Below are 288,358 nucleotides of genomic sequence, written 5' to 3'. Positions count from 1 at the left end.
CATTTGGATACTCTCTAGCATATTCGGGGGCACTTATGATTTGATTCTAGCCTAAAGTGAACATATTTCATGATGAGGATTAGAATTGCTTGTGCTAGGCAAAAAAAAATATGGAAATAAATTGTAACCCTCCCCTTTAGCACCCTGGTGGTGCTGAGTGGCTGGCACAGCAGGGAGGGGCAGGTGGAGTGGGGAAGTTTCTGAGCGATGGTGCAAACCTGTTTCTCTCTCTTCATCACAGACTGCATTTGCAGTCATGCTGGACAGTTAGTTACTGGACCCCCTTCTGAATCATTGACCTAGAAAGTGCTGTTTTTTCTTTGTTCTCCCAACTGTTGACAAACTGCTGAATATTACGGGACATTGATATAATAGTATGTAAATAACCATAACATTACTTTAGATATGATCATTTCAAAGCATCAAAAAGACCTTTGTGTTCTACTTACAGATCTATTTAGGACCCAGAATTGAAAAATGGCTGGCTTTAGGGATTAGAAAGATCAGGAACCAAATCCCCAATCCACTACTTTTGCTCTTGGGTAAGTGGTTGACCTCTGTTAGCCTGAAACTTTCTGGACTGTTAATTGACGTTAATAAGCCTGGACTCACGGACTTGTTTAGAGAACTACACGCGATAACCAACACAACAGTCCACCCACCTCTGTGAATGCTCAGTAATTATTAGTTCCCTTCCCCTGCTCAACAAAGTGTTGGGCATCAAAACTTGAGACTGTCAGCAGAAACTGGAGGTTACTGGCAACAAATTCTAACCTAAGAATCCTAGGTAATAAAAATGACATGTGAAAGAGGCTATATTTAACTACTTTTGCCATTCATTTTTATAAATCACACACTTCCACCAAAACCTTTTGATACGTCACTGAAGGGTGAAAAGTTATCATTAAATGGGAGGAGCTGTGCTTTTAGAATTGAGCGTGGGTAAAGCCTGGAAGAACAGATGGCTGAGTGTTAAGAATCCTGTTTGCTAAGTGGCTCACTACGGGAACTTTAGGGGGAAAAGCTCTTTCACAATTTTAAACAGTTTGTGATTTCCCCTTCAAAGCAGGATCTTCAAGGGGAACTGAATATAACCTCTGTCTAATTCCACTTGGTATTTCATTTCTCTTTGTTTGCAAGATATTAATTATTAAATGAGGTTCATATTGATAATTATACCGCATCTTATTTATTAATGACTCACTGTTAAGCCTAAACCTAATATCTCCAGAGGTTCTCAGGTCTCTGTTTTTTGCAGGTCAATGCTCTTTTTCTCTTTGCAGGACTGAGTGCTGGGAAGGTTTCAAGCTTTGGGTCTTAAGGTAGATGGGTCTTGATGGTGTGATTACCCACGACACACTTCATTACCACTGATGGAGTCACCCATGCAGCCAAAGAGAGAAAAGTGGGCCTGCAAAATATTGACCTAATGGGCAATAAATTATTACACCAGGGAAGGCAATCATACATAAGGGCAGTAACTGACCAGGACCCAACAGAATATATATTGTTTTTATTTTGCCTGAAGTGTGTGTGTGTGTGTGTGTTTCCTTTTGGTTCTTTTTCAGAAGGACAGTTCTCATATTCAAACAAAAATTTGTTTTTTCATTTCTTCATTGTGCCATATACGGATGGATATGACAAGAGATACAAAATAATCAAGACAAAAATTGAATGTACACTGTTTCCTAGAGTCCTCATTTCCTTGTTTGGGCTTCTCTCAAATTGAGAATTAGACCTGTTTCCTTACATTGAAGATTTCAGTGACACAGATCGCAGATTTATGTCATGAGAGGATAAAAGCTCACTGACTTGTCCCACGGGGGAGAAAAGATATCCTAATGGGCGAACATTTTCTAATATGGATTTGAGAGAGAGAGAGATTAAATTAACAACAAGCCCCTGTAAACCTCAGGTCTACAGGCTACGTGGCACCTGTGGGACCAAGTGGAATTAGCAGTTATATTCAGTTCCCCTTGGAGATCCTGCTTTGAAGAGGAAATCACAAGCTGTTTAAAATTATGAAAGAGCCTTTCCCCCAAAGCTCCCGGAGTGAGCTGCTGTGGGACAATGGCTTTGGGCCTGGGTGTCCCTAAATCAGGCTTCTTTCCCTCAGAGTCACATCCCACTCAGCAGACAAGCTTTTCTGCCCTGAACTCACCAGGGCTCTCTAGCAATTGTTTTCCTGTGGTTTCCTGCTCCCAGAGCTCCCCTCTTTTGGACTCAACTCCCAGCATCTCCAAAGTAACCCCTTCTTGATGTTCACCTCAAGTGACAAAAATTCTTAATGAGCCTTTTTTCATGCATGAGAAAGAAAGCATCCCTGTGGCTCCAGTACTCAGCTGATATTTTGAAGCTCCTATTCATCCCTGAAATTAGAAAAGCCAGCATCTTTCATCCAGGTAATTACACCTTGAAGCCTCTCTTGTACCCATAGCGTCCTCCCCATTCATCCAAGGTAAACCAAGTCTATGCTGTTGAGGGCTGGTAAGGGTGCTTGGTCAGGAATGGGAGTACATCCTTTTGCATTTTTGTCTAAGAGGTCAAATATGTTTTAAAACATTTAATTTTAGAATGGTTTTAGATTTACACAGGGGTTGCAAAGGTAGGGCAGAGTCCCTGTTCATTCTTTTCCCAGTTTCCTTGACTGTTAACATTTTACATTACCGTAGTATGGTACATTTGTCACACCGAAAGGGCCAACATTAGTATTTTATTTTTGTTTGTTTGTTTTATTCTTGTCTCCTTCCCCATGGTTTTTTCATAATTATATACATTTTTATACATATATAAATGTGTAAGTGTACAACAAAATTTGACATCTTTACATTACAAAGTGATCACCCCCCAAAATCTAGTTACTACTCATCACCATACAATTGACCCCCTTTTCCATTAGGATATTATTATTAACTGAGCTCCATACTTTATCCATATCTCACTAATTTTCCCCTAATGTCCTTTTTCTGTTTTGGGATGCCCATTAGATTTAGTTGTCATGCTTCCTTAACTTTGTGTGACAGTTTCTCTGACTCTCCTTGTTTTTGAGGACCTTGACAGTTTTGAGGAGTGCTTGTCAGATATTTTATATACTATCCTTCAATTTGTATTTGTCTGAGGCTTTTGTCAGGATTAGACTAGGGTTATGTCATATGGAAGAAGACCCCAGAGGTGAAGTGTCATTCTCATCACTTGCTATCGACATGACTTACCACTGGTGATATTAACCTCGATCACCTGGCTGAGGACGTGTTTCTAGGTTTCTTCACTGTAAAGTTACTCTTCCTCCTCTCTCTTTTCCAAGTTTACTCTTTGGAAGAAAGACAGTAAGTGTGGCCCACACTCAAGCATAGGGACTTAAGCTACACCAAGTTATTCTGAATTCTTCTGTAAGGAAGAGCTGTCACTTCTCCAGGTCCATTTTTTAACATGAGAAACAATGATCTGAATACTATTATGCTTCCAAGAAATACAATATTCAATACATGTGAAAATTATAAAAATAGACTGTGATACTTATGACCCATTTAGTTTCATATATGGAATAAATTCAATGCTTTAAAACGTTTTGGTTTAAAAAAAATCTTAATTTTTTTTCCCAAAGCATTCACATACAAAAAGTCTGGGAATCTTAGATAAAGTCAGACATTTTAATCCCCAATTCAGGGTTCATAGAGGCCTGTGTTTTCATTGGAGCAGGCAGGCAGATTTCAACAGTGAGGAAATGTTATTTTGTGCCTTGTGGTATCTACAGGGAGACATGTTCAGATGGGTTATGCCTGCTGGGAGCTCTGTTGTCTTCCCTGCAGATTTCAGATGCGCAAAGATGTGTCTTCTTTGTGGATGGTAATGACTGTATTTGAATTGGAATAGGGTGTTCCATGTCAGGTGTGTGTGTGTGTGTGTGTGTGTGTGTGTGTGTGTGTGTATGTAACTTAATTTTCATTTAGATCAATAGTTTTTATTGGGTTTGGTGTAAGAAAACTTCATGTGTCTTTGGAAATAGTGATAAGTAAATATTTTTAAATGACGTTGGGTTGATGAGGCTAGATTAGATCTAGTTAAAATTTGTTTTTTGATCTAAAATAGTGCTTTTAAAGATAATTAGTTCTGTCCCATCAATAGCATTTCATGTGTTGTATAGATAATTTCTAAAACTGGAAACAAAAAGTTAATAAATTTTGAAATAAGAGAAACAGTTGTCCTAAGACAAATGTTTTTCAATAAAAGATGTTTTTTTACATTTTTCTAAAATGTAACATTCTACTATAACATGTTTTTGCATGTGCTGTGCAGGTAAATTGGCTCTGTGGGGGTCAAAAGGCCCTGATTTATAGCCATGTGCTGATTTTTGTGTTGTAGATACTCCCACTATGTCCAGTTTCTCCAACAATTTAACAGCTACCTCATAAAATTCCCGGAAGTTTAGCAATTAGCTTTAGGGAGTCCGCAAGAGTAGGTTCCAGTACACCTACAAAATACTTATTTTCTTTCTCTGAATAAAATGTGAACATGGGAACTGCCTTGGTTAATTTAAAAACTGTTCAAATTTTCTTTTTTAAGTTACTTTTCTGGTCTTCTTCAGTTTTTGTTGCTCTGGCTAGGAGAGGGTAGTACCTTTCTGACTGTGTGGGAACTGAATGAAGTGATGGAAGAGTTGTGACCTTTGGATTGTCCAATGACTTGTCCAATGAATTGCAGCTGGTCTAAGCACATAGTTGAAATCATCCTTACCCCCCACCCCGCCCCAGTTCTTCTCTTGACTTCCAGGGGATTTCCTTTGTGTAGGACCAGGCTCATAGTATCAGTGTAGTACAGTCTCAATTAAGCTGAAAACCAAACAACTAGATTTGGGACTTTAGTGCAGTACTTTCTCAATGCTGGCATGCCATCAGTTGCAAAATATACCTCTGACTTATTAACAGTTTTCATGGAAAATAAACCACATTAAATATACTCATCAATCCTAAAATGCATCCTCTTTCAGAAAGATGTGTGTGTGTGTGTGTGTGTGTGTGTGTGTGTGTGTGTGTGTGTGTGAAAGAGAGAGAGAGAGAATGGGAATTAAGAGTATACATCTTGGCATGAAGGAAACAAGACGGGTAATGTTGTATGGATACTTGAGAAAACTTTGGTGTAATGTGAATAGACCTATCCCAGGATTGTGCTTTTTTCGATTGGGAGAAAGACTTTTTCTCTTTTAACAGTTTCAAATCATTGCAACTCTGTGTCACATCATTTATGGGTACTATGTGGACTCCAAATTTTCCCACTATCCCTTATTAGAAAATGAGCTTTGCAACAACTTTCTTATTCTTAGCTTTCTTGAAAAATGTCTTGTACCCTCTCAGTTTAAATTGCTAAATAAAGCTGATGGCCCAACTTAGAAGCTCATGCATAGATGATGAATGAAAGTACTGAAGCAACCTTTATTATATCATCATCTGAACCAGAACCACATAATTATGTGCCCCAAATTGGCATTGTTACCTTTAAGGTAAAACCACAAGTGAAGAATTTACAATGGAAAATCTGTATTTCCCTTTCTTTTTTGTAACTGGAATTTATGTGTGACATGTTTTAAATTTCAAGATTCCTATCTCTATTTTTTTTACCTCTACCTATCTCTATCAATCCAAAGATTGATTGATCTACTAGAATTTAAGGTGAATGTAAGAACACAGTTACAGATTGAAAATCTGAAGCATAAAAACAATATTTCTTCTGTTACATGTGCTGCTGTTACTAATATCATCTTGTCTATTAATAACATAATAAAAAAGTTACTTATTCATTACTCTTTTTTGCCCTTTTTTGCTACTGATGTTTATTCTTAGTTGAGAGCCTTATTTTAGCCATTCCCTAAGTTTTCGGCTTATTGGGCGAGATGCAGAGTGTATTAGGTATATATAATACTGGCAATGTGAGGATTCATTTAAGGGAAAACAAGATGAAAATTAGACTAGATTAAACTGATTTTATTGATAAACTTTGAATTTATGAAGGCAAGGGACGGGTATTACTTGGTGAACACATTATTAGTAAATTCAGTAATCATGCCAACCCTGGGGTTAAAAAGACAGTCGGAGTAGAAACTTTCCTCTAGGATCTTCCTGTGTTATGGGAAATGCAGTAAAAATATAAATTTCACAGTTCTACATAGGCCACGAATAACAGCACCTCCAGAGGTTGAATCTGAGCATGTATTTTCAATAAACCTACAAATCTGTTTGTAGTGATTTTATTATGCAGCCTTATTTAGAAATCTCTGGTCCATATCATATATAATCCCTAGAATAAGTCAAATGAGCATTAGGGATGCCTGTTTTTTCTTTATTTAAATGGCAAGAGTATCTTCTCCTTTAAAAAAATTTTTGTTTCTTCCAGCTTGAAGTTGTGCTACAGAAAAAGTTCTTTCATTTCCAACTCCATTCACAATTATTCTGAGCATCCATTCTGACATACTTTCCCAGTCCTAACTTTAGAGAAACTGTTTGCAGTTAGGGAAACTCAACTAGACAAAAGTAATTTATTTAGCCCTCAGCCGATTTTATATTGCTTCTTACGTTGAAACAAAGATCATCATTTTACGCAGTCTCCCTGCTGCTCCTGAAATCTGTTCCCTCCTTAATTTAATGAGCCTCTGCTCTACAATGCACTAAACTCAGTACAGGAGAAATAGAAAGGTAAATACATGTGCTTTCATTCTGTTGGGAGAGGTCAGTATGGTTTAAAGAAGTATAACTTGAAACAAAAATGGGATTCATAATAATAAGCGGAAAGTTTCCAATTCCCTAGGGCTTCTTGGGTGCTTTCTCTTTTATTTCCAGAATAAACAACTCAAGACCCCATTCCCACACACTGTGAGGAGTTCAGTGTCATTTCTAGTGTTTTTTAAGAATTCCTGCTGCCGTTGGCCCTCTCCTAGCAGATGGCTGCCTGCATCCTCAACTCTAGCTCTATTCTGAAGCACTTTTCAACCCCCTGCCTCTTTCTTCCTGGTTCTCAGGGCTTTACCCTAAGGGTAGAGTAGACATTTTTCCTTCATTTCCCAACAGAATCACAAGCATATGCTGTTGTGTCAAGTAGCTGAAAATCTAGAAACAGTGGAAGTTCCTTGTAGTGCAGGACAAGGGACCAACTAAACTTGAATATCAGATGTTATTCTGAAATTCCTGCCTTTGATCAGACATTCCTGGTGTATGTAGATCACTCACTCATTATGTATTTTTTGGGGTCTCAAACTTCTCACAGGTTATTGGGTTCACTCTTACACTAATCAGAATCTACCTTTCATCTCAATTTCCCAAATGTTAGAGAAAAGTTCCCAAGTCACCAGGTGGAGTCAAAAGTTGGTGATACTTAGTTATGCAGAATAAATTTGCTCCTTTTAATTCCAGCTTCTCTCCTCCACACCATTTTGAGAACCAGCCAGGGTACATAAAACCAATGGGCCCAGGCAGATGTTTTACAAGACAGGCAGTCTTCCTTCACCATCAGTTGTAACAGTAGCGACTTCTCTTTCTTTGTCCATTCTTTTATAGAGATCAAAACTAAGTGTCATAGGAATGTGTAGCTTTTAGAGTGGGACCTAAAATATCTGGAACAGAAAGGGAGGGAGGGATGGAGGCAAGGGCAAGCTTTTTGATGTCGGGGGCCATCTTTCTTCACTGTATTCCTAAATGCCAACATAGTTCCTGGCGCAAAATTGTCATTTGTTATATACATGTAGAATGAATAGATACTTGAATGCTAAGAAAGTGTGTCCTGCTATTCCAACCATTACATATGAATGCCAAATCGTTTTTGAAGGCTAAGAGACGTGGAACACCTGTGTGGGCTGGGAAAGGATATGTGGTGGGGTGTGGTCTTGTACTTGAGCAGGCAATTAATTTTTCAACATAATTAGTTATTTAATTGACCATTCACGTAATGTTAATGTATCTGAATTCCTAATTAATCTCCATTTTATTTAGAGCATTTTATATTTAAACCCCCAATTCTAATTTAACAGTAAGTGGCCTTGACTTTTGAAGTGCATTTACCACTAAGTGCACACCTGTGCCTTCACACAAAGACTAGGAGAATTAGAGAAGACGTTTAAAGTCAGTCACGTTGGCTTTAAAAAAAGAAAGAAAGAAAAGGAAAAAAAGATGGATCTGATCTCACAAAATTTTATTTAAAAACGTGTTTTTTTCAAATTTTTAGCCTCTCTTTCTAGACCAGGAGTCACCAAACTTTTCCTATAAAGGGCCAGTAAATATTTTGGGCTCGGTAAGCATACAGTCTCTGTCCCAACTGCTTGATACATAAATGAAGAGACATTGCCATGTTCCACTAAAGTTGTGTTTACAGAAATAGGCAGTGGAATAAATGTGCCCATGGACTCTAGTTTGCCAACCCCACCTCCAGACTCCGATATGTAATTTAGATTCATCTGTTGCCAAATAATGAGGACGCTTACTTTTAAGTTTGTTTCCTTATGCACAAGTTCTTCTCTTCTGTCTTTAAATATATATGGTCTTTTGATCTTGAACAAAGGGTTTCTGGTTAAGAAATTGCTATTCTGATTATCATCTTGCTTATCTCCTTTCACACCTGCAACCATCTGTTATTCCCTCATTGTTTCAGGTATTAATTGCTTAGAGTGTGATGGAAGCCAACAACCCAGGTTTTATATTCCTCTTGATCCTAGCATAATAAAAATTCCCAGAGCTCTTTTTTTCAGTAGATTTTTAAGTAAATTTTTAAAACTTGAAGTATCACAGACTTCAATACAGAAATATGCACAAACCATAAGTATACAACTTGAATTTTCAGAGAATATTTCTTTGTTTTTAAATTTCTATTACCCAAATACTTTGGAAATGATCACAGTAGTTAATAAAGCACAGACTAGGGAGCCAGATTACTGGGTTCAGAACTCAGATGTACCAGTAAGTCAGTGCTTGGGCAAGTTATTTAATTTCTCTGTGCCTTGGTATTATCACATAATACGTGAATGGTAATACTACCTATTTCATAGGGTTCCCCTCCTACCAGCTTTATTGAGATATCATTAACATTTAACATTGTGTAAGTTTAAGCTGTACAACCTGTTGATTTGATACACTTATGTACTGCCAAATGGTTACTGGAGTAGTGTTATATAATCTCATATAATTACAAACATTTAAGATCTACTCTCTTTAAAACTTTCAAATATACAATACAGTATTGTTATGGCATATTATATAGTTACAATCACCATGTTCTACATTAGATCCTCAGAACTTATCTTACAGTTGTAAATTTGTACCCTTTGACTGACATCTTCCCATTTCCTCACCTCTCACTCCCTTGCAGCCACCATGCTGTTTCTACGAGTTCAGCTTGTTTAGATTCCACATGTAAGTGAGATGATACAGTATTTATCGTTCTCTGTCTGGCTAATTTCACTTAGCACAATGCCCTCTAGGTTCATCCATGTTGTTACAAGTGGCAGAATTTCCTACTTTCTTATGGGTGAATAATATTCCTCTGTGTGTGTGTGTGTGTGTGTGTGTGTGTGTGTGTGTGTGTGTGTGACACCTCCTGTATCAATTAACCCATAGATGAATACTTAGGTGGTTTCCATATCTTGGCTGTTGTGAATGGTGCTGCAATTAACATGGGGTGCACATATCTCTTCAAGACCCTGGTTTTATTTTCTTTGGATATCGACCCAGAAGTAGGATGGTTGGATTACATGGTAGCTCTACTTTTAGTTTTCTGAGGAGCCTCTACTCTGTTTTCCATAGTGGCTGCACCAATTTACATTCGCATCAACAGTGCACAAGGGTTCCCTTTTTTTTTAGATCCTCCCCAATACTTGTTATGTCCTAGCTCTTTGATGACAGCCATTCTAATAGGTATTAGGTGACATCTCATTGTGGCTTTGATTTTTCATTTACATAATTAATAAAGTTGAGTAACTTTCATGTGCCTGTTGGCTATTTGTATGTCTTCTTTAGAAAAATGTCTATTCCGTTTCTCTGCCCATATTTTAATCAGATTATTTTCTTTTTGCTCGAGATGGATGAATTCCTTACATATTTTGGCATGTAATACTGTCTTCTCTCATGTTCTTTTAGAAGCTGAATTTGTTTGTTGATTTCTTTTTGGAAAGTGTAGCATGAAATTGTTGAGAAGTTAATTTCTAAATGCAATTATTTTCTTTAACTCCGACTTATTTAATATTATTTGCAAACCTGGGTGCTTTTATATTCCCTTGTCATGTATATTAGTTTTCTATGACTGCTGTAACAAATTACCTTATTTGGTAGCTTAAAACAATACAAATTTATCATCTAACAGTCCCAATGTTAGACTTCTAGAGGTTAGAAGTCCAAAATGGATTTCACTGGGCTCTAGTCAAGATGAGAGTGGGGCTGCCTTCTTTTCTGGAGGCTCTAGGAGGGAATGTGTTTTCTTGCCTTTTCCAGCTTCTAAACGATGCCCACATTACTTGGCTCTAGCCCCTTCCATTTTCAAAGCCAGCAAAGGCCATTCAAGTCTTTCTCACATTGTATTATTCTGACACTGACTCCACTGTCTCCTCTTTCACCTTTACGGATTCTTGTGGTTAACTGGGCCCATCTGGATAATCGTGGATAATCTCCCTGTTTTAAAGTCGGTTGATTAACAATCTTACTTTCCTGTGCCCACTTATTTCCCCTTTACTATCTAAGCTAACATATTCACAGGTTCTGGGAGTAGGATGTAGACACCACTTGAAGAGCATTCTGTCTACCACATCATGTTGTTGCATAAGGAACTGTAGATTAAAATGGATCTGGAAGAATCAGAGACATAACCAGTTTTTTTAAGATAATGCTTTCTAAATCAGTGCTTTATATATTATTATTTTTTTAAATTTCACCTTCGAGGGAGAAAATATTTTCCTAATTGTGGCATAAAAATAATTGAAACATAAGAGCTGATTATTTACAAAGATATTTGTAAAAATCTTTTGAGATATAGGATTTTAAAAATTGGCTTGGATATTTTGACATCCAAAATTTGCAATCATACCCTCCAGAATTATTCAATTTAATAATTATTCCTCAATCATTCCTGAATATTGTTCCCTTTTAAATAATTTATATTATAAAAATGCATCTTTTCTTTTACTATTTATACTAACAAATGTGGATATGTTTGTCCTTGAAATAAAAGGGTCATTCAAAATTAATAATTACTTTCTCTGAAGTACATTTTGCTGGCAAAGAATTGTTGCAGACCTATGTCTCTGAGTCCAGGGTCTTACTTAGCTTCTCCTCTGATCACTGGTTAGTTGTGCAGCCACCAAATGCTTCCTTAGGCAGCATCACAAGAAGATTTAGAAGTCAATACCTCTACCAATTACTATGTGCTGTCAGAGGAGGAGGTGTTAAGCCTCTCACCCCAACCCCAGATTTATCTCTTGCAAGGAATGGATGAAAACCTCCATTCCATTCATTTAAGTCATGAATGGAAAGGCTGTGCTTAGACTCCTTTCACATGCTTAAGAGTTTATTTATACTCAAGTTGGGGTAAAGGAAGAACAAGAGGAAAGTGCACTAAACTGATAGTCATTGAACCTGTTATAACTGTCCTTAAATCACTTGCTTTATATTTGTTTCATTTTTCTAATTTGGAAAGTAGAGAGATTTATGACTTCGACTTCAAGTTCTTTTCTAGTTCCAAAATTTTATGATTTAAAGTTCTCTTTTCTTAAAGACTAAATTGTACTTAGTGTCAAGATATTACCAGTTACGGTCATAGTCATCTAAATACTTCTTCTCACTCTTGACCATATCCTACTTTCTAATTGCCAGTGAGAATGACTTCCATCCTCCCACTGAGCCATCATCTAGGAGATGTCCTTTGCTTGGAAAGAATATCCTAACACATAGGATATACCTTGACATGTGTTTTGAGTGATAGTCTTGCAGTTTCATGAAAAGACACAAGGGAGCTTTGCATTGCACGGGTGCTTTCCAAATGTGGCAGTCATGGAGGGAATCTCTGCTTCATGAACTTTTCTGGAGCATGGAGAGAAGTAAGTCTCTCTTACAATGGAGCCCTGTATCTGCTGCTCATATTCATGTTGTCTTTCTCCAAGTCTTAAAATTCCTATCTTCTTTAGGTTCTAGAAATTCATTTTGCTTTTTTCTCCTGTGGAAAACAGCCACTTACTCACTTGGTACCTGGAGGATCCTTTCTTTGTAAATCGGGCAGACAGTGGAGTGCAAATATCCCAAACAGTAATGACACATGTATTCACTCATTTATTCATTTTCTTGTTCAACTTATGCTACCATCCTAACTCCTTTGAGCTCAACCGTTTAGGCTCCAGCTAAATGGATTTCTGTTCAGTGCTTCAAACATGCCAGTCTCCTTTTCACCTTGAAGCCATGCCCTGTGCTCTTCCATCAAGCTGGGATGCCCTTCTCTTTCACTGTTTGCAAGGCTGATCCTCTTCGTAAATGTTTCCTTCTCTGAAAGGACATCTCTGACAGAGCTATGCAGGTCAGTTTATCTCTAGCCCTGCAAGTTAGGCATTCTGGATTTAGTACTTTTCACTTTGGGGTAGAATCCTTTCAGAGAAGAAAATCTACCGGGTTGACATCTGATACCTGAGCGCCCACTCAAGGAAGCCAGGTTGACCTCTCTGATTTACTGAGTCTCAAGCCATTGAAGTCATCAGTGAGCACTATTCCAAGGAGTAGTGATCTTTTCCACTTAAAGCCCTGCCATGGATCTTAACGATTAGAAACAATTTCTCTTTTTTCCCCTCTTTCTATCTTCATTGACGTTGACCTCCTTCACCTCCTTTTCCCAAATTAGCTTCGTTAACTTCAGGAGAATAGTGGACTTGAATCTCAACAACCTATTCCAACTAGTGCTGCAAAGGTTCTGCTCTTGGGTCAGGGGAATACCAGCTCTCTGGTATTTTCCAAGCCTGCACTGATTTCTGAGAATCCACAGCAGAACTCGCACATATCCTCAGAGAGTGTCATGGCCCCATTATTCCCAAAACTCACTGCATCTATTTGTAGGAATGGTAGTTATGAATCTGTGTGTAGACAGATATGCTCCACATTAGAATTAATGACAATCCAGGATTGTATCTGGAAATTCTATCAAGCTTTGGACATTTAATTGTCTTATTGAATAAATCTGAAGTTGGTGGGGCACAAAAACACAAAACTGTCTTACTTTTTCTCCTTGTCACCCTTTAAAGAGACTTATGATAGACTCTAGAATTCTCCTGTCCCCATTTCATAGAAAAAAAGTCCAGTCTGGTCTAGAATAGTGTATAATTTCAATCTCATTTCTAATCTAAAACTCTCTTTTCTCCTCCCCCTACTGATCAGCCTTAAACTGTGCGTAGGTAGGGGTGGGGAAATCTCATCCTGAGACACTGTCTCCCTTCTCTTGAATTAAATTGTCAGATTCACACACAAAAAAACAAAACATACCATACCCAGTTAAATTTGAATTTCAGATAAATTATTTTTAGTGTGAGTATACTCCAAATATTGCATGATCCATACTTATGCTAATTATTTTGTTGGTGTTGCTGTTGATTTGAAATTCAAACTTAACTGGGAATCCTGTATTTTATCTGGTAACCCTATTTTTTGAGCTTTTGGATCCTTTAGGGTGTTGGAATGTGGCAAAGAGGAAAGGAAAGAGAAAAATGTCTTTTGTGTAGCTGTGCACTTGATATTGAGCAATTCCCTCTTGATAGATTCTCAGGGTTCTGCTTTGCTGCCCTGAGAGTAGCAGGAGCTTATAGGAGGGCCCTCTCACTGGGGCACATGTGTATTCTCAGGAAGTTCTGCAGATGACCACACTGTGCTCAGTTCCCTGACCCAGGGACTGTGTTTCTGTGTGATCTTTCCTGGGTCCCCTCAGCTCCTGCTTCTGGCAGCAGACCATCCAGTAAGCCCACTGAATAAGCTGATGTCCAAAGTTATTTGAAAGCCTGTTTCCCCTTTGGTTGACACCTAATTTCTTTGAGGGGTTTTCTTGGAAGCCGCCTCATGTGGTTTTGGTAACCGTATTGTTTTGAGTGACAGTAAGAAATAGATATCACATTCGAAACAGGTCAATGTGAGGAGAGGCTTACAAAGTTTATAAAAGGGACATAGAGACTATTTACTTCCTATTTAAGGCTGAATCATATTCCGTTGTGTGTATATACTACATTTTGTTTATCCATTTATCTGTCAGTAGACACGGATACACCTATGTTTTAGCTATTGTGAACAATGCTGTAATCAATATGGCTGTACAAATACTCTTGGAGACCCTGCTTTCAAATCTTTTCGGTACATACTTAGAATCAGAATTGGTAGGTCATATGTATTTTTTTTTTTTTTTTTTTTTTTTTTTAGGAACTGCCATACTGTTTTCCACAATGGCTGCACCATTTTAGATTTCTGCCAACAGTGCACAAGGGTTCCAATTTTTCCACATATTTACCTGTGCTTGTTATTTTCTGCTTTGTTTTATTTTTTTTTTAATAGTAGCTATACTAATGGGTGTGAGGTGATATCTCATTGTGGTTTTAATTTGCATTTCCCTAATGATTAGTGATGTTGAACATCTTTTCGTGTGCTTGTTGGCCATTTCTGCATCTTCTTTGAAGAAATGTCTATTCGAGCCTTGTACCATTTTTTATATTGGATTATATGAGTTTTTGTTGGTGAATTTTAGTGGTTTTCCATATGTTCTGGATATTAATCCTTTAACAGGTGTATGATTTATAAATATTTTCTCCGATTCTATGGGTTGTCTTTTTACAGACAGAATGTAGAGTGGTGGTTGCCAGGGACTAAAGGGAGTAGGAAATGGGAAGTTATTTTTAACAGGTGTAGAGTTTCAGTTTTGCAAAGTGCAAAGAGTTCTGGAGATGGATAGTGGTGATGGTTGTACAACAATATGCATGTATTAATACCACTGAAATGTACACTTAAAAGTGGTTAATATGGTTATTTTGCATTTTAACATGCATAAAAAAAGGAAAACAAAAACAAACAAAAGAAAACACACCTGGGAAAGCCTGTGGGTGAGACAGTGAAAATCTAACCTGTTATAAAATGATCAACGTATAACAATCAATTTCACTTATTTATGAAAAAAGGACTATTTTAAAAGGTATGGGAAGGATATAGGATAATTCAGTGCCCTCGGACTTTTGCAGTCATTACCCCTCAGACTGAAATACTAGGGAGAAGGTGATTAACTGGAGCTGGAGACAGAGCTATGTGGAGATCACCCAACCGGGGTTGTGTCCTTCACCTGATAGGTGCAGCCAGCTCTCGGTAGCACCATAACTCTCTTCCTCTCTCCCATCTCCTGTTCATTCTCCCCAAGAGTGGCACCCAAGGTCAGCCAGAGAGTGTGAGAACCCTTTGATGCGCCCATACTGGCCAGAGCAGAGGGGGATGGAGAAGGGTTGGAAGGTGACCTACAAGGAGAAGAGTAGATAATATTCTCTCCTTAGACTACTGACTCTCAATTTTTATTGTTCTCTTTGAAATTTTTCATTTGCTTTGATGGAAGGCTGGAAGGCTGGGGTAGGGTGTGTGATGTGGGGGATAGCATGAAGAACCCTTTGTAGGTCACGTGGCGATATGTCTGTTGGCTATGTCTGGAATGTGTGTGACATTTTACATCAGTAGTCCTCAACTTGGGATGGCAGTAGCAATCTCAAGCTATTGGAAGACTACTGTTCAGCATCATGATTCAGGTAAATATGAGGGGAAATTATAATTAATACACCATTTAGGGGAAGATATAGTATTTGGCGAGACTAAAACTTATACAAATTTGTAGAAACTCTAAGAAAAGGATACATTTGTATCAATACAATGTATGAATATGTATGATACAATTGTATGAATACAGATTTAGGTAGAATTAGAAAACCACAGCACATTTTCCAAAGTTGACTAATGCCGAGGACATCACGACATCCCATCACCACTAAAATATGTTTTTACTCTACTTTTAGATTAAATACTTTTTGAGCACCTTTTCACATAAGAAAGGTTTTATAAAGTATAGAAAGAGAATTTAGTCCTTCCTTTGGGATGGTTGATTAAAATTTGTTTTTATTATTATTTTCACTACTTACTATTGATACTCTCGTCAATTTTTAAGATTCTAATATTTAAGAAAATCACTATAGTGTATGTATTTATAATTGTATACATTCATTTATTCAGTCTATTCTTGACAGGAGTCAATTATTTTGTCTAGATGCCAATGTAAATCCAATTCTCTGCTTACAATTTTAAATTACATAATGACTGGAAAATTTTTCCATGGTCTAGCTTCTGACTCTGCTTGTTTTACATCCCGTGTCTTTCCTACCCTCATGTTTTGGTTCCAGATGTTATAGAATTTGCTCACATTGTGATCTGACGTTGGACCTGTCTATTTGTGTCATGACACTGGGTGTGTCTACACAATATAGCATGTTCCTGGAAGCCTCTCCCAGCTGGCAATACCCTTACCATACATATACATGACTGAGGACCACAAAAATATATCTCATTAAAATGAACATAAATGTATCCCAACTTCTACTTTACTGGATCCCAAACATACCTGTAGCCACTCCAGAGCAGAGATTGGGATGGAAAGATTCAGTAGTCTTTAGGTTGGGATTAAAATATTTTATGTTCGGTAAATCTCCAAAAATTCATGTCCATGAGAACACTTCTTTAAACCCTCTTAACACGATGAGGGCCTTGAAGCTTGAGCTTCATTTGCTTCATGGTAATCCCATCTCTGCATCCCAACCCCTTCATCTTGGAGCACACAGAGTGCTTCCTGTGTGGTGAGATGTGGAGGGGTTCTCCTCTGATGCTCAGGCCCTCTTATGAAATCCAGCATCCTGTGCTGGTTTCTTCAGCCTTTATAAAATATGCTCTCTTGGGATAGTAGCACCTGTAAATATTGGATCCTTTTGCTCCCCCTCTGTCAGTCCCAGAGGCTTTAGCAGATATTTAGATAGACAAACTTGTAAGTTTCATTTTCTTCCAGGAGGTATCTCATCTCTCAGGTAAACTAACAGGTACAACTGGATATTTGGGGTGAGGTCACCTATATAATACAAATATTTGAGTCCCAACCTTCTGTTGGCCAGGAAACCCAGACACATGACTAACTGCGGGAAACCTCAGGATAACTGGAACAGGACGCCTGGGACGTTCTCTCCTCATTTGACAACCATCGGTAATGCCCTTTGAATAATGATTGCCAGTATTGTTTATATATTGGACATCTTTATATTCATTTCATTTTTAGTCATCATGGTGAAGAATTAAATCTTGAAATCACTTTTGGACTATTGACAACTATATTGTCAAGGAGTTTGAATGAGCTGATAATGCTTGCAATGTTAAATGAGGCAGCATTTGTAAAACCTCAGACTAAAATTATTGTTTCTACTCTCTGCCAAATTATGGACAGAATACCAAAGTCAAAAGGACAGCTCTCCAAGTCTGGGAATAAATGTTCCTTATCACACTGAATTCTGCTGCTGCTTATTTTGCACTTCTGAATTGGTAGTTTAAATAGTGATCACTATATACATGTAGAGAGATGTATGTGGCATATCCAGTATGGACATAGAGTACTCCTATATTTTCAGGCATTTTAACAAAGACAATATGATGTCCCTAACTGCAATGAGTAGTCTTTCCCTGCACCGGACATACTGGTCTTCAGATATTTAAATAGGGATCAAAGTTAGATTTCTAATACTTCAGCTATGATTTAGGACACAGATGCATATAAAATGAATTCCTTGTCGCTTCCCCACCCAGGTTAAGCTCAGGTACTTTTTTTTTTTCTGTCATGGAAAAGAACAGAAGACGATGCTGGTTGACAGCAGGGAGAGAAATTGGTATACAGGGAATGCTTAGGGTGTATAATAATAATAACTAATTTATCTATGATACAGGGTTGTGGTGACAACGAATAAGTTGGATTACGTTAAAACAGTTTGGAAAATGTAAAATGCTATAGCCAGTTATAATTAAGTTTGTATTTTAGAATTATATTTCTTTCTAATTAAATATAAATAAGGATCCAATAATCCGTGGATAGCAAGAGTTCTTATTTTAAACATTCACAAAGATTTAAATGAATTTCCTAAAATTTTCTTAGAAACCTCATGCTTTTAATTATTCCCAGTAAATTAAACACAGTTTTCTAAAAATAGTTTGCTCTGGAGCAATGCAGATTTTAGCAAATAGTATCTCTGAAGACAGTTATTACTGGGAAAAAAATTAAGAAGGCCAATATATGCTTATTTATAATAGTCTTGAAGAAACCCAGGTGGAATAAAATACAAGATTTAGATTTATCGGAACAGAGTTAGCTTACATTTTACCTTTCTTCTCCCTATTCTTACCTGCCTGTCATATTGACAATGATATTTTCCGTAAATTTCTATTGAATCTTTTTTTCCATACACTGGAGGTAGATCACAGATGTTGGTACCTCATGGTTCCCTTTACTCTGCAAAATTCACTTTGATATTTTGAATGGATTCCATAGACATAATATCAGAAAAAAAGGGGAAAAACTTCTCTATTTCTGATTATCATGTATGCCTGTTTGTGGTTTATAAGCCTGCAGACTGTCAAACTTTGTGTTTAGTTCAATGTATTAATTTTCAGTTGTGTGACTTATAATCAATATACATTCAAATGTGGGTGGATATATCAATAAATAATAACGCATCCGTATATATTTTTAAACATTGCTCCATAAAAGACTAGACTTCTTCTTTGGTATTTTATGATGTGATAGCCCCGTGGTAACCATAAGATGTAGTTGATAGAGTATTTTATTTATGAGAATATTTGAATTATGAAGAAATAATCCCTTTGCTTAAAAGAATTGGGGGCTCACACCTGTAAATACTTTTTAAACCATAAAAAAACAAAATACCCAAAGTTGCCCTGACAGCTGAAGATCAAGGGTGCATATCAAAGTAAAACACAGATGTAACATCTGAGTTTTCATTCTAACCAGACACAGCCCATATTTCAGTTTATGTCTTTTCTAATTGATTCAGCAGGGCTGACACTGAACGGCACATAATGCCACCAGTTTGATGAGGTGTGACCTTTCCCAAGGTCACTCACTGGGTAACTACAAAAATGCACACATATGTTCCCTTTTCTGGGGCTTCAAAGTTGGACGGTGTTACTCGTTAATATATTAAAGAATAAAGTTTCCAATTGCTATGCACTCTTAAAGTTTACTTTGATGAAAAGAGTGTTCTTTGGAATAAGTAGCAATATTAGAGTTAGTATCAAGGAATATTCGTAATAGGAAATAATTGAATTTCTCTAGTGCAGCAATGATTTTTGCATTTCATTAATGAAAGAAAAATTCCTTTACTTTAAAATGGGGAAGTGAGTGAGGTGATTGTCATTTTCTTTCCAGCTCTGAGAGTCTGTAAGTAAACAACAAAAGTCAATACCCAAAATGAAAAGAAGCGGGGTGAAATGGAGGTTTCCTCCTGAAGTTGGATCTTGTTCTGGCTTTCCTTTTCAAATCACGTTTTCCTTCAAAATCATAACTATTCTAAACAGGAATCATCAGCCTTACATCAAGCAAAAACTTAGTGATGAGAAAAATGAAAAAACAGGACAAATGCAGAAAGGCATCTGATCTGTTTATAGTCATACCATCCTTGTTCATTTTACTTTGAAAACGAAGTTGTTTGTGTGTTGCCAGCAAATTCCATAGCAAAACAACCTCTGAATCTCTTTAAAAGTGGTTAGAAGGGAAGAGCAAAAAACAATTTGATTTCCACTCTCCCTGATACTTTCCTTTCCATTAAAAACATCCATTTGAGAAAAAAAAAAAAAAGCGTTTAAAAGCTCTTGTTTCTGCCAGCCACTGCAGAGGTAATACCATGTCTGCACTCGCACACAGTTGTCAGGCATCAGAACCAACGAGCAGCCAATTGAATAAGTCTCCGGTATTATCCAACATGAGTTATTACTAATAAGTCACTATCCCCCCCACCCCCATCACCTGGCATCTGGTCTTCAGTGTTGAATGTCTCTCCTGTCTGAACATGTTTACTAAAACCATTGATAAGCAGAGTTGATGTGGGCAGAAATCATTATAAAGAGACCTTCCCTTCATAAAAACTGTGCCGATGTCTGTGCTTGGAAAATGGGTGTGATTTAATGGGATATTATCTGTGCTTGTTTTCTGATATGTCTCCTAGTTCACACAGCATTTCTAAGTTGAGAGGAGAATATTGAGGCCCGGAAGCAAAGGGCAGAGAGAGAATTTGGCAGGAAATTTTGCCTCCTGATAATGGAACAAAACACTCCTGCCTCTCTGAAATATATTTCATTTTGGTAATTACTTTAAAGAAATTGTTAATTTTTAAAAAGCACCCAATTGAAAAGTTATATGCAACATTTGCATATTATCAGTTTTTCCCTAAAGTTTTCTTAATATGGAGACTATTTTTCTAATAAAGACCAAGGAAATATTTATTATAGAAACATCCTAAGTAGGATAAATTACAAAACTGCTTAGAATAGCATGAGGTATAATTTTATCAGGAGTACAGCACTGTAGCATTAATTTTCAATTACGAAGTACGAAAACCATAGATATTAAACATACAATCTGGTGACTAAATTAAATCATTCTTCTGAATATTATTTTCCAAGTCTTCTGAAAATTATGTGGAATATAGATTTTTGACAGAATTTAGAAAGAAGTCAGGACTGTGTCAACCCGTCCATTTTGTAGATGAGAAAATTGAGATGGAGATATCATTTGCCTAATGTCTCATTAGTACTTGGTGTAGAATGGGCAGAGAGGGCTAGTCTTAATCTATCACACTCACTCTCTACCGTAGAAATCTATGATGTATGCCTGTCATAGTAATATGTATCCTATATAAATCTAGTATCAGGAAATTTTTACATAACTTCATATTCAAAATGTGTGTAATATTTCACAGTCACTCTGATGTAACATAAGTAAAATATCTTATGATACTAATAAAGATTTTGATTCATGGCACAATACTTTCTAAATACCAAGGTGATTTATTATTCGAACATTGTGTACTCTGTGTAATTGTACACTCTACTTCAGTTGTTAGACACACAGCAAACAATTTATTAATGGATAGAAAGTACACTTTTGCTTTTGAACTTAAGACCTGTTAAATGGAGAGAAAAGAAGTAGTTTGAATCTTGGGACTATGATTCACAATTGTGTAGTATTTAGTATATTCAGGAATTTGAATATTGTAATCAAATTTTAAAAATAATTTTGCTTCATAAGAGTATTATTCTTTGGAGTGTGTTGGGCAAAGATGCAGCTTCTTGATGCAGGCTTACAATTTATAATAAATTGGGGCTTTATAGAGAACAACTGAGATTTCAGATAAAGTGGCTATGTCCTAAGAATCCAATAGAGAGAATAACAAATGTGTTTCTAAGCATACTTCTCAATACAAAGAAAAAAATGAAGGATATTAAGAGGTCAGGGATTATATGGTAGGTTAGAGATTGAAAAGAGATGGAATAAACCCTAGAAAACTTCAGAAAGTCGGTAGACCTTGAAACAAACAATTAAACATAAGATGCAGTATGCTTTCCTGGAAGTTGTTTCAGAAGTAAGAAAGAGTTTGGGTAGGAGCTCCAAGGTCACTCAAAGATCAAGGAAACCAAGGAAACATCCTGTCAGAGAGGGTATAAAATGAAGGGAAGTGAGAAATGAGATCAAGGGAGTGGAATTGTGTGGGAAGAGAATAACACATGAAAGAGACGTATTTCCTATCTTATGCATATGATTTCTAATGTACTACAGTTCATACTAGATCCAGAAATGTGGACAAGAGCATGGATTCTGGAAGCTCTATCATTTTGGGTTCCCTCTAACTGTAAAGTGTGAACAAATAATAATTCTACTTACCAAATGGCCAGCCCTTTTTGAATTCTTATTATGAGCCAAGAACTAAACATTTTACATCTATCAACTCATTAGAACTCAGGACATCCTCTTGAGACAAGTTCTGATGCTCTTGTTGGAAGGATTAAATGGACAGATAAATGACAAGCACTTAAGTGAACAGAGCAAATGCTCTGAAAAGTTAGCAATTAGGATCACCTTAATGAGATGGCCTTCAAATTAAAATGAACATAAGTTTAATCAGGATCTAGTTAAGTCATTATTGATAGTGATATCACCAGTGTCAGGAGAGTAAGTGAACAGTTACAGCTGGAATTATTTGTAACTTGAAGCCTCATTATAGTATCTGAAGATCAGAATACATCATCCTGTCAGTGATGCTTTACTTTTGTAGGACAACTATTATTTTTATTTGTTTATTGTCTTTTGGGCGCTGCCTATTTTTACTGCACACAGATAGATTTTGAGCATGGGTTTCTAATGAACACATTTTTGGTTTGGGTTACTTGGTTCCGTTCAAAATAAATGTAATAAAATGAAATCCAGTGGGTGTAGTAAAATTTCAGATTTTTGTTGAATTGAGTTGATCCTTTCAGATTTTTCACCCCTTGTCCACAGTAGTTTCGGATGTCTTTTCTCACTGTGCTAAGGGCTACCCCAAATCACATCCTTCATAACAGAGCTCTGTAGAAATAGTTGCGGACAAGGTTCTCCAATGTGTTGGAGCAGGCACTGATTTTAAGGGCCTGGAAGTTAATGACTTTAGCTAAAGCTGAAACTTGCTTCCACATGTCCCTGGTCTGTGACATAGAGCAGTTAAAGTTAAATAAAATTGCTATACTGATTCTGCTGTAACGTACATTCACTGGTGCCTGTATCTGTTGCAAATGAAGAAAAGGGCAAAAAGTCAATGCTTTCTGAATATTCACCCCAGAGAATGAGGAAATAGAATTGTTCTTCATATTAGATTTTGTGTTTTTTTTTATTAATTTCAGGTGCACAAGACAAAGTAATACTTAGACTTTTATCTTTTATATCCCTCACACTGTGTGAACCCCTCTCCCCCATCCACTATCCCTCTGACATCGCACACAGCTATTATATTTCCATTGTCTCTATTCCTAATGCTGTACTCCGCTTCTTGTAAGTATACACACACACACACACACACACACACACACACACACACACACACACACACAAATTGTAGTTGGCATTCATTATTGTTCAGCTTGAGGTGTACAGTGCAGTGATCAGGCATGTACATCATCCCTGAGGTGGTCTCCCTAATGAGACCAGTGTCCATCGGATACCCTACAAAATCTTTACAACATTATTGATTACATTTCCCAAATTAATTTTCAAAATCCCGTGGCCAACTTGTGGTTACCAACTGTTTTCTAATCCCCTCACCTTCCCCCTTATCCCCAGCCCCCTGCACATCTAGCAACCCTCAGTTTTTCTTCTATGTCTCCAAAACTGTTTCTGATTAGTTCACTCACTTATTCTTTTCTTTAGATTCCGCATATAAGTGAGATCATATGGTATTTGTCTTTCTCTGTCTGACTTATTTCACTTAATATAATGTTCTATAGGTCCATCCATGTTGTTGCAAATGGTAAGATTTCTTTCTTTATGGCTGCGTAATACTCCATTGTATAAATGTACCACAGTTTCTTAATCCAGTCGTCTACCGATGGGCATTTCGGTTGTTTCCATGTCTTGGCTATTGTGTATAGTGCTGCAATAAACATAGGAGTGCATACAGATTTTTGAATTGGAGTTTTGGATTTCTCCAAATAGATACCTAGGAGTGGAATTGCTGGACCATAAGGTAGTTCCATTTTCAGATTTTTGAGATACCTCCATACTGTTTTCCATAGTGGCTGCACCAATCTGCAGTCCCACCAACAGTGCACAAGCGTTTCCTTTTCTCCAAATCCGTGCCAGCACTTGTTGTTTGTTGATTTATTGATGATAGCCCATTTTGACTGGGGTGAGGTGGTATCTCATTGTGGTTTTTATTTGCATTTTTCTGATGGTTAGTGAGGTTGAGCATTTCTTCATATGTCTGTTTGCCATCTGTATGTCCTTTTTAAAAAAATGTCTCTTCGTGTCCTCTGCCCATTTTTTAATTGGGTTGTTTGTTTTTTTGAAGCTGAGTTGAGTGAGTTTTTTTAATAAATTTGTGATATTGACCCCTTATCAGATATATCACTGGCAAATACCTTTTCCCATTCAGTAGGATCCCTGTTTGTTTTATTGATGGTTTCCTTTGCTGTGAAAAAACTTTTTAGTTTGATGTAATCCCACATGTTTATTTTTTCTCTTACTTCCCTCGTGTGAGGGGATATATCAGTAAAAATCTTACTCCGGATAATGTCTGTGAAGTTTCTTCCTACATTTTCTTCTAGGAATTTTATGGTTTCAGATCTTACACTTACGTCTTTAAGCCATTTGAATTTATTTTTGTATATGGTGTAAGGAGGTGGTCCAGCTTCATTTTTTTGCATGTGTCTGTCCAGGTTTCCCAGCACCATTTATTGAATAGACTGTCTTTACCCCACTGTTGCCCCCCGACATTGCTTCCAATGTTGTAGATTAAATGGCCATATAGGCCTGAATTTATTTCTGGACTCTCTATTCTGTTCCATTGATCTATATGTCTGTTTTTATGCCAGTACCATGCTGTTTTGATTACTGTAGACTTTTAGTATAATTTGATGTCAGGTATTGTTATATCTCCCACTTTGTTCTTATTTCTCAAGATTGCTGAGGCTATCCAGGGTCTTTTATGGTCCCATATAAATTTTAGGATTATATGTTCTATTTCTGTGAAAAATGTCATCGGTAGTTTGATAGGAATTGCATTGAATACGTGTATTTCCTTAGGCAGTATGGACATTTTAACTATGTTAATTCTTCCTATCTATGAACATGGTGTGTATTTCCATCTATTTGTATCTTCTTTCATTTCTTTCTTCAGTGTCTTATAATTTTCTGAGTACAGATCTTTTACTTCTTTGGTTAAATTTATTCCCTGGCATTTTATAGTCTTTGAAGCAATTGTAGATGAGATTGCTTTCTTAATATCTCCTTCTGATATTTTATTATTGGTATATATAAATGTAACTGATTTCTGAATATTAATTTTGTATTCTGCTACTTTACTAAGTTCATTTATCAGCGCTAATAGTTTCTTGGTGGAGTTTTTAGTGTTCTCTTTATATAGTATCATGTCATCTGCATATAATGAAAATTTTACTTCCTCCTTACTGATTTTGATGCCTTTTATTTCTTTTTCTTGTCTGATTGCTGTGGCTAGAACTTCCAGCACTATGTTGAATAGAAGTGGAGAAAGTGGGCAACCTTGCCTTGTTCCTGATCTTAAGGGGAATGGTTTTAGCTTTTCCCTATTGAGTATGATGTTAGCTGTGGGTTTATAATATAGGACCTTTATTATGTTGAGATATGATCCCTCTGTTCTCACTTTCTTAAGAGTTTTTATCATAAATGGCTGCTGGATTTTATCAAATGCTTTTTTTGCATCTATCGATATAATCATGTGATTTTTATTTTTCATTTTGTTAATGTGGTATATCACATTAATTGATTTGCGGATGTTGAACCACCCTTGCATACCAGGGATGAATCCCAATTGATCATGGTGTATGATCTTTTTAATGTATTGCTGATTTCTGTTTGCTAATGTTTTGTTGAGGATTTTTGCATCTATGTTCATTAGATATATCGGCCGGTAGTTTTCTTTTTTTGTGGTGTCTTTGTCTGATTTTGGGATCAGGGTGATAGTGGCTTCGTAAAAAGTGTTTGGGAGTCTTCCCTCCTTCTGGATTTTTGGAAGGGCTTGAGAAGAATAGGTGATAATTCTTTTTTGAACGTTTTGTAAAATTCACCTGTAAAGCCATCTGGTCCAGGGCTTTTGTTTGTTGGGAGATTGTTGATTACTGATTTAATTTCCCTGGTGGTAATCAGTCTATTCAGGTTTTCTGTTTCTTCTTGAGTTAGCCTTGGAAAGTTGTATACCTCTAGAAAATTGTCCATTTCTTTCAGATAGTCAAATTTGTTGGCATATAGTTGCTCATAGTAATTTCTTAAAATTTTTTGTGTTTCTGCGGTATTTGTTGTCACTTCTCTTTCATTTCTGATTTTATTAATTTGGGTCCTCTCTCTCTTTTTTTAAATGAGTCTGGCTAAAGTTTTGTCAATTTTGTTTATCTTCTCTAAGAACCAACTCTTGGATTCATTGACCTTTTGTATTGTTTTTCTGGTTTCTATTTCATTTATTTCTGCTCTGATCTTTATTATCTCCTTCCTTATTCTGCCTTTGGGCTTATTTTGCTGTTCTTTTTCCAGATCCCTTAAGTGTGAAGACAAACTGTTGATTAGTGATGTTTCTTATTTCTTAGGTAGGCCTGCAATTCTATGAATTTCCCTCTTAGGACTGCTTTCACGGCATCCCATAGATTTTGGGTCGTCATGTTTTCATTCTCTTTTGTTTTGAGATATCTTTTGATTTCTTCCTTGATCTCCTGGTTGACCCATTCATTATTTAGTAACATGTTATTCATCCTCCATGAATTGGTGTGTCTTCCAGTTTTATTACTGTAGTTCATTTCTAATTTCATAGCACTGTGGTCAGAGAAGACAATTGGTATGATTTCAAATTTCTTAAATTTGTCAAGACTTGTTTTGTGGCTTAACACATGGTCTATCTTGGAAAATGTTCCATGTGCGCTTGAGAAAAATGTGTATTCTGCAGCTTTGGGGTGCAATGCTCTGAAAATATCAATTAAATCCAAGTGGTCCAATGTGTCATTTAAAGCCGTTGTTTCCATATTGATTTTCTGTCTGGAAGACATGTCCCTTGTTGTCAGAGGTGTGTTGAAGTCCCTTACTATGACAGTGTTACTGTTGATCTCTGTCTTTATGTCAGTCAATATCTGTTTTATACATTTAGGTGCTCCTATGTTGGGTGCATAGATGTTTACTAGAGTTATGTCCTCTTGTTGGATCTATCCCTTTATTATTATATAGTGCCCATCTTTGTCTTTTAATCTGTTCTTCATTTTAAAATCTATTTTGTCAGATATAAGTATTGCAACTCCAGCTTTTTTCTCATTTCCATTTGCATGAAATATCTTACTCCAACCCTTCAATTTCAGCCTGTGAGTTTTTTGATCTGAGGTGAGTCTCTTGTATACATCATATACAAGCGTCTTGCTTTCTTATCCACTCAGCCACCCTATGTCTCTTGATTGGAGCATTTAATCTGTTTACATTTAAAGTGATTATTGATAGGTACATAGTTATTGCCATTTTAAAATTTGTAGTTAGATTGTTTTCATCTTTCTTCTTTATACAGAAGTCCTTTTAGTATTTCTTGCAATGCTGGCTTGGTGGTAATAAATTCCTTTAGCTTATTCTTTTCTGGGAAGCTCTTTATCTCTCCATCAAGTTTAAATGATAGCCTTGCTTGATAAAGCAATGTAGGTTGTAGGCCTTTGTGTTCCATCACTTTGAGTATCTCCTGTCACTCCCTCCTGGCCTTCAATGTTTCTGTAGAAAAGTCATTTGATAGCCTTATGGGAGTTCCCTTGTATGTAACTCTCTGTCTTTCTCTTGCTCCTTTTAGGATTCTCTCTTTATCTTTAACCTTTGCCATTTTAACTATAATGTGTCTTGGTGTGGACCTGTTTGGGTTTATCCTGGTTGGAACTCTCTGCACTTCTTGGGCTTGTATGTTGGTTTCCTTCATCAAGTTAAGGAAGTTTTTGGACATTATTACTTCAAATATGTTCTCAATCCCTTGCTTCCTCTCTTCACCTTCTGGTATTCCTATGATGCACATGTTGTTGTGCTTGATGTTATCCCAGAGGTCTCTTAAACCATCTTTATTGTTTTTTATTCTTTTTTTCTTCCTGTTGTTCTGTTTGGGTGATCTCTGCTAACTTGTCTTCTAAGTTGCTGATTCGATCCTCTGCTTCATCTAACCTGCTGGTAATTCCTTCAAGTGAGTTCTTTATTTTGGTAATTGTGTTCTTTAGTTCTAACTGGTTGTTCATTATGATTTCTACATCCTTCTTGATTTTGTCTCTAAGCTCCTTAAACATTCTTACCATCAGTGTTCTGAACTCTGTCTCTGATAGCTTGGTTACCTCTGTTTCATTTGGTTCCGTTTCTGGAGGTTTCTTCTGTTCTTTCATTTGGGACATGTTTCTTTGTTTCCCCATTCTGGCTGGCTCTCTGTTTTCTTCAATGTATTAGGTAGATCCCCTAGAGTTCTTAATTCTTGCTGGGTTATCTTATGTAGTATGTGTCCTTTATATTTGACTTGTGCTACTTCGTTCTTCTCCTCTGCGTGTGCTCCAAAGGTGACTCTTGTGTATATTGTCATGTTAAAGGAGATCTTTAATTGCTTTTCACTTGTGAGTAGGTGGGGTTAACTCCTAGGCTGACTAATTGTGAGACTTGGCTCTGCCCACCCCAGGGTGTCCTGCTGAGTGAGGGTTGACCACTTAAATGTGATTTGTCCTCTATGGGCTCTTGTGCCTGTAGAGAATTCCCTCTGGGTGTGTCACTTGTATGTCAATCCCAGTAGTACTCTGGTTTGGTCTGGAGTTGGCCTCTGGGTGTGTTGAATCTTGTGCTTCTTAAGCTGGGCCCTGGTGTAGGGCAATTTCAGAACAAAAGCAAATCACCAAGCACAACAACAACAACAACAACAAAGAAAAAATCAAATACATTCACATGTAAAAACAACCGACAACCCCCACTCAACACAGGCAAAGATATCAAAGATATAAAAACAAAACAAAACAAAGCAAAACAAAAAGCAGTGCCAGTCTTGGCTTAAGCCCACCAAGTAATCTCCAGGTTGTCCTCTGCTGTACCAAAGAGTCCCCTGCGTATTGTGCAGGCAGAGCCTGTCACCTGGTGCCCAGAGTGACATTGGGACTGCAGATTTAGATGCGTGGGGCTGAGGGGTCTGGGTGGTGGTTTTTACAAAGTCAGTGCAGTTTCTGCCCTTGCCTTGAAAGCCCCGAGCTGCATCTGCCACTTACTGCCGATCCCTGGGAGTGCCTCCACAGTTGTAATTGCCCTGCCCTAGGCAGGCCAGAAAGGGTGAAGGCTGGGGATGGAAGGGTCGTCTCTCTCCCAGCCCAGCTGTGTCACTCTCTTCCCGCAGGCCAGAAAAGGTGATGGCTGGGGGTGGAGGAATCTCTTCTCTCCTAGCCCAGCAAAAATCACACTCTTCCCAGCCTTTTCCCTGGGTCAGAGCTGCACGCCAGTCTTCTCAGAACCTGAGCACTAAGGCTCCTCTGTAATCTGTACTCCTCAGTTCAGGGGCCAGTTTAAGTCTCTGGAAGGGTTGGGGTAGGATTGGAAGAGCAGGGGAAGGGGCCCAGGTATGGAGTTTGTGTCCTTTGTCTGGCCTTAGGCCCAACTGGAGGTCTCATTGAGGTTATTGCCTCAAATTCTGGATATGCTGCCCCCTCGGCAGGAGAGATCAGCTGTGGGACGCAGGGAAAGAGCCCACCTCCTGACTTTTGTGTTCTTTGTTCCGTCCTGGGATCTCGTGTGTCTCTGCAGCTGTGGATGAGGGCCGCGTCACCACTGCTGCAGGTGCGGACCACATTTCCACCACTGCAGATGTGGGCCGCATCTCCACAGCTGCAGATGTGGGTCGTGTCTCCACTCCGCTCCTTTCCCTCTTCTCCTGCTCGCCCAATTTGCCCACCTTCAAGTAATCCTTGCACGAGTCTCTTAGCTGTTCTGCGTGATGAGCAGAGAGTCCTTTGATGGGTTATAGATGTCCCGTTTGTGATAAGATCCGGAGGAGAACTCAAAAAGTATGCCCCGCTGCTGCCATTCCTATGACATCACCTAGATTTTGTGGTTTTGACTAAAGTATAATGATTACCTTAAAAAATCTTTAGCTTTTCTACTTTTCAAATGTTACGTTTGTATATTGTAATTTAGTCAATTAAAACAGTTATTAATCCATAAGTGCAATATGAAAGTACACAATAAAGTGATTTGCTAATTAGACATATGATTACTATCCTCATGAAACCTAAAGGTGGGCAAACACTAGGCAAACATATGTATATATATTTTTATACAAACATATGTATGTATATATAGTTTGTATATATGTATATATACAAACACTAGGCAAACATATGTATATATATATACACACATATGTTATATACAAACATATGTATATATATACACATATATATACATATGTATATATATATATATATGCCAGGGTTGCATATTATTATATACAAACATATGTGTATATATATACATATATATATATATATATATATGTATATATATATATATATATATATATATATATATATATATATATGCCGGGGATGCCAAAAAATGTATACACATGACTTGTCTTCGTGTTTTTTTATTAGTATATATTGAGTATTACAATTTTAATACAGTTTTTTCCTTTCTTAAAATGTGTATACATTTTTTGGCACCTTCTGTATGTATATATTTTTTAGTGGAAGAGTGACATGACTCCTCAGCTACTAAATATCTTTAGAGATTGTTGGGAGTTATTTATACAATGCATTCAACTCAACATGATGGTATTTTTGTTATGTTTATGTTGTAACATTTTAGACATAATTGTTAAAGATGATATGCTAAAATGAAGAGCATATTATAGAAGTGGAGAAGTTGACTTCTGATACTTCTCAGAAAGCCAAAAAGGGAAGAGGTGGAAATAGATTTTGGAAAATGTTCGTGAAACTAAAATAATGATCTCAATAAAAATGCAGAAATGAAATATGGGCTGTGTTCCTATGAACTAGTAACCTCCTTGGCTGGGCTCCAGGTAATCATCGTTCAGATTGCGCATTTTTTCTTTAGGAAGATGTAATATGCACATTGATTTTTCAGGAAAATGAGCCCCTCAAGAATCTATTGACGGAAATTCAGCTCTAACTCTGAAAGCATCACTATATGCGATCTGATATTACTCATCCAGAAGACTTTTTCACACATGAGACGTTTTCTCCATTTTTATTTTAATTTCTTTCTTAGTACAGAGAATCTGTGTTGACTCAAGTGTTTTTTCCTCTCTCTTCGTTTTCAGTTTTGTCTGTATTCTTTTGAAAGGGGCGCGCTGCCGGTTGTTGCCTCCATTATGCGGTCAGCTTTTTTTTTTTTTTTTTTTTCGTTTGTAATACTTGAAATTTATTTTTTTATTATTTTGATAGCAGATGTGCTATTTATTTATTTAATATGTTTAAGGGAGGCTGAAAACAGAAAGCTGTATAGGTTGGGTTTATTGTTCGTTGGTTGGTTTGGGGCCTTTATGTGTGGCTTACGACTTCTCTGCGTTCTGTATATTTATCTGAATCAATTTACCTAGGATAAAGCTGTGCCAGCTTTCGAACAGGGGATGCCTTTCAGAAATTTGTATATTTTTCAATTGCCAGAACAATAAAATACCTGATTGAAATATACTGACGAAATGCCCCTCTGGTCCATTTGTGGGGGGAAGGAGAGTCTTTAATTGAAACTGCTGTCAGGGGCCAAGTCTCCACCCGCAGCCCTTGGCCTGCCTCTGTATCCCCTTCCTTTAGGCAGGACCTGCGGGTTCCCATCGCCTAGCGCCTGCATTTGGGAAACAAGCTGTGTCAACTTTTTAAAAAAAATAGATGAATAGATTTTACTTTTCGGAGCAGTTTTAGGTTTACAGAAAAAAGCAGATAGTACACGAGTTCCTGTATGCCCTCCTATTAGTGTGGTGCATTTGTCACAGTGGATGAGCCAGTATTGATAGGTGATTGTTAACGAGTATCCTTCATTTACACTAGGAGTCCCTCTGTTGTACAGTTCTGTTTGACAAATACATACTGATATGTATCTACCATTCCAGCATACTGTATGCCCCATTAGTTTTTATTCCCTTCATTCCATGCCCATTGCCCAGCCCTTTCAGACAGTTGCCGTTTTTACACAAGCCGCACAGCGCTGTTCTCAGTGGGGCTGGGCCCACCTGTAGGCCAACGTGGCTGGTGGGCCCCTCTAGCCTGGTGGAATGTCATCTGCAGTTTGCCCTGGGCTCATGTTGTGGTCAGCTTTTTAAATCACTTTCTACTTGGATCCAACTTAAATCTTAAACAGATATCCTGATTGTTCTTACATCATCCTTTATTAGCAGAAGTGATGACTGCCTTCTCCAGTGATACAGAGGGTGTTTCTCTGCAAGGCTACAGTTGAAATTTGCACAGGCATGATAAGAAACTAAAAGAAAACATTTGTCTTTATTGGAAATTCTGCAGAGTAGAAACACTTTTGCATATACCTCCAATACTAATTTGTATCTCAGGATTCAAGAAAAGAGTGTGGTTTTAGACATCAAGACTCTTTGAAAATGATGTCAGATCTTCTACAGTTGAAAAGGTACTGCAACCAAGTGCTAAGAACACAGACTTTGGAGAGAGCTGTCTCTCACGTTCAAATCACTCGGCATGGGGCTTCCTTACCGTGTGTCAGCTCTGAGACTCTGTTTCCTCATCTGTAAATAGGGATTGTGGAATAGATCCTTATAGACCCTATAAAGTGCTTGAGAGCATTAAATGGTATAATGTGTGATTAGCAGAGGACAACATCCATAGCATAAGATGAGTGTTTTCCAGTCATATTTGGTCTTGCTCTTTGAGAACTGAGAAGAAAGTAGATAATGTAGATAATGCATGTGCAAAAGGTTTTGGAATGGAATCCCCACAAACCACGTGTTTTTGACAACAGAGTTTAGTAGAGGGGAGCATGGTTCTCCAGTGATGGTGGAGTTTGCAATGAATGACCAGGCCCTGGGCCAGCTCTTTCTCAGTAAGAAGATTGTGAAAGCATCGGTGTGATTCAGGGCACCTGAATGTCTTACATAGACCTCTGTGACATTGTTGGAGACAAAGGGGATAGAGCAAAGAAAAGAGAACATTTTCTGACTTCTTAGAGGTTATGTGTGGGTGGAGAAGACAGATAACATAAATAGGTCATTTAGGACATCTAATAGAAAGTAAGTGCTTTGGAGAAAAAGTAAACAAAGTGATTGGGAATGCTCTTTGGACAAAGAGCTATTTTTTCCCCTGCATGGTCAGAAGCTTGAAAGAGGGAGGGAGCCAGCAGATTCCTGGGGCTAAAATGTTCCAGACTGAGTAAGAGCATGGCAAATGCCCAGAGGCTTGAAGGAACCGGGCTTCCCAGAGAGCAGAAGGAAAGGATCTCTGGGACTGGGCTGAGGCGGAGGAATAAATGCTTCAGAGAAGGCGGGAACTTCCAGGCCATTGGAAGGACTTCTGCTGTCACTTAGAAAGAGGCGACACCTGATGGGACTTAACATAGTTTAGAACAACAATCACTCTGGCTTCTGTGTTTCAATTTCTCGGTGAACTGTGAAGGTGATAAGGAAGATGATTTATTTAAAATCTTCAAATAGGAAATTGAAGAGTAAATGATAAGAGTAGTAGCATTTATTTACGAAAAGCTTTACCATGTGGCTGAACTCTGTATGGATTTAGAATCACAGTCTCATTTAATCCTCACAACTAGTAGAGGCAGAAGTACATAGATTACCTCTGTTGTATAAATAGAACTCTTGAGTTTACAGAGTTTGAGTAACGAGATCACAGGGCTAGAAAGTCACATGGAGAAAATCTGTTGCTAGATTCTCGGGTCCATATTCTAACAGGTCTTGCTTCCTAGATGAGACATTAGATGAGATTTAAATATTTTATGTGTATTTACGTGTGTATATTTTAATTTTTTTCTTTAAAATTCTGACTTCTTTCTACTATGAAGCCCAATTATTACTTTTTAATAAAACATTGCCTTTCATGTTAATGACTGTGATTGAATGAGAATATCTTCATATTTCCACCTACTGTATTTTGTAGCAGGGACTGAAGGTGAGCAAACAGTTTTCTGTAAATCATATCAGATATTACTTAAATTAACATATGAATGCTCACCAATGGGAGTATATTTAAAACATTGATTCATACATGTGTGCTCTTTATGTCTTGACAGTCCTTATCTAATACAGGTGAAAAGTAAACATGCTGTTTTTTGATGTACAGTATCTTTTTTCCACTTTAACACATGATTTGCATGATAAGTCAATCTTTCCAGGAAAATAGCAGATTTTGAAATGGATTAAAATGAGTAGGTACTTGCCTTAAATGTAAACCCTCCTCTCATCTTTGAAACATCTGCTCAAGTTCCAGTGACATAAAGTCCAAAGTGCATTCATTGTTTTCAAAACTCTATAAACGTTTTTTGAGAGCGCTGAGGAACTAGTTGAATTTAAATCCAAGTGGAAATATGATCACAGCGACTAATCGCAGCTTTCAGCAAGTAGAAGGCATACCTTACTTTGTGTTTCATACAGAAAGGCTAGTCTTCCCTGTGGTAGGCTACATAATGTTCCCCCAAAGACGTTCATATCCTAATCTCTGCAAGTTGTGAATATGTTACCTAATATTGTGAAAAGAGCTTTGAAAACATGGTTAAGGATTTTAAGATGGGAAGATTCTCCTGAATTATCTACGTGAGCCCAATGTACCCACGAGGGACTTTATAACAGGGAGACAGGAGATCAGAGAGGAGGAGGAGAAATGACAACCGAAGCAAGAGATTGGCGTAATGTGAGGAGCCATGGGTCAAGGAAAGCAGGCAGCCTCCAGAAGCTGAGTAAGACAAGGAACTAGATTGTCCCCTAGAGCTTCCGGAAAAAACTAGCCCCGCTGACACCTTGACTTGAGCCCACTGAGGCTGACCTTTAATTTCTGACCTCCACAGGTGTGAGATAATACATTTGTGTTGCTGTAAGCCACTAAGTCTGTGATCATTTGCTATATTGGCAATGAGAAACTAACGCACTCCCTTATTTCCCTTAGGTTTCTGCTGCAGTGTCGTCTTACAGGTGACATTTTCTCTGAACCCTGTACAAAAGAGCAGTGCTCTGCCTACCAACCTCCCACCTTGTAGTCCCTTGTAGTCCCTTTTTTATTCCGTGTACATTCTGCTCTGGAGACTCCTCAGTGCAGGGATTCACCGCGGAAGACGGCCTCATTTGGTTAGTTTCAGGAGTCCCTGACCCATCATTCCAGCACAGTCACACTTACCATGGACCCTTTGTACGCACCCTCGACTTGGAGCCTGCAGAGCCCACTTGCAGTTCTGATGGCTGCTGACAGCAGACCCAAATGAGCTTTTCCCTGGGTGGCTCTTGGCAATATGTGGCTTCTCTAGCTCTCAGGGCCCCCAGCACTCCCCGGTGCCTTTCCTCAACTTCTGAACAGCTGCTGATGTTAAGTGATGTTAAGTGCTGATGTGGGTGTTTTTCTGAGTTTGGGGCCTGTAGCCACTGACTCATATTTGGACGTTTGTAAGACTCCTCTGTCACTTACTTTTGTTATAGATATTGTCTGTGGGGTTTGGGCCTTTGCTTGTTGTTTATGTGGGGGCTTCAGAGAGATCCCCAATCTATGCCCCCAATGCCATCTCTTCCCAGAATCTTTTCATATCACTTTAAATATTCACAAATCTGGGATTTTTTAAAAATAGGGTTTGGAGAAATACCAAAAAGACAAAAAAAATACATTACTTAGAGATTTTGAAACCAAAATTATTAATCAACACTTACTGAATACACTGTGGGCCCAACCCACACTTATACTCACTGGTTTCCTGTGACAGACCTCTCTCATTTAGCAGGAAGTCCCGACATTTCACACACCCTGTGTTAGGCACTGTGTTGAGTAGTTGTGGACCTTGGGTCACATATTCCTCGTAGCTGTAGGAGGATGTGTGAGATCCACGCACGTGGCAGACTCGGGCTAAGTGTGTTTGATTTGCTCAAGGGGGTGGGTGGGATATTTACACAACCCTGGCTCCTGAGAGTGATAAAAAGTCAAGGGCTCGCAAGAGAGATGCAGTGAGGGGAAGGCCAGAAGAGAATATGTGGAGAAACTGAGGAAGAAAACCTTCACATGGGCTGGGTTGGGAACGTTAGTAACAGGATGGGCATGTGGGTGACCAGGAGCTATCAGACCTGACTATGGGGAAAAGGGTGACACGATTTCTCATCTTAACTCCTGAGTGAGTGAGTAAGTGCTGAAAATTCACTACCTGCCCTCAGAAATGACCAGGTTGAATAAGAGGGGGAGGAATGCTACGGACTCCAGAAGCTGCCACTGTTTTACAAACAGAACAATAAGTTGTCAGTGTTTTAGTAAGTCAGCAACCTTTTAGAAACTCTATTGAGTTATTGAGTCATTGTTCTTAAAATATGGGGAATAAAAGGCTATTCTATCTGAGTAAGCAAGGAGTGCTTTCAATGCTTCCATTCCATACAGCAGACAAAAACCCAAACAAACAAACAAACAAACCTTCCTACATATACCACCAATTGATTTTAATTAGAAAATACCTTTTGGAGGGTTGGACTTACATCAGTCATTCACATTAAATATGAATTTCTCCAATTAAATTGCTGTTTTAAATTGTTATGTGTAAAAGAAAGGGCAAGAATGTAGTATTTGTGTTAAGAGGCACTTTAGTGAAAAGTGGATGCAGTTGGGGGATTTCAATAGACCAAAAGCATAACAAAAATATTCAGCTAAAAGGAGGGAAAAGGATGACCGAAGGATGCCAGCAATACATTTCCCCTAATTTACCATTTCCCTAAATGTTGTTTTTACGGTTAAAGATGTTCTCCCTGAAAGACTTTGAATGCCACAGATTGCCTGTACTTCACCTTTTAAAACAGCAAAAATATTTTGATTCTGTCAAACTCCTAAAAAGGGTTGACTCCAATTTCTTTCTGTCTTATATTTAAAATCTGCCAGAGAAACACGAGTTATTGTGCAGGTTTCTCCCACTTTCCAAAAGTAGAGCGTTCCTACGAAAACTTTTATAAGCTGAAATGGCATAAGGTGAAGAGGCAGCTACCTTAGGACACATCTTGCTAATGGACGCACAAAATAAATGGAGATACAGCACAGGTGCTCACAGAGGCAGTTCAAATCTCTGATGGCTTGATGCTGAGATGCTGCATGTGGTTCCCGGGGAAGGAGCTTGGCGACTGTCGCTGCTCGGGCTGTGTGCTGACCTATAACAGCCCCGTGCAAAACAAACACTGAGTGTTATTTTTGCTTTCCACCTTTTTTCATAAAAGCAAAAATCATCTTCAGATTTCTTTCAGTTAGTGAAAACAGGTACTAATGTAGGTCTGTCGTGAGAGTGAAGTGACGTACACTGTACAGTGTTGTACAAAGTTCCTTAAAAAAAAAATGCAGCAGCATAAAGCAAACTTTCAAAAAGCAGGGGATCCCTGCAATAGGGTGCTTTTTCTCATAGGGCATTCTCAATTCAAATGACTATAAAACACCCAGTTCTGTCAAAACGTTTAAAGAATGACTTCCTTCCTCTCCCCCTTTGTCCATTCCTGTTTTTCTTTTGTCCCTCCTTCTGTCCTTAAAATGCATACTGGTGTTGACCCTCTTTGCTAGGAAATATGTGACACTAATAGGTACAGTTTGAACCCTTATTTCATTGGCATGTTGAGTACCAAAGCTTCAAAGCTATTCATGGTCCCAGTTCCGACTATTCTTACCAAGAAATCTAAGCCACAAAAATGTGGTCAAATAACTAGTGATGACAAATGCCCTGAATGTTGCAGCTAGGTATTTAACTAAAATAGCTGCTTCCTGATTTGACATTAGTGGAAGGAAAAAGGCCTCTTTACCAAATTAAAAACTGACTTCCAACTTAGAGCTTTCCAAATTTAAGTCATTGTCAATCTTGCCGTGTTTGACTATACAATCCCCAAGTGTACCTGCATTGTTTCCGAATTCTAAACGTGCTCTCTCTGAGTCAGCTGTACTTAACATCTCCCCCCTCCATTTTAGTCTTCTCATAAACACCTGTCAGGTCTTGACACTTTTTTCCTTTAATTTTTTTGTTTTTCAGGAAAGTGTTTGTTTTCGATTCATTGACTCTTTCCCAGGACATGATATGTGTTTCTGGTTAGCACCAGCCTGGCTTTCCTTTTTGGTTCTTTCACAAGATGTTGTGTGTTTGGTCATTGGCAGGTTGAGTGGGACCTACAACTAGGTTGCACTTTGCTCATTTAACTTGGCAGATTGATCAATTCAGAGTTTCAGTGAAAGGTGGAACAAATGTACCGTGTTGATGTGTTTTGCATGATTGTCATTTGAGTGGCCACTGCAGCAGTTCTCACATTCACTGTCCCTACCTTCTCAACCAACACCTCCTCCCTCTCTCACAGACTCCTACAAACTATTTGCCTTTCAGGAGTTACAACTGTGCTTCTCTTTCTGAGGTTTCTCATACTGCTTGCTTATTAGCCAAAGTCTTAACATCCTTTTATTGTTGTCTTCACATTGTGTTATGCCATATATTAAGACATTTTATGACTATTTTCAAAACTAATAGATATACCTACACACATATGTATACACACAGAGGAGCTGAATAAAACTTGTATTTGTTGGAGAGAATTTCATTATAATTGTTCCAATAGAGGAGTCTATACTAGAAAGCACTCGCCAGGACCTTTAAACATATTTATTACTGCATATTTTACCTTTCAACATTACTCCTTCACAATTGATGTGTTCTGTTTGCTTTTGCTTTGGTTTTAATTTTATTTACAATGTGCTTTCAAAATTGTAATAAAGAGGAAAAAAGAACCCGCTAGTTTAAGAGCTAGGAAAGAATTCCTCTCCAGTGAAACAAATGCCTTTCTTGAAACGAATGGGACAGGGCCATTTGATTTGTGGAATGATGTCTCTTGTGAGGACAGGCAAGCTGATTGCTCCGTATGACAAAATAAGAAGTTTGAATTTCTTTCGGCACCTGGGACTGAGCGAGAAGGGAAGACAGACAAAGGCAGAACTGTGATATAAAATTCAGCAGAAGTAAAAGCTCAATGCCGATAGTAACTGATAGAAACGTAGGCACCACTCTTTTTTCCCCTCCTGTAGCATGTATGAGTTGAGAGGTCTGGTTGGCTTTATTTAAAATGAAGGGACAGGTGTCCTCCATATTACAGAGTGCTTACTGCATCCAGGGGCTGACTTTTGCATTATAATGTAAATTGCATGTAGGAAAGAGCTCTGAGTATATTAATACCATGAAATGCCATGACACAAGTGTTAAATGTTTATTAAAAGCCGAAAGAGATAAAAAGGAATACGAGGCTAAAGGTGAAAGAAAGAAGAGGGAGAAATGACAAGTGTTGTCCAGAATGTAGAAAAAGGGAACCCATGTGTACTGTTGGTAGGAATGTATATTTGTGAAGCCACTATGGAAAACAGTATGGAGGCTCCTCAAAAAATTAAGAATAGAGCTACCTTATGACCCAGCAATTCCATTTCCGGGTATTTATACGAAGAAAATGAAAACACTTAACTCAAAAAGATATGTGCACCCCAATGTGAATTGCAGCATTGTTTACAGTAGTCAAGATATGGAAACAACCTAAGTGTCCATTGATGGATGCATGGGAAAGAAGATATGGTATATACCAGGGGTGCCAAAAAAATGTACACACGTGACTTGTATTCATCTTTTGTTATCGGTATATATTATTATAATTTTAATACAGTTTTTTCCTTTCTTAAAATGTGTATACATTTTCTGGCACCCTCTGTATATTCAATGGAATATGATTCACCCATAAAAAAGAATGAAATCTGGCATTTGCAACAAATGGTTGGACCTTAAGGGCATTATACTAAGTGAAATAAATCAGACAGAGAAAGACAAATACCCTATGATCTCTTTTCATTATGGGATCTAAAAATAGTAAATAAAACCAAGCTCATGCATTCAGAGAACAGACTGATGGCTGCTAGAGGAAGATATGGGAGGTGAGAGAAATGGGTGAACTATTTTTGTTTGTTTATTTATTTTTAGTTTAAATGCATTGTATAAAAAATAAGAGGAAGAGGGAAAAAAGGGAGGGAGATAAAGGTATATCAGAGTATTCCTAGGGAGATCATAAACTTTATGTCAGTGCCCTTATCTTCTCTGACTTGAATCTCTTCTTTTTTCTCTCCTTTCCTTCCTTCCTTCCTTCCTTCCTTCCTTCCTTCCTTCCTTCCTTCCTTCCTTCCTTCCTTCCTTCCTTCCTTCCTTCCTTCCTTCCTGTCCTCCCGTTCTCATTTTCTTCCTTGCAATGAAAGAGAACAGACTGGGAATAGGAGTGGTGTATACAGATTCTGGGGAAAGGCAACTTTCAATCAGCAATTCCTGCATTCTCGTTGGCTTTACTTGTCTGATGCAGGACCGTAACTGTGCATGAGTGCTCACATGAGTTTTGCATATTCAGTGTATGAAGTATATTTGCTTAAATAAGGGGAGGGAGGCCAAGTATGGGCTCAGTACTGAAGAGCAGACCAGGACGCGGGAGAGAAAGAGGTAACAGGGAGGAAAATGGTAAATAAGTTCCTTGGGGGTATAGCACTGGTTTTCAGAGAAAAATAGCATTGGCTAACTGGGGCAATGAGGGGTGATTGGTGGAAACTGGGAGTGGTCTGTGCTTTCTTGGGGGCATTATCCCTGACTTTCAGACCATCTCCCTGACATTTAGACTCCTGTAGGTTTCCTTCTCAGTATTTATTATAATGGCAATCAATTTATTAGTTGCTTCCTCCTTGTTAGATTGTAAACTTCATAAAGGCAGGGATTATAAAGTGCTTATGCAGTGCCAGGCACATAACACATCACCACCACCATCATCACCTCCATCATCATCATCACCATCATCATCCACTAACTAATCCACCTAGAGTAATGCCTAGCACATAGCAAATATTCGTTAAATGTTTGCTGAAGGAAGGACACGAAGGGGAGATGAACAGGGGAAAGCAGAGACTGAAGAAGTCAATGAATTGGGTTGGTTCTTCCAAAGTGAGTGTTCCCACCTAAAGCTATGTACAGTCGGGTATATGCCATCAAAGGATATGCAGTGGAAGGAGAATTTGGTTAGCAAAATTAATATTTATTAGCATTGAAAGATTTGAAAAATAATCCAATTTTAGCAAAATAACTTTACTTTTTATTGATTTTACAATTTACTTATAGTTCTTTGTGACACCTGTTAGAGTGAGTGAGCCATTTTATAGAAATTGTTTTGGTGGATTCTGGCCCTGAATTTTACATTGAGATTGTCATGACAAAGATTCCACCCTCCCCTCCTTTCAGTCATTCTTGTATTTGTTTGTAACTATCCTCTGACAGGTAATAAGCATTTTCCCGGTACAAAGTATGAAGTACAGTGCTTCTAACAAACTAATCGAGTGAATGTTGACATAAATCATACTGTAGATATGCTGTCAGTGGTAACGAAGGGTGTATCCTTTTCAGAGATTATAAGATTTCCTGCTTGTGAAAAGAACAAGGAGTGGAAATCCAAGTTGAAACTTGCCTGTAGTTATATTGTAATAACTTAACATCATGATTGAAATCAAGGCAGTGATTATTTTATAGCTTGAAGTTTGAAATAAAGATTATGGTATTTCAGTCGTACAGATGACCCATATTCATACTTATAACATAATTCTCCTTCATTGCTTCTGAATATTTTCTTTGGAGTTTACACATTTTCAAAAAAATTATGGTCCAAAACCTTAAAGATTTTAATGACTGTCCCTAAGTGTATTGAAATTGCTCATTTATGAATGATTTTAATTTGTTTAAGTGTAATATAACCTCAAGCATCTGTTATAGAAGAGTACTTTCAGGTATTCCTTGATGATTAATCAAAATTCGTATTACAGGAGGCTAAGTAATCTTCCCCAATTTCTTCCACGTTGCAATTTAGGCTTAGTTGAGTAAAATAATTACAGACAAGACTGGACACATCTTATAATTCTGAGAATTCCACTTATTTCCTAACTGGTGTGTGCTATGAATCTTTACTGGAAGTGAAGGCACTCACTGGAACTTTGGATAGAGTTTGAAATGTCCGATTATTTTGTTCTATAATCCAGTTAAATTTCATTGACAAAATAATCCAAACTTACAGAAAAAATATAAAAATAATATAACAAACACAGGGTGCACAATTTGGACTTAACAGATATCATTTTGCCATATTTCCTTGAGCCCACACCTTAGTTTTATGCGGAAGAAATAAAACATTAAAGAACTCAGCAAAGCCTCATCCCCGTAAGCCTTTCTCCTCTTGCCTTCTCAGAGGTAACCACTCTTCTGGTGTTGGTTATATCCCCATGTGTGTGTTTTCCTTTTGCTACAAATGGAATGGATTCATAAACAATATTAAAAGTTGTATTGTGTACTTTTAAACGTTAAGAAAATGGTATCAAACTGTGTACATCGTGCTGCAACTTGCTTTTCTTTTTTTAAATTTAAGCTTATATTTTTTTGTGCTGCTAATACACACACATTTAGTTCCCACATTTTACCATTTGTATCACATTTTACAGGAATAAACCACAGTTTATCCATTGCCCTATGATGAATAGGACATTTCCAGATTTTTGCTGTTAGGAGCTTAGTGAAGTGAAAGATCCTTGTATGTGCTTGTCTCCTTTGGGCACTCATATGGGAATTTCTTTCAAGGTAGATTTCTGGAAATGAAATTGGTAACTCATAGGGCAAACGCAACTTTAACTTTTCTAGATATTTCTAAGTTGCTCTCTAAAGCTGTATAAATTTACACTCTCATCAATATTTACGTTTCCTTTTCCCCATATCCTCATCAATCTATGTATGTTATCCATCTTAAATACTTGTCAACTTCAGAGGGGTGAAACGTTAACTTTTCTTTCATTTCCCTGTGTGGAAACAGATGGTTAAGATTCGTGACCATGAGACCAGAAGATACAATTACTTCTTTTTATTTCCTTTAGGGTATCAGGCCTAAGGAATTACATTCATTGTAATCCTGTGTTCATGATACAAAATTACTGTTAGTCCATGTGTGGCCATTTTAAAAGTTTGCCTGTTTGTTTGTTTGTTTGTTTGTTTTATTTATAAATAATGTCATGGACACTCGTGAACTCTCAAACCTTCTCCCTTTTCATCCTATAAGCCCTGAATTTTAAAGTGTTTATCATTCCTTTGCTTTTTAGCAGTTTAGAGTGTGTGTTTGCTTTTGCTTGTTTTTGAACTTCATGAAGAGAATATCATATTGAAAGACTTTTGAGATCATTTTACTTAACATTATATAAGATTCATGCCTGTTGTTGCATGCAGCTGTATGAATAAAACACTATTTAACTAATAAACACTATTAACACTGTCCAGTTGAAAGGACATTATTTTTTTGTAATTTTTGCTTTCTGTTTGTCCTTGTGGACATCTTGTAGTGAACGTGTGTAAGCCTTTCTCTTAGTTAAATTGCTATGAGTAGAATTGCTGAGTTGTAGAGTATGCAAATTTCCAACCATATAATTTTTGAAAGTTTTTGTAAGAATTACCTGTAAAAGCATCTGGATACTCTGTTAATATTTTATAACTCTTTAATTTCTTTCATAGTCATAGTACCATTCAGGTGTTCTATGTCATCACAGGTTAGTTTTGCTAGATTAATTTTTTATGAGACGTTGTCCATTTCACCTAGGTTTTCAAGTAAATTTGAATAAAGTTCATAATATTCACTTATTACCTTTTTAGTTTCAGTAATATCACTAATATGTCTCCTTTATCATTTGCAGTATTATTTGTGCATGCTCTCTTTTTATCCGTTGATATTACCAGAGGTTTGCTTTTATTCACCCTTCAAAGATTTGACTTAGTCTTTATTGAAATTCTTTATTTCATCTTCATTTTGTATTTCATTCTTTTGAATATCTCTCTTTCTTTACTTTCTTTGGGTTTATTGTTTGTTTCTAATTTCTTATGTTGGACATTTACTCTTTAATGTTTAGTCTTCTTTTCTAACGTGAGCTGTTTCCCTCTCAGCAAGGCCTTCGCTGCTCTTCATACATTTAGATGTAGTATTTTTATTTTCATTCAACTGTAAGAATTTTAAAATTTCTTATTTTCTGACCAATGAGTTTTTAATGGGAATTTTAATTTCTCTATTTCCAAATTCTAACTTAATTGTGCTGTGATCAGAGAGAACATGATTTGTATGATACCTTTTCTCTGAAAAGTTGTAAGGTTTGTTTTATGGCCTAATGTGTGGTCAGCTGTGGTAACTGGCCCATGTGTATTTCTGAAGAATGTGTTTTTTCTTCTGATTCTGTCTCTGTTAGTCTGGGGGTGCCTAGGAGGGTGGATGAGAAGGTTTCTTCATGTCTAGGCATAATATAAGGTAATCTATAATCAAACTGTGGATTGTCTACTCTGAGATTGATAGATAAACCTGGCCCAGATGAGGTGACCCTGGCACTTACCTAGATTGGTTTACATGCAGCACCACTCCAGGATTATTTATGGCAGGTGAGATCTGGAGAGCAGATGTCATGCTAACAGAAAGCTAGGGGGACGTCTCCCATCTCATTCATGTGTTATGGTCTGCAACTGATAAACTTGAACCACTCTCTGTACTAAAGAATGTAGCTGAGATCTCTGAGGTGTATCTTGAATGCACTTGCTTCCTTCTCTGTGCTTTAGGTAGGTGAACCTCATTTGATTTACCCAAGGGGTGCCGGGCTTTCAGTCAAATTTATTATCGCATTTCTGAAGAAAGTATTTGTGTACCTTAATAAGGTACACATTGTCATGTGTTCTGGCAGGGAAATTTTCTTTTCTGTGAGTAGTCTGATTAAATCTTTTCTGTCTTATATCATTTTTCTCTTATAGATTTGCATGTATATCTTTATGTATTATGGACTTTAAGTCTTTCTCTTATGGGAAATGTAAATATTATCATTGCGCTAGGGCCTATTTCTATGTTTATGGTAGTTTTTAAGTCAGAAGAATTTCAGCTAAATGTAGTAAGTTTGTAAATACTTTTCTTATTTTTTTTGTTTTGTTTTGTATTTTTATAATTCTACAAATGTTGAAGGAATACTATGTGCTAGGTGCTAGGTCTTGGGGTTAGAGGAGTGAGCACAACAGGCAAAGTCCCTCCACCCATCTCAGCAGGGGTAATAATTGCTACGTTGAAAAATAAAACAGGGAAGGCTATAGAGAATGTCAAGCACTAGGTCTGAGGCTAGTATTTTATATCTGGTAGTCAAAGAAGGCCTTTATGATTAGATGACATTGGAGCAGAGAACTTACCAGGTGAGGAAGCAAGCAATGTAGATACCTGTTTAAGCAGTCTTTCACTACCTGATGATACAAAATTTGCTACTATGCATTCTTGAAATATATTATTTGAAATTTGCTTTTTATTATTTAGGCCTGAAACCTGCCTAAAATATTGTGTATGGTGTGAGGTAGGGGTCTACTTTCAACTTTTTGGGTATGGATAGCTATTCCTACACTGTATATTAAACAGGCCACTCTATTTCCAGTATTTTGTAATGCTACCTGTCATATACCGATAGAGCCACATATAACTAAATTTTTTGTATAAGCTCTATATTCTGTTCCATTGGTGTATTTGTTTCTGTATCAATATCACAGTAATTTAATTACTAAATATTTGTAATAAGTCATGACTTCTAGTTGGTTGAATCCTCTTCTTACTAGTTTTTGGTTTTTTTTTTTTCTTAATTTGTCCTGGATAGTCTTAGCTTTTTTTTCCATTGTAACCTATGAATTTGAGGATGAGCTTGTCTAGTTTTATGAAATGTTGAGTTTTGATTTTAATTTGATTTATTAGCTCATTTGGGGAGAACTACCAGCTATAATATATTGAGTTTTTCATCCAAGAAAAAAGTATACATTTGTATTGTAAATCTTCTCATTGGTTGTTTAGTAAAGACTACAATTTTCTCTAAACTTGTAACATATTTTTAGGTACACTGCAAATTTTTTTTCCAGTTATTAATGGTACTGTTTTTCAGAAGGGGTAATATGGCAGTTCACTTTTATTGATTGTTGACTAGATGTCAGACAATGATCTATATATTTTCATATATCAGCTTATTTAATCTTCTGCCATAGACCCATCATCTAGCAAGTTTCAATTAATGATATTTTAATTATACTTTTTAAAAGATTATATTTTATAATTCTTTATTACATGTGCTTAGAAATGTAATTTATTTTTGTGTAATGATCTTATATCCAGCAACCTTACAGAACATTCTTATTATTTTAATATATTTATTTATATATTAGTATATTAATTTATCCCTTGGTCTTTCTACTTAGATAATAATGCCATCTGTAAAGAACAAAGATTTTTTTTTAAATAACTGAACTTTTTATTTTATTTTATTTTATTTTATTTTATTTTATTTTATTTTATTTTATTTTATTTTATCTTTTGTTGGTTAGGAATTCTAATACAATGTCAAATAGAGTACATTTTACTATATATGGATATATAAAAATAATATATACAAAAGATAGAAATTTGTAATTTAGTATTCATTAATTACACAATTAGAAGATTACACTGATTTTTCTATTGTTAAACTACTGAGATAATGTAAGTTGATTATAATTATTAAATATATTGTTGAATATAGCTTACTAATATTTTCAGAATTTATGTTAATATTTTAGCATACATTTATCTGTGTTTTGAGTAAAACTGGACCCTCATTTTTCTTATTTTTATTGCCTTTTGAAATTTTTTAATCAAGATTACATTAGCTTAATTAAAAGAGTTGGGAGATTTGTCTCTGACTACTTTTGGTAACAGTTTGCTTAAGACAGGAATTATATGTTCTTTGAATGGTTGTGACCCTTTCCGGTATAACTTAACTATCTGTGGGTTTTGTTCATTTCTTATATATGATTTTTAAGTTACTGATTAATTTCTAATATTAAAAATTCAAAATTTCTATTGATCCTTGAGTCATTTGGTAATACCTAGAAAATTGTCCATTTAATCTGATTTTTCAAATAAATTGGCTTGAATTTGTACACTTCATTATAGTTTTTAAACTTGTATTTTGTTAGTACTTATGACCCTTATTTTTCATTTACAAAGATTTACTTCTGCCTTGTCTTTTTTCAGTTGATCCATCCTACCAAATGTAAGCTTAATTTGTTAGCTTTTCATAGACTCATATGCGGCTTTTGTTGTTATATTTATTTTGTTGTTTTATTATATTTATATCAATTTTAGGTTATCTTAGTATCCTTTTTATCTCTATATTCTTTGAAGCTTTCTCCATTGTTCTTTGTTACAAGTTTTATTGTTACAATAGATATTCATTCACAGTGGTTAAATATCAAATAGTATTAAAAATAAGTATATAGTGAAAAGTTCTCTCCTAGTCTGACCCCATCTGCTCAATGTCCATGTGGAAATTTTATGTGTTCATATTTATACAGACCTACGCAATTATTGTCCTGATTTTATTACTTAACATCACATGTATTATATTTTAGGAACCTACCTCTTGTAACATTAAGAAATTTGAATTTTTAAAAAATAGCTAGTTAGTATTCCATTGTATATTATTTAAGAATTATTGAAGAATTATTTAATTATTAAGAATTATTAAGAATTATTTAATCATCCCACTTTTGATGAACATTAATGTTGGTTTGAAACTTTTGTAACTATAGACTACGATGCAGTGTTAATATTTTACTGCATTTGTCTTAATCTCTCTACACAAGTTTTTGTTGAACCATTTGGAAATAAGTTGCCTACATCATGACACATATATTTCACTTGTATCTCTGAAGAATAATGATTTTTTCCTATGCAATTACAATTTTATCACACCTAAGAAAATTCACAAAAATTCCATACAAGCTATTCTTATTCAAATTTTCTCAATTGACCCAAATATGCCTTTTACTATATGAATATATTTACTATATAAATATACCTTTTACTATAGCCTTTTAAGAAAAGTCTAAGGTCCAATCAAATTTCCAAACTGCATTAGGTTATAAACTTTTACTCTAAGAACATATAAGTTTACTCTAAGAACAGACCCCTCTTCCCTTTTTTTTTAATTATTATTACATAGAGTTTTGGGGGTTTTGTTTGTTTTGTTTTTAACTCTAGACTAGTTGTTGAATAGATTTTCCCGTATTACGGATTATTCTGTTGTTTACTCATCACTGGATTCAGGTTAAACATTTTCAGCAAGAATTCTGCATAGGTGATCTTGGTTTGTCAATACTGGTTACATCAATACACACTATTGATGACATTTACTTTGATTGCTTAATGAAGGTGATGTTCGTAGTGATAAAAAACAGGTGTCCTTGTTTGTTGGTATCATTTTCCATCCTTTCCCTACCCCTTTTCTTGCTTCTCAGAGGAAACACATTCCCCCTGAAACGGATTTTTCTCCTGTTTTTTGTGTTTTTGTTTGTTTTGTTTTCCCCCTGAAGGGATGTTAGCCAGTGATCCACTGATCTGATAGCATTGAAGTCCAACATCCTTGTCTTGAGTCGAGATGAATGCTAAGAGATGAACGCTAAGGTATAATTTACCCTCAAGAGTTCTTCCTGCAGGGTCAGGCTGGGACTTCACCTGAAATGGTATCTTTGCTCATCTTCTTTCCCCTCCCTTCCCTGCTTTCTGTACTCCCTTACCAGTATTCATGAAAGCATTTCTTTAGCAAGTCACTTGCATATGATTGATTCCTCATCTCATGGTATTTTTCTCAAGAATCTGAACTAAGACAGTTGTTATTGAAAGTAGTCTAGAATGCAAACTCAATTTACTCACTCACGTGTCAAATGGCAGTAAGAACCCCATCACTAGTGGCAAGTAGAATATTGCCTCTGTCCGGCTGTTGTATTGCTAAGATTTTCACCTGACGTGAATGGGGATAAAACAGTTGGAAGAAGATGCAATGCTTTGTGCAAGCTCTTTGGCCTCCATATCTTTAAATAATATGCTTATCCTGTTTGTTTTGTAGTGATAGTTTTATATGTTACATATCAACTTTCTACTGTGAAAGATGATGATTTGGCTCTTACACTACTTCTCTCTTCCTCTAATCCACCACTTTCACTCTCCTAATAGAGCTTTGTAATATTGTTTATGTTTCTGGGAGTTAACAATTATCAATATATATCCAGTATGTAACTACTGTGTAACAGATAATGGGCTAGGCATTTTGAAATGCAGAAATGAACATTCAGGTCAAGGTCAGGGAGCTCACAATCTAATGAGGGACAGAGAAAAGTAATAAAAACTGCAATATAGCGATCATTGTGATAAAAGTTAGTACAGGTGAGAGATTGAAACATATAGATATTATGGGACTAGAATTTCGGGTAGAGGAAATAGCAATCTGAAATGCACTAAGGCTGGAGCATGTCTATCTTGTAGGGATAGCAACTCTGAATGTGCAAGAAGAGTTACTAATAAGAGAAAATCAAAGGAGAAATAGGTTGTTATTTCCCACATGTTCTTAAACTAGGGTCAGAAAACTTTTTTTGTAGAGTCAGATGGTAAATATTTTCCACTTTGCAACCATTCAGTCTCCTTTGCAACTACTCACCTCTCTTGTTGAAATGCGAAAGCAGCCAAAGACATTATGTAAATGGGTGGGCATGGCTGCATTTTAATAAAACTTCATTTACAAAACTTCTGACATAAGTCATTGCAATGACTCTGCATTGCCTTTCCTGCAATCAAGATATTACTAGATCAAAGGTTAGCAAATTACCCAAGAGTTATGGATAATTTTTACATTTTTAAAGGGTTGTAAACACACACACACATACACACACACAGACACACACACACACACACACACACACACACATTGGACAGAGACCATGTGTGGCCATAAAGCTTAGAATATTTACTACCTAACCTTTTACAGAGAAAGTTTGCCAACTCCTGCACTAGACTCACAAAAATGAGTTGTATACTTATTCTTTTCATTATCTTAAATAACTTCTCTAATAAAGGGATTATTGATTTCATGCAAATTTGGTTGGCTTTACCTCTAAAACAAATGATGCCTAATTTTGTTTCGCTTTGTATTTTTTGAGTTAAGGATGTCCTTGATTACTATCTTAAATGATTATTCATTTTTCAAAATTTTTTCTAGTGCCATTTCAGAATTTATTTTTTTTCCAGAAGTATGTCACTTATTCTAGGTTTTCAAATGACCAGCACAGGGTTGTTCATTACATTCCTTTGTTATTTAAGAACTCCAGCTCTCTAAGATACTTTCTCTTTTTCATTTCACATTTAATTAATTTCCTAATTTTTTTCTTGTTCATTCTCATCAGACTTTTATCTATGTTATTAATTATTAAAATAATTAAAATTTGCTGTTGAGAATATTTTCTATTGTCGTTTTTATTCTTACTTTCCTCACTTTTGGAATTATCTTTTCTTCTTTGAATGTAGTCTTTTTCTCCAAATTTCGTGTTGAATATTTAATTTATTTGCTCTAAATCTTTTTTATTTTCTGATTAATGTAACTTTTAAATTTTTCTTTAATTTTTTTGCTGAGTCTCACAAATTTGAACATCATTTTCGTTATTATTCAATTTTAAGTACTTTGCGACTGTTTTCCTCATGTTTCTTAATCAAAGGATAAGTTGATGGTTATGTTTTTTAAATTTTCAGACATACAAGATTAATTTTTTTTGGCTTTAAAATTATTATTTATAATTTTATTGTATTACGGTAAGAGTATCATTTATTTGCATGTTAATTCTTTGGAATTTCTTGGAGTTTCCCTGGGGAAAACATGGGGTTTCCCATATATCTTAGACATGGCATTTTTGTTAATGCTTTAAATAATCTGTATTTTCTATTTAGTAGATAGGGAGTTCTCTCTAGAACTACTGACCTAAGTTTATCAATCATACTCTTCAAATATTCTATAGCTTCTCTTATTTGTTTGATCTATCTACTTTTTAGAAGATATCATACATTTTCAATTAAAATGCTTGCTTTTAAAAACTGAATTTGACATAAATACAGAAAAGTACAAAAATATAAGTGTACAGTACAGTGAATTATCATAAAATTGAAACACTCAGGTAATTGCTACACAGGTTGTAAAATAGTACATTACCACAACCCTAGAACTGCCTTTGTGTCCCTGTCAATCACTAGACTCCATTTATTCCAAAATGTAGCCATCAGAGTTCTCACACCAAAGAGTTGTTTTGCTTGTGTTTAAACTGTATTTAAATTGAATCATATAGTATGTATATTTTCACATCTGTTTTCCAACACTATGTGAGCCATCCATATTATTATACATAGCTATTGAGCTTTTTTTTTTTTATTGTCTTGTAGTATTTCACTGAATAAATACAATGATACTTGTATCCATTCTACTGTTTAGGGACATTTGCATTATTTTTAGTATTGGCTATTATAAAGCTACTACGAATGTTCTCATTCATGTCTTTTGGCACCGGGATGTCCTTCATTTTTATTGGGCGTATTCCTAGGAGTGAGATTTATTCGTCAAAGGATATGTGTACGTTTAACTTAGCAGACACTACCAAACAACTTTTAAGACAATGATGCAACAACAGTTTAATTTCCCAGAAGCAGAATATAGGAGTTCTGGTGGCTCCATGTGTGTGCCACTCCTGGTATTGTTAGTTCTTCTCAAGTGAGCCACTATCCTGGTGGGAATTAATATCTCATTGTGGTTTTAGTTTTTATTGCCCTGACAGCTAATAGTACTGAGCAGTTTTTCACAAATATATTGGCCATTTTATAAAGTGTTGGTTCAGATTTCTTGCCCATTTTCTATTGAGCTCTCTTTTTTCCCTTGATTTGTAGGAATTTATTATTTGTTCTGCATATGAGATCTTTACCCATTGCAAATACCTTTTCCCATTTTACAGTTCACTTTTACAATCTCTTGATCTTGTCTTTTGATGAACTAAAATTCTTAATTTTAATATATCCTAATGTATCTTTTTTTATTAGTACTTTGTGTGTCCCTTTTTAAAAAATCCCTGCTTGCATCGAGTTGAGAAATATATTCTATGTTTTCTTCTGGATTAGTATAGTCCATTAGAAACATAATGTGAGCCACAAATTTGAACCACATATATAACTTTAATTTTTATGTAGTCACATTAAAAAATAGTAACAGGTGTAATTAATATAAATAATAAAATTATTAAGGAGACTTTTGTTGTTGTTGTTCTTTCTTTTTAAAATAAGATTTCAAGTTCCAGAGGACATTTTACACTTACAGAAATTCCCAGTTTGGAACAGCACTTGTGGTTACAAGTGCTGGTAACCACATGTGTCTAATGGCTATCAGACATCGTGTCAACACAGTTTAGAAGCTTTCAATGACATGACACTTACATTTAACTTTACCATCAGTGTACAATTACTTTGTGTGTGTGGCATGAGATAGCACACCTAGCAAGGAAATGAGGCATCATACAGAATTAAAGGAGGATCTCTAGCATCTCAAGTGAGCCACTATCATGGTGGGAATTAATATCTCATTGTGGTTTTAGTTTTAATTGCACTGACGGCTAATAGTACTGAGCAGTTTTTCAAAAATATATTGGCCATTCTATAAAGTGTCTGTTCAAAGCCAAGCTAGCTCCATTAGAAACTAAAACAGGGCTTGATGATGCTGGAAAGTTCTCAATCTTTTGTCTCTGCATATCCTCAGTTCATTTCGTGAGCATTTTCTCAACATGGCCGCAGGCATGGCCAGCGGTTGTTCTGGGGTCACATCTCAACATCTTCCAAAAGATAAGAAAAGATAAATCTAATTCTGTTAAGAAATATCCCAGGTCAGGTCACATTCCTATACCCTGCACCTGGGGAGATTATGACTTTTAGCCAGGTCATGATATGCTCATATTTATAATATGGGACAGAAATAATTTACCTTGCAGGGGAAGGGAGCTACCACGGTATATCATGTCTATTTCTTGCATGAGATGCTTTTAGGAGCTGGGGCTATTCCAGTGCACAGTAAGTACCAAATAAATAGTTGTAAATAGCAGTACAATAGTCTCTGAATTTAACAGGAGTGTTTAAAATAAGCCCTAAAGCAGGAGGAGGAATATAAATGCATTTCTTGGAACTCGTTTTTATGATACACACATATTTGGAGACCATCCAAATTTTCAGTTTGTTGGTTTAGAGCTGTTGATTATAAGGGTTTGTTAACACTGAAAATAGTTCAACATTTTTTTGGTAACCTGCATTTTCTGCACACTTCTAGGTGATTGGAAGAAGTATGCTGGTGTCTTTGTTAACTGTGTGCAGCTCTGCAGAAGTTTTGAGTGTGACTCTTATACGACAGTACAATCCTGGCCATTGATCTAACTTCAGCAATTTTTCTTCATAACTCATTTTAAACAGTGTAAAGAAGGAGAATGTTATTTGATATAGAAAGAACATTTTTTCCTCCTTTAGAATTTATCTGACTTCCTGTCTGAGCGAAGACTTAGTCTTAACTTATTAGTTCAGTCATTTAGCATAAAATAGAAAATTGCAGTGTGGCTCTGTGCTAGTTAGAGATGGAAAGTTGTTCCCTGGGATACTGACTGTTCTACTTTTAATTCATATTTCTTTAGAACTATTATGTTCCTCCCTTTGGGAAACAAAGACCTCTCCTCTCCCCATTATGTTTATTCATTAGGAGAACTGTGTAAATGGAAGGACAGGGAGGAAGAGGAAGAGAAACAGAAGAATCTTCCTTTAGTTCTCTTTTTTAGAAACTTCAGCAAGACTGAATGAGGGAAAACTACCTGTTTCTGTTTTTTAAGAGATATAACAGCTAGGTAAAAGTATTTACTTTGGCTGTAGAAAAATCCTGACTTGGTATACCTAAAGCAAATTATGTAGGGTTTAGGTAGACAACATAAAAAGGAAATGATGAGGCCCTCAGATATTCAAATGGTAGACCATTGACATGGTATCATTTTCTCAGGTGCCAACATGACAGAAAATGGTTCGGACCTCCTCCACGCTACTTTCCTAGTTGCTGTTTCTTTCTTGTGTTATCCTGAACTTCTCCCCATCCCCACCTCTCACACATGTTTTTTGTTTGTTGTTTATGTTCAGACATTCAGAAGCATATTTAATGGTGTGTGTAAATGTAGCTTCAGAGTAATGATAATGTCCTATTCTCACTGAATCCAGAACCACCTAAAATATGGCCTAATGTGATACCTAGGATTTCTTTTCCTTTGGTATTTGTTTTATGGACACTTGATTAAGAAAGTTAGTAAGGTTTAAAAATGTTCTATCTTTCTTACCATTTCAAAGTAAACCATTTAATTTTAGCTTATAATTTTAATTCATTTTAAATTTATAATCATTACAATAGTTCATATATGAAAAAAATCATACATGATATTACCTACCAAACGATTATTCTGTGTATTAGTTTTCAAGCTTTAGGCATACGCATGTTTTTATGTCATTGTAATTACTGTTTAATTTTGAAATTAGATTTTTTTTAGTAATTCGATGGAACAACATGAAAATGAAAAATATGTATCTTTTATTTAATTTATGAGATCACCTAGTGTTAATGAGAATCAGAAAATGACTATTTTCTATAATCATTGTGATTTTAAACTTGTCACACTTAGATGGTGATTTTAGATACTAGTGTATTGGCAGTAAGAAATAATTTTTATCTTTTAATGTTGAGTAAGGCTCACAATTGTTATGTGCATGACAGCAGCTATATACAGAATCATTCTAGCTTTCTAAATATTAGATGTGACTGTGTTGCTAGGAAACCCCAAAATAAAAATAAATAAAAATAAGCAGGAAGCAGACTATAAAATTTAAATTTTGTTGTTATAAACAGTGGAGTCTGGGATTATGTCCTTTTATCAGAACAGTTGTGTGTAAAATGTTTTCTACGCAAGTTAAAAAAAAACACCAAAAACTCCTTACAGTGCAGTGATCATTTCCTGTTTCATTTTTCATTTTCTTTTTTGTTTAAAGAGCTTTTGTCCCTCGCTAGGAGTTGCTTTAAATCTCTGGGAAGGTCTGTTCTGAATTTACTACTTCTGCATCGGTTAAGATCGCTTTTAAGTGTGTGCTTTGTTCTCTGAAAAGCTTAGGTCAGTTGAGCAACATGCTGCTACTGTTAAAAAAAAAAAAAAAAAAAAAAAAAAAAAGAGCTGAGTAATGCTGGAGCCTCCTCCCGCGGCTGATGCAAACCTGGAGAATTTGCATCATCATTTAGCTGGAGTAAGTTGGTGTGACAGGCAGGAGCTTAAATACCAGCCCAGGAGGAAGCTGAGCTGGTCTGTAATAGAGCGGCCGCCGCAGCCACCGCCGCAGCGCAGAGGTCGTCAGGCGGAGTGGATGGGGGGACGGGGGGAGCCCCATGAACACACAGGTGTTTCTGAGGAGTCATGAGATAGCTGTGAAGGAGAAAAGACACCTCTGAGTTTTTACCTGTGAACACAGTAGCACCGAGAAAGACAATCTGAAAGCAAAGAGGAAGAGATTGGTCAGTCACACCAAGAGACACCAAAGTTGAAAGTTTTAGGTTTTTCTTTTCCTTCCCCCCCCCCCTCCGTTTCATTAGCCCCCCTGCCTCCGTGTTGTCAGTACAATGGTCAGGAAGCCTGTTGTGTCCACCATCTCCAATGGAGGTTACCTGCAGGGGAATGTTAAGGGGAGGCTGCCCTCCCTGGGCAGCAAGGAGCCCCGCGGGCAGGAGAAAGTGGTGCTGAAGAAGAAAATCACTTTGCTCAGGGGCATCTCCATCATCATTGGCACCATCATTGGAGCAGGAATCTTCATCTCTCCTAAGGGCGTGCTCCAGAACACGGGCAGCGTGGGCATGTCTCTGATTATCTGGACAGTCTGTGGGGTCCTGTCACTGTTTGGTGAGTGCAGCTTCTTCGTGGGGGTGTGTCTGTGGAGTTGGGAAAGCAACAGGGTCCTTTCTCAGGAGTGAATGAAATGGCCAAGGCTACGTGAAAGTTTCTGACTTTTGTTTAGGTATGCCAATGCCCCCAACGCAGTGTCCACTGTTGGCAGGGTCCCAAAATCCCTCCAAAGTGCTTTCTGTGGGCTGTACTCGCTTTTCCTAACTAAGACAGACTTTTTTTTTTTTTTTTACTTTTCTCTGTGGCGACCAGAGCAAAGGATCACTTTGATGACCCGGGGAAATAAGTGTATGCTCTCTGTACAGGGCGATTGTGCTTGGTTTGTCTGTTTGGGGCATCTTGGCAGCTGGCACGCTGAATGAAACACCTGTGAAGTGAAACGGGACGTGGCCTATTTAGACATAGAACTGAATGTTCAGCAGAAGTTTTATTGACCTTTTTATTGGCAAAGCAAACGGTGGCAGTCTTTGCCTTTTTAATTTTTTAACTTCATACTCTTGTCAAGTTCCCTAGTGTTCTTTCCAAAGTCCTTGACGTGGAAACCTGTGTGATGGCACATAACTGAATCCCTGTCCCAAGTGGGTATATGTATTGCAAGGATCTGAGCATATTTCGGATCTTTTTCAGCCTTTCATCTCCCCCCAGTACCTATAAACTTTTGCCATATAAATTGTAGAACTGGAATTGTGTGTTAGTTTGCTGTGCTTGCCCAGATCTGTTTTCTTTCTTTATGGTTTACTTGGTCTATAGAGACAGAGGTAATTTGTCCACCTGTTTGCTGAGCTAATCTGAACACAACTGATAGAAGAAACATGATTATTAATTTTTCTTCAAGATCTAGATCTCTTCTGTTGATTTGACAATTGATAGTAAAGAGGTAATAAGTTCCCCTCATAAAGTGAACAGATTAGTAGAAAGCTACATGAGTTAGTTATAAAGGTGACAAAAATTGGTGAATGGTCCAAAAAATAAATTGTATTGATGCTATGGGGTAAATGTCTAAGATACATTTGCTCTTCTCAGGCAAATAGTGTGTTTTGATTCTAAAAGACACTACTCTTTAAAGGTACTAGCTCTTTGTTATAATTCTAGGGCCAAATGCTAACTCTTGTCCCTATATGTATGAGTCTATTCTTTTTTTAGGCCTTGTGATGTTTGAATGCATTGGTTTGAGCATTTGTCTGGAGAACTTAGATTGCCATTATTAGACATAAGGTATTTTAAATAAAACTTGTTAAAACAAAGCCTTAGTGTAGCAAGACCTATGGAGGAACTATTTTTTTTAGATTTTTTTTCTAAAAAAGAGTTTGTGGTATTCATATGGGCTAGCATGTACATTTATAGACCAAGAAAAACCTAATTGTTGATTGTCTTAAATGACTTCTGTGCACTCTCAACCTGTAATCTTGCACAAACCTGGGTATATCCAGAGTAAATCAGTGTCTAGTAGCAAAAGCCCTAACCAGATTGCTGGACTGTGCATATTATGTGCGTGCAGCTCCCACTATGTGACTCCATTTTTTGTACTCATTGAAAGATTTTTCAGATATAATAAAATGGATCACTTCAAGCATTGAACTAGTTAAAGTGATATTGACTTGTATTCTGAAAATGTGCTTCTGCAGAAATATATCATCTCAGGCTCAGGGGAAAAGAAAAGCTAAAGGAACTTAGTGAAAGTTACTAGTCTCTTGAGTTGGTATTCTTTGATTACCAATTGCAGGGAGTGTGCCCCTGTGTGAATCTACTTATCTATATTTGTACTACATTTGTCACTTAAGTTATTACAAGCTTTTAGACAGTACTGCCTTCCTAACAGGAAGCAAAGCAAAATATAAATAAGAGGGAAAAGTTCTTCCTCTTAAAACTCTAGAACTCTGGGACCAAAAGTAAAGAATCTATATATTTGGTTTACAGTTTTTCTAATGCCAGGGTCAATGCATAGATTTTTACATTCTGTTTTGAACTTTTTTCATCAAGGTAAAATGGTTCCGGAGCTTGAGAATTTCAAATGAAAATCTCATCCTTCCAGAACCCAATTTAAACTAGAGCAAACATCTGGAGTTTCTGCAAAGCAGATACTGGTCTAGATATTGATTCTCTGGCAACAAATTCTGAGGTACTTAAGACTCTTTCCAATAACATTTTATATTGGTGCTTTTCTGTACAGCTTACCAACATAGCAACTGGTTTCCAACAGAGAGCGAATTGTGACTAGTTACAATTAGTTATAAATAGGCAAACTGTATCAGTCACCCCCAAATATCAATCTGCAGACTAGATACTTTAGAATTATCTGTGAAATTTTAAAAATAATAGATTATTTTGGATCCCTCTATTGGAGAATCTGGACTCTTTTGGTTAGAGTTAGTGGGTCTGGGTATGGCCTTAGGGTCTACTTTTAAAAATAAAAGTGTCTTCCTGGATTCTGACACAGTGCTAGGTTCAGGAATAGGATAAGCGATACTAAAATTTCACTGAATATTCAAATTATATTCATGTTGAACCATTTTACCTGAACCTTTACTGAATAGCACTGTTTCCCACACCTTCAGTCTCTGAAGTCGCTCAGGCAAAATGTGCGTTACATTTGAGTACTTAGCAGTATGGATAGAAGTTTTCACATAATATCAAGATATATTTTTCATTTTCTTAATTATTAATTAATCAAATTAGTAGGTGTAACTATATTTCATGAGGTGATTTCCATGTGTCAGGACCAATACTGCCTTGCCACCCGTTATCACATTAATACATAGAAGATGAAACTCAGGTTTTGCTCAAGTCCATGTGAATTGTATTGCTAAATGTTAAAATTTGGTTTATAATTAATATTACCTCATGTAATAACTACAACTTATAGCATATTTTTAAAGGAATATTATTTCAGCAACCCAGAAGAAGTGTATACTTCAAAGACATCCAAGAAAACCTTTTCTAGAAATAGAATATCTGAGTTAAAACTCATTTTGTTGACAAACAAAGCATATCCTATAAAATAAATAAAGCTTCAAGACCTGGAGTCCATTCTTTTCTGAAGAATGGATAAATTTTCTTTGCTTTGAGATGCTACAGAAATATCATTTATTAAAAGGATTCTCAATATAATGAGGTCAGTTTGGGATAGTTATTTGTCCTGGTGTGAAGTTATGTTCTAAAAATCAGTTAGTATTACTGGTATCTGTCTTCTCTTTTTCCCAGGTCTGAGATTCAAAATTCTTAATAATATGATGTTGTTTTAGATGTTTGTCAAGTTTGTCCTCACCATTTCAAGTAAACTTATATTGTTTGACTAGAATGAACTAGATCTCAAATTTAAGGCAGTTACAAGAGTAATTTGGTGGCTGTTAACAATTAGATGACTGTTATTTGTGTTGAAATGAGGATGTTGTTTAGACCAAAGGAAGTAGTAATATCTCACGAAATATAAAAATTGCTGTGTCAAATCTACTTCTGAATGACTTAGTGATAGTTTAACTTTGTACCTTTTTACTATAAATATTTCACAGGAGCCTTGTCCTATGCTGAATTGGGAACAAGTATAAAAAAATCTGGTGGTCATTACACATATATTCTGGAAGTCTTTGGCCCATTACCAGCTTTTGTACGAGTCTGGGTGGAACTGCTCATAATACGGTAAGAACATAAATATTAAAAAAAATACGGAAAAAATAAGCCCATTTATTACACCGTTCTTTGAATCCCTGTGATTATTTTAAACTAGTAAAAACGTATGTTTCATGTGACTATGTTATAAACGTGTACTTCAGGACATAAAGTCTGTGATGAAATACCTATATTAATTAGTGTTTTTAATGCATTTAATTAATATTTTGCCACAGGCCATAGCTTGCCAACCATGCCTAACTTTTTTGTAGCTGCTTTTCTTTAATTTTCAATTATTCTCTATGATATTTCTCAGAAAGATGTTACCCTGAAAGGATTTGGAGCATCAAAATCCACCTTCATTAATCATACTTTGACTGGCCAGACAAAATTAAGTGTTAGGCTAGGAACTGGGATTTTCCTTCCTGTAGATTGCACTATTGAGACATTTCACTTTACTCTGTTTTTGTGACTGGGAACTTTCTGTGCCTCACAGCCGGAGCAAGTTATGTAACCTTAGTGTCTCACAATCACGTTTTATACTTGACAGGAAGTTAAGCCTTCTATGGACATAAATGACTCACTCCCTCACATTAAAAGAATCAGTGAATTACAGTTACGCAAATCTTTTTTGATTTTATTGTTGTAACAGTGTGTTCCTCTTCCTGATTGTCTTGGTTGAGAATCAAACCCAGTCGTGCTAAGTCACTCTGAATAGCAAATTTCCTTCAACTTCCTGGGAAACTTAGGGTGTCATACGAGAAGTTTCGAGTATCACCGTTCCTTTAGGTTAATTGCTTTTACAAAACATGACGTGCACATTCTGATTACAGTTTGACAGAAATAACTAGGGAAACTTGTTCTTCCTGTAAACTTATCAGAAATAACACAGCTGAGAGCTCATGTGAGATTTTATCCCGTTTCATGGCTAAGGGCCAAAGGCAGAGCTATAATAAGAAGCATCAACTTAACACTAATGATTTTTATCGTCTTAGGAGCCTCTTTTCTAATCAAGGGCTTCAGAGTAGTATTTACTTCTTTGTTAAATCTGTTCTCATTTTAAACAATTTGGCATTATTCAAAACTTGTTATAATGAATAATGAGAAAGAGTGCTTTGTTCCTTTTGTAAAATCTGGGATTTTCCTGGGATGTGCCTTCCACTCTTTTCTGACGATCTGAATCTTACTCTTCAAAGGTCCACTTAAATTCTATCTCTTCCCCAGTTAATTTCCTGTTCACCCTGGTTTATGGTATTTCTTTCCTCTCTAATTCTTCTGAACAATGCAATCTCTGCTTCTCCTTTTGACATTGAACACGATATCTTGTAGTCTTATTATTTTAGGTGTCTATATTCTAGTTCCCTGTTAAAACTGCAAGGATTTCAAGCATATAAGACCAGGTATCACACTTTTTGTAACCCTAGTTACTTCAGTGCCCTGAGTGCTATAGATATTAAATTATTTTGATTAGTAACTGAAAGTTCAAGGTTATAATGTTTCGACTATAGCATACTCAACATTCAAATGAGCACACTACTTATTTAGAGAACTGCCTGTCAGTATGGTGGCTTTGGAACCTGACAGAGCTGGACATGAATCCCTCTTCAGCCCTGTATTGGTTGATGGGTTTGGCTAATTGCTTGGCATTATGATGAGCATGGTCATTCCATTTTCAGTGGCACAGATACAGTGCTCATTCATTAATTTATTCATTCCTCAAACTGCTACTGAAGGGTGAATGGCAAGTTAAAGAGACCTAAAGTGGAATGAGCCACAATTCCTGTTCCCAAGTAGCTCATAATCAAATATTACTTTAACTACTAGGGAACTTCTCTTCATGGTGTGTGTGTGTGTGTGTGTGTGTGTGTGTGTGTGTGTGTGTGTAGAGGAAATTACCTAAATGTATGCTAGATTCTTTTTTTACTGGGTTTGTGTATGCCTTTATAATAATGAACTCACATTGCTCAGTTGCTCTTTCAATCAGAGTAATGAATCTCCTGAAGGGCGACAAGATACCTATGTACTTTGACATTTCTGTCGACAACAAACAAGGTACCTAAATATTAGGTTGGTGCAAAAGCAATTGTGGTTTTTATAATTGAGAATAATTGCAAAAACTGCAATTACTTTTGCACCCACCTAATACTTACTATTAAAACTCTACTTCAGATAAAGACAGAAATAATCTTGCCAGAAATAATCTGTAAAACATAGATTTCAAAGAAAGAAATGTCCCACATTAGTACGTAGCAGGGATCATCAGATTGAATTCACACCTTCACCATATATTCAATGTTTATTGGGTTTCCACTATCTGATAGACATTATACTGAACACTGGGGATAAAATAGTGATCAAGATGAATGCAGTCTTATGTTCATGGAGCCCAGGGTCAAATGAGGGAAACACTTATCAATCAAGAAATCACACAAGTGAATATAAAGTTGCTACTGTGGTAAGCACAGTGAAAGAGAAGCCATGAGGTTGAACGAGAGGATATGCTCTGGGAGGTCTCACCCAATCGGAGGGTTGGAGAAGCCTCCTTGGGCAAAGGAAGATTGAACCAAGATCTGAGGTGTAAAACACTGGCAATGCATTATAGGGGCTCCAGGCACAGGGTATTCAGATCCTTCTAGTGTGAAGAAGCAAACTGAAGAGGAAGTGAAAGCTTAGATCAGATGGAGCCTTGAAATGAAGGATTTTTTTTCATATCTTGACCATGTTTGGAAAGTACAAAAATGACATCAGATTTTAATGTATATGTCAAAAAGTTTATAAATGATGGAGAACAGGAAAAATAGTTCCTTTTTGGAGGTTGTGGGGAGGAGGCGATGTCTAGGAAAAGAAGAATATCAAGAAATGTATAGTGCCCTCTGCTACCAGCAGGCCAAGGTTGAAACACATATTAGTGATTGGCTTTCTAACAGTCTAGATTGGAAGGAAGAGAAGCTGGAAAGGAAGGTTCGCTGAGAAATTAGATAATCCCCGGGATTTGTCTGTGTATCCAGGGAATATGCATTCATATATACATTATCTAAACAAAAGAATGTGAAATTTTCTCATAGAAATAGTTGAAGAATGAAAGTGGGATGGTTTGTTACCAATTTTGCTATATACCTGAACTTATTTTATTTTCTTATTTTAGTCGTATTTTCTCACGTGTGTAAAATTACAAGAGTACTTTTATTTTTCAACTTACACTTTGCATCTAAATATTTCTGTGGAATTAAGAATCATCTCTTGGCTCTTCAAGTTTTTGTCTGGAAAAAATAAGAATAATGCAGTGTCAAGGATATAAGCATATGTTTTCAGTGAACACTTATAATACTAATTTTCTGTTGAGTTTGTGTCCATTTTCCTGACTATGCCCCAACTTATTAGATCTGTGGCATTTACACATTCTTACTGTGGCTGGAGCTTCTTGATGAATTATTGAGAAAAAAGACTGATTCTTGTGAAGCTAGTTCTGTTAGGATCTCAAGTAATAAACTAGATCTTTAAGGGGAAAAAAAAGTCCAACATGGGAGAGGAGAGGCAAAATTTATAGCACCTGTCCTTGTTCCCAAGGAAATTTGAAGTTCAAAAACTAGCCACCATATTTATAGTCAATATTTCTTTTGGAATGTTGATGACAACCTAATCAAATATGGAGTTCTGAAAATCAGAGACTTTCATATTTAACATGTTCCATATGCTGAATAAAAAAAAATACCTCAAAGTAGGAAAAGTTTAGTGAAGATGTATTGGTTTTTCTGTAGTAACCTAAATATGTATGTTTTCTAGCCCTGCAGCCACTGCTGTGATATCGCTGGCATTTGGACGCTACATTCTGGAACCGTTTTTTATTCAATGTGAAATTCCTGAATTTGCAATCAAGCTCATTACAGCTGTGGGCATAAGTGAGTATGATAAGTATAAATATGAAAAAAAAACAGACACAAAAGTGATTGGAGACAAAAGTTTCTACAGAGTTTTTGCATGGTGGGACTGCTTTTCATATTGTGGTCTTTTTGCTTATAGTTCCTTGCTGATTTTGTGTTGGAAAATAAAGAAAAGAATAAGGATTTGGCATGATCCCCGATATTCCATTACATGCCAGTTTTCCATTGGGTCAATAGCCATGATGGCTAATCTTTTAAAACAGGCAAACAAAATTCACCTTGTTAGTAAAATAGAAACTGGATTATAGCATGGATAAAGAGACATTTATAGATGGAAACCCAATTATTTTATGGATTTTTTAAAATTAGAAATTGTCTTTCCTCATCGATAACATATCGAATTATAAGCGATGTATCCTCATGTAATGATGTTTATATGTTGGGTGTGTATGTTGTGTTCATACATTTTATAATGTTAGCAACTGTCACTCTCTGTGTTATGCGCTTAGCTCCCCATTGATGGTCATGATAAGAATCTTCTTTCTACATTTGATTATTAGTAGCATTTATCAACCAGGAGTTTTCTTTGACTAAGTTTGAGCTACTTGGACATAGAAAGTTATACAGAGATAACTGAATTTCATACTCATGAAAAAAATTTTAGTTATGTCATATATACATTATGTCATTTATCGTACATTATACATTATCGTACATATACATTATATTATTCTCTTCATTTAATAGAACAATGAAGAGAACGATGCACTTGTGACAGCAGACAGATGAATGGGTTAGTTAGCAGGAAAGAGCTAGGAATTACACATAAAGAGATGGTAGTGAGATTCCAGCTCAAGCTCTGAAGGCAAACAACCTGGAACTGAAACGTGGTGTCACAATTTCCTAGTTATGTGATTTGGGCCTAAATATTAAACTATTTTAAGCATGAATTTTATTTATTGATAAAATACCTGTGAAAAAGATCATTTATCTTGAATGGATGTAGAAAGATGAAATTATGTCAGATTTTATAGGCCTTCAGCAGAACTTGCCCATAGAACGTTCCTGATAAATCTGGTGTTCCACTAAGGAATTGGATTAACAGCCATTGTTGGGCCTATTATATTCTGGTCCCTCCACTGACTGAGGCAGAATCATATCACAGTGATTATATTTGCAAAAGAAAAAGGTAGGGGCAGTGTTTTTGAGAGCTCTGTAAATTGACAAAAGTGACTCATTCAAAGCTACAACCAGCAAACTTCAAATAGATTCTATGTAAACATTTACATAGCCACAAATATTGCCCACTTTGGCCTTGAAATGATGAGATGGGTAATGATAACATATTACTATTTTGGTAAGTCCAGAGACTCTTCTTATTTATCCCAATCCTATTAAAGTAAAATTTTGTATTTTCAGAGGAGTAACGGGAAACCGTTCAAATCAAAAGTTTAAAGCAATTACATGTAAAGATAATTATGTTAAGGGTTACTAACTTCTGTAATAGACATTGGTGATAACTAGTTAACAAAGAGGCTGTGTAAATCTTGGATGGACCTAGACATTTCCTTCTATTTTTGCCATTAGTTATAACATTCATTTACAAATTTTGATGTTCCTTCTGCAAGCTTGAAATTCTGAGGAAATGTATTCCTACAATCAGAAGCACTAAAAGAGAAAACTGGATATTCATATGACTCAGTGGGAGGTACTGTAAGTCGATGACCTAATTGGGAAAGTCAAACTGTCTTTGAGGGGAATGCAGTTTGATGGAGCAACAGGAGGTGGAGATGGAGATAGAGAAGGAGAAATTTACCTGGGGCAAATTTCTCACATTCTACATTATTCAAAATGAAGATAGGTGATTTTCTGCCTGCTACCGGTGGAAGGTTGGTGAGATATGGAAGGTAGAGTTTAATTGCATGAATTGCTTCCTTGTATTCTTGCGTTAAGGAAAGAGTTCCTGGTAGTTTGAAATCTCTAGTTCAAGTATAGAAGAGCAAACCTAATGGATCGTGTTATAATCAAGTCATAGAAAAAAGAAATTTCAAGTTTTTTGAAATGTTAACCAACCACCTGAGAAATGAGAGTGAAGTGGAGGTGAGGAGTTTTAAATGTTAATTTACTCCTCACGCCCCGCCCCTCACCTTTCAAAAAGCACAAAGGTCCCAACTTATGGTGGTTTGCCTTATGATTTTACAGCTTTATGATGATGATACAGAAGCAATGTGCATTCAGTAGAAATCATACCTCAAATTTTGAATTTTCCCGGGCCATGCTTAGCATTGGCAGTTCTCAGGCACAGATGTGTGATCAGGAGGATAAACAACTGGCACGGGAACTGTGCCATGTACTGTTTCTGTGCTTTTTGGATTTTGTATTCCCAGCACACTTAAGGTAGGCTAGGCTAAGCGATGCTAGTCAGTAGGTTAGCTGTATCAAATGCATTTTCGACTTAACGACATTTTCCTTTGACAATTGGTTTATCTGGAACGTAACCCCATCGTAAGTACAAGATCATCTGTAGTCTATTTTATTTCGGTCGAATTAATAAAGATGGTAAGTTTTGCTTTTCCAAAGACCTCTCCATTCTGGAAATGGCACATGGAAGTGTAACTGGGACATCTTATCTATTCACCTTTGACACTCTCCTCTAGCCCAATACTGACATTTGTTACTCCCTTTACCTTCTGTGGAACTCCATGAATTTTCACTATTTTTTGTAGTTTCAAAAAGCATTGAGGTACATAAGTTGAGTATTTAAAATGCTATGTAGTCTCTTGTTCTAGTCTCCTTAAACTAAATACTAAATCAGTGTACACTTGAATGGCAGAATATCATAATAATAGAACTACTTGCCTCACAATGTGAGGTCTAATCCCAGATCCATTCTTAACCACCTCTCTGAGTGTCCGTTTCCTTACTAGTTTAGTATATGTAGGTAATCAGACAGTACTGCCTGCCCAGCTTCTCATATCTGTGGAAATAATTAGGGGAAGCAAATAAAATAACATGTTGATTGCATTGTGAGAAAAAAAAAAAAGCCAGTTCTATAAATGCATTGCTGTATTTTTCTTCTCCAACACTGTATTTTCCTGACATGAAAGAAAGTCTAGGACCAGTTCTGTGCTAGCATTTCAAATATAGCACGTGGAGTGGCTCCATTTAAATCTCCTGAAGTCTGGCTCTTCTTGATCCTTTTCCACAATAACTTAAATTACCAAGACGACCAATCCATAGGTAGATCTGCATAGTATTGAAAAATACAAGTCCTGCAGACAATAACCATTTTCTTCAGGAGGATGACAAATAAAATGTGGATTCAAAGTGTCCTGAAATCCCAGCCATGACAAACATGAAACTCAACAGACTGGAAGAGCCACCAGGATTTGGGAAGAACTAGGTGTACTAGTGACATCATGTACTTTGTGCTTTTGAGTTACTTCCTCCTTGTTATCCACATGAACTGGTGGCAAAAGCGTGGACTCTGGAGTCAGCCCACCTGGACTCCAATCCTGTCTTCACACTTAACCTGTGTGAACACAGGCAAGTTAACCAGTGCCCCAAGTCTCAGCGACTCATCTGAAAAACAAGGCCAGTGCCGGTAACCATGAGGGTTAAATAACGTTATCCATGTGAAGTCTTTGCATGATATCTGCCGTATAATAATAGTTTACATTTATTCAATGCCTACCATTTTTATTCCCAATAGAGAGATCCTACGTATAGACTGTCGCTCTGCTTTCCAAGGTGTTTTTTGCTACACATCCTCTTCAAAATGTGTAGCACCCAGGAAATGCATGCTAATGTAGAGATAAAGTCAGCCCCAGCAGCTGTTGCGGAAAAACAGTGAAAGCATCCACTTTTCTCCACCATATAGCATCCATATATTTTTTATCCCTTTAGCACTAAGCAGTCAGGAGCCAGGAAACACTTGAGCCTGGGAGAAAACCCACTTTCTCCGGGCTCAGTAATCTCACTCTGCAAAAGCCAAGACAGATGTGTCCTGAATTACAGAAGTGTAGCAGGACACACTCACCAGTCCTTGAATCACAGCATCAGTCCTTTCCCAAATGTCCTCCTCAGATACAGCTCCCTTGGAATATGTATTTCTTATCTCCAAGATTTGGGCATATGGCTTTCATGGCTATGTTTCAGTTCTTAGGAAACTGACTCATAAATAACAAACACATTTATGCCCCTGCATTTTCATTTTGGTAACATTTGAGCCAAGCAAAATCATCATCATCATCGTCATCATCCCAAATTGATAGATGTATCAGCTGATGAAAGAATTTCCTACTGTGTGAAGTCAGCAGTTATTCTTCAAAGGAAGGAAAACTAGGACCAGAGAGCTTGCTCAGATTTCTTTGATTATTACATGGTGAGTAGATAGTGTATAAAAAACAAAGTGGATATTATTTGTTTCAGAGACTCAGAACACTCTTGGATTTTGTAAATCCCAAATCCCTTTTCAATATTGTTGGATAAGCGACATACAGAGATTTAAATTTCTCTGTAAAGACATGTGATGAACCAGAACTTTCGGCCACGTGAGGACCTTCACACTGCCTCTGCGTTGGCTGCCTTGTTTCCAGTTAGGCTGTATCTTTCAGGTACACCTCACTTACAATTTGGTGTACCAAATGATGACTGCATTGTCTGGATGTTCAGATAAAGTGGGATTTTGAGAAATGTTTGGGAGAGATCAGTCTTCACCAGAATTTTTATTTCAGCTGTCTGAAAGCAAAGCCAGATGAGATTGTCAATTCATAATATTTGTTTAATTTTGTGTTCCATTTTTCCTAAGAAGACTTCATAAAATATAAAAGAAAATACCAAATACTTATTTTTTTTTTATTGCAATAGGCATTAGGTACTCACACTTTCTACAAAGGTAACAAACCCGCTTTCCTCTTCTCAAATATATAGATAGAGATTCCAAAAAATAAGAGTGTCTCTTTCTCTTTCTTCTCCCTCTCCTTTCCTCCTTTTTCCCTCCCTCCCTCCTTTCTTTTTCCCCTTTCACTTGCTTTCTCCTATTCTCCCTTCCTCTCTATGCAACAGCTCTTTTCTACGTGGAGTACTTTCAGAAACAGAGAATGTTTTGGGTTTTAGGACTCTGCTTAAAAAAAGAACAGTGGTTTTGGTTGGTGATGGGAACATGAGTTCAATTTTTTTTTCAGGCCAGTGCTGAATCTCCTTAACTGAAAAAATAATCCTTTTCACATGATAACTCATTTATCACAGGGCCATTTGCATAGAAAACGTGAAAGAATTACTGGATGATGAAGATGAGAGCAGAGTTGCATTGAATTACCTTCCATTTATAAATGCTTTATACTGGGGAAGGAAACTAATTTTATTTTTTATCCCTTCTCTTATAAAATAATTCATTTTGCCATTAACAATGGGCCTGTTTCTTCATGTTTTCTGCTTCAAACATAATAAAATTTTCCCTTAACCTCCATGTAGCTTATTCAGCACCAGAATTTCTGATCATTCTCTTCACTACTCCTTTGAAAACTTTCTTCATTAGTAAACCGCTATTTCACTTTGTGTGGGTCTATGGAGCCCTTATTTTTCCCATCTTCAATTTTTTTCAAAAATGAAAATTGCTCTATTATTTTTTTACTTAAAATATTGCATGTTCATTATAAAAGTTATAAAATAATGCAGAATAATAAATAATAAAAATTGAAAATTATTTAGTGTTCTTTCATCTATAGATACCTTCTGTTAATGTTTTCATAAATACTTTTTCAGGTATTTTCTTTTCTGTCTTTGGGTCTGTCTGTCCATCCATTCATCCATCCATCCATCTATCCATCCATCTATCTCTATCACTTGCTGTATTGCTAAGTAATATATCATGAACACCCTTTCATATAATATATATGAGTAGCATGATTTTAAATGGCTGCATAGTAAACCATTAAAAAGATGTAACTTAACCTTCTTTTAGGGGTCTAGATTATTTTTAAATTTTTGCCATTATATATTATGTGTTGACAATGTTTGCACTGATTCTTAAATTCTGAACTGAGCTAGTGATTATATCAGGCAGTGGGAAATTATGAACATAAGTCATTGCTGTATATAAGGAAAACTCCCTATTACAATTCAGATTATAAGAATTCTGTTTATAATGTTTTGTAAAGAGTGTGAAGCTGAAATCCACTGTTTAGAATAACGTCAGGCAGTCACTATAGAGGAGTCTAGGAGGCAGCATCTTAGAATAGCATCATTTATTTAACACCACCTTGCTTGAAGGTTATTTCATTTATTTATTTATTTATTTATTTATTTATTTATTTATTTATTTATTTATTTATTTATTTATTTATTTATTTATTGTGTGTGTGTGTGTTTTAACTGAGGCTCCAGCTCATTCATTCATTCAACAAAACTGAGTGATTGTCTTCCTGGGCCGAGCATGAGGCTGGATGCTAGCAACACAGAAATGAATGCTCTTATTATGTCCTCAAGGTTCTCGTGGTCCCCACCATGTGGAGAGTAGGCAGTTGAGTACGGCTCAGGAGACTGCAGGAAGCTTCATTAAGAAAGGGAAATCCTGCTGGCGTCAGACCCAGTGTTCATCCTAGCCTGGGAACTCGCATGGACTCGTCACTCACCACCTTTTGTTCCAAGTCCCAAAACATGTCTTGGAAACCTCTATGTTTAGGGTAGGTTGAAAGTCACTCTTTCACTTGCTCATTGGAAAGTGGAGAGGAAAACCAAAGGTGCTGGCTGAGACTAGTCCTGAGAGTGAAGAATAAGATCCAGGCAACTTCTGGACATCTTACTGCTTCTTGAGTGTGACTCCGCACTGAGATGTGACCCGGCATGCAGTCATGGAGGGAGGAGATGGTTATCTGCTGTGTCAGGCTGACGAGCCACTTTCAGCAATCTGATTGCGTGCTGTGATGACTTCAGGATTTACTTAGAAGATATATTTATATAATCATTAAGGCACTGAATGTATGTTCTCTCGTCTGTCAGAAAGAACAAGAGATGACTTCTTACCGTCTGGAGGTTTTATCCAAGCTTCTCAAACTTTAATGTACATAAAAATCATCTAAAGATCTTGTGGAAATGCAGATTTGTATTCCTTAGGTCTGGGGCGGTACCTGAGATTCTGCATTTCTAAAATGCTTCCAGGTAACACCAACACCTCCGGCTTCATGGATGGCACTTGGAGTAACCAGGACCTACATGTCTTCATGCCAATGAAGATTTGCCTTTTGTAACTTCATCTGTTTTTTTTTTTTTTTTTGCAGCTGTAGTGATGGTTCTAAATAGCATGAGTGTCAGCTGGAGCGCCCGGATCCAGATTTTTCTAACCTTTTGCAAGCTCACAGCAATTCTGATAATTATAGTCCCTGGAGTTATGCAGCTAATTAAAGGTATGGACTGAAAAGTAAATGCTTTTTAAAGAACGTATCTGCTTTTCGTCTCTTCTAACACTAACTTTCGCTTGTACTAGCAGAATCCCTTAATTAGTTCTGCTTGTGGAACTGAGACTCTATATTGTCATCTAATTGATTTGTAAGGCTGCTACATTTGGGGTGAGTGGGTATCTAAATGGCAAGAAGAGCATTTAGACAGGGCCAAACAACAACATAAGGCATCAGTGAATTCTCGGTATGAACTGTCTGAAGTAAAACCTCAAAGTGGAAAAAGAATATGCCATTACACTACAGATACATATGTCCTCTGATTTTTACGTTAAAATAGTTCAATGATAGTAATGCAGATTTAAGATATTTGGAAAATAATGAAAGATAATCAATTTTTTTTTTTTTTTACTTGATGGTTACTATTCCTTTTACCTTGGGAATGGAATCCTGAGAGAGAAGGGGTATCGAGTACGGGAATAGCATTTCCAAAAACCAAGTATTACCTGGCAATAAAAATAGTTGTGAAAGCTTAATTTTTATTGCTACCTGATTTGTAATGTAAAATCTGCATTTCTATAGAAATGTAACACCATTTCTGGGAATACTTACCTTACAGAGTTGACTGTTTAGTAGAAAAGATGAGATGGTTGAGGGGGTGATGTCATTTAGAGTTTTCGTTGTTTTAGGGAAGAAGGCACATATAGTTGCTCGTATTCAGTAGAAATTGTTGGAAGAGAAGGAGATCCAGGTGAGTTATTTAATTAGCAAAGGGCATGATAGTAGGAAATAAATAGGAAAGTGAGATGAGATTGTAAAGGAGTGACACATAACTTGGGAGTGTTAAGTATTTATTGTTTACATTGATACTGCCTGCTCCAAGAAAGGGAATTTTTTGAAAAATGTAATGAAGTTGCAGGACAAGAATTACACAAAACAAAAGGGAATGCCCAAATTCAGCATTAAACAATAACAAGCAAGGAAAGATCCATCACTCTGTAGCTGGGGAAAGGGAGCTGCTGTTATCCATTGAATAAACCCAGTGGGAGACCTTAGAACTCTTCTGGCTAAATGTTTGCATGGAATCCAGCAACTTTGGCCAACTCAGAATAAATACAATAAAGAGAAGACATGAGCTCGCTCTTCTAATTCACAGTGGCCTCCACAGAGCTGGCCTGCTCATATCTGATCTATGAGAAATGTAGAAAAAAATAATCAGTTTTGTTAGTGCTTTTTTTTCCCCAGGCTAACTCTTTAGTCTCCTATAAAGGAGTTTCTTCCATTTTTGGAAAGTGCAGGAACTCTGGGCCACTGACCCTATTTTAGTTCCAGTTTAGGTTCCAAAAGATGATATATTATCCTTTAAAACTAAGATTTTCTTTCTTTTTCTTTTTGGTATAATGTAACACTGTAGTCAGTTTTTAGCACTTATTTATATATGTGTGTGTGAGGTGAGATGAGGTTGCCCAAATGTTACTGTATTGCAAAGTCCTTGAGAGTGGAGGTCATGAGATATCTTTTAGATCGTTTTTGGTACTTACACTACAATGACCTTTAATTCAGTCTTATGACATCAGTGCTTAATATGACCAGGCTTCCTCATACATCTCCTCACCTAGTAGAGAAATGCCCGGAGAGTATTACTACATTTAAAGTAAATTTTAATATTTTGGAGAGCATTCTTTGCAGGTATATTTACTCTATTACTATAAAATGGTAATTCTTTATTTCTAACTTGATCACATAGTTTTCACATTAATTTGAAACTCCAGGGAGGAAAAAAATATGACTAAGTTTTGTGCACTTATTTCTACTTTAATCAGACTCTGAAAATATTTCTAGTCTGTATTTACGCATGAGGATTTGTTAAACTTTTCTTTGAATATCATGACTGTCATCTTCCTGAGACCTGTGTTATGCATCCAATATTTTCCTGAGGTTTAGAAATGCCTCTCTCTTGTAAACTCTCAAAATGGCATTTCTCAGAATCTGTGCTTGGGATCCACTCTTTACAAGATTTGGTTTATCTTATTGATTATTCAGTGCTGTGCTATTAGGAATATTGTCCCTTTAGGCCAAGGAGATCACAGATCATGATAAAAAAAATCACAATGGATGTTTTTATCTGACTTCCAGTATTTATAGTTCCTTTTTATAAGGACACAGATGTTTTTGTAAAACAGGCATTTCCAAATTTACTGTATCATTTTTTAAAAAATGAGCTACGTTTGGGAATTGGATGCTTTGAGGGAAAAATCATTTAGTGTATAACTCAGCATTCTCCATTTTTTATCTCAAAACTCACACATATTACATATTGTTGCCTGGGCAACCCAGGCAGCACCTGAGATTTCAGTGAAGAGAGAGGATCTCATATATATCAGCCACCTCCATCCCTCTTTTATTTACTTCTGTGAAGACCAATTTTGAAACAAAGTCACACTTTCCATTTGGGTAATCTCATTTGCTATTTTCTTTGGAAAGACTTTTTGTATGCTTAACTTTGAATATAAATCTCAATTTTTATTTTATTACAATTATCCAAAAGGAATACAAGAAAATGGCCCATTGTGTTTCACAAAGTACAGAAAAATGTGATGAATGAAAATGTTCCATCCACATGTTGATGCAAAATTTGTTAAAGCTTATCTATTTCAAAGTTCAGTATCATTCTTTTTCAGTGTTTTTAGAAGGAAACTGTGCCATTCTCTAGGACAGCGTCACTGGAATTTCTCTGTAAGGAGCCAGATAGTAAATATTTTTAATTTTGAGTGCCATGTGGTTTCTTCACAACCACCCTACTCAAGGGGGAAATCAGTCACAGACTCATATCAGCCATGTTGCCTAAATGAGTGGGCCTGGCTGTGCTCCAGTAAAACTGGATTTGCTGGGTGGAGGGCAGATTTAGTTGCAGGATTTTTCAACCCCTGTTGGTGTCTAAGGAACTATAGGGGAAAAGCAGGAAGAAAATTAAATGATGTGAGAAGGTGATTCTGGGCTTTCTTGCCACCTCCTCACTGAAAATAGACCTGTGAGTATTTCTTCCCCAGCATTATATAACCTTCATTTTAAAGAATTCTGTCATGCTCCTATAAACTATAGTTTACAGGAGATCCTTTACTGTGTTTCCATGGTCAAACTCTGTCAAGAGTAGAGACATGTTCAAACAAACGATTGCTTTTTAAATGCCCCTTTCTCTTGGCTATAATTTTATTATTAGGTTGGTGCAAAAGTAATTGCAGTTTAAATGGTTAAAAGTAATTGCAAAAATTGCAATTGCTTTTGCACCTACCTAACAAAAGGGAAATGTGAGGTAGCTTTAGTGATGATCAATACACTTTTGGGACTTTATGTCTAAAATGAATACAGTAGATAAAGTTGGCCAGGAACAGAGAGTAAGAAATCTAGACCTGAAACAGTGTAGTTTGTCCCCAACCTTCCCTTCCACCCCTCATGTTTATGATTAAAGAATGAATAGTAACCAATTCTTTGTCAAGTCCTAAACTCTTTCTCTTCTCATTGCAGGGCAAACACAACACTTTAAAGATGCCTTTTCAGGAAGAGATGCAAGTATTATGGGACTGCCATTGGCTTTTTATTATGGAATGTATGCATACGCTGGCTGGTAGGTTGATATCTCTAGTAGTGTGTATAGTTTATTAATTTCTTAGAGAACTTTGATTTAGTACCCAGCAAAGGGCTAGGCACATGTGACTAGTCATAATCCAATGCGCTTTACTTTACTTGAAGTAAGAAAGATGGGATGGCTCCCTTCCCCTCCATGTATGACTTAACGCAAACATAACTGAAGTTTCCAGTCGAGGTGACTACCAGATTTAGCCTGATGTTATAAAAAACAAACAAATGCTGGGTCTTAAGAACCAGTACAAATCACTTATAAATATGGATCAGTAAGGACACAATGGTGCCACGAGGTATTAAATATCAGTATTTTGTCAGCTGAGACTCCAAGGGTGTTTACAAATAGTCGATTAATTGATTTTTCTCCACCTTCCCTTGAGAAAGAAATAATTCAGACATAAAAATAAGTAAGGTGCTCCTAGGAGGTAAAAGGGTGCTGTAAAGGTAGGGAAGGAGAAACCAAGAGAATGAAATCAGTTGTATTAGATAATCTGCTACCTTTTAAAGGGCCTTACAAATTTCTTAAAATGCCCTCAACATTTGAAAACAAAATATGCAGCCAAGGTGGTTAAAACAACTGTGACACAGGTACAAGTCCTTTGATGTGTGTCCAGCTGTGATACCTTTCTGATTGAAGCATTAGAACTTTGTACTTATGCCTTGCTTTGTTCAGGAATTTGAATAACAATAATCATGGGTAAGAGGGGTTTTTTTCCTAATTAAATTTTATTGATCTAGTAAGATTTAGTAGAAGTAATTGTGACAAGAAAGCCCACGACATGGAAAATTATTTAAACATCAAAATCAGTGTAGTCAAATTATATTTCACTCTTTGGTTAGTAGCAATACAATGTCTTTTTTTTTTTTATTTATAGAGGTAATAGTAGTACAGGTTTAGCTATGAGAATGTTCTATGAGTCTAAAAATAGTATCAGGGAACTACACTAGGTCAAAGTTTGTGTAAATGAATTTCAAACACAAATACAATTTCCTTTTATTTAGTTTTTAATATTTCACATCCCAGCTAATACATGGAATACAAAACATATTTCAAAATAAATAGAGTGTATAGCCTATTAATCTCATTGAATTAGGAAAATATAGCATTAGAGGAGAATTAGGAGAGTATAGGAATTTAATTAAAATATTTCACATGGCTTTTGAAGCAAACTATACTGGAAATTCATTAGACAATTGTGGTTTTAAGGAGTCTAACATGAAATATTTGTATACTCAGAATATTTTTGTAGCCATTGTGTGTAAGCATTAGTCTTGAATCACTCAGTATTTTTGAAGTCTTTTTATTATTGTCCAAAGCACAATGTGGTGCTGGTCAGAAAAAAGAACGGAGTTGTGATCACAGGGTTAGTAGCAGAATCAACTGTTCTATGGCCATTCAGCCTGGATCAGAGCTCTGGAGCCCTGGGGCACTGGCCAAGCCGCTGGGAAGGTCACCAGGAGGCACCAGAGCAGAGCGGGAGGTGGCAAAAGCTTTCAGCTGGAGCCAAGTGTTGGGAGCCGGCAGCATTCAAACAGGAATGTGGGATGGGGACGTAGTCACAAGGGCGATTTGAGTAATTCCATTGAATGAAGTTTCTTTTGCTTGTGAGTACCATGCCTCTCTTCCCACGGAATATTAAAATCTTCTGTCCAACTCACTGCCCCCAGACCAGCACAGAATATTCAGGGCCACTGCTTCACGTGGTGGAGCAAAGCTCCGTCTCTGTAGGCTGTGGAGCGCTGATGGATTGCTTCACTTATAAACTCTTTCCCTTTTGGAATCATCTCATTACTTTAATATTTAGTTTTATTGCTATTGAACCCAAAATGTTTGTCTTGTTAAAATGATTTAAAAAGACAATGTAGGTGATGCAAGCACACTTTAAATTGTCTTTAAAAAGACAATTTAAAAAGACAATGTAGGTGATGCAAGCACACTTTATTTAACACTTCATGAAGTGGGCAGTCTCCACTCTCAAGTGTCCAGGGTGTAAGACAGGAAACTTTGATCGGATCAAAAATGAGGAACAAGGAAGAGAAAAATAGAAAAGGAATAAGGAACAAGGAACTAAGTATAGAGCCCAGAGTAGGCTTGGTCTCTGGGGATTGAGCAGCTCCATTTTGGGCCTAAAAATTTCTTTCAACACTGTTTACAGGGTAAATGGGGTTTCCATGAACCTTTATTTATACTTTGACCCATATGAACCTCATAGCCACTCCCTATTTTAAAGAATGGGAAGCTGTTGATTTTCTTATATTCTAAAGAGTTCAATCATAGGATTGGAAGTTAGGGCCAGGATTTTAAAGGAAATGTTATACCAGTGGCTTACATAGGGGGCAGATAATTAACTGGATTTCCATAACAGGTTGTTATGCTACCTGAATGCTACTTTGCGGATAGGTAGAAATAATCTGGTTGTTAATCTATGGCCATCTGGTTTAGAAAAAGGAAGTTGTATTTAAAAGAAACTTCATTGGTTTGGTGTTCCAGAGGAAAAGTTATTATCTGGATATAAATGGAACAAGATGGAGACTAAAAGAGTTTCAAGGAGGGGTGTGTTTATTCACTTTCCAAGTGTGATCCTGCCTCTCTGACCTCTCTCTGTCTTTCATGACGGAATTAAAAGACTGGGTTGTGGAATAATAATTGGGGCACTATAAATGAGCCTCCACTCCCTCTGCTGCTGCTGTGACAATGTTTGATTGAAAAAATAATAAAGTATGGGTCTTTCACAGAAGTAGGACAGAAGTGGCTATTGCCATGAGAACTTAGCCACCTAGGGTGTAAGGAAAAGCAACAGACCCTGGGCCTGGGGGTGTAGCTCTGGTAGAATTTCACCTCCTACATGTTGAATAGGAAAAGGACACTGCCAAACCCGGATCTGAATAGAGTAGGCTTTTGGCTGTGAGAAGTGCAGGACCTTTTGGAATGATGAAAACTCCTTCACAGAGACATGATTGGGGGGGAAAAATCATTAACCCCGTCAGGTCACAGAGTTGGGTCAGAACAACTTAAATATTTTTGCCAATGTCTCTATTCAGAGAAATACGTCTCCCAGTCTCCCTTGTAACCCAGGAGGAGAGCTCAACCCATTTCAGTCCTGTATCCTGATGCAAAGCTAAATATTGCTTGGTGGGATTTTTTTTGTTTCTTTTTTTTAAACCGTGTGTCTTCGGTGTCTTTTTTTCTCCCTTTTAAATCCTATCCTCAGTGGATTTGGTCTTTCTAAAGCACCTGCTGGGATTATTTTGTACCACTGTGTCAAATCTAATCTGCAGAATAAGCTTCTTTTTAAAATAATTCACGTAGTTAGGTCCTGGAATGCACTGTCAGCTTTGTGGTGCCTTTTATACACAACCATGGAACAGCTGAAACAATAGATCTTCTGAACATTCTCTGAAGGCCTTGAGGAAATGTAACGCCAAGAGAATGCCCTGAACTCGTTGGTGGAGGCTAGCAGAACATAAAGGTGTATTTCCCACAGGATACACACGTTTGGACCAAAATAAGAAGCTTTCTCCTCCCCACCCTGCCCCAAACCCTTTTCTTTTTGCTATTCTCTGGAGCTATGGCAAATATGTGAAATTGCATTTTTTTGTTTTTGTTTCTGTTTTTTCATAAATACTTTCATACTTTCTTTCTTGCTTTAACATTGTTGGGAAAAAAAACAAAAAACCAAAAACAGAAAACAATGTCTAATTCAAGTGTTAAGAAGGAACTGGCTGTTTTTGGCATGAGAGGCCTGGAAATATATTAATATCTTAGTTTGTGTGCGGTTTTGTTTGTTTGTTTTGCTTTTTGCATTTTCTTTCTGTACTTCCCACTACATTGGGCTTAAAACAAACACATCATATCCCTCAAGTGCATATTCCAGATAGACGTATTGATTGTTGCTTGCCTTCCTGGTATAACTACAACCTCTATTTTTTAGACACACACACTAGTCATTAAAATAATATCTTTGGTTGATAACTTTAGATTAACTTTATTGCTGTTGTGTTTTCAGCTGTTCAAATGTTTCTACTTACAATGTATCGTGAAAATATTACACACCTTAACTTTGTTAAAAGACAAACTGAGGCATATTAAAATTTTTAAGAATTTGAGAAAAAAAATCGATTCTAATTGGGCAGCATCCAATCTAGCAGATAGAAAGAAGCTTTGAGGATCTGTACAAAATGAAAGACTTTTATAGGCAGAAAGAAGCGGGAACAAGGAAGTTATACTAGACCAAAAAAAGCAGGTTGGTTATGGCAATGTTACTTTCCTGTCTCTCAGGCAGATCATCTAACTAGTGCTGGTCAGACAATTGCTGATTGACTGGTTTCTGATTCCATTTCTGGGAGAGCTGAAACTAAAAGTAAGCCTCAGTTTGGTGCTGTGGGCCTTAGCATAAGCCACTCCATTTTGGACCTATTGTCTTGTTTTTAACCATGAACATCAACTGCCTACTTGTGAATTTTGATGAGTATTTTTATAAAGATGGAATAAGACAGGTTTTCTCATCTTTGTTTTAAATCATGAGAAGTTTTAAGTATATTAAACATTGATGGATTAATATTCTAGCCATTTGGTTTTAAATTATTGAGAATTTGTACCTATAGACTAGGGGTGTCAAAACTGCGGCCTGCGGGCCAGCTGTGGTCCGCAATCCATTGTTAATTGGCCTGCAGCAAATTCCAATATATTTAGTTTACTTAAATTTACCAGGTGAGGCAATACGTACTTCACCTTGAGTGAGTGGCCTGGTTGTTTGTGTATTTTACCGCATATAGCCCTTGGTAAAAAAACGTTGAAAAAAGTTTGGACATCCTTGCTATAGACCATGCTTTTTATGGACTTACATAATTGGTATTTTACCTTCTAAGGAACACTAAGAGAACACAACAGTATATTGAAAACATGATTTTGTTATTCTGTGGAAATTTCCTAAGCCTATGAAATGAAGAGGGGGAAAGGTCTTTATATGTTCAGTTTTCCCCACCTTCATGGGCCAGTTATCTATATATGCGTATCTGAGGATGGAGTCTGCCTAAGTGTTATATCTTAGAACCTTGAGAGAGAATCACAGGGCTTTAAATGGTCTCTGGCAGGACCTTTACACTGGAAAAAGAAGTCAAGGATGAGAGAGGGTAGACATCCCTGGATGGGGTAAGTAGAATCACAAAGTGAAGGAAAGGAATCTGAATTTCTCTAGGGCCATACCTTTAAGATAATATTTGCAATCCTATAGAATTTGAAGGTGGAATATCATTTGCCCAGATTGCTTCTTGTCACATAAGAGACGCAGAAAAGTGTTCAGGACTTGGGAAATATTCAAAATGCTCTGCTCTTTAGTCAGCAAGATCTAGTGCAATGACTAACAATGTGCCTAAAATTGGCTGCCTATATGCACAGAAAAGAAAAATAGCTATTTCACAGCCTTGTGACTTGAGGACATTTGATGGGATGCATGCTGGAAACCAGTGAATTGAACAGGAGAAGTGCGAATTGAGAATTTAGTATCTTTTATCCCATTTTTGGTTCCTACTTGCCTTCTGTGTTTATATCTAGAAAGCCAGTTCTAGAGCGATGCTGTTGTCATATTTCTCTTGCCCTACACGTTTTAGTCGACTTGTCACCACTACTAACATCTGGATTCTCAGAAGCCAAAGGCCATCTTGTGCTTAAATTCCATTCTCACTCGCCCTAGCACACTTGGGGCTGCAGAATACTAAACTGTTGCTCATTCCCTGTGTATAGCCCGGCCATACTCCTGAGTTCATGTGCTGCGCTCAGCCTGGAATGTCCTTACACCACTTCACCAGGGTCAATGTTAAGCATTTTTGAAGACTCAACTTGGGCATTGCCTCCTCTAGAGCAACCTTCAGTGACCTGCCAGTCTGGGTTGGACCTCCCCCCGGCTCCCATGATGCTCTGTGTGTGGTCCAGCATAGTCTCCCAGGCTGTATTGTGGTATTCTGTGGAGCATACTATAATTATGAACTCCTTCAGGAGAGAGACAATGGATTTTTCACTTTCCTTTTCCCAGTGACTGACACATTAGAATCTTATCTGTTGCTGGGGCAAGTGCCAAATATGGTAGAAAATAATTGTCAGTAAACATACATCTACCCTATGACCCAGCAATCATATTCTGAGTATATAACCAAGAGAAATGAATGGATGGTCCCCAAGAAGACATATAAAAGCATATTTATGGTAGCTATAGCTGTAAGTTGAAAGTAATCCAAATGTCCCTTAACAGTAGAATGTATAGTGTTATATTCCTACAATGAAAAGGAACAATAACAAATAATGAATCACTGGTACATACAACAACATGGATGAGACTCACAAACATAAAGGCCAGCAAAAGAGCCAAGCATAAAATAATAAATATTGTACAATAGTGCTACAAGTGAATACTGGTCTATTATGATGAAACAAGCAAAACTATGGGGATAAAAGTCAATAGTGGTTGCCTTTGCAGGAGGGTGGAGGAAATGGTAGTGACTGGAAAGGGCTACTGAGGGCATCTTCTAGGGTGTTAGAAACGTTTCATCTCTTCCTCTTGTTGGTAGTTACTTAGATGTATAAATATGTAAAAATGCATCAAGTTATACATTAATATTCGTGTGTTTTACTGTTCATGTTATACCTCTATAACAATGTGAGAAAATAAAAAATAACAATTGATATGGTTTCATAGGAAATTGATTTGTCAGTACTTTTGGTTGTGGAACATTGTCATCTTGCTCTGAGTATTTGTATATCAAGTTTTCATAATTCTCAGTTTGATTTTAAATACTTAAAATTTGAAACTTTGGATTATGATCATAAAATGTATTAATAGCCTGAAATTTTATTTATGTTTTTAGGTTTTATCTTAACTTTGTTACTGAAGAAGTAGAAAATCCTGAAAAGTAAGTAGCCATATTTTCTCTGAATTATTTATAAAGAATAAAATGTAAGCTTATATAATTGAAAAAGTACGCCTAAAGAAGAAATTTAATGTGGGTTAGTCAACTTTATATTTACCATCATCTTCGTCGTTCTCTTCCCCCTCTTCCTCCTCCTCATTATTCTCCTGGGCAGATAAAATTCGATTTAATAATAAATTAGATGTAAATGAATTGATTGTATATTCTATATTCAATACTAAATTATTTGATAACCTGAAAGTATAAAAGAAAGAGCTTATATTTTAGATAACCTATTTTGTAAAAACATGCATAGAACTTAACATGGACTCTCAGCTGCCCACAGATGTTCCATAAGACATCGACTCCAAAACTTATTTCTAAAAATTCACAGGAGTTTTTTCATAACTATTCAATTAAAGAGAATAATGTGCTTAATGAATAATTAGTTATGAAAGCCTAGAAATAACCGCAGAACATTATAGGGACTTGTAAATTTGGGAGCTGGATGATTTCTTTTATTTTATGTTCTCAGGTAACACTTCTGATGACTAGACGATGTAATGATGATATATATATAATGTTTCTCAAATGAATTATTTTTAACTTAAAACTTAGAAAAATGAGTTATTTTTATGATTTGCATATAAACATTTGACTTTACAGAGGAAAACAACTTAATTTGTAGTCTGAGGAGGAAAATTTTAAGAGGTACAGTGAAAGATGTAGACAGAATTATAATATTATTTCATTCATCTTTGAACATCTACCATGTTCGAATTGTTGTGCTGGGAAGTTCGTATATGAGGAATAAGACTTGTATTCAAGGTTTTATTGTCCAGTTAATGAGTGAGATGTGTAGACAAATAACTATAACATGTTATGATTGACACCATAATATATTTTTTATCCAGTTTGACAGAGAGGAAAGGAGGAAATACTTTACTGTATCTAGGGAGATGTTGCTTATATAGAGTCTCACATGAAGAGTAGGTGTTTTTTTGGGGGGTGGGTGGGTGAGGAGAGTGAGAGAGACACTTCCAAGAAGGGAACAAGCACAAAGGTGAGTCAGTATGAAATAGAAATAGGCCGGACATCAGAGAATATGCCTAAGGGTTGACCATTCAAATTAAGGTAGACTAAGAAATTCTGGCACCAAGTATATTGGGAGATAATAAGATCTGGCCAAGAACCAGAGTAGTCAGAATTTTGAACACATAACAAAGCAATTGTGTTTAAAATGATGTTGCATTCTATCACATTCAACTGTTATGCAAAATGTAATTTAAACACGTGTAAAGGCAATTTTATTGAGAAATATGATATATTTATGAAAGTACTTTCATATTTATCACTGGAATTGAGGTAGAGAACATACATTTACCAGGATCTAGTTCTTTCTAGTATTTCTTTGAAATGACAAGCTGCCTTATGACTCTACATCCATTGATTACAGAGACATATAGGTTGTCCTGTCTTACCCATTTTTTGAGAATAATTAGTGTGTAAGTGGATACATAGAGAAAAGATTGCTCTTACTAGATTTTATAGAAAATATTTGTTGAATTTCCATTCTGTGAAAGAGATTACTATGGTTTATGACTGTCTCTTTAATTTTAAAACATTTTTTCAAAACCAGTTACCAAGATCTAATATCAGAGAGTATTTCTTATGGGAAAAAAATAAGGCACGTAGGTTTATGGATGTGACGTATAACATAACACTTATTATACATCAACGACATAGATGCAGTTCTCATTCTCTTGTAATGTTCTTTCACAGTTTAAGCATAGTTTTTGTTTGCTGTCTATACAAACATACTGTTGTGTATATTAACCATATTTTAAAATTATTTATGCCATTATTACCCCAATTTGAATTTCTGAGTGGTATGCCAGTCAAAGGTTCTCTTCCTTCCTTTCTCTCTTTCTTAATTTTAGTGCCTTAGTTTTTACTCATTGATAATATCTATGATACAATATATACAAATTCTAAAGAACAGTGATGCACTGAGTCGATGTTTTCTTTTTTATTACAAATAAATTTCCTCATCTCAAAAAAATAAGAATAATAACAGCATGTATGTCATTGCATTGTGGAAGTGAGTTAAAATGTATGAAGTACTTAGATTAGTGACTGTCAATTTTTATTCTCTACATGATTGTTTGGTTGTTGTTATTATTATTATATTCTTATTTTAGGAAGAAGGTAAATGTTACTTACATAAGAGTGTTTTCTAGGTTTCAATCTCCTAAGTGATTCTCTTTCTTCAGCATTTTTGAAAGAAATATGAGAAATTATTTCACACCATATTGAAGCCTGTTCTCTAAACTTTCAGTACTAAAATCAAATATGCATTGTAATGACCTCTCCTATTCTTGTGTAAAGATTTCATTGACGTTTTTATATTTAGAGAAAATAAATTTTCATTTTAAACGAGTTTTGTAATAAGTTAAAAGTAACTATTGAACCTCGTTTAGACTAAGATTATCAATACTGGTTACATTGGATGAAATGTTTTCATTTTCTGGAATCATCATTCTGCAAACTTCTTTAAATATTTCTAGAATACCTTTAATTCGATATTATATTGTAAGGTGTTAAACTACAGAACTTTGCAGGAGAGATTAATAATCTCTGGATTTTTAAATGAAGATAATGAGTAACTGCTAAGACTTAAGTTAAAGAAAGAAACCTCTGATACCTTTTGTTCTTTCACTCTAAGTACTCAGGTATTCAGTTTTCTCAGGGAGGATTCTGTGTAAAACTTAGCTAACACATTTATTTTCTCAAAATCAGAAAGTGAGAAATCCACAAAATTCCCTTAATGGAAAGTAAAGGTTAAATTTATACTATGTATTTATCAACCAAAGAAATTCAGGGTTCTGAGCAATTTATTCAGTATATATTTTTTTCTAAATAAATAAATAAATAAATAAATAAATAAATAAATAACATTTCCCTGCAATGTTGACAATCAGTCCAGGTCTTTTAAAAATAAATCTTATTTTTTTAAACACAAAGAATGCTTTGGGAAATATTTATGGCTGACTATAGAGAACAGATGGTAAAATTATGTGAACCTAGTCCAGATGTGTAATTTGTATTATTTCGTAGGAAGACATAGCTCCAAAATACCTTTCGTTACAAGGGAGAATAATTATAATTTCATCTCCTTTGCTATGTGCCAAGATAAATGTTTCCCAATCAGTCGCGGGAGCATGTCTCCAGGTGTGCTGCAACGTGCAACTTTCTGGCAGCTGGTGAAATGAATCATCAGCTGAAGCTACAACACCTTTTAGTATCCTCCTTCACCTAGGCAATAAATTTTTCCTGAAATTGTGACCAAATAGAAAAAGTGGTTATTAATTTAGATCAGTGAAAATAGCAATATGATTTAAAATACATAGAATGTAGAATAAGATTTTGTGATCACAGTTGTCAACCATATATATATATATATATATATATATATATATATATATATATATATATATATATATATATATGTATATGTATACATGCATATATGCATTTTTTATATATGTGTGTATATATATGTATATATTTATATTTATATACACATTATATATTTAATTCCGGTGGAAATCTTTCAAATTGCCTAACATTACTCTATGGAATAATTTCTCAACTTTTGTGATGAGTTTGACTTACAGAACAGTTCTTCCGGTGTTGCAACAAGTGAGAGATAAACTGGGAGATGAATGGAATAAAAATAACTGGTTCATGACTCTTTCTTCTATTAAGTCTCACCTACTCTTCAAAGCTTGAAAAGCACTAATCCTAAAATTTTGGGCTAAATTTCTGCTATACGATTACATTTATAATATTAAAAAATATTCCCATTGTTTTCTTATAATGTTTTCTTCTCTAAGAGTAGCTTTGGATCTATGGAAGTAGTAATCCTATAAGAGGCATTCAACATTTTTTTATGTGAAAACAGAGTAATTATCACTGAAATTTTGTAATATAACAATGTTGCATTTAATACTTATCTATAGCATGGTAACTGCCTCCACAAACGAATGTATTAAAGTAAGAATAGTATTTTGAGAGGCATGAATGTCCAAAGTTTGGACCATGTAGCTGAATGAATCCCAAGGAATATCTGAATTTTAAAATGTCCCCACCAGATGAAATGTATAGTAGTAATGACTCCTAATGTGTACATTTGTTTTTAAAAATCAAAGTGTTTTTATTTGCAAATCTAACGAGTTTTGCCTATGACACTCCTTTTGTGGCGAATGTGCAATCTATCATTGTTCAGGAAGTTACACAATGCAAAGAACATATCATTGAGATGTATAATGTTTGTAATCCTGCTCTGCAATTGATAAATCATGTCTTGTGTTGATGAAAGCCAAGAAATGAATTACTTTACTTTGACCTTGGGGGTCTGAGATTAGTTGGTTTGCCTATTAGACTTGTTTCAATGTTCTTCTCACTTCATTTAGTCCTTCTGTTCTGAGGAGTTGAAATAGTAGACTTGGAGGAAATCAGTAAAGCTTGATATCATCAGTCATTTTTGAAGAGCAGGCTATCAACATGCTCTGAATAATCAACTTTAATAGAAGGTTTAAATAATCAGAGTGTCATGTTTAATTAATACTCTGCCTGCTGCCAATTTATATTAATTGATGCCTGAAAGTCATCACACCTGTACCAATAACTTAGAAGAAGAGAAACTTGATTTGGGAAAAATGTCCGAAGACCTTTAAGGCAGTGTGTTTGTCAGACTGGTTCATAAATGGTCCACAATTAGTTATTTGCGTTCAGCTCAGATGTTCCAGTCTTAAATCCGTAGTATATGTGTTCTTATCCTTATTGACTTGTACTCAACCAGAGTAAAGGCCTGTATTAATAACTTTATACTATTTTTAAGGCCTGTTGCTTGTAGGACATATAAAACAGTTAACCTAAACCTAATTAAAAACAAAGCAAAACAAAACAATTTAAAAATCTTGCTTAAATGTGCTGCAGCAAAGTTGCATGACAAAATGTTAAATGTTGGTTTGAAATTTTTGACTTTGCATTTGGCATTTTAAAGATGCAGTTTTCAACGAGAGACAAAATCTTCCTCTTTATATGCTTTATAACTTTCTAGTTTAACAGTTACGAGAAAATAGCAAATAATGTTTCAACTATATATGTGCCGATTACAGCAGCATTTTATTTTGTGATTTTATTACAACGTAAGGTTATCGACTTTTTATAATACTTCTAAAGTTTTCTTTACAAATTCTCAAATGATATATGTTGTGAAGGTATGTAAACTAATTGTCACAGAAAGTTACCTCACTGTAAATACATGTATATAGAAAAATCTGGATTAATCAGAATTGGTAAAAGTATTTGCCAAATGAATCTCTTAAAAATGATGTCTCCTAATCAAGTTGACTTATAAAATTGAATTTATATCCCAGTTTAGAAAGATTTCTTTGGCAAAATGAGGCATCTCTTTATTAATGACAACAAGGCATTGTTAGAATTATCTTAATATGTGACAATGCTTCTCTTCAATTGTTGAAATGATTGATAGCTAAATTAAAACCATTCTACTTGGTGCATTTCTTCTGGATATATATACAAAGTTATGCAAATCCTTTTTTAAATATGTTTCACAATAGGAGTTTAATTATACTGGTGGAGCCACTGAGGCACGCAAACAAAGGTCAGTACTTGGCCAGATATCAAAGAAAAGAGATGAGTCTGTATTCAGAGAACAAGGTCACCAAGTTACTCGTCCTTGTCTTTGCTCAGTCTGAAAATTTCTCACTAATGGAACATGTGGTTGATGTACCCTGAGATCAGAATTCTTGCATTTCTCAGCTTCACATATGCATAAAAAATACATTTGGCTGAAACACAGTTTGTTCATGTAAGGCTAACGTGTCAAGTAAGTGGTGCGGAAATTATAGGATTGTATTGTAATATTTTATTGGGCAGTAATCAAAGATATTAATCCTTCAGGTGCTTTGTGGAAGCCATTTAGACAGATATATATTTTTTTTAATTTTAAGGATTCTAACCCCATTATGAGGCAAAAATTTGAAGGCCAATGTTTTTGACTGTTCTATATGCTTTCGTATAGTTATTTCTAAACTTGAATTTTAATATTATTGAAGCTTATACTTTGAGTGTAGAATCATAAACTCATGTTTAGGAGCAATAATGGTGGCTAATTTAATTTTACCCAGTGTTTTTGTTCTCTTTAATTATCCATAAAATAAGAGACCACAAGGGGTATGATTAGTAGAATCAAATAAATTCAGAATTAGAGGGGACCTTGGATACTAACTATTCTAGCTTTTCACTAGCTGCATGGATCTCTTTTTATAATATCTTTAGACAGTGTTTATCTCCTCTATAATATCTCTTCATATGAACACAAGTGCTTATCTCCTCTATATCTTTTTATATGAATTATGTATTCATATAAAATAAAATGAGAAACTGACTTTAAATTTCTTGAACTGAGCTACCAATGTTTTTTACTTGTGTTGTTGATTAGAAACCTGCTAATTTCTATGACCTTTTCAAGCTTTGATAAATTGTGGGTTGGGTGGCATAAGTAGGGTGGGTCAAATGTCATGACTGTAATAGGTACAACCCAAATGACAAATTAAATGACACACACCAGAGGTTACAGAGTCTGAATCCTCTTATCTAAAAGGAAATACTTTCTATAATCAGAAGTAGTAAGTCAGTCATTAGATTGTCTCCTAGTTTTGAGTTTACACTTTAATAACTCCCCTCATCCATATTCTCATTTATGCAAATCAGCTATCCTTTTCTATGCCTGGATTTGAAAGTTAATGATTGTCCTCAAAAGCTGGTTCATAAATGAATTTTACATTCTGAGTTATACTTGGTGAAAAGCTTCTTAGACCACTAATCTCTCATCTGTGGCCTGCTGCTTGGCATTCATTAAGATCCAGTGTTACAATTCTCACAAAAATAGGAAAATATCCCACATTGTTCAGTATGGGCAGAGACAAGATGCAGCCAGGTGATTATATTCACACTTGCCAGGTACTGAAAGAATTGTGATAGTTTTGTTCTAGTCATAGTCAAACATTGATTCAGCTTATCCGATCTACTCAGGAAAATGAGCAACTTTTGAATTTGTGTAGGTGCAAGTTAAAACTGTATTACCAATGTAAACATCTAAAATGAACCAAATGAAGTTGAGACTTTTCAGGAAAGAAAGGTTTCCTTCACTTTTATGAGCTGTAAAAATATTTACTTTCTAAATATTTGAAAATAGCCCTGGTTTAGGAAATAAAAATTCGAATTCTGTCTCTTCTTAACTAGCTGTTTGACCTTGGACAGACCTCTAAATGGCTTCTGAATCTTTGTTTACCATTTTTAAATAGACGGTAAGAATCCCTATATTATAGTCCTCTTGGGATTGGAAGGATAAAATATGTGAAATTCAAAAATGTTAATGAGCTCGACAAGTGATACACAAACACCATCTGCAACCAAAACTTGTATTCTTCAAAGATTAGACTATTTCATAATCTTTGAAAAAAATTAGAGGATTAGCATAATTGTTTCATGAACTGGGGATCCACACACATGACTTAATAATCAGTTTGAAAAGTTGTTCTGCATCATCAGCAAAACAGCCATTATTAGTAGTTAGAAGGTTCAGAAGATGATGAGAACTGCTTTTTATTTAATAGTCTCTAACCTCCCTCAGGTGGCAATACGCTCACGCATCATAATCAGAATGAATTTCTTGGCAGATTTTTTTTCCCTTCTGAACCAGATATTTGTATGCCTACACCCACACTAGGATCGTCACACTGTTGGCTGACGATGCAGGTATAATGGATGGACTGTTTGTCCTTCTACTGCAGTCACCTGTTTTTAGGCTCACTGTTTTACCAAGAAACTCCTTATGAAATCTGACAAACAAGGTTTTGAGCTGAGGGGCTGTTATCATGTATTAAAATTCCCCCCCCCACCCCCGGAAAACATGCTATTGAGTTGATACAAAACAGGAGAACGTAAGTGTTAGATTACTCCTAAATGGTTTTTATGATTTACAAATGCATAGCCTTTATTAAAACTATAAACAGTATTTTTTAAATATGAGTACTAGACGGATTACAGGGTATTTTTAATAATACGATGTATTATTTCCATTCTTCACTTGAGAAAGTTGAAGCTCAAAGCAGTGAAGGAATTTCTCAGGGCCATGTAATTAGTCCATGAGAAGAGTAGGTTTATAATCCATGTTTGATATAATGCACGGGTTATTTGTCTGGCTCCAAAGCTTATACTCTTTCCAACATGCCAGTTGGTCTCTTTGGGAGGCAAAGCAGAAGTAACCCATGGGTGTGCAAGGTGATGTAATGGCTGATTAGGAAGTAACTTTTCTATGGAAGAGGAAGTTAGATGAAAAGTAAGACTAAGAAAGGTAGAATAGAGAATTGAAGGCATCTCAGACAGGGGAAGGGCATACACTAAGATATGGCACTGTTGAGTGGTTTCAATAATGTGTAGACTGCTGTCCCTAAAGCAAAGGATTGTGAAGAGTCATAGAAGAAAAGATGTAGTAAGTGTTGATGCTGGGATATGGGGAATTTTAGTCTTCATTAAAAGAACTTTGGACCTGATCCAGTAGCTAATGGATGGGAAATGTGGGTTACAAGTTGTTGGTGTATATGAAGCAGTGTTCAGGGAAGATGAACCTGATGAACAGTGGATTTTGTTGTTATTGTTACATATATAGTTTAAGGAGAGTTGTATCCAAAAAGCCATATTTCAAACTTCTTTTATATGCTTATTTTTAATCAAAGCAAATATCAGGGGAAAGTTAATTGCCTCTTACACTTGAACCATTGCTAGAGTCAAATTAGGTGACAAATCATGTGGCAGATAATTCTGACAAATAGCACCATAATCTCCCAGCTGAAAGATACGGACTAAACTGCTTAGAGAAACAGGATGAGTCAACATAGTGTTCACATACTCTTAAAAAAATACAGCTTTGTCTTTTTTCTTTTTTAAGTGAAAAAGATGCTATAATTTATTCTCCATGCCAATGGAAGAGCAAATGAGATTAAATTAAATGAGAGTTCATTTTAAGATAAAATTTGTATTCAAAAGTGTTGAAACAAGGGAATTTGGTTAGGCCTTAGAATTCTCAAAATAGAGGTGAGAGGGATAATCATTTAGCCACAATTCTTTAGATATGCATGTTGAGAAGATGAGACAGACCGTTGCCCGAGTTTGCTTCTAGTTCTATGATATTATAGTTCTATTTTTAAGCTAGTGAATGTGTAAGAACCTAGGTGGGAAGCACACTGCACCACAGGTCTATATTATTGGGGACGGGTGTCACATGCTAGTAAGATAAAGGAAAACCTTAGTTCGATTTTAAGGTCAAATAGAAATCAGAGTTTGGAAATATTTCAAATAAGGATATGATGTCTCTAAATTTCTAAATTGTTTCAATTTTCACGTTACCTGTGTGTACAGAGTTCTCCACCACTTTCCTTTCTTCCATTCACACGTTGGCATGGCTGGCCTAGTTTATTAGTCTAATTCTTTGTCACAATTAAAAACACAATTTATTTGACCTTGAGAGAATAACTCACAAAGGCCTGGGATGTTAGAATTGGAAAGGAAGTAGCCATCAAATTATCCAACCCTTTCACTGTAAAGATAAAGAAATTAAAGCCATAGAGATGGATTGATTTGTCTATATTTACAAGTTAAAATCCTGATTCCTTTCTAGTCCTCTTTCCAAACACTTAGTGTTGTTGAATACAAATCTAAGATAGATGGATATGGCAAGATTTTAGCCTTGAAATTAGCTGGGGGAAGAATGTAATCATTAGGCGTGACCTGTATGTCATTGGATAATAGAACAAAACAGCTTTTAAAAATGTGTAAAAGCATTAACATTTGCCTGCATTCAACTTTCTAACGCTGTTATTCAAACACATAATGAAAGAGGTCCTAGGCTAGCTGAATTCAGTAATTTTTTCCAGGTCGTTTATTGAAGGTCATTGGTCACAAGATTAGAACAGAAACTTTATGATTAGGAAACGCTGACATGTTGAATATCATAAGGAAATAGCTGCTTTTTATTTTCTGTAACATTTTTACAGATATACTGGGTCTCAAAATAGTTCTGATATCTCTTTGGGGCGCAATATTTATTTTTTTCTGTATTGGTCATGTCAAACAATCAAAATCTCACTTCCTATATTCTGGCCTGAGGCAAACAAAAGAGAAGTTGATATAGAAGACACCACTAACTTTGTTTTAAGCCAGAAAATGACAAAAGAAATGAGTAAGAAAGATAGCAGGAGGAGGTCATGATTCTAAAATACAGTTCTGTAGCTGCTTCGGGGTCTGGTAGAAGAAAGGTTAAATGTGTTTTAAATGTATGCAGTGTTTAGCTATTTGATCCTCATAATGCTGTAAACTCTTGTCGAGGAGAGGTGATCAAATGGCAAAAGTTGCGAGAAATCAACTACAAATGGAACTCAATGATTCTCTCTCTCTGGGCCATGGAGCTGTTTGTTCTTATGCCAAGCCACAACCTGAACTCTGAACTGCAGGGAGGGAGAAAGCTTCAGTATGGATATATAGATGCTTTTCAAACTGTCCTGTTTATGACGCAAACCTGTGACAAGGAGAGCAGGGGTGTCCTGTTCCTCGAAAGATAGCGTGAAAACTGTTCCTATATTTGTCATTTTTATAGCAACTCCTGGGCAACATTCCCTCACCTCTCCACACTGCCCCCACGACTCCGCATCTCTCATCCAGGACCTCCTAGAAGCACAAGATAACCTGATTATCTCTGTTCTCATATTTCTTCTAACAGCCACAGCTTGTTTATTCCATTTTTAAATGGCCAGAACACAAATCTCCACCTAGGAGTTGTGGTCAAATGATCCATTCAGTGAAGGGATAGAAAGGAAAATATCTTTCTAGGTGTTCTGTACCCTACTAGAAAAAGTCAAAGTACAATGTTAGGATTTTCATATATTTTCAATAATAATATGTAGCCTTTCCCCTATATTTTAATAATAGATGGTCAAAGTTTCAAGTACCAAAAAATATGTAGAAGAAAAGTACAATCACCTACCACCTCATAATCACATCAAGTGCTCACTGTTATTATTTTGATATGTTGTTTTTCCCCTGTGTGCATGTGTATGTGTGTTTGTGTCATACATGTATGTATTGTCTGAAGTCCATGAGCTAAACATACATCTGCATTTTTCTTCATTGCCTTGGCATTACATTATACAGTCACTTGTCTGTTTATTGTCCGTTTCCCTATGAAGACCAGCACCTCCTCTGTGTCATTCACCGCTGTATCCTCAGTAGCTGGATGACACCGTGAAGATTGTCCTGCTGTCGAGATGGCTGCATCTCAGCTCAGCTCAAGCTCTTTCTATTCATCTAGATCTATCCTGCTTTTTTCATTAATGTCATTTGATTTCATTTTTCTAGAGCTTAATAACCACCATTTTTTATGTGGTGGTACAGTGTTTTATTGGGTAGATGTACCAGTATTTACTCATTTTCCTGTTAGGCATTGAAACTGTTTTCAATTTTTGTTAGCCTAACAATGTTACGTTATACACTTAATACATAAATCTTTGTATATGTTCAATCATTGTCTTAGGAAGATGGCTAGAAGAGAGTTTGTATCAAAGACAATGAATGTTTAACAGGTCTCTTTTTGTATGACCAAGTTGCTTTCCCAAGTGGGTGTGTCAGCTTCTTTTGCCAATAGCTATAGTTAAGAATACTTAATCAGCGTGGAGTGTCATTATTTACAAAAACCTTTTTTTAATTGAAAAGCAAAAATTACATCTCATTTTTTTAAATTGCTTTTTTTTTTTTTTTTTTTGTCACACATGAGGCTTAATACTTTCCCCATGATTAGTAGCTGTATGTGGTTGCCGTTTTGGGGCATGGATACTATGGATACTTGTGATTCAACAGAATTCTTTGTATGTTAGGGGTACTCAATCTTTATTATATTCTTTGCAAAAATTTTGTCATGATTTTTACGTAAGTAAATTTTCTTTATGATTCAGATTATAGAACTTTGAATTTAAATATAGTCATTTAATAACTTAAATATTTAAATTTAACTATATTTAAATATAACTGTGTTTTCAATTTCTATGTATTGCTTTTATATCACAAATCTTTCTGCATCCTTAGATCGTTTAAATCTCACTCATCTTTTCTGTTTGTTTTGTCCTGATTTCTTTTTATGTCAAAGTTTTTAACTTAATCTGGACCGAATTTCTTTTAGCATGATATAATGTAGAATCTTGATTTTCCCTCAAACTTCCCAATATCCCAGCATTTATTAGACAGTCATATTACCCCTTAGTTTATAATTTACTTAGTTTATAATACTTAACTCACATTATAAATTATAACACTTGTCATAATATATTAAGTTTTTATGTCTTATACTAAGTTGCATTTCAAGGTAATGTATTCTGCTCCACTTACCTTTCTATTGATAGATCAACTCATTACTATACAATTTTTATTATTAGGAGTTTTAATAGTCTTTTTCTGATCTGGGGGAAAGATGGCCTTAATTATTGCTCTTTTTCTCTGAATAAATCAACATTGAGTATAACGTGTTTTTATGGAGGCAGTTTTTACTCTTAGTTTTTCATGCATGGGAAGAGAATCTACAGAGTACGTTGAAATTTAAAACTCATAGTTTTTCAAGTTATCATGGTTGTATTATTCTTATTATGTAATCTGTAGTATATAAATGTATAATCTACATGTATGGCTAAATCCTTAATAGTTCAGAATTTTCTTTTTCTCTGTACTATGGTTAATTATTAACTTGGATTTTTTTTTTCTGTCAAATTTAAAAAATACTAATTATAGTAACCTACAAGGTACTTGCCAGTGATATTAGTTTTCCCTTTTTCCCCTTTTGACCTTATTTTTAACCCCTGAACACTGCTAATAGAGCACATTTTATAATGATTTTCTGTTTTCTAGAATATTTTTTAATAAAACACCAAAATATTAATGGAAATATATATATGAAAACATGCAAAAACTTATTTATTTATGATCCTTATAATTGTTGAAACTGCCTTTTAATTAATTAAACATGAATGAATTTAATTGTTATAACTGTATTTAACTAGTACTTGAATTTTTATTCCTGAGACATAATCCTTTACCACATAGATTATAAATATGGCAACACACACGGTTTCTAAGCAACATACATTAGAAATAATAAGATACTTTTTTTCTTTGACATGCTTCTTATCTTTGAACCAAATATCTATTGGAAAATATTTGAATCATGTTTTAATGCATCTCTTAGATGTTTGCTACTTTTCTTATAAAATGAGAATAGTCATATTAGATTATTTCATTACTAGCCTTTGTTTTCTCCTGGTGGTTCCATTTTACTTGGTATATTCTAAATTCATGCATAAAGTCATCAAATAACACAATTTTGTTGTTCTCTCAAATCCAGTAGTCATTCAGGAAGCTCCGTATTTTGGCCAGGAAGTGCGAGCTGCTGTAGTATACTTAGAAATGAGTTTTTCTGGTGCCCCTTCCCTTCTTCGGTGACTTCATTTAAGTCTGGGGTCCATTACGTTGGCTGCTTTCTCTAGATTGTGAGGCCTGATTTCCTCCCATGCTTCTGACACCCTGTTTGTTTGTACTGCCGACTCCCCACTGATGGCTGCCCACCGATTGTGCCATGCTGTGTTCCTGTTTTGTGGGGAAATGTTCATGTGTGGCTGCTGTGTTTGATATTAAATCTGAGATGAACTTCAGGAGGTTTCCTGCTTTTTATTAAAAATGATTTTGGCTAGGGGCTGTGTTATCCTGTTCATAAATCAGGCATTCTCAGAGATTTAATAATTTAGAATTCACATGAGCATTTCACATGAGCATTTGGGGGAATAAACATTTCTTTTCTCTGTTAAAGCTGCCTTTAACTTTCCTTTTTTCTTTTTCCCCCCCTTTTTTCTTTTCAGTGCTTCCATTTATTTATTTTTTTAAGTCTTCTTGGGAGAGGTTTGTAAAGATTTATCTCACGGTTAGGGAAATAATGTAAGAGGAAGAGTCAAAATGATAGCTTTGTTTGGTTGAAATACTTTAAATATGATGAAGTTTTGTGAGTCCCTCTCATCACTATTGGAGACATGCTTTTATTGTAATTCTTTTTTTTTCTTTTTAAATCTCAAGTTATATCTTCCAAAGTAGTTATCTTCTTTCTCTCTTTTAATGAATCATTTCTTTTAGGACATGTCCTAGAAATAAAAGGTTGATAAAAAACCAACAAACAAAAATAACAGAGGCCAAAGTGGCCGGGAACTCTTTCTGTAGGAGGTTACAAGCTACATGAAAAGCAGAGTTATCCTTGAGGGTGACAAACAGTTCTGGCAATGATTTCCCAAATGTTTACACTGGAGATTTAGAGTAAACACTTTGAGGGCACTTTGTAATGCCCAGTGAATGGCCTTACACTCTTCGTGAATCTGGTGACTATGAATACATAAATAAAGACATATGAAAAGTTTCTTAGGAATTAGAAGATGTTTTGTTTTGTTGTTTTCTCATTAAAAATAGTAGTGAAAGGGAGTATTGGGGTGGGAGTGTATTAGAAAAAGGAGGAAAGATTTCTCTGAGGGGGAGACTTTGATCGAGGCTAACTGGCAAGAATGAGGCAACCATGTGAAAATCTAGGGGTAGGGGGAGACCTGTGTTCCAGGGAGGACCCCCGTGCCTTGCCCTGTTTGAATTTTAGATTCCATGAGAGAATACTTTTTTGTTGTGGTTGATGTCTTTATCCCTTCACGTATGTCTAGCATAAGAAGATATTTGGTAAGCATTGGTTAAATGAATAAACTCTCTATAAAGGACTTTGGTAAATGCAAATGGCAATCTCCTTAGTAATATTACCACAAATGTCCTCCTGAAATTCAGATGATTTTTACAAAGTTGTTTTCAGTAAAGTTTTGATAAAGCTAAAGGCATAAAATACAGAGACTTATGAAGACAGTCCATGAGCGTCTGTGATAATACGGTCCACGCATGTTGCATTCTGGAGGTCTGACCTGATCTGCAGACCCCATTTGAGAATCTGGAAGGGTGGGCTGGTCATGGATCTTTTAAGTGTTCTGCTATAATAATCAGCTTTTTTCAGCCAGGCTGACCCTTTGCAGTTGTAGTGATGGAAGGTGATTTAATGTGCTGGTTGAAGATAGAACACCATCTTTAGAACCCAGGAGAAGAGATTAGAAGGTGGGCATCCTGTTCTCCCCTTGCAATGGCAGGCAGAACAAGGCAAAGGGAGGCCTTTCCTTCGATGCTCTGGCACAGGAACCAGTGCGCAACTGAGTTTTCAAAGTCTTCTGTTAAACAGTCTTTATGACTTAGCTTTACTTGCCAAAGTAATTGGATAATGAACTTTTAAGTGAAGTGGATTTGAGACTTCATTTGTTCAACGCCTTCTTCAACCGATGAGGAAGTTTAAGCCCAGAGAGAACCAGTGGTACCCTGGGTCCCTGCTAGTGACTGGAACATGACTAGATTCAGCCTTTACATTAAAGTCCAGAGTTTTCCATAATTTTCTGAAATCAAGTTAAAGCAGATATCAAAGGCAAAACTCCAGAGAAGAGATGTAGCGAAAGACAATTTACACTTGGGATGGTACATGTAATCATTTTCTTGGTTATAATTGGGGAATGGGGTAGAGGGGAAATATGGAAGAGAAGGGAAATTAAGCGGTGGGTGAATATCAGTACCACTGCTGCTTCCCCAGGACAGATAGTCCCTCAGACATTGCACACCGTGGGTGACTTCAGGATATCATCCCTGGAGAGAGACTTGCCTTGGAATCTTTGCAGTCTAAGAAAAGGCATGATAAGTATAAAATGAATGCACAAAAGCTTGCTTTTCAAAAGATTTGACTTTTGAGCTGAAAGATAAAAGATCACAACATTTCCATTTCTGCCGGGAATATGAATCTTTGTAAATGGACAGCCTGAGGAGAGGAGAGGGACAGCTTGCAGGAGGATCTGCTGTTCTGTGGGCCTCTGTGACCTTTTCAGGGAGCCACCAACTGTTCCAATCAGAAGTCTCTATCACTTTCTTGATGATGACATATCATCTCTCTAAATCGGCAGGGTTGTTAGCCCATCCACTCTAGTCCTTCTCATCTTCTTGTTTCTCTACTGCTCCATTATGCTTTCGGGTTATGTTCTTTGAAGCCCTTCCATGTGGATTTACCACTTTGACTAAAGCCAGGTAGCTGTTGGCCCTCCCATCAACTTCACAGCTTTTCTACTGAGAATTTTCCCCTCAATTACCCTAAGTATAAATAGGAATTTGTTGCACTGAAAAATTATTTTCAACTTTATGGGGTCAAATATATACAGACATAGCTACATAACCATTCATAGATAGGCACTTTATGAAACAAAGTCTTTTACCATAGGAATACCATAGGAAACCAGCGTTGGGTCCAAAAAATGATCTCAAGACATCATTTGACTTGTAGAATCTAGAGCAGTCATTTTAAAACTATTTGAAAGCCCCAGATCAACTAATTTGTCTGGCAGAATATTAATACATAAAACATGTAAAAGAGGCCTGATCTGGTAAAAGTGAGTGAGAACAGGGTAGTCTATAATCCTATCAATTGTCCAACTTCTATTTCAATTTCCAGATCACCCTGTTGGAAAGCTAGATATCTACTTAACCACCAGATATCAAAGTAAAATGATTACTAATAATTAGACTCATCATTGTTGATCAGAAATATTGAATCAGTTTTTGGTGGTAGAAACAGTAGCTCATTTGTCATAGTTGAATATCCCCATATTGACCCGTTTCTTATTGTGTGGCTGGTCAGAAATGTGGCTGGATCTGATGTATGTGTGCCTAGTAGAAGTGTTATCAACTCCTTCTAAGACATGTGTGTATGAGGAAATTTTTATTCTAATTCCCATTTACTATGCCAAAGTGGGTATATTTATTTTATGTTGCCTAGTTCTTAGTATAGTTATTTAGCGTTGCATTCATTGTCTTATTATGCATTCTTATGCAAAATGAGGGGCAATTGTGCTTTGATATTTGTTGGACGGGTGGCAATTGTCAGAAGGAGGAGATTTGCAGGAGATTTTATATTTCAAAATAGTGAACAATGGGCTCTGTCTTTTGCTCTGTTTCTGGGAAGTTTGAATAATAAATTTTTCACTATCCTAGCTTTTTCAGATGTAAATGTTTTTATTTGATTTTTGTTGTTTGGGGCATTATTTTATGAATTTTATATCATGTACTGGTCTCTTATGAAACAATATAGTACAGGATAAAATTTAATGAGGACCCATTTTAAGTCTTATGTACACTAATTAGTCGAGATTTACAAGAAGTCTTGATATAATGAAGCCCTTCAGTCTTTTATTAGTTAGGGTAATGCCAGCTGCTGTAACATGCCAACCCCACATTTTAAATGGCTTTAAACAATTGAGAGTTTAAATTTTAAATCACGTGACAGTCCATTGTTGGTGTCACTGGCTGACTGGTGGGCTTTCTTCCACATATTGGTTCTGTGACCCAGATTCTTTCCATGGTGTGGCTTTGCCACTCTATATATCCTCTGCAGGTAACTGTCCGTTAGCGAAAGGGGATAAGGCAACCCGCTTTTCAATCACCTTGGCCTTCAGTTGCCACATTGACACACAAGAATGAGTCACAGTCGATACAAGAGATTCTGGGAAATGTAGTCTCAAGAATAACTTTTACTTTGGAAAGAGGAACATAGAATGGTGGTGGGTAGTTAATTGTCTCAGCCATACATCTGAAGCTCAGGAACTCGGTTATAAAATGTGGTTCACTGAGGTGTTGCATTACCTTAGTACACTTTAGACCAAATCCTGAGCAAAATAATGAAAATGTAAAAGATATATTGTAAAAACAATGTAACAAAAATAAGCATTGACCATTAGTGTGAAACTTTATTGTTATTAAAATATTTTATCTTAGTAATTTAATTGCTAACATATTATTAGAAACCAATTTTGGTTTTGTACACTCAAACTTGCCTACTAATATATTTATGTTTACCCATGATGAATATGGATAACTGTAATATATCTGGAAGACACACTAAATCTAAAGAAAATGAGAAAAAATGAGATGCAGAAAATGCAAATTTTTTACTTGTATAAAATGCAAACAAATGAAAATTTACTCTCAAGCTACATTTTGCTGAATAATTTTATTTAGGCATGAATTTATTCTAATAGGATTAAAAAATAAAGTATTTTGAGGGCTAAAAATGCTCATGCTAATATCTCTGACTGCTTATTACTCTGTTTCTGAATTGTAAATTTTAGTTCATTTTTCCATTTTACTTTATTTTTCTATGTGGTTTTGCTGCTGCACCTTTGTCCTTTTTTTATGTGTCCATGCACATTTTTCTACGAGCCTCCTTCAGCCCTACAGTCTTTTAATCTGTGTCTGTTCATTTCTTACATCTTCCTACAGGTCTCTCTGTCTACTCTTTTTGTTTATGGAGTTCTTCATCTGTGGACAATGGAGAATGGTGAGATTGAGATTAGACATTAGTGTCTTATTAGACACTGAGACATTGAAATTTAAAATGTCTCAGTGAAAACACCCATAGCCTTGCCAGGGTACTGTAAGAAGCAGAGGGCAGGTGTCTAATGCTCAAAATCAGTGGGGACACTGTGTACCTTTATGTGACAATCTGCTTGTCACATCACTGTTCAGCTTTGACCCAGAAATTGTCATTAAGTTGGAACATGAACCACGGACATTTAACAATGTTCATAAATAGGTATATTGAATGTATTCTTCCTCTCTCGCTACAATGTTTTCCTTTCAGTACAACCCAGCCATTCCCCCAAGTACTTGCTGTGCCTTCTCCAATGCATTTCTTTTAAAATGTTACTAACAGCCCAATCCCCACTTTCCGGGGATAACTACAGATATAGTGATAGCGCTTAATGACAATGAGGCAAAATCACTGAAAACACACAAAGAAATTTGTGTAATGCCAGTTATCTGGAATCTAATTGTTTCAACTCCAGAAAATGATCAAGAACACTTATTTGTAATTCAATCCTTGCTAAAATTGTCAGAAATCACACAGCCAGATAGGACAGCTCCATGTCTAGGGGTCTTTGGAGAGTTTGGAATAAGTAAGAGTCAGGAAGGTGTGTAAAAATGTATGGAAGAAAACTCATGTGAATGAAAATACAGATAGATTTTCTTTGAGATATACTCTTATTTGTGTTTTTGTCTGTAATTCATGACTGAAGTTTGAGGAGTGAGATAAAATTAACAGAAGTGGTAACAAAATAAATAAAAATTGTAGATTTTTATTTACAAAAAAATTGTAGATCAAAAAGATATGAGATGCTCAAGTAATTTCTGGGTCAGATCTACAGAAAAGCTTTCAAGGTCTCTATGGGGTTATTATAATGAAAATGTGAAATTATAAAATGTGTGATTCTAAAATAAATACTTGGAATCTAAAGATGCTTAATATAATTTTAAATGTTATACTTTATGTGGCAATGAATCAGAGTTATGATTCAATTGTATATAAACAAATAGTCCCTAGTTTACTAACAGAATTAAAAAAAAACACTGAAAATCCCTGGTTTCCTTTTTTTGGTATCTCACATATTAAGAAGTTTGCCATTTTCTTGCCCTTTTTAATCACTGCTTTTATTCCTTCTTCCTCTTTCCTGAATGCCAAGTACATGTGTTAAAATATTAATGATTTTTAAATAGAAAATGTGAAGCATCAACCACTTCTCTCAGAAGATTCCAGAACACACAAGAGTAGGTTTTAACAGAACTGTCATCACACCCAGCCCCAGGGCTCAAAGACAATTTTTGATGCCCCAGGATCAATATGAGTTTTATGGTCGCCATTGTGTGTATTCAACACAGGGAATTGTAAACTTAATTGTTTCACACACATTTCAGAAGATTTTGTTCAAGTTATAAAACAATTTTACTAATATCCCAAATTCCAGTGATTGCAGAATTACTCTTATGATCTATATATCAGAAATCCCTGTGATCTTCAGGTGGTTCAACTCTCTGGAGAATTAAGCTAGGTTTACTTATTCTGTTTTCATGGCAAGAGTCTTTTTAGTCAATAGGAAGCACTGGAAACAAGGGTTATTTCTGATGCTCTATTATGTTTGCAAAGTGCATGTAAAAAATGTAAAAAATGCTGCATTATTTGCAAGTGTATTTTTGTGATGACTGTTAGCTGCATAGGAAAAATACTTGGCTTAACATAAGTCACATTGTAACAATCAGCCTTCTGATGTTTCTGTCACTTGGAACACATATTTGTCAGTACGTACGGATCCTAGGGACCTTGTACATAGAGTGAAGGTAGGCACAAAGCAGCCATGATGTAATACCATCGATGTGGAACTTAGAGCTGGAAGAGCTGGGTTCAAGTTCTACTCCTTCTGTTTACTGCTTTTGTGACCTTGGCTGTGTCACTAATCCCTCTGAGCCTTGGTTCCTTTGTTTGAAAATGGGGACATTACCTTCAATTTCGATTGGGTTGTTGTAAATTTTGTTAATTATTCATACTATAGCTCATTCCACCAAGGATTTGAAATGACATGTATATTTGAAGATAAACTGTATTTGCTAGAGCTTTGTAGATTATACAAACATCAAGTACCAGCCATTACTGTTGGGAGCATTGGGATTCCTGGGGAGGTCCGTCCCTTAGAATGAAAGTGCTTCTAACCAGATGTTCCGGAAACTTCCATTTAATAATTTAAAATGAAACAAATATTTATCCATGTGTGACATAAGCTGGTTATGTTATAGATGCCAGCTTAAAATAAACCTACAAAGAAAAGAAAACACCCAAGACCTTTTGATTGAAGACCATTTGCAACTAATAAAAACATCAGATTCTCACATACTTGATGCCTGTTATTTGAAAAGACGATGTATAATGGCAAAAAGCTTTTAAGGCTTAAGTAACTCTTTTCAGTATGTTTGCATTTTGTTACTCATAACAAGCATGCACAAATATTTGGGAAAGCGTAGGTGTGAGTCATTTTTACTCGGCTTATAGACAATGCTTCTGTTGTACTTAGAATTAGTGCCTACCTCACAATCACATGGAGGCTTTGAAATATCAGTGGCCTACCAGTTCCTTTAGTTCCTTTTATTATGTGTGCCATTCGCTTTAATCTTGGGTTACTAACCATGCTTATCTGCCCTCTGCATCTAAAGCCTTCAGAAAGATTGCTCTGGCATGGCCTAATAACTTTTATCAGCTCACCCAGTGGCTCTTAAGCCTTGATGCTTGAAACCCAGGAGTTAACCACATGATGCCACACCCTTCTGAACCAGTCAACTGCTTTCCTGAGCAAATAATTGCTGTTTATCTCAAGGCAGCGGTGGGAAGCCTCTCCTCCTTTCCTTTGTCAAAGTGAAATAGAACCTCGGGACAGAAGACAGAGGTTGTTTTGCCACACTCCCTCTAATTTCCTAGGGCTTAATCTTACATAGAGAGTAATTATCGACCTGTTATAAATTGCGTCAAGGTTAGACCCTCTCTTTCCTGGCCTATATTTTAAGCTCCTTTGATATTTTTTCCCCCCTCCAATATATATACTGTATATTTGACTGATGGCAAAATTGTGAATACTCCAGTTTATCTGACAAGCATGCTTACTTTTCCTCCTTGTCTACAAAAGTTGTCTAGAGAAATTAAATTAGCCTCTGTTGTCTTTGAAAAACAAACAAACAAAAAACCCTACTTCCTAAATGGTAAAACTATACATTACAGTTCATGTTACACAGGAACACTATGAAAATCATGGAATAAGGTTTTTCCCCCCCTCCTTTATAGTAGATGAAACTGCATTTTCAGTGACTACATGAGAAATACAGTCTTGATAAGAGCTCTCCACTAAACATTATGTTAGGCAGTTATGATTTCTTGGAAAATTAATAGAGTCTGAGGACACACAAGCAGAAGAGAGTGTACGCTTTAGTGGTTCAAATGCTTGGGCTTCAAGGTACGGTGATCCGTAGCTGAACTCTGCGTTTCCACTTACAGTTGTGGTTCTTTGCACAGTTATTTAAATTCCAAGACTCCATTTCCTCACATGGAAAACGGTGATGATGTTTCCAACTTACAGTATTTTCAAGGATAAAATGAGGCAAATATGTAAAGTGCCTAATGAAATGTGGGCACATAACAGACACCACATACATGGCATAGCTGCTGTTGTTGTTTTTCTTATTGACAAGCTGAGAAAAAAAAAGAAAGGAAAACTAACCCAGGAGGTTAGATTTTTTTTTTTTCTTTTTAAGGATTTTTTCTGCTTAGATCAATTTAGAAAACGTTCCTCAGAAGGACCATAACCTCCAGGCAGGAAACAGACCAGGAGGTGGGCATGGAAGAATTGGGCTGGGATTCTAGATTCTATGCTGAGCGCCCCACAGCCCACATTTGAGACTTACTGTTTCCTGCTATTTGGCAGCATCATCTGATGGGACAGGACTACCTGTCCCAGACAGGTTAGGTTACTTCAGTGCATTTAGCAGTAAATCACCTCACGTTTTATTACTAGAACTTTTCAATTTCTTAATCGTTTCTTAATTTCTTGTCTTTATACTAATCTTGCAAGGAATAGGGAGCGTCGCTCTCTCCCTCTCTGCTTCTTTCCTCCACAGAAAGAACTTAACATCCCATTTGGGGATATTATAAAGCCGAAATGGTCAAATTTAAAATAATACAGTGAGTATTTGAAAAGCAGCATATAGACCTTCATGTTCACCTTCTTACCCCTTTGCATTGCCATATCACCCTTCTTTCAAATAAACAGACTCCATCTTTAATTTGCCCCGTGCCATTCACTCCTTTGTAATTAATTGGCGCAGTGATTTCCTTTGCTTCAATTTAGCATTTATCAATCACAACTAGCAATGCATGTTATGGTGTTAGCAGAAAATTCCACAGGACCCTCTGCACACCGGGGAAAGGGAACATCTGCTCCTTTCCCTTTAGGGTGCTGGGATTTAGAGGTCAGTATGTTTCCCCATCAAGGATTAAGGCTTTGGGGATCAGGGGAGTGCCAGGCTACAAGCAGCATAATGAACGGCAGTTGCTGACTGGCTAGGCTGGCCTGTTCTCAACCAACAGAGGATGGATCTGTTCCGCATAATGAGCTAGGACTTAGTGTGCTAAACATGCCCAGCTTGTGGGGGGGGGAGGGGCAGGCGGTGCCTTCCCTTCCCCCACCCACCTCCCCTTTTCCTGGTTCTAAACTGTATTTTCATCTTGGAAGAAATTATATTGAGGTCTTCATGAGCGGCAACCAGCAGTGTTAAGGTTCCATAAGGGCTGATAAGCTCTATGGCTAAAAAAACCCAAAAACCCATCAGCCTTTATATAGGGAGCTGAAGGTTTAAGTTGCTTGAACTGGAAAGACTCTGAAGAGGTGATTATGTTAAGTAAGAAACGTGTATCCATAACATGGGATCAAATTATCAGGGTCAGTAACTTCCTGGCTTCCCCAGTGCAGTAAATGAAGACTTGACATTGTTATGTGCATGGTACTTCTTGATGCCACATGGTGTCAGCACTGTCTGGTCATAGGTACTTCACAGCACGTCACCTCTAATTTCATGGGATTATCTGCACTGTTGCTTTAATAGATACTCAGGATCTTGAGCTTCCTTTGAACTCACAGCAGGGCAGTGCAAAGTCTTTTGTGAGCATTTATTTCTGTGCTTCTTGTGTTATATACCAAATTATTATTACCATCATTTAGAAAGATATATCCTGCTCTCATGCTTCCAAACATGTATGCTTATTTGCTGGTAAGGGAAGGGGAAATACCCTGAATGTGAAAGACCTTTTTGGGGACTACGTGAGAAAGCTGTTAAGTCAGTGAATTACTATCAGAAAGGTATTGAGGATAGTGGTTCTCAAAGTGTGGTCCTCTGGCCAGCAGCCAGGAACTGGTTAGAATCGCCAAGCCTACTGAATCAGACCTCCGACATGAGCTCAACAATCTGTGTGTAACATGTCTTCCAGGGGGTACACAATCCAGTGAGAGAAACACTGCTGTAGCATTTGTGGAGAAAGAATGGGACGGACCCATCTGTTCTGGGGGTCGAACAGTAGATAAGACAAATGAAGGGTCTGCCCCTATGGACCTTACTCCATTACAAAGGAAAGTGTGGTACTTCATCCCGGTGAAATGTTTCTAGATACCCAACAGAGCCTGTAATTTTTGTACATACCATTTAACATTTCTGTTTGAATCAGCCTATTATCATCTTTGGACGCAGAGAACGACTAACAGAAGGTGACTAATAAGCAATTCCTTGGTGCATTTCAGAACCATCCCCCTCGCCATATGTATATCCATGGCCATCGTCACCGTTGGCTACGTGCTCACAAATGTGGCCTACTTCACGACCATTAGTGGTGAGGAGCTCTTGCTTTCAAATGCAGTGGCAGTGGTAAGTCCAAGTTGGGGGAATGCCGATTTGAATTTAGGTTAATGAGTTGATGCAATTTCATAGTAGTTCCTTCAGCAGAAAGTGTTGTGACATGCAGTAATCTTTTCTTGACCCGAATGATAATGAATATTTAAACATTAAGAACATGGCATAGCATATTCCATTTAAGTAATATAGCTAAAATCCTATATGATTTCTCTGTAGTGTTAATTTCATGTAACACATTTCCACATATACATATTGAATAAAAGGCATTATTCTTCCAACACATTTTTAAGGATAAGTGGGCAGTTACTGAATTTAAATGAATTCATTTTGTTTGATGGGCAAATTTCAGTTTATTCTGTACTCTTTCTTGTTTGTAAACTTTTCAAATGCTAACTTAAAATATTTTTTCCCAACGTACTACTTAAAGATTTCCAGGAGGACCGTACATGTTTGTTTTTTCTCATATATCCTTTCAAATACTAGTCAAAGGATATTATTAATTTTGGGAAATACTGAGTTATGCAGACATAAACACATGTCATAGTTAGAGTACTTCTTAGGATGTTAAAGATGCTTATATGCATTTTAACTTTCTAAGAAATGGATACTCAAGTTTTAAACACTTCCCCAAATTGATTAGACTTCAGGACCATCTTTGCTCTGAGCAGTCATTTAATGGGACTTTTATGCTGTGACACAGACTTTCATTTTGTATAAAAACTTAGCAAGTAAGAGAGCATTCATTCATGACCTTATAACAATGAAGGGTGAAAAAATAACTTCCCATCACTAGTTGTCAGCTCCTTTTAAAATAGTCACTATTTCCTCCTATCAGTAACATCCACTGGGAAGAAATTATCGCATTTCATGTTCACTGTATTAAAAAAAGACTTCACCCGCTGCTGTAAGTTCTACCAGACATCCAAATGTACAAAGCTTACTGACGTCGGGTCAGACATCTCATCTTACTAGACAAAGGGCAACACTTACTCGTTGGGCGTAATGTGGTCCATTAATTACAGCACCAGCTGCATCAAGGACAACTAAAGAATCTCACTTTTTCTTTTAAAAAATGCATCCTTTATGTCATAGCATAAAAGGAAATTTCAGAAGTTTTGTTTATCCTTTGTGTGTTCTGTGGTTTGAGTTCCTTGGACTTGTGCTTCTAGTCTAGCCTTTGTATGGGAAACCATAGAGGAAATTGCCAGATACCTGAGATGGAGGGAGTGATTCAATAACTAGAGATTCAGCTGATGTGATTATTCTGGGCAAAAGATTTTCAGAATGGCTCATAGGTATGATATAAGTGATTAAGTCATCTGTTTTTTTTCCCCACCGCATTTTCATGTCATAACATTGGGATTAAAATATGAAGCAAGTATCTGAAATACTTCTTGGTGTACATTTGTACTTCACTGTCAAAATGTGGCTTTCCAGGCTAAAAGAGAAGGTACTGTGCAGAATGATTTCTGTCTCCAAAAGGAGACGTTCTGAAGCAACCTTTTTCCATTTACCAAAATGAAAGAAGATTTTTGCCCTAGTTGATAAAGATTCAGCAAATGAATCATTGGCATTTGAAAGTAGAGAGAAGATGCTTGTTTAAACCTTTGTGCATGGTTTTGCAACAAGCAATGAATGCAATGTTACCCAATTCTGATTATTGTCTACAGAGCTATTCTGACCCTAACCAAATGGAAGGATGATAAAACATACATGTATCTCTAGGCTAATAGAAAGTCATAGAGCGAGTTTGGCTTAAGCTGTTTCATTTTACTCCACTTTCTGGCAAAGCATTAATTTGCTTCATTCTGTCTTTCACTAGACCTTTGCTGAGCGGCTACTGGGAAATTTCTCATCAGCAGTTCCTATCTTTGTTGCCCTCTCCTGTTTTGGCTCCATGAATGGTGGTGTATTTGCTGTGTCCAGGTGAGTGAGTTCAAGCATTTCCAGAAATGCATTTCTGTTTTTGATATTTGATGTGATAAGGATAACTTTGAAAAGAAATAGTGCCTTCAAATCTGGTATTTTTAAAGGGATATACAAAGTTGAAGTGTTCGTCCAAGTATCAATCGCATGTCTTATTCTGCCCAGTAGAGGGCACTGCTCCTCTACTCAAAGTGTAGTCTGAAGCTGGACATGTGGCATTTTATTTTATTTTTTTTATAGTATGTCTACAGAGTCTAACAGCATTTTATTTCTGGTGATAAAAATCTTCTGTTTCTCTAAAGGTGACAAAGAAAAAAGAAAGTAAGAAACCAGAAATCAGCACCCCCACCATCTGTATCCCTTTTGTTTTGTTTGATGCAGAAGTCCTTTCTATTTTAATATAAGGTTAAAACCCAATCAGATAAATATGAATGTTATATGCGTTGTCATCCTTAAAAATGAAGTAGCCAGTTGTTTACCAGAAAAATGAGTTTATTCGGGCATAGCAGAGGAATTGCAGTTCAGACATGCGTTCTATGGCGATACCATAGACAAGTCCTGAGAACAAAGGAGAGCGACTTACTTTTGTAGAGGAAAGGAGGGAGTTGGGAGGGGTGGTTTTGAATGAAAGGCCTGTGGAGGAGAGTGAGAGTTCCTGATTGTTGCTAGGCAAGGAGGAAATGTCTTTTCTCCTGCTGGCAGAGTTAAGAAAGCTTCTTCCTGTTGAGGTCTGAGAGGGATGACAAGAGGTAATGCATGAGAACTCCCTCTCAAGCCTTTGCAACTCCATTTTAAGTGAGATTTCCTGTACACCTGTGTGTAAGTTTGCAGGTGTTTTGTGTGTGTGTGTGTGTGTGTGTGTGTGTGTGTGTGTTGGGTTGGATTGGATAGATAACACACATACAATGCTACCTAGGAATCTAGAACTAAATTCACCATCAGCTGTTTATACATAGGGAGAGCTATGCTGAGTCAGATGTTGCTATTGTTTCTCCTCAAAGAAGAATACAGTATGTTGGCAGATTTTATAAAATCCTAAGCCAGGTTTCTCAGGATGTTCTCTACCTTATACGAAAAGTGAAATCCAAGTAAGCACCTAAGAAATGTCAAACCATTTGGTATGAAAAAGATGCATGTTTTCTCTGAGATTTCTGGTTTTTTCCCTTTGAAATGATCGATGATATAGTCAATTCCACCCACATTTTTCTCCCATCAGGTTATTCTATGTTGCGTCTCGAGAGGGTCACCTTCCAGAAATACTCTCCATGATTCACGTCCGCAAGCACACTCCTCTGCCAGCTGTTATTGTTTTGGTAATGCATATTAACCAGGGTATCTAGATATAACCTTGAATAACAGGTTAGCAAAGAGGATTTCAAAGCAGACTTGAGACTGTGCTTTACCTTCTCACTCATTGCAAAATCAGCTTTGTGTATATCATGGGGAGTTTAGGAGGCAGGATGTTTTCCACAGCTTCCCCATTCAGTATTTCTGATGCATATTTGATGCCAGGGAGGCAATAAGTGCATCATGTGTTTTTCATGTGTTTGTTTTTTTACCTTTGTAGAAGTTTTTGAGGTCTAAAGAAAAGGATTAGTTTGGCTCCTGTCGTTGACACAGGGCCTCACTGTAAAGGATGCAGAGCAGTAGCTCCCAATTCTAATTACGGAAAAGGGAGCTAAAAACTGCAGTCCCAATGTCCCAGATGTCTCAGCATAGGCCCCTTATAATGAAATGCACACAAAATTATAGGGACAAAATAGATAAAATCCTAGACGGTGCAGTGAGTCTGTGATTAAAAGGGAGACATTTGGGAGCAACCCTATAGGGAAGAAAGAAAAGCACCAAAACTTAAACTTGAGCCCTGGAATTCTTTATGCAGAGAAGAGTACCTGTGAAACATGGCATACAAAAAACTGTGTAAGGTGTCAAAGTCCTCAAGTACCTGTTGGCAATGTTACATTCACTTTTACCCACCATTTTGTAACATTTTTCTCAAATGGAATCTGCCCTGAGGAGCCTGGTAGCATTCAATTGAACTTTTTTTGCTTGCATTTAATTTGTTTCAAAATGTTTCTTTGGAATTTCTTTGTGAAGTATGGTACTCTCTGTGCGGAATCTGGAAGTTGGCAGTCACTGTGGGAACGTGTCGTTTCGTGAAGAGGGCTTTGGTTTTAAGCCTCTGCTATCAGTCATGCTCCCCTTGGCACGTGCAGCCCAGCACATACAGATGTCCTCTGCTGCTCTCCGTGCTGTGTTCTTTTCTGCCGTCTTGAGGGTCACCTGAGGCAAGCACACAGGGAGAGCAGGAGTGGAGGGAGGAAAGGTCAAGGTTTTGCATGCGGGGGACGACACAGTCACCCTGAAGTGGCTGTGTTTTGTGTGTGTGCATAGCCAGGAGCTAGCTCATCCAATGCCATCGGCAGAACTTGCTGCACGCTTTCCAAGAGGATGGCCTTTTGATTTTCATTATTTGTTATTTGCTAATCATCTCAGTCTCTGCACCGGTACATTTTGAGCCATGATGAGTGTGACTCTGAAAACACAGTCTCTTCTCTCAAACGTAAAAGCAGCCAAAAAAATCAAACGTCCACATACAATTCTTTCGGAATGAAGTGGTCGTGATGATGGTTCTCTCAATCTGTTATTGGTGTGGAAAAGGATTTGAAGAGCAGAATATAGAGAGGAGGTTAGTCAAATCCAAGTTTTAACCAAAATGGCAGTCTGTCAGAATAAATAATTATTGGAAAAAGACAACAGCTATGTGTAGTGATGTTATTATTGTTGGTTGCCACCTGTGTTCTCCTTCACTCACCGAGTGTGGTTTTTCTCCCCTCCCCCCAGCACCCTCTGACGATGATAATGCTCTTCTCTGGGGACCTCTACAGTCTTTTGAATTTCCTCAGTTTTGCCAGGTGGCTTTTTATTGGGCTAGCAGTCGCTGGGCTGATTTATCTTCGATACAAACGCCCAGATATGCATCGTCCTTTCAAGGTAACCTCAGCAATCTTGATGGGTTTACATAAATCTTTCTCCTCATACCTATTTCTCCCTTTGTCATAACTTGATGATGGGGAGCTTGGGCAGGGGTGGGGGGCAGCAGCATCCTCAGCCATAAAACATTTTAACTCTTGCAGGTAGTGCCTTCCTGTTGGATTGATGTTAGCTTTCAAAATAGTTCATCACATTTTTTTAAATGAACTTAGTATGTCACATTTTTGAAAAGAGATGGTATTAATATAGGATATTTGTTATGCTGGTTTCTCGTGGCTGAGCCCAATGACCAGATAAGTCCAACGTATGGGATACGTTGATCTGTCTTTCTGCTGAATAGTTGTAGGCAGCCGTGCGGAGAAAGAGTGAGGCAGGAACATCTGGAATCATCACTAATGAAAACTCTGCAAAGGGTGATGCTGCTTTACAAAATAGACTTTTTAAGTATGTCTAAGGGCTGTCACTTATTACATTGCTCATTTTCTACATTATACACTCCAGAAGGATTAAACATGTAACACCTACAGAGAAAGTGAAGATGTATGAATTTATCACTTAATAGAAAGCATATTCACCGTAACTAAGCATTTCCTTTGGGAAGGGCTGAAGACTATGCTTCTCATCTTCCTCAGCCTTGAATGTTCATAGGTGGATTTGTCCTCACTATTTATTTGCTTTTAAGAAATAACAGCGGTCATGTTGTCAGTCATGTTATCAGAATTTGCTTCTAATTGTTTTCATTGCCTAACGCCTGCAACATCTTTATTAGCGGTTGAATAGGAGTTGGCCTGTTTTGTTCCTGTCAGTTCTTATTGTGAATCTCCAACAGAAAATCAATATGCACTGAGATTTAACATGTAACTAGCAGCCCATGGCCTTGGCTCCGCAGTAAAGCAGATTCTAATCATAATTATCAAACAGCCTGTCTTTTAAAATCAAAAACAGAAATCACAATGGTACTTAACAAGTAAAATAATTCAAACAGAACATCTCTAACGAAACACACTTACGTATCCTTAGATTTTATTCTGTCCAAAGAGTTAAAGAAATTCAAGGGAGTATGTTTAATACATTCATTCTCTGTGCCCATTACAGAGATTTTGCTACTAAGGTAAAGTAGGGTGTTGCCGGTGACCTGGTCGTGTGCCCACAGCGGATCACCCTGTTTCGTGACAGACGTTCTCATCGTGAACCACCATTCATGTCTTAAACTGTGTTTGAAGAGATGTTTTTCTGTGCTCTGTTCCAGGTGCCGCTTTTCATCCCCGCTTTGTTCTCCTTCACCTGCCTCCTCATGGTTGCCCTTTCCCTTTATTCGGACCCATTTAGTACGGGGATTGGCTTCATCATCACGCTGACTGGGGTCCCTGCATACTATCTCTTTATTATATGGGACAAGAAACCCAAGTGGTTTAGAAGAATGTCAGGTAAGTCTTTTAAGCAGTTTCGGAAACTTCTGAGAGACCATGTTGTAGAAAACTCATCTGTGTGTACATGAATAACATGCGCATTTCCAAGTTTAAAAATATAAGTAGGTCAATTGCTAGTTCGAACACATTATTGCATTTTCATGAGAACTGGGAGAAGAAAAGGCAGGAAAGATGTTTAGGGTACAGGCCCTGGATTTTTTCAAGGTAGTTTTTAGTTGGCCCGTTCTAGTCACTTTTTAGAACAGTTTTCTTGGATGGAATTTTATCAGCAGCTCTATAAACAGCCTAACTGCTCTTCTGAATCCTTTACTAATCTAATTCTTTTTTTTTTTCTGGGTTGAATGCAGTTTAGTGATTCTGCATCATAACATACTACTTGACGAGTGACAGGAGATTTAGTGGGGAGTTAGGCAGAGACCTGCAAAGGTCTTAAATGTCATGGCTGTAACACTAGCCTGTTTAATAGGCATGGTGAGTTACAGAGGGGTCCACAAGACCAGCAAGAATAAGAAAGAATAACAGCTCACATTTATTGTCTGATTTCTCTGTGTTAGCACATACATGACCTCATTTACTCTTTATAACAACCTTCTGAGGTAGGAAAATTATTGTCCCCATTTTATAGATTTTGAGCTATAACCTGGGAGAATGCCTGTAACTTGTTCCAAGTCATACAGATCTTAAGTAAAAGAGCTAGAATTCAATTTTGGGCAGTTTTTGTATTTAAAAAAAATCACCCTGGAGACAGTGAGGGGTTGAGGCTGAAGACAGAGGGTAGAGGTTGTTGGTTACCGCAGTCATCCTGATGAGAACTGAAGAGGGTCTGAACACAGGCAGTGTCAGCAGGATCCAAGAGAAAGTATATTAGAGAGATGTTGAAGAAGAAAAACCCACAGGGCTTGGCAACTGGTAAATTAGAGGAGGAGACAATATAGAAGATCAGTCGTAGGAAGGGAGTCTAGGTACAGCCTCCGTGGAAAGCTCAGCCCTCTGCCCCTGACTCTGCAGAGTGAGCCCTTAGCCTCACGTCAGCTTTCAGTCCCCTTCAAGGTGTGGGAGGTGGGGCTATTCCTATACCCAGAGGGGCGAACCAGGACCCTGGGAGGGGGAGACTATTTTTGAGCGTACAGATTTTTAAATCATTGGACTAGGATTTGAATCCACAACTGCTGGACTTCAAAGTTCCTGACCTTTCTCCATTGGGTGCCTGGAGCAGGAGAGGTGCAAAATAGAGCCAGAGAAGCAGACATGTTCTTGCTGGTGAATTTGGTGGCTTTAGAAAACAACCTTTGTTTTCATTCATTTTAATTTACTTTCTTTACCATAATTAATTTGTCAAAGTTCAGTTAAAAAATCCAGAGAGATTACTGGTAAAATTGTTAATAAATATCACTATTCCTAAAAACAAACAAACAAACAAACAAAACAAAAAACAACTCAGTGTACATATTGACCTCTAGTGTGTTACACAAACTAGTTAGAAGCCAGACATTTAAAATAGAGTTTTGCTACTATTGCTCTTTATTAGCTTTTAATAGGTATTTGGTATCTTTAGACCTTACACGTACTGTTTGTACTGGGTTTTGTTTTCTTGCTGGCAACACTCTTCCCCAAAGAAGTGTTACTATAAAAATGAGATTCTTTCAGGCTCACACTGCGCCCTGACTGCCTAGCAGGGTATTTAATCTCCGTTTCTTGTTAGATCATGTTCGTTTTCTGTAGAATATTGTCAGTTCCGTTTTTCGTGGTTGTAGGCAATTCTGAGAAAGAAAAGAAAATGTTGTTAAACAATATTTACCATTGGGATGGCTTTCCTCATTACCAATGTCCCCGACAGATTGACTCTCACCGTGTGAAATCTGCATCTCTCTCAGGTGCTGGCTAGAAAGGGTTAAACCTCTGCAGGCCACAGAAAACCAACAGAATTTAGGATGAACCGCTGGCGGACCTAGAGTTGGACCTATGGAGAAGGGAGCATGATGAAGGAGCAAATTCCTGTTTTCTCCCACTTGGTTGGCATTTTGTTCCTCCTGTTTGTAGTCAGCCAACTGTAAAACTTCTTTCCTTTTGCCAACGTGTTCGTACTTGGTACCATTTCTTTGTCAGGGCCTAGCTACTACTAGCACTTTCCATGCTTGACCCTTCTTTGATGCGTTTCCCTGCTTGTGTAGTTTTGAAGTTTTGGGTTATTTTTCTGTCTTTCATGATATTTTGAATGTCTCCTCGGACTCCAGATTTAGAGTTAGCCCTTTGTGAAGGCAGCAGCGAGGCAGGAGCCCCATACGGTTATTTGGTTCTCAGAACCGCCGTTCAGTCCTACCACGGAGTGTGGCAGCCCTGCCGTTAAACTGCGATCATTGTCACCCTTTATCTTTGTAGCTGCCTTGAAAGTGAGTAGCAAAAAGCAGCAATCCTTCCAAATTTTATTTCATTTTCCTCTTAGGCAGCATTCTTGTAGAAAAAAAAAAGAAAAAAAAATCATAGTAGTTATTGCTGCAGTAGCAAGTATTTTCCTAGCCTTCGGCCAAAACAAAACACACACAGACAACTCAAAGCAGCAGAGTCCTGAACCACCACCTCACCTTTTCCCCCAGCCACCTTCTGTTGTTAGAAACAAACTCTGTGAGCTTGGAGGCCAGGGAGCTTCTGCTTGGAGCAGTTTGTTCAGTGATTTAAATCAAATCATCTCATTGGGCAACGTTCCTTACCCTTTATATTACCATGTATTTTCACCCTAATATGCACAAGCAGATTAGCCCTGTGAAATGATAGGTTATCAAAACACATCTTACCTAGGGTGCTTCCATAAAAAATGCAAGACAGCCGAACAAAATTCAGAAAATGGCGCAAGGCTGCTCAGTACAGACAGCCAGGCAACGTTTGGACCTGAGGTTGTGAGATTTTTCAGAGCTGATGCATTCCTCTGGCCACAGGATGCCAGTATTGAACCACGTTTTGCTTGATAGCGTTCCTGGGATGAAAAGAAAATGGGCTTTTAAGGGAATAGTCAGATGCCCAGAAGGCTTTTTTCTGCCGTCTGTGACCGAGTGGTTAATTCTTCTGGCTATTTATTTATTGATGTATAGAAACACGAGCTTCTCACCCCAGGAAAGCAGGGCAGGTACCCACTGACATACTTAAATACCTGGGGATACCTAGACCTGGCAAACCCTGGCCAGGCTTACAGCAGGTTCTTTCTTTACTTGACTGCCTCTATTTATCAACCAGACCCCGGCACAGCTGAGAGGGAGTGGGGTGATTGGAAGTTGGTCCGTCTTGCTCAGGGGGAGATATGGGGAACAACTCTATTTAAACAAAATCTTTGACTACAAAGACTCATACTGGGCAGCGTCAGCAGAATGACTATAGTCCATCTTGGAGGACAGTGACTTTGCAATTCCAGCCCTAAGCTGTTTACAGTATATCACAATGATCTCATTTCTGATACCTCACTGAGAGCTGTTTAATACATTTGACAGACTCTTTACAAAGACTGCAGTGCAACATGTTAAATTAGTTAAGTGTGCCTAACTCTCTCAGGCTCCCAAACCATCTTCATTGCAAGGATATAAAATGAGACCACACGTGTGAAAAGGTTTTGAGGCCTTTTTTAAAATAACACACATACTATTATTCTCATTATGTCCTCTGGGGAAGATTGATTTTGTGCTAGTACTTCATGACTTCAGGCCGTAGTTCTCATGCTTAACTAGGTGTGGTTGGGTAAATCATTTTCTGCAAGGTCCATTGTTGTTTTAACTGGTTTCAAGAATAACCGCTGAATGTGAAAGGTAAAGCTAAAAATACAATTGCTATTTGATCTTGTAACTTGCAGTTCCTAAAAACACCAAATGTAGACACATTGGCTCAACTTTAAAGAAATAGTACCTTGCCAGAAGTCCTAAGCATCTTGCATTCAATCTCATATAAGTCCTTTTTGGCTTCCCTGATTGAGAAGGAAGCTTCCTCAGAGTCTTACTGGGTCTGTTGAGCACCCCTGTCTGACCCCACGACTATAGATAACCTAGAGAAAAAGTTGGTGTGTTTCCCACAACTATGCAGAGCCAAAACCAGTCACTTTGCTCAAATCTCCATAATGATGGAAATTATTCAAATCTGGAGATTCCAAGAGAAGCTATAAGAAAGCCACAGGAGACACTGTCAACAGGGCTGATTAAACAGGAAGAGACAGGGCTGGGTGAGCAGAACCAGAAGAGAGAGATTCTTTGATCCCATATGCGCTGTTGAATAGGAGACCCACAATGAACGATCAGGAAGGAACATGTCACACTAGGAAAGCAGCAAGACCGCTCAGGGGCTCTCCCTGTGTCCAGACTTGATGTGCTGTGGTGACCTGAGTAAGCAAGATGTCTAAGAAAGCGAAGGGGCGAAGCATACAGAAACACACTTTGGAAAAGGCTTTTGTTTCAGACATGGAGGAACAGATGCTGCATAAGAAAGATAGTCATTAAAAAAAAAAAGAAAGAAAAAAGAAAGATCTCAGTAGAGAAATGCATGAATAGTCTCACACACACACACACACACACGTGTGCGTCTGTTGTGGAGATTAGTTCAGACAGCTACAGCAGGACTTCTCCAGGGAGGATGGGCTGGGGAGATGTCAGTTGAACCCCACTGCTTTGTGTGTGAGCACTTCAGACACCTAGGACAGCAGATACCTGTGGTGCCTTCTGTGCCTACAAAAGCCACCCTTCCTTACTACTGATTGATAACTTACTTTTCCATGGTCTGTTTTTCCAGGATCGTTTTACCATATCTCTTTCCTATAAGCATGGATTTTCACTGTTCTTGAGTGTTCCCTTGTGCGCATCTCCATGTAGAATGGGTTGTGACAAGATATAATTTATTTAAGAAGCATTTGTATAGAGTTTACCATTTGCCAGAACTGTACTGGGCCCTTTATAATAAATGGATAGCATAAAAACCAATGTGCTGAGGAAAACAACTTTGGGGAACACTGTTATAAAGCAAATGATGAAAAAAAATATACCTTTTTGGGTGGTATTCAATATGGCCTGGAAGGGGCTAGTAGAGGTGACAAGTCATAAGAGAGGAGGAAGACCCTATGACTAGATGGTCTGGGTCTGAAACCATCAAGAAGGTCGGCTCTGGAGACCCCAGGTCTTCTAGAGTTTGAAGGGTTTCTGTGGAGATTGATTACAAAGGTAAGAGGTGAACAAGCACTAGTGTCCCGGGAAGCTAGAGTCCCAGAGTTCGAGGACTGTTGAGGTAAAATGGCCTCCGAAATCATCTAGCCCCATGGTTCCCACATTTTAGTCTCTATCAGAATTACGGATTTCTGGGCCGCATCTTCAGTTTCTGATTCAGTAGGTCCAGGATGGGGCTTGAAAAGATGCATTTCTAATATCTCAGGTGATGCTAATGTCTCTGTTTCTGTATTCTGGGACCACCAGCCCTTCGCCCCTTCGCTTTCTTAGACATCTTGCTTACTCAGGGCACCACAGCACATCGAATCTGGACACAGGGAGAGCCCCTTAGCGGTCTTGCTGCTTTCCTAGTGTGACATGTTTCTTCCTGAACGTTCAATGTGGGTCTTCTATACACTTTGAGAACCACTCGTCTAGTCCAAGTTTCTCATTCTTTTTTTTTTAATTTATTTGTTATTGAGATATAATTGTCATATAATATTGTGTAAGTCTAAAATGTACGATATGTTGGCTTGAGACATTTATATATTGCAATATAATTACTACAATAGCATTAGCTAAAACCTTATCATGTCATGCACTTCTCATTTCTTTTTTGTGTTGAGAACAGTCAAGAGTTAATTTGAGCAACTTTTATAGTATAGTTTCATTGCCTATAATCGCTATGTTGTGCATTAGATCTCCAGAATTTACTTATTTGCTAGTTGTAAGTTTGCACCCTTAAACAACATCTCCCCAATTCCCTCCGCCCCCAGCCCCTGGCAATCACTAGTCTACTGTTTTCACAAGTTCAGTTTTTCAGATTCTACATATGTTATTGCATACAGTATTTCTCTTTCTCTGCATGACTTATCTCACTTAGCATAATGTCTTCAAGTCCCACCCATGTTGTTACAAATGGAAGGATTTCCTTCTTTCTCATGGCTGAATAATATTCCAGTGTGTGTGTGTGTGTGTGTGAGAGAGAGAGAGAGAGAGAGAGAGAGAGAGAGAGAGAGAGAGAGAGAGAGAGAGAGAGAGAGAGAGAAATCTTATTTATCCATTCACTCACTGATGGACATTCGTGCTGTTTGCAAAGCTTGGCTATTGTGAATAACACTTGAATGAGCATGGGAGTACACACATCCCTTTGATATACTGATTTCAATTCCTTTGGATACATACCCAGGAGTGGGATTGCAAGGACATATGGTAGTTCTAGTTTTAATTTTTTTGAGGAACTACTATATTCCAGAATGGCTGCACCAATTTACATTCCCACCATAGTGTATAAGGGTTCCCTTTCTTTTACATCCTTGCCAAGTTTTGTTATTTCTTTTTTATTTTTTGAAGGGTACAGATTTTTTTTAAATTGCCTCTCTTATATAAGTGTCTAGTTTGAATGTTCCAGGACAGTAGGCCACTCTGCTCCATTCAGCAATCAGGAACCTGGTACCTTTCATCCTGTCTCTATACCCTCTGGGGGTGATGCCTGAACCACTTGGTCACAGCACCATGAATTGAGTTGTGACATCCTAGCATGTGTACGGTGACATCTCTTTATGATTTATTTTGCATTTTCCTGATGATTAGTGATATTGAACACCTTTTCATATACACTAGTTGGCCATTTATTTGTATGTCTTCTTTAGAAAAATATCTGTTCAGGTCCTTTGCCCATTTTTTTAAGTTGGATTATTTTCTTTTTTTGCTATTGAGTTGTCTAAATTCTTTATAGATTTTGGATATTAGCCCCTTATCAGACATATCCTTTGCTGTGCAGCTCTTTAGTTTAATGTAGTCACACTTGTTTATTTTAGTTTTTGTTGCCTGTACTTTTGGTGGCTTAGCCAAGAAATCATTGCCTAGACCCATGTCAAGGATCTTTTTCCCTACGTTTTCATCTAGAATTTTATAGTTTCAGGTCTTACATTTAAATCTTTGATTCATTTCAAGTTACTTTTTGTGAGTGGTGTAAGGTAGGGGTTTCATCCTTTTGCATGTGTATATCCAGTTTTCCCAGCATCATTTATTGAAGAATCTGTCCTTTCCCCATTGTGTCTTCTTGGCAGCCTTATCAAAAATTAGTTAATTTTATAAATGAGGGTTTATGTCTGGGGTCTTCATGCTGTTTCACTGATTTATGTGCCTATTTTTATGCCAGTACCATACTATTTTGATTACTATCGCTTTGTAACATAGCTTGAAATTAGGTGATGTGATGCCTCCAGCTTTTTTCTCTTTCTCAGTATTGCTTTGGTTATGCAGGGGCTTTTGTGGTTTCAGACACATTTTAGTACAGTTGTTCTATTTTTGTGAGAAATGCCATTGGAATTTTTATCAGGACTGCATTGATCTGTAGATCACTTTGGGTCGTAGAGACATTTTCACAATATTAATTCTTCCAATCCAGGAACATGATGTATCTTTCCATTTCTTTGTGTCTTTTTCAGTCTCTTTTATCAGTGTCTTACAGTTTTCAGTATACAAGTCTTTCACCTCCTTGCTTAAATTTATTTCTAAGTATTTTATTGTTTTCAATGCTATTGTATTAGCATTGAAAGTAATTGCGGTTTTTGCAATTATTTTTAAGCTATTAAACTGCAATTACTTTTGCATCAACCTAATAAATGGGATTGCTTTCTTAATTTCTCTTTCAGATAATTTGTTGTTAGTGTACAAACATACAACTGATTCCTGTATGCCGATTTTATATTCTTCAATATTACTGAAGTCATTTATTAGTTCTAACAATTTTTTTAGTGGTGTCTATAGAGTTTTCTATGTATAAGATGTGATCTGTAAACAGAGATAATTTTACTTCTTCCTTTCTGATATGGATGCCTTTTATTTCTTTTTCTGCCCAATTGGCTCTGGCTAGGATTTCCACTGCTATGATGAACCATCTTTGCATTCCTGAGATAAATCTCACTCAATCATGGTGAATCATCCTTTAATGTGTTGCTGAATTCAGTTTGCTAATATTTTTCTGAGAATTTTTGCATTGTACTCGTCAAGGATATTGATCTGTAATTTTTCTTTCTTATAGTGTCTTTGTCTGACTTTGGTATCAGAGAAACGCTGGCCTTTAAAATGAGTTTGGGAGGATTCCTACCTCTTTACGTTTTTTGAACAGTTTGAGAAGTGTTGGTGTTTATTCTTCATTTGGTAGAATTCACCAGTGAAATCATCTGTTCCTGGGCTTTTCTGTGTTGGGAGGCTTTGATGCGTCTGAGCCTCAACCCACCTCAGGAGTGAGGCTCAGGGTAATGGCAGTGTCCCTAGCAATGATAGGTCAGAGCCAGGACCTGAGACCCAAGGGATGGGGCTCAGAGCAACAAGAGTCCATCTCACCAATGATAGTTAAGGTCTTGACCTCAGATGTGGGGGAGTGGGGCTCAGCAGCAGCACAGCCCCAAGCATGGCAGCCAAAGTGTTATTTGGGATTCTGGGGGCAGAGCTCAGAGCAGGGGAGGCTGCCTTGGTAATGGTGGGAGAAAGCCTGACTTGGGGCCAACTGGGCAAAGAGCAGTGGCAGCTCAGGTCTGGTGTATGGTAAGGTGCTGTGGCACCGATTCCCTGAGAGTGGGGCACAGCAACAACCAGGGCACAACCAGGGCAGCAACAACCCTGAGAACATCTCACCTCAGCACTAGCTTTAGCCTCTGGGAATAGATGCAGAGGTGGGAGGCACTCCAGGCTGCTCCATCAGCAGGGATCAGTATGTTGACAATGGTGGGAGACTCTAGCAAACACTGCGAATGTCCACAGTGGGGAAGCTGGCTGGGGACCTCTTGCTCATTCTCCCCTATGGTGAACTTCCTTAGGGCTCTGGCTGGTGGATGGGGTGATGCAGGCAAGTTCCTTTGCTTTCCTATGAGGCCACCTCGATTTTTGAACTCCGCTGTTTTGTTTTGTTTTGTTTTGTTTCCTGTTTCTTCTTTGTTGTCTAGAGCTTTTCCCAAGCTATTTTATTCAGTTTGTAACTGTTTGTTTATTGTTGTTGTTTTGTTATGGGGGGGGAGAAGTGTTGGGACCTTCTAACCCTACACTTTGCTAACATCACTCCGAAGGCCCTCCATCCTGTAACTGAGGCAAATGAGGTCCTGGGAGATGAGGAGCTTTGGTCAATAATACACTACAAGTTTGAGACTGGAAATTTTATTCTGACGCTTCTTCTGATTTTGCTGAGGAATTGGTTGTAATCTCATAGGTGCAAAAACAACAAAGCATTTTAAATTGAATATGAAATGTGTTTTTGAACATTTATTTGTGTCTTGATCCTATTGTCTCAAAATATTTTCAGCCTCCTGGTTCATAAATGACAGTCTTTATTTGAATATAAAATATTAATGTATTCTTGCTGAAAAGCCACCATGGGAAGTTATAGAAGTGACAAATAAATTAATTGAGCATGATAGGATTCTAATGAAGTAAATAATTTTTGAAAGTGCTCTATGAAATAGGTAGTTGTGTGTTTTCAGTATGCAACCCCAAGTAATTCACATTTTGCTGTTTTTTTATGCATTTCTGATTTCTGTACATTTTTAATTTCTCTTCATTATTTCTTTGTAGGCAGAATAACCAGAACATTACAAATAATACTGGAAGTTGTACCAGAAGAAGATTGTCATAAACTATGAATTAATGCATTTGAAATCTTGGCAATCTATCCTTAGCTCAAAGGGCTGAAACAAAATATGGACATTCACTTCATTTTATGAAAATCCAGAGGATTTCAACTTTGGTGATGGACTTAAAGGAATCGGTTATTTCTATTCAGATCTTGTAGCGTATTTGCACTGGTTTCTAAGAAATTTAGTAATAACTCCATGTAGTTACAGAAAGCTAATATGCAACCCTACCATGATTTCACATGATTCTTGAGTCTCTGATATTTACCAGTTGAGATTAGGGGAAAAGGCTATGGAATGGACAGTTACTTCAGTGGTCTTTCTCTATAACATAGCTTATCATGCCTAAGAAACTTCAAATTGAAGACTGAGATGTTTTCTGTATATATGGGTTTTGTAAAAACAATTTTTACATGCTATAGATGACCATACTGTGAAACGTGTTTCTTACTCTTCTGGAGAAAGAAAAAAGAAAGGCATACGTCATCGTTATGGATAGAGGAAAGAAGGAAATTTATTTTTCATTGGCATTGCATTACATCCCCTTAGATACCAACTAGACATCACTCATCTTTTAATGGATGTTACTCAGAGCATTTTGAACAAAGGACAGAGGGAATAGTCCTAATTTTAATGAATGTATTAAACAAAAGCTTCTTTTCTAATAGAGGCTGTTGTTTATGAGACAAATTCAGAAATTATGTTTAAGTGAAAATCCTTGAGAATTTATTATGTTAGGATTTTTTTTTCCACTCATCATCAGAAGTTACATGGTTATGTGCCATTGTGTTTTCACGGCAGCCCATTTGATCAGGAAAGGATGTAACACCTTTCTTACAGCAAAGCAATAATCAATTTGGTATTAAATCCTCATAAGCACGATCACCTGTTTCATGAATAATTTACCGTTGATAAATATATCTAAATATGTGCATTTTCAAATCTTCAAATTACAATATCAATGTAAGGCAGGAATCACCAAAAAAGAAAATGCCCAAAATATTATGTTCAACCATATAATCAGATCTATATGCACTGTTAGTAATTCCGAACAATTTTTTTATTTTTACATGGTGATGAATTTTGACAGGTTGTACATTTCCTTTGTACATTTTATATTCTGTTAAAATGTCTCTTCGGATAAAACTGTCCAGATCAATTAGGAAAAGGCATGTATTTACATAAAAATTGAGGAAGAAATGTCACTGCTAAATAAGATTTACAACTGACGTTTATAAAAATTTTCCACTTTCATATCTAAGCTTTGTCAGTAATTTCCTCACCTTAATTATCATTCCACTTGCAAAAGAGATAACTGATAACAGATTCACTGAAAGAAGGAGAAACTGTGCCTGAATATGTTTATCCAGACAGGTGTTATTATACTAGGTTTGGACAATACTGTGGAATTTTCAACTGACAGTAATATCATGATGCAATTTGTTAACTATTGTTTACACACATCTAAGATTAAATAGTCATAGCCAGAGTATGTTTCATTCTTTAATTTTTTTGTCCATTTGAAATAAGAATTTTTGAAAGAATTGCACTGACTAAAATCATTAAGAGAAGATGTAGAGTTCACAGACAATTGACCAACAGTAATGATAATTTATAATTTCAGTCAATATCAATTCATTAATTTCAGTTTTTGCTCTTGATAACATTTAAAACATATCCAAGATTGACATTTTGTCAGCGAAACCTGGTATTTGGGTCCCTAAGTGAATTCATAAAGGTCCTCTTTTTGTCTTATCATCAGGGCTTAAAATTTTATCTGTAGTCTCTATTTCCTATATACTTATCCACATTTCTGCCCACTATATTGTTTCTGGAGGTAAAATAGATTTCCTTTATATTTCTATTTTTCACAGTCTAGGCCCATATAATCTAAACCTGAAAATTTTCCTGTTTTTTTTGTCTAATGAAAAAAAAAAACAAAACACGGTAAAGTCTCCTGTTAATGTGCTTATACCAACAGGGGCAGACAGGTCTCCTCGTTTTATTTATTTGTTTATTTTTGGTTCCAGTTTCTCTTTGCATATGTCATTGTACAAGCTAACTAGAATACATATTCACCATTTTTTCCATCATTATCAACAGTGTTTTTTTCATTGTTAACTTTCTAGTCCCACTGTCATACCATTTTAAGCGGACAGAAAGTCATTCAGTAATTTTTAAAGAAAGTGGTGAAGATTAACTTATTCTTCAACTTATTTTTAGGATACATCATGACAAGACACAGGTTTTCTGTCATAAGGGAATCCATATTCACAATGGTTCTTCAGAATGGTATCATGTCCTAGAAAAGATGGCAGACTCCAGTACCAGACACTAACATTAGCTGTGTGGATGCACACATGTGCATGTGTGCTTGTCCTGTGTCTCCCCCGCTCCTGCTGGCACAAAATTAGGACAAATTATTAGGTTACATTAGAAATGCACGACAGTTTAACACTAAAATACGTACATTGAAACCAATTTCCAGATTATCTTTGTGTGCCTGGTAAAATTGTTTCCCCAATTGCTATTTGATGTATCAGCAGACAGTTAACATCGGTCTAGTTACATCCCTCAACAGAATTCTTCATGAACTGTAATCAGTCTTCAGGAAACTCATTATTTTATCTCTATTTGCAGACGAATATAATGCTAAGGAAGGGAGCGTCTTTGACCTATAGTTGATTCCTTATAATTGAGGTAAAGATTATGAAAAGATAGAAAACTAAAGGTCAGAGTAGCAGGAAATGAAAGTAGTATATGATTGGAGGTAACAATATTTGGGCATAATTTATTATGCAGTGCAGTCAGAGAAATATTAGAAATTAGTTGTCTGCTGGATATTCCTGAGAAGCTACTGAAACATAAGCTTCACTGCCTCTCACTGAGATATGCCCCTTCCAAGGTCCTATACCTAATTTTGTATTAATTTTATTGAAAAAGATCAGCAAAATGGCCCTACAAAATCTGCATTCATCCTTGTGAGTTAAGTACAATACTCCCATTACTTTTTCTATAGAAATAAGCATGGGTGTTTGTAGGATGTATTTTTAAGATTTTTATTAAAATATGCATAACTTGCAATGTTATATTAATTTCGGGTGTACACAATAGTTATTCAACATTTATTTACCTAAAGAAGTGGTCTCCGTAAGTCCAGCAACCTGTAGGATATATTTTTAAATAAAGTTGTGAGTTAGTTGAAGTATCTATCTCTACATAAGTGCCTTTCTCATAATATATGTTATGTGATATATAAGGAGAGTTTCACCTTTGACATAGTTAATATGTCAGTTCTGAGTGATGGAAAAACAATGAGTAGGATTGTTGTTGTAGCTCTTTTTCTTAGTTTCGAAAGAAATAGGAGAGATTTGGGATTTGAATGCCGATGAGTCAAGAAATTTACTTTTTCTTAAATATAATCTTGCTTCATTTTCCCCTAGATGATATGCTGTGTGTTGGTGCTGGTAATGTTTACAGAGTTACATACGACCTTCCTAACCAAAGTCAGGAATTAAAGTGTGTCACTGTGTAACTGACAACAAGCTCGTGGTGGATGTAAATTAGAGTAAATAATGAATCATCCTGACAGCCTCCGTTTACAATATTTATAGGTAAAAGAATTATTACCTATAAATGTTTTTTAGGGTAATATTCCCATAAGCAGTATTTTTAATCTTTCTCAATATCTATATTATAATACCTAAAAGTGTAACCTCTAGGTAGTATTTGTAATAACAGAAAATTTTAACAGCAAATTTTTGGAGATAATCCTTTCTTCTTTTTTTGTTGCATTTTCAATTTAGTTGGCATTGAAAAGTAAATGCTTGGTCTAGTTTTCGATTTGATTTAAATTCACAAAGGCATAAATCGTGGTCTCACAGAACATTCACCAGTTCTTCATATGTTGTGAGATAATTGTCCTTTACAACCTCATAAGGCTATTAACTTGAACTTTTTGAACCATTTCTCTCTTTTCTTGCATGAATCGGTGATTCCCTTTGTGTTGTTTTTTTGGCATGATATCCTCACGATAGGAGTGGGCCTTAATTTGAATTTACACAACTACTGATATTCTTAGTAAGAGATTAACCACTTAGGTTTACTTTGTTGGTAGTCCCTGCCCCACTTCTCGGTTACCATTGGCTTTAAAAGACCACTGGAGGATGGTTACAGTCTCCAAATAATTGTTTGTTATACGTGTGTATTTCAGCTAGGAGGATGGCGGGTCATTTATAGTATCAATAACTGTCTTAACTGCTTTATAGATAACAATTCTCTCAAGAAACTGTGGAGCACTCGGCACGTGATCACCCTGCAGGTGACTGCAGTTGAAAGCGAACATACTTTTTTTCCCTCAGCACATGCACTACTGATTTTGTTCTTAAAGTATGGCTTCCCAATGAATTAATTTATTGGTTAGAAGACCTGCTTGCTGAGTCCTTATTAGCTCTTGCTGAAGCCTCTGCAGGCCGTGCGGAAAGCTAGAGGAACAAAAAGACTAACGCACAGTTATGTCTTTTGCAGCAGTGACTGTATTTTTGAGCACCCTGTACCACAGGGTATTTGGCACAGCGTCTGGTGGGAAACCACATCCGGCCTCTGTGTGTTACAGCTGTTACGGCTGAGATGTGAGTGGTTCGACATAAATGAGATTGTGAGCACAGATCTCCCTCACACCTGCTAATTCTTTGGCGCACGCTCAGAAGCATAGTCATCTCACACGAGAGGCAATTCTAGGGTTGACCTGTCTGATTTCAGAGGATTTCTGAGTTCTTCTTTCCCTGGCATTTTTCCTTCCTTCCAAATTTCCGTTGACAGACTAATGTAATATAAAGAATAGTTTATAAAAAGTAGAAAATAGTTTGGAGAAATGAAACACAGATTGTTTCAAATGAATGAATGTACTCGTATGCTTATAACAGAATAGGAATGATCTGCATTAAACTACTGTGTATGCTCATACTTTTAAGCACCACTACCACATAGTACTTTTAGTTGTTCTAGAAGCAAAAAACCAATATGTATAACTACGGTACCACACGAACCATAAGAATCCTCCACATTTTTTTAGGTAGTCTCGGATTATTTTGATCCTTCCTTGGAGAAACGTTTTACCTAATAGGTTCCCCTTTATGACTCCCCCTTTATGACTTAAAGACGTCCCCTTTATGACGTCTGGAGCTAAGCTGTTAATACTTATATCTTGAAAACCAGGTTCTTCTTTTGACATTACTCATGTTCAGAGAGTGGCCTGTCACTTAACTCGGAGGCTATTTGGGGCCAATGCCTGTTGTGGGGACAGAGCCCCAGAAAGCAGTTTCCAGGCTCTCAGCCTCATGTGGAGAGGTGCTGGCTCGGATAGTGGATGGCCGTCAGCTGTGGCTGGTTGGCCCTCAGCTGTAGCCATGAAGCCATTGTCACTGATATAACTGCCGCGGCTACGGAGGGGAGCCGAGGAGAGTGAAGAAGGAGACTGAAGGAGAGTAAGGAGAGTCGAGGAGAGTTGGTCGATTGGCAGCAAAGTGGACAGCAGGTCGCACGTCGTGTAAACCCAGCCTCCAGTGAGACCATAGTGGTATGACTTCCCTACCTATGGCCCCGTGGGTGTTCCTTTTTGGCCTCACCATGTCCTGGGTTCTTATGTGGGGAGCGGGAGCAGAGACCCCGCAGGCCGCCCCGCCGGACACCCCGCACGAAGCCTCTGTTCAAAATAGCCGCTTAGTTTGAGCACAGGCATTTGACCCCCCCACCCCCACACAACACACACACAATTCTGTCTCTTTGTAAATTGATTGTAGCTTAACAGCAAGGAGTTTTCAGTGGTACCGCTCCGACAGTTTGAGAATTGGTGAACATAAGCGTCAGATGTGCTAAACTTGCGTAGATTACTACTGTGATATAAAGTGTCTTCTTCCTATGCCAAACTGGTGAACAGCTAGTTGTGTTTTCCTGATGTGAAATATTGGCTACTTGTGGCTTTCTAATAAACACAAGTCAGAGGAAGGCAAGCCTCGGGCCTCGTAGACTCAATGCTTGGAGAACTTAATGTGTCCCATTTGTTGACAAAGATTTGACTCTAGATTTTACGGAGCTTGCTTTTGCTTATCATAGAGTGGGTTAGATGCACTGGAGTGCTTATCGTAGAGCAGGGTGCACTGATAGAGATGGCTTTTAGTTACTGACTCCGAATTCATCTCATGATGAATCTTCCATGCCTTTTTATAGTAAATGTATCTGTTTACTTTATAAAAATGGGTTTAGTGAGCTTTGTGTTAAAATTTGACCTCGTAACAGTAACTTTTTCAATTATCAAGGGGGTAGAAAAGTCCGTATGAGTGTCGTTATGTTCCTATTAACATGTTAGTAGGCACTATATATGAATGTATTTAAATGCCTTTTATATCCTATGGCAAGCATCGGTAATTGGCACCAATGGAATCAGTCTAACCCAGTGGGAATGTGGTAATAAGATCATTCTGGAGTGTTGTGCTGGCAGCCATCTCTTTGATCTGTGTTCAAATTGTACTTTGTAGACCAGTTATACCCCTTTAACTTGGATCTGGAATGCATTTGTCCTGACCTTGTACCTTACCCTAATTAAGGGGTGGGGGAATAGTGGGTTTGGCCATGTGACCTAAACTACAAGCACAGGGAAGCCCAGCAAAGGAACAGTGAGCCTCAGAATCCTGGGTGGTCCTCCTCTGTAACAGGGTGTTTCCCTCTGTCATGTGATAATGAAACTTGGTAGAGGCGATTGGGTGTGTTTTATACAAATTTTTCACATGTCTTATGTTGATAAATTCTTAAAGAGCAAGTTCTTTTTCTGCACCTACATTCCAATCATATCCGGAGTATTAAGATATTTAACTCTGAGAATGTAAGTGGTGCAGAGGGACTTTTATTTGTGGATGGTGTTGTATTTCTTAGGATTCGCTGGCACTGATGCCTATCCCAGCATGTGATATGTGAAATAAAGTGGATTTTTCTACAGCTTAATGATTTCCCTCTGGGGGGAGTTCTGGTGCAGCAATCACACTGCCAGATGGTGTTTATGGGCTATTTGTATAAGTGGTAAGATACTATGAAATAAGTGTGATTTCATCTGGTGGAAACTCTTAGCGCATGTGTTTTTGTATGGAGTAAATTTTGGTGCAATATGATGTCACTTAATTTTGTATTGAATTTCATTTCAGTTGTGTTTATGTGTATATATATATATATATATATATACACACATATATACTATATATATACATATATATATACTTGTCATGCTTCTGGCTGCTTCAATTTTTGTATATATATTTTTGTACATATTTTTACTTGAAAATATTTTAAGTGGAAATTAAATAAACATTTGATAATTTACATAATAAAAATGATGTTTTGATTTTTTTAAAAAAAACTATATATTTCCTTAAATTGAAGGTTTGGGTTTTAATGATTAGATTGATCTATCACTGATTCTGATAATATGTTAGAGTCTCCCACTTACCAATTTCCTGCACTAAACTGAAAATGGTGACAGACTCATTAAACACTGCAGACGCTCTTCTTTTTTGTGGCCTATATCCATCTACCCTCTTGTCCAAAATATCTAGCATCTTCTTCTGTTTTCACCTGTCCTACTTCAGTCTTATTTCTTGCCTCTTAACAAAAGTTTCATTTATTGTCTTTCTCTCAGCCTTTGTTTCCCCAGAATGTTGTTTCTGAAACGCAAATACTATAAAAGTCTTCAATGGTTTCACATTTTATTTTATATTTCTTAATGGATGGATAAATTTCAAACTCCTCTGTATAACTTTCTGTATAGCTTTCTGTAATCTGTCACCTTTTTTTCTCCTGCTACAAATGACCACTTCTATGTTCTTTGCAGCCATATTAAATGTCTTTTCAGTAGTTTAATAAAGAAAAGATGCCATCATCTCATTTGACACACTGCAGAATCTTACAGGAATTTTATTTTCCTTCCTCATTCCTATCTCCTGACTCCCCACATTGCAAACTTCTACCCAACATTTGAGACTGAATTCAAAAGTCACCTCTTCTAAAAACTTTCCCCAAGCTGGTTCAGGACCTGACCCCTGAACGCCTTCATTATCTGGGGCATAACTTTTTATGTACCTGTTGGTCATTCCTATATCTTTTTGGAAAATGTCTATTCAGGTCTTCTGCCCATTTAAAAAATAAATTTTAAAACGGACATTTCATGCTATTGAGTTATATGAGTTCTTTATATATTTTGGATATTAACCCCTTATCAAATATGGTTTGCTAATATTTTCTTCTGTCCTGTAGGTTGCCTTTTCCTTTGTTGCTTGTTTCTTTTACTGTGCAAAAACTTTTCTTTTTAATGTAGTCCCATTCATTTATTTTTGCTTTGGTTGCTTACGCTTTTAGTGTCGTCTACAAAAATAATTAATTGCCAAGACCAATGTCAAGGAGATTTTTCTCTCTTTTTTATTCTAGGAGTTTTATGGTTTCAGGTTTTACATTTAAGTCTTTAATCCATATTGAGTTATTTTTGCTGAGTGTGTAAGATAAGGGTCCAGTTTCATTCTTTGCATGTAGATATCAACTTTTCCCATCACCATTTATTGAGGACTATTCTTTTTCTCCAGAGAGTATTTTAGATTAGTCTGTCAAATACTAGTTGTTAATTCTTCTGATCCATGAACATAGGATATCTTTTCATTTATTTGTGTCTTCTTCAGTTTCTTTCATCATTGTTTTATAGTTTTCAGCGTACAGATCTTTCGCTTCCCTGATTAAATTTATTCCTAAGTAGTTCATTGTTTTTGATGCTATTGTGAATAAGATGGTTTTCTTTATTTTCTTTTCAGATAGCTTGTTATTAGTGTACAGAAACACAGTAGATTTTTGTATGTTGACTTTGTATTCTGAAAGTTGACTGAATTCATTCATTAGGTCTAATAGTTTTTTTTTTTTTGTAGAGTAGTGAAAGTTTACTAAATATATGATCATGTGATCTACAAAGACAGTTTTATTTCTTCCTTTCTGATTTGGACTTCTTTTATTTCTCTTTTTTGCCTAATTGTCTGGCTAGGACTTTCAGTGCTATGTTGATTAGGAGTGTTGAGAGTGAGTGAGAATACTTCTCTTATTCCTGATCTTAGAGGAAAAACTTTCAACGTTTCACCATTAAGTATGATGTGAGCTCTGGTTTGTCACTTATCACATTTATTGTGTTGAGGTATTTTCCCAATTTGTTGAGAGCATTTTTCATAAATTCATGTTCTATTTTGTCACATACTTTTTCTGCATCTATTGAGATCATATGATTTTTATCTTGCATTCTGTTAATGGAGTGTATCACATTCATTGATTTGCATATATTGTACCATCTTTGCACACCACATGGTCATTGCATATGATCCTTTTAATGTGCGAGTAAATTTGGTTTGCTAGTATTTTGTTGAGAATTTGTGAATCTGTGTTCATCAGGCTGAGCTCCCTAGCCACATGATGTCACTGGCTAGACTCTGTTCAGTCTGAGCTGCAGTCTGGGCTTCATGGTTGGACAGTCTACTGCCTATGCTCCACTCTAGGGCAAGGTCTCTGGCTGGCATCCCTGGTGAAGTAAGGCTGCATTGCATTTGGGTGGGGCTGGAGGCTGTGCTGCATGGTCAGGCGGGGTTGCTGTCCAAGATCCCTGGATGGGTGGGACTCCATGATTGGGCAGGATAGCTAGCTGGGCTCTCTGCCTGGAGGAGGCCGCTTCCTGTGCTCAGCAGTGGGAGGTACTGCAGGCTTGGGCTCCAAGGCTGCCTCGGTCCCTGTTTGGGTTCCCTTGTAGATGGGGATGGAAGTTATGCTCTTTAGTTAGGGAGGGCTGCTTGGCTTTCTGCCCGAGAAAAGTTTTAGGATGGGCTCCACAGCTGTCCAGGGTCTCTGGCCAGGCTTGCTTGTCAGGCAGTGCTGGAGGCTATGTCGAGCAGTTGAGTGGAGCTGCTGACTTGCCTCACTATCTGGGTAGGATCGTAGAACGGGCTCTGCCACTGGGACAGCCCACTGGCGTTGTACCCAAACTGGGCAGAACTGCTGACACAGCTCCCTGGCCAGACAGGGCCACTGGCTTGGATCTAGAGATGGTCAGAACCGTTGTGTGGGATGTAAGGTCAGGCACCACTGCCAGCAGGAATGCTGTCTGCCGAGATTTGCACATTTGTTATTGTGAGACCTGCTCCTTAACTGATCCCACCCACCCCCGTGATCTTTGTGATGCATTACCTAAATTGGCTTTCTGGGAAGCTTCCTGGAAGGTTGGGGAAGCTGGGTGTCTACCTCCAGCTCTCCTTTACCCAGTGGAGAAATCATAGGCCACGGGGGACCCCTCGGTGCAGGATTGTGTGGCCTGAAGGAGTGGAGATATGGTCAAAATGAAACCATTCCTCTTACCCTACTAATGCAGTTTTTCTTGTTTCTTTGTGGTTCAAGGGAGTGTGCTTCAGCATCACCCCAGGTTCTGGATCTTCACAAAGATGCCTTGTCTATGAATAGTTGCTAGTTACTCTTTCCAGGAGGGGAACTAAGTCAGGAACCATCCATTTTGCTGTCTTGCTCTGATACAGTTTTCCACACCGAGGTTTCCCTTACCTGAAGTTCCATTTCCAGATGTTTCTCTACACACTTATAGTGATATATTGATTTCCTTAAAAGAATAATTTGATGTCATCCAGGTATGCCTAATGATAAGAAAAGGGTTAATGTAGAAAGTCTGTGATTATTAGTTAAACACTTTCTCAAATTAAAGCTCTCAGATTTCAGTGAGGGAATATTGAATCGAACGACTGAAAGGGCAGAAGAAATTGAACACTGGTTCAGTTTTGTAATAGATGTTATTTATCATTTTTATTAAACTTTGTATTAACCATGTGCATTGTATTGACTAGGATACTCCTCACCACTCTCTATGAATAAGACAGATGACGAGTCTTACTTCCATTTTTGGATTAAGAAAATGAGTCCAAAATTGCTAAAATGGGTTGTCTTGAGCAATAGAGAAAGTCAAAGAGGTCAGATTAGAAATTCTGATTATTAAATCAGTCTTAAATTTCAGACTATTGAATCAAACCATCTCCTAGGTGAAAACAGTTTGTTTTATGTATAAGTCATCGGTCATTAAATATTTACTTTGTAACTCCGGTATGATTAACAATACATTTTATGATATGTACCATGATTCTTTAGCTCTAGACACTCACAATAAGTCAGCTTGGATGAATAAGAATATATAATAAGCCACAGGAACACATTTAATACAGTGTGTGATTAGCCGTGAAATGTGTTACAACTGAAAATGCATGAAAGGATGAAAGTGTTGGGCTTTGCATTTGTTTTTAAACATTTGGAGGGTAGAAGTTGATTTTGGATGGTGGTGTGTGTGTGTGTGTGTGTGTGTGTGTGGTGTAGTTTAAAGTTTGAGAAAAGGCATGCATGCAAAGCATACTGTTTTTGGTTTATAGAAGAGTCAAATCTGAGTCAAGGATAGTAAATACAGAAGTGGTGACTGTGTTATGTCCACTTATAGCAGAGCCTTTAAATCAGGAAAATGACTTTGATCTGAAGATGGAAGCCACTGAAGGCATTTCTGAGTGGAATACTAAGGTTAAAGTAGCAAGTAAGGAAGGTTATATTATCACCTCTGCTAGAGAGATAATGAAGAAAAATCTGGGATCAGCAAAATCTAACTGATGAGCTTTTGCAATAAGCAGGCATGAACTGTAGATTAGGACTGGAGATAAAAGGGCAAATGAACGAGCAATTCTGGAAACAAACAAACCAACCAACAGGTCTTTGTGCCTGACTTACTGTGGAAGAAGAAGAAAAAGAGACATCAGAGGTGTCTCGTCGGTTTCAAGCCCGAATGAGCTGATAAATAAAGGAAACATGTGATTGAAATAGTCAGGTTTGGTGGTAGACTTCTGATTTCCTTTTATGAGGTGGTTGGAGATCGGAGCACACTCTCATTTATGAAGTGCTGGGTTGGAGGTAGTGAAAATCTCATCTGGATACATCTCTGATCATTAGATGATGGGCAAGAGCTCAAGTGAGGGCAGAGGACTTGAGATACATATTTTTAATATTCTTGGGAAGGCTTATAAATATCACTTCTCTTCCTCACTTGAATTATAAGTCAATTAAGACATAAGTCAAAATTGTAAGGCAGGTAGGAGAACAAAATATCACTTTTATTGCTGATACAGCTAATGTAGAAGTATGCGATTCATGGCTATGGGCAGGTGGGATTTTTAATATTGAACTCTACAGTTAGAAAGACTTGCTTATCCCCTCCTAGGCAGCCTTGTGCCACTAACTACATACAAATTTGCTTAATCCTTATGACACCTTTATAAAGTCCACCTTATTATGAAGATACCGAGGCAAGTTGGAGTCATGTAGTATGTCTATGGTCACATAGTAAGTGTCTGACACATTTTAGATATTTTTAAATAAATGAATTTTTAAATTATTCCTATTCTCTGACCACTAAATGTTTTCTTTCCAGTCTCTTTATAAGTGTTGAAATTTATTTGCATACTGGGAAAAAGCAGAAGAAACGTCCATCAATAGGAGGATTGATGATGGATATTACTGGTTCTTGAGGAAATCTATGGGTCACAGGGTATACTGATATTTATCTGAATAAAACGTACCTAGCCGTGAGGAGATGTGAAGGATGGAAGTATAATTTGGGAGGTTCTCTCACCACAGGGAAATTCTGTCACTAGTAAAGCAATTCAAGTCAAATTACAGGCCTCATTTCTACAGTCCTGCCATGAAGCCATAGCTAATAAATGTAAATTTACTTCTAATTAACAACTGCACCTTCCCCTTAGTTTCTTGATTTTAGATATTTTTGTTTTCACATGGGTGGAGAGGGAGTGAGCAGTGGACAGAATAACAGGGAGATTTGGAAGAATTACCAATTTTATTTGGAGATTTTAACACTTCCTCAGAAATTGTTCAGATTGAACTGACAAGACATGAAGTTATAGAATGTTTGAAAATCACAATCATATTATTAATTATACATTTATATAGAATTATTTATGTTTATAATTATATGAATATTTTTATATTAAATAATATATATATTTAATATCTGATAAAGAAATACTATTTTTGAGCACCCATGGATCATTCACAAAAATTAAATTTCTATTGGGACTAAGTGAAAACCAACTAAATCTCAAGGAATCAATCTCTGGAGACTATAATAATAATATAGCAAAATTAGAAATCAATAATAAAGAGATAACTTTAAAAAGTCTGTATATCTGTAACCTTCAAAATAGACTGCTAGGAGACTGCTTGGTTAAAAAAAAAAAAAACATACTTAGAACTAGATGATAATGAAGAAACCAGCAAGCCAGCATTTTTATGTTACAGCTAAAGCATTTTGAGAAAGAAATGTAGAAGGCAAGGGGAGTGGAGATGTGGATACAGGGGGGAAATAACAATAACAACAGCACAACATCAACAAGACCCTGAGAGGGATATGCAGGCTGACCAAGCAGAAGGATCACGACCGGGAGGACGACTTAGTCATATTTTTAAAAGACAGTAGTTTTGAATGAGTTAACTGCTATACTGCAATGATGATGTGTTCCATGAAAACCAGTTTTTAGAAAGGAAGGGGAGTCAATAGGAAATTAAATTGATGTTATGAGTTGCGATAGAAATGCACGTACCAGTGAAATCATTGTCAATGCATGCTGTAAAATTCCACAACGTTTTCAGTTATTTATGCACCTGAAGTCCGTAAAAGAGAGGGGGAAAAAAGAAAGAAGAAGAATGAGGATGATTAATTTGCCATGGTAGCAAGGGAAGGCCATCTCAGTGGTGGATTACTTAATTGCCTGTCCCACTATCAAAGAAATTTATTCCTGTTTTCTAGATTTCAGAAGGAGCCAAGCATAGACCAAACTTTTTAATTTCTCAGTTTGCCCGGCATGTTCTCTGACCTAATAATCTGAAGTTTCCAGATAGTGTAATTTTCAAACACTAATATCCATGAATCATAAGATAGTCTCCACCATTTTTCTTTAACGCTATAGTAAGTGAAGCAACAAAAAGAGGTCTTGAGATGGGCTTATTACCTTTTAGCTATATAATAAGATAAATGTGACTGTGGAAGACCATTCCGAAGACTTTCATTTGAGTTTCACTATGAATATGGATTTTAAATTACTGATTTTTCCTATAAAATCTTTTTCCTTCATTTACCAAATGCAAGTCTTTTCTGCGTCATACAAGTGCAAAGGTAATTTATACTTTTAAACAGGAAATTTACCATTGAAACCCTGATTCACTTTGTACAACATTTTCTATCTTAGATGGATTTTCCAGGTTATAAATAACTGAATGAGTTGTGATGTTTTAAAACATGCCTTAAAAATTTCCTTCCCTGGTGACATGTTTTTTATTACAGTTCCTCAATATCATTCCAACTTGCTATTAAGTAAATCCCTTCCCTTTGCTAGAAACAGATTTTTTTATACATGTACAGTATTATATAGTTTAATTCAATAATTTAGTTCATTCATCAAATAATTAGCCAAGTTGAGTGTTATATACTGAAAGATTAAACCATAGGTTTTCTCAAGTAATTAGCAGTCTGATGAAAAAGAGACCCATAAATTGATAGAAGACAGTGTTTTAAGGGACAGACAGAGGCAGATGCAGGGCATTATGGGAGCTTTTAATAGTCACTCCTGATCCCACTTATGGAGATGTGATCCTGGAGGGATGATTCATAAAGTAGGATTAAAGGCTAACCAGGCAAAGGGGCATGGAAGGGTTGGGACTATGGAAAGCGTTCCAGCTACGAGGTGCAACATGTGTAATGTCAAGGAGGAGAAATTATACGGAGTTCACAAGGACCTCAAGCTGTGTTTGAGCCAGAAAGAGAAGCATCGGGCTGGAGAAGCAGGCAAAGGTCAAGCTGTATGGGACCACATAGGCCTCGATGAGCAATCTTTCTATGATTCCTTTGGGAGATAAGCAAGGGGAAACTGTCAGAAAATGCTCTATTAGCAGAGACTAGATTCTAGAGCATCGTGTAAGAAAGGTTACAATAAGGAGACCGTGAGTGTTCTAGGTAAGAGATGATGAGAACCAAACCTGGGCTGTGGACAGAGAGACTGACGGAGGGGGTGTATTGGTTTCCTAGTGCTGCTATGATAAATTACTACATACTTAGTGGCTTGCAACGACGTAAATGTGTTGTCTTAGAGTTCTGAGGGTCAGAAGTCTGACATGGGCCTTATAGGGCTAAAATCAAGGTGTCAGCAGAGTTGTGTTCCTTCTGGTTGCTTTAGGGGAGAATCTATTGCTTTGCCTCTTCCAGCTTTCCTGCATCCCTTGGCTCATTGCCTCCCCTTTGCATCACTCTGACCTCCGTTTCTGTTGTCCATGACCCTCCTGCCTCCCTCTCACAATGGCTGTGATCATATTGGGTTCGGTTCACCCAGATAATGCAGGATAATCTCATTTCAGAATCCTTAACTTAATCACATCTGCATTGCTTTTGCCACGTAAGGGAATGTATTCATAGTTTGAGGGATTAAGCTCTAAGCATCTTTGATGGCCATTATTCCATTCACCACAGAGGCCAAATTGAAAAAGTACTTGGGAGGACTTGATAATTTATGAAGATGATGTGGAATGAGTGAAAAAGAAAGTAAAAAAAAACAAAAAAACAACAACAAAAAAACCTTGCAGGTATTTAACTTAACTGATTTTAAGATAAGAGATCATCAACTGAAATGAAGTACAGGCATACCTCGCTTTATTGCACTTCTTAAGTGTTCCGTTTTTTACAAACGGGAAGCAAGACCCTCACCAGCAAAAAGATTACGACTCACTTATATCACAGTAATACTTACCTTATTATGGTGGTCTGGAGTTGAACCCGGAAGAAATAATTCAGGTGTGAGGTGATCCTCACATGGGGGTTGAGTTGCCTCAAGCCAACAGGAGTATGTTGCTATCTGAACCTGAACCCTGGTGGATAGTTGTGTTGGAGGTCTAGACATGGATGTTCTCAGCCTTTAGGGAGCAGAGTTGAAGTTATGGTGGCTGCAAACACACAGGGAAAAATTGGTAGTGAGAAGCACAAGGGGAAGGCAGAAGTAGGTATCTTTGGAATATGAGCGGCCCTCAATATTGACTGAGGAGGAAAATCAGGAGAAGATAGTATCTCGGGAGCCAAGGGAACAGAAAGTGATTTTTACACGGTCTTATCCAGCCATGCTAGGGGCCACTGCCATTTCACCACAGCAGAGGAGTGAATAGATGGGACTCCACACTTCCCACCAAAATCAGAGTAACTATGCTTTTATTTGAGTTATTGGTTTACATTATTTTCATCAGGTTTTTATTGAAATAAAGTTCTTTGTGATGAAATTGCATTTAAAATTTGAAAACCTCTACAGTAGAGATTTGAGGTAGAGTGAATAATGAGTATCACATGGTCGCTTGGCTAGAGCATGCTATGAATGTAGCCATAACAATGTAGCTACTTTCTGATTGCTTTTGTCAATCTGTAATTAACAGATTACAGAGCATTGTTGGGTCCCTGTGTTCTCAGCATCTTGTGCATAGCTCTCGCATGGCACTTCTCATGATCTACTTTCCTGTTTGTTTTAACTTCTCTGTGTCCCCCTCTAGATTGTGAACACACTGAAAATCTCTCCAGTGACTTTCATCTTTGTATTGCAGGTGTAAAATAATGAAGAAAAAATTATTCACTAGACCTCATCTTAAGGAGAAAACTGCCTGTCTTTAGGTAGAGAGAGAGCTGGACCTCCAAAGTCTGCGCAAACAAAATATGACGCTTACTAAACTGCTGTGCAGTAGAAGGAGACAGAAGCTGTTTTAATCCTAAGGAGAAAGATGAGTAAAAGGAAGAATGAACAAAAAAATAAAGGGAAAAGGAAAGATAGCAAAGAGAAGGCAGGAGATGTAAAGATGCGACTCTGGCCCATACCTTGTCAATGTTTCTGCAATTATAAATCCTATCAATGATAAAGATTATGAATTTTAGACCGAGCTAATATAGAGCAAAAGAAAGTGTGTATAGAAGAGGTATCTGACCAAAGTGGTATGAAAATATAATATCTGGGAATTTGAAGATCTCACAAAGAAGGTATTTAAAATAGGATATTTTAGATCAGCACTGCCCAATAGAAATATAACATGAGCCACAAAAGGCAAGCCACATATGTAATTTTAAATGTTCTTGTAGACACGTTAAAAAAGTAAAAAGTAAATAGGTAGAATTAATTTTAATAATATAGTTTATTTAACAAAATATATCCAGACTATTTTTGTTTAATCATGTAGTCAATACAAAAAGTTGTAATAAAATATTTTCCATCCCTTTTTTTCACATTAAGTCTTTAAAATCTGGTGTGCATCTTATACTTACAGAACATCTCAATTTGAACTAGACACATCTCAAGTGCTCAGTAGTAACCTGTAGCTAGTGGCTTCCAGGTGGGACATAAAAAAATCTAGATCTCCATATTATAGGCAAACTGTGGCCAATACAAAGATTTTGTTTTCAGTGCTTCTCTGGCCCAAATGTAGGATGATGTCTTGGATGATGCTTAACTAATAAGATGTTCATCATGGCTGCCCGTCAGTCGGCTGAGTGTAAGTTAGACTCAACTCAGCATTAGTGAACATAGTTTCTTGAGTAGAAAGGGAATGGTTACCTGTCAGGTCTTCAATCCATTCTCTCCCTTTACCTGAAAATGCTGGCAAGAAAGAGTAAGGTAATACAGTCCAGTCTTCCTACAAACTTTCTAATTACAGAACTCTTGGGAAACGCTCGAAGGGGTTCAGTAGAGGGAGAGTCTTATATCGATGGAGCGCTGTGAGCACATGCTCCATCGTTGCTGAAGGCAAAGTCTATGGATTTGGGGGGAATGGAATCTATGGATGTGCATGCATGGATTTCTAGGAAATGTCACAGAAGCTATGTGGGTATATATTGGAGAGATTTCATGATTAAAATAGGTCCCTTCTGTGTAAGCAGTGTTGCTGCAGACATCATTCGTGATCTCATACATTAATCGGGGACAGAGGGAATTCTGATGTGGTGGCAAAGCCCTAAGAAGCTGCACTAGGGATCCTGGACTTGCTTTGCCTGTGCCATGGATTATTTTTAAGTTCAAAATTCCTAGAACTTGAAATTCTGATTCATGTGAGTCTGGCTTGATAATTTTGTCTTTTATGTTTTTTCATTAAGAGATTAGAATATTTAATATGAAGAAAATGGGGTTTATGAAGATGTGCTTAATAACCTGGTTGCGAATACCGCTCTGATTATTTAGCAAGGACTTGAATGCTGGGCAGAGGTTACTTTATCTGGAGTGGTGCTATCCTGCATGGAGCCACTTGGCCACATGTGGCTATTTAAATTAAAATTAAACAAAATTAAAAATTTAGTCCCTCACTTGCACTTGCCACATTTCAACGCTCAATAGCCATATATGGCTAGTGATTGTTCTACGGTTATTCATGATGAATATAGAACATTTCCATCATTGCAGAAGGTTCTATTGAACAATCCTGATCCATAAATTAGAGATATTATTGGGAACTAGAGTGTCACACACCAGAGACAGGCTTTATTTTGACTTAGAACCTTTCAATAAAATGAGGCAGAGATGTTAGGCATGCAACTAAGAGAATCATTTGTTTTGATCAAAAGAGATGAAGGAGAGTGGAGAAAAGGAGAGAGGTATGATGGGGAGGGAGGCAGAATACCAGAGAGATGAGAAAAGGCTGTACATACTGCTATATAATTCTATACTTGTGAGCACTACATTTTAAATAGCATTCCTGAACTGGAGAATAAGCAGGTGTGTTTGTGAGGGGTTGTCCACTGTTACAGGAACTAAGTTTCAGTAGGTTTAGAAGCAGATGGCACCAAGGTGAAGCAGAGTCTGGAATCACAGCAATTGTGAAAAAGGCTTTGTCTCTTCTAGTATTTTAGAATTTGTGATTCAAGTCATATATCTAGGTCCCTAAGAGACATAGGGAGGATGCACTTAATGGTTTTGTTATGTTAGTACATGACATGATGTCTGACGTAAAATAGATTCTTAATAAGGTAGTCAAATGAATGTATGAATCCAGTACCAACTTTCTTGAAGCAACTTTTATTCATGGGCAGTTCTTACTGTATGGAAGGTTAATGCAGTGCAATCTTTGACTTGCTCTGATTTTTCCAAGGACAATGTAAATTTAGATCAATGGTAGTTCGGATAGAAGGTACTCTTAGAAGCTAAAAGGTACTCTAGCTTGTGTTGGATGTCCCTTAACCTCTGGAAGTCTATAGTGTTTCTTTATGTTAGATTTGCTGCTACTCTCAAAACTCTGAAGTAATTAACTATTCACTCATCTACAGCACATCTTCAACTACAGAATAAACCTTGTAAGTCAAAACGGATTTTGCAGACACCATTAAGTTGAAGAAATACAAATGGTAGACGACGCAGAGACTTTGACTTTTTGTCTCATATCAATAAAGGCAATTCTAGAAGTGCAGCTCAGTTTGGATTCCAGTAAACCAGTCCTGAGGACTGACTTTAAATGCTGAAATTGTGTAGAAACTGGTTTAGATTCAGTGTTACTGAACCATGTAAAAAAAAGACTTCATTAAGTTGGATTTCATTCTATTTATGCCTTTGTCATTTCCTTCACTGTTTAAGTGAAAATAACACATAAGAAATCATTGCTGAGAGGCCTAGAATTTATCTTCTATTATTTATTGTGATGCTTCTCTCTCTACCCACCATTACACTCTAATAAGTCTAATATCAGTTAAAGCGATGTTTAAGACCCTATAATTCACAGCATGGTATCTGTTTTGACTATATTTAATGGCCAGCACTTACTCCAAATGAGTTAAAGCATGTTATTGTGTAAGCATTTATTTTCACTACTTTACTGCCTTTGTAAAACATTTTCCTATTCCTTTACTGTTTTTCTGTTCTCTTGTACGTTTTAATCACAGGATGTAATTAGTTAATAAGCAGAATTAGATACTGCACCAATCAGGTTGATAAGTGTAGGAAATTACCACCAGACTGACAAATGGGTAAGCACATACATGCATATCAAACACCCTGGTCCCACATTTTCCCCACATGTCTATTAATCCATGAACGTTTCCCCTTCTACTCAGCATCTCAACTTGGGCCTCTCTCTTAGAGAATGACATCACCATTTATCTTTTTGCTCAAGTCAGAAATGTGGCTATAGTTCTCAACAATAGCCCTTACTCTGTCTCATACATACATTACATACATTACATTTGGTGAATTTAGAATCTAATTGCATAGCATACAAAGTAATTTGACTGAAGGTAAGTCTTTCCCTTCACCTCCTTTTAGAATTATGTAGATTGTCTGCAGGAATGTGTATCATTTACAGATGACGAATTATGTAGACCTTAGTTTTCCTTTTATTCTACAATTCTTTTCTGTTTCGCAATTGAATCCATCATGATCTTGACTTTATAAAATCTTATTGTGTTTAATAGCTTTTGATTATTGAATAAGGAGGGAAATAGGGATTTGGATATATTAAAACACCTATTTTGCCATTTTCCTTAAATCGTCTTCTGTAGCATTCTGATGAAAGCATAGCCATTTATGTCAAATATAGAATGCAATTCAGTTTACGTGCTTGAGTTAGCCTTCCTATAAATAATGTAAATGTTTACACAGTTATGTTACCCATACAGTTGCTATTATTAAGAAAACATTCCACCATCCTGTCAGTTAGCTCTATAAAAGTCAGAGAAAAGTATGTTCATAGCAGTATTGCTAGTTGGCTAATTGTAATTATTATCTGTATTAGCTCTGTGTAATTCACTGGAATTAGTATCTAGGGAGAGTAAGAGAAAATAAACATGATATCTGCATATAAAGAGCTATAATCTAATGCAAAGACAATACAAAGAGAGATTTTTAAATAAGTAAGATTCATAGTCAACTAAGTTTCATAAAATTGCCTACTCAAATTTTAAGTATAAGATGAAGATATTTTTATAGTAACATTGACAATGGTAAGTAATAGGACACAGCCTTAAATATACGGCACAATAAGTAAATCCAAAGGACAGAACATAACCATTAAAAATGTTGCTTTCCAAAAAAATGCTTAAAACATGAAAAATGCTCACAGTTTTATGTTGAGTAAAAATAACATGTGAACCAAAATTAAATGCATAGTGAGAAAATTGAGTCTGCAGTATCCAGAAATTTGCCTTTCACTCTTATGTAAAACACAGACTGTCCTCTGCAGTTCAGTTCTTACAGCTGTGTTTTGCTCTACCCCTTCTGGTTGGTGTCATCTATTGCATCCCCCATCAGTTTGTGAAAGCTTTGGCACCTGGCCTATATCCATCAGAATAAGTTATTCTGCCCTGTAGTAATAAACAACAAAGAAATCTTATTAACTTAGAGCGATAGATATTTCTCTCATGCCAATAACCTCCACTGGTTAGCCCTGATTCTACTCCTTGTTTTATTGTCTCTAGAACTAAGGGGGATGGAGCCATCTATCCCTGGAACTTTGTCACCACAGATAGCAAAGAGAAATGGCAAACCACACATAGGCTTTTACAGCCTCTGCATCTCTCTACTCACTCCACTTCACGCACATTTAACTGGCCAAAGCAAGTCCACGTTCAGCATTGTGGGGATGTGGAAGCATTCTCCAAGAGGCACACTAAACAAAGGAAAGTACTAATATTTCATCTCACAGGAAACAGTGACCCTCACCTCTCATTGCCTCCACTATATCACATTAAATAAGTTTCGCCACTACTCTAATTATCATTCTCAGGTCACATCCTATATTATGGTTTTGGTCTCTCAGAAGAGCTCAAGTCCTGTTTCCCCACACAAGCTCCTGACTCCTTATTCAAGAAAAGATAGAAATATTTCACTTAATGGTCCTTTAGTAGATACGTTACTCAAAGCCCAAGATACATCATCATCATCTGCTTGAAAATGGATAAGGACTTTCTCTGTGCTGAGCTAGAGAGGTCTGATACTGAGATGGTAGGACCATTTATATTTACCCTCTCTCTCCCTTTTGGATTCTGTCCCATATAACCAGGTGGGATGGGTGAGTGGAATGGGGATGGGAACAGTTAGCTCTTAATAAAAATTGAGTTAACTACTCTCTGTCTCTTGAATATCATAAATATTCTTCTTTCTGAAATGGTGGCTTTTCCTTGCATTGAATATGCAAAACATTTTGATCATTATTTGGGCTTTGGTCTAGAAGTATAAAGAAATTTCCTATTTAATTCTTTAGCTCTAGAATTTTTAGACTCAAACACAGAGTAGGTTTTCTCTAAAACACAGTGATTGTCTCCAGCTTGTGGGATTCTAGATGAGTTTTTATTTCTTTTATTTTTGTAGTTTTCCAGATTTAAACATTTTTATTTTACAATAAGCACATCGTTATTTTTACATTTAGAAAAATAAACGATAAAATTATTTTCAGAAAGAATGGAAGGAAAAATAAAGAGTACTACTAGGGGAGACTGGTATCAGGGAGATTAGTAATAATTCCAGGTCGTTTAAGAATATGTATAATATCATGTTCATTTTTATATTTTTCACAGTTCCCAGTGTTGAAAGATGTTAATGTGACCTTATGGTGGTATTAGTCCTAGGGACACACAAACTTCCAAATCTGCATTAGACAAATCTGCCCCTTTTTTGTATTTCTGGGTAAAGATAAACAGAGAAGTTAGGACAAAGAAAAAGACACAGCAGGAGTTTCTATGGCTTTAGACTCACCCTCCAATTATAAAACTCTTGTGAGTTATCCTGAACAAAAAGATGGAGAACACTTTAGATGAAATTTCTCCATCTAAACCATCTAGGTTCTAAGGGCCTAGAAGTAGACTGCATATCCTATCGTGTTATTTCCTTACTGAAGCATAAATATGTTTAAGAATTTCTAATTCAGAACACACCCACCAGTAAGCAGAAGAGAGTGCAGGTACAGATACCAGGTCTTGGCTGCTGTTTGAATGTTTTCTTAGTCACAGAAAAACTTTCCATTTTGGGGGTGTATTTACCTAAGAGAGGTAATACAGGGAGAAATGGAGTCAACAGAGTCGAAATAGAGGCAAAGACTCAAAGAGAGACTCATAGGAGGGAGGGAGGGAGGGAGAGAGAGAGGTGGGGAGAGGCAGAGAGAGAGGGAGAGGCAGAGAAGGAGGGAGAGGCAGAAGGAGAGGGAGGGGGAGGGAGAGGGAGAGACAGAGAGAGAGAGAGAGAGAGAGAGAGAGAGAGAGAGAGAGAGAGAGAGAGAGAAAATTAATTTTCTTAAGGGGTTTAGGTCATGGGCCATTATTCCAGGATCTCAGGAAGAAAAGGTCTAGAAAATTTACCCCCTCATGCATTCATTAGTAAAGTGACCAGTAAAATAGCTCAGGATCTGAGCATTTCATAGCAACACTCTTTGTTGGATAAAGTGAAGGTTGTTTGGAGCATTCTGTAGCCAACCTTTGAGAGAGTTGCAGAAGCTGGTCACTGCATGTAGAAATGAAGAGACAATCTGCTACTCTGTGTCTCTTTATTGGTGAGTTCAGTCCATTTACATTTAGGGAGATTATTGATATGTGAGGATTTCCTGTCATTCTATCTCTAGTTTTCTGGTAAGGCTGTGTCTCCATTGTTTCTTTGCCTTTTCGTTGTTGTCTTTTATTTCTGTGTGGTGGTATTCTATGATGTTTCCCTCTGTTTCTTCTTTTATTACAGTATATATTTCAGTTCTGGATTTTTTTTTGAATGGTTACCTTTAAGTTTATGTAACAGAAAGTTTGATATTTACAGTATTCCAGTTTCTTCAGCACGCTTACTTTCTCTATTCCCATATTCCAGTTCAGGCCTTTACTCTCCCCCTTTTTATGTTTTGGTTGCCACAAATTGTCCCTGTTGATGGTGGTTGAATAGCCTCCTTTAGTATTTCTTGTAGTGCAGTTCATGTATTAGAAAATTCCCTCAGCTTCTGGATATCTGGAAAGGTCTTTATTCCTCCTTCATATCTAAAGGATAACTTTGCTGGATATGTTATTCTTGGTTCATAATTTCTCTCTTTCAATAGTTTGAATATTTGGTTCCATTCCCTCCTGGCTTGTAGAGTTTCTGCTGAAAATTCTGATGATAATCTAATGGGCTTTCCTTTGTAGGTTACTGTCTTCTTTTCCCTGGCTGCCTTGAGGATTAGTCAGACAGAAACAGCAGAGAACCATATGATTTCACTGACACGTGGTATATAAACCAAAAACAACAAATGAACAAGACAAACAAATGAGAAAGAAAAACTCATAGACACAGACAATAGTTTAGTGGTTACCAGAGGGTAAAGGTGGCTGGGGGTGGGAGATGAGGGTAAGGGGAATCAAATATATGGTGATGGAAGGAGAACTGACTCTGGGTGGTGAACACACAATGGGATTTATAGATGATATAATACAGAATTGTACACCTGAAATCTATGTAATTTCACTAACAATTGTCACCCTAATAAATTTAATAAAAAAAAGAAAAGAAATGAAGAGACAGATGTTAGGATGGATGACTCTTCTAATATTTGAAATGAATTGGAGGTAGATTAGGGTATTTGTTCTTAGAGATACAATCTTTGGCCTTCATTCATCACAATGTGATATATAGATGAGGTATGATAGAAATGCACACTTGAAATCTATGTAATTTTACTAATTATTGTCAGCCCGATAAATTTAATTAAAAAAAGACTTATCCAATTATGCATAAATTTTATGAATATTAACAAATTCAAACATTTAACAGATATTCTAAGAAACATGTATCTAATTTATCAAATTAATAGTCCCCAAATGGACAATGTTAACACTTCACACATGCAATCCCCTGTCATTGTCATTGACAGCTTTACTCACCATTATTTGTATTATTTTATAAATAGCTTTTAGGGGTATTATGGTTTAGTGGAACAAAGCATTGTACCATCATGATTTCTCTGGCTGTTACAAAACTTCCTTGAAAAACATTTCAGAAGATATTTCTGACTTAAAAAATAGAAGTCAAATTATGCAAATTAAAACAACTCTGAAATCAAACCTGACCATATATGAAGCGAGTGAAGTTCACCATAAGAAAAAAAGTTAAAGCAATCTCTAAGAGTTTAAGAGAGAAAAAAATAGTATTTTCGCATAAAAAGAGAATTCTTTACCACCTTAATCCATTATTAAAGGTGACCATTCATCCTTAGTAATCAGATCAATTTGTGCTGAAATTTAGTTCTATATGTGTGAATTGGAAGTGATCTTATTAGTGTTCTACTACATCAAGTTTGATAAAATCCCCAATCCATTTCAGTTAAGTTTCTATTGATCCACTTAAGAGATCAATTTGGACTTGTTCGATTTCTTTTGTCAAGGGATTTCATGTGGCTTGAGTTAACGTTATGAAATAAATGTGATTTAGAAATGTAAGATGGAATAAAAAAAGAGTCCAGATGAGTATAGACAGTTATTTGAACTCAAGTTTTTGTATTTGATAGGGCAGCGTCATTTGGAAACGGACTAGAAAAAGCAATAGGACAATGGAGTCAGAGTGCCTTTCAAAGTACTTAGCAGTCATATCTTCTTGCACTTCTGCCAATGATTATGTTTCCTCTGTCATTTAACATTTGAAATCTACTTGTCAATCAAAACGTAGTTTTCATTTTATTCTCAAATATGTTTTACATCTATTTATACTGACTTTCACAAACTAAATATTTCCTTCATACCTATGTTTCAGTTTTCTATTATTTTCTGCTTTTCACCCTCATTTTTCTTAGAAGAGAAAAAAAGAATTTTAAGATGTGTGGAGATCTTGGGGACAGTTATTGGAGCGCTACCTGAGAACCATTTTTCTGTCTCCTTCCTCCCTTCAGGAGCAGTTTTAGAAATGGCCTTAGAAAGAGAACGACCCGGAAACATTCCTTTTTCCTGCTAATTCTGTTCTCTTATATAGACTAGATACAGGAAGCAGTCTTCAGACCTTGTCGTCCACCTGGTAAAGAATAGGTACGGAGGTATGCAGTGGTTCTGCATATATTGCATTGTCAGGGAAGTTCAAAGTAAACTTCCCTGGACAAAGAGATATGATGGTAGAGACCAGACGTAATGCAGAAAGTCAGAGACTATAATTGGTGGTCAACGTGTTATGTGATGCCATTGTTCCTGTCAGTCTTCAGTTGGGAGAACAGAGCTACTATTGTACGTTGCCTGGAAATAAAAGATTTATTAGAATTTGTGGAAGACATTAGACTCTAGACAAATGTGGGGGCTTACTGAGGGGGTGATGTGTGGAAGGGAGATGTTGGAGGATTAGAGAAATAGTTGTGAAAAATCATGACAGCAGACAAACTGGATCTTGTTGGAAATTCAAGTAACTAAGGTTTCCTGGTAGCCAAAGAGAGTGTACACACTCCCACGGGTGTAAACAGTTAAAAAAAAGAGAAAGAAAAGATGGTGAAGGAAGATGAAGCCCCATGAAAGGAGTGAAATAAGATACCCTTTTTCCCCATATGTTTATTTCAATCATTATTATTATTAAATAATTATTAAAGGTTACAAATAATTTTAAAGAGCTCTGTTTTGATATTTTGCATACTTATTGGTTTACTAGATGAAATGCAACAGCCTAGTTAAAAAATTTCACCGTGGTGTACATAGAAGATCTTTGGGTTCAACTTACTTCCTTTTAAAGCTGAGTCAATTGAGATCTACTAAGTTTAAAAGATCCATGCAATATAACACAATTAGTCAAGATGGAGTTCTGTCAGATAAGTCTTAGCTCAGTGCTCTTTCCGCCACACCTTATGGCTCCTTGAAGAGATATTTTGACTTAAATTGCTGACCAGGTCTCACACTTTAAAATTCTTTGATCCTGTAAGTGACCTTATTTGACATTTACCTTAGCAAACCCACTTTTGAAGCCTTAGTCCTTAACTTTACTCGCTAGAGACCATAATGAAACAGGTAGATGGCAAAATAAAATTTACTATATCCTCACAACATAATAATACTCATCTTTAGCCAATTTCATCCAGAAATTCTGACAACCTATTCGATGCCATACTTGTATACTGTATTAGGCAACATGAAAAGGTGCCACAAGGATTAGAGCTGCCAAAAGTATGCTTTGCTTTAGAATGACGTGTCAGGAAATTCTACTGATCCATTCTGTTTTCTTGTGTCACATTCAGCTACCTTCACGTCAAGCTTTTCAAATACCTGCTAAAGTGGATAGATTAAACATTCAGCTCAAATGTATTCCAGGAGGAAGAAAATATAAAGTGTGGGAAAGGGGGTTAGGTAAAGTGTTTTTTTTTTTTTCAAAGATAAATAACAATAGGGAAAAAAAGCCTTATGGTCATTGCAGGTTCTGCTCTGGCCTAAGGAAACTAAATGTCTTTGAAAGCTGGAACACACTCTGAACCCACATCTATCCTAAAATATTTACAGCTTAAAATTGAGCTCTGCTGGTGCAGTAATAATGAAAATTGGGATGCCTAGATTTCTGGACCATTAAATACCTGTTTTGTCTGCCATTTTCAGGAGATGTCTCGGGTTACCTGAACAAATTATAGCCAAAATTTAGTTGTGCTTGTTGATTTTTCACTGTTGCTCTGTTTAGGAGACATCAAGTAGTAAGTCACTGATGCCTTTGATTAATAGTCATAGCAGCACTTGGGAGCTTAATCAATCTTGAAAACAATTTATTGTTTGTGCAGTTTATAGCCAGTGCTTTTTATACACTTAAAAATCACAGAGAAATTGCCTTTCTTTCTCCTTCAGCATGGTGGCCTGTTCCTTCTCTGACTTTCTGGAAGTGGTTGGTAGACATGAATCACTGTCAACCTTTCCGTAATGTACTAAAGATGGAATCCGCTTTTCAGGAGAATAGTGACCATTCTACCCACCTGTTTCTCATGCCAAGAGAGGACTGAGAGCAAAAGTACATTTGGGCAAATGAAAATATAACTAATGGAAGTGATGCAGGACAAATTTCTAGGGTACAATTATCGGGAGAAGAGTGAGTGAGAGGAAGGTGGTAAATGTATGTGTGCATATAGAGGCGTTTCTGTGCTCTGCCTGATTTCTTCCGCACCCTGCTGTTGAAAACGCTCCATGACACCCATGTATTCAATGAGTAGTTTTAAAAGTCATCTGAAGAAAGTTGTTAGAGAAGGGGTTTGATTTTGAAACAGAGTTTAGCAGAAAAGTGTTATTGTACATAGATCTCTGTGGGGCATTAGGAAATGGGCCACCCAGCTGGTCACATTCCCTCGTAGCAGCCTTGAGTCTTTTCCCAGCTTCTTGCCTTTTCCCGCCATCTTCTCAGCTCCTTGTCAACAATTCTAACCAGTTACAGAAACTTAGTAATTGGCAACAAAATGAACTCAAGCAAAAGTTTTAAAACCCCACGTCCTGGAAGAGTAATGAGGACATCAAAGTGATCTGCTGCCATTCACCCACAGGAATTCTTGACATTTTCAGTAGAATCTAGGGCATCATAATAGATGTGTTGAAGGAGATGATTCCCTGAGTAAGAAAACGGAAGCGGCAGCCCTTTGTGCATCTCTGGGAACAAAATAGTATCAAGTGTGTGTTTACTGCGGGAAACTTGCCCACAGGGTCAGGATGAATCCACTTGTTTAGCATCCAGTTATTTTTCTGACCCGTCATTTTAATTTCCTGTAAGTAGCAATTACCAATCTAAATATTCAGAAACAGAAGGAGCTCAGAAGGAGCCAGTGGAGAGGGAGGCTTAGAAAATGCAAAAGAGAGGAAATGCTTATGGAACAAGGTGTGGGGGCAGATGGAAAGAACTGAGTAGGAGTTCAGTGGAGGGAGGGAGAGGAGAGAATGGGAGCTAGGCCCTGTTGAGTGTGCTCTGCTAGCTGTTATGCACATATCTCAATGAATCCACCTGTACATCATGAATTAAATGTTGCTATAAAAATATAACAAATAACTAGTCAGAAACAGTTCTCCAATCCTTATCCTAGGTACATGCACAAAGCAAAGCAGAAACCTTCAGCACAAAGCAAAGCAGAAACAAAATATTGGCCACTTGAAGTTGAGTTTTGACACTTTCTCTGATATTCTCCAAGACTGCCCTCACTTTCTGCTTTTTGTGAGGGTGGTCACCTGCTTAAAGGCGCACTCCTGTATAAAGGAGTTTAATTCTTAAGTCTAATTGAGCAAAACAATGTCCTGCTCCTTTTAAAAGGATTTATTGGGGGGAAAATGAAAGAGCTTGGGGCTGCAGTGAGCACATGAAGAAGGAAACAATTTATTGCATTGGGGAGAAGAACTTATTCAACAGCACTGACATCTGAGTCTGTGGGTGACACCTGCTCTGGATAGGTAGGCTAGTCATGGCGCTGAGTAACAGAGAGCAAGCAGGAGTATGAAATATTGGTTCAAGTTTAATGGCTGATTCGTTGGCCTGAATAATTGATTTCTTCAAGAAGTTTTCAATCTGAGTCTTATTGTATCCGGACTACATGAAGGGATATGGCCCCACAGTAGACAAATAGGCTCTGTATGTTCTAAATGAGTGGGATATTGACCTTGACTCTTTCCAACTGTGTGGTAGAGCAGAATGGTGGGGATGACTTATGAGATGAACCTACCACATTAATTTAGGTGACATACTCTTCCCTCCACAAATGGCTTCGACATGCTCTGCCCACACAGCAAGTACTTTCTTCTGAGTCAGCAGCAATAGCACATTTATTTGCTCTCTTCCACGCATTTAAATAACCAGTTCATAAAAAGCCTCATAGACAGTTTGTTTTCACATACTTTAAAAAGGATAGATTCTGTGTTTGCGAAACTTCACGTTTAGCACTGGCCCTTCAGCACCTGGTTTTAGTCAAAATATTAATTTTTGGAGCATTTTAATTGGAAATTAAAATACTGAAATAAAAGCAAACATATGTCATAACATTACTAAGACTATGAAGGCTGTTGAAACAAAAAGAAAAATTATGACAAAATTGCATTACATTTGCAATGATTTTGCTGTTAATCAGCTTCAAATTCTAAATTTTCATCTTACTGTAGTGGAAGAACTACATATTTTGAAAGCATAGGACTCAGGGGGATCTTTTGAATGCTGACTAGCCAACAGCGTGTCATATTTGTGGTTTATTTTCTTGATGCATTTAGCCTTGGAAAGCAAGGTCCTTGATGAATGTAACCACTCTGCATTTCTTATCATCTTCCAGCTGTGGAAATATTACAAAGTATTTTGAAAGCCAAGGTTTCTCACCTTCATACTTTATGATAGAATTATAAAAGGGAAGTAGGTAGGCAAATAAGAGTTTTATTTACCTAACCCTTTAGAAGGGAAAGTAAGATACAACGAATAAGTGGCTTCCTTCAATGTGAGGAGCAAATTAAGAGATCAATACATATTTTCCTGAACCCTCCAGCTGGTTTTAAAATAATTTTATTTTGCTAAAATTGTCAATTTTTTAAATTTAGTAATGCTATACTCCTGTGTAACATATTTGACTGCAGAATATTGAAGTGTAAATGATAGTGGATCACTTTAATTTTATGTTTATTATTTATACCTTGCATTGTTAAAATAAAAGTATTTAAGGGGCTTATAACATATCTATCTTTTTTTTTTAAGTAACAAAGTTGAAGAATGGAAAGATAAGTGGGAAAATAGGATAATATTTAATCATGAAATACATTTCATAATGTTCAATAGACTTTGCTATAGCTCGGCTGAAAATTTTACCTCAATTTTCCTAGCACCTAACACAGAGAGCACCCAAGGAGTATTTTATTTCTGATACTATAAGATTTTTTTCCTGTGGATCCTATAATTGGTTTATAGGAAATATGTATTTTCAAGCATCTATTTCCAAAATTATAAACTTAAACAAAGGGATAATATAGTGAGAAAGGATTGTTAAATTGAGAAAGCAAACTCAGTTTTAATCAAAAAACAGAACCTAAATTAGTCTTGGTATCAGACTTTTAGGTGGGATGAAATGGTTTCTTGGCTGTGCCAAGAAAAACTGAAGAGAATGTTGAAGTGGACATTTCTATATTTCCGTGGTAATATTTATTCAACGTCCTCCATATGCCTTGAGATTATAGGGAATCATTTTATTCTGACAAGTTAACAAATTGATTGACTAGGCCCATGAGGAATTGTAAGTACATTTAATATAAGCTGAACATGTCTCGTTATCTCTATAAAACATATTGGAGGAATGCCAATGCTACTGGCCAACTGGGAGAGCATCCAGAGATATATTTGGACCTTGATACTCTTTTCCTTTTTCCGTAGTAGATCATGCACATATTTGTTCCCCATCTGGATGTTGGTTAAAACAATGTTAACAATATTTATTAAGTAACAATTATGGGTCAGGGTTTGTAGTTGCTACAGTCGATATTAAGAAAGAACAAATCCATAATTGACAGCGAATAAAACATAATAAAGGTATGAGACAAATAAAACAAGGACTGTAAAACACAACCTACCTAAGAAAGGCCGTCAAGAAGTACCAGCCACATTTGACTGAGTGCAGAGGAGGGGACAGTGGCCTCTTTTGAAGGGATAGGAAAAGGATTCATGGAAAAGGTGATATTTAAGATGGATAATGGTTATGATTTGAACCAGTGGAGGAGAATGTTCATGCAGAAAACGTGCATGAGTATAAGCACCGAGGTGGCATTCAGTTCCACTCACATCCCTAACTCTCTGTTCCCGGACACTTTGAGAAGCAGCCACCATAAGAAAACTCATTTCCTCTCTCCTCTCATTTATACGGCTTTAGACTGCATCTCAACCCATCCACTTTGAAGCACATCTCCTGTCCTAGCTCTGCCTTCCTGATTTCGTTACAGAATCCTCGTTTCTGCAGCACTCATTTAAACTGACAATTTATTTGGATGGTCTGCATGAATTTTCTCCTCAGCAATTCTGCGAGATTGTCTAACTTAGATCACTCACTCAGTTACAGCCAGCTGCCTATTGATAAGGTTACAAGAAAGACTTCTTCCTTTCCTGCCCCTCCCTCCCTTCCCCTTGAGACAGGCTTCTAACACCCCCTACTCCGGACTAGTTGACTCCAGGGCCTTGATTCTCTGCTTATCGAGGAGCCTGGATCAGATAATGGGAAAACACCAACGACACAGGAACTGTGAGTAATCTGGTTTACTAGGAATAGGAGATGTACTAAGGAGATTGGTAAAACATAGGCTCGGAAGATAATTTAGGCCCATATTGTGGAAGTTTCTGAATGACAGGCCGAGAAAATTGTATTTGATTTGATAAGAAATGTGAATGAAATGGAGGATTTTAAGCAGGGTTTGCTGTTTGTATTCATTTCTCTCTCCAGATACTCAGTGTGTATGTGTGTGTGTGTGTTCATGAGGCATTCTGATAGGAAAAACGGGGGGTTATCTCCATCATGCCATCCCCCACTATGCACACCTGAGAAAGGATTTCTGGAGATGAGGAAGATGATGGAAGTTGGGAAAGTTAGTTGGACCTCAGTGCTTTTCAGAATGTCACTTTCATAAAACGCTCAAGCATCCTTGAGAGGGAAATGTGTTGCTTATGAAAGAGAAAGTAGACGACACCAGTAAAACCGGAAATATGCATTTACCCTGTGGAAGTCTGTAGTTGTAACTGGATGAGACTGGATGAGACTGGATGGAACCTGAAACCAAGCTGAGTCTCAGGGCTACTGACAGCAGAGATGGGTTCAGCAGAGCTAACAGCAGAGTTAGCTCCTAGCAGTGTTTTGGGGACACGGAGACCTTTCTAGTGCACCTTGCATGTGGCAGCTCTGATTTGGACCATCTTTGTTCTGTGTGTTCCGTTTAGGAGTGTATTGTACACCAGTTATTTTAAGTAGTAGTTTTTCATTTGTTGCTGTGTTAATTATAGCGAGGGCAGGGCAAAACAATCATAGATGGATGTGAATGTTTTATTCAGTGAACCAAAGAAATATCCACCAGGGCTGTATAGAAATTGCAGTGGACTGAAAATAATCAAATATGAATGGGTTTGGGTAGCCAGTGGCACTGACAGCTTATGAAGCTGAACACCAGATTTTTTTTTTTTTTTTTTTTTTTTTGCTACAGTTTATGTGAGAGTCACTGAAGAAAGAAACCTTTGGCATGATTATATTTTCTTGTGGAATGTAACTAATTTCACAGTGGAACAATTCTGACAAGAGTTCTTAGTTTCCTTCTATATGTTTGTTTCATTTTCTAGAACAGGGGTTTTTGCCCGGGCACATTTGAGTGCTATTGAGCACCATAGGAAAACTGTTTATTTTTTGTGTGCAATCATCAGTGGCAAAAGAAAAAAGACAGAAACCAAAGGAAAGGTGAGTCAGGGTGAATTGCTCTTATGCAATTGCATGCTAGCACAGAGACCTGAAAACCAAAGCAAGGGGACATCTTGGCCCCTCATCAAGATCTGAACTAAGGAGAAAATCATGGATGGACACATATATGGCATTCCACGCCCTCCTTCCGCCCCCGCTGACCAACCTTTATAACAACCTTTGTTTTAAAGATAGTCTGAGGAGTCACTGTGTTTTCACTCAACTGCAGACACTCTTGAGAAGAAATAGCATGAGAATAAGTGGCTGATACTAGAAAATTAAAATTTCACTTTATTTTTATAAAAAAAAGATATCCTAAAATTTGTATCTAGGATATGCAAGAGAGAAATAAAGAACAAACAGACGTAGTATTGACTGATGTTAGATTCATTGATGGTCCCTTATTTCCTTGAATTTTCTATTGATTTACTTCAAAGTTATCATTTCTAAATAGATTTTTCTGGGTGGGGATCTTGGTGCAAAATCTTTAGTATGTTCAAGGGGCTTTACTCTGACATTTACTCATTTCATAGATTTAAAAAAAAGTAGGCCCTTAAATGGTTATGTGAGCTTGCCTTCACCACTTCCAGCCTTTACATTCTTGCACACACACACACACACACACACACATACCACATGCATGTGCACACAGGCATGCACACACGTGCACACACACATCATATACTCATGACATTTTTTGAAGTGTACCCCAAATAAAAAACAATCTAATGAATAACTTCTGCTTGTTATTGCTCAGTTTGATATCAGTTGAAAGAAGTAAGGTCACAACAGAGCAGTGCTATAAATGCTGTTATAAGTAGCTAGCACTAATTTAATCATTGTAATTTAGCATCAATGTAAGCTCAGAAGAAAAAAAACACTAATGATTCATTCACAGAAATTTGATTGGAGTTTTTTTTTGGTACCTGGCATGGTGCTGATGTACAAAAGGCACAAAAGGCACAAGAAGTTGCATAAGAAATGATATGTGCTCGTGAGAGCCTCAAAGTCTAAGAGCAAAACATTTGTTTCTGTATAATAGCAAATATAGAAACATTTATGACATAATAGTAATATAATGAGTTCAATAATAATTGAATAGTTAATAGATAGCTCGAAAATGAGGAGGGCTACTATAAACAGAGTGAAAAGCAAACAGCTCAAACTAGAAAACATTGCAGCTCATATAACAGCAGAACGATCTAATTGCACTAATATGTAAAAAGCATCTATAAATGAATAAGATTACCCAGAAGAAAAATGTGGAAATGATATAAACAAACAAATCATTAAAGGAGATACACATAACCCTTAAAATTATGAAAAGGTACCCAAACTTCATCGTAATAAAAGAAATACAAATTCATATTACACTGAAATAACATTTCTACCTATTAAGATGGACAGAAATACGTAAGTTTGGTTAATACTGTGTTATCAAACATGGGGCAGATAAACACTTCCCATATTTGAGAAAGCGTAAATTGCTACAACACATATATGGGGGACAATTGAAAATGTTGATCAAAATTTCATACTCTCTAATAACAATTCCAATATTTTCTGTAGGTATAATAGCACATATTTGCAAAACTACATATCATGAGATTATTGCACCGTTCCTCGTAATAGCAAAAGTTAGAAACAACTTAAAGTTCATCAATAAGGGAATGATTAAATACACCAGATTATAACCCTACGATAAATACTACACAGCTGTAAGAGAATGATGCTATAGTCTATGTATTAATATGAAAGCAACTCTCTCCAAAACAGATCATTAAGTGAAAAAAAAAAAGCCATGTACAGAACATACTGTGGAGTAGGCCATCACTGGTGTAAAACCAGGGGAAAATTATGCTTGTATTTGCTTATTTATGCATCAATATCTCTAGAAACACAAAAAACAACCAATGGAAAGGAGTATGGGGTGACAGAAAGCAATGGTATACATATATACATATAAGGCAATGTATAAAGGAGACTAATTATATATATTTATTTAAAGAAAAGAGGATGGAATAAATAACTCCAACCTACAGGGTCAGGAAAGACTTTGGAAAGGTAGCCGTATTGGAGGTGAATCTTAGAAGAGGAGAAGTTCAAGCAGAGGGAAGAAACACACGAATATCATGAGCAGATACTCAAAAGTATGAAAATATGTGGAGGGTCAGCAAAGCCATAAAATGACACTTAGACGGAAGCTTCAAAGAGCTAAGAAGAGAGCAGTGATATATAAAACAAAGGGAATGGAAGGTTCAGGCAGGAGGGCATGATCATTAGCATCAAGAGCTGCTGGGAGGTCACTCAGGCTGTAGCACTCCTGCAGTTTATCTGCAGTTGATTCCACTTTCAGCTCTTGTATTTTTTGCCATTGGACTCTGTAGTTAAAGGTGTTGGTTTTATTTCTAGCTTCATTAGCCAGTAATCTACAGATTGCTTTCTGTAAACGTGTCTCTTCATTAGACACCTAGATAATAAAAAAGTACCAGGAGGCCTAAGAGATGATCTGTTTTGTGAGAGAAATTGCATATGCTGAGCAACTTGTGGCTGACTACAAAGCAGGCTATCGAAAAGTACAAAGTAGTGCAAATTCTTGATTTTCCCCAGCACTCAGTTTATCAAGATGCTTAATGGTATGTGTTGCCTGGTCATCAAAGGAAGTAATATGCATGTCAGTAAATCATTGTACAGCACAACGTAAACATGAGGGATGAAGACACAACCGTGATGATCATAGTAATAGTGATGACCCTGAGAGGAAGTGAAACTCTCCCCAGCTTAGGGTTTTCCTCACACCTAAGCGTTGCTCCCTGTGTTTTCCTTCAGACTTTAGATAAGTGCTCATCTGTGTGTGTAAATGAATAACATTGGGTGGGGTTCCAAAAGGGCTTCATGGATTTATGCTGGGAAAATGGGGAGGACGTATCAGGGAATAAAAAGGGGAACTGGATCCTGTAGACAGAAGAAACAGGAACGGGAGCAAAACTGTAGTCTTCTGAAAGGGCCTGATGTGTTCCAGGGTCAGGGAGCAAGACAGGCCTCTGTCGTTCTGACCGGTCATGAACTAGATGGGTGAGGTTGACCTGGTCATTTCACCTTTCTCAAGTTCAGTTTACTCACTTACAAAATGAGGAGTAGGGACGAGATCCACAGTTTTTCATTTCTTCCCTGAGCAGTGCCATTTTATTTTGCCAAGAGCCCTTCTGCTTAAAAAGACCAATAGATAAAAGAGTGATGGGAGCTGCTCTGGATGAAGCAGGCGTGGGCAGCTGGCTGCTCTCTTTCCTTAGCACCTTTGAGGTAGCCTCTGAATGAAGAACTGTAACCCATTTGCAAATGACCAAATAAGAGCATCTTATGGCCCCTTCAAGTCTTAGTGTTTCCGTTGTTCATGGCTTTAATATTCTGAGAGTACTAAAACAATGAATAGCCTAAGATGGTGTTATTCTGAGATAGCTTTTTTCAGTGTTCCCCTTGATCATTTTAATCGCTTTTCAACTTTTCATTGTAATAAAGCCATTCACCTGTGTGTCCTGGTGGCTTAGGCTACCCCAATAACTTTACTGAGAGATACCTGCATACCAGTTTCAGAATCTTATAACTGAAAGATATGTGGGCTGGCAATTATTTATTATATAGACCCTAAAGGACCAATGTGAGCCATCTAAACTTATTTCACCTCAATATCAAACTACGTATATTGGCATTACATTTTTCTTCTATTATTCTCTTTTATCTACAGGATGATTAATTATTTTTGAACAGAAGAATAATGTATCAAAAAGTTAAGTTTTTTTCACTGTGTGGCTAACTTTCTATCTATACTTGATTATGGCACACACACGAAAATTCATGGAATCCAAAGCTTAAGTGTCATGCTTTGGGCTAAACTTTTAGGATACACTTGAAACAGTCCAAGTTAGTTGATTATAGAGGAATGGTGCCGTCCTCATAGTTAATTGATCCATATTTCTAACCTTTAAGTGATGTTTAACTCAAAGTTGGTAAGCCAGCTTCTTGCTTATCAGAAAGATGGATTGATGTTGCCTGACTGAAATTAATCAACATTCTTAGAGCAGCGGCCCAAACAGATTGTTGAGGAGACAAATTCAAGGTGGTCGGCACCCACTTTATAAAATAAAGTTGATGGGAAAGGGCTAACTGCTGGTGAGCGAGAACTGGTAGCTTTGGCTGCAGCCTGATAGCCTGGGCAGAGAGAGGTGTGTCAGCAGCATGCTTTATCTTGTGCTGGGAGTCAAGAACAACCCACCCCCCCCCATGCAGGGACTGGCTCCTGTTGCTGGAATAAACATAGCACGTTGTCCTTGCCATTCCTAGTAACTGCTGAGCATGATTGGCACATGCTCCAGAAAGCAGCGAGACTGGAAAGGAGACAGAAGGGAAAGCAAGAATGATATCAACAACCTCTGCGGGGATTTATTTTAAACCTGCCATCTTGTCAACATTGTTTCAATACGACAGCTGAGGCTTTTGCCAAGTATTGAACATCTGACCCCATTTGGCTTGTCATTTGAAGCTCTGCCTTATTCTAAATGGAAGGGCTGACCCTCTGAGAAGCCGTAGTCTGAATCTGAGTTTGGTTCATCACCTAGTTCAAGATGATTATCTGAAGTTTGTTTGAACCTCAAGGGAGAATAAAACTGAACTGAAATATCTCACCAGAATGAATTCCTCCAGTGATTTTTGGCCTTTCAGCTTTTGCTTAGAAATGAATGGGATGAAAGCAGATTTTTTCCTTTGGCTATTTACTGGTTGGTACATTCCAGACATATCATATGCCACTCTGGTGATCATGTAGCAGGGGAAGAAATATGTTTAATCATTTTTGAAATGAGAAATAGGACATGGAGTATAGTCTCAGGTTTGAACTGCCTTTTTTTAGCTGACAGACATTGTCATATACAATAGTTTATGTATTTCAGCTCCTAGAAACAGATTTTTCCTGCTAAAACTTCAATGGCTAGAATGAATGAAACATAAACTCTCATTAATAGTCAGTAAGAATGCAAACTTTGGAGTTAGTTAGACCTGGGTTTAAATTTTGGCTATCCCACTTCTTACAGATGAAACCAAGATCAAGTTATTAACATCTCTGAACTTCAATCTACTTATCTTAAAAACACTATGGGTAATGCCTCTTTTATAAGCCTGGAGTAGGGATTATGTAGCCTCTAAGCATAGTGTTTGGATCACAGTAATTCTCTAGAAATGTTAACTATTTTTATATTAATAGAATTCACAGTAGACATGTAATATATGCAATTAACCTATAAACATTTTTTTTTTTTTAGTCACATTTGCCACCTGTGTACTTGGAAAGTTGTACCCTTCCAAGGCAAGAGGTGTTATTGAAAACAATAATAACAGTAATGCAATGGTAACTTTGGAGGGGATTATTATACTAAATATTGTCATTTTATTTTATTGACATTTGTGGGACAGGAGTTGGGTCCCTACATTTCACTGCATATGGTTGGTATTTGCTATATTTTTCCTTATAAAATCTGCTGAGCCACTATGCTCCATCAGCCAATATTTTAAGAATTTTTAAGGAAGAATAATTTTATTCATCATGGTTAAAATGGAGAGACTTTGTTTAGATTGGAGATTATAACTTAAGAGGTTTTGATCCTCGGACTCTTGCCTTGCTAATGGAGCAACATAACCATTCTTTGGATTGTAAATACTATGCCAGGAGCGAGTAACAGTCCCAACCAAGCTGGCTGCAGATTTTGAACTAGTATTGAGCTGGTTTAAAGTGGCAGTTGAGGACCAAAATATTAGGTTGGTGCAAAAGTAATTGTGGTTTAAAAGGTTAAAAATAATTGCAAAAACTGTGATTACTTTTGCACCAACCTAATATATTAACTAGCTTGTGACATCTCAGCTGGACTGTGTACGCAACTTTTATTCCTAAATGGTTACCTGGTGACACAGTGTAGCCTCAGGTAACCAAATTCATAGTAGAATAGGAGAGGATTAGTGAGTTTGTTGACAATGACTCACATAGTCTATTTAGTACATGATAATGCAAAAATGTAAGGACCATGAAGCTGTATTTAAATTAATAGTTAATGAGTTTAAAATTAAAAAAAAAAATCTTCCATTGAATTGTATGGCTCTGTCAATAAGATGAGGAGGCATCAGATATTCTGAGTAAATATTTGTTTCGAGGAAAGCAGCAGAATCCAAACTGTAACATAGGATATAGTGGCTGATTTCTCATATGGCTGGAATTGTATACAAAGTCAATTCCAAAAGTGGTGTTCTTAAAATAATTAGAATAAAGTTATCATTGGAATTATAGCTTGTAAACTTTCCTTTGATGCAAAATACCCCTTTTTATGATCGGTAGTTTTAATGCTTAAACAATTCTATTCCTTTATAGTCTCATATCATATTTTTGATTAAGAACTTAGTCTTTTTCCTAAATACTAGCCCCGTGCTGCCCATTGTCTCATTTTCACCTCATCAGAAAACTGAAAATGCTGAAATAGATAATTAGAAATTTTCAAATTCCATATCAAGAGAAAACCACTTGTTCCTAGTAGCCATCCTGTCATCCTAGTCAGCCTTGAATATCAGTCAACTTTCACAGGAAAATAACACAATGGATGCCTTGATTGTTAGTTCTCTAAAAGTAGGCACTTACTTTTCTTCAAAGAAAAACAAACATTTTTTTTTTCTCCCCTAAAGTTGAGTAGGTGTTAGGTGTCCGAGTAATCGAAGCAACCCACTCTGGAGCAAAAGGTTGTAGCTTATGATTCAGTGATTTTACTAAGCGAACACGTGTTTTCTGAATTGTATCACAGGGAATAACCACAGGACTGGCTATCCTGTTGGCAATAAACTGTGTGAAACATGACGGTGCATAGATTTCTAAAGACTCAAAAGTTAGGAGAGGCTGCTCTGCTATCTTTCCCATTCCGGGTACGGTTCCCTATATTTAACTTCAATCTCTCATATTTCATTCTCAGTATTTTTTATTGTAGGTTCTTAGTAATTGTGGAAAACACAGAGTTACCATTTCTTGCTGAAGTCTGTTCTGTGATAGACCCTTCTCAGGGTTCAATGCATGCCATTCCTTTTCAAACATAGCTCATAGACCTTAAATTGTTCTCTCCACTAACCTCTATCTCCCAATGACTTGAGGAGTATGTACTGACCATAGTGTTTTGTCAAATGTCTAATTATTCCAGTGACTCCTGGATCATCCAATTTCCCCCCAAAGAAATAACTATGTTCAACAGGAAAATTACTTCCTCGCTCTTATTCATTACACATAGGTCATTAATGTTCTTGCTCTTTTTAATAAGAGCATTACCTCGTTGATAATTATTTCCTTTCATCCTACCAAAAGGTATTTTAAAAAAACAAACTGTCCTCCATCTAGTCTTTTCATAACTCTGTTTTATTAGTTTCTGATCACTTTTGATGATTTGAAAACCACTTCAATCTACTAAGAATGGCTGTGTACTTGGAAGGTTAGAAAAAAAAAGAGTAAAATAGATTTAATGATAACTAAAACCACCCTGAACATTTTATTCTTTCTTAATGTGTGTGGTCCCATCTTAAAGGGGCGTTATCTGTCATTGAATGGTGGAGCTGACAAAGAATGTTTTAACTCAAATTGTGTTTTGTGCAATAGTTTTAGTCTTCAAATCTCAACCATGCTTTCTAATTTACTCTCATGGTGCCATGAATGCAAGCAACACAGATCATGTCTTCTCTAGGTTATTATGAAATAAAAGGTAATAGTCATGGAGTGTGCAATACCACTAGCCTGCATTTTTATAAAATTGCTTCTTCTAAATACATCCTGTAAATGGTCGGGAGTGCTTCCTATCTTTTTTTCTTTCTTCATGTTACAGTAATTCTTTCTTTCATTTCTCTATTATTAATGTGTATTAAGGAGTAGTGCTTTTAGGTAGTGTACTGCGTTATTTTATTTAACCAGCAATCTTGGTATTCCCATCTCCCTTTGATTATCCCTCCTTGCAGGAATTCTGTTTCTCCACTGGTCTCATACAAGGATGAAAAGCCTCCCTGGACTTTTCAGAGTTTTTTAAGAACACTTATATTGCTCAGAGGCTTCCCTCCCCAGTCTGTATGTAGCCTTTGAAAATCACGATTCCATTTTTGGTTTTTGTTTGTTTGTACTTTGAACTGATAGGTGTTGCTTGGAAGGTTAAAATTCCTAGTCTAAGACTTTAAAAGTGATGAGCGTAATATAAACGTCCTAGTCATTATTTCCTAGAAGATATACTATTACATAACATGGGAAAATATTTTGTTTATAAAGAAAACATTGACACGTTTGGTCACAGATACTGAGCCAAGGAAATAAAGGAAACATGAGAAGTTGAGGTAAAATAATGTTTTCCAATTTGGAAAAATCGATTCATGTTCTAGGTCCATGGAAATAGGGCACAGGCCAGAAAATATACAGTGATTTCTCTACGCTAAGAATGTTGTTTGACCAACAGAATAATTTTGGGTGGGGGGAAACAAATCACTTTAATGATTTTTTGTGTGCTTTGTTCTCATAATCCATTTCCCTTTGCTACAGCCAAAGGGCTATTACCCTAGTCTCTGAAATTTTGAAGTGCCCCGAATCCTGTTTTCTGTGAACAATTAAAACTCTCATATATACTATACAGAAAATGAGATTCCAACACGCATACGATCTTAAGACCTCATGAGGTGATGATAATCAACAGAATTAATGACAGTGTTTGATTTCACGAAGCAATGCTCACAATAGTTGGCATACAACTCTAAACTCCAGGAGTTTGTCAACAGAGCTCCTTTGGTGATGAACACAGGCCCCCACTTTATTGCAACTAAACTTGATATCATGGTACTATACATACTGTCTACTATAGAAATAATTTATAAACGTTAATTGCAGGGCAGAGAGGAGCCATTTGCTTCATGGAGCCCATCAGCAAGCTGTCCTTCCTGTTTTATCAGTAAGCAAAGCTGAGAGCAAATAGCAGATGGGACTGCCCCTTGATGGCAGCACACAGCAGTCATGAAATACAGCACAATCCTCCCCCAGTGTGTGATGTTTTTAACAGTGGAAGATCAGAAGCAGGCGAGGTGTGGGCTAGGATGAACTATTGCGTCTGATGAGACATCCCTTTCTTCTAGGAAGATTCCCATAGCGGATTGGGCTTTGGCAGCTGATCTCAGAGGCTTGATAGAGTATCATTACAGAAATCTTCTAGAAGATTCTGTGGAAAAAGGACAAACCTCAGAAGACCAAGGTGAATCTAAGGCCTGATCTCAACTCAACAGGTGGTTAAATTCTAGTTCCTTTAAATGCCCATCAAAGACACGGCAAAGCCAAAGATAAAGCTGTCCAGATACTGCAATCTGGTGCTAATGTACCACCTGTCACAATCATTGCATCCTCTGCAGTATTTTATTCTACTTACTATAACTACAAGAAGGTATTTGTGCATTTTATGTGTGTGGGTGTGTGGCTAAAATCTTCTTTATCTGTTGTTTGTATAATCACATTGAAGGCTCTTACTAGCACTGGGGAAGCTGGATTTAGTAGGTACTTTTTCTTCTAATGGAAAAATCTATCAGCCCAACTTCAGTGACAATTATGAAACAGCTTTTTAGGCTGGCAGATAGGAAGTAGTCCTCAATTCCACTAGTAAGTCATTTAGTCATGCCTAGTTCACTATTACTTTTCACAGTTGCTTTTTAAGGGTTTTCCACTCACTCCAGGTTTCTAACTCTGTCTCATTCCTTCAACGTTAAACACTGTTTTTATCTCCTATTTAAATAAAAGATCAAGGCTGTCAGACAGCACTCCTTTAGCAAACAATTGCTGCCTGCTTCCCCCAAGCTCTCAATATCCCCCGCCTGCATTAATTCTCTCCTTTCCTTCAATTTCAGGGGGAAAGTTACCTGCCTCCTTTATAAAGTTAACTCAAACATGTGTGTTCTTAATTTTACCCAATTCCATTCATTCTTCCATTATTTCCTTAATTAATTGAAATAGTCAACTTTTTTCTCTTAAATGCATTCTCTGACTTGCATTTACTCCTTATAAAGGAAAAGAAACACGGCATTATTTCTAAAACCATATTGTCCTTCAAGCTACCCCTTCCATTCCTACAAAACTTCTTGAAAGATTAGTATACAGTTCCTGCCACCATTCCTCTTCATTTACTCTTCTCTTTACTGTAATCTCATTTTCTGTTTCCCCATTCTTTGAAACCCATCTATCAAATTGTGTAGTTCCTATCTATTGAGTACAATGGTCATAGTTTTAGACCATTCAGCTTCTGAACACTCTTTCTACAAGGATTAAATCCTCAAAATTGCACATTTTGGCAGGAGGCAGGTCTTCAGGTGCAAGGATGAAGAGTTCAGACCTCTGTCTTTCTACACCCAGGTGCCAGGGCCAGACACAGAGTCGTGGCTTGACAATCAAGTGGTCCCACCTGGGGACAGAGCAGGAATTATTCACAGAGGGCCAGCAGCAGAGCCTGGAACAGAGGTGGTGTTGGTGGACATTGTGTCAGTGGTGTCTCTGACTAGAGCTTTTCTCTGCAGTGTTTTCTGTTGACTAATCTCTTTTGGTTCCTTCCTACTTTTTGAGCCTGTTTTTCCGAGTTTCACATAATTCTGTGGGCTAATATTTTTGCTATAAATTTCTTTCATCCCTTAATTCAACACATTTGGTTTACGTTCCTTTTAGTTAAAGATCTCACTGATACAGAAAATAGACCACCTCAGGGATACTGTGGATACCTGATCATGGCATTGTACACCAGAAGCTAAACATTAATGAATGCCAACTATAATTTTATATATATAATGTGATGGTTCAGTGTGAGGTCGGAGGGATAGTGGATGGGGGGAGGGGGGTTCACAGTATGAGGGATATAAATGATGAACGTCTAAGTATTACCTTGTTTTGTACACCTGAAACTAATAAATAAATAAATTAATTAAAAAAAAATAAAAAAAGATCTCACTGATACAGAAAATGGTACTTTGGAATGGGTTTAATGTAATGGAGTCTAAGTATTCAGTTTAATTTATATTTTTAAATACTTTTTTTATTTTTCAACCACACTTGAGGTGCAACATTATATTAGTTTCAGGTGTACAACATAGTGATTAGACATTTATATAACTTATAAAGTGATCACCTTGATAAATCTAATACCCATCTGACACCATACATAGTTATTATAATTTTATTGACTGTATTCCCTATGTTGTTCTTTACATCCCCATAATTAATTTTTAACTACCAATTTGTATTTCTTAAAACCTTCCCCTTTTTCACCCATCTCCCAAACTCCCTCTCATCCAGCAACCATCGAAATGTTCTCTTTGTGAATTTGTTTCTGATTTATTTGTTATTTTCTTTAGATTCCACATACAAGTAAAATTATATGGTATTTGTCTTTCTCTGCATGACTTATTTCACTTAGCCTAATACCCTCTAGGTTCTTCCATTTTGTTGCAGATGGCAAGATTTCATTCTTTTTTATGGCTGAGTAATATTCCATTGTGTATATGTATGTACCACTTCTTCTTTTATCAAATTGTCTATTGATGAACATTTAGGTTGCTTCCATATCTTGGCTATTGTAAATAATGCTTCAATGAACATATGGATGCATGTGTCTTTTCAAATTAGTCTTTTGAGTTTCTTCAGATAAATACCCAGAAGTGGGAATACTGGGTCCTTTTTTGTGTCTTTTTGTGGCCTTTGTTTTGAAGTCCATTTTGTCTGGTATAAGTATTGCTATCCCAGATAGAAGTATCTTAAATGCTACAAGGCAGGATTCCCCCTCCACCTCTTGCTGGAGAGTGGGTTGTTAAGCACATTACTCTCAGGATTTCAGAAGTACTTCCTTCCTTGTTTGGGGTGGTCTCTTCTTGCTTGGAGACTGTATTCCTTTTGGTAGGGGTTAACTTTACAAGGGAGAGCCAATTCACCACTTGGAACTCACAAACCTCCCTTTATCTACAGACTTCTAACTACTAGATCGATGCCAACCTGTCCTAGGGGAGTCAATTGCATTGTAAAAGCTAGATGGAATTATGCCTTTTATTTTATGATGATGAAACTTAGGACTATATGTAATAACCATAAGGATTAACAACGGTGATTGGCCTTGGGTAGGTAAAGCATAAGTTTTCAAAGTGATGACTGTGTCAATCTGAGCTGGCCGGAGTGGGTCTGATTCTTGACTCATCTGCTTGACTATAACCTGGATTATAGGAGGCTTAGGACAATGAAGTTGAGGTTCTAGAAATCTCTTAAACAACACAGAGAAGAGTAGCAAGTACTCTGGGGTGAAATTATCCTATGCAAATCATTTTCACTTAATTTGTCCCCCAAGAGGCCTAGAGCATTACCAAGGTCCTACGAAGTGTGTTGATGAGGCGAGAGGCAGCAGTTTTGAAAAGAGTTTGTGCTACCCTTCTGGTAGACTGAGGATGTCGTGGCAGATGCTGCCATTGAAATGGTTTCCCTGATTGACCTGAGGAGGAAGCCATTGCAGGGGAGCAGAGGCCAAGTGGCAGCATCCAGGGGCAAAAGGCAAAATGGTGTGGTTACCATGCTAGGCAGCTGGACATGCTCAGCGGGCAGATGCTCTGAGTGGCAGGGGTTGGCGGATCGGCGCGTCTTTTGATGAAACCGGTGACAGTGCCTCAGTCCTTCTTGATCTTTGTTGTGGTAAACACTCCACACTCAGGAAGGAGAAGACTGACATGGGCTCCCATTCCCGGGAGTTGCTCCTTCTCGTCTAATTCTCAGATGGAAGTTAGTTCCACAATCAAGAATTACTTGATGATGGAGTCTGCCATAATGTCGCTTACATGTGCAGTGACTGTCCTTCCTAGCTTTCACTAAAGGATCTGTGGCCATGGAGTGTGTATGGCAGATAAACAGCCCTTAATCTGGTTAGTCTAGTTTTGTTCTGGGTTTATTCAGAATGGCTGGGAAATGGTGTCCTTTTGGAGAAAGAATTCCAAAGAATTGTTGCTCTTTTGCACCAATTACCTAGCAACATCAAGAATAGTGACATTACATTCTAAGGGTAATTGCTCTTAGGGATCAACATTCACATAAATATTTTCAGGTACCAAATGTTATTGTTTTCACTTTGTGACTAAAATAGACTGCTACATTTCATGTCCTGCTGATACAGACGCATCCAAGAATATTGCTATATAGCCATTTCATGCCAAGTATTATCTATATGTGAATAGAATACGGAATGGAATGGAATGGAGTGGAGTGGAGTGGAGTGGAGTGGAGTGGAGTGGAGTGGAGTGGAGTGGAGTGGAGTGGAGTGGAGTGGAATGGAATGGAATGGAATAGAATAGAATAGAATAGAATAGAATAGAATGACCAGATCTTTGGGATATTGTAAAACACCAATTCTGAGCTACCTAATTCCTGGACACTGACTGAGAATAATACTGTGGTGTACTGATCAGAACAGCAAATTGTACTTTAGGTTGTAAGTTGAGTTTTGATCGGAGTCTGTCCCTAGGGGGTCCAGTCTTATGGTTATTTTTCTGAGTACATAACTGAATAGGTCTCTTAAGCAATTGGCAGACCCCCCCCTCCACACACACACACACTGGCTCCCTCCATTATAAATAGAACTATTAAAGCTTCTGGAGTTGTCCCTACCTCCCAAAGTACTGAAATCCAAGGTAATATTGCATCCATAGGCAAATCACAAAAATTAAAGACATCATCCAAAGCATGAATGATGTTGGGTTGATGATTCTTTCCATCTCTCTGTTGAGGTCTATGTAGAAGACATGCAGGCTTAGAAGACATAGACACACACTGAGTGATTATAAAGTGTACCCAGTTGTCCATTTAAGAAATATTTATTCAATGCCAACCAAGATCCATACTCTGCTAGATGTCAGGGGTACAATTATGAGCAAATCTTGGCATGGTGTTTGCTTTTGTGGCACAGATATTTGGGTGGAGAGTGACATTGCTCAAAAGAATTCTAGGAGCTTGTGTCACTGGGGACTTAGGTTGTCCTGGTGTTTGTGTGCCCAAGGGGTTTTGGGGGAGTGAACAGGGGACAAGAGGAAAGTCTGCCTTCAGCAAGCGACACTTCAGATGAGCTGTGAAGCAGAGGCAGGTGGCAGCTAGGCAAAGGGGAAGGACCAAGACACCACTGGCAGCAGGAGAGAAGTGTGTGTTTGAGGAACTGAATGAAAGACCGTGAACCTGGAGCACGAGAGTGAGGGGCAAAGTGGAGAGAGGGGGCTGCAGTCGTAGATGAGGGCAGAGCTTGGCGGATTTGCATCTGTCCAAGTGCAATGAATGTGAAGTCAAGTACATGTTTTTAAATAAGGAAGACATAACCAGATATTTAAGACTTCTCTGACCGCAGAAAGGTTTGACCCAAGTGGCAAGATATTAAACTATTGCGGTAATCCAAGTGACTTTGTTGTTGGGATGTAGAAATTTGTAGGTAAATTAATGAGATATCTAGGAAGTGATATTAATAGGATGGGTGATAAATGGACTGTTGACAATGGACTGGATATTGGGCATGTGGCAGTAGAGAACGTAAAGTGATGCTCTCATATTTCAGGCTCATAAAGCATATACAGAGGAGGCCAAAAAAATGTGTACACATTTTAAGAAAAGAAAAAACTGTATTAAAATTGTAATACCCAATATATACTGATAATGAAAGATGAATATAAGTTGCATTTGACTTCTGCAATGACAAGAGGTGCTCAAAGTGGTTACCATCAGCGTCCAGACACTTCTGATTACGGCAAACTACTGCTTGAGCAAGGTTGACTAAAGTGTCCACTTGTATACATTTTTTTGGCATCCATGGTGTGTGTGTGTGTGTGTGTGTGTGTATGTATATATGTATACATATATATGTGTGTATATATATATATATATATATATTTAGAGAGAGAGAGAGAGAGAGAGAGAGAGAGAGAGAGAGAGAGAGAGAGAGAGGTATCACTAAATGAGAATAGAATTAAGGCAATGATCGTATGGTCATTCTTGGACCTGTATAGATTGAGGGGCCTGACATTCATGTGAAAATATTGGGAGAAAAATTAGACATGGGGGTGAGGGTTGAGAACAGGTTTGGTGATGAAATAAGCAATAAATAGGGGGTCACTTGTCCCTAGATAAGAAGTGAGCCCAGAGACCTGGAGAAAATGCGGAGTGAGAAGAGCTGTGTGCACTGATGGACTCTGGCAGACAAGGGACATGTCCTCCTGGAATGCAGTCAGTACAGCGCGGTGCATTCAATAGTCAGCAAGACTTTACCAAAGGTTTATGGGCTAAAAATGACCAAAACAAAACCGATTGCACTTTTCAGGCTCTCTCACTTCTTACTGGCTTATTCCAAAATTGTGACAACTAACACAAAACATTCCAAGTTCGAGTCCTCTGATTTTGATAATATTGGCTATTAGGTATTTGATCTGATGATTCAAATAAAGTGTAAAATATTTCTCATTCATAAAATGACTTTCTCATACTCTCTACTTCTCTCTTATCCTCATTTCTCTTTTGGGTGCCTCTTTCTGTACTTAGCAAACTCTGTTTTATATTTAAATGACTTCTCTGGTAATCTGTCTGCCCATCAAGCCTGGGAAATTAGGTAGAGGACCCCACGTTTTATACACTTTTTTGTTCACAATGATAGTGTGGTGCCTCCAGAATAGTAAGTGGTTCTGTGTCTTGTAAACGTTTATTTTTGTCTTTTAAATGTTTTTCAATCCCTGATGTTTTATATATATATATGATGTTTTATATATATATATATATATGATGTTTTATATATATATGATGTTTATATATATATGATGTTTTATATATATATATATGTGTATATATATATATATATATATATATGTACACATATTATTTCTGCCTGAAGGAAAACCAGCCAAAATTTAAACATCTAAACACAAACTCTCATGTTTATTATTTGGCATAAAAGCAAACGTCAGGTACATTAATAAGCTAAGTGTTGTTAGCATATTTCACCCGAGTCCCTATTTTTCTTTCCTAACATAAGAGTGCATTACCGAAACTTGACCACTGGGGGGAAGCACAGTGCAAAGCTGCCGTTACAACGTTCCCCTTCCAGGCCTCTGAGAAGCCACTCTGTAAAAGACTTGTGCTGCGCTTTTAATGTAAGCAGGGAGCCTTTGTCTGTCAGTCTGTCTGTCTCTTTTCCCTTTGTCAAATTCTTTTCCCTCCCTCTTTTTCCAGGGCTCTTTGTGGGTTAAGACTTTTATCTTGAAACTTCTAGGAGCTAATTAATAAACATGAAACGTAGCTGAACCTGGCAGACTGCCCTTTCTTTGCTCAACCACATGGGCATGCTAGGGTAATTGTAGTTATTTACATTTGGCATCCAACTGACTCAACGAGCAACATCACTTTTTTTTTTTTTAATCTATGAGTACCCAAGCTATTAAATTAAACAGGTTAATGTGGCTACAGCATTTCACCCCCTACTATCCCCACAGCTACAGTAAATCTGCCACCTGTTTATTTCCATAAAAATTCAATTATGGCACCACCAGTTATTCTTCTTATGTGAGCAATTAACTTCAGGCAGTTTCCGGCCTCAGAGAAAGGCCAGGCTGGTTCGCTCCTGTCTTTTCTCTCTGCTCTCTTTAGCCGCTGGTGGTTTCTTTTGCTCAGTGACTCCTCACCTCTGAATCAGTGAAAAATGAAAAAGAGACTGGACTGCTGTGCCTTGTCATGCCAGTGAAAAAAGCAAAACCTGAGAAACCTCAAACAAGCACCTCTTCTTCCGAGCAGTGCAGAAGGCTGAGAGGCCAAAGAAGTGAGCAGCACGCCTGCAGCCAGAGCCCGGGGACACGGCTGCAGGACCGAAAAACACACCACCCTGAAGAAGGAATTGCCTTAAACATTGTTCGTTTTCTTCGTTCTTGATCTTTGTAAAACAATGTAACTGTGGAAGGAGAGGGTGTTAAAATGCCACGGCGTCCGGGCTAAAGCAACAACATGCTCATGAAGAGGAAAAACCACATTCATCTGTGGTGCACACCAATATTGATGTAACCAAAGGCATGGTAAAGCAGCTGCGTTTTTTTTCCCCTTGAAGAGGAATGAGTCTTGCTCTTTTTTGTGTGTGGTGCCTCAGAGACAGTTGGCTGCTTCAAGATGAAGCTGAACATCTCTTTCCCAGCCACTGGCCACCAGAAACTCATTGATGTGGACAGTGAACACAAACTTTGTACGTTTTATGAGGAGCGTATGGTGACAGAAGTTGCTGCTGACGTTCTGGGTGGAAGAGTGGAAGAGCTGTGTGGTTCGAATCAGTGGTGGGAATGACAAACAAGGTTTCCCCATGAAGCAGGGTGTCATGACCCATGGCTGTGTCATCTGCTCCTGAGTAACGGGCATTCCTGTTATAGACCAAGGAGGACTGGAGAAAGGAAGCACAACTCTGTTGGAGCTTGCATTGTGAATGCCAATCTGAGTGTTCTCAACTTGGTCATTGTAAAAAAAGGGGGAGAAAGATATTCCTGGTCTCACTGATACTACTGTGCGTCATCTCCTGGGCCCAAAAGAGGTAGGAGAATCCACAAACTTTTCAATCTCTTTAGAGAAGATGATGTCCACCTGTATGTTGTGAGAAAGCCCCTAAACAAAGAAGGTGAGAAACCGAGCACCAAAGCACCCAAGATTCAGCGTCTTGTTACTCCACATGTCCTGCAACTCAAACGTCAGCGTATTGTTCTGAAGAAACAGCGTACTAAGAAAAATAAGGAAGGGGACACAGAGTATGTTCAACATTTGACCAAGAGAATGAAGGAGGCCAAAGAAAAATGTCAGGAAAAGATTGCCAAGAGACATAGGCTGTCTTCTCTGAGAGCTTCTATCTCTGAGTCCAGCAAAAATGAGATTGTCTAAGATCAACAAATAAATAAGATCAGAAATTAAAAAAAAAAAAAGAGGAATGAGTCTTTAGTATCAGTTGAAAATGTTGACTTTTATCTTTATTTTTTAAGGTCTGATTCTCTTTGTCATATTCATTCCCCTTCTTTCAAAAGTCTACCAATAAACATCAAAATTACTGACTCAGATCTAGTAATTTCCTATGTTACCTAATTGCTGAATAGGGATTGAGGGACTTACTTCCCATTAATCCCTTTAATGCCGTTGATACTGATTTTGCTTGAATAAATAGTATTTATAGTAAATGTGTAAACATAGTTTTAAGAGCAAATTAGACTGAAATGATCATTAGTTAGGTGATACCTAGGTTTCAAAAGAAAAGAAATACTTAACCATGAGTAGGTTGGTACCAATTACTATCAAGGTGTAGTTATTATTAATAAATTCTGAGAATGAGAGCATCCAGAAAAAAGAAATATAAATAGGGTGTAAGTAGAGGTGACTCTGAGCTCCTAGCTAGGGCATGTGGGTGGAGAGCTCCAAGTTTCAATTGATCCCTGCACAGGCTTGAGGTCTGATGTCAGCCACTGCCCAAATACTCCCAGGGGATTGAATGAGTATGTAAATAGACTTCCTTTCCTTCCCTTTGTCTTGCATCTGATTGTGCCCTGTGCCAGCCAGCATTAGCACCCTACTGGGGTAGAAGAACATAATAAAATGGACTTTGATGGCAGCATGTCACAGGAAACAGATACAGTCTAATGAAATTTATTCTTCTTTTAAATTGTTACTCAAAAGAGAGATTCCTTTAGAAGTTCAAAGGGGCGTTTATAAATCCTCCCCGGGCAAGTTTGTACCTAGGGCTAACAAACAGCAGGTAGAAGAGAGAAGGAGATTTTAGAACCTGTGTTCTACCTTGAAAGGGCTGATGGGACTTGAATGAAACAAGACCAATGTCTGTGAATCTGAGACCACATCTTCTGCTTTCAAATGTGTTCAAATTCATGATCTTGAAAAATTGTCCTTTTCCTGTCTTCAGATCTTCTCTTTCAGTTCAAAGTAGAAATTAAAATGGGCTTTAAATGTTTGTTCTTCATCCTGGAATTTGGGCAGTTGCCTAATTTCTACCGCTTCCTTACCTCCTGAAGAGTTTTAGGCTTTTTGCTTCTGCCAAAATGAAGCCAACATACAGCTTGGTACTTTGAAGTCTGAGTTAAAGCGAAACTAAATGGACCATGTTTATCTATCAATTAAGGCATTGCCTACATCCTTAGGGCTGATGTTTGTAATCTAGGCAGCATTCTATACAATCCTCAGGAAATTAACAACAGAGATTGAATTTAGGAATGGGGGTCATTATACAAAAAAATGCAGGAAGAGTGTGGAAGAATTTGGGCTCTAACATAAGCTACATACACTCACAGGGCTCCAATATAAACTGAAGAACGTCTTTGGAGAAGTGCGACTGTAGAAAAATACTAATGGCAGTTCTCAAAATACAAGTTTGATTTAAAACTCCTATTGTGTCAAGTGATCTACTAGATTAAATAGTCTTTGGCATGATTGATGTTTATAATTAAAAACCTCGGTCTTGCTCTCAGAGATTAGCGCGTGTACAGTTCACTGTAACCACATGCTAAGCAGAGTATTAGATTGAGGAAAAAGTTTAAACACATAAATTAAAACCCTCTTAGAGGTTTACAGGTGTCTTTTTTAATTTTAATTTTATTTTTTAATGGAAACCAAACTAATTGACGTCAATTAATTAGAAGGAGATAACATGGTAGGTAATTGAGCCCTCAGGTTGCCTCCAGTCAACAGCCTATTCCCCTCTTCTCAGAAATCCTTTGTAATCACATTTGCTTGGCATCCTTTCCAGCCAGCTCAGGACTCTATGCACGTCACTGTTCCAGAGAGACAGAACTTTCCTTTTCCTCAGAAATCCTGCTAGATTCATTAAGTCTTTGGTTTAAGTGAGTTTTATTGTCCAAATGGTGCCAACAGATTTAACTTGAAGCTGCATAAGGATAACGATTGTGGGTTTTTGTTTTGTTTTGTTTTTTTTTTCTGTTTTTTCGTATTTGGCAGACTCTATGCATAGTGCCTTCCAAATTCTAAGATTTGTCTACAGAATAGTGGCTTGGCTGGAAAACGAATATGCAATCTTCAGGTGTAGGTTGTTTTTTTGTTTAGTTTAGTTTTGTTTTTGGTGGAATTTATACTATAGAGCTTGAAGCAACTTGGAATTTTATAAAATAGCTTTCCTCAAGTGCTAAGTATTAAGCTTTTATTCTCTTCAACTGTAAGGGAGGGAGGTAGTGGTAAAATAAAGCTATACTGTCTGACCCATACTCCCCAAAAGTTTATCCCCCAATTTGGTTTTCTATAGTATTTATTTTATGTATCCATCCCTCCCACCAAGGATGCCTATTCAGTTCTTAATTAAATGCTGATAACCTCTTAACTTGATTATATATTATTACATGTTATATTAGTATATGTCAGCAATTATTTGTGAAGACTTTGGTGGTTGCTTTTGGAAGAAAAGAGCTGCTTTAGGGTGGTACATTTCTTGACAAAGGTCTGTGTCCCTTTAATGGAAAATTTATTTCTTAGTGTATTTATTGACACATGAAATTTTGTATCATTAAATGGCAGCCTATGGGGCAAATTTGGAAAACGAATCACTTCTATTTAGGAAAAATTCACATGTATGTTAACCCTTAAGGCAATGTTACTGCTTATATTATAGTGAACTCATTATTTGCTTTATTCCAGCCTTAGACTAAATCTTGGTTTATCTGATATGATGTAGCTTAGACTAGATCTTGGTTTATCTGACATGATGTAGGTATTCTTGAATCATCCTGTATCCTGGTGTAGACTAGCAAGATAACAACTGTGAAGAGGGAGAAAAAAGAAGAAACGTTTTCATTCTATTCTATTCTATTTTAGAATGTCAAACTGCCTTGACTGCTTAGAAAGTGAAGATTCTTCTCTTATCAAGAGATAATTGATAAAATTCATGTTTGGAAAAACATGTTTGGAATAATGTGGGTCTTAAAATTCCTGGTTTGACAAGTGCTGTGTGAAAAGGAGAAAAAAACAATAGCAAAATAGAAAATCAGCAAGGCTAGTGAGAGTCATGACGGGTTGCTCAGATCTCATCCTATTTAACCTTTTGCATGTTGCTTCCAAATACTTAAAATACAGTAAGCTCAGGTAATAGATATTGGGTTTGTCCTTTCAAACCATCATTGAGCTACATTTAATTTGATAGTTAATTTTCCTTCTCAATAATGACAGAAAAATTATCAAAATTTTGTACATTTTATGTCCATCTTTGGTTGGAACACTTCAGCTGCTTAAGTAGTGCAGTTAACTAAAACATGGTAATTAAATAACTCAAAGACTTGGATTTTTAGTTATTTGTTTACTGAAGATTTTAAAAAATATAATCCTGAGAATAGCATGATTTCAACCCCTTGTAAATCCCTTTCTCTCCTGAAAAACAGAGTATGTTTTATTCCATGTTCATACAAACTTCTCTGAATCTTAACTCTATTAACTTTTCAAGCCTTGCATCTAAACTTGTGAGTTTCCTAGGCCAAATTACAGGTGTGAGTGTCTTCAGTCATTATGTTACATGAAAAGCAAGGAATTTTGGGCTACTGAATCCATTCAAGCAGTACCCTCATTACGCCATCACTCCACAGAGAACTTGTGACAAGAACATGACAAAACCCTCTTTAGCTCAGAACTGGACTCTCTGCGCTTGGGGACATTTTGTTGGTTATCTCAAAAGAACTCAGTATGAACTCATAGTCACTACTGCTTCTACTAACCACCAGCCAGAACCACTAGAAGAATTAGGTTGGTAGAAATGCTCTTAGGCCAAATTTAATAACATTTTTGAGATGTCTTGCTCCATCTCATTTCAAAATTATATTTCAAGACTTATCGACTTCTGACCTCACTTTACATGTATTGTTGAGAGGAGACTCACCTACATACTTTTCCACGTAAGTTTGAGAGAGCTTGCTCCATTTTTAGAAATTGTTTTTCTGTTGTTTGTTTTGGCCCTGGTCAACCTTGAAGCAAATTCAGTACTATCTTACATTCCCAACTACTACGATCCTTTTCCCTTTCACTTCACAAGTCATTATGGAAAAATATATATTTTATCAAAATAAAAATATCATACAGCTTCCAAATTTCATTTCCCAAAAGCTCATGGTTAGACATCTCTTCCCAAATTCTCTCCAATATTTCTCAAAACATTCCTCACATTTCTTTGAAGGTAGTTTGTGGGTAAGAAGAGTTGTAGCAGTAAAAATAAGCAACTTTATTTTTCCAAGTGCCAATAAATTTTATTGGTCATATTTTGCTGATTTATTGTAATACTTGCCCAAACTGGACAATTTATCCTATTCCCTATCTCCTATCAGAAAGAATGCCTTAATATAAGTCAGTCTAGAATGAACATCACTGTATTTTATAATATTCTCTAAAATTGGTCAATTCATTTAGACCTTATTTGTAAGCTACTTTTGGACATGTTATGCAAATAATCCTAGAGCTCCTTATTCAAAATAATGTTTTACATCATTTCCTTAAGGAGAATTTTCTATGGTTATTTTAAGGAACTGTTAAACCTTTTCTGATAACTTTCCAAGCTAAACCATTTAGCCCAAAACTTCTTAAACCATTAGAGATAAAGAACCGTTTCATTGTTTTTGTTATCACTGTTTGTTTAACTGTCACACAGTCACATACCAATACTTCTGTAGAATGCATTGGTCATGCCCTCGACATGACAATTCAGATTGTTACGTAAGTCTCTTAGTGTTTATTCCCAATTTCTGTCCTTATGTCACTGTGGACTGGTAGCAGTTTGCAGACACCCCCGCCCCCCCAGTCCATGGGCCATATTTAGAATGACACTGATGGAGGCTATTAGTCTGTGATGTAGAATTTTGGGGAGGTGATCAAGAGGTTGCACTTATACTATAGCAAAATTGTAATATGTGTTCAGAAAGATTAATTTCTCCCTAAAGGAAAACATTAATTGCTGCTTTCTATAAGTAAGATATTCATCTGACTGTGGATTTTTACAAAGGGATGTCAACGCTAGACTTTAGTCTGTCGTTTCTTATACCACAGAAATGCTGTTCCTGTTTGCCAGTGCCCTGCCCGAGAATATCACCTTGGAATCCAACTCTTGTCAAAAGTCCACATGAAAGAAATTATTATATCCTCTAGATCTCTTTCGATAGTCTAGGTTGTAGTTTAAGTTTCATTTGCTCATTTGTTTTTTTTTTTTTATCTTGGATTAGTTGGGTCATCTAATATCTGAGTATGTGAATCACAGTCCTTTGACTTCTAGAAGAATCATTTAACTGAGATAATTATAAATCTTGCCCCTGGCTTATATTTAGAGATGCTTTAAAATATTAATACAAAACTCAATGTTACAATCTCTTCAGGGATTTTTTTGGGGACATTTTCCATTTAGTATTCTCTATTTGAAAATGTATGTGAAGAATCACATTTATTTCATATTTGTAGAAAAGGTTTTCTTTTGCAATTTGCTTTTTTAAGACCCTATGATGGACAAGAATGAGTTGTTAGTCTGGTTAGTACAGGCTCAGATGTTACCAGAGTGTTATTTATCTACGCAGCAAATAAGTATTAAATGTCTACCATATGCTAAATAAGCATGGTACTAAATCCTGTTAATTCAATGGTAAGTAAACCACATATTTTTCTAGCTCTCAAAGAGTGAAAAATCTAGTGGGAGAGAGAGGCATGTAATCAAGTAATAACATAAATAACATGTAAAACTATGACTATGATAAGTGCGCTAAAAGGAAGCTACATTGCTATAAGTCTGTATTGAATTGTTGGGCTTATTCAGCCAAAAGATATGCAAACATGTTTCTCCCATTTCCTTGTTCCATGCTACTAAGTAATGGTAATAATTTGGTTGGTTACATAGGTGTGCATATCGTCCCTGATATAAGAGTACTCCATGTGTATTCTGAGGTTCTAAGAAGGAAGACAGCTGCCTGGGACATTGTTTCTGCAGGGAGATGGTTGATGCACTGATGAATTTCACAGATTTAGCTAATGTGGATGGTTTTCATTGTACTTGGCTGTGGTGTTGCTAGAGAGAGTAGTCTGGGGGTTGGTGATGGAGCTAGGTGGTAACTTCCAGCAGAATAAGGGGGTCAAGCTTGGAGATTCTCCCCTTGGGGGTCAGGGCTAGTACTCATATAGGCCATGACTGCAAGGTCATCTCTTAGAGATTAGAGGTCCACATGTACACAGGAAAGCTCTAGTGAGAGTCGAGAAAATTTCATCACAAAACAAGCTGGTCTTCAACCGTCACTGCAAATCACAAAGGCCGGAATAAATGCTGACAGATGTCTGTTGTGGGAGAATTTGGAGTTTGGGATTATTGGTACTGAACCCTGGTAGGCAACACCAGATGGGTTGCTAAACAATTCCTCCCATCTTCCTCTTGTTGACAAGAGTTTCCTTAACTTATTAGCATTTTATACTGTTTCTTTGCCTTGGCTGGGGGGATGGTAAAGTCAGCTCCTGCTGGAGCCACAAAATCAAAGGTGAGAAGGAACTTTTATGACACTGGGGGAGCAAAGGTTATCTGAGATCTAGGGAATTCAATGCTGAGACAAGTCAAGATCAGGGCAGAGCCTCTGGTCAAGATGCTTCTCACTGGGCCTCTAACAGTTCAGGTTTGGGAAGCATCAAGGGGACCAGCACAGAGATAAAGACACCCTGAGGCTGCTTCAAGGATCATAGAAGAGCAAATGGCAGCACAACTAACCTCCAATGGAAACAAAAATCATAAATGTAGACATTTTAATTCCTGCCTGGTTAACATTAAATGTACAGGTTACAATGGTTGATGATAAAATCTTACCCGGAATAATATTTAGAATAATAATGATGGGTTTGTACCTGTTCCTCAAGCAATGATCAGATTTGTTAGAGAATTGCTCAGAAAGCACAGAGGCCTTGCTCAGATTGAATCCTATGGATTCTGCTATTTATCATTATGCATTTGCATTCCTAAATCTTTTACCAAGAAGAGCAGAACCTCTCCCCTCGTGTTCAGCTGTTAGAGACAAAGGTTCTGTTGCTCTCCCTTAAAAAATAACCTCTGAACTGCAAGCTATGATTGCAAGCAAGGCTTATAAATTATGTGTGAGGAAATTGTATTGTTTCCCTTTGTTTATAGACTCTATTTGTCATTGGTGATTGAATTTTCTCACTAACCTTGTGCTAATTAACGCATGGGCTGTGACCTCACAGGTCTTGCCATTTTATAATCCACCAATATAAAAGCTATGTAAATTTTCTTCTTAGTCGGGCAGCTTGGGCCATGGGTTCTGTTTTTCTTTTCTCCCACTGACCATGTGTGGGGACAAAGCTAGTAGAAAAAGAATGGGGACTAGCAAGAGCGGATTGCAGAGAGGCGGATGCCGCTGGTGAGAATATAGTGATATGACTCCCCTACTTATGGCTCCGTGGGTGTTTCTGTTTGGCCTCACCGTGACCTGCGTTCTTATGTGGGGAGCAGGAGCAGAGACCCTGCCTGACACCCCGCATGACACATGGCGTAGTCGGCAGGATACGGTGCTGGCCAAAGCTTTTTGAAGAGCAGTGGAGCAGTTTGTGTGTATGAAAGCTCAGTCTGAGGAAGACCAGGAGGAGCAGCTGCAAGAGAGCTCGATTCCTGTGGAGGGGTGAAAAGATGTGGATGGTTCCCCAACCAGCAGAGGCTGGAGAAAGTGGAGGTTGTTGCTGCTCGGTGGGCTGGGAACTGCTTGCTGACGCAGCCCGGATGCGGGACTTGTCCCAGGAGGAAACGCTTGCTGAGTCCTCCTTGGGAGATGAGGGTGAGGTCAGAGTAGTCCCTCACCCCCAGGACAGCCCTGGTGAATAACTATGGACTATGGGGAATTGCCTTCTATCCCTAATTTAATGGACAGCTTGACTGTTTGTTTGGGAACATACCACCATGTAGTGGAACTGGCAGATGTTTGCTTTTGTGTCTTGACTGGCCGCCATCGTGAATATGTAAGCATCTTGACTGTGAGCGCTGTTGTTCCAGCACGATATCCTGAGAGGCCCAGAGAGAGTGGCAGTGCCCTGAGAGCCCTGGCTGAGTCCAGGAAGTCTGGCTGTGCCCAGAGAGAGTGGCAGTGCCCTGAGAGCCCTGGCTGTGTCCAGGAAGTCTGGCTGTGCCCAGAGAGAGTGGCGGTGCCCTGAGAGCCCTGGCTGAGTCCAGGAAGTCTGGCTGTGCCCAGAGAGAGTGGCAGTGCCCTGAGAAATCCTGGCTGTGTCTGGGAAGACTCGTGGTACCCTAAGAAGCCCAGGAAGTCTGGCTGTGCCCAGAAGTACGGTGGTGCCCTGAGAAACCCTGGCTGTGCCCAGAGAGCCTGGCTGTGTCCAGGATATTGCATTCACCTCCAGGGTCCTTGAACAGGGCCCCTCGCAGAAGACACTTGTCTCGTAGATTGTGAGGCGAGACCCTGTAGGAGTGGAGTGTGGGGACAGAGCCCCAGAAAGCAGTTTCCAGGCTGTCGGTCTCACATAGAAAGGTGCTGGCTCGGGTAGTAAATGGCCATCAGCTGTGATCAGATGGTCATCAGCTGTGGCTAGTTGGCCGTCAGCTGTAACCTGTACTCCATTGGCCGCTAATATAACTGCCGTGGCTACGCTAGCAGAAAAAGAATGGGGACTAGCAAGAGCGGATTGCAGAGAGGCGGATGCCGCCGGTGAGAATATAGTGGTAGGACTCCCCTACTTATGGCTCCGTGGGTGTTCCTGTTTGGCCTCACCATGTCCTGCGTTCTTATGTGGGGAGCGGGAGCTGAGACCCCGCCTGCCGCCCTACACGACACCACGTAAGAAAATAAATTTGATGGCCTGTGACAGACATTGCAGCTTTTCCATAATATCCACTCTCCTTTTTCCTCAGTATCAGAATTTTAATTTTATTCAGTGTAAGCAATGTGCCTGGCTAGCTAGGAATTGTTTCTGTTTTCTAAATATTATTAAGGACCAGGGACTTTTGTGTACTAACTTCTCTCTTGATAAACAGGAGACTTGCATGGATTTAAACTTTGGAATATTTAAAGGGTGACTCATTTCAGTGGATGATATATATTCTTCCAGGCTCATACATAGTACCATACAAAAGTCTTCGATTTTCTCTGATTTCTGAATGGAATCTGTGGGGCTGAACTGAGCCGCAAAAGAAAATTGAGCAGGGAGGAATATTGGACTTTAATCCTCTACTACTTTAGTTTATAAGGAGACAAGGCTTTTATTTGGCATTTTAAATTCTATATGTTAAAATGATAATGGAATATTGCTCATTATGTTCAAATTTAGGAAAATATTCCAATCTTATGTTTGGAATATCGTGTCCAATTGTGTGACTGAGACATCTGTTATTTTTGGCCTGCTGGGTATCTATCCCCGCTTTGCTAATAAAACACTCCTGTTTTACTTGATTGAGCTGTCCTTCTGCAATCCTCAGGCCAGGTGGTTGGGAGTGGCTAATCTACTCTCTGACTCCAGGAAATTTCAATTCCTGGCTAATCAGAGTCACAAGATTATTGTTTCAGGGATAGGCCTGTGACATAAGCCTCAGGTCACCTCTGTTTCAGGATTAGTAAAGTGGAAGTATGGTCACACTGAGATGATATTGATTCCCTTGACAATGGCATGGGAAACGCCTGCCTGGGAATTCAGCCAATACAAAGGTAGAGGAAGTGAGAGATGAAGAGTAACCAAGTCCTGATGTCATACTTTGCAGCACATGTCTGAAGCTGTGCCACACCTGGACTTTTCAATGATGTGAAACAACAAATTCCTTTCTTTGCTTCAACTTTGTGATGGTGTTCTGTTACTTATAGTGGAAAGAGTTCTGACTAACACATGGTGCTCGTTGTACCACTTCCTTGTGTACCAGGTTGGGTCGTGTAGGTGGGCACACATTGAGATTAGAAGTAAAATAGGGAGAGAATTTGAATGTGTCCCAGAGTTAATGTTTGACGTCTGTCCTGACCTACTTCAGAGACTTGGTGGGAAAACAATTTCCTAATCCACTAGGCCTTGGAGGTTACAAATAGCCTCTTCTAAGATAGACGCCATTTCCCTGGTTGAAACTTGACTTCCCTGCTATTGATATAGATTATAATAAAGTAAAAATGGGAGGGAACAAGTGAGAGGTGGGGCTGCTGAGCTCCCCTCAGGCCACACTCACCTTTGCTACTACCATTTATAGTCCCTCCGAGGGAGAAAAAGGCACTGGTTTGAATAATCAGTGTGAAGAGCAGACAGGCTGGCCACACTGATTTGTGGGTGCAGTTACTGTGCTATGAAATCTTGTGAAGTCCAAGTGCAGCTCTTGTTTCTCCTACTTCCTGGTTCCCAGCGGCTGGGGAGGGAGGGTTCTATTCGCAAGAAGGCTCCTCCTGGGATGTGGTACTTTCCATTGCTCTGTTTCTTCCTCTTGGTCCCTCTCCTCATCCTTTCTCAGTCATGCATGAATGTGCTGTTCTAAGACTTCAGATTCATGGAATTAGGTAGTTTCGCTTGGAGCGTTTAGAGCATCGACTCCAGCTCAGAATTTACCCGAGTTCTGAACTTAACAGTCAGAGGTTTGCACAACATTGAAAACAGAGGTCCTTTGATTCACATTCAAACATTGTTATTTATGTGAACAAGAAAAAGTATATGCAATAAGAATGACGTAAATAAAAGTATTTTCTTTTTATATTATCTGCCATTAAGTTCAAAGCTCAATGTGTGGCTTAAAAATGACAACAAAACTAACCTTTAATTGTTTAAGCTATATTTAATTGTTATAAGCTATTATTACCTGCAGCCTAATAAGGTTTTAAATGAAATATAGTCTTATTCATTTCTAGATGACAGAACTGATTATAGAACTGACGGTAATTTATTTAATTTTATACCTACCCTATGGCATTATGCATGAACTCCTTCATATAGGAAAGCTTGTCTAATTTTCTCTATCTTATTCATCTTAACATCTATATTCTTAGAAGACTGCCCAACACATAGTAAATGTTCAGCAAATATTTGTTAAATGATTTATCTTCCAAATGTTAACAGTTTATCTGGAGAAAATAATGTATTCTTGCTAATCAGAATGGAAGATTTCAGTGGTATGATTTTATCTAGATTTTTAGTCATTAATATACCTTATCCAGCACTTTATAGCAGCTTAGAAATACAGGGAAGACATGAATAAAAATCTATAGGTGTTGCAAAAACTGTAGCTATAGCTAAACTATTGGATAATAAAAGTTGTATTCAAAATGAAATACTGAAAAATTTGGGAGAGTTTTTTAATCCTAACTGTGGTAAATTCAATAGGAATTCAAATTGACCGTTTTGGATTCAGAGTAGATCCTCAACAAAAACTAACAAACCCAAACCTGTTTGCTGAACACTTCTAGGTTAGAATCAGATGAGAAAGTGTTGGCAGAATGAAGAATATTTAACTTGGGGAAGATGATTCTTGCAGATAGGAAAAGCGTAAGTAGAGAGTTTATAACATGTGACACATTTGAAGCACTTTCTGGTAGGCGATAAGTTAGATTTATTCAATGTAGTTTCAAAGCTTCAAAGAGAAAAAAAATGGGAGCAAAGTGTGGAAGCTTCAGGTTGAGATATTGGAGCTCAACGTGAGGAAACCGTTAGCCATACACAGTTTTCAAAGGTAGATTTGCCTGATTTGTGAGACCCAGAGCTGTGCTGAGAGTGGATTGTCATGTGATCACCTGTTAAGGCTAATGATGGAAGGTTTCCTGCTTTGGGTAGGAGCTTGACTAACTTGTCTGTTAAGATGCTTTCTGTTTAGGTTAAATCAATTTGATAGATGCTTTTCTTTTGTTCTGAAGGATGGCATTTTGGGGTATCTTCTGAAATGAGTGACAAGGTGGTGATGGTCATGGGGTGAGGACTTGTCAGCCATATTATTTGTTCAACTTGGTTTTTATAACGAGGGTTATGGCAGTGGATTTGATGCTGTTTGTTGGTGTCAGAGGCGGGGAGCTCTATATTACTTGTCTATTTCAGGTACCGTGATGGCCCTACTTATCCAGAAACACGGCCATGTTCATATTATGATAATCACTAAACTAGAGGCCATAGTATGTGTGCCTGCATGTATATGTGTAATTAGTCTACAGTTGGGGACTTTTTAAAATTGTAATGCTTTTTGAAGGTGTAATCAAGTGATAGACCAAAGGGAGTTTGCCACTAGTGTTCCAGACTTGGTTGTATTTCATTCTCTGATAAAAAGCACTGGCTTTTGTGATCCCAGGAAGCTGTTTTGACTTCGAGGGAGAAATCTGAATGATGCAGAATGGGAATGAGTTACTATTCTGATGACTTATAAATTAGCATTCCTGGCCCTCACCACCCAGACCTAAGCTATATTAGCCACATTTCGAGTGCTTGGTGACCACTTGTGGTTAGTAGCTACTGTATTCACAGTTCTAGCCTAGACTTTTAAAGAGAGTCCCACATGAATGACACAAACAATTCCAAGGGTTTTCCATGTGAATAAACTCTGTTTTTAAACTCTACCTCTTCTCTCTTTAGTTTCTCCTCCCCACCTTTTTTTTACACTTCGAAAAAATTTGTATCGTCTTTCTGTCTCCTATGCTTCTAGTTCCAAAATAATTTACCCCGTTTTTGAAAGCCATTGAGTCCCAAGTCCATGCTTGTGTCTTGTAAATTATAGAACACTAATTTAGTCTATTTTGCTCATTGCTATATCCCTAAACCGTGGAACAGTTCCCAACACATAGAAGAGAATTAAGAAAAATTGGTCACGTGAATAAATGACAAATACAGGAATTAAAGCTCTAGAATAAACCAGGGTTTGAAAGTGTTTCTGGCTTTGCCAGATTTATGCACCTCCTTTGGAAGAGGAGTGACCCTCTAGGTAAAGGAGAAGGGACAGCCAGGTGATCCAACTTGGGGACACCAGTTTTCCTAACAGAAACATTTTTTTGAAATATAACATTCTACAGTGTGGAGATTAGTTTTCTTTGTAAAATAGCCCTATTCCTCCCGTCAACATATCTTTGATCTCATTACCAAGAAAGAGATAGTGATTCTTTTCCTGATGGAGGTTATATTACAAATCCTTTTTAATTAATTAGAAAATAAAGGGGTCCAGGTGTACTGTTATTGTTGGTATCTTACAATAATGCTATTGCAAAGGATAAGCTTATCAAATATATCTCATATGTATATTCTTGAAGACTGTAGCCACCTTTTCCCTTCACCAGTTTAATCCAGTGCTTTAAACATAGTAGGCGGGCAATTGACATTGTTAGATCATTCAACAGAGCCAAGAACTATTGTAATCACATAGAATACCTCATTCAACTAATTAAAAATCTCTGCCCTCAGAAAGCTAAAATTAAGTGGAAGTACAGCAAGAGACAAATAATAAGCCACAATCACAATGACTAAGAAAACTACATACTATATTAGAAAGTGATCAATGTAATGGGGAAAAAAAAGTAGAGCAGGAAAAAGGAATTGTGAGGAGGGAAGAGGTGGGTTGTGCCTTTAAGTAGGCAATGGATTAAAACAATTTAATTGAGGCTGCTATGCTTTCATCTTGTAGAGTATGGTATTATTTTTAAAATGAAAGGTATAGCAGTAAAATGCACACATTACTTAAATACATAAACTGCAACTGAGTTTCTCTTAATCAGAAATTTAGTTCGTATAATATTACTTGGCCTTCCTTTAGCTTGGATGAGATAGAATTATTATAAACTGAAAGGCAATGATAGAGGGTTACACAAACAAATGAGGAAAATATAATAAGGGAAAATATTCTATGTCTTACTCTGTAATCTTTTGTTGGTAAAGGATATAAAAATTATGCCAACAAATTTTAAGAAGTTTAGTAAATTTTTATTGCAAATACCAGTTTGGATAAATCAATAATAGCAATAAACTCAAAAAGATAAAACTACAAAATAAAACTCTATTTGAAAAATGACACATAGCATCAAAATTATAGAGATTTAGTAGACAGTAATGAAGAAGTAAGAGATATATCAACTTAAAGTCATAGACATTAAGTGGGGCTTTTCACATTATATAACACATTATACGTTAAAAATAAATCATAGGAGCAGGGAGATGTCTAGACATATCTTCATTCATAACTAGATAAAAATTAACTTTATAGCCACATTATATTAGGACAGCCATTACATTGAGAATAACAGAAGCTCTAAAAAAAAACACACAAAAAACAGCATAGTAGAAAACATTATAGTGATTTTTTAATTTGGTCTCATTTCTGACACTGACAAGTGACCTCCCATATTTGCTGCTGTAAATGAAATGGTTGGGCCAAAATGCCAATTAAGATCACTCTAACTATAGAATTATTTGATTCTGGCCTGTTCAAAGATTTCTCTGGATTATTTTAATTAATGGAAATAATTACTTAAGCTTAGAGAACTGGATTGATGGTATTTAAAACCATGTAATCCCCATCATAAACCCAAGATCACACAGCTATTTATTAGCACAATTGTTCTTTTCAGTTTGCCCCTTCTGGCAATCTGAAGTTTTCCTTTCATTTCTGATACCAATCCATTCTGTCATTATGTTGGAAATGGAAAGTAGAAGATTAAGTGGGTGTACAGTTATATGATTAGTCCAGATGCAAAAATATACTTGTAAAAAATGTTTTTTTTCTTAAGTCAAATATGTAGCAGAGAAATATAAATATCCTTAGTCATACTGCTCTCAATACCAGGGATATGACAATAAATTAGTGGGATAAGAAAAATAAAAGCCACTGATATATGAGTTTAAATTGTTTTAGATCATCATTATATTATTTTACCCTCAAGATTACAACTAAGAAGAGCTCTACTTTTAAGCTGGAAATAGTCCAATGGGGATACTGCAAAATGCCAAAGAAAGAACACTTATCCAATATACCAAAATCCAGAAAAATAAGTGATAATCTGTGACATCTGAGCTACAGCCCACTTTCTTTTTCAGCTTCATTCTAGTTCAGATTGACAGAAGCTTCACCCAAGGTGGGTGAAGCCAGGAAGATGGGGCTCGCTCACCACTTAGCTCCTCAATCAAAATTTAATTTATTGCATTTCTCATTTACTCCAGCTACAAGTTGAAGAATCTAAATTCCTGGTAGTATGGTTGAGAGGTTAGGGTTTACCTTCCTCCACCCTGCTCCTATCCATTGGCTAGGGACTATTCCATGTAGAAAAGGTTGAGTGAGAATACTTGGACCTCATCCCAGCTTACTCATAGGACAGAGGTTCCATGACGGGAAGGGCAAGCTGAGAAAATCAGAGACTACCAACGTGCCCATTGCCCAAAAGAGTGGCTCTCCAGGGGGAAAGGCAGTTTATAGAAAAAGAAAGCTCTGCAGCTTTTCTCAAAGGCATCGATTTCATTTGAAACAATGTGTAGAACTTCAAGGCTAAGGGGGCCCCTGAAAACAATACTTTCTCATAATTAAAGCAACACTTTAAGCCATAGGCCAGCTAGTTCAACAGAGAAAAAAGAGACACCTAACAAGAACCCTCCTAGTGTCAAAAAAAGCTGAAAAATTGGCCTCAAAAATAAACAAACAAACAAACAAACAAACAAACAAATAAATACAATACAATACAATACAAATAAATACCCTGGAAAAGGAGCCCAGATTTAATTGGATTAGATTGCTGAGCAATTTGTGCTCAGTCTTGAGGATATTGTCAAAAACAATAAAGTAATCAGCTGGTAATTAGAGAAGCTTAATGGTGGTATCTATATCAAAAGAAGCAGGCAGCTAACAAAAGAGATCATGGAAAAACAGTTTAAGAGAACCCTGTTAAAATTACTGTGCCTAATTCCTTGTGAGGGGTGTAAATGTCTAACTATTACAGTGTTTTCTACACCTGAAACTAAAAAACTAACAAACAAACAAACAAAAAACTACTGTGCCCCACCTAAGGTTGCACTCAAGGAGGGATAACAAAGGTAGGAAAGGATTTCACTAAAAAAGCAGAACCAAGCCACCAAAATATAAACAAGCAAACAACAAAAAGAGGCCTATGAGAGGGGAATGGGTTGTTTTTAACAAAGAATTATGAGACAAGCAAAGAAATAGAAAAGTGTGACCCATATACAGGGGGAAAAAGAAGGAAACAGAAACTGCCTGTGAGAGGGACCAGATGTCAGATTAAATAGAGACTTCAAAAGTGGCCATTTTTAATATGGTCAAAGAATCAAAGAAAATATTCTTGAAGAAATACAGGAAGATGTGAAGACAATGTCTCATCAAATCCACAATAAAGTGACAGAAATTATTAAAGAACTAAACAGAGTATCCAGAGTTAAAAAGTATAACAAATAAAATGAGAATTCAATAGAAGGGCTCAACCGTAGATTTAAACTGGCAAAAGAAAGAATCTTAACTCTATAATAGATTGATAGGGATTATGTATTCCAAAGAAAAGTGTGAAAAAATGAATAGAACACAGCTTAGACAAAACTGACAAATTTCTAAAAACACACAAACTACTGACTCGTGTATCTAGCAACCTCACATTAAGTAACAGGTAAACAGACTGAATTAATAATCATCATTTATTTGTGAAGATATTCTATTTCCTACATTCACTATAGAATGCTGGACTCCATTGTTTCCATCAGACGACGTAAACTTAATTGTTTACCTCCTTGTCTTCCCACAGCTGTTATTTCTACTCCCTTCTTGTAAGAAGAGGCAAGAAAAAGGACATGTATAGTGTTTTGGCCTATGATTAATTGATTGGGAGAAGAAATTTGCAAAGAGAATTCATTATGGTACTTCTGCTTTGATATTAAGTTGGTGCAAAAGTAATGGTGGTTTTTGCAATTATTTTCAACCTTTTAAACTGCAATTACTTTTGCACCAACCTAATATTTACTCCCACTCAACTATTTTCTTTAATTCTTCAGAGTTCATACTTGTTACAACACACAGCTCAAATGTCATACTTGGTAAATTCTAAATATTCCTAAAAATTCCTAAATATATTTAAGAAAAAAATAATACCAGTAATGTACACATTCTTTCAGAAACAGAAAAATATGAAACAGTTCTCAACATGATTTATAGAGACGCTATGACTTTGCTACCAAACTGAAAAGAACAGTTAGGGAAAGAAAAATGACTAATAAACATTTATGAAAATGTTTTTGAACATTTATGAAAAAATACTAAACAAAACATTGCCCAACAGAATCTAGAGCCATATAAAATGTATAATACATCATGACTAAGTTGGGTTTATTTGAGATTTATTATTTTGAAATCAATTCATACATTCTCAGAATAAAAGAAAGATTATACAATCTTCCTAATAGGTACTGAAAAAAATTAGTAAATTAAACAGCCATTTATGGTAAAAATAATGAGAAACTAAAAATAGAATAAAATTTCCTTATTCTGATGTAACATTTGTAAAAGAGAAGATTGTATGGCACACATCATACTAAAGGTGAAATATTGAAATCTTTCCCTCTCCTGAGGAAAGGAAGACAAGAATGCCTTCTATTACTGCTTCTATTTATTATTGTGCTTGAGTACAAACAAGCCAGATCAATAAAGCAAAAGTAAATAGACAAAGAAATACATACATAAAAGGTTTAATGTTGGAAAGTACAATAGGAAATAAATTGCCATTTATTCATGGACATTTTTACTGTATTCATGGAAATCTAACATAATCTATCAACGTATTATTAGAACAAATAAATGAATTTAGCAGGATTACTGGATAGAACTTTAGATTTCTAAATTTTATTTTATATAACAAAAACAATTTTAAATTTTACAGAAATTACTAAAAGAATAGAAATATATTTTCTTTTAAAATGAGCAGAAGAGAAATGACAGAAAACAATGTAAAGAATCTTTGAAGACTGATTGATCTCAGGAAAAGGAGTCTGCAAATTGACCATGACTTTGGCAGTGGGACAAATGTGATAGCACATTTGCTCTCAGCGATACTTCTATCTTCTGTGTTCTGATCTGTATGGTACAGGGCTGGAGGCCTGCAAACCACCTTCCTGAGATTTCTTTGCCAGCTGGCTCCTACTGGGCTCTGACAATACCAGGCACTGGCAGGTGACTGGAAAGTGAGAGAAAGGAAAAAGCCAAAACCCACACCTTCTTTTGGGTAGAGGGTAGAGCTTTTGGCAGAGCCTTCAGGAGCAGTCACAAAGGGTGACGGTGAGCACGTGGGTTCCTGCTCAGGCCATGTGTTTCTAGCAGCAGCACGCGTAGGGGGTTATAATAAAGCAGCAAGCAGCCTCTTTAGCGGCCCTGACAGCAGTGCTCTGCCTCCGTCGGTACCCCGGACAGCTTCTGGGGTCTCTGGGCCCGGGTTTCCTGCACGATCAACAGGAGAATGGGACATGGATTTCTGTAAGGCAGCTTCAGGAGTGGTTCCACAGTACTCGGTCCGGTGGATTCCCGCAGCTCCAGCCACGCTGAGAGTACTGCAGGTAACACCGTTTTCCCTTCTGCTCCTGCAGCGGAGGTCGGCGGTGGATTACTACAGACACTAATCTTTGAGGAACTTTTCCTTTTTCTCTTCTGGCTACTCCTGCTCTTCTAACTCCTTTGTAGCCTATCTCATATGTTAAATTACTTCCAGTTGAAGTTCCTGTTTTCCTGACTGGACAATGATACTGGTGATGGAAGGGCAATACTACAGAAACCAAACCAGTTTTTCCTTTGTCATTTCTCCCACATTTACATGTATTTATATTTAATTTTAGTGTTAATGTGTTTTTAAATATTATGCAGATAGAATAAATTCTCTGATTGACTTAATACATGATATGAATAAACACTCTCATACTAACATATACCTTGAATAGAAATAAGAATATTAAATCAAGAAAATAGTTACATTTCATAATTTAATATTTTAAAATATACTAAGTCCTCCTGGAATTTAATACATGAAGTATAAATAATAGCATGACTTAAATCAAGATAGTAATCATATAATAATACATCTTTCTTTCTGCTTAAAGTTCTTTTTTGGGTACATATAGAAAAGAAAATATAATTATACTTTTAGACTAGAAATCTATTGTAATATTGTTCACTAGACTACAACTTTAAAATTTTGAACATTTTGTTACTTGTCGTAATGAACCTATTAACAAGTATTGTGTTTCCTGATTATGTTTGAATTGTAGCTTATTTTTTTGAGTTTCAAGGATCATGATGTGATTCATTATGCACACTTACGAGTTGTTCATATAATTACAGACAGAAACCATACATATAAAAATGAAAACAATTTTAGCCGTAAGAGAAAAGCTTAACTTTTATGAACATTATCTCCAGTGAAACACACCAAGAGGGAAATACACCCAGTAATGACAAGATGACATAAAATGTGCTTACCTAGTTTTGTGCATTCTGGGACATTTTTATATCTAGGGATGTTCTCCATGTCCAGAAATAATAGATAATTGTATAGGAACGGTGTTTAATCCAGGATTTTCTGAGGATGACTAAAAGATTTGCTGAGAATGATTGAAACCTCAATCAGAATTAGAACTATAAATTTTACTGCACATAAAATTAGGCATTAGTAAATGTATTTGTATATATATAATTAATATTTTACCTTTCCATATTAAGAAGAACGGAGCACTCTGGTATATTTCAAAATAGCTTCCTTTCTTATGCTACCTGCTAAAAGCATGAGAGGATTTTTCTTCCTTCATTTCACTGGGATAACCTGCAGAGCTCCAGAAGATAAAACTCACAAAAGTGTGGGGTCCTCCGGACGACTGGCTCCCGCTGGAGTTTTCCTCTGAGACAAGCCCACACTGAGCCTCCAGCCATTCATCAGTCACAACTTCAGGTTTTCATGCCTGGCACTGGCTCCCGCAGACATTTCAGTTCCTGGATTTCTGCCCCAGGAAGCTGTGATTCTTCGTATTCACCTGTCAGTGAATTTTGTGGGAGCAGTTTGCCCCCCGACATGCTTTCTGGTAGACAGCTAAGAACAGTTGTTGATTTTTTTCAGTTTGTTCAGCTTTTCAGTGCTTGTTAATGCCCTTGCTACTCCTAAAGTTCTTACATGTAAACTGGGAGTCTGTGTAATTGAAAAAAGATAAAATTAAAAAAGGAGGCTCAGAGATCAAGTTGAATGCAGTGGGGAAAAGGGCAGAATGTTTTTGCACATCTGAATCTTAAGGATAAATATCAAGCTTGTTATAAATAAACAGCATTACAAACACTGAGCTGGCATACTTGCAAACCATCCCACTAAAGCCTGAGCGTGCGAGGAAGGAAAGGGCGCCCACTCCAGAGTGTTTGTGCATTGGCATTGTCTCCTCCTGCAGCCCTTCTCACCCCCACACACACTGCCACAGACTGTGTAGGGCTGAGCTCTTCCTTCATTTCACAACCTTTCTAAATTCTTAGCCATCACATTTGCAAACGCTTGGTACTCCGGCCTATGTGGTGTGTATAGTGGTGTTTCTCTCAGTCGTGTTGTCTCATGCTTATTTTTTAGCCATGGTGGCAATTGTATGAGTTTCTGGGTTCTGTAGCTCTCTTTCTGAAGCAGACAACCGCAATCCCACATCTCCCTCTTCTGTTTCTGTATTTGTCCTGCTCCACAATCAGCGTTCTGAGTGATGCATTCGTGCGAGGGTCATTGTAAATCACCTTTGTCAGCCTGAGTCGCTTTGTGCTTGGAGTTGAGCTGAAAAGTGATTCCTTTTGGGGCAGCAAGATAGCATTTCCTACTTAAACATTAAATGTTCCTTTACCAGCAGCAGCTAGAACGTGTTACTCCTTAAACATTTTCCATCCAGTGGCAGATGGGCAGCAGGAGTTTAGAGTTCCTATGTGTCCGACGAAACTTCTAACACAGAAATGAGGATGCTTTTCATTATGAAGATTGAGAAAGCTCTTTTGTGGTGTTTGTTCTTTAAGACAAACTAAATGTATTATTTCACAATCAAAAAATCTATTGCTTGTTATTGTATTCAATTTTCAACAGTTTTGAGTGGATTTGAAAGGTATGAGGTGTAGGTCACCCAAGAATTATCCTTACTGGGGAAAGACAATCATAAGGAACCAAACTGAAGACTCATATACCAATTTTGATTACCTTTCTACAAGCAGTTAGAATGTTATTTTCTAAGCTGCAGAGCAACTAATGGCTTGAACTGCAGGAAGTATTTAATTAAGTATTGATTTCAGGCCAAGCTGTTGTTTGGCTGAGGCCTTATATTGCATTATAATTAATGGACCTTAACCAGAGTTTAATTTTTCTACACTATTCCTGATTTTCAAGCATTGTAATAGCAACCTTCAAATAATCCATAGAGGGAGCCTTGGACTTTTTCTATTAACTTTTTAAAGTCTTGACTGCATTTTTAACACACCCAGAAGACATCTGGCTTTTGATAGTAGCTTCAAAATCTCCTGCATTTTGAATACATTTAAGATTAAATTTTCCCATTGACATATTGTCAATTAGTCGGTAAATTCCTTCATACACGTTTAATATAGGTCCTATTATTAAGGGCATGATTTACTGAGGAGTTCTGTGACTTCCACTTCCCTGGAGTTCTGTAGACGAATAATAGATTCTCGTTTGCTTGGGATGGTCCCGAATGCCTAAGTAATGCTGAATAATGCTTACTTGAAAGGCAGAGGGTAGGGGAAGCTTCCTTTCGAAGGCTCATCCATAATATTACCATGTGACTGATTAGATTCTATAGAATGTCAGAAATACTGTGTTTCCCCGAAAATAAGACCTAACTGGAAAATAAGCCCTAGCATGATTTTTCAGGATGACATCTCCTGAACATAAGCCCTAATGCGTCTTTTGGAGCAAAAATTAATATAAGACCTGGTCTTATTTTCGAGGAAACATGGTATGAGTTTGTAATTTTTGAAATAGCCATCTGGCCACTTTCCGATTTGGCACTTTACTTAAGCTCTAGCCTAGCTGTGTATAAGATGACTTAAATTTTTAACAGTTTAGCTGTGTATCAAATTCATAGCATCATTGAGATCTGTCTGTATACAAAGATGAACAAAGCTTAGTTGGGAGTAGATGCTTTTGTGTACGTTACAGCCTATTTTGAACAAAAACATTGCAGAAACAACTAAACCATATGGCAATCTGTAATACATGCTGTAATAAAGAATGACTTATTAGTTAAATCTGTTCACAAAACTTTCTGAAATACTTCCCATTTTACTCTCTTTGTCCTACTTACAAGTCCTTACCTTTCTACCCAGTCACTATTATAGCTAAATTCCCTTAACATGAAATCTTATGAATGTTACCCAACAGTTGCTGCAAAGGATTCTACAGAATGAAAGTTTTGGTCTCTTCACTCTCATCTTATTATTTTAACATATGAGACTAGCTGTTTGTTTCTGCTGTAGTGTGGTTGGGGAATTTGTTGTAATCCCAACAGCAATTTCAGGTCTGGCAACTGGTACTCCCTTTCTGAAATGTGGAACAGCTACTTTGTGTCAGCTCCCTGGAGAGCTAACACATTGGGGATAAAGCAATGGAACACTTGCGGGAAAGGTTATACTGGCTGAATTTTAAAACACTTCAGTGGATTCAAGACTCCAGTACTTTTCAACTATCGTGGAGCCCAATTGGTTGAATAATTGGTTGAATAATTATTGAATCTATCATAATTATTGAATCTAACATAATTGGTTGAATCTATCAGAAAGTAGCTGTTCAGGATTGACTATGCAAATTTGATATGAGTCAGCGAGTAACCTTTAATTTACTCTTCATCTTCACCATTAGGTAGTGTGAAGAAAAAGGAGGAGGTAGCTTGTAGGTTTATTTCCATTTCAGATCAACCAAGGCACATGCTGTTAAACATAAAAATTTTACATGCTTATAACTATATTAATTTCAGCAAATTTTAGGGGGTGGAACTGTGTGAGAATATGTGTGTAGTAATGAAAAGGGTATTTCTTATCTCTTTGTGCATGTGTTTTATATAGAACTAAGTCTCACTGGCATCAAATACTTACAGAATTGTCAGTTCACTAAGAGAATTGTACTTTTTTTATACACTGATGCTTATTCACGTCAACTTTATTTGAAATATGTGATGAAAATTTATGTCTTGCTACTCCAGTAATTACTTGGTACTTACTTGGTAATTACTTGGTACTCCAGTAATGTTATAAAATGGTTTTTTTTAATACTAATTAGCAATATATCAGTTACAGAGGAACGATGCCTTTTATTTTTGTATTGAGCTATTTTTACTACGAACACAAAGAACTACCTTTAATATACAACAACATTGTAGCATTAGAGGAATTCTGGACTCTGAACTTCCTGCTGTCCTACTTGAGTTAGGGATGGGGAAGCAAAGGCATCTACAATTAGGAGCTGATGAGAACATGCCTTCTTCTGGGAAAGCGCGTGGGCATTTGGGCCTGAAAGTTCTTGTGAATTACAGTTCCCATCCAGGGTACAACCAGGGTACATTGCATAAAGGGCAAGGTATCTTGTTCAGTGAATGAGTGAATAAATGACAAAATGGAAGAATAGCCAGTATAATTATTGGCCGCCACTATTAAGTTGCATTTTCTGTTTCCCAGCCATGTTTTCTCATAGTTGACTGGAGGATACCTAAGTGACAATAGCAATAATATCAAAAACAGTGTTTGACACTTATGGTAGGGGCCCTGAGAGTAGAAACCCAAGCCTGCCCTTTTCCATGCCCCAGATTCTGTAGTGAGGGTACAGACTGCATCTAGAATACCCCATTTTAAATCTCAGCATACCACTTCTTTTGCTATATGAACCATAGGTAAATAACTCAAGTCCACTATCCTTCAAGTTTCTCATCTTAAAAAGAGGAAAATAGTTGTCCCTATCTCATAGGGATGGCTTGAGTATTAAATGAGATAAATTATACAAACTATTTAGAATAGTCTTGACAAATTTGAAGCATTGTTCAAGTAGCAGCGATTTTTATTATTATAGCAATTTTTATTGCTATTATTCCCTCAGTGGAATACTGAAGGTTTCATCCATTCTCTTTTGTAGCCTTCAAAAAGTACCTTTCTGAAAATGATGTTTCCCATTTGCATCTCTGATCTCTGGTGTTCTTATCTACTGTTTGTGTTACTTGGCAGTCATGTGGATCTGAACCACACTGCTGCTCTCCGGTGTCCCAGCTCTGCTGTCACCTTCCCTTACTCTGGGTGGTCCCTGTCATTTTTCTCTCTGAAATTTCTAGCTTAAGGAAAAGACGTCCCTATCCTCAGTCACCTTCATCTAGGCCTAGCTTCCTCAGTTTCAAAGAATGCCTTGATAAATTAAAAAAAAGAAATACTTATTAGTCTTTTTTTTTTTTTTTCTTTTTTTTGTAGATATCTCTGCTGGATTCCATAAGAATCATTTGGAAAACAATAATAGCAAATGCTTCAAGTGCTGTACTCACCAATGACTCTCATTCCACCAGCAGTGAACCAGTGGACCAGGCCAGACCTCAACCACCATCTTCCATCTTTCATCTTCCACTTCAGGTACAATTGCTGGTCACTCAGACCATCTTAAGGTTTAATAGAATTTGTTGTTTGAAGTTCATACTTTTGACACTGCAAGCTCAAAATATTACTTCAAAAGATCTCTTTTCAATTTCTCTGAAGTTGGTACTTGCGTCTTCTATATAAAGAGGGTGCCAAAAAAAAGTATACATATTTTAAGAAAGGAAAAAACCGTATTAAAATTGTAATACAATGAATGATGCTAGCATTCATTTGATGAACGCCATCTTTTGAGCGAATGTCATACTATACATTGCTACCATAATTCAATTTAATTTCAAAAAGTAAAATTTAGATAACATCTTTGAAAATGTGTGCATTTTTTTGGCACCCCTGGTATAAAGGAAACAAAGGGCCTAAGTAAAAGCCCTGGCAAACATGTGGCTATAACAACTATTACAAATGAAGAAGCCTCAGAGCCTTGAGTTTTGAATTGAGGCAGACTGCTATGACTATTATGTCACAAATAGGTATAATAATGCAGCGGGAAACAACGTGAAGACCTAATGGATGTTTTACATAATCATTTTATTCAACTTACCCCTATTCTATTGACGCTTGAGGTTGGAAATGGTTTAGGAGAAAAGTATACTATGATGAAATTATAATTGTTTTCCTTTAAGTACTTATTTAGTTTCTCTATGGAGGACTTGTGCTTTTGACTACACAAGAGTCATTTTGAAAAGACTGAGTATAAGTCTAGTTAGTGACCAAACAGAGGAAAATGCTGTTTCGTTTTTTTAATAACAAAAATCCAATGGAGTGGATTGAAAAAACAGTTCTTTACTCTGTTGTGAGAGACTTCGGGAAAAATTGCTGCCATTCAATGGAATTGATCTGAGCATGATTGTGGGGAAGAGTATGTGGAAGAATGAAATTCATAGAGAATGGTAAGAAATGAATAGTAAGAAATAAAGGTGTGCTCCAAAACTATAATATTTCTCATTCTTAAAAGGGATATGAGAATATGACACAAAACTATGACTTTGAAAGCAGCTGTACACCACCATGGTATAAATCATAAAAATGCTTCACAATGTAAATGTTTAGGATACTTGTATTGAATTACTGCAACAATAATAACGTGCCATGAAAGAAAGGGATCCATATATATGCTAATTAGGAAACGGCAACACACTGTAACTACTGCACAAATCATAAAATATTCAGTTCATGGTTTTTGTTTTTTTTTTTTTTTTGAGCATCCAAAGAGGTTCTGTTTTAACTTTATGAGTGCAATTTGGCTGGAAAAGGGGTGTATGTGAAGCAGATTGTTAAATGCTTTTTTTACCGTTACTGGCTGTTTAACAAGGTGCTCCAGTATGATGATAGGGAAGGGACAACTTGGCTTTGAAACATTCTTTTAAATCACTTTGATGAGTTTGAGGAAGGATATTGACCCCAAAAGAAGTGTGTTTGGTTTTCAAGTTGCTTTGATGAGTTGGGTAGTCGTTGACGAAGGTGATATGGTTAAATAGTTGGCTGTAAGTTTGATAGTACCTATTTTGTATCTGTATGTTAAACTCAGCATGAAAGACTGTAATGAGACCGGTAACTCATTCTTCAAGTGGCCTTAAATGTATCCCACCAAATTGTCATTGTACTTTCTACATCTAAGGCATGAGGGTAGATAACCATATATTACTGAAAAATGTTGTTTCTGTTGTCAAATTTTAGGGATAATTGAAATTATCCGACAAAATGTACTATATATTTTTGCATTTGTTCTTTTATTTTTCCTTTAGAAGGTCAATATTTCTAGTCTTTGGACCAGACTTAGGTTGTAAAATTTTTAGACTCTGGACTTTACCTTTTCTAAGAAGCATGCCTAAGTTACTTTTGCTCCTGTGACTTTGTAGATAATAAAATTTGCTCTTTAATGTTCTCCCCTTCCATACTGATCACACAGGTTGCCTCTTCCACATTGGTAAGGAGATACTAAAAATAGGTCAAAGCACTGTGCTCAGAAATGCTATTTTGGGAACTCCACACCTCTTCACCTGCTCTCAACTCTTTGTGTTCCAAGTCCTATAACAATCGGAGCAGTTTTAGCCTAATGCTAATAACTCTGTAGATCAATTGCTTTAACTCAGTTTCCTCACTACCGCATGGATCCTAATTGTAGCAGGATTACTGGTATAGGCATGAAATTACCTGGATAGGGTCCAAGGTTTTGTACCAAGCTAAAACTCTGGCTGAAGAAAATCCTCTGAAAGCATGCTTGCAGTGGCACTTTATATAAGGGAAGAGCGTTTTGTGTCCTAATTATAAATTTGTTATTGAAACCTATGAAGGCTAAGAAAGGTGTATACTGTGAGCGCCAAAAAAAAAATGTATACACATTTTAAGAAAGGAAAAAAAAAAACTGTATTAAAATTACACTGATGATAATCACTTTGAGCCCCTCTTATAATTGCAGAAGTCAAACGTGACTTGTATTCATCTTTTGTTATTGGTATATATTGAGTATTACAATTTTAATACAGTTTTTCCCTTTCTTAAAATGTGTATCCATGTTTTTGGCACCCTCTAGATTTGGCTCATCACCTGTAAGAACCCTGCCTTACTCAGGCTGATGAAAAATATATTTTTAGTCGAGAGTGCAAACATTTCTTTACTCTTCCCCTCTGATCATATTTATATTGCCTTGTTTCTGTTGTATCCCCTGGAATCAGCATAAAAAATCTCGTTTTGCTCGGAATGTCACATTCTTCAATGTGGAGTTTAGTGATATAGTGGTGGCTTTGTAATGTGTCAACTTGACAAGAGTAAACTAATTTCCTAAAATTTTCTTTCCTGCTTGTTTCTGGTTTGGGTGAGATCAAGAGAGACTCTTTGGGAGATGTGGAGGCAGGAAGTAAAGCAGTGGCCATTTTGTATCTCACACAAGTCAATGACCTGCTATGTCATCTTATTGATGTGAGGCAGTGATGGATGGAGCCTGCAACACTCCACCTTTCACCAGATCCCTTCTTCTGCCTCAGTGACTCTTGGCCAAGTGTGTGTGCTGGGCTTCATGATGAAGGGCCCTAGCCTCTGTAGGACACCCATATCACCAAAGTCAGACAGGCATGAAGAGCTGACAAGGGTTTCACTTTGTCCTTGTGGGCTCCAGCTCATACTTGTGAATTCCAGCTGGTTCTTTTTCTCCACCACATTATATCTATCTTTCCTCTGAACGGCTTGCCTCATGAGCTTCAAGCCCTAGAATCAAATGCAAAGACAGCTGCTTAATGAGGCCTCTAAATTCCAAAAGAAATATTCCCCCATAAAAATATTTTGATATTTATCCCACATCTACATATTTGTCCTAGTGGCTCTGCCTCTCTACTAAAGTCCTGAATGATATCAATTTGGTATCAGAAAAAGTTCTAGAAAAACAGAACCTTAAAAATGATTACTCTGAGATGGCCCTGGGTTTTCTGGAATTGTTTCTTTGATCTGACCAAATCTAAAGTAATTAATGACCAGTTTCAGTGTTTAGGAGGAGGGTATTGATAGGCTATGCCATGCAGTAGTAAAATAGGTACATATATAATCCCTTTTAGATACTTGTAATTAAGGAACTATAGAAGGCAAGACTCTAGTGATCAAGTATTGCTGTTATAAAATCTTTCACGAAAATAGGTGTGTAATGGCTTTTGTTGCTTGCTTATAACTGCTGGAGAGCTTGAGGAAAATATATGAAACACCAAGGCTATCAATTCCCAGCTCAGAGTCTGCACAAGGGACCTGGAAACTTCTTTGACTGCCCTGAAATAAATTCTTGTGTCTTGTCGTTACAGTACTGAGATTTAACCCAACATCTACTCTTGAGAATTACTGAATTACCATGCAGATAGGTTCCCAAACTCATAGGGTCTCTTGTTGAAGTTAAGATGTTGATTAGGAAGAAATGAGATTGTGAAAATTGGGAGAGGAACATATGGGCAGATTCTGATGATGCTAGAATCTCAAACCCTTAAATTTCACCAAACCTTTAAGGCTAGTTGAAACATCTCTCTCTGAAAAACCTGTACACTCTGCCCTTGAGGGGGTTGAATTGCAAGCTATTGCTGATCCTTCTCAGAACATATGGAACACAGCCTTTCCTTGCTTCTAGGTCTATAATCAGACTCAGGGATAAGAGGTCCCAAATGGATGTGGTAAAAGTGAGACCTGTGAGGACTTATAATACAGTAGGGGCTTAGGGAGATGAGGTGATCAATGGATTTGGGTTTAGGTTCTCATACCATGGACCCAGGGGGTTCCCTGAACCTACTGTGTGGTCATTTATCCAGTACTGAAATGTGTAATTGGAGTAGATATGCTCAGACATGAGTTCCCTGACCTGTGGGTGAGGAAATTCACCAGAACTGCCTCTAACCACAAAAACAGTGAACCAAGAAAAATACCACATTCTTGGAGGGATGACAGACATGATTGACATTATCAAGGACTTGAGCGTTGTAGTGGCTGAGATTTACCTGCTACTGGTACAAAGCTACTGACCTGCACGAAGACCACAAGACGTCATGTATTCTGAGCTGGCAAGGGCAACAATACACTTTCATTGTCCTACTTCAGGGATAAATGAATTCTTCAGCCCTCTGTTATAATCTATGTCACAGCGATCTTGATCATGGTTTCCTTCCACAGTACAACACGTTTATCAATTACATTGATTATATATTCTGCTTGGACCCAGTGTGCAGGGAGTAGCAACTACTTTAGACACATTGGAAGATACTTGAATGCCAGATGGTGAGAAATAAATCCCACAAAAAATTAAATGGTCACTAAACTTGGTGAAATTTCTAGGTATCCAGCTGGGAGGGGCCATGCTGAGATTTTCCAATCAAGGTGAAAGGCAAGTTACTGCATATAACCCATCCAACCACTAAGAAAAAGGCACTGTGCCCAAGCAGACGTTTTTGGATTTTGAAACCTTTATGTAACTCATTTGTGTATGTTACTCTGACTCATTTATTGAGTGACCCAGTAAGTTGCCAGCATTGAGTGAGACCCAGAATAAGACACCAATCTGCAACAGGTCCAGCTGTTATGCCAGCTGTTCTGTCTTTTGGAACATATGACACAACAAATCTGATGATGCTTGAAGTGTCAGTGGCAGATAAGGAGGCTCTTTGGAGCCTTCAACAGGCTCCTAAAGGTGACACATAGCACAGCATTGAGGATTTTTGAAGCAAAGCCAGGGCATTCTCTCCAAAAAAGCTACTGTCTTATTCTGAGAACAGTTACCAGCTGAGCTATCTTTCATGAACTGGGTGTCGTTGGATGCTTGTGCCTTAAAGTCAGGCATACACACCAGCATTCCATAACAAAATGGAACCAGGTCTTGAATCAAGATGCAGTAAGTGCTCATGAATGCAATAGTCATGGTGGCAGGATGGAGGTTAAGTGTGTGTTTCCACTCACCAAGGCCAATCTACGGTCAGTGCTGGGTGCTCAATCTGTTAGCAAATGAGATCAATACTGACCCCTGACGTGTCTCCATTCAGGGATCAGCAAGCTACATAGTGGCAGGTTAATCACATAGGGCTACTTCCATAATGGAAGGAAGGGGCAGTGTTTTGTTCTTCCTGAAATAGACATTCACTCTGGATATGAATTTGCTTTAGATGTTCCTCAATGTTTCTGCCAAAACTACCATCTGTGGAATTACAGAACATCTTGTTCCTACTATCCATGTTTTCTTAATGGCAAAGTAGCTTCCCTATGGCTTAGCTTCTGGCTCTGATGGAGCTATCAGCCTCCTATTAATTGCTTACCATCAAAATCTCCATTGCTTTCAAGAGCCCCCTTAGTCTTGAAACTTCTCATGCTCTGTTGTAAAGCTGGTTTCTTTGGAGAGATCTCAGTGCACTCTGTTCTTATGTCCTACCTCTTCTCTGTACACAACTCTCTAGAGATGGGACAGTGACCCACTTCTTTTGATGTGACCCCCTTCATTATGAGCAGGGTACTGGGTGGGGTTGGTAGTTGCTGGTCTTTTCGGCTTACCTCTCCTACTCTGGAGCCTCTTCCCACTGAATGAACTGTTGTGAGGATGATGGAGACCCCAGTATTCTCAGCCTGCTGAGCCTGAGCTAGAGCCTCTATCCTACGAGTGGAAGCTGCTTGGATAACCCCTGAACCCTTGTCTGCATTTATGGGGAATTTAGCCTGTTCTATATAGCCTGTCGTGGGATGGGAAATACTGGTGTTTCACCCCTCTTGGGGAGATAGCAGCTCTTGAGCTGAGGGCCCAGGGAACTCCATCTTCTTGACCACATCCACTTGGAGTGGAGCTTCCATGAGCTGAGCTGGGGACAAAGAAGAGCAAGTCATGGCTTAAGTGCCATCAACTCTAGCTGTGTAACCAAGGTATCATAGATTTTCTTGAATGCCATTTTCTTCATTTGGTGTATGTCCTTAGGACAGTTTCTGAGACTTAAAATGTTTTAAAATAATTTTTACCAACTATAGTTGCTTCCCTGGGGACCCAGACTGCCGAGTTCCTCACCTGGCCTTTCTGGACACGTGTTTCCATGTTAGCTGCTCTTGATTGCACTCGTGACGTTGTACCCTGTGAGGCAGAGACATGACTTTATTATTATCTTTATTTCCAGACTCACTATGGTTCACTGAGATATGTACGGATGCCAAATTGAAAAGGGGTGGATTGTGGCTGCTTTCTTATTAGGTCAGTTTGGCTAAGCTGGACTACGTTTCCCAGAAGTCTCTTTCCTACGTGTTTCTGGTTAGATTAGGCCACATAAGAGATTGTTCTGGGATATCTGAAGAGCAGAAGTATAGCAACAGCCATTTTGTACTCACACACACACTTGTTTATTTGCTGGGTCACTTCCCTGTGGCTGGCAGCACCGAGGCCTGCCACCATTCCATCTTTCTCTGGACCCTCATGTAATTTCTCTGACTGGTAGGCCAGATGTGCATATTTAGCATGGCCCACCTTATAGGTCTACTAAGCACCAAAGCAACGAGTTATGGGTATCCACTTGTTTTCATGGGCTCTAGCTTGTGTTTGAGGGTTCCAGTGTTTCCTTGTTCTCCTTTGCCTGTATACCCCTGTTCCTAGCTGGATTATCTGACTTTACGCTCTAGCATCAGATAGGAAGGAAACAGTTTACAGAGACTGCTTAACCAGCTCTCACAATTCTGGTAAGTCAGATACCAGCCTAGAAAAAACCATCACCTATGTATATATCTAGTATACCTCTAGTGTTTCTGTTTCTTTGATTGAACCCTAAGTGATAAAGTAATATAAACACCCACAAACCTTTTGCTTGTCTGCATTGAAGAACTTTCTAAACACGACTCCAAAGCATAATCATGCAAAAACAACAAACAAAAACACCTTTGAATATTTTGGGGAGGGACAAATCATCTCAGGTGGGTAGAGAATAAATGTCTGGTATCCTTGTGTTTGTGGGAACTTGAAGAAACTTAACTCCGGACATTATAAAAACCAGACCCCTCTTTGTATGACACTCCCCGTCTCATAGATCCGACCATCCTGTGCTAAGATGCTGCCTTTCTGGGACACATCAGAGCCTCTGTGACCTAAGAGATGGTGTGTGGGCGCTAGGTGAATGATAACAAATAGAAAAATTTCACCCTATTACCCTGGACACACTAGGATTGTGGAGACTTGCCTATACATAATGGGTAAGAATCTTGGTTTTACCAGTTCTAACCTTGAGACCATTGGAAAATTACTTAATTACCCTGTTTCTCAGTTTCCTTATAACTAATGACATTTTTGTAAGGATTGCAAAGGCTAGCTATTAATTACTATTTGCCCACTCCCAGAGCTCGTAGCTCATCAGTTCTCCTCCGCATGGAATAAGCTAAGGAGAGTCTTCAGACAGTCGTTCCCAGCTAGCTCACATGGTGACTGTTTCCTTCCCATGGTCAGGGTCACTGCCCTTGTCTTCCCAGTTTTGTCTCCAGGTCTTGTGCTGATTTTGGGGATCTCCTAATGTTGGCCCAAGGACCAAACTCTTTGTGGAGAGCTATAGTAATTTTTCTCCAAGAGGAAATAGTCTTTCCCTCCAATATAACATTTCTTTTTGGCCTTCTGAGGGGTTTGGGCCTTTGGGACCTTTAGAAAACCTGCTTTCATAGGTGTGTCGCTCCCTGTGCTGGAGAGATTTATAATCTACTAGTGAGAGAGCTGAGGGCTGAGACCTTGGGTGCCTGGCACAGTGCAATGTTTGTGCATACGTGACCTCATTTAATTTTTGCAACAGCTCTATCGGTCCCATCTTACAGAAAAGGACACTAATGCTTAGAAGCAGTAATTTCTCCACTGTCGTAGAGCTGGTGAGCCTGCCTCGATCCAGGCAGTCTGGCTCCAGAAATTGTGCATTTCATCACGATTCTATAAGAATAGCTACTAGAACAGGAGTATAAATCTTTCCTACCACTAACAAACACATAGTGAAAGTGTGTGTGTCCTTCTCAAAGAAACATAAACTCCCACATTCAGATAAAAATATCTGCCTCATAGAATTGTTGCAAGGAGTCAAGGAAATATTTTAATGTAAACAATCTAGCAAAACAATATTTGACAAGTAGTAGCTCTTAAATAAACATTCCTTACTTTACCTTCTTCCAGGTTCTTCTAATGCCTTTCCACTTCCACCTAACCGTGGGAAATTTTCTTATAGACCTAGAGCATCTTTCTAGAAGAACTAAAGATGCTCAATCCCCTTTTATCACAGAATCCTAAACTTCATAATTTGAATCTGTCCTCAATTCTAAAATAAAGTTTTCATCTGCCTCAGTTTCCGCCACCCACACCCTCATCACAAGACTTACAGGCACTAATACAAAAAGACGCAGGATGAGATGACTTACCCTTGATATTTCAGGGTTAACAAGGCTATTTGCTCTTCATGTTAACACTAGCTCAAGTTTGCAAATCTCTTTTTAAATCCAAGTTTGTTCCTGTGCAAACATGGTGATTCAGGATGCCTGTCATTTGGAGGAGTATGTGATGCAATGTCATTTGGATTACTCAATGGTGAATATAAATCAGCATATCTGTGATCAGATTATTATGTGAATGGCACAACTGCTATCATAGCAAAATGACTTGTAACATATACAGTAGAGTCATTGTTTCAAGATTGTGAGGGAGTTTGCATTTGTTTCTAGGGCAGACTTTGCTCAAAACGAGTGATATTTAAACGCTCTATACCTTTGCCATTTTAAACTTTCTGTGTAAATTAAGGGGGTTGGACCCAATGATTCTAACATTCATTTATCTTGAATTCTGTGGTTTTCTTAATTCAGATATCATCCTTCATGTTTCCTAGAGAATAACTTCGACGCTCTGCTGGGTGTTTGTCAACAAGATTCAGAAATAAACCCTTGAAGAGTAGAACTAATAACATACAAAGTAAATTTATGGTACTTCTAGTGACATTTTACAATATTTTTATTGCAAGGGAATCACTTTCTTGAATCTCGGGTTATCAATGTTCACTTTTTAAAAGAAAAATACCTTAAATATAAAAGAGCTTTGACATAGCTCTTGGTAGAAAAGTTTCATAGTCAAGGTTTGAAATGCAATGGGAAACATTTTATAACTATAGATTTCACAGATGTACTTTCAAATTGTTACATACACTATTTCTTATTAAAATATCATGATTTCATATATAATTCTGGATATTTCTGAATCATTTAAGTAGACAAATTATAATGCCCCTTAACAAGGAAGATTTTCATTTGTCCCTCCCTCTGTGGGAAGATAGTTGGCCTCCTTGAGAACAGTGATCCATGTTTCTAATTCAGATCTTCTTTATAAGAGGAGAGTAAACTTCAAAAAATGTGAGTTTAATATTAAAAAGGGTTAAGAGATATACTAGAGGAAATACGGTTTGTCAGGACAATCGAATGGCTCACACAGGTATTACTCTTCGTCAGTGTGGTACCATAGACTCATCACAGCTTTCAGTTTACCAGGATTAAATACCATAATTTCTAAAATGCTCAGGTCTATTAATCCCCTGCCCATCCATTCTTCTCTTGTTGATATTTTGTGTTATCATTAGTATGCATAGGAAATCTGCATGTGTCTATTGTATGAACCCCTCTTCCTGTTCTACCATCTGTCTCTTTCAACAAGTTGTATTAAGGACCATACACAATACTTTGATTTTTCAATCCAAAATCGTCATACTGGTAATATGGCATTGTTCCACTAACTAATAAATCATTCTGCATCTCAAGTTGTGTGGCCCGGAAGACAGGAAAGGTCCGAGGGACATGAGGGTAAAGGGGGCACATCAGCAACCACAAGACTTACATATCATTCAGCTAGTATGGATGCCAACTTGTAGTGTTTTCTATTTGATTGTGTATTTAAAACTATACATCATGGAATCTGAATTTATGTTTCTCAGGGCAGTCCAGTAAACTTATATTGGAAGAACTACTAGGTAAGGACTTCCACTTCTCACCACTCGCTGCAGACTGGAAGAACTTTTTTCCTGTCAAAGGCTGCTCATTTCCCTCCCAGGACCTAGACCTACTGTATTTCCCCAAAAATAAGACCTACATGGACCATCAGCTCTAATGCATCTTTTGGAGCAAAAATTAATGAGACCGGTATGATATGATATGATATGATATGATTATATTATATTATATATTATATATTGTATCAAAGACCTGGTCTTATATTAAAATAAGACCGGGTCTTTGCTCCAAAAGACACATTACAGCTGATGGTCCAGCTAGGTCTTATTTTCGGGGAAACACAGTAATGTGCTATGGCACATTTATCATGCACCAGCATGATTGATATGCCTACATATTACCTTGCTTCAGAGATGAGACAGCAAGTGCATACAAAGTTACATTTTAGGGTGGGAGAGTGGAGAGACATAAATAGTAAAATCTTAATATTAGTAATTGTTATTAATCATTAATAATTATTAGCAATTATTATCAATAACAATATTATTATTTAGCTTAAACATAGATAGCAAGGGGCAGAGTGAAGTTTAAGAAATAGAGTCAATAAAATAAAGGCTTTAAGTCATTTTGCTTATCTGAATTTCTTATTCCAGCTGTACTTCTCCTTATAAATCAGTTCCTTCTAATCTCACTCCCGGTGCAATGCTAGAGCTAACTGCGCTGAATAATAATTTTGTCCTCAGGTAGAAAGGAATGAAGAAGGAATAAACAGGCCTTCTAGATAATTGCATAGCCTTCCCCAACATTACCATGCCATGCTAGCATTTCAAGTAATGTCCCTTTTGTCTCGCTGAGAAAAATCATTTCATGATTTATTACACTGGATTGAAGGGTATATACACTGAAGCAAGAACATGGCTGAAGGGCAGTCAGGCATGAAGAATGTCAAAACAGTTGGTGTGTTTAAATTTTTCTGAATTCCTTAGGTAAACTTTTTGGGCTGATTTTCTAAGACGAGAATCAGAAGATAAAACAGACATTAAGTTACATAAACTATAGATGATGGCACCCAGTTGTCTCCCTATTCTAGAATTAAGCTAGAAAAAACTGATTCTACAGAAAGCTTTCTGTTTTTAAGGTTTCTGTGTCATCAAATTACCATTTGTCAAAATGAATTCTGTAGTGTATAAGTTCTTTCAATATCATTAATTGTTATTGAGGTTGGGAGTCTGAGTTTTTTGCAGCAATTGTTCCAATACACAAAAAATGCTACAAAAATGAGCCTATGGTTTTTTTTACCCCCTGGATATCACCTTTATACAAAGTATAAAATCAAAATTTATGATAGATTTCTATGTTTTGCATACCTGAAATAGAAAAGGGCTTCAGTCAATCTGAGAGTGATAAAATTTGATTTCTCATTTCTAAGTATGGTCTCTCTCCAGATAAGTAAGGAAACTGAAAACTTTTAAAAGCAAAAGAAACTTTTAAATTTATTTTTGATGCCTCACATGGAAAGTTGAATCCTATAGTACACGCCAATAAATGGAATATTTAAAGTTCCAGCGGAAGCCAGTTCTACTGTTCTAACAACACAGTCCGCCCACAGTTTTCTACTGAGGAATTTCACAAGGTTTTGTGAAGAGACAGCGAAAACCTGCTTAGCCAGTCAGTTCTCTATTTACTTAAGTCAGATTCTTTATCATAGAGGTGATGGATATTGTGGTTTCACATTCATTCCCATCATTTGTACACTTTGTTAAAACATAATTTCAAAATAAAACACGATGTATCAACATCAATATCACTACCAAAACTATGCTGGTAACAGAAACCTTGTTTTCTTAGATTTAATTCTGAAAGTATAATTCTCAAAACATTTCAAAATTTGATTCTTTCACAAGAGTCTGATCAAAGATTTATTTAACTCGTTAATGAGGTGGCCAATGGGATGATTTAAAAATTTATAGGTAAGGCAAAAATATTTATAGTCCCCGAAAGACAGAATATTGCTATAAAATTTCTAAATTAGAAACTCATTAATGCCCTTCAACGATTTGTGGGTGTGGCTTTTTTCTGATAGAATAAACTACAATGAGATTCACAGAAGGTCAAGAAGTGCTTGGGTGATTTATATCACCAAGAACACTGTAATCCTAGACTGAAAGAGAGACAGAAACAGTATAAAATGAAAGGAGGTCACTGGACCCCAGAAGGCAAGCTGAGAAAACTACCTGGCTGCAAACTTTTGCTACGTTTCTTGAAAAAGGGTACACATTTGTTGCTTAAAGTCACTAAGTTTTGGGGTGATTTGTTACACAGCGGTAGAGAACTAAGACACAATAAAAGGTTGTATTTGAAATAAATAGCTTTCACATAATTTCGAAATAGAGATGAGAGGTACACAGACATACATAACACAACATAAAATGCGTGTCCCAAGAGAAGCTCATAGGAAGTCTTCTATCAGTTCACTGAAAGAGTGAGCAAAGGGTATGTCTGTCCAAATGGACTAGATCAGGCAAATGGGTTGCTGTGCAAGAAACAGTAATTGAAAACACAGAAGCTGGATTTGAAACCCAACTCCACCAATTCCCTGTTGTGTAAACTGGAGCTGGTCAAGTTCCCTTACTTGTTTCCCAATGTGTGATGTGAATGAGAATCCCTCACTGTGAGTATTAGCAGTGCAAACATCCTTGTTTGCCCTGGACAGTTTATTTTCATGCCACTGGCCCCAAATATACCGGTCTGACAATTAAGTTCGCAAACTTGTTGCAACCATGTTGCTAACCTTTTGCCATGTCAGAATGATTATTCATTATGGATTTTACCAACTGGACAAACAGTTAACCAAGTTTACTTTTTGGAAGTTATGAAAAGGCGGTGTAAAAAAGTTAGAAGAAAACGACCTGAATTTTTCACCAACAATTCATGGCTCTTGCATCACGACAATGCACCAGCTCACATGGCATTGTCTGTGAGGGAGTTTTTAGCTAGTAAACAAGTAACTGTATTGGCACACCCTCCCTACTCACCTGATCTGGCTCCCAATAACTTCTTTCTTTACCCAAAGAGAAAGGAAGACATCTTGATGACATTCAGGACATCAAGGGTAATACGATGCCAGCTCTGATGGCCTTTCCAGAAAGAGTTCCAGAATTGCTTTGAAGGGTGGACTAGGTGCTGGTGTCAGTGCAAAGCTTCCCAAGAGGAGCACTTCGAAGGTGACCATAGTGATATTCAGCAATGAAATATGTAGCACTTTTTCTAGGATGAGTTCGCGAACTTAATTGTCAGATTTCTTATGTCCCCCACGGACATACATATCAAGTATATTGGGACAAACTGATGATTCATACTAATTGTTTTCAGATTGTGGACACTTAGAGGTTCCTCAAGAGTTCTTCTGTCCAAACAATATTGATTATTTCATTCCAAATATCATTACTGAACACATAACATGCCCCAGGCATTTGGGGGATATAAGCGTGAGAAAAATTCTTCCCTAACAGCAATCCCATTTAATTACAATATACTATGTAGTAGCTTTATTTTATGTGTCAAGTATGTCGGACTTACTCTTCACAGTAGAGTTATACTAACAATATTCTTATTAAAATACTGTTTTGAAAACTACCTAATTTATTTTAAAAAGTACAAAGGGCAAAATACAATCCTATCTCTGAATTCCTATTTGTCTTATAAACAAAGAAAGAGGGATAAATATAACTTAAATATAACTTAACTTGTTTAGCAGAGTGTGACAAGTTATAAAAGTAGCTTACTTACATTAACTCAGAACACCTTCCAGCGAGAGAAAGAAAAACAGCTAAAAAATTGGTTGGTCATCTTTTACTTTCCCCTGTGGTGGGTAGTCCTTATAAAATAGAGCCTTAAGTCAAGTGATTTAGTGTTTTTTCCCACCTGTGCTAAGGGTGGAATGAATACAAGTAACTGAACTATTGTAATCAATGATTCAATGATTGACTTGAATTGCTTAGAAAAGAACGAACTCTTTGCCATGAATATTTAGAAACCTTGACATTTCTATTATGAAGTAATTTTTATGTAGGGCGATAGCCACTGGATAGATGATTCAAAACTTGCAATCAATAAATCCCATGGTTTTCGTTTGTTTGTTTGTTTGTTTGTTTAACTAACTTCCATGATAATAAGAGTAAAATTTCACACACATTGGTCTCTTTTTTCCCCAATGTTTTATTGGTCCTTTGGAGCATGAATCTGTGAGGAAGACAGCTACTACATAAAATATTTTTATATCTTTGACTTGCTATGCCATTCTTACTTAGAGGTTTCCTGCATTTTTATTTTTTCTTGGAGGTTTATGATAAAATAAAAAAAACACACCCAACTTCCTGTATTATAAATTAGACATTTTGAAGGAAAGGATATATACATATTTTTGAGGATGCCAAGAAATAAAATCAAGATATACTTTAAGAATAAATTGTAATTCAAATTCAGTAATTACCACTGAACTTTAAAAGTTACTAATGGTGAATAAGAATTTTTTAACATAGATAATACAGTTTTGTTTCATCATTAACTAATAAGTTAATAAGTAAGTACATAGTTAAATATAATCTTCATTGAAGTTACTTAATACAAACATTATAAAAAATTAAATGAAACATTTCCAGTGGAATAGCAGCTTTTAACAATATGCTTTCACCACTCTTAGTTCTCTGAGGCAAGAAAGTTTTGAAGTTATAGTTTGGATAACTCAGAAATCACAAGAAAAAAGTTTTAAAGGAGTTTTTGTAACTTTGAAAGGGGTATCAAGGAATAGGAAAATAAGCAAATATTTTGAGTCCTAACTTTTGACTAAGCATTGAGTTGGGTATCTGACATTAACTATTTCACATGTCATAAAGAGAATATGTTCTGCTTTCTACAACCAGGAATAGAGAGGTCCATATCACTAGCATATGAATGATTTCACCCAGTAGTCATCTATGAGAAAGATCATTGGTCAGTGGTAAAACCTTTTTGCTGGTCTTAACGTTTTTTAGAACATAGTGGCTCCATGTCTTCCACAGTGTTCATCTTCTCTTTCATCTGTCCCAACAAGCCACGTGCCAGCTGTTGAACCATCCACTCCAAAACGGAGAAGCTAAACCAGGAACCAACAGTAAAACCAACTGTTTTACTTCCAACTCCATGTTGGAAGTGTTTATTTGGAGTGTATGTTTTACTTCTTGAAAAGTTAGCGATTGGTCTCGTAGCTCTTAAAAATTACAAAGTAACGTATGAAACTTAGATTCTTAGTCCATCCCAGAATCTTACCCCTACCCTGCTTAAAAGTGTTAGGGATGTAATTAAGAAAAATTTGAGTAACACTGAATATGAGGACTCAATCAAAGTTCAGGGTTGAATAGGGGTTGTCTCTTTTATCACGTATCACTTTGTAATAAAAATGATATATAAGGACTTAAATTATAAACATTCTTATTATTTTGAGACTCATCTACAAAAAAAAAATAATGCATCTCAGAAGCTTACAGAAACCAATGTGGCATAAACTAGGGCAGGATCTACAAAATCTCCAACTTTTATTTCTATTTTTAAATCTTATTGGACTAATTTGAATTTCAGGAAATGTGAAAATTAAAGGATAATAGGCTTCTGTTTTTGTTCTTTCTGATTTTAATGTGAATTCTTACAGCCTTTACCATGTTAAACTAGTTATTATGATTTAGCAGTTGCTTTGAGATAAATATTTTAGTCATGTTGAGAAATTGTCTTCTTACTAACTTAAAGATTATAACAAATTTTATTGAATATTTTCTTTAATCTAAGGAGAATTTAACTTTTTGAGTTATTAATATATTTAATAACTTTTCAATATTAAAGCATGTTTGACTTTCCACCCCCAACTTTACTTTGCTACAAATGTATTAAAATTTTTATACTAATACTCACAAGTACAATTAACATACAATCTTCTTTTAACTGATGTTTTCTTAGGATTATTTTGCTCAGTAGAATAAATCGGTACACATAATGTAGTTTTATTTTGGAATGCTACATATAATAAGGTGACAATTATTCCTTCTTTGAGAATCTGAAAGAACTCACACCTAAAATATATGGAGATAATTACATGATATACATTTGTATTTATTTCTTGCAGTTTGTCTGTTCAAGATTCCTTCCTTCTTTCTACTTTTTAAATTAAGTATAACATGCATAAAAAAACTGCACAAAGCATAAACAACTCAATTATCTTGTGTGTGTGAGTGTGTGTGTGTGTGTGTATGTGTGTGTGTGTGTGTTTTACATCCCTGCCCTGGAAACGTAAAATGGTTTCAGAGATTCTACCACAGCACTATAGACTTCTGTACCAGAAAATTCTTTGAGGAAGGGGAGCCCTCCTGGGTTTTATAGAATATTAGGCGGCATCACTGGTCTCTACCCACTAGATGTCAGTAGAATACTCGTACCTATCCCTTTGGCCCCTCACCCCACTACTGCAAATTGTGATGAGTTAATCTGTCTCTAGACATTGCCAAATGACCTGGCAGGGGCAAAATCACCCTTGGGTGAAGATTATTGCAGTACACCGACCTTTATGGTAATCACTTCCTTTCTTTATTCTTTTATCATGTAACCATACATTCTTAAACAATATCAGATAGTTTTGCTTGAAAATAATTCTTTATTAAAATAATTTAACTTGTTAACTAGACTCCTAATCAGAGGCCCCTAAAATAGCCCTCAAGGTAGAGTGACCATATAATTTCTAACCCAAGATGGAGCCACAGACATTAACCTTGGGTAAGCTTGCATGGTCACTCTCTACTTCGAAGGGACATCAGCAGTGAACATCATCCTTGCAGCTCCACACGTGTAGGGCTCCCTTTTCCAGTGGGTAATTGTGCGTGAAATGATAGAATAATAAAAAATGGGGCATTCCCAAGGGCAAAGTAAGGATGGCCAACACAAAACCCTGGGAATGAAAATTTGCAAAATACAACATTCATGTAATTTGGGTTATAAAACGTATACTCCAAATACTTTCCTCTATCATTCCATATACTATGTTTACCACATTAGCACAACATACTGACTAAAATAAACGTCTTCCAAGATTTGCACATATTAATAATTGCAGAAAGGATCGTAGTCATTGTATTTAAGACATTTTGGGTCTATGGGTTACGTGTGTGTGTTATTGTGATATAATTCATATACCATTCAATTCATATATTTAAAGCAAACAACTGAATAGTTTTTAGTGTTTTCACAAAGTGGTACACCTATCATTACTATCTAATTTTAGAGTATTTTCAACACTCCAAACACAAAACCCATACCACTTACTAGTCCCAATTCCTATTTGTGGACTTTATATATGAATGGAATCATGCAATGTGTGGTCTTTTGTTACTGAATTCTTTCACGGAGCATAGTGGATTCAAGTTTCATTCATGCTGTAGCATGTATTAGGATATCATTCTTTTTCATTGTCAAATAATATTCAGTTATATGTATATTTTACATTTTGTTTATCCACTCATCAGTTGATGGACATTTGTATTATTTCCGTTTCTTGACTATTATAAATAACAATGCTGTGAACATTCATGGGCTAGTTTTTGTGTGGGCTTGTGGTTTAATTTTTCTTCAATATATACCTGGGAGTGGAATAGCTGGTCATATGGGGACTCTGTTTTACATTTTGAAAAACTGCTAAATGGATGTCAATGTGGTTGCAACATCACAACCCCACAGCAATGTATGAGGTTACAATTTCTTCATATCCTTGTGAACTTTTGATCATTGTCAGACTTTTTTATTTTAGCCATCCCAGTGGGTGTGAAGTAGTATCTCAATATAGTTTTGATTTGCATTTTTCCTATGGCTAATGACATTAAGTGTCTTCATATATTACTAAGACATTTGTATATCTTCTTTGGAAAAATGTCTATTATGATTTTTTTCCCCATTTTTAAATTGGGTTGTTTTTTTGCTACTGAATTTATAAGAGTTCCTTCTATATGCGAAATACATGACGCATGTCAGGTACATGATTTGTAATTATTTTTCCCATTCTGTGGATTGTTGTGATAGAGTCGGACTCCATTTTTAACATTTGACTGTGGGCAGCTTTTAACACCTTAACCATTTAAATTCCCTTCTGCCCCACAGCTGAACAAGCTGATAAGAGAGTCCAAGTTTTCCCACCTTTAGCACTGGAGGGAAGTTCAAACCAGGCATAAGGACCCTCAGCCCAGCCTTATCCCATAACAACTCTAAAAAGCCCCAAACCAGTGTCTATTCTTGGCTTTCTCAAGCCATTTTTGCACCTGATCAGGCATCATCTTCTCACTCAGGAAGCCTCATTATCTGAAAGTGTGTGTTTCATACTCTCTGGGTGCATGTGCGGTGTCATCTATCTTGATATCCAAACCAAATTTTGGGTGGAAGTCCATTCTGTAAGAGGAGTAACCAAGTAATTGTTTTTTGTTTTTTTTTTCACTATCTCAATAGTGTCCTTTGAGGCACATTTTATAACTTTAACAAAATTCAATTTATTTGCTTTTGTCACTCGTGCTTCTGCAGTGAGATACAAGAAGACGTTCGATAACCCAAGCTCATGAAGGCTCCCTCCTATGTGTTCTTGTGAGAGTTTTATAGTTAATATTTTAATAAAATCTTTTTAAAGAGAGTTTTACAGTTTTTATCATTTACATTTACTCAATGATCCATTTTGAATTAATTTTTGTATATGGAAAAATTGGAAAAATATGGACAAAAGGAAATAACTTCATTCTTTCGCATGTTCATAGCCAGTTGCCCTAATACTGTTCGTTGAAAAGACTGTTCTTTCCCCCTATTGAGTTGTCTTGACACACTTGTTGAAAATCAATTGACCATTATCGTAAGAGTTTAATTCTGGACTTAAATTCTGTCCCTTTGATCCACAAGTATGTGTCTATCCTTATACCAGTATCACATATTCTTATTTAGGGTAACTTTGTAGTAAGTTTTTTGGGGAAAAAACAACAACAGTGAGCCTTCCAACTTGTCCTTTTGCAAGATTGTTTTGATTATTCCAATTCCTACTATTACAAATTTCAGAAACTTCAATTTCTACTAAAAGGAAGCTGGGGATTACATTAAATGAAAGTTCCGTTTGGGGAGTATAGTCATCTTTGCAATATTAGCTTTTGGATCAATGAACATGGGGATTTTCCCCATTTATTTATGTCTTTTAGTATTTTTAAACAATATTTTGTAGTTTTCACTGTACAAATCATACACATCTTTTGATAAAGTAATTTCTATTTTTTTCTTTTAAATGCTATTATAAATAAAAATGTTTTCTTTATTCCCAAGCTTTATTGAGGTATAATTGGAAAATATTTTGTTAATTTAATTTTTGGATTGTTTGTGGCTATGTATACAAATACAACTTTTTGGTTTTTTTGTTTATTGATCTTTTATCCCACAACCTTGATTAATTTGTTAATTTGTTTCAGTAGTTTTTTGTTCATCACTTTGGATTTCCTATGTACATGATAACATCATCAGTGGATAGAGAGAGGTTCACTTCTTCCTTTCTGATATGAATGCCTCTTATTTCATTTTCTTGACTAATTGTCCTCCCTAGCACAAGTGTTCAATATAAGTGATGATACCAGATATCCATGTATCATTCCTTATCTTAGGGGAAAAGCATTTAGTCCTTCATCATTAAATATGCTATCATCTGTGGGATTTCATAGATATCTTTTATGAGGTTGAGAAAGTTTTCTTCTACTCCTAGTTCCTTGAGTATTTTATCATGGAGTATATAATTTTGTCAAATGCTTCTTCTTTACCAATTGAGATAATCATGTGGTTTTTGTCATTTTTTTTTCTGTCAGTAGGGTGTATTACATTACTTAATTTTCAAATGTTAAACCAATCTTGTATTCTTGGCATAAATCCCACTCTATCATACTATTTAATCTTCTTTGTGTGTATTTGATTATGTTTGCTAATATTTTGTGAGGATTTTTGCATGAATGTTCTTAAGGGATATTGCTTTGTAGTTTTATTTTGATACCATTTTCTCATTTTGGTAACAGGGTAGTAGTGGCCTCACAGATGAATTGGAAAATGATTCCCCCTAATGCTGGAAAGATTGCATTTTTCATCAGATATTACCACTGAATTCTCTGCTCAATTAGCTTAGTTGTCAGCTAATAATTGAACACAAAATTCCTTAAATGCCTTGAAGAAATAGATCTCCCTTATTTTGCTCTGTGTATATGATGGGGCACACTATCATTGCTCTGACAGATTAAAGTTCTACCTCAGTCTGTACTTTCTTTTTGTTCAGAGCCTAAAAGTCCACCAGAAGGGAGAGATTAAGGCCTTCTCAAGTCTTTCATGGTCATGGGCACAGCACTGGAAATGCAAGTGACCATCTATATTCCCAGGAATGTGTTGGGAGGATTTCAAAGGCCCCTATGGACTTTTCAAGTGCTTTATTTTTCTAATATATTTTTTGACTTGTTTTTTTCAACCTGGTTTCACATCTTCAAGCAGCTGCAATTTTAAACAATTGCTGCTAATTATTTTTGATAAACACCCTGGAGATAGAGTTTTTCTCCCTGAATGAGATGAGTCAGTTCAAATAAAGACAAGCTGTGTAAATGAGACTTTTCCAGACAGATCAGATAGTAAGAATTCTATGAGGTAAGGCTTCATGGAGAGATCCAAACCCATTTTGTCTCCTTTCATGGTTGCTAGCCTGCTGTTTTTCACAAATCTGTGGTTATGACACTATTGATTTTCAAAGTTATCACAGAACTTGGGAGAGGTGATTGGGAATAGGGCAAGTTAAAATGCTACGAAGCTCTTTGTTTTTATATGAAATATATCCCTTTTATTGGATAAATGATCCTTAGATTTTTGCAAGCTTTAGTTAATTTCCAGAGTTCAGAAATACCTTGATTTTGAAAAATTTTGCCATTGTTATTGCTTTTGTGGAGCAGATTTTCTGAGGTGTTTACCATTTTTAAAATATTCTCTGTTTCTGAAAGAATTTAGGAATTTTGTAATTTCTAGAGGTCATTTAATTCAGTAAGAATGTTCATATTACTAGGATATAACAAACATTATCTTTTAATGTTATTTTTTATCCAGTGTTTTTTGTTTGTATGTTCCTTTTTTTGTTTGTGTTTTTGTTTTGTTTGGTTTTATTTTTATGTTTTCTGGTTGTGCTTGTTTTCTAATGGATTTCAATTATGTTAATCTCTCTTTTAGATATACTTCTTATAAATTATTATTTTTTAATTTCAATTTTAATCTTTATTAATTTATTCTTGCCTGTTTTTATTTTATTAGTTGTTACTTCTCTTCTGATTAACTAAAGATGGCTATGTTCATATGAGAGTCCCTGAGTTTTCTCCCAATAACTGTACTCCCCTTCGTCTTCAGTGATAGGTCCTTAATTATTAATTGAGTACATACTGCTTAGAATAAAGATACAATTTCTCAGCTGTTCTTACATCTGGGTGTGTTCATGTAGAAATTGCATGTGCAGTTTCTGGATAGTGCCTTTAATGGAAGCCATTGTCTAGCTTCCTGCTTTTTAACTCAGTCTGCTATCAGCAAAGCAAACATGGTAGCCGACGCTGTTAAAATCATAGTGGAGCAAGAAGCTAGAAAGATACTGGTGATCCTCAAGTTGCGATATGAATTCTGAACTTATTATTTTCAGAATTTTTATTTTAATGGGAAAGAGATAAAATTCTATCTTGTTTATACTACTATTGTTCTACCAGTTCTGTCAGTTACAGATAAAAACAATCCTAACAGAAACAATCCCTAAGTAATGATTTGACTAAATCCTGTATGTTTAACATAGTGTTACTTTTATTATAGTACGTTCCTAGAAATCTCATCTCTATGTGCTTCTGTCATTTACTCAGCTACCGTGTTTTCCGTGTTTCACCGAAAATAAGACCTAGCAGACCATCAGCTCTAATGCGTCTTTTGGGGCAAAAATTAATATAAAACCAGTCTTATATTAATTTTTGCTCCAAAAGACGCATTAGAGCTGATGGTCCGGCTAGGTCTTATTTTCGGGGAAACACGGTATTATTAAAAAAAGTCTCATTTTATTAGAATTAAAAATGGCTTTGGGTTAAATTTACATAACTTATTTCTAGGTGTCTTATTACGTTATGACATGTAAAATTCTGCTTTTTGAGGCATTATGGACATTTTAGTAGAACATAGAACATCACAAGTAATGAACATATCACATAGGGAGGAAATGCCACAGGGAGAATGGCCATGTGAGGGGCTCTGTGGGTTGCTTTCCTAATACCGTCACATTGTGGGTTAGGATTTCAACATAGAAATTTTGGATGGGCACAAATGTTCAGTCCATAACAATAATTCTAGTAAATTAACTAGATTATTACTTGTTATAATGCAAGTAAATTAACAAATCCATATCATTGTACAGAATTGCAATAGGCAGCAAAAGAAATTTAGTAAACGTGGAGCTAGCAAAGAAATGTATCAGTACCTCTGGTATTCTTTTTAGTTGCCATATTTAAAATTTTATGTAAACTATGAATATAGTTTCCATGAGAGGTGCATTGTCAGGGTTCTTCAGAGAAACTGAAACAATAGGAGATAGACACACACACACACACACACACACACACACACTTATTTATTAATTGGAATTGCCTCACAGAATTATGGAGACTGAGAAGTCCCAAGACCTGCAGTCAGCAAGCTGGATACCCAGGAGAGCTGATGTGTAGTTCTAGTCTGAGCCTGAAGGTCTGTGAACTAGGAGAGCCAGTGGTATGAGTTCAAGACCCAAGAAGAGCCAATGTTACAGTCCAAGCCCAAAGACCAGAAAAGAAACCAATGTCCTAACTCAACCAGTTAGGCAAGTGGAGTTTCCTCTTGCTCAGCCTTTTCATTCTGTTCAGCTCTTCAGTGACTGGATGACGTCCACCCACGTTAGGGAAAGCAATCTGCTTTACTCAGTCTACCAATTCAAATATTAATTTTATCCAGAAACACCCTAAGACACACACCCAGAATAATGTTTCACCAAATGCCTGGACACCTAGTGGCCCAGTCATGTTGACACATAAAATGAAGCATCACAGCAGGTTAAAGTATGTCTGATCCCTTTGACCTGTGAATGAATATGTTAAGTTACCTAGCAAAAAAACACTAAGCTTGCAGATGAATTAAAGTTGCTAACCAGCATATAGGGAAATTATCCTGACTATTCTGTGGACTCAATGAAGAAATCCCATGTGTTGTTAACAGTGGAAGAGGGAGGGCAAAGAAGAGATCAGAATCCATTGTTTCTGATGAGAAGCGAGTCTTCATTCTTAGTTTATATATGTAATGAGTTTTTTTTTTTCCTCCAGCTTAAGATTTTCTCTTTATCTTTGGTTTCCAGCAATTTGATGATGATATGCCCAGGTGTGTATTTGTTTGTCATTATCCTCTTACTGTTCACCAGGATTCATGGAGTGGAAAGTGGTTGTTACCCATCAAATTTAGACATTTTTGGTTATTATTTCTTAAATATATTTGCCCCATTTGCTCTTTAGTTTCTGGAATTCTAACCACACAAATGTTAGATTACATGTTATAGTCTCCTAGGTCATTGAGCTATATTCAATTATCATCATCATCATCATAAATATTATTTTTTTATGTGCTTAAATTTGGAATTTCTATTCACCTGTCTGCAGGTCACTGATCTTTTCTGTCTTTCTTTTTCTTTTCTTTTTGGATTTTTTTATGAGAGTTTATCTGAGCCAAACTGATCATATGCCAGGGAGCAAGATCTCAAATGCTCATAAGAATAACATTTTGCAGTTTGTGATCTTTTATTTTGCAGAGTCTAATTTGCTATAACATCCAATGGGTTATTTTATATATTACTTGTTTTAGTTCTATGATTTTTTTAAAAATAAAGTTGTAACGCTTCTGAAATTTCTCATTGTTTAGGTGATTATATCCATCTTTTTTTCCTGGACATTTTAAACATATAATAGTTATTAAATATCATTGTCTATTAATTCCAATATTAAGATCCTCTAGAGATCACCTTCTTTTGATTATGGTCATATTTTCCTGCTTCTTTGCATAACTAAAATATGATTGACCACTGAAAACTGTGGATGATATGCTGCAAGGACTCTAGATTATTTTTTTTCTAAAGAAGGTCAAACTTTGTACTATCAAACAATTAAATTGCTAATCGCCTTGCTGTTGAGGAAGCTTGGTTTTAGGGTTTATCAGAGCAGGCTAATTTCCGTTTTGTACCTTAACATAGGGAGTGACCCTGGGTCCTTAGATATATTACTTACTCTGAATGTGTCGCCTTTCTGGGGTGATAGTGTTTACTAAGCTTCTAACTCTGGGGTACTTGGTGGGATCTACAAACTCCTTCCCAGCTACTGGGCAGTTGCTAAAATTCTCTGCTTAGCTATTTAGTTTCCGGATGTTGCTTTCTGCTGGGTTCCTTGGAGTATCTTTCTGTGCATATGCAATCTGAGTCAGTTAAAGATTTGAGAGGAACTTCTATGAAGATTTTAGGACTACCCAATCTGCAGTTAACAACTTTTCAAGATTGTCCACTGAAAATGTCAGTTTTGGCACCACCAATATCCAACTCTGATGACTCCTCTGTCCTGTGAGGCTTTACCTCTTCCGGGGGCCATATAAACAAGGAAGTACCTTCATGGTTCTGGGCCTCAATCAGTATGATTCTGTTTTGTCAAGAGCCATATCCTCACAATTTGGCTACATTTTAGTTACTCGCCAATAACAGTGTTTCTGTTGGGGATAATGAACACGTTCTGGAAATAGACAGTGGTCATCACAGTTACATAACATTGTCAATGTACTTAAATTAATCCCATTTCAAATGCCACTGAAATGGTATACTTTATATTACATGCATGCTACCACAATAAACAAAAATATATAATCTGCTCTTCAAATGTGAGAAACTGTTACAAGAGAGGATATTCAACAAAAGTTGAAGAAATTCAAAAGTATTTACCAGCGAAGAAAGCCTTCAAAAATGCATTTGAAAACCAACCATCTTGTGACAGAAAATACATGGCGAGATATGCTTTTGAATGATTTTATATCTTATAGCTAGAACTATGTTGTAAGTTCTTGTAGGCATGGAATGTGTGTTAATCTATACTTCTGACTTCATACATTCATTTTCACTTAATGTTTCATATTAAGGTGTCTTTTATACATATGAATTTATTTCCTTTTTGCCCTCACATAAATTCACATTGAGAAAACACCCCTATCCATGGATTTTGAATGTTTTAGGATAGTGTTCCTGTTTTGTGCAATTATGGCCCAATTAGCTATAAAAATAAGTCTTTTTCTTGTAAGTTTTTCATCTTACTCTTGTATTATGATATCTTATGCGAATATTTTTATGCTGGGCATACGATGGATTAATGCTTAGTGAAGACACTATTTTATGATTGACTCTCTTCATCCCTAGTAGTAACTGCTATAACAGTACATCTCATCCATAATTTCTATTGCCTTTGATTCTGTAAATGAGTCAAATACATTGAAATTTATTTTTAAATAGTTTTTTTCTGAGTTTATTTTATTATAAAATCAAATTAATGGACTTAAAATGTGCTTAGTAGTTGTATACTTCAGAATTAGGTCAAATATTTATGATAGAGTACACAGGGGGCACTGTACATCTGGCAATGTCTTCTTAGTTTTTTGCCATTACCTTTTTTTCCTTTTGTGCCTTTGTGTTCAAGTATCTCAGTTCTTATCCTTCGGGAACCTCTTTCCATTAAAGAGTCTCTCTTTCTCACCTTGATCATATTATTGTCTTTGACTCCTATCCACAAGAACCTGTTATTTCCTAACAATACATTTACTCTTTGAAGAAATGTTTCTGTAGCCTATGCAATGATTTAAGACTTCCAAGACTATTTTCCATTCTTTTATTCTTTAGATGTTCTATCACATTGAATTTTAGTTTTAGGTTAAAAGAGTTTGAAAAATAACTAATCATTAATACTTATGGTCCAGATTTTGCTAATGAAAATACAAGACATGTTGTTAAATTAGAACCTCAGATAATCAACAAATACTTTCTCTTAGTGTGACATATTAAAAACTACTTGTACTAGTGGGACATACTTATAATTCTTTTTATTTGAAATTAACATTTAGCTGGGTGTCCATTATTTTATCTGGCAAGCCTACTGATAAGATAAGATAAGATAAGATCTTATCCCAAGATAAGAATAATTTTAGTTTCTCTTGGGATGATAATTTTCCTGAAACTTAGGGATTTTAAATTCTAAAGCCTTTCTCGTGGTAAATAACATTCATATTTGAAGACTGTCCAATGAACAACTTCATAGCTAATTCTTAAAACATTTTAAAAGATCAGTTTTATTATTATTAGAATATTTCTTGTATTTTTCAATGAATAAATCAAAATTCCTTTAAAAGTTATCAGCTATATCTATATCTATCATCTATATATATATCATATATATATATATCATGTGATATATATATATATATATATATATATATATATATATATATATATGATATATATTTTAGGGAATTAAAATGAAGAAACAAACATGCAAATATACCTACCACCTAGATTGTACTGATTTTCCTCTACAGTACATGAAATATATTTTCATTTTGTAAAGAATAAAACAAACCCTGTAAACGTTTTTTATGATTATATTGTTTTTAGGCAGAAAAAAAAAAACATTTCTTTTTATCATGAAAATTAGGACACATCAATTTTGAAACAGCTTCTCCCCTCACCCCCCCAAATTTGTCTTTTTGGAACTAAAAATAAAGAGCTCCGTAGCTCATATCATGTACTCTAAACATGTACGGCCTAAAGCACAATTTTACAGCTGAATTTTAAGCCCCTGTGAAATGGGGTTTCTAATGGAAATGCTGACAGACTGCTAGCTGCAGGGACACCAGCAGGCACCATTATAATAAATGGGTCTTAGGGAGACATGATACAAGCCCACAGGTAATTAATGGCAGGAGTAACATAAAATATAGGCACACCATCCCACTGAGAGCATGACGCAATGGAAGAAACTTGAAATAAAACACAAAGAATGTCTTTAGCAAAGAACTGTGAGGAAAGACTTGTAAAATAAATCACTAGCTGGGACTGTAGCTAGAAGCAGTCATTGCCTATTCCTTTATAATTAGAATTTTTTTAAAAAAACACTATAAAATCATTTTTGGCTAAGCAAAATTATTCTGCGTAATGGATTGTGAAGTCAATAAAATATAAACTCAACTACTCAAGCAGCTAATAATAACCAGGGCTTTCTAGTTGGAAAGTCTAGCTGTAAGAAATCCAAGATTATGACTCCATATTGCAGGAGGATTGACTGTAAAATATAGTCTTAGAATGAAGAATGGTATGGCTGCTTTTACTCTCCCCAAAATGTCTTGATTCAGTCTCCTAGTTGAATTTTTGTTTTGTTTTGTTTTGTTTTGTTTTGTTTTGTTTTGTTTGTTTAACTCTGGAGATCAAGAAGGTCCTGAGATTTGGGGCCATAATTCTCCTTGACCTTTGAAGTCTGTAGTAATTTATGGTTCATTTTTTCTTAATTAAGGATAGCAGACATCAATTTGAGTGACTGAAATCAACTTTAACTTCATCTCTACTTAGGACTTTGTTTAGGTCAGCCATTGTCTTCCAGAAACAGTCAGTGTTTATCAGTTTATACCAGTTATTTCTGAACTCAAATGTGTTCTAGAAGACAGAACATGCAGATTAAGACACTACTGTGCAGTTGGGAGGATATATGGTGGGGTGGGTGGTATACGGGGGAGGGAAAGAGGGAAGGAGGGATGAAGGGATGAAGGTAGGGAGGGAGGGTAGGGAGGAAGGGAAGAAGGGAGGGAGGCAGGCAGGAAGGCTATGGATTACTATGACAGATTACTGACCTAAATTTTTTCAGGGATTTCAGTCAATCCTCTATCTTGTTTCCTGGCCTCAGGGTGACAATACATTAATCCTACATATTAATAAAAGGGATGACTGAGTCCCTACAAGTTTGAATGACTTGCCAAGCAAAGTCTTATAGCCAAGAAACTGGAGGAATAATGACAAATACAAACTATTTCTTCCTGCTAACGTTTTCCCATTTTAACATATTGCCCTTGTAATTTCAGAAGACAGTAAAAATTTTACATGAGTTAGAGATATTCTAAATTGATTTACAAGCATAGATTTGGGCTAAATAATTCAGATAAACTGGCTTCTGCCAGGACCATCTACATAGCTATTTAGTTATGGTTTCATATTCATAAAAGTCTCAACAATAAACTCAATTTCTGAGTTTAGCTCGTTGATGGGTTTAAATTTTGTGTGTGTATGTGTGCATGCATGCATGCGTGTGTGTGTGTACCAGTATTAGTCTGCATTACACACTTGAAGTAACACAACTTTAGATTTCCACATTTGGAGTAACACTACTTTAGATTTTTTTTCAGCCAAGGAGTTATGTTCTTACATGTTTCCTGAGAGTGAAGACACAACTATCACACTTGGATTCCTCAAGAAAAAAGCATTTTGGGATCCAGGAATATTAGACTTCAAAAATATATAACTACATATTTTTAAACTGTTTCAGATGAACAATTTGAGTGAAAAAAACTTCTTTCTTTTTCAATATAATGAAAGATTTTAAAAGTTTACTCAAACACCACCCACTCATCTAATAATTCTTCCTTTCATTTACAAAATGAGTAACATGTCTGGAGATGGCGAGAAATATTTCACTAAAATTTGTTTTGATATATCTTGTCTTAGCTTTCCTTTGCCTTTAATTTCAGCCTGTTTCACCAGTTGTCTGTGTTCTGATTAGTTTCCACTGGTATGAAATAAAAGTGATCTGCACGTCATCTGTTAATTGTGATTCTTTCGTATGCCGTTCTTATTCTCACACTTGACACAGCTTACCAATTGTTCAGGGAAGAGAATCTCTTTTCAATTCAGTCTTGGTATGTACAAACAGGTTGTACATACAGGAAAATCTGCTGATATTCTTGGATGGAGTCTAAGCTCTCAGTTTCAGGGATTTGTTTTAAAGTTGTGATCACAATACAAATTTATAGTTTTATTTTTGTAGTTATGCAGCCTTTGAATTATGAAAGCCGCACTGAATAGTTTGTAGAACTATCGTTTACAAGAACTATGCTTTCTCTGAGCACCACAGTGTCATTTGTACACAGATCAACAATGAAACCAATCCATAAACCATGCTCCATAAATAATTTCTGAATTTTAGTTTTCCTTCATGGCTAGAAAATATATTTCTTCAATGCATTGAGGACATACACAGTATCCACAGAATAATATCCTTGGCTAGATTTTAAGAATCACATTACTTGATTTGTAGACTTCTCACAGAAAGCAATAAACTTTTTAACTGAGGCGAGTCTGACAGCTTAGTGTCATTCAGGATATACCAGTAGGAAATTTGAGCATCATAAAAGTAAAAGCCAAAATGCTTAAAATCATACTGGTTATATTTTACATGAAAAATCACCTCATTTTACATTTTATGAGAAGCAGGAAAAACTATATCCATACCTTTGTTATTTATTCAGGTTCCTCACATTGAGATGTTACTTACTTGTCTCTTGAAATGACATATTTGCTACGAGAATGGGAAACTATCTGTAAGGGCATAGAATTTAAAGTTTTTGATAGTTTACATTTGTTCCATGAAACGCTTCTGCTTTTGCATGCAGATGGGCTAATGGTCCTGCGACAGTCATTAACCCAGAGTCACTTCCAAAACACTGTGCCGAGAGATTTATTTTCCGTGATTACAGTCTTGGGCTTTCAGTTTCGGTCATGGCATTTTTTCGTGTAATGTCATTTTTTTTTTTTTTTTTTTGTCTCTTTGCAAAACACAAAGATTTTTGCTAAAATGAATTAAGTCAGTGGTTGATTGCCTCCCAACTCCATATTCTCTCAACTGCAGCTGCTGTCTTTTCCAAAGCAGAGTGTGCGTTGTTCCAGGTTGTGCCCCAGCAAGCCACTGACATATCTTGGCTTGGCTTGAGTTCACCTCCATCAGCTCATGTGGCCGTTCCTCATTGATTCTTTTCACCGGACCAGTCTGGCAAATCCGAATTCAAATGAGCAGCACTTTTGGTCTGATAAACTCGCTCTTCTGTGATACTTGGCTGTCTGTATTGGAATCCTGCCATTTCATGGTCAGAATTGTATGTAGGTGGCAATCGTAAAATCAGCTGGAATCTGAGTAAATTTCAGGCATAGTCAGTCACGTTCTATATTTCGCTGGAATTCATACCTGGGCTCTTTCCTCCGCCTGCCCCCTCCGCTTCTTTTTTTTTTTTTTAACATTTTAATCATAACTGACATACTTAATCATAATTGACATACAGTATAATATTAGTTTCAGATGTGCAACGTCATGGTTCCACATTTATATACCTTACAAAGTGATCACTACAGTAAGTCTAGTAATCATCTCTCACTGTACATAGGTAGTTATTACGATGTTATTGACTCTGTACCTTGTACCTTGGCTCTTTAAAGCTTAGCTTTATATGGAATTTTATCACTTGTTGATATATCTATATTATATCCATATCATGTCTAGATCCATATTTAAAACTTTCTTGTATTCCTATATTTGAGTTTTGTCAGAATTATTACTGCTCAACACCCAGGTGTGAAAGCCGGGAGCCACCTTTATTTCCTTTTCATTCTTAACAAAACATCCACTCTATCACTCAGTAAGCCTTGTTTTTACCCCATCGTGTTCCTCAGATTACTCTTTCCTTTGCATCACTGCGTTTCACTCCTTCAGTGACTCCCCATTTCACTCAGTAAAAGCTGGGGTCCTTAAATCACACACGGAGGAAAATAGAGCATTGTGAAGTAGTAATCTCAGGGAATTTGTGACAAGGGCATATTTTTTAAGAAAATAATTGGAGATGGACACAATAGTTTATGTACAAATCTATTATACACAATTAAAGTTGGTTTTAATTATATTGTTCCTTTGGATGGCTCTTCTTTGTATTATCTCTGCCTACAGAGCCATGTATATCCAGGATACATTCGTTAGCAATTCTGTTTTGGAGAATCTTCACTGAAAATTATAATTTTAGATTCTTTGCAGTTTCTTCCATATCAACTTTTGTCTTTATTTCAACTTAATATTGTCTCATGGATTTTCACGCTAATTTCATACCTGCCATATCTTCTTGCATTGTTCTTTTAGAATGGCAGCTGTATTCCTTAAGTATTTTTCTGGATATAGCCATAGAAGAGTTTCAGAGGTGTTTACTGTCCATAAAACTCCAGATGATTTCATGGCCCCCTCCATTTTTCTGTATTGTTTGTCAACCATGAGGAATTTTGTTCCTGCTTTACTTATTCTCAAGTGAAATGAACACCAACAAGATTCAATTTTGGGTAGGAGGTAAATGGTTGGAATATACTTGCCTTGGCTCCCTACTGTCGTCTTGGTGATGCTCACAGATCTCTTCAGGGCCACAGCTGGAGCCTCAGTTGATTTGTTCAGCTGTCAGTCTCATACTCAATTTCTGGAAAATATTTTTCTCTTCTGGAATGAAATTTTTCCTACCCGGATTACTCTAAAGACACTAAAACAAACAAATAAAAATAAACAAAACAGTCTATTCTCCCCAGTCAGTGTGAAGGTTGTATTTTCTCAAAAATATCACACTTGGCTTTTTGGAAACGTTTTTCCCAGGAAGTAGTGTTGTACTGCCAGCATCCCTTCCCCACCGCCCCTTCTCCCCACTCCCAAACCCCCAGCCCTACCTGGTTTCTTCCAGGTCTGTTGATTTTAAGACCAGTTGTTTCTGAATTGATAAAGAAAGCTTGAAGGGGTTGGAGAAGGACTCTCCATCTCAAAATTAACTAAGAAGACAGCGGCCCAATTTTTCTTATTGGCACAAATTCTAGATCTAAGGCAGGAGGCAGCTTGCCACTTTGTGAGTCTTCATGTCATGAGGTTAAAGCTGTATATTACTCAGGTAAAGCTAGTATTTGCTAAAGCCAGTGCTATGTGTCTTTTTCTAAAAGCAACAAATATTTCCCCAATTTTTGTAACAAGTTGTCTTGGAGTCTTGTTTTTAAGGTGTCACATGTTCTGTGTCTTTAAAATATTTTAGGAATGTGAAAGAGGTAAACCAGATAATGTTTAAGCTGAGAAATCTTATCTTGGTTTGAATCACTTGTTCTGTGATACATCCCCAGAATTTCACTGCAGCCTCCCCTCTCAGACTCCATTTGTGAGAGTTGAATACTGGGCTCAAGCTCTATTCTAAATGCAGCAGTCTATAAACTTTCAGGGCTGCAGACAATTCAGCCATATTGTTTTAAAACTGTTAAATTGGGAATATTTGTCACAGTTAAAATGTGTAAAAAACATGTGCTCAACTAATTTAACTTAATAGCAATGGTTCCATTCTCTAATAGAACACTACAGAAGGTAGAAAAAAAATGAGTATCGTTTCAAGGATATAGATATAATCATAATGAAACATTTAGCAATGGTGTGCTTTATATTTTAATATATGCAGAAAAAAATACGGCATAACTCAGTTCAATCACTGTAGCCAGAGATAAACTAAGTACTGAACCTAAATCTGAGGTCTGTAACTATATGAACTTAGTAACTGCTCGATTTGTAGTCCCTGATAAAGAAGCATAAAATTGCCAGTGGAATAAACATGATTTCTGACTTTAGAAAATTTGCAATTTGATGTGTATTCCAGCCTTTTGATGTTATGCAGACCAAATAACATATTTTTAAAGAAGTAAAGCCATACACCTAGGTGATCCTTAAAATGCTGATTTTTCAGCAAAGATCAAAACAGCAATAACAGAGGGAAAGAAAATGGCCTCTTTTCCCATGAAAAGTAAATGACTTAAAAGAACTTACACAAGTTTTATCAAATCCGTATACTTTAAATGACTTTAATTTGTTCATAGAAGTTTGCCTTCCATTAGAGTCTGTTGACTACACAGAACTCCCAAAGGCAAAGGGCTTATGATATGAAATACATAGTAGACTTATTTTAATGTTTCTTGAATGATAAATGAATGATGATACAATGTCATTAATTTAGAAGAAACAACCATGATTTATGTGCATTCAAATTTTTTTCTGTGAGAAGTTTTGACAAATTCAAAACTTTGTCAAACTACTAAGAATGTACTGATGAATAAACTACTTTTTGTGCATTGATTAAATGACAGTCATTTAATTAGGGCATTACAAGTCATAGTTTGATTCATTATTAACCTCTTAATGTCTACTAATCTTATTTGACATTTTCTTACTGTTTAGTAGAATCTGCTATCACAGGTTGGCATGGATCTTTGTAATTTGGGTTCTTTGCTTAGCCCATTATCTGGCAAACAGGCTACTAGGATTCTGCTAGGTATCTAGGAATTCAATACACATTTCTACATACTACACTAAGCTCATTTAGTGTAGCTCCATGTCAGCTCTCTACTCCTTTGCACTCTGTTCTCTGCTTCCAGGAGGCTGAGTTGGGTGGAAAACATCATTGGCTTCCAATAGAGTTTGGCCAATGGGAACCTAATCAGCAGATTGGAAGGTGAGGGGATGTGGGACATGGAGGCTGTGTCCTTTGAAAGAAGGTCACAGCTCCTGTCAAGGCAGCTCTTCCCTGTAACTGAAGCATCTCCTCTAGTCTTCAGGCTGAGCCTTGGGGATAGAGGGACAGCCCTGTGATCCTACACTATCTCTAATGCTTTCTTTACATCCCGTACACTTATTTATAAACACTCTTTGTTAAATTCTTCTAGAAGAATCATAATTTGAGTAGTCTTTTCTCCCTTGGAACCCAACAAGAAGAAAGTTTTGAATGGTATTTATGAAAATCCTTCAATACTGAAGTGTTTAATCTGCTTGATTGAATGTAGAAAATTTTTATTATTAATGTAGGTTTTTAGAGAATATTGATTCATTTTCTCTGAATACCCATGTTTACACTAACTTCTGGTTGTGGCAGTATAGACAAAAACAAAACCTCATTACTAGCTTTAAATTAAATACAACTAAATACTGTTAAGGACAATAACAAGTTTGCCAGATAGGAAAATATAATGAGCCTGAACAATTGCTAAAAGCAAAATATAATGAGCCTGAAAAATTGCTAAAAGCAATATTTCACAGTTAATTCCCAATATTTTAATGGGCCTTCTATTTGAGGTAGACATTTCATAAGCTATCAAATGTAATACATTCCAGTTGAATATTATTTTTGGTTTGTTTGCTATGATTTCTCTTCAATTATCCTGAGCAAACTGAGTCTTCTCTGGCAGTAAAGATTACGTTATCAGGCTCATAACTGAAATGGAGAGCGTCTCTTTCTTACTTTTATGCTCTGGACTATGGTATCAGAACATCACCTTTCTCAAAAAGACCCCAATATAACATGATAATTTTAAGAGAGCCTTTAGGAACATAATAAAAACACTTTTAAATCTTTATTTGAATCTCTACAAAGCTGTTTTTTTCCAAAATGAAATGAAGGAAAAACTAAAGAATTTCTCATTCAGTGAAAGCTTTTTTTCCTTTCTCTTTCCTACAAATGTATTTATCAGAAAGCATGCAATTATCATGCATTATAAAGCTAAATCTTTCAGTGGGAAATGCTCACAGATACCTAAATTGATGAACGACATTTGTCAATTTCAAAATCCTAAACTCATTGGCTTTTTCAGGGACATGAAAACAGGTCTACTGCCAGAAAATTAAAAAAAAATAAAAAAATAAAATACAATCAATTGTAATACTGATAATTGAAATTATAAACTCTATTTTACCAACTCACTGTAGGAACTTTTTATTAGTGTTATATAAATCAAAGTGCTTCACACTGTTATTAGTCATCAGATTTTTCTTTTGAGAGTGTTATACAGTCTGAACTCAAGGATGGATAAATCAAATTACACTCATGATCTTGCAGTAAACACAGTCCACATTAATCTTTTGGTTACTTGGTATTTTCTTAATGTCCATGCAAGAGCCTCTATACATCATATGCACTTGTTTACTGCAGCCTTAGACTTTGTTTCACATTGGTTCCCATGAGAAAAATTTCATGTCTGTATCAGGATTATGAGTGTCTTTGGTTCATGGACTCTGTCGTATACTTCTTTAGGATTCCCTAAAGCCCATGTTACAGTCATAGACATACTACAAATGTTTGTTGATTCAGATAACTATCTTTAAATCCCTAGGGTTTGCTTAATAGACAATTCAGCATAAATCATTGAAATCTATCAACTAACTCATGGTTACCAGATGAGAGAGGGGTTAGGGAGCTGGATTAAAAAGGGTAAGGGATTAAGATATAGAGATTGGTAGTTACAAAATAGTCATGGGGGTGTAAAGTATAGCATATAGAGTACAGTAAGTAATATTATAATAACTATGTATGGTGCCAGGTGAGTACTAGACTAATTGGGGGATCACTGCATAAATTATATAAATGTCTAATGTATAATGTATAAATGTATAAATGCTGTACACCTGAACCTAGTGTAAAATAGTATTGAATATCAAATGTACTGGAAACAATTTTTTAAAAATAAAAAAAGAATAAATTTTCAAAACAATGCAATATTCAACACAAACACAACCTTTCACATTTTATGCCTATTTTTGTAGTGATAAGAAACACTACATTACGTAGTCACAATCACATTCAATTTTGTGTCTATTTTTACTGAAGTAACATGCTGAACTTTAAAACAAAAACAAATATTTTAGTCTACTCTTTGGTTTCTCTGCATTATTATTTCATCAAAGCAACCGCTTCAGTGTGAAATCTGTGTGAGATACCATAATGGGAAATGCCATCAATAATGGAGTATCTGTTTTTCCATAGAAAATAAGAGCAAGACATCCCACAGTTCTGGGCCTGCCTTCCCATACTTCTCATAACTGTCTACTAAAGTGCTGCTTCTTTTTGCTTGATGTTTCTCGCACATATACTTACATTTCAGTATTAGAAGAATCAACAATGCATAGGAGCAATTAGTTTAAATATTTCACCATGCAGTCTAACTGATATTTAGTTTTTCAGTATTAGGACAGAACTTAATATATTCTTTTGGTTACTTTTCATAGATTGCTCGATTTTGTTCAAAAATTAAATATGAATCACTGCCATTTGCAGAACTCATAACAATACTCCCTAAACAAGCTCCTACAAAACAATTTTTCTGTTTAATTTTGCATGCTACGGTGACAAGATACTATGGAGACCTAAGTTCCAATAAAACACACACACTTTGTATGTAGCCAGGTACGACTTTTTATAATAACCCAGTGATGAGTGGGGGAAAAAGATGATTCTATAAACCTTATATGGAACAAAACCTTTCAACCTTTAGGACAATTTTCATTGTCCTAAAAATCCATTGTGATACCCTATTCATTCCCCCCCACATCTTCAACGCCTAGCAACCACTGATCTTTTTACTGTCTCTATAGATTTGTTTTTTTCCAGGATGTCATATAGTTGGAACCATATAATATGCAGCCTTTTCAGATTGACTTCTTTCACTGAGTAATATGCATTTAAGTTTCCTTTGTGTCTTTTCATGGCTTGATAGCACATATCTTTTTAGTGCTGAATATATTCCAAACTTGGAGGTACAAGTTTATCCATTCACCCACAGAAGGACATCTCGATTGCTTCCAAGTTTTGGAATAAAACTATAAACATCCATATGCATGTTTTCGTGTGGGCATAAGTTTTCTGCTCCTTTGGGTAAATACCAAGAAACATGATTGCTGGATCATATGGTGAAAATATGATTAGTTTTGTAAGAAATTGCCAACTGTCTTCCAAAGTAGTAGTATTTTGAATTCTCACAGTTAATGACTAAAAGCTCCTGTTGCTCCACGTTCTAACCAGTGTTTGGTGTTGTCAATATTCTGGATTTCGGCCGTTCTAAGAGGTGTGTAGTGGTATCTCATGCTGTTTTAATTTTTATTTCTCTGATGAAATATGATGTGAAACATTTTCATACTTTTATTTGCCATCTGTATATCTTTTTTGTTCAGGTGTCTGTTAAGGTTGTTGACCCATTTTTCAATTCGGTTTGTTTTCTTATTGTTGAGTTTTAAGAGTTCTTGCTATATTTTGCATAACAGTCCTTCCTTTATGAGATGTGTCTTCTGCAAATATTTTCCTCTAGTCTGTGGCTTATCTCCTTATTTCTTGATATTGTCCTTTGAAGAGCAAAAGTTTTTAGTATCGATGAAGTTCAGTTTATCAGTTTTTTTCTTTCATGGATTCTGACCTTGGTATTATATCTAAAGACTCATCATCAGGCCCAACATCATGTAGGTTTTCTTTTATGTTATCTTCTAGGAGTTCTAGAGTTTTCCATTTTACATTTAGGTCTGTGATCCATTTTGAGTTAATTTTTGTGAAGGGTGTATGTAAGGTCTGTGTCTAGATTCATTTTTATGTTTAGTTGTTCCTGCATTGTCTGTTGAAGAGACTGTCTGCTCCATGTAAATTGCCTTTGCTCTTTTTACAAAGACCGTTATATTTCTCGGCATCTATTTCTGGGCTCTGTATTCTATTTCACCAATCTACGATTAATTGTAGCTTTATAATAAGCAATGATGTGAGGTAGTGTCAGTTTTTGTCTCTATATACACTTTAGAATCAGTTTGTTGATATCCACAACATGACTTCCTGGAATTTGTTAGTGGCTTTTGGCATTAAACTATACTGAAGAAATATCTAAATGGTTGGTCCAAGTTAAGGAGAGAAAAGATCAATTATTCCAGTAACTCAGAATTCCAAGCTAATAAAAGTGTTGAACTCTTTAAATTGAATGCACCTGGCTAAAGCATGAATTGGCCACAGTCACTGGCTCAGAAATTGAGGCAGAAAATCCTCATGGATGTATCTAGAAGGTATTTGTTTATCCTCTATTTGCTTTCAGTGGTGTCTTTATGAAGCAATTTGGAATATTAAGAAGGAGATGAGAGAAGTCTGGCGGGAAAAATTTTAAAAGGTTAATACTGTATTTGAGATTTTTAGAAAAAAGAAAAAGGACAGATTTGAAAAATTAATCCACCAGAGAAAAGATTTTGCCTTCTAATGATGAGGAGAATAATTTAGTGTCATGTACGAGATATTTGAGGAGGCCAAACATCAATAATATACAAGGTGTAGCATTTTAGTTAAATGAAAAGGAGCGTAGTAACAAATGAAAAACTTGCTTCAAGGGAAAGTGTAACATGGTGTTTTTGTGTACATACTAAATTTTTAGTGGAATTTGTATGCAGAAAAGAGGATTTATAGGTTTATCATTTATGTATTTAATAGATAAAGCAATAGTTTAAAATCAAATTCTTTTTATACTTTTAAGTTCAGCATGAAAATATAATTTATAAACTTGGCAGATTTTAGTAATTATTTTCACTTGAACATTAAATTTTTAAATGGACCAGACATAATTAAACACTTCCTAATATTTAAACTGTATTTATAAATATAATATTCAGTTTAAGTAATTCAGTTTTTAAAAATCTTGCTGCATACTTAAATAATACGTACAAATGTAATGTACGTGGCTTAGTACCTTCCTTAAATAGAAGGAAGCTTAAAAATCTCTTTAATCTTCAAAATTGAATACAATTTTTTTTTTATTGATAACTACAAATCTAAATTACTTTATTACATATTGTGACTTGAAGCTACAGAATTCTAATTGTGAAAAAAGTGTGAAATGTTTGGAAGGGACATAAGAAATTACTAGGTATGGAGTTCTGGGCCACATCAACTAGACCTTGGGCATTGCTGGATTCTATAGGGGAGGTGTACTTTTGATTGACTGGTTTACAGCTTGGTAGAGATAATTTGTTGACCATAGAGAGAGATATAAATCATTCCTGCAGAGGACAATACAAATGAATTTTCTTTGATAAAAATATAAATTCTGTAAGTCTGATTTTTCTCTGAACCAGTTTGAACATCTTATAGGTTCCCTCAATAATTAGTAATTAAATGAAATCTTTGAGTCTTCATTTTATATTTTTATGAGAGTCATGATATTACTCCTTTGAAAATTCTACTTTAACACTCTAATAGGCTGAATTACCAAAAGTACAGAGGGTGCCAAAAATATATATATACATTTTAAGAAAGGAAAACTGTATTAAAATTGTAATACTCAATATATACCAATAACAAAAGATGAATACAAGTCACATTTGATTTCTGCAATTACAAGAGGTGCTCAAAGTGGTTCCCATCAATGTCCAGACATTGATGTCCAGACACTTCTGATTATGGCGAACTACTGCTTGAGCATACATAACATCTCTTAAAATGCGTATGCATTTTTATGGCACCCTCAGTATATTCAAATACACAAACTATATTAAAAAATCAGATTGCTTCTTAACACAAAACTATGAATACTAGTGTTTTATTTTAAACTTTATTGTAGTTAGTGTATTCTTCCCAGATTTCAAAGCTGAATAAACTAACAAAGACATAAAAGAATCCAGAGAAATCATGTGCCACCAGAAATTTCAGCCTGGTAGGAAAGCTAAAGCTCCAGTTAGCCATAGATTCTTCTCATCTCCCCACCCATCACGTTGATTTCCTTTTCAGTGTTGTAACATTCTGGACTAAGGAATGTTAAACCTGTTCACATGACCTAATTGGCACTTTCTCCTCAGTCTGCAACTCCCACCCAAGTTACTCATTTGATGGGATTGTACATTGAATTTTCTCTTAAAAGATGGGAATATCTTCTCTGAGTCTAAAAATCTTAGAACTTGATGAAATCCTGAACTCTTCTATGTTTTCTGGACCATTCAATTTCTAAGGCTATTTAAAATATTACGTAATTGACTTATGGATAGTTTGACATGATTTTTTCTTTGTTAGGTCATTTTACTGACAAATTGAACTCTTCGTAAACACACATATATTTTTTGCAAATATTTGATGGAAATATAATTTTAGGGGAGGTGGTTAAACCTATGGCCTTGACAAGTATCTTTAGGGAGGAAATGACATAAACATGTACATGTTTTATAAAGATTTTAGAAAGAATAAGAATTGGTGCTCATTTATTGCAATTATGTTTTATAGAAATGCTGCTTCTTTCAAACTGTTTAATCAGAAAAAATTTTCCAAGCTTCATTAAGTAAATTGAGGAGATCTATTAGTCTAGTATTATTAGCCACATAATATGGGGGAAAAATCACAGACAGCTTACAGTAAAATTATATTTAAGATATTTAAAGTTTTGATTTCCCATCAAGTTTTGATTTCCCATCAACTCAGGAGATTATGATGAACGTTTACCAAAATCAGTACATGACCTTGACTGTGACTTATAACCTTATTTTGAGCCCAGAAATGGCATCTTTATTCAGCATGGGTTTGAAAATCACATGGTACTCCAAAGGCCCTTTGCTTAAGGGACCTTCAGGGCAGTTGCACTGGTTTCAAACAATAATGAGCTCTCTATAAGGCTGACTACGGAAACTTATCTGTCATTCTGACATGTTGAAGAAAGCTACTGGAAATGTTGGTGGCAAGAACATGAAATGGACTTGTTGAGATATAAGATATCCAGAAGGAGATACATTTAAAGACATCCCATTAATCAAAGTGACAATGGAAAAGCCCAAACAGAGAAAAAAATACAGATGTCTTACTAAACCATGGCTCATTAATTTTTCTTTTTCCCCCTTTCTTCTCTATACTTTCTATTGGAACAGTTCTTGAGTCTGAATATAGTCAGTTTCATCTGGGTGATTTAAAGCTTGGCAGTTGCATTACATAGCAATTTATTTCAGAAATGTAAATATTTTTTAAAAAAATTCAATCTCACCTTTGAGATTCAATTTTTTTTTCTAACCTAGGATTTAAAATAGCATGTAATAAAAATGTTAGATGAGAGATCTTAAAGCTTTCCGCAAATAAGTGGATTCCAAGTGTTAATGAACCAAATGCTTTGTAAAGGGTGTCATAGCAAATGTGAGTCAAAGTGTTGGCTCTAACATCAGCAGTAACTAAAGTCCGAACATGATGTAATTTTAAATAATATATTTTTTAAAATGTCTTTTTTAAAAAAAGTTTTATTATTGCAATTAGTTAATTACACAAGCAATAACTCATGAAAAGTGAGTGTAATAATTTTTTTTCCAGTCACTTTACGTTTTGTAGTTCTAGTTGTCCTCTTGACTGGATTTTAAAAAGTCCCTTTTCTTGTGAATATCAGGAATAAGAAAGTTCTCTGGTCACTTAGCCTCACAGAACCACTCTGTTGAGGACCCTGACTCTGTAGAGAAAGTGTAAAAATGTGGCAGAATCACCGAGAGAACCAGAGGGCCACAATGCTACGAGGTCGGACAATTAAGTTTGCGAACTGGGTGCAACGATGTTGCTAACCTGTTTTTGATATCAGAGAGACTATTCATATGAATTTGTACCAGCTACACAAACAGTTAACCAAATTTACTGTTTGGAAGAGATGAAAAGGCTGTGTGAAAAAGTTAGACAACCTGAACTTTTCACCAATTCATGGCTCTTGCATCACGACAATGCACCAGCTCACAAGGCACTGTCTGTGAGGGGTGTTTTAGCCAGTAAACAAATAACTGTATTGAAACACTTCCTACTCACCTGATCTAGCTCCCATGACTTCTTTCTTTTCCTTTCAATATTTCCTTTATCTTTGGGTACACATTTTGATGACATTCAGGACATCAAGGGTAATACGACAGGTCTGATGGCCATTTCAAGAAACAGTTTCAAAACTGCTTTGAAGGGTAGACTAGGCGCTGGCATTGGTGCATAACTTCCCAAGGGGAGTACTTTGAAGGTGACCATAGTGATATTCAGCAATAAGGTAAATTGCTAGGATGAGTTCGCGAACTTTATTGTCTGAACTTAATCACAGCCTGGTATCAATCAAGCTGTGTGGCCACAATGTTCAGAACCTCTGGAGTGGGCAGGATAACTATGGAACCTAGAAGCCCAGCAGCCGGTGGTGCCTGCTCAGGTATCATATCCAAGGAACTGGAAAGAGTGGTCCCAAGCCACTGTAGGCCCCAAGCAAGCGGGACTTTCTAAAGAGTAGATAGGTCACGAAAAGAAATCATGGATAAGTGGGGCTACCATCAGCCAGGGAAGAGGAGGCTAGATTTTGCAGAGTCTGGGGAAACTTGTGTGAATGGTAAATGTACTGTGGCTGAAAACTGAGATGATGTAATTACAGGGATGTGTCACCTTAGCTGTTGTTGCAGACCTTTCTCATAGTACAAAAAGAACAAATAGACCGAGCTGAACTTGATCTTATTAGCTCATGCATGAAAAAACAAAACAAAAAAACCTGTAATTGTTTTGTTTTTTTTCGCTATTTCTAGGGAGGAAAAACTCAAATAAGCCAATTGGTTGAGCCAAGTTTCAGACTTAAGACAATTATATTGACAAAATAAGCTAGAACAAGCCTAAGGTCTAGTAGACAGGATCTGAACCCCCTGTAGGAAGTTCTCCAAATTCCTAAACTTACTGGATAGCAGAGCTAATGTGGCTATTGTTTTGGGATTGTGCTTGCTATTTTTCATTAGCCTGCATGATTGATGAGGATATCCAGGTTTGTGAATGTGTGTTCTTATTGATTAGATAAATTCACTTACAATCCTGTTGCTGGATTCTGTAGCAATCAGCCATATGCAATCAGAAATGTCTGAATGCCTAAAGCTCTCCAGGATTATAAATGGGAACATTGTTCCCGTGCTGAGAGAACAAGAATATGTCTTTTCATACAAGATTTAAGATAGGTGTGGATGATATGCAATGCTATCTTTTGCTCTAACATCTGTGTGGCTGGTAAAAGTTACTGGTGCTATGAAAGAGCAATTAGTCACCATTGTTCCCATTGTGCCTGACATTATGGCAAACACTGACACCATTGGCAGTTGGCTTGCTGTTTTAAATATTGCCAGTGCTCTCTCTTTGAACCTGACTTAAAATACCTTCCCAAATATACAGTTTGCCTTCATCTGGAAAGGCATTCAATATACTTTTACTGCTTGAAATCCCAAACTATGTTATCTGCTATTTGGACCAGCTCTAGAATACTGTACAGTACTGATTAATGTAATGGAATATTTCATTTTCAATGATATATTGGTAATCTTACTCAAAATTTTTATCAGCATTTCTGAGTGCCCTAAAACAAGGAACTTTAGAAGCAGTGTTTAGAGCAGTAAAAAACAAAGTCTTGTCTGGATCTACATATTTCCTTCAAAATCCATAAAAATCACAGAAGTTTGTGACCACGAATATTTGGTGTTTGGTCACAAAAATTTCACAGCCAGTTGGTGTCTTTGGCACTGATACTTCTACTTTAAGTTTTGGAGGACAGCCCTCTTCCTTTCACCTCACTGTTCTGGGGTAAGAGTGAATCTGTTACTAGAGACAGATCATTTCTCTGATAGAAGGTCAGGACGTTCAGGAGTTATCCTCAGTATCCTGACTCTGTAACGGGTTTTTCTCTAAATCAAACACACAGAAGCTTGACAAGTCCCAGTTTCATTGTGAAATGAAAATTGCACCTCTGATGAAGAGACAGCCCATGTACACTTGAAACAAGGCACGTGAGGAGATAATCATATGAAAACTAAGCAAAATAACAGAAAATTGAACCAAACCCACAGGGGCTCTAATTTAGATAATTATTTTTACAATATATTTACAATAATAAATGCTTGCTCAATGGTGACCTCATCTATAAGACTTGTTGCTGAACCAAAAGCTATTATTTTCTTAATGTGTAAAATTATGAAAATTTCAGTAGAGATCTGGAAACTGTAAAACAACCCAATATGAATTATAGAACTAAAAATCACAGTAACTAAAGCAAAAAACAAAATCAAGAACTAAAATTAAGCTGTATAGACATAGCAGAAGAGAGAATAAGTAAACTGCAAAATAAGAAAATATTCAAAATGTAGTATGAAAAATTAGCTGAAAAATCCGGAAAAGAAAATAAATTTCACAGAAGACAGAGTGAAAGGGTTAACAGTCATGCAATCAGCTTTTGTAAGGGAGAGAAGATTGGAAAATTCTCAGCCATTATTTTCTTAAATATTACTTCTTCCCCAAAGCATTACACATAATAAACTCTCTCAAATTTTTCTTGAACTCTGTACTGGTTTCTATGGGTCTAGGGGTTTACCACAAAATGGAATGACACTTTTACCAGGTTTCATTCCACTTAATTTGAAATGAAACCTTGGAAATATGGGTTCCTTACTGCATACAAGAACACAATTTTGTGTTTGTTTTATTAACAGGTAGATATAATACCTTGTTGGATGAATAAAAGACTAATTTTCAATAGTAACCTTGGAAATATGGGTTCCTTATTGCATACAAGAACACAATTTTAGTAACCTTGGAAATATGGGTTCCTTATTGCATACAAGAACACAATTTTGTGTTTTTTTACTATTGAAAATTAGTCTTTTATTCATCCAACAAGGTATTATATCTACCTGTTAATAAAACAGTCTACTTGTCCCCCAGAATGTAGTAGAAATACTGATGTACTTACAGGGCATGATCAACATGGACTTAAATTTATCTGAAATAAAGATATCTGGCAAAAATTTTTGGAAGAAGCTCTGGTTCGGTGCCTGTAGAACATGGAAATGGGTAAAGGAATGACTGGCCTCTTACCTCGTTGCAGAAATTAGCATGCACTAATGAAGTTCATAGTAATTTCTGTTACTTTTAACTTAAATAGGATGAATTGGCTGAATGTGTCTGATGGGAGAGTTGGTGTTTTTAATCATGCATGGGTGATATTATGTGTATCGATAATGTTAGAAAGCGTTGGCGATCGTGGTACTGAATGGACTAATTCCTGCTCCATCTCACCCTCCCGTCTATGCAGCCATGTAGAATGACCATCTGTTTATGAATGACATCTCCCTCTCTCATCACTGACCAGAGTTGACTGACTCCTCATTTTCCGGAGTCTCTATTCAACTTAAAAAATACATGTCCTGTTTGTTTTGTTTGTTTAATCAATGTGTAAGCCTTATGTATCTAATCACTTTATAGATTGAATCTGATCTAAGACAAGTAGTCAGTGGTAGAACTGGAGTCTAAATATAGTGTAAGGATGGGTCTGGGGAAGCAATTACTGCCAAGTTGCTGGTGCCATGAGTTATTGTTACATGTTTATTCATAGCCTTAAATTTTTTACAGTAAATATTTAATTAGAAATTGGCTTCTCTAGTTTTTCCCTCTGAGGAAAAAGGTGTGGAAAATTAAAAGACAATGATGGTGCATTTACATATCCTTTCAGGACCAACATTCGCAAATTGAATACAGGTTAATAATGATACTGGGAATTACTAACTTTGAAGGGTGAAAATACAAACCGATTTTCCCCCATTGAGACTGGATTAATGCTTCTCTTTAATGCTTCTCTTTAAAGTTAGAATTAATATATTACAACTTAGATTGGATTGGACTGCTTTTCACCTCTTGCTTTAGCCTCATCTTAAAGTTCTTTCTCTCTCAAATTAAGTCTACAAGAAACATTGCTTAGATTTGAATACTGTATATTTGTTTCAGTTTACTTAGCATATCCTGATTTTTTTCTTTTTTTTTTTTTGCATTGGCTCAATACTTAAAGAGACTTAAAGACGTCAGGTTTCTTTTAATATTGTTATTTAGTGTTTTGTTTTGTTTTGCTTTAACCTTGAAGGAGTCAAGAACTGAAAATTGGTTTCTGTGCAGTGTTTTCACCCATCCCCAATACATACAGATGCCATAAAGATATTTATCAATATTCTGTTTTTTCTTAATAGCAACCTAAGAATAACAAAGTCTGTGTTAAGTATAGTCGTGGACTGTTTTAGAACTGGAAAGTTCTAGGCACTTTAGGCACTAGAAATTCTTGAGTCCTGTAATCTCTCTCTCTCTCTCAAAATCCTAGGACCAACACCATGGTGTTCAGCTCCCACCATATACAGAAATATTGCTTTTGAAGTGTATCATTTGCATCCCGTATCCTTCTTAAATCCTCTGGGATAGCTGATATTGTCAAGCATTTCCTCAGAATTAGAATGTATATACTAGGACATAAGAGGTGAATCAGGAATCAAGGGGAAAGCAGTTTCTATCTCAAAGCTGGGTTTTCAAATTCAGTTCATTATTTTCCAGGATTTGAACTTTCACTTCTATGTGAATGTTTCACCAATTTTATTTCTATTTCAAACAAATCAACCAGCTGTTTATTTTAAATTTGGGAACACTAATGTATTTTATCTTACGTTAGTCTTGATACTTCTGGCTTCCTCAAACACGAAGCATGCATTCATTTCCTTTCCTGGGTTCTGAACTAATTGACAAGACAAAAGAATAGTCAGCTTAAGAAGTCAAATATAAACTTTATTAATGGTAAAGCTGTTTTGAAAAATGTGACTTTTTCCTGATCCTCAGACCCAGGATCAGACTGATTCAACCACCTTGTCACCGACGGCTCTAGAATGAGTTCAAATTTGATCCCCTAGAGCTAGTGGCTTGGAGGTGGGACAGAGCAGAATACTCTCACTCCAAAGGAAATAGGGAGGAAGGGGCTGGAACGTTCTACCAAGATCTTCTCTAAGGGAGGGGTTAGAGAGAAGCCAGGAAGTCTATGCTAATTACACTTCCTACACAGGGAGAAAACTCAAGAAAGAGAAAAAATGGATAAGCATACCACCAGGATATATAACTGAATTTACTCTACTCACTACAGTTCTTTCTTTCAGCCTTTCCTTTTATGGTGTAAGGGTTTTGTTTTCTGCCAAAGAAACTGGGTATGTCTGTTTCCCATCAACAATATTACATTCTGGACTCACAATAATTCAAACATCAGTTGGTAACCTGAAATATAGATTGAAGGAAGACGTAATGAAAGGGAAAAAAATGAGAAAGGTGGTTATTCAAGAGCCATCTTCTGTGTGATTTTCACTGTTTATTTAGTTCCTCCTCTATGCTCCATATTTAGGGAGAACATCTTCTAAATCAGATAACCACTGTGAAAACTATCACACAGCATAAAAATGTAACTCAGGTCTCATTGACTCCATTGCTTGTCTCTGCCAGTAAATGGCAACAGAAAATGGAGTAGATTACTTTTCTCTCTGAGAATGAGAAAAAAGAATGTGAACAGATCAATAAGGTCATTGAAGTTTCCTCTCTCAAAAGGCTACAGCCTGAGGAAATTTTCTATGTGAGTTCCACCAAATTGTCAAAAAACAGCCATTTGTATTTTATGTTAATGGGAATAAATGTAAAGTCCACAAATAAAGTATTGGCTAAATTAGTTTAATAATACATTTAAAATAATAGATTATGAAAAGGTAGGTGTTATCACAAAATTGTAAGTTTTTTGATATCATAAAATTAATGTATTTAAGATGTTGGCAGACTAAATGAGAAAAATCATATAATGCTTAAATAATACACTATTTGTATTGAAAGAGAAGAGGTACGATACACTATTTGTATATCATATGATCATCTCCCTAGAAAGAAACCTTATGGAATCAACAATTAGTGCTATCCATTAGTTCTAGAATGAAAAACAATTTACAAAAGCAATAACCGAGGAGGAAAACAGTGACGTGAAATGTTCTTTATAGAATTTAACCTGATTAAAATGACAAATGAACTGTCTGGGGACAGAGAAAGGTAGTATTAACTCATCTGTTCAGTGCAGGAAGGTCATCTACTATCTTATTGTCAATTCACAATCATTGCCACGTCAAGCCCACTGTTGTTGGCACACATTGTCTAGAAGGATGCCCAAGTTACTTCAATCCAGAACGGCCTGCACAGAAACACACTGCAGGATTAAGAGAAATTACTGCAAAAAAGAATCTATCACTTTAGCTGCAAAGTTCATAATGTTGTTAGTGTGGGCTTTGCTAACATTTCTGCTTATCTAGATGGCTTGCTTGGTGGGGTGACCCTCTGGTAGGTCACTGGTCATGAGGCCCTCATCAGGCTGTGGCTTCTGTACCTGCACATGTACAATTAAAACTGGACATAGACTGGCACTCAGGAGTCCCATGCTCCAGTGTATCAAGACTGGCACTCAGGAGTCCCATGCTCCAGTGTATCAACATATTTGCTGGCACTCAGGAGTCCCATGCTCCAGTGTACCAACATATTTGCTGTCACAAACGGGGTGGGTGGATGGGAACAGTCTCATACCCTTATGAAGATCAGGGTCAGTCGGCCCTGCCGGTATGGTAACTCCTTTCTGTACCTGCCAGTCCACTGACATAGGGAACTCTAAAATGTCCAGGCATCAGCTCTTGCTTTACTTTTGTGGGACTCAAACTGTGTGTACTGGTAGAAACATTCCTCTCCTAGGACCTGGTTGCTCTAGGAAGTCAGAACCTAAATCTTCAGGGGCAAAAAGTGTAAATTCCCCAAACTGGTCACTGCAAGTGATGTTGGATGGAACTATTTCCACCTCTTGTTTCTCAGACTTTTCTTTCCTGACATCTACCTGTTGATAACATAAAATCATATATAAAATCATATAAAGATTAGTGGTTTAAGGTGTATGACTCCCATTCTTTCAGGGTGTCCTCTTTAAGATAATGTCCCACCTGTGACCCCAAGAGACTGATACTGTCAAGTTGTCAGCTTCTGGATGGTAGAAACATCAGGTAGCATGGTCAAATTCCTTCACTCGCTCCCATCCTTAGGGCCTCCAGAAATAACGCAGTCCTGCCAACAACTTGATTTTAGCCAGATTTTACATTTGTATTGTTTAAGCCACTAGGCTTCTTTTTTTTTTGTGTGTGCACAGCAATAAGAAACTGATACAGCCTGCATGATCTTTTTTCCAAGGTGTCAGTCCTTTAATAACAAAATTTGTTGTTTTTTTTTTTTAGTTTCAGGTGTACAAGAGAACACTGTGAGGTAGGTTGTGTAAACATCTAATCACAGATGTGTAGTAGACTTGTTGGGGTTATCACTCTGACATCATACACAGCTATTACAATACCATTGTATTCCTTGGGATGTAGTCAGAGTACAGCATATTTTTTAAAATTACAGTTGCATTCAATATTGTTTTATATTAGTTTCAGGTGTACAGCTTAGTGGTTAGGTATGTATATAATTTTATCAGGGGAATCACTTCATAGTCTAGTACCCACTTGGCACTATACATAGTTTTTTGCAACTATCGATTTGTACTTCTTAATCCCTTTACCTTTTTCACCCAGGTCCCCTGACCCCCTCCTAATCTGGCAACCATCAGTTTGTTCTCTGTATCTATCAGTCTTATTTGTTGTCTTTGTTCTTGTTGTCTTTGTTCTTTAGAGTCCACATCTAAGTGGTAAGATTTCATTTTTTCATTTTTTATGCCACAGTAATAATACTCCATTGTAGAAATGTACCACAATTTCTTTGCCTAATCATCTGTTAAGGGGCATTTTGTTTCTCTATCTTGGTTGTTTCTCTATCTTAGTGTTGCAGTGAACATAGGGGTGCATATTATTCACCATTTTTTTGAATTAGTGTTTTGGATTTCTTTAGATAAATATGGAACACTTCATGAATTTGAGTGTCATTCTGGCACAGGGGCCATGCTAATCTCATCTGTATCGTTCCAGTTTTAGTGTGTGTAGGGCTAGGGCCAGGAGAGCAGTTTCCAGGCTCTCAGCCTCATGTGGAAAGGTGCTGGCTCAGTTATTAGATTGCCATCACCGGTAACCAGTTAGTTGGCCATTAGCCACTATTGTTGTGTGTATAACTGCCGTAGCTACGTTAGCAAGCATGGGTTGTGGATGGTGCAGATTGTGTGGATCCTAATTCCTGTGTCTCGCCCGGCTGCCAGCCAGCGAGAATATAGTGGTATGAACCTCCTATCTGTGGCTCCATTGTTGTTCCTTGTCAGCCTCACCATATCCTGCATTTGCCTGTCGGGAGCGGGAGCAGAAAACCCTGCATTACACTATATGTGCTGCCGAAGCAAGCACAAAATCTATTTTCGCCAATTTGTGTCAAAAGACTCAGATTCCTGTGTCAAAAGACTCAGATTCCTGTGAGGGTAACACCAGGAAGGAGGTTGTCCATTGCTGAGATAGAGGGGGCACAGAGCAAGGACAAGATGGCAGCCTTGAGGAGCTGACATCCAACAGGAAAATCTCAATCTGTCCATTTCAATCATACATTTGAGAACCTAGTGAATCACTACTGGGTGGGTCTCTACCCCTAGTGGACCCAGCCTGCCTAATCCAGGACTCTGAATAAATGCTTATTGCAGGACTCCATGCACCATCAGAGTGCCCTTGTGGCTCCTCTGTTGAATAGTTACCTCACACTGGTGAGCTCGATTCTAACAAACAGCTCCAAAAAGATCCGAACATTCCTCTTCTCAACAACCTAAGTAAATGGCTCTAGGTCCCTTGAGGGAAAAGGACTCGGGGAAATGACCACAGTGTATACTCAGCAGGTTCTACGTAAGTCTCCATTAAGGACTCTGAAACACCATGCTACGTGAAGGAGAGACCGAGTTCGAGAGCAGCCACTGGGGAGCCAGTCAGCAATACTAGTGGCCCTTTGCAGTCTGCTCTATTTACCGTGGCAATAAGGAAAACAGTGAGCATTCTAGAATGCTCATTTTTTAATTCTCAAAGTGCGCTTCAGACTCAATTATTCTTCTACTCTGAGGTTTTTAAAACTCTTCTCCCCTAGCCTGAGTTGGCAGTCCTGGCAACTCTGCCTTATTTAATTTGGGCCATCACATTTCTTAAGCCACATCCGGTGGTGCATTTGGCCCATCTCTTCGAGGCTATTAAATCTGGTATGATGGGCAAGTGCTCTACATTGACAAACTCTTCCCCTACCTGGTTTTATATTCTACCTGTCTTGCTTCCATAGCCTCAGGACTCACTGCTTGTTAACCAGATTGTGCACCTCCTTTGGGTGTATAATCTCCATGATCTTTTAGCAGGCCTACAATACCAATGGTTAGATTTTGCTGAAATTTGACCATAATTATGTATTGGGAGGCCAAGGAGCTGATCCTAAGGAGAACAAGCACTGTCTCATGTCTAATGGGGTAAAGAGTACCTGCCACATTTAGGAATTCTGCACAGTGTTTAAGTAAAGGGGACTCCCATCTTCAAACAAAGGGATATCAAATAGATACATCCATCCAGATTCCCCTGAACTCAAGGGTATCTATGCCAGTCTCAGGTAAGAAGTGGGAGCCCTATGAGGGCTGTGACTTTGAGATGTTCAAAATAAAAACTTTTCCATACCATTTTTTCTTTCCAATATGACAGGGCACTTTGGAATTAGGTGGCCATGGCACACTACTTACAGTTACCATTTCCCCCATAGCATTGTACCAGCTAATCCACCCCCTCCCACTTATCTGCTGCCACAGTTCACCTGGTGTGCTGCAGCACTCCAGAGACCATTCATTCTCTGCCTTCCACTAGTGACGGCTGCTCATTGCCGTTTAACTGATCAGTGATCGAACTTGAGAGTCCGGTCATTAGAATGTACTTCCTCTGACCCCTTCTGGCACCAATCACCTGAGGTCTGTTTCTCTAGGAGCAGAGCCTGAATTCTTGTACAAGGAATTGTTTGTTGAAGGTGTGCTCTCAGAGGAAAGGCATATGAGGATATAGCAGGATGGGCAGGAAAAAGGCCAAGTAAGGATGTACTGTGTTTCCCCAAAATTAAGACCTAGCCAGACAATCAGCTCTAACGTGTCTTTGGGAACAAAAATTAATATAAGACCCGGTATTATATTATATATTATTACATATTAATTTTATATTAATTTTGTACCTATTCTATTCTATTCTATTCTATTCTATTCTATTCTATTCTATTCTATTCTATTCTATTCTATTCGACACATTAGAGCTGATTGTCTGGCTAGATCTTATTTTCAGGGAAACATGGTAGTTTTTTTTGGAGGCGAGCTTCAGACCAGTCCCGTGGAGCATCAGGATATCTCAAAGTGGAAGCAACTCTGGTCACTTAGGACCATGAATTGCACCAGTGATTAGCTATTGGCTACTCCCTCCTCCATGGAGACTTAACCTTCTGGACAAGGTGGCTCCCATTTGACCATGGGCAATTCTCCACAGAAGGAGACATCTGTGAGCTGTCAGCAGGCAATGTTTATAACAGCTGGGCGATGGGCTGCGCCTATTCCGTGAATGCGATGTGGATAGAGCATCACTAGCTCCTACAGTACCAGGTCAGTTGGATAATAAATTGTATAGCTCCATTTATCATAAATTGTATAGCTCCATTTATCATAAATAAGTAGCTGAATTGTGTAATTCAAAATAAAACATAATAAAGATTCTATTAATAATGGTTTTAAAAATAAATGCACTGTCTAAAAGAATAAATGAAGAGTATGAAGCACATAACAGAGCTAAGTCATTATCTTATGCTGAAAGGCAGGCCTATTTTTCTTAGATGGAAATCAACTCCTAGCCCTATTTTCTACACAGGCCCCAGTCTGGGACACTTTGAGCCTGCTGGGTCTGCCATACGTTATGAAAACTGTTCTTCACTATATTCCCAGTGATCACATAAAACAAAAAATGACAACTCTCAGCTCAAAAAGATCAGGGACTTTTAACTCCCACCTTCTGTCTTCCTAGGAACTGATCAAAATATACAGAGAAACAAAAATGAGGGAGGGAGTCTGCTTTTGACAGTATAATATTAAAACCATCAGGGAGGGAGTCTGTTATTTCTGCATTGTACCTGTGTTTTGCACCATTTCCCTACCTGTTTAAATGCTGATGGTTTTAATATTATACTGTCAAAAGCAGAGTCAATTCAGCCTTACCAGAAGCAGAAAGAATTGAAATTGGACAAGTGCAAATTGTCCATCTTCCAAGCACAAAATTTTCCTTTGGTGCTAAGTCTGTATGACATCTGGATAGGGACTAAGTCTGTATGACATTTGGATAGGGACTCTGTAAATGGTTGAGGTCAGCTAAGCAACTTATAGGAGGAAACCTTCTTGGAAATTGGTGCAGGTTATACGACTGTTCAATCTCATTTTTCCCATGCATATATTTCCACTTATTTAAGTTTCAGTTATCCTTTCTGAAGATATTGTGGACTTTTCACTTTCCATGGTTCTGGTTACCTCCAGTAAATCAGAGTTCTAAAATATTAAATGGAAAATTCCAGAAATACACAATTCATAACTTTTAAATTGAGCTCTATTCTGAGTAGCCTGATAAAATCTCATGCTGTCCCACTCCATCATGCCCAGGAAGTGAATAATTTCTTTGTCCACCGTCTCCACACTGTAGATGGTACCGGCTCGTTAGTTACTCAGCAGCTATCTTGGTTGTTAGATCAGTTATAAGAGAGATTCACATTACTTTTATAACGGTATGTTATAATTGTCCTATTTTATTATAATTGTGTTAAATCTCTTAGTGATCAATTAAATCTCTTAGTGATCACAAAAGTCCTCCAACGTATTTGCTTCAAATTACTGATTTTACAATTAAATTAAGAATGTATTTAAAAATATATAATTACAGAAGCAAATGGTTACTAGTTTTAATTTCTATAGAATTCTTCAAGGCAGATCCCAAACCAGTTACTAGTATAACTGACATTTTTTTCAACTTTGATCCATCCAGATACATTTGAGAAGGAAAGTGTTTGTATTCTGTATGTGCTCCTACCGTATGAACTGACAAGATCCAGGATTACTCTAGCTTCATCTTCCCTTAGATGTCAAAGTCAACATATTCATCCAGGCAACGTTTAATGTGTTGAAGTGCAGATACAGGACTTGAGAGAACCCCTGTCCTGAAGTATAAATATGGAGTATAAATATGGGGTAAAACTGCCAAGAAAGGGCAGAAACAGCCAGTACTTTCAGTCATTGTTATCCATATGACTTTTTTTCAGATGGCTATAGTTGTTTCATATTTCTCAGTAAGGAATCGGCTCACCATTGTATCAGCTATTAAGTTTGAATGAGTTTCCCGTAAGCAAGAATACTGGTAGCCTAGATCCACAGTGTGGCAAGGCTCTGGTAATCAGTCACAATTAATCTTTGGTGATTAAGCTATTGGGAAGCTTAAGCTATTGGGAAGATTAATTGCCCAAGAGGAGCCAGAGATTAAATGAGATGATGTGACAAGCTTTAGCACAGTGCCTGGTATCCATTAGCATTTCAATTTTAAAATACTCATTTCCAACTGCTCTATTGTTTTTCTCACACTCTGGATACGATTCTAGCTTGATACTTTGGGAGTTGTATAAAGAATTCATAGAGATTCTTGTTAAAAGCAACAGAAATTATGATTTTTGGAATGCTAAGGTACCTGGAGAACGAGGTGCAGGATTTGGCTTCCAGGAGCACTGGTCAGCAAGCCCGTTCTATGGCATGGTTTGGGGTGACTGCTGCCACTCCCACATCCTGCCAGAAGCCCCAGTTGAACTTCTTCCCCCAAACTCTACCTGAAAGAAGTGGATTCTTCCCCCAAACCCTACCTGAAAGAAGTGGATTCTATCAGTAGAACATTTCAAACCCTAAGCAAAGGCAGCATAGTTTAGAAGCTAACAATATCTATAAAGGAAAATGACTTATTAGCGACCTTATCATGACACATTTAGTTTGGTTTAATGTGATAAAATATCCAGGGAGTGAGCACTAGATGACGTGTTCTACCTCCAAAATTCACATTTTGTATGGATTTGCCAAGTCTAACCAGCTGGATGAATGTACAGATTAGATGTGTTACATAAACCCCTCGCCTCCAGACACTTGCCTGTGCCTTCGAATAGATGTAAATAAGCCACATCAAATCAAATCATAAAAACTCAAATTCCCTGTTTCATGAGTTCACAGATACGTTATGATATGCCTCTAAGTAAAGCAATCTGATGTTTATCTTTTCTCCACCACATAAGACATTCCTATGCTGATATATCAAAATTGACGGAACAGAATCTTTAATATCGTGTCTACTAACCTGTACCTTCCCTGTGAGATGAGATCAGAGGGACCAACATTCACTGGTGCTTTGCCCAGTGGGACTTAATGAGCACCTTTGCTGTTCACCGGTCCATGTCGTTTGGGAATTACTATCCCATTTCACAGAAGAGAAAATTAGGTTTTAATTCTTATGTATCATTTCTATGTACTAACATCTCTTAAACACTCTCTCCTAGTGCTTGACATAAGGAACATTTTTCTCTCCTATGATAAAATTTATAATGTCAGTTCCATGATAAGTAGAGGATACAGAAGTCAATAAATTTTCTACTTAGTCGTGACGACTTCTTGTGCTTGTTTGCAATTCCCTGATTGTGCAGAATTCTAAACTTAGCAATCTTTATTTTAACAGACATTTATCTCCCTGGAAAATCTTAGATGTTAGGAAACTTAGGTTTGTCATTACATTGAATTGCTTTTGAGGGACACACTAATAGGGAAATTTCAGAACAATAGTAAAAACAAGTACTTTGGAGGGTTTTTCTTAATCACAAGGCATAATCAATATCTACAGTGGCGATCTGGCTATAACCCTTTTCAAATGCTCAACAGGTTGCCAGGAGAACTTCTACTAAGGAATGTTATTTGATTTGTAATTGACGGGTGGGAACTGGGGCGTGGTAGAGACAGCTGATGAACAGCTAGCCAAATGTGGTGCTGCCCAATTATAGAGGTGTCATTGCATGAGGAGTTACAGGTTCATTGTGAAAATGGCTGTCCAGCCCTGGTTGACAATCAAGGGTGGGATCTTTGTGGAAACGTGTAATTTGTTTTTCAGCCTCATCATACTCTCCATTCAGTACTTTCTCTTCTTTCCATATTTTCTTACATAGTAAGAAGATGGGTCCTAGAGTGCTGACATTTCATCACTAGTGCCTGAGGTCATCTGAACTAATGGCTCATGGAACTTCTTATAACTAGTAGTACATCCCTCACTCCATGCAAGGTAAGAGTACCTGCTTGAGGGAGTGGGAAGAGGTCATTTGTCTCAGTTAATTTTTATTGCAGTGGAATCAGTAACTTAGGTGGATTAAAAACAATGTTTTTTAATTGTACAGGGATTGAGACTGATTAATTTACTTAGTCAAATACCATTCATGTTTCAGTATACACGTGGATCTGTCTCTATTTTGATTGACATTTCTTATTTTTTATTTTTGTGGCCTTCTAAGTGCTCTAGTTGATTGTCTTTGTCTTTACTGAGAATTTCAGAAAAAAGTAGCCTGGGTAAGTAACAAGACACCAGCAAAGATGAAATGCATGTTAGCACGCTCAGCTTCTAAGTATTCCGCACCAATTGTACATGCATTTATGAACAGGGCATCTGAATTATTGGCTTATGTCTTCATGATTTGAATACAAACAATTCTATGTAGTTTTCTTAGTGAAATGCTGCTGGCTGCCCTTCCTAGTATTCAAAGCCACTTTCAGCACTCTAGGCACGCTGCTGCTGCTTGCCCCAAAGATGGAAGCATGTAGCAGAACAGCCATAAAACGGCCATCTCTGTGCTTTCCTCCTTTTTAGTGGGCCAATAGCAACAGCTGCTGCTGTTTGAGGCCTGCTCTCCCAGATGTTTTTTATATTTAGGATGGCAACAGCAGTAAGAAAAGCTGTGATAATTTCCGAGTGTTGCTCAGAGAAGCTAGACTGAAAAAGGGGAATATCTGTATTGTGCTACATTCACAACACAACTACTAGGTTTCCAGGTTGATACATTTTTTTTTATGAGGTCTGACAATTAAGTCTGGGAACTTGTTGCAACGATGGTGCTCACCTTTTTTGATATCAGAGGGATTATTCATTTGAATTTGTACCAACTGGACAGTTAACCAACTTTACTATATGGAAGTGCTGAAAAGGCTGCGTGAAAAAGTTAGACGACCTGAACTTTTTCACCAACAATTCATGGCTCTTGCATCACGACAATGCACCAGCTCACACAACACTGTCTGTGAGGGAGTTGTTAGCCAGTAAACAAATAACTGTATTGGCACACCCTCCCTACTCACCTGATCTGGCCGCTGATGACTCCTTTCTTTACCTGAAGATAAAGGAAATATTGAAAGGAGGAAATTTTGATGACATTCAGGACATCAAGAGTAATATGAGAACAGCTCTGATGGCCATTCCAGAAAAAGAGTTCCAAAATTGCTTTGAGGGATAGACTAGGCACTGGCATTGGTGCATAGCTTCCCAAGGGAAGCCCAAAGGTGACTGTAGTGATATTCAGCAATGAGGTGTGTAGCACTTTTTCTAGGATGAGTTCATGAACTTAATTGTCAGACCTTCATATACATATACACACTTGTGTAAATCCCACCCAGATAGAGACAGGACATTTCATTTCACCAGGTTCCTTTGTATCAGGTTCCTTTGTATCTCTTTGCAGTGAATACCTACACCCACACACACTCACCATCTGAGGTAACCACTATTTTGTGCAGTGAATACCTACACCCACACACACTCACCATCCCAGGTAACCACTATTTTGACTTAAAGAACAGGCAGTGATAATGTTCCATTTATACGAAATTCCAGTATTTGTGTGAAATGTTTTACAGCTATTTTAGGGCTATGGCAAGACAAGCCTTATTATACTTTTAGGTGCAGAGCTCCCATTAGTTATTTTCCTGCTGCCCCCTGACAAAAACCAGAGCACCAGACACATGTCTAAATTCTAGCAGCCACAAAAACAGGGTGCCAGACATACTCAGGAAATAGCACTTGAACATGTAGCTGTGATGATCAGTGGGACTTGCAACAAATGGCAGGACAGTTCTTGCATTCTTAGTGGGCTAGCTACCGTTCCCATGGCAGAGCAGACCGCAGAGACTCACAAGAGACTGGGGGTGTAAGTGACCAATCTGCTTGTGTGCCCCTCAAATGTGTGCCACACCAGAAGTCTGTCTACAGGGCCTACTCTACTCAGATGATCTTTGGGGAGGGAGGCCAGTGGGCATTGTCTGTGCTATTCCTCTGCCTCACTATTAGCTTGCCTGTATGTCTCAGAAGGTAGCTTGTATACTTGTGATCCTGGGTGGCAACCACCAAAATCGGGGCAGACCTCTTGATCATCTTGTTCTTGTAGCCAGTGAGACTTATACAGTCCTGTTGGACTGCAAGTGAGTATTTCCATACTTTAAAAGTTGCTGCCAGAGGGTCTGGCTTCCAGTCAGCCTGAATCTAGGTGCTGAGATCCTCCCCTTTGGGTCTTGGCATAGCCTCAATTACTGAGAGCTACTAAAATAAAATAGGCTGCTTGGACAATCAGGAAGGTTTGAGAGACAAACAAAAGCTAGGGCCAGTTTGAATGATACTGGACTGGCCTACTATAGGAGATAAACCTTAAAACAGCCACCTCTCCCAGTCTTATCTTAACATTTGTCTTATGCATAAAACCAACATTAACATTTATCTTATGCATAAAACCAATAGCAAAAACAAAAGTCAACCAACATGAAGAAGCAAAGGAATATATTCCAAATAAGAATGTAGATAAGGAAACGGAGCGGGGTTCTATGTAAAGTACCATCAGATCTGCCTGTGAGGTTAAATGCCTACCTGGGCAGGTCTTGGTGGGTACTCCCATGTCAGCCATGTAACTCCTTTTCTAAAAGGCTTATCATTGCCTTAATGGACAGGGCTGGCTTGTTTATTTCTGTGGTTCAATAAATAGTCTGTTGATACTTTTCTCACTGGATATGCATGGAAGCAAACTGCAAACTGTTTGACTCAAATTTTTATAAAAATTCTCTACAGGTTTGGACGTTCTTACGTCGACACAACATAGAAGTCTCCAAACCAGATGATTCTATCCAGAAATTATTTTGGGGGAATTCAAAACTCTGCATTTCCTAGACCTGAAAGAAAAGTGGCAAGAGCTTGGCTACATCTATCTCTGACTGTCTTTCTGGTTGCCCAAATCTTATTTGTCTTTCTGCTTGTCCAAATTCTATTTCCTGTAACTCTGTCCAAATCCTGAGAGACTAAAATCCCAAAAGTCAAACAGACAGGGTTGGTAGGAAATTATCTGTTTCAAGATTGACATGATTCCAGGTGCTAAAGCTGCCAATTCTACAACATCTTACCTGCTTGTCATGGCAGGACTTTATAAACTGACCTTACAGAGATAGTGGTCACCTTGATGTTTCACTTTTTCTGAGGCCTTATCTCACTATTCCAATATTCTAGCATTCCAAAAGCCGACTTTACTAAACTAGCATTGCTACATTAGTATTCTAAGATCAAGTGCTGTAAACGGGATAATATATTAGAGCTATTCCAGTAAATATATGTGCAATTTTAACCTGCTGTTTTTCTTCAGTGTTATATTCAGGTTTCTTTCTCTATTTTTTGTGTATCCATAGTTGATATATATCAGCCTTATGGTAACCACAAACCAAAAATCATCAAACCACAAGAGAAGAGACCAAGAGAAGAAAGGAACAGTGAGGAACTATGAAAACAACCAAAACACAATTAACAAGCTGGCCACAAGTAAATATTTATCAATACCTGTAGATGGAAATGAAAAGATAGGGTAGTCATACTCATATCAGCCAAGAAACTTTAAAACAAAGACTATAATGGTAAAGAGATGCACAAATTTCCTATTCTTGGATTGACCCCACATAGAAGCACCTAAATATATAAAGCAAATATTACCAGAAGCACCTAAATATATAAAGCAAATATTACCAGATCTAAAGGGATAAACTGACAGTATTACAATAGTAGTGAGATAACAACGTCCTAGGCAGTCAGGAATAGGACATCAAGGCCCAGAAACACCATTTCAAAGTAAGATGGTGTAGGGTAGATGTTGAGGAAAATTTGCTTTCATTGGTTGATGTGAGCTTTTCGTTTATTTGCTTTTGTCTGTTCCTGTATTTGTTCATTTGCTTTTGTCTGTTCCTGTATGTGAAGTGATTTCTGTGCTATGATCAGGGGTTGAATAAATTTCCCCTCTGAGGCACAGAAAGCAAACATCATCTCATGTCTCACCCTGCTCGGGAGAATGGTCTCATTCTTCCGAGCAGGGGAGATATGAGACGAGGTTGCTTTCCTGCCTTTTCTGTTTGTGCTGTGAGGTGATGTGCTGTGAGGTGATGGTTAGCTTAGGGTTAAAGAAATTCTTGATCAGGGGTTGAGAGAATTCCCTCTGTTCTGTCTGTTTCACCCACATCAACAGATGAAGAGAAGTAGCCACGTTATATCAGGACGACGTGACAGGCACGTTGCCAGGCTTTGGAAGACCTTGGGCTGATGGTCCCAAGCTAGAACAGTAGATATTACTTGTCTGGATGAATCGGCCCTTCGGCCAGATGGGCAGCATTCATATCAGTAATTGCCAGATCCTCCCGGAACTGGCCATTCCCGGAGGGGGAGGCAGGAACACAAAAACTTGGCTCTGGGGTGCATCAAAAGAGATCTGTAAGACAGACCTCAGGTGGATTGATTGATCGCTGTTTCAAGAGATTGCTATTCAGAAGATTTGCTGTTTCAGGACTGCTTTTCAGGATTGGATTGTTTCACAGTAAAAGATCGGAACTTGGCTCTATGGACAACAGAGACTTCTTTTGTTGGTGAACTGTCATCATTCTGGCATCTTTGGGAACTTGTATGTTACTTGCAGCTTGCAGTTATCAGAAGACTTCCTAACTTCTAACAACAACATCAGCAACAACAATAGCAACATTCTTTAGATTGTGAACACCTTGAAAATTTATATATAGATTGTGAACACCTTGTAAATTTATATATAGCTTGCAAGTTATAGCATCAGAAGAGGCCTTGGCTTCTAACAACAACAACAACGCCAACACCACAGCATTCTTGGGAACTAGCAAGCAGTGGGGTGTGGGAGAGGCCTGAGTTTCTCTCAGCTACAGACCTGACAAGGTTTTGATTTATGACTTTTCCAGTGCTGTTCTCCTCCGGATTGGTGAGCTTTTGGCATCTCTTGTAACAGTTACTGTCCTATAGAGCTTATTACAGTTTTTGGCTACTCCTTACTGATGTTATTTGTGTATTTAGCCAAGTGATTTTTGATCAATAATAAACATACGTTGGGATCTCTTAAACTTATATGTATGTGTACTCCTTTGATATGACATTGTTATCAATGTGTATAGTTTAGTCTTAACCACCTTTAATTTATTCAGCAATATCAACCACCTTTAATTTATTCAGCAATATCTAATCAATTTATTTAGCAATACGCAACAGCAAAAGACAAGGGCCATTAACAGAATGTGCTAATGACAGAAAGTAATTAGCCCCATTCTAGCACTGGTCCCTCCTCCTCCTTTTCCATCTGTAATGAAGAGTGGGGGGTAAAGTTGTGGGCATCAGAGATGCGAAGTGGAGGACATCAAGGCCAGAGAAAACAGTTTCAAAGTAGCTGACAGAAAAATGTGGAGCAGAGAACTGGGTGGGAGGGGCTACCACATCAGACTGCAGAGTCAGCCAAGACACCAGCCCAGGTATAGGGGAGGGGAGACAGGGGCAATCAACTTCTGGTAAACAACTGAAAGATTACAGACTCAAGGACATATAGTATCTGGCGCAGCTTAGCGTGTGGGGCTTTCCATTTTCGGATTCCTCCTCTCTCCAGAATGCTTTTCTTTTGTGATTTACATTAAAACTGTACTGCTTAAATTTTCCCTCTCTGATCTGCATTCCATTCTTTGGAGACTGCAAGATCATGATCCTGGGAACACACGTGGACACCCATCCACATTATTTAGGGGCTCATCTGGGATGTAAGGAGATGTAAATATTATCTTTGCCTTTCTACTTGCCCATCATAGTCCTTCATTTTATTCCCTTTCTCCTGTCACACGAAAATTAGGTCTCTGGCAGCCATTTAAAGGTAACTGGCGTGGCTGCCAATCTCTAAGACTCAAAGGACAGGTCTTCCTGGACCAGAATTGGCTGATCCCTTGATTTGCATTGGAAATGTCGGCCGCCTGCCTCTCGGCTTCTCTTTCTCTGTGGGGAGGGGAATGTCCTCGGCACGTGGCTGGTAGAAGGGACCTAAAATGACAACTGTGGGACGCTGGCCATAGCAACGCTACAGTGGTTCCTAAAGGTCTCTGTGGTCCCACGCTGGTCCGACAGCCCGAACGGGTGCCTTGGACCACCCCCTCCCATACTGTCACTCTCTTTTCAGCCTCTCCTATTTTTGACTTTTTGTGAGACTTTAATGAGAAAGGTCCCGGACCAGATTTCCTCACCCACCTGACATTATTCCGGGCAACATATAAGAAAATGGACCTTTGCATTTACTGCACTTCGGGCAACATATCAGGTAAGAAAATGGACCTTTGCATTTACTGCACTTCTTTAATCACCAGGGACCTTTTCTTCAAACACCTGGTGGAATTCCTCCTTGAATCCCACTGGGATCTCCTCCAGGCCCTCAACCATAGATGGTGTTGCCTTGAAGTTCCCACCCAGCACCTATGTCGTTTCTGTTCCCTGACCCACTCCTGCCATTTCAGTAGCTCCTGCCTGGCGGCCCATGTTCACTCCATCCATGGGGTCCCGAATCTTTTACCACCTTTCTCTTACCTCTTTTTGCCACACCTCTGGCAGAGTCACCAGAATTACCTCCCATATACCTGATTCCCTCTACATCAAGGAATCCTCTTTCTTTGAGGGCTTTGGGGCTTTCACAAGATTTTCCTTAGCTCCTATCAGGACTGGGACTCTTTAGAGTCTCCCTCCCTCAGACAGGTCCTCTCCCTCCAGATCTGGGCCATTTATATCCTCATCTCCATTCTCTTCAAATGGAGTCACTTCTCAATAGCACGTGCCATCAATTTCAGGGATGTCCAGAGCTGGGGCCTCCATCCATCCACCACCCTAAGATGGCCCATTGTTGGCCATTCACTATACACATCTCCAATCACGGGGGTGGGCAACGATTCACTTGGGGTCTGGGTCAGGCAGCCCAGGTGAGCATGACTGGTCCTGGCAACCTACCGCCCCCCAAGTCTAGCTCTTGGTCATGCAGAGTGTTTGCCCACACTGTCTAGGGCATCCCCTAGAGCCGTGGTCTATCAGGTATACATGGTCCTCAACCATGTATACCTCCTGAAATACATCCTGAGACATTAGGATAAATTTGACCTATAGTCCCTGAAAAAATGGCGTATAATATTCTTTTGCTGCACAGTGTGGCCCCGATATAAATTACAAGACGGGGAGAGTGGGCCCCTCAGGGAATTATCAATTACAATTCTATAACACAATTAGACCTATTCTGTAGATGGGAAGGTAAATAGTCTAAAATTCCATATTTCAAGCCTTTTTTGGTCTGAGGGATGATTCAAACTTATGCAAGAAATGTAAACTGACCCAGGCTTTCTGGCCCTCATCTCATGCACCCCTCCACCAAAGCCTTCTCCTTCAGGCAGAACACTTTCCTCCTCACTTGAAGATGGGTTACAAGAACAACATACCCGCCCAGAGATCTCTCAGGTCTCTCACCTTACCATCCCTCATAGGCCCGACTTATCCCTCAGCACCCTCTAGCTGTCCTCCTTACCCTAGACCGCCTGCCCATGGCCACCCCACCCACAGGGCAAATGTCTTGCCATTACAAAAGATGCCAGGAAAATTCAGTTCAGTCCTAGTCCAGGTCCCTTTCTTCCTACAAGACCTCAAACATATAAAGGGAGACTTAGGTTTTGAAAAGCCTCTATGTATTTGTATCATCTGAAAACTTTCCTAACTCAAGTTTTTGAACTCTCATGGAAGGACCCCACTTTTTGAACTCTCATGGAAGGACCCCACTGGTTTTGAAAAGCCTCTATGTATTTGTATCATCTGAAAACTTTCCTAACTCAAGTTTTTGAACTCTCATGGAAGGACCCCACTTTTTGAACTCTCATGGAAGGACCCCACTTTAATCCTTAATCAGACTTACCAGCTCTGAAAGACAAGTGGCTCTACAAGCTGCTGAGAGATTCAGGGATAATCAATTTGTAATATACCATAATGATCAGATAGGACGAAATCCTGTCAGGAAGCCCTTCCCCACAGGAAATCAGGTAGTACCCACCAGTGATCCCTAATGGGACCCTGACACTGCCATGGGGAACTGGCAGAGGAAGCACTTTCTGGCATATATCTTGGAGGGCTTAAGAAAGACTGGGGAATGATGTCATAAAAATGTCAGCGTGAGGTGAGCCTCTTGAAATCTCTCCAAAAATTTACAACAACTTGAACAACTATAACTCCACAAAGGACTCCCTGAGCACAACTATAACTCCACAAAGGACTCCCTGAGCAGCAGACAACTCCACAAAGGACTCCCTGAGCAGCAGACAGCCAAGACTAAGAAGCACACTACTGAAATCACCTAAAGGTGGGAAAATTGCGCAAGCGGGGGAGGAGGGAAGGGAGAAGTATAGAGACGGGGCCACACGGACACAGGAGGTAGACCTAGCTCGGTGCTCTGAACTCCCTGTATTCTGGAACTGCCGCAGCTGCAGGAGAGGAAAAAGCTCGGACTGCTAGGGATCCGCGTATGGCACACAGAGCTGAGGGGACAGCATATAACACAGCAGAAACCAACACTCATGGCAGAGACCTCGGATCAAAGACTAAGGGAAGAAGGCTGAAAACAGTGCTTTAAGCACTCACTGCGGAGTAGAGAATGGAAGCCTTAGGAACTGAGACTTGCCGTCCCATCACTACCCTTCCAGACCTCACTCGCCCCCTCCTGCCCAGTGTTAGAAGTCGAACAGTAACAATGTCAGAGCAAAAGAACAGAATATTTGCAGTTCTGAGAACTGTGGTCCACAGACATGGACTTGCAACCCAACTAGTTCCAGCAAAGGGGAGGGAGCTGTGGAAGCAGGAACGGCTCTGGTGGTGTTCGCCACCATTGCTCTGGGCCACCACTCACAACCCACCAACCCACCCCACCCCTGTCCTCATCTACCTGGGCAGATCCCTGAGGGAATAAACAGAGCTGCTGAAACACAAGGGCTCTGAATCTGGTGCAAGAAGAGCTTTGGAACTTCAGAAGCTCTATGCATCCCCACATGGAGGTGGTGCCGTATGACCCAAGTGAACTGTTCAGAGGAGAAGCCCACCTTCTAGGGAATCCCCCCATTGTGTGAGAAGCTGGAATAGTACAGAGAAAATATAACACTACAGTGTGAGAGAGAATAAAAGGCTGCAGTCAGAGAGAAAATAAAACATTCTACCAACATCTACTGGAAAACAAAAGAAATACTTCTTCCCATCAACCTATTGCAGAAGCCACTCCTATAGATGTCTAGGAAGAGAAATAATAAATCAGTAATTGCCATGAATAACCAAGGCAACAAGACAGCTCAGAAAGAAAATGGAAAGTACCCAGAAAAGGAACTTAAAGATATGGAAATATGTAACTTAAATGACAGAGAATTCAAGATTGCTTGCATCTCGTTTTTTCAGAACTACAAACACAGAAAGGCAGTTTAATGAACTCAGAAACACAATCAAAGGACAACATGAGCAATAAACTCAGAAACACAATCAAAGAACAACATGAGCATTTTACGAAAGAGATTGAAATTTTTAAAAGGTACCAAACAGAATTTCTGGAGATTAAGAACTCAATAGAAGAAATTAAGAATGAAATAACCAGCTTAGGTAGTAGAGTTGAGCAGATGGAGGAAAGAATCAGTGACATCGAAGATAGAAACATGGAAATTACACAGATGGAAGAAGAAAGAGACTTGAGACTTAAAAGAAATGAATGAACTCTACAAGAACTTTCTGACTCCATCAGAAAGAGCAATATAAGAATAACGGGCATACCAGGAGGAGAAGAAAGAGAGAAGGGAACAGAGTATATTCAAACAAATAGTTGACAAGAACTTCCCAAACTTGTAGAAAGAACTGGATCCTCGAATCCAAGAAGCAAATAGAACACCTAATTACCTCAACCCCAACAGGCCTTTTTCAAGGCACATTGTATTGAAGCTGTCAAAAGTCAACGAAAGAAAGAATCCTCAAGGCATCCAGGGAAAAGAAGATGGTAACCTACAAAGGAAAGCCCATTAGATTATCATCAGATTTTTCAGCAGACACTCTACAAGCCAGGAGGGAGTGAAACCAAATATTCAAACTATTGAAAGAAAGAAATTATGAGCCAAGAATAATATACCCAGCAAAGATATCCTTTAGATCTGAAGGAGGAATAAAGATGTTTCTAGACATACAGAGCTGAGGGAATTTTCTAACACACAACCTGAACTACAAGAAATAGTGAAGGAGGCTATTCGACCAGCATCACTAGGCCTAACTTTTGGCAACAAAAATATAAAGGGGGGAGGGAGTAAAAACCTGAACTGGAATATGGGAATGGAGAAAGTAAGCATGCTGAAGAAAATGGAATACTCTAAATATCAAACTTTCTTTTACATAAACTTAATAGTGATCACTCAAAAAAAAATCCAGAACTGAAATATGTAACGTAATAAAAGAACAGAGGGAAAAATCATAGAATACCACCACACAGCAATAATAGACAACAACAAAAAGGCAAAGAAACAATGGAGACACAGCCTTACCAGAAAACTAAAGATAGAATGACAGGATATCCTCACATATCAATAATCACCCTAAATGTAAATGGACTGAACTCACCAATAAAAAGGCACAGAGTAGCAGATTGGATCAAAAAACTAAACCCAACCATATGCTGTCTCCAAGAGACATATCTCAGCTACAAGGACAAGCATAGACTCAAAGTGAAAGGGTAGAAATTGACACTCCAAGCAAATGGTACCCAGAGAAAATGAGGTGTATCCATAATGACATCAGATGAAACAGACTTCAGGGTGAAAAAGATAACAAGAGACAAAGATGGACATTTCACAATGGTAAAGGGGACTATACAACAAGAAGACATAACAGTCATCAATATTTATGCCCCCAATCAGGGAGTACCGAAATATATCAAGCGACTACTAACAGAACTAGAGAGAAATTGACCAAAACACAATTATATAGGGGACTTAAATACATCATTGACAGCTATGGATAGATCATCCAAACAGAAAATACATCATTGACAGCTATGGATAGATCATCCAAACAGAAAATAAATAACGAAATAGCAGCCATAAATGACACATTAGATGAAATGGACATAATTGACATATATAGAGCACTTCATCCTAAAACATCAGACTATACATTCTTTTATAGTGTACGTGGAACATTCTCAAGGATAGACCATATATTGGGACATAAAACTAGCCTCAGAAAAATTAAGAAGATTGAAATCATACCAAGCATATTCCCTGATCACAGGGCTTTGAAAATGGATATCAACTGCAAAAAGAAAGCAGGGAAAAACACAAATACGTGGAGATTAAACAACATACTTTTAAAGAATGACCATATCAAAGAAGAAATAAGAGGAGAGATCAAAAGATACATAGAAACAAATCAGAATGAAAATACATCCAACCAAAATTTTTGGGATGCAGTGAAAGCAGTTTTAAGAGGGAAATTTATATCATTACAGGCCTATCTCAAGAATCAAGAAAAATCCCAAATAAGTAACCTCACGTTACACTTTAAAGAACTAGAAAAAGAACAAATGAAACCCAAGGTCAGCAGAAGAAAGGAAATAACAAAAATCAGAACAGAACTAAATGTAATAGAGAATAAAAAGACAATTGAAAACGTTAATGTGACAAAGAGCTCGTTCTTTGAAAAAATTAATAAAATTGACAAACCCTTGGCTAGACTCACTAAGATAAAAAGAGAAAAACACACTAAAGAGAAAACACACTAATAAATAAAATCAGAAATTAAAGGGGCAATTATCACGGATGTCACAGAAATACAAAGGATCATCCAAGAATATTATGAAGGAGTATATGCCACCAAATTCAATAACCTTAAAGAAATGGACAAGTTCTTAGAAACATATAGCCTTAGAAATATATAGCCTTCCTAGGCTGAATCATTCTTCAAAGAGGATATAATACCTGTCCTATTCAAACTCTTCCAAAGAAAAAATTGAAAAAGAGACAATACTCCCTAACTCATTTTATGAGGCCAACATTACCATGATACCAAACCCTGGTAAGGACAACACAAAAAAAGGAAACTACAGACCAATATCTCTGATGAATACCGATGCAAAAACCCTAAACAAAATTCTAGCAAATCTAATGCAACAATGAATTAAAATGATTATTCATCACAATCAAGTGGGGTTCATCCCAGGGGCACAAGAATGGTTCAACATCCGCAAATCCATCAATGTGATACATCACATAAACAAAATAAAGGACAAAAATCATATGATTATATCAATTGATGCAGATAAAGCATTTCACAAGATACAACATCCATTTATGATTAAAACACTTAATAAAAAGTTTAGGGACTTGAGAGGAGTTGCCCTTTTTGCTTCCCATCCTCCGCTTTACCTCACCCAGTTACTTCTCAGTATCCTGGGAGAACTTCTCCCAGGGCTGAGCTCCTAGCAGCTGCATTCACTTGGTCGCTGACATCTGTCTCCCCATGGGCAACCAGGAGACACAGCATATTCATCAGGAGTAGATTTCATCTCAACACATCATTTTCTTTGCCATCCATCAGAAGCAACTCCTCAGGTTAAAAGTTTTATCATGGGAAGGGACATGATAGGAATGGCAGCAGCGAGTTGGTCTTCTTGAGTTCTTCTCCAGAACTAACCACAAATTGACCATCTATAACCCATCAAGGACTCTCTGCTCATCACACAGAACAGCTAAGAGACTAGTACCAGGATTACTTGAAGGTGGGCAAATTGGGTGAGCAGGGGAAGAGGGAAGGGAATGGAGTAGAGATGCAGCCACATCCACAGCTGCGGAGATGCAGGGGCTCCAAGGACAGAACAGAGACCACAAGAGCCAGGAGGTGGGCTCTTTCCCTGTGTCCCACAGCTGATCTATCCTGCCAAGAGAGCAGCATATCCAGGATTTGAGGCAGTAACCTCAGCTGAGAACTCCAGCTGGGCTCCAGGTAGAACAAACAACATAAGCACCATACCTGGGCCCCTTTCCCCACTCTCCCAATCCGACTCCCGCCCTTCCTGGGACTCAAACTGGCCCCTGAACTGAGGAGTAGTGTCAGATTACAGAGGAGCCATAGCGCGCAGGATCTCAGAAGACCCGGCTGGCAGCTGTAACCCAGAGAAGATGCTGGGAACAGTGTGACACGGCTGGGCTGGGATAGAGAAGACTCCTCCATCCCTGGTCCCCCCCTCTCTGGCCTGCCTAGGGCGGGGCAATTACAGCTGCAGAGATACATCCAGGGGTCAGCAGCAGGTGGCAGAGGCAGCTCCGGGCTTTCAGCAGCTCAGAAATCTCCCGCCCTCCACACACACACGCACCACATGGAAGAAGTGCCCTAAGACTCAGGAGAGCTGGGCACAGAGCTGGTTGTGTTACTCTCAGTGCACATATGTACAGGCAAGAGCAGAAACTGCACTGCCTTTATACAAACTACCATCCAGACCCCTTAGCCCCACTCATCTAAATCTGCAGTCCCAAGGTCACTCTGGGCACCAAGTGACCGGCTCTGCTTGCACAGTACGCAGAGGACTCTTTGGTACAACAGAGGACAACCCGGAGATTACTTGGTGAGCTTAAGCCAAGACTGGCGCTGCTTTTTTGTTTTGTTTTGTTTTTATATCTTTGATATTTTTGCCTGGGTTGAATGTGACTTATCGGTTGTTTTTACATATGAATGTATTTGTTCTTTTTTTTCTTTGTTGTTGTTGTTTTTGTTGTGCTTGGTGATTTGCTTTGTTCTGAAATTGCCCTTCCAGGGCCCAGCTCAAGAGGCACAAGATTCAACACACCCAGAGACCAACTCCAGACCAAACCAGAGTACTACTGGGATTGACCTACAAGTGACACACCCAGAGGGAATTCTCTACAGGCACAAGAGCCCATAGAGTCCAAGCCTCATGTGAGCAGTCAACCTTCACGCAGCAGAACATCCTGCTGTGGGCAGAGCCAAGTCTCACAACTAGTCAGCCTAGGAGTCAATCCCACCTACTCACAAGCTTAAAACAATTAAAGATCAACTTTAACAGAACGATATACACAAGAGTCACATTTGGAGCACATGCAGAGGAGAAGAATGAAGTAGTGCAAGTCAAATATAAAGGACACATGCTGCATAAGATAACCCAGCAAAAACCGAGAACCCTAGGGGATCTACCTAATACATCGAAGCAAACACAGAGAATTAGCCAGAATGGGGAAAGAAAGAAACATGTCCCAAATAAAAGAACAGAAGAAACCTCCAGAATTGGAACCAAATGGAATAGAGGTAACCAACCTATCAGAGACAGAGTTCAGAACACCGATGATAACCATGTTTAAGGAGCTTAGTGACGACATAAAGGACAGAAAAATCATAATGAAAAATAAGTTAGAACTAAAGAATACAATTAACTGAAACAAAATGGATTAAAGACTAAAATATAAGATCTGAAACTATAAAATTCCTAGAAGAAAATATAGGACAAAACTTTACAGACATTACCCGGAGTGAGATTTTTACTGATATGTTTCTTTGGGCAAGGGAAGTAAAAGAAAAATTAAACATGTGGGATTACATCCAACTAAAAAGTTTTTTTCACAGACAAGGAAACCATCAATAAAACAAAAAGGGATCCTACTGAATGGAGAAGATATTTGCCAATGATATATCTGATAAGGAGTTAATATCCCAAATTTACAAAAAATGTCACTCAATTCAACTCCAAAAATAAAAACAACCCAATTAAAAACTGGGCAGAGGACATGAAGAGGTATTTTTCTGAAAAGGACGTACAGATGGCAAACAGACATATGAAAAAATGCTCAACCTCACTAATCATTAGAGAAATGCGAACAAAAACCACAACGAGATACCACGTTGGCCCAGTCAAAATAACTATTCTCAATAAATCAACAAAAACAAATGCTGGCGAGAATGTGGAGAAAAGGGAACTTTTGTGCACTGTTGGTGGGACTGCAGATTTGTGCAGCCACTATGGAAAACAGTATGGAGATATCTCAAAAATCTGAAAATGGAACTACCTTATGATCCAGCAATTCTACTCCTACGTGTCTGGAGAAATCCAAAATTCTAATTCAAAAAAAAATGTATGCACCCCTATGATTATTACATTGTTTTGTGCACCTGAAACTAATAAAAAAAAAGTTAAAAAATAAAACAGGTATAGAAGGAAAACACCTTAACACAGTAAAGACCATATATGACAAATTCTCAGCTAATATCATAATTAACGGTGAAAAACTGAAGCCCTTTGCTCTACATTCAGGAACATGACAGGGCTGTCCCCTACATTCAGGAACATGACAGGGCTGTCCCCTATCATCTCTGCTTCTCAATGTAGTGTTGGAAAGTCCTCGTCAGAGCAATCAGGCAAGACAAAGAAAAGTCTTCCAAATTCACAATGAAGAAGTTAAATTGTCACTCTTTGCGATGACATGATGCTATATATATAGAAAACCCTAAAGACTCCACCAAAAAGCTATCAGAAACAATAAATGAATACAATCAAGTTGCTGGCTACAAAATCAATGTACAAAATTCCATTGCATTCCTATATACTAACAATGAAATCTCAGAAAAAGAAATAAAAAAAGAAAATCAGTTCCTTTTGCAATTTCAACAAAAAGAATAAAATACCTAGGAATAAACTTAGGCAAGGATGTGAAATACCTATATGCTGAAAACTGTAAGACATTTTTAAAAGAAATTGAAGACGACAAAGAAATGGAAAGACATTCCGTGCTCATGGATTGGAAGAATCAACATAGTTAAAATGGCCATATTACCCAAAGCAATATACAGATTTAATGCAATCCCCAAACTCCCCATGGCATTTTTTAAAGAAATAGAACAAAAAATCATCAGATTTGTATGGAAACACAAAAGACCCCGAATAACCAAAGCAATCCTAAGAAAAAAGAACAATGCTGGAGGTATCACACTCCCTGACTTCAGCTTGTATTACTGGGCAACAGTCATCAAAACAGCATGGTATTGGCAGAAATATACATAGACCAATGGAATAGAATTGAGAACCCAGAAATAAACCCACATAAATCTGGACAGATAATTTTTTGACAAAGAAGCAAAAAACACACAATGGAGAAAAGACAGCCTCTTCACTAAATGGTGCTGGGAGAATTGGATAGCCACTTGCAAAAGAATGAAACTGGACTGCTATCTGTCACCATGTACCACAATTAATTCAAAATGGATCAAAGCCTTAAGCATAAGACCTGAAACAATAAACTGCATAGAAGAAAACGTAGGCACTAAACTTATGGACCTTGGGTTTAAAGAGCATTTTATGAATTTGACTTCAAAGACAAGGAAAGTAACAGCTAAAATAAATGAATAGGACTATATCAAACTAAAAGCTTCTGCACAGCAAAAGAAACCATTGACAAAATAAAGAGGCAACCAACTGAATGGGAGAAGATTTTTGCAAACAGTGCCTGCGATAAGGGGCTAAAATCCTAAATATGCAAGGAACTCATGCAACTCAACAACAAAAAAACAAACAACCCAATTGAAAAACGGGCAGAGGACCTGGAGAGACATTTCTCCAAAGAGGACATACAAATGGCAAATAGACATATGAAAAAACGCTCAACATCGCTAATCATCAGAGAAATGCAAAAAAAAAAAAAAAAAACCACAGTGATATTTATCAACTTACCCCAATAAGAATGTGTATCATCAACAAGACAAATAACAAGTGCTGCAGAGGCTGTGGAGAAAAAGGAACCCTCATACACTGTTGGTGGGAATGCAGACTGGTGCAGCCATTAAGGAAGGCAGTGTGCAGGTTCCTCAAAAAATTATGAATTGAATTACTATATGGCCCAGCATTCCCTCTCCTGGGTATCTACCCCAAAAATCTGAAAACATTTGTTCGTAAAGACAAGTGTGCTCCAATGTTCATAGCAGCTTTATTTACGGTGGCCAAGACATGAAAACAATCAAAATGTCCTTTGATAGATGAATGGATAAAGAAGTTGTGGTATATATACACAATGGAATACTATTTGGCGGTAAGAAAAGATAATATAGAAACATTTGTGACAACATGGGTGGATCTTGAGAGTACAATGCTAAGCAAAATAAGTCAGACAGAAGAAGTAGAGAACCATATGATTTCTCTGATATGTGGTATATAAACCAAAAACAACAAAAGAACAAGACAAACAAATAAGAAAAACTCATAGACACAGACAATAGTTTAGTGGTTACCAGAGGGTAAGGGGGGAGAAGGGTGGTAAATGAGGGTAAGGGGGATCAAATATATGGTGATAGAAGGAGAACTGACTCTGGGTGGTGAACACACAATGGGATTTATCGATAATGTAATACAGAATTGTATACCTGAAATCTATAACTTCACTAACAATTGTCACCCCAATAAACTTTAATTAAAAAAAGAAAGATTATTCCAAACTGTCTACCATCAGTCAGGGGTCAGACGAGAACCCCTCAGCTTTTCTAGGAGGCCCTAATCAAACACACCCCTATCAGGCCAGATATGCTGGAAGGAGACATAATCCTTAGGGACAAGTCTGTAACTCAGTCTGCCCCAGATATCCGCAGAAAGCTACAGAAATTGGCTATAGAGCCCGAGGGCACACAGAACAATTGTTTAAGGTAGTCAACACTGTATTTTTATCATCAAGACCAGGAGGAGACACGAAATAAAGAAAAAAAGATAAAAAAGAAAACAGACATGCTTATAGCGGCCCTTCAAGCGACAGTCCCAGAGGAGACCAAGGGAAAATACAACTGTTAATCAATGTGGACGGTGCAGGCACTGGAAGAAGGACTATCCCCAGAGACTGCGGGCAACACAGAGACCACCCTGATCATGTCCCCACTGTGGAGGAGAGCACTGGAAATTCGAATGTCCTCAGAGGCCTCAACCCCTGGGGTCAGCCTCGTCCAGTCAGGCCCCCACATGAGATTGAGGGTGCCAGGGCTCTTAACAATGGATCCCAAATCCCTGTAGCCAATAGAGACCTCTAAGCCCCAGGTACTCCTAGAAATAGAGGAGAAACCTGTTAACTTCCTCCTAGATACAGGAGCCACTTTCTCTGTCCTCCTCTCTAACCCAGGGACACTCTCAGCCACTGTGTAACTATCTGCAGAGTAACTGGAAAACCAGTCACCAAATACTTCTCACAACCTTTGGGGTGTTTGTGGGGCAACCTATTGATCTCACCCTATTTTGATCATACCAGAAAGTCCCACTCCCCTGCTGGGAGGACACCTCATGACAAAACTAGGAACAGTAGTCCTCCTGGCCCCTGGACAAATTCCCAACTGCCTCCCAGTAATAGAACCACACATCGACCCTGAGGTCTGGGCCGAGCCTGGAATAGTCGGCCGTGCCCTAACGGCCACCCCAATCCATGTTTACCTCACAAGGACCTCCATGCATTTCCTTGCAGGAGGCTATACCCCTAAAAACCTGAGATTTGACACGGACTAATCTCAGTTATCAATAACCTTAAAAAGACAGGGCTCCTCAGGACATGTAACAGTCCTTGTAACACCCCCATCCTGGGAGTCTGAAAACCCAGAGGAGACTGGCGCTTAGTGCAGGATCCCCAGGCCATCAATGAGGCGGTCGTCCCCATACATCCTATAGTCCCAAATTCATACACCCTCTTAGCCCAGATACCTACAGAAACCAAATGGTTTACTGTCTTAGAGTTAAAAGATGCCTTCTTCTGCATACCCTGATTCACAGTATCTTTTGCCTTAGAGATTCCTGAAAGCCAGACATCACAGCTCACTTGGACGGCCCTTCCCCAGGGGTTTAGGGATAGCCCACATTTATTTGGACAGGCCCTCTTGGAGGACCTGCCGAATTCTCCTCTGACCAGTGTACCCCGTTACAGTATGTAGATGATATCTTGTTGTGAGGTCCCTCTGAGAGCCTTACAAGCCACGGAACAACTGCCCTCCTAAACTTCCCAGCTGCAAGGGGTTACAAAATTTCTAAGGCCAAAGCCTAGATGTGTCAGACTGCAGTCAAATATTTGGGCTTAATGCTTTTGGAAAGACAGAGTCCTAGGGCCAGAAAGGGCCCAACCCATTTCCAAGTATGCCTACCCCAGGACTCTTAGGCAAACTAGGGGTTTTCTTGGCATAACAGGATATTGCCGTCTATGGATTCCTGGCTATGGGGAAATAACCAGACCTCTGTACCAAATAAATAATGAAAGACACTCAAGAAGCCAAGATGCACCTAGTGCTTTGGAACCCCGAGGGCTTTAACCTCCTGAAGCCTCCTGAAACAGGCTTTACTAACTGCCCCAGCTTTAATCCTCCTGACCAGGGGACCCTACAACTTACATATCACAGAGAGAAAAGGAATAGCACTGGGGGTCTTGACCCAACCAAAAGGGCCTCCCTAACAACCGATAGGGTATTTAAGCAAGGAGCTGGACTTAGTAGCTTGCTGGTGGCCCGCCTGCCTCCGTTGGTTGTAGCAACCGCCCTCCTAGTACCAGAGGCCCTCAAACTCTCCCTGGGGTAAGACCTCACATTACACACCCCACATTACATTCAGGGATTACTAAACACTGAAAATAGCTACTAGCTCACAGATGCTGGTCTCTTAAAATACCAGGCCCTGCTGCTAGAAGGCCCGATAACACAGATCAGGACACGCTCTGCCTTAAACCCTGCCACCTTCCTCCCTGAGGATGACATGGGACTCACACACGACTGTCAATAGGTGTTAGCACAGACCTGTGCAGCCAGGTGGGACTTGCAGCATGTGACCCTAAACAACCCAGTGGATGCTCTTCACTCTTTTATAGAAAACGGGACCTGCCAAGCTGGCTATGCCGTAGTCACTTTGCATGAGATCACAGAAGGCCCTGCCCCCAGGGACCAGCACTCAGCTAGCTGAAATTACTGCCCTCACCTGAGCCTTGGAACTGAGCAAAGAAAAAAGGGCTAACATATTTACTAACTCCAAATATGTCTTCTTAGTTTTACATGCCCATGGAACCATCTGGAAAGAAAAATTTCTTAACAGCCGCTGGATCAAATACCATCAGAAGATCAATCTATTACTCCAATCAGAATACCTCCCCCAAAGAAATAGCGATCATACATTGCATGGGACACCAAAAGGGAAATAATGAGGTTTCTGAAGGTAACCATCTAGCAGATCAGGTGGCCAAAAACGCTGCCATACTAGCTCCCACAATGGTTCCTCTAGTCTGGGACTGGTCGGCAATACATATCAGGCCCCAATACACACAGGAAGAACAAAAGTGGACAAAGGAGAGGGGTTACACTCATCTGCCTACAGGATAGCTACAAAGTGAGGGTGGCCGTCTCTACCTCCCAGCAGCAAATTTGTGGAAGGTCCTCAAAACCCTACACCAGACCTTCCATTTAGGGTGGAACAAAACCCTACAGATGGCTCAATAGTTATTCACAGGCAAAGACATTCTACAAAAAACATCCTTACCTCCTGTGAGGCCTGACATAGAAAGAACCCCTTAATGTATCCTCAAACACCCACGGGAATACAAATGCAGGGTAAATATCCAGGGGAGGGCTGGCAATTAGATTTCACCCACATGCCAAAGCAAAAGGATACAAATATCTCCTAGTATGAGTAGACACCGTCACACATTGGGTTGAGGCCTTCCCCTGCCAGGCTGAAAAAGCTATAGAGGTAGTTAAAGTTCTAACCACGGAAATCATACCCAGGTTTGGTCTCCACAGGTCTCTCTAAAGCGACAGTGAACCCTCGTTCAAATCCTTGGTCACTGAAGGAGTCTCTAAAGCCTTGGGAATAAATTACCATCTCCACTGTGCATGGAGACCCCAGTCCTCTGGCCAGGTAGGAAAGATCAGTGACATCATTAAAAGACATCTGCAAAAGAAACCAGCCCAAGCTGGACCATCTTGTTCCCTATAGCTCTCCTTTGTGTTCAAAAAACCCCCAACAAATGGGGCCTAAGCCCTCTTAAGATGCTCTATGGCAGACCCTTCCTAACAAATGACCTGCAATAGACCATGAAACCATAGAATTGACCCAACATATTACTCCTCTAGCCCAACTCCAATAGACCATCCAACAGATATCGGGATCACAACCCAGAGAAAAAGCAGCCCCGTTTTTTCCAGGGGATGAAGTGCTTATTAAAACCGTTTCCTCTATGTCTCCTAGTCTAGACCTGGTTTGGAAACGGCCCTACATGGCAATACTTTCCACCCCTACAGCAGTTAAGGTGCCAGAATTTGACTCCTGGATCGAACACTCTTGGGTCAAGCCCGGGACACCTGTAGATCCCAGCCCTGAATACTCCAGCCATCCCCAAGGATATCTGAAAGCAATCCTGCGCCGTTCAGATAAGTGCCCAGATGGTGGGACTTAACCCCAAAGGGATGACAGTGGAGGAGTTTCCCTCTCCTAATACTTGCCTTTTTCCTCTTTCTTACTGTCACCCTCATCTGCACCGCTCTAGACCTGACACCCCTTCCCGGCCGCGGTCTCCCATGGGCAGGCTTCAGTTTGGGACTGATGTGCATCATGTTCTTGGGACTCACTCTAGTGGCCCTGTGAAACCTTCCTGGAGTCCTGGATGACCATGGGACTCATCTCCCTTGTTCTCCTTCTGGCTCCCACCCACACTCTCCCGGCAGAGGGAATCTCAGAATGGTTCCAGCTGATGGCAGCTGCCTTTAACCTAACCGATTGTTGGATCTGTGGAATGGAATTCCTGGGCACCATCTTCCTGCCCCTATTTTCACCTGGCTACAAGCTAATTACACTGTCTCCCCCCCACCCCCGCAATCTCTTACAGTAGCCCTTTCCCCAACGAGGCCATTGAGGTATTGTTCCTGACGCCTGGAGGGAGGGCACGGAGAACAAGAGGTGACAGAGTCCCTGGTCCAATGAAACCCAGACTCTCGCCTGGCTAGATAGGCTGAGCCTTAAAACTTCTGCTACCTTTCCACTTTGCTTTGAAAATGCTATCTAAGCTGTATGCTTGGAATTATTCCTTGGGATCTTCTCTCTTCCCAATGTAAATTCACTTTCAAGGTCACCACCGGTTCTGGGGAAGAACATTGGAATTCCTTGAATTATAACACCCTGCAGGCATATAAAACCCCCACCAAATATCACATGTTCCTCAGGACCCCCTAACCCCCCCACCCCACAAGTAGGGTATCCTTTACAGCCACCACAAACCCATCCTGTTCTGCAGGATGGTCTCATGTAGTCTGCAACACACCACGGCTCACTTTGGTGTTCCGACTGTTCCTCTCCACTCACCAGTTCTCCCTAAAAACTTATCCCTCAAGCGCTTTAGCTTCCACTGTCTCTGCTAGACTCAACAAGGATCTAACTTTAATTTGGCAAAAACTGAGGGGAGCATCCTCTGGTTCAACCAAACCCGAAACCCTCTATATATACAGGTTTAATCTTAATCTAATACCCGAGGAAGGTCTCTTTTTCTTCTGGGGCACCAGAGCCTACATCACCCTACCTTTCCTAGCTCCCATGGCGGACTATGCTTCTGGTACCGGCTATATGCCACATGTTTTGAAACAACTGCACCCCAGAGCACGGAGGGTAGCAGTAGCACTGGTTCTAATCCTGCTTCTAACTGGGATCTAGCAGCATCTGGTAATGCCTTAGGGGGAACCTCCATCCATCTATCAGTCTAACTAGCAAAGGCTTTAAAAGAAACCACTACTGGAATATGAAAGCTTATCCAACAAGTAGATTCACTAGCAACGGTGGCTCTTCAAAATAGACAGGGCTTAGACTTACTAACTTCCTATACGGGGGGTGGGGGGGGCATGTGCCTACCTAAAAGGGAATGCTGTCTCTACATAAATCATACTGGGTCTGTAGTCACCCACTTAGATACTGCAAATGAACTCGTAATTTCCTTTGAAAATCAGACTGGTGGACATCCCCAAGAGCTCAACTCTTATGATGGGTATGGCCCCTCCTGGACCTTCTACTAGTCCTTCTCTTTCTGCTCTCATTCGGACCCTGCATTCTCAATCTGCTCTTTCAGTTTATCTCTTCTCGCCTAGAAACTGTAAAGCTACAAATGGTACTCAACATGGAGCCCTGCATGGACCTCCAAAACCCACCCTGTACTGCGGACCAGTAGACCGCCCTCTGACCGACTAGCCCACTGCTGGCCCATACACCACTCCTTCTCAGCAGGAAGCAGCCAGAGTGGTCTTCGCTCTTTCCCCTAATGGCAATTAGGGTTACATCATCAGAGGGGAGATTAAGATAAGAAAGTCCTAGGTAGTCAGCAACAGGACCACAATAGACCCAGTAGACATCAAGTCCCAGAAAAACTGTTTCAAAGTAAAATGGGAAAGTCATGGGCATAAGGGACACACAGCATAGGACATCAAGGCCAGAGAAAACAGTTTTAAAGTAGGTGACAGAAAAATGGGGAGAAGGAAACTGAGCAGGAGAGTAGCTACTGCATCAGACTGCAGAGCCAACCAAGACACCAGCCCAGGTCCGGGGGCGTGTAGGTGGGGGGCAATCAGCTTCTGGTAAACAACTTAAAGATTACAAACTCAAGGACATCCAGTCTCTGGCATAGCTTAGCCTGCGGCACATTCCATTTTCTGATCCCCTCTCTCTCTGGAGAGCTGTTCTCTTGTGATTTACAATAAAACTGTACTGCTTAAATGTTGCCTCTCTGATCCACGCTTCCATTCTTCAGCGACTATGAGATCATGATCCCGGGGACACCACGGACACCCTCCCACATCAGTAGGGGACTTTAATATCCCACTTACTTTAATGAATAGCTCATCCAGATGGAAAATCAATATGGGAACATTGTGTGTTCTACAGTTTCTGGATGAAATGGTCTGTATATGTCTCTTAAGTTCATCTGACCTAAATTATTGTTTAAGGTCATTGTTTTCCAGTGCACATGGAACATAGTTTTATTGATCTTTTCTATTGTTTTTTTTTTTTTTTTGTCTGTTATTTCTTCCCTCCTACTAAGAGCAAGACAGAGATAAATTCCTGGAAACAGAAAACCTTACAAGACTGAATCATGACAAAATTGAAAATTTATGTTTTTGGAATTTTTTTAAATTCTGATCTAAAATCTAGGACCAGATGGCTTCCCAGACAAATTTTACCAAACATCTAAACTATTCCAAAAAAACTGAAGAGGAAAAAACACTTCCAAACTTATTCTACGAAGCCAGCATTACCCCAATACCAAAAACAGACAAAGACACCACAAAAAAAGAAAATTACAGGTCAATCAAAAAGTAAAAATCATATGATCTCTCAACAAGGTGGGCATAGAAGAAACATTCCTTGACATAATAAAGGTCGTATGTGACAAACCTGCAGCTCACGTTATACTCAATGGTGAAAAGCGGAGCACTTTTCCTCTAAAATCTGGAACAAGACAGAGTTAACACTTATTTTTTGCCCAATTGCTGTGGCTGGAACTTCCAATACTATGTTGAATAAAAGGCATCAAAATCAGAAAAGTGCCAGTAAAATGTCACTATTTGCAGATGATATCCCACTATATATATAGATAGCCCTAATGATTCCACCAAAAAACTATTACAATAAATAAATTCAATCAAATCATAGCATACAAAATCTATATACAGAAATTATCTGCATTTCTATACACTAATAATGAGCGATCAGAAAGAATTTAAGAATACAATCCCACTTACCATTGCATCAAAAGGAATACAATGGTCTCTTCAATAAATGATGTTAGGAAAACATGACAGCTATACACAAAATAATGAAACTGGACCACTATCTTACACCATATACAAAAATAAATTTTAAAATGGCTTAAAGACTAGAATTTTGACATTTTAGCAAAGGAAACTATCAACAAAATGAAAAGGCAACCTACTGAACGGGAGAAGCTATTTTCAAATTATATATCCAATAAGTGGTTAATATAAAAAAAAACAAAGAATTTATACAACTTAACCTAACAACCTAAGTGTTATGTGGATGTGGAGAAAAGGGAACCCTTGGAAACTGTGTTTGGGAATTAAAATGGTACAGCCACAAATGGAACAGTGTGGTGGCTCCTCAAAAATTAAAAATAGAATTCTCACACAACTCAGGTGTTCCACTTTTGGGTATTTACCTGAAGAAAAAAAACAACACACTAATTCCAAGAGCTATATGTACCCTTATGTTCATTGCAGCATTATTTACAATAACCGAGATACGGCAGCAACCTGTGTCCGTCAATAAATGAATGGAGGAAGATGTGGTATAGGCAGACCTCAAAGATATTGCCGATTTGGTTCCAGGTCACTGCCAATAACATGAGGATGGCGATTGAGTTGTGAGGCATGGACCTCCACTGGCAAAAAATAAATCACAGATGTTGCCTTTTTTTTTTTTTTTAACAAAAGCATTATAAAGTAAGGTGCAATAACATGAGGTATGTCTGCATACACACACAATGGACTATTACTTAGCCATACAAATGAAAGAAATCTTACTATTAGTTGTCTTGGGTTTCTACTTTGGTGTCCCAATTTGAAGATAGACTATGGAAGAGTGAGTCTAATTGTCAGCATCGAGATTTTCTCCAACATCAGATGTCGTGCGAGAATGCAAATTTCTTAAAATACGTGATGGTGTTATCAATTTACGTATGATTTCTTAACCCTATGAGTCTAAATTTTGTTGATGGAACCAGTTATTACATTTTAAGAAACATATATCACCTAGTAAACTAGCAAGGAATTTCATTAATTACAGTGCTAAAGCTTGTGGAGTTTAATAATTTCAGAAGATAACGATTGTTATTTTTAATGCAGGGATTATTTTAAAATACCATATACAGCTATATGCATATGCATACACAGGTATCAAGAACTTGTTATATTTTGTGAAGCAGCTTTTTGTGTTTTTCTTACAGGCTCTTATTACTAGAAACTTATTACAGTTAAAATGCGACAAGGTAGGGTTTCCATGTAGGGACAGCAATGCTTTTAGCTGTGGTAGCTATTCTAGGATCAATGTCAAGATTTATAAGAAGCTGACAGAGTTTTTCCAATGAAAGTCGTCCAAAATCTATGGCATGACACATTCTGTATATTAGCCCTGTCACTACTGTGCATGGATTTGAATCCCAGATAAATTGAAAATCCCGAATTCCTGAACTTTAGAAAATGGATTTTTAGATAGCTGTAATTTCTTCTATAGTCTCTAGAGAACAAACACAGTGGCAGTTATAGATATGTATTTTTTCTCTGTGAAAGCTGTATCTTCTGCCCATTTCACTGCCTCGCTTTCCCCCTTCCCCCATATCGATTAACTAGCTTTTTATGCTTGGCTGATTTTGAACAAGATAAAAATCTTATTGGGTATTAAAAAAAAAAAAAGCACATGACGTCCCTTGGATTTTTATCCCTGTATTGTTGAAGTGTGGCACTTCAGATGAAAAGAGTACCCATGAATAATTGAGGATGTAAAAGGCCTTATTTTTCCATAACTTTCTAAATATAAAAATGACTTTAGCATATTAACCCTCACCATCACCTACATGTTGGCCGCTCAGTAACAGACAACTTTGGGGTGCCTTTAACAATCACTCAGGCTACATAGAAATTCTTACAGTATTAGATAATTCTAACTGACACAGGTGTTAGGACCCACATTTGAAGACAGTTTATTAGAAGATTGGGATATGCTGGAGAAAATTATAAACATCTAAAAAATATGAAACACACTAACAAAGAGATAGTTGCCAGAAAACATTGCATATGAGGTTTGATTCTTGGCCTTTAAAATCTTACAATTTGACTTATTGGTAAATATGGGGATAATTTTACAACTTCTTAGGATGAAACTGGCTCCTTTTTCTAGACTTTCTCCACATGTTGGTGATGTGGTTGAGTTTAGCCCAGATGTCACCTATCACTCTTACAAGGGATTATCATACTGTATGTTGGCAGAAATATAGGTGTTTTGCAATTTGCAATTCAATGGCTCAGTTTTTACAAAGTGAGGAAAAATGAACAACCAACAGATGTGACACAAGCCTTAAGAAGTCCATTCAGCAGTTCAACTTTAGCTACAAGATTTGACAAGCTTGAGCAACATTAAGTGTTAGACAGCAGTACTCTGTAATTTGCACATAATTTTATAGCCTTATCAGCATGTTAAATACAATGGCACGTTGGCCTCACAACAGAGCACATCACAATCTCAAGGAATGCACAATGAAAGCCAGCGTAGGTTTTTTATTGTTACTTAACCTTAAACTTTACAGAATGTTCTAATACCCTGTTTCCCCGAAAATCAGACCTAGCCGGACAATCAGCTCTAATGAATCTTTCGGAACAAAAATTAATGTAAGACCCGGTATCATATGTGATACCTGGTCGTATAGTAAAATAAGACTGGGTCTTATATTTTTGCTCCAAAAGACTCATTAGAGCTGATTGTCCCTAGCTGGGGATTGTCCATCTCAGGAAACACGGTAGGTAAGGCAGGTGAAACTGATTTTAAACATTTAAAATTGTACTGTTTTTCAGGATATATAATAAACATATTTGATTTAATAAATATTTGGTGTGGCTTAATTCTCTTAATTAAATAATGAGCCTTTTCTGAACATCTCCCCTGTTTTGTTTCTCATTAATAAAGCTCCTGAAGCATCTGCTGTAGACATTCTATCCAAGAGACTTTCCTTTGCATAGAGTAATGAAGAGCCATCTGTTTCCTTTTTACAATCATTAGAATTGTGCTATCTATGAATGAGATTTAAGATTCTCACAACTAGAAAACAATCTTTTGTATAACTACTATTTAGAATGTAAGATTTATCTTCTAAATGGGAAGACGGAATTTTAAAAAAAATTATTCTAATCACCTGTTAGCTCTTAATAGAGCCCCTATATTTCCTTGGTCAGAATAATGTAAAGGTTACCAGGAGGGTTATACTATTGAACAAAACCCTATCTTTATATAACAAGCTTAACAGAAGTTCATAATTATATTAATTACATTAAGCTCACATATTATATTAAACATTATTGCATTTGTCTTATTGCTTAATGTTGTAGTTCCATATTCGCAGTAAATTGTTACTTCTTTTATATAAGAAAAGGCCTCCTACACCTGGGTGGCTGGAGTTGAAGATGCAGGTCTCAAAGATGTTTGGAATTAAGCATTTCCTGAGCTTTCCTTTCAGATTTATTCATGTAATTAAGAACCAGGCTCTACCTTTCTTTTCTGGTTTACCTTATGGGTTTACCTTATGGGGTAAACCACCAATTTCCCCCATTCGTAGTTTACCCCACAAAGTCAATTGTAGCTCTAAGCATATTTCTCACATGGGATAATCCCAAACAGAACGCAACGGAGGGAGATCAGTAAAAATACTGTTCTGTAAGCCAAGTGAGAAAGGGAGTGATAGCTGCTATATAAACAGCCAGCACTGTCTGCTATGATACTCTGCATAATTTATTGATAAGATATAGGTGTGCAAGTATATTACATATATTTACCAAATATATTTACTTAATGGTTTTAAAGAGAGCAATTACAAATAATGGCATAACTACAACCTTCCTTATCTTTCCTTCCCTCCCGTTTTTCCTATACAGTTGAGCTATGCCCTCATTCTTTCAGAGTAAAAAGTCTATAAATAATGGTTATAAGCGAATACATTTTTAGATAAAATTAAGTTTCCAAAAAAAAAGATTCAAGAGAATTCAAACTATTTTTCTCTGGGAAGAAACAGGACAGAATATGAAAATGAATAGAGAAGGGACAGTGGCTTCTTGTGTCACATAAATATGTTTCATTTTTAAAAAGTCATGTGCATACTTTATTTGATCAAAACTTAGAACATTTCATTTACTTCTGCACAAGGTCTTCCACTAAGAAAGAAGATTAACTGTCATCGTAATAGATATTTTATTTCCTACTTTTGGTATATTAAAAAAGAAATTTATCCATCTCAAAATCCATTCCTTCCCATTTCAGTTTCTTTGATGCATTTAGTAATATCTCAGAAATTGATATGCCGCGTCTTCAGCTTACATTATAATTCAGTGAGTGAAAACTCCATGTCACCTGCCTTTGAAACAGACTTTCCAGTTAGCTTAAGAATCAGTGTTTGGGAAACATGATAGAGTCCGTGTGAAACTGCTACCTTGACTGATCTCTGTCATTGTCTGACGCACTCTAGGAGGTCTCTCTCTTACACACATGCACATGCCCCTACACACACTTGCCTAAGTGTTGTAATGCTTTACCTCAGTAGTGCTTTCAATCCTCTGTAGTATTTTTTAAAGCATTCCTTGAAAATTAAATGGCTCATTGAAGCTCCCCGGTAGTACTCATATGCACATGCACTGAATACCATACAGCCATTCCAATGTCCTCAACAAAGTCACCGCAGTCCATGGATTTCATCATGTCAAAATAATTTTGGAACCGAGAAAATGTATATGCCTCAGTTCCAAAACGAGCCTCAAAAATGGGGATCAGAAAGGCTTCATGAAGGTGCAAAACGGGTCCAACCACAGGCAAGCGCTGCCATGGGTGCCTTCGAAATGGAACTCTGATGTCTGGAAACCACCTTAGGGTCTTTCCAAAGAGGCACAGAACCCTTCAAGATAGAGAGCCAGCATTTTAGACTTGCCACAGGTAGGTCATTGTCATGTGGGGTGGCATGCGGCATCTCAGCTCCTACTCCCCACACAAGAACGCAGGATATGGTGAGGCCTAAAAGGAACACCCACAGAGCCATAGATAGGGGAGTCATACTACCATATTCCGCAATCCGCCCTTGCTAGCCCCCATTTTCTGCTAGCGTAGCCACAGCAGTTATATTAGTGGCCAATGGCTCACTGGTTACAGCTGACGGCCAACTAGCCACAGCTGATGGCCATCCTATCACAGTTGATGGCCATTTACTACCTGAGCCAGCACCTTTCTATGTGAGGCTGAGAGCCTGGAAACTGCACTGCTGGCTCTGTCCGCACAGTCATCAATCGACAGCAAGTTTTAGCTAAAGACAGTGATAGGGAGCATTTGAGATCTTGGTTCCTGGCATATGTAATCAGTTGGGCTCAAATAAACTCTTATAAAAATTCTCAAAAAACAAAACAACAACAAAAAGGCACTGACAGCCAATTCAATGGCCTATCAATGGGCAGTTGAGACAGCACAGAAACGGCAACTACCTCCCTCCTATTTCACTACACCGATGTCACAGGAAAAGAGTTATGTTAGGATTAGTCCTGGCATCAGACTTCTCTGCCCTAAGGTGGCACAGTGGGAAGAGGAAGAGAACAGCCTGGCCCGCACCAGCCTTGACGGCACATGCCAGAGGCAAGAGTAGGGGTGGGTGAGATGAACATCAGGCTAAACTGACCAGACTCTTAACCACACACCCCTCTAAAGCACGTTATCAACTAGGGGCCATCTACCGCGAATAAAGAATATTAGCATTTGTAGGAGTTAGCATTCCTTGAGCCACTTACTTTGATATAGAGAAGTTCAATGGCTCAAATGGTTTCCTGAGTTGAGAAGCCAAAACCATCTTGGGCATATTCCTAGAATACAGTCATAGCCAATAACTTTTCTTTGCCTAACCCTACAGGTAGTTACAGAAGGGACACATAGAGAAACAAGCCAATAACAGGTCTCTCTGTGTTAGAAAAGGAATCGAGGGAAAAACAAAAATGAAGGGAGGGAAAGAGGTTAAAAAGAAAAGAGAAATAGAACATAAGTTGATGGATTGTAAGTAAACGAATGAATTTCCCAAATGTCTGTGTAGTTTAGTTTGCCAAGGTAAAATCCTAATTAAGAAAACTGACAGGTTTGATAGTATACAGTCGTGACTATCTCTAAAACTACAAAAGTTTCTTTATGCTATTACTTCTGTTGTGAATCTGGGGAGCCCCTAATCTGCTGAAGTCAGATTCAACTTCATTTACCACCCTCTAAATGGCAGGTCAATTGCTTCTGCTCCCAGAACAGTGTGCTAGATGACTTAGGCACATTGTAGCGTAGGAGTCTGCCTGTTCAAAAGTCAGAATTAGTGTTAAGCTATTCAGCCCAGCTATGCATATGGTAAACATCTAGAGGGTAAAACTTACTTTTTTGAAAAGAAAAATTGAAAGAATTCAGCAATCCATTATTGGTTAGACATGCATTATTATTGGTTGGCGGCTGTTTTTTTTTTTTTTTTTTTTTTTTTTTTTAACAGAACATTTTATTTCTATCAGTGCTATCTTTCTAATTCAGCACACCTGTGGAATTTAGCAGTGCCTGGAAACTTGCTTTATTTCATCAGTATTTCACAGATTCTTTGTTACATTGAAAAATATCTATGGTGTACTTCAGAAAGTCAGACTTTACAAGAATCAAGTTTTATGGTCACTGAGTTTTTTCACTGGGATAACGAATCAATCATTTAACATAACAGAAGCTATAATGGCAAAGTTACGTTCTGCCACTTCAATTATCAAAAAAGAAGAAAAATTGACAGCTCAAAGTTCAACTAAGTTTTGGTGAGTTTCCCTTTAAAGCAGCATGTATTACTTTTACTGATAAATAATGTGTTCCACACGTAAATGCTGTGTAACTCATTTCCATGCCTCACTTGATTCAAGTGCTCCTCTCTCTAATTAGGCATCTGTTAGACAACGAAACTTTGTTTTCCTGCACATAATATTGCTCCCTTTCCTAATGTAGCTTGAATAATAACAACTTCTTTCTCAAGAGATTAATTTGATGCCTAAAGTGTCAGGAAGGAAGACTCAACATTTACAGTATGGTAATTGGTAGGGTATGAATATGGCATTGTTTTTACACAAAGCCACATATTTTAAAATACGATAATAGGAACCAAACCCCAACAACTTTGAACACAGGCAGTCAGGCATTGGCAGCATCAGTGTGGTATCCCGAATGGGTATCCGTGGCTGTTTGTGACATGCTATTACTTTCAAATATGCAAACTGATATATCGGTCTTCTTTGTATTGTATGGTTATACATACCCGTATTTTTATCTGTAATCTTAGAAGTCTGAGCACATTTTCTCCATGAGAAAATTCCCAATATACAAAAATGTGTATTGCTACATGGTCATTAGTTTCGTAAAAGAAAGCTGTTCAAGGAAAACTACCAAACCAAAGAAGAAGTTATGAACTCTGTGGAGCTCTTGCCTGTCAGGGCAGTCAATTAGGACAAGAAGTCAAACTGAAAGCAACCATCAAGCCTACCGTGGTTCCCCGAAAAGAAGACCGGGTCTTATATTAAGTTTTGCTCCAAAAGACACATTAGGGCAGATTTTCAGAGGATGTCTTATTTTTTCATGTATAATAATCTACATTTATTCAACTATGGTCATGTCATTATCTTCTGGAACATCGTCATAACATATTAAATGCGTCCATCTGGCTAAGATCTTAACTGGGGTTTATTTTCAGGGTATGTCTTATGTTTGGGGAAACACGGTATTTACTTACTGTAACAGTGTGATGAGAGAGCACAGTAGAGGACCACTCCCCAATGTTCCATGGCTGTCCGTGGAACAGCAAGGCGAGGGTTAATGACATGCAGTGCAGACAGGGCCATCATGTAACAGCCAGGGTGCCCCCAACAGAACAGAAGGCCCCTGCCTTTTTATGACTTGAGAAACTTGGGACGAGGGCTAAGAGTGGAAAAGTACTGAGCCCAAGTAGACAAAAGGGTCTTGATTAAGGTCCCCAGAAGGAGGTCTCGGCAAAGATGCCTGAGAAGTGACTCAGCCAGTTGCCCCGAGTCTTCTGAAGGAAGCGCTTCGACTAGGGAGACAGATGTGTAAAAGCATGGCTGGTCTGGGGAGCCTCAAGTCCTTCTGCAGCTCTCTCCAGAAATTCTAATACAGGCTACGCAGCACATCTGTTGTGGACAGGGCAGCTTTCCCCATGAGGCCTGCAAGGTTCACACAGGGAACTCTGGCCCAGAGTCGGACTCCTCAGACCAGTGGTGTCAAATTCAACAGATGCCACACTTCTGAAGACCTGTAGCCTTCACAAATAGCATGGCAGAAACGGAACTTTGATTTCAGCGATGATAAATAGCAAAAACAATCTTCATTCAAATTTTCTACTTCATAAAAAAGAATGTCTTTCTTTATATATTGTTGAATTTGGTATAAGCATACTGAAGTGTTATATCACTATAATCTCAGTGTTCATAGAATGCGTGACCTCAGATGCTATGGCATGTGACATTTACAATGTGGACGAAATACTATCTCAGCCTGTGAACGACGGAATTTATTGCAGCAATGGGTACTGCTTCTCTGAAAGAAACAGTATTTTTGTTTAAGATGCATCATTGTGAAGCAAAAAATATTGGCTCTAATAATGCATTTA

The 288,358-nt window shown here is 37.4% G+C and overlaps 1 protein-coding gene and 1 pseudogene across 3 annotated transcripts; both read left to right on the top strand.

Annotated features, from left to right (window-relative positions):
• The first annotated feature begins 55,325 nt into the window (after positions 1-55,325).
• Positions 55,326-198,161, top strand: SLC7A11 (solute carrier family 7 member 11). Of its 2 annotated transcripts, none has more exons than XM_081077957.1 (12): positions 55,326-55,917; positions 59,430-59,556; positions 63,310-63,425; positions 70,688-70,813; positions 74,330-74,429; positions 81,308-81,352; positions 105,799-105,922; positions 107,733-107,836; positions 109,053-109,149; positions 110,681-110,830; positions 112,080-112,257; positions 122,004-123,552. In XM_081077957.1, exons 1-12 carry the CDS (start codon positions 55,641-55,643, stop codon positions 122,069-122,071), a joined length of 1,512 nt encoding a protein of 503 aa, XP_080934083.1. In that variant the 5' UTR covers positions 55,326-55,640; the 3' UTR covers positions 122,072-123,552. The 2 variants fall into 2 exon arrangements, with proteins under 2 accessions (XP_080934083.1, XP_080934082.1); XM_081077956.1 differs by lacking the exon at positions 122,004-123,552 and adding an exon at positions 198,040-198,161 and having other exon boundaries at positions 55,504-55,917.
• On the top strand, positions 172,776-173,503 carry LOC308509486 (small ribosomal subunit protein eS6-like; annotated as a pseudogene). The gene has a single exon. The product of its transcript is annotated as a small ribosomal subunit protein eS6-like (transcript).
• Positions 198,162-288,358: the final 90,197 nt, after the last annotated feature.

The sequence above is a fragment of the Rhinolophus hipposideros genome, assembly GCF_964194185.1.
Source record: "Rhinolophus hipposideros genome assembly, chromosome: 16".
Lineage (NCBI taxonomy): Eukaryota > Metazoa > Chordata > Mammalia > Chiroptera > Rhinolophidae > Rhinolophus > Rhinolophus hipposideros.
This window is presented reverse-complemented; position numbering and strand designations above follow the sequence as displayed.

Bases quoted from the DNA above. Each gene is read 5' to 3' on its own strand.
- SLC7A11 (XM_081077956.1), top strand. From the start codon at position 55,641: ATGGTCAGGAAGCCTGTTGTGTCCACCATCTCCAATGGAGGTTACCTG. The intron at 63,426-70,687 runs GTGAGTATGATA...TTTTTTTTGCAG, and splicing joins CATTACAGCTGTGGGCATAA to CTGTAGTGATGGTTCTAAAT. The intron at 110,831-112,079 runs GTAACCTCAGCA...GCTCTGTTCCAG, and splicing joins ATATGCATCGTCCTTTCAAG to GTGCCGCTTTTCATCCCCGC.